The sequence below is a fragment of the Lagenorhynchus albirostris genome, chromosome 12 (genome assembly GCF_949774975.1).
Source record: "Lagenorhynchus albirostris chromosome 12, mLagAlb1.1, whole genome shotgun sequence".
NCBI classification, from domain to species: domain Eukaryota; kingdom Metazoa; phylum Chordata; class Mammalia; order Artiodactyla; family Delphinidae; genus Lagenorhynchus; species Lagenorhynchus albirostris.
Genome location: NC_083106.1, coordinates 70795113 through 71033640, shown reverse-complemented (window position 1 = coordinate 71033640; position 238528 = coordinate 70795113). Strand labels below are relative to the sequence as shown.

Sequence of the window (238528 nt, the reverse complement as noted above, 5' to 3'; positions counted from 1 at the left end):
TTACAGAATCTTTGATGAAACCGTCCATTCCGGTGTCTGGTTTTAGTCTGTGTCTAGGATGCAGACACGTGTCCGGGCAGGGCCAGGACGTGACAAACAGCAGACCCTGCACTAAGCCGACTCTCCTAACCGTGAGGCCTGGGAACGGGGTCCACTCTGTCCTTCCCTGCGCTCTTCTTAGCTCATCGGAATGAGTCTCCTGTCACGGCGCAACTCAGACCCTCAAACCAAGGCTCTTGCCGTGGGCCTGCCTTGCCTGCTTACCCACCTTGCCTATTCACGTTTTAATCCTGGCTTTGCATGTGCCTGGGGCTCAAGCTGGGGCCTCACTTTCCCTATGCACCAAGGGAAGAAACAGGGCTGACATTGCCAAAGACTCATTTCTCAATCTTTGCCAGGACTGAAAACAACATAGCATAGAGTTCAATTTCCCATATAATCTCCCCAAGGCCATAAGAAGTATAATTAGCATTCTCAAGTTTTCAGGCCCTAAACAGATGTAACCCCGTTAACTTTTTTCCCTTTGAACTGAGACAGGAATAGATGCCATCCACCTAATATGTGCCTAAGCCACTCAGAGAGGGTTTTCTATGATTAAATGAGCAAAAGTAGCCACAGAGAGAGAAGTTTAATGAACATGGAACAAAAATTATTTACATAATTCAAGTAAAGGGAATAAATTCTGGTTTATGAATGCTTTACTGCTTCTGGAGCTCTTTCTGATGATAATTTTTCAGAACCTACTTTGACAGGTCCAATAGGAGCATGCACCAATGCTTTTTCCTATCAGAAGCACTGATAAGAGAAATCTAGGTTTCATAGAAAAAATATATATACACGTAATGATAATTCAAAGCTCGGTTTGTATGTATAGTAGATACACTTCTGGTGTTGTCTGCCTAGCCTGATAGGAGCAGGCACCTCCCCTACCTTACACACACACACACACACACACACACACACACACACACACACACACACACACACCACTTACTCTGGTGAAATGCCCCTTCTCTGGGAGAGGGGGAGATGGTTTTGAGCTCTTGCTGCTTGAATCCCTAATACCACCCTCCTTTCTGGCCTACGGAATGCTCAGTTGGCCAAAACCTCCTTTGAGCTACCTAACATCTGCCCCCTTTTTTCCTTCAAAGTCAGAATCAGTCTCTATTGCTTGTAATTCAAGAACCCTGATGATGTATACACTATATTTTTAAATGGTTATTTGGAAACGATGCTCATTATAAATGCTAGTGTCTTTTTTTTTAACTTAATTAAATCAGTATTTCTTCAAATATGTTCTCTGCTTTTCATTCCTTGTTGGTCTATTATGTTAGGCTAAGGGCTGAGGATACTCGCATAATGGATTGAAGAGTGGGCTGGATGAGCTAATGCACCATAACATAAGGACTTCAAAAACATCCCTATATGAAATCAGAAATATGTTGCCTGTGAGTTTCTATGTATGTCTGCTTACATGCCATCCTTCTGAGAACTTGAGAAGGCTTGGAGGGAGCCTATCTGAGGTCTTCACAGAACCCTCTTGAACAGGACAATTTTCTTTCACTTGCTTTTACCTCAAGCAGCCCAGTAGTAAGTTGAAAGAACAGGTATTTTCTGAAGAGGGTACGGTTTGCTCAAAAATCCTGGTTTTATACAGAATCCTGATTTGCCTCAAAACTCTAAGCCAATTGGATCTTCCTCAAAGGGTCCACATGGTACACCCACTTTCACTGCAACCTGGATTGGCCGGAGAAACTTTTCTTCTGAGCCCAGTTAAATCTAGAAGCATTTGGATCAACCCATAAATGGGCTTGAGCATCGCACATAAAATTCAAAGAGGCCCGCCAAACACAGGCTCCTCCTTAGTTGTAGGTGGAATAGAGCACACAATTTTTTCTTCACTATGGACAGGATATTCCAACATACACCAAAGACTAGACCACCACAAAGTTGGCTGAGGTGGCAGGATCTTGTGTTTTCCCAGGATTTATCTTCTACCTCTCAGCACGATGTATCTTACCAGGTATCCAGAGAAGCTCATGACACCTGTGCTCCAGGTCTTATTAGCATGTATCATCATCAATGTGTTAGACCAGCATGATGCCCTGTACAATGGTGAGATGATCGAAGTCTGGTATCAAGAATTATATTCTGGCACTCAGAGAGTTAATGGAACATTAAGAGAAGCCAATCTTTTTTTTTTTTTTTTTTGCGGCACGCGGGCCTCTCACTGTCGTGGCCTCTCCTGTTGCGGAGCACAGGCTCTGGACGCGCAGGCTCAGCGGCCATGGCTCACGGGCCCAGCCGCTCCGCAGCATGTGGGATCTTCCCGGACTGGGGCACGAACCCGTGTCCCCTGCATTGGCAGGCGGACTCTCAACCATTGCACCACCAGGGAAGCCCGAGAAGACAATCTTTGATGTTGCTTATTGATAAACTGACACTACAGGTGCCCTCTCCTTACTTGAATAAAGAAGAAAAAAAAAAAAAAAACACTGGCCAAATTAATAGCTACCTACTGATTTGCTCCAAGAAAGAGAACTTGTCTGACAACAGCTACAGTTAGAATCAGCATCTGATTAAATTAATGAACCTAATGCCGTCACTCTTCGAGCCCTATCTTTCTCTTGCACACGCCAAAGATCATTTAAGTCCAGATGTGATAAAAATCATACCCCTGCTTCTTTTAAAGCTTTTGATGGTGGGACTTACCTTGGCAAACCATTTGGTACTCCTTGCCAGAATAACTCTTTTTCTATGTATCGTGGATCCAATGTGGAGATGCTGCCATAGACAATGAAGAAATCAATTCTAACTCTTCACTGGGAAGGTAACTGGACAATGGATCCATTCCTATAGCATACACTTCATCCAGTAGATCACAATGGTTTCAGAAGTTTGTATTTGTTCAGACTGTTGCCAGATGATTTCCCAAATGCCTAGTGGTTTCCCTTCTGTAATGCACTGTTACCCTAGTAAGTGGAGCCTCAAAGGAAGATTTGGGAAACATATTTATGATATTAGAGTTCTTCACCTTAGGGATCTTTCATTTATATCTGTGCATGGCAGTCTGGTGAGGGCCTTGATACTCTGTCTTGGTGGCTCTGGTCAGGCTTTTCCACTGTTACTGTTATACATATCAAGTAGGACTTACACGGGTTGTCCTCATTTTGGTCCTAAGCCAAACTGACATTCAGCTGATATGCATTGCTGTGGCTGTATCAGTTGTATACACCGGCATCTATTTTTCTTGATCAAGACCTGTGAGGTCCTAGTTCAATTTTTCAGCATCATTTCAAGCTCTGGGACCCTGTGACTTACTGGCCCCCACCAAAGATTTCTGTAGGCCAAGCTATTCTGATTACACTGGACCTGATCCCTATTATGATAACTGTTTCCACCTTGTCTCCAGTTGTTAATTACTGCAAAGTGCTGCTTTTTAAGCCTCTAGTAGCCCCAAGATTCTGATGTCTCTATTGAAATAAGGAGCCCATTTTTAACTACAGCATTTCCCAGCTTATAGGGAAGTGTCATTAAAATGCTTTTCATGTCCTCCACAAAATATTAGCAAACCAAATTCAATAATACATTAAAAGGATAATACACCATGATCAAGTGGGATTTATTCCAGGGATGCAAGGGTGGTTCAACATCAGAAAATCAATCAATGTGATACACCCATATTACCAAATGAAGGATAAAAATCATATCACTTCAATAGATGCAAAAAAAATCACTTGACAAAATTCAATATCCATTTATAAAAAAAAACTCTCAACAAAGAGGGTATCAAGGAAACATACCTCAACTTAATAAAGGCATACATGACAAGCCCAGAGCTAACATTATAATCAATGGGGAAAACCTGAAAGCTTTTCCTCTAAGATCAGCAACAAGGATGCCCACTCTTGTTATTTTTGTTAACAAAGTATTGGAAGTCCTAGCCAGAGCAATTAGGCAAGAAAAAGAAATAAAAAGGATCCAAAATGGAAAGTAAGAAGTAAAACTGTCTCTATTTACAGATGACATGATATTATATACAGAAAACCCTAAAGACTCCACAAAAAATTCTGTTAGAACAAATTCAGTAAAGTGGCAGGGTACAAAATCAATATACAAATTCTGTTGTATTTCTATACACTAATTAATAATGAACTATCAGAAAGAGAAATCAAGAAAAATAATCCCATTTGCAATTGTACCAAAAAGAGCAAAATACCTAGGAATAAATTTAACCAAAGAGGTGGAAGAACTGTACACTGAAAACAATATAAGACACTGATGAAAGAAACGGAAGACTCAAATAAATGGAAAGACATTATATGCTCATTAGAAAAATTAACATTGTTAAAATGTTCATACCACTCAAAGCAATCTACAGATTCAGTGCAATCCCGATCAAAATTACAATGGCATTTTTCATAGATATAGAACAAACAATCCTAAAATTTGTACAGCACAACAAAAGACCCTGAATAACCAAAGCAATCTTAAGAACAAAGCTGGAGGCATCACACTTCCTGATTTCAAACTATACTACAAAGCTACAGTAATCAAAATGGTATTGGAATAAAACCAGACACATAAATCAATGGAACAGAACAAGTGAGCCCAGAAATAAATCCACACATATATATCGTTTAACTTATGACAAAGGAGCCAAGAATATACAATGGCAAAAGGACAGTTTCCTCAATAAATGGTGTTAGGAAAACTGGACAGTCGCATGCACAAGAAACTAGACCACTATCTTACATCATACACAAAAATGAACTTAAAATGGATTAAAGATTTGAATGAAAGACCTGAAACCATGAAACTAGAAGAAAACTGGTGGTACGCTCTTTGACATCAATTCTGGTGATGATTTTTTGGGTTTGACACCAGAAGTAGAGGCAACAAAAGTAAAAATAAAAAAGTGGGACTACAACAAACTAAAAAGCTCCTGCACAGCAAAGAAAACCATCAACAAATGAAAAGGCAACCTACTGAATGGAAGAAAATATTTGCAAATCACATATCTGATAAGGGGCTAATTAATATCCAAAATATATGAAGAACTCATCAACTCATTAGCAAAAAAAAATCTGATTTTAAAATGGCAGAGCATTTGAATACACATTTTTCCAAAAAAGACATACAGAGGCTAATATGTATATGAAAAGACGCTCAACATCACTAATCACCAGGGAAATGCAAACCAAAACCATAACACATGTTAGAATGTCTATAATCAAAAATACAAGAAATAACAAATGTTGGTGAGGATGTGGAGAAAAGGGAACTTTGTGCACTGCTAGTGGGAATGCAAAGTGGTGCAACCACTATGGAAACAGTACGGAGGTTCCTAAAATATTAAAAAGAGAACCACCAAATGATCCAGCAATCCCACTTCTGGGTATTTGAAGAAAATAAAAACCAATTTGAAAAGATATATACAGCCCTACTGCAGCAATATGTACTATACCCAAGACATGTAAACAACGTTAAGTGTCCACTGGCAGATGAGTGGATAAAGAAAACACACACACACACACACAAGCTATAAAAGAGAATAAAATCTTACCATTTCCAACAACATGGATGGACCTCAGGGGCATTATGCTAAGTGAAATAAGTCAGATAGAGAAAGATAAATACCATATGATCTCACTTATATATGGAATCTAAAACAAAACAAAACACAAACAAGCTCATAGATACAGAGAATAGATTGGTCGTTGCTAGAGGTGGGGGATGGAGGGATGGACAAAATGGGTGAAGGGGGTCAAAAGGTATGAATTTTCAGTTATAAAATAAGTCATGGGAATATAACGTACAGCATGGTGACTATAATTAATAACACTGTACTGCACATTTGAAAGATGCTAAGAGAGTAAATCTTAAAATTTCTTATCACAAGAAAAAAAACTTTTGTAACTAGGTATGGTGATTTACTGTGGTGATCATTTTGCAGTATATACAAACATTATTACCTTGTACACCTGAAACTAATATAGTGTTATATGTTAATTACACCTCAATTTAAAAAATGCTTTCCATTGATGCTACTAATCCCTTCACCAATCTATTTCTCAAGGTCTTGCTGAAAGGAGGTTCAGCAACAGTTCCTCTTGGGAGACTTAGGAGATCATTAGGCTTAGGGTGGTCAGATTGCACATGACAACACCACTCCCATATTCCCAACTTTGTAAATCTTTGAATACCTTTATGTTATCTCAAGGAATGTTTGCATTCTCAATTTCATTTAATGTGTGTCATTATCAAGTCTACATTTCAGTCAACTAACTGAACCAGCAAGCAGAATCATTTTCAGCTGCTCAAGGCAGCACATTAGATGCAGGATCTGTGGCACGTGCACCCCCATCAGTCAAGTCTGCCCAATCCCAAATTACACTTTGCCATCCTCGGTACGTTTTCAGAATTCCATATGTTTTCCTCAGATGTTGCCAATGTAAATGAGCAAAGTCTAGACTTGTTTTGGTGGGAGTCTTCTCCTCCTGGGTTTGCCCTCTTAATTGTACCCACCACAGCTCCTCTCCATGCTGGTCTCTGATATGATGCCTACAGAGATCATGAGATGGCATCTGGGAGGAGATGGAGTGAGGTCATTACCGGATCTTCACCTAAGGCAGTAACGGCCTCTTTAGGCAGGAAGAGCTCCCGTTTTGATGAGCAAGGAAGGACTTGCCAACTGTGCTGGTTTGCCTGGGGATGAGGGGTTTCCTGGGACACAGGACTGTCAGAACTCAAGACTAGTTTAGGGTATCACAAGTCCTCCAAATCTCCCTACCCATAGATCCCTATTTCAAATCAACATCCTCCTGTTTCCTGGTCAATACTCTTCACTTTCACATGAGAGTCCTGGTGAGGCTGTGAATACAACTCCTGTTAAAATCTGGCAACCAGCAGGATGAAGTATGACCTTGGGTTTCTGTTATTTCAGCCTTATAGTGAGTAAGGGAGAAGAGACTCTTTTAGCAAAAACAGAGGCATTTTTTCTAGTTTATACGGTGCCTTGAGCTGAGAATGTAAGCCTTTGAACTTAAACTATCTCTTTCTTTATGAGTCCATCTCTGTAGAAGCAACCAACCTATTCCACAGTTCTGGATTTCCTCACTTTATACTGTTATACGGCAGCACCCACTTACCAGCCAAAACCTTCCTATCCTTAGATAATGCAACACATCCAGCTTCTACTTCATGTTTGTGTTTTGGGGGTCCCAAAGATATTTTGCTACATGAATTTTTATTAACTTTACATTTTTACCATTCGTATTTACGTCTTTAATCCATCTAAAGTCTTCCTTTTTATATAGGATGAGGTGGTAGGTCCATGAGGTAGGTAGCTGTCCCAATCCTGTTACTGAACACTCTATTCTTTATGTGTTGAATTTTGTGCTAACTCTGTAACTAATATATTCAGGGGGTCTGTCTGTGAGCTGTGCTATTCCATTGTTCTATATGTTCTCATGACTTTGATGTACATGCAAATATCTTTGATGTAAATGTGAAAAAGCTAGAGGTTTAGTATGAACAAAATGATGAAAAAGTATCTCAATACTTTTTATAATATTCTGGATATGTTGGTTTAAATAAAATGTATTAAAATGAATTCCACCTGTTTCTTCTTTTTATGAGGCCACAGGACAGGAATTACTCATGTGACTCACTTTGTTTTTTTCTATTCGACAGTGCTGTTCTAACTGTACTCTAGTGAACAGAGAACAGACTATTGAGAAAGGTAAACATGGATTTAGAGCCCTCCTCCTTCACTTATGAGCTCTGTGGACTTGGCACATTACTTAAACTATCGACTTCCTAAGGGAATTGTGGGGACTACATTAAATAGGATAAGGTATATAGACTACCTGGTACCTGGTTAAGTAATCATCCAATGTTTGTTTCATTACCTTTCTCTGAGGACAAGGAAGTAGCTCATTCATAACAGTATACAGCAAATATGACTACACATATATTAAATGAATGAATTTCATAGTGAAATTAGCTACTGAAATATTTTTATAATTCCAAATTCCCTATCATATGACTGCCAAGACCCAGCATTGTCATTTTTAAGTGTAACAATATTTTAAGAAAAAAAAGACAATTATTTTATAATTTTATTCATTCACTGTTTCTATGCTTTAATAAATCTTTGCATAAGTAAATACATTTAGTTAGAGCTACAAGACAACACGGAAACTAGACGAGAAATAGGCATTCCGGATCTTTTCAAAATAACTATATTGAGGAAACTCTTGACTAAACGTTACCTTCAGAAATACCCCTACCTCTTCTACTGACACCTAAAACAACTTGTGTAACCTTAAACTTTTAATGAAATCACGTACTACTATAGTTTACCTAGAACATCTTCTTACACTCTTTAAAAGAATTACTTCAAAAACAAAAAAGTCTCCATATAATTCTACAAATAAATAGTAAACGTTACTGGTACCTGAGCTTAAGAATTTACAGTTGTTTCCATTGGTTCAGTTATTAACTTCAAAAGTAAAACCTGAAATTAACGTTCATTTCTGGGCTGTAACTACTGATAGTAATTAGAATATTTTAATATCTGATGTAAAGATAATTTCTGATATTGGGGAAGTGGTTACAAAACTTTCTTCAAACCCAGAGGAAAGTGAGTTTGCTGCAACACAATGAACTCTTAATTACCTGAGCTTATCAAGGGGAGTTTAGGCCAGGTCACTCAGTTGGGAACTCAGCTTGCCTTGACTCTGGGGATGTTTGTCTGAAGACGTCAACTCCACAGGCAGCCCTTTCTCAAGGAGCTCACCCACTCTTCTCAGCTCTGCCCACTTCTCAGGCTGTGCTCGGCTGAAGGCACCAACCTCAGGATAGGGCCATGGTCCACAAAGGCCCAGCAGCAATGGTGTGGAGCTGAGATAGGGCACTTGGTCAGGGGGAAAGAAAAGTGCTTTTACGAAGGGATTTCTGACTGAGGACCAAGGTGATGAGGAGATGGAACAATGTCGAAAGAACATTAAAATCTAAGGCTGCACAAGGCATTGTAAACAGCAGTGGTCTTTCTTAGAAATGTTAGAATTCAGCTGAACAAAAAGAACAGATATAATCTACGATTGGAATAAAAATATCTGAGGAGTTGTTTTTCTCTAGGCAACAGAGTAAGTGTTGTTTCTGTTTTTAGCAAAAGTTCGTCTATGCCTAAAATTCATTTCGATCTTTTTTTTTACAAAGTAGATTTTTAATAAAATGAACAACAAAAGCATTATGGGTTTTAATACTGATATCAATTTATTACTAATTTTAGTCTTCCCCTTAGCTCCCTATATAAAAATGATGGGTTTCTCAGTAGTAGTTACAATAGCTTTTAAACAGAACTTGGGCAAAATAATTAAGATAGAAACCATAAATAACCGTAAAGTAAATGAAGCAAAATTGTCTAGTGAGATGTTTACCCTAAAGTATATTAATATTCGTCCACAAATTTTTAGATTGTTAAAGTAAAATTATCTTACTCTAGTGTATTATGAATCATTATAAAAGATTCCAATCTTTGAAAATTATGAAAGACTTCAAGATCTCATCAATGGAGTTAGAAATATCAGCTATTAAGCTACTAGTCAAGTTTGGTCTGTATTTTCTGGGCCTCCTCAGGCCAGGAATAACAATCGGGTAGAATCTGCTCATAATCAGTGCTATACATCTGAGAGTAGACAAATGCTTCCTTGTTTTGGGGTTCAGGATAAACCGTGGCTGTCTTTTCTTGGTATGCATCTTTCACAATCTAGAAATAAGAAAAGAATATTAATTATTTTAATGGCTAGAGATGATGATGAGCACATGTCAGAAATTTTTTATCTGTTTCAGCAACAGATGAATGGATAAAGAAGGTGTGGTACATATATATATAATGGAATACTATAAAAAAGAACAAAATAATGCCATTTTCAGCAACGTGGATGGACCTAGAGATGATCATACTAAGTGAAGTAAGTCAGAAAGAGAAAGACAAATACCATATGATATCACTTATATGTGGAATCTAAAATACGACACAAATGAACTTATCTACAAAACAGAAACAGAATCATGGACATAGAGAACAGACTTGTGGTTGCCAAGGGAGAATGAGGGGCCAGGGAGAGACGGACTGGGATTAGCAGATGCAAACTATTATATATAGAATGGATAAACAACAAGGTCGTACTCTATAGCACAGGGAACTATATTCAGCACCCTATGATAAACCAAAATGGAAAAGAGTATAAAAAAAAAAAAAGAATGTGGGGGCTTCCCTGGTGGCGCGGTGGTTGAGAGTCCGCCTGCCGATGCAGGGGACATGGGTTCGTGCCCCAGTCCAGGAAGATCCCACATGCCGTGGAGCGGCTGGGCCCGTGAGCCATGGCCGCTGAACCTGCACGTCCAGAGTCTGTGCTCCGCAGCGGGAGAGGCCACAACAGTGAGAGGCCCGCATACCACAAAAAAAAACCCAAAACAGAATATGTGTGTGTGTGTGTGTGTGTGTGCGTGTGTGTGTATATGTTTAACTGAATCACTTTGCTATACAGCAGAAATTAACACTGTAAATCAACTATACCTCAATTTAAAAAAAAGAATTTTTTATGTCTCAAAAAATTAAGTTCTAATTTATATCTTGTCTGTTTCCAAAAAATTAAGTGTATTATAATAGAACACATAATCACAAAGAAGATATAAAGTGAAAATGCAATTATAAATCATGTAACAAGAGTAGACTACGGTATCAGCAAGAAAGGAAAGTGTGAATAGTACAGATTTACTCATGGGTGATCCTATCAGAATTTCTCAGATAAGTCAGTCTTAACAGCCTTGAAATGACTTGACTGATAATTAACTGAACTAAATACCTTAAAATCCCTGCTAAGTTTGAACTGAGATACCCTGCAGTTTCAGCAATCCCGATTCCGACCATGGCCTCCTACACAACCTCGTTCTCTATCCCAGGGTCTCCCAATTCTAATCAGCAGGGCTCTGGAGCCAGTCTCCGTGCTCTGTGCCTTGCTGCTATCACAGAATCTTGTCTCCACGTCTTTGTGGGGAATCCTCAGTGCTGGCTTTCTCCTTTCAGAGCTGTCTCCTGCCATGTCATTCTTTTCCTAACCTTACTTGGGCCCATGTGGTTGCACATTATGCTTTTACCCTTTAAAAATCAAAAACGAACTAAAAAAACTTTGTCTCAAGTCAATTTCCCCGAAGTCCATTTCAAACCTTCCCCTCCTCACGTCTCCATTTGACTCTCATCACTCTGCTGAGAAAATTCCAACTGATCAAAGAGAATGATCTCAATTTCTCTTTTCCTCAACTCCAAGTGTCTCCTCCGTATCTTCAAACATTCTCCTCCCCTGCTTTCTTTGAGAAGAATGGATTCTCCCTGTTGTCAAAATTAATCACTCCATATGTGCTCTTTCATTCACTCCAGGCTTTAAGAAAGCAATCATTAAGGAGCTACTTGTATGACAGACTTATTTGAATAAGCGTGATCTTGAAGAATATCAGAATGGTGAAGTGTCTCTTCTCAATGTAAAATTATGCGTTTATGAAAAAATTAAAGTTATAAAGAGTGTGCTGTACCGTGGAAAAATGTGAAAAAAGCATGATCAGAAGTACGTGAATACACCCTTACACGTTATTACAACAGTGTTAGCAAAGAAAGCAAACACGAAAACAGACAGCAAGCAAACACACAAGCCAAAATGAAGACAATGCTTGTTTCAGAAAGGGAGAATGTCAGGAATTTTCCTCTCTTCTATGTTTCAGAGTGCCTATGATGTGGTATTACTATGTTTTTAACAGATATTCTTTTTTTTTTTTTTTTTTTTTTTGCGGTACGCGGGCCTCTCACTGTTGTGGCCTCTCCCGTTGTGGAGCACAGGCTCCGGCCATGGCTCACGGGCTCAGCCGCTCCGCGGCATGTGGGATCTTCCCGGACCGGGGCACGAACCCGTGTCCCCTGCATCGGCAGGCGGACTCTCAACCACTGTGCCACCAGGGAAGCCCTAACAGATATTCTTGAGTTACAATTCACTGACCACAAAATTCAACAGTTTTAACATATAATCCAATTATTTCTTTTTTTAAAATTTTTTTTAATCCAATTATTTCTATAAATTCAGAGTTGGGCAACTGTTAACCACATCCAGTTTCAGAACATTTCCATCACCCCCAAAAGTTCCCCTGTGCCTCTTTTGCAAAGGCTGTATCACTTTTATAATAAAATGTTCTGTTTCATTCCTGACACAGACTCTGTGGAAATCCATTTGTCTTTCTGCTCCCAGGACACACTGTATTAACGATGCACTCTCTCAGTGGAATCTTCACTCTCCCCTTCTCGTCAACGCCAGACTCTCCGGAAGACGAGAGCTTCACCTGTTACCACGTGTAGATGATCAACCACCTTTATATCCAGCCTCTCTTTAAGTTTCAGTCATCACCGGCTACTTGTTAGAATTGTACATTTGAACGTATTGGGTTGGCCAAAAAGTTCGTTCGGGTTTTTCTGTAAGACGTTACAAAAAACCACAACGAACCTTTTGGCCAACCCGCTGCCATGGATACCACACACCTGCAGTCTACTTATATCACCTTCCTTCCTGAAGCTGATTCTTTGTCCAGGTTTCCCAATTTCTGTTTATCCACTCAGCGTTCGTTCCTCTTTCTAGGCGTAACATCTGAGTTTTTCATACTCTCCTGCTGTCCCTCGTCTTCTTAGTTACCCCTCTGATCATATGCTAGTCCTTTTCATTGAACCCTTCAAAATGAACTTAAAGGGATAATGTGATGTTCAGTGTATTAATAATTCAAACTAGTTTAAAACTATTAGATACAAATTAGGAGAAAACATAAGCATACTCTTTCCTAAATAGATAACCAAGCAGATTATCTGAAGTTTTTTTTTTTTGAAGGATTACTTGGTTTTTGAAGCATCTACCCTGAATCAACAAAATAAATCATGACATATGACATCTAAATAGTGTTGTTCTGATAAACTTGCCAATAGCTTTGGTTTTCAGCCAGGAGCAAATTTGCCTCCAAGGGGACATCTGGCAATGTCTGGAGACATTTTCGGTTGTCACACCTGTTGCAGAGGCTACTGGCATCTGGTGCATAAGGGCCAGGGATGCTGCTAAACGTCCGACAATGCCCAAGACAGCCCCTGTGACAAAGAGTAACCCAGACACATGTGCGTAGCATTGAGGTTGAGAAACCCTAGTTTCAACATATGACGATGACTGTGGGCTGAAATACGTCACCTGAAAATGTTGACGCCTTAAACCTCTAGTACCTCAGAGTGGGGCTGTATTTGGAGACAGGACCTCTAAACAGATAATTAAGTTAAAATGACGCTATTCCGGTGGGCTCTAACCTAAGTTGACTGGTGTTCTTATAAGAACGGAAAACTTGGACACACAGAGAGACCCCAGGGATGTGCAAACAGAGGAAAGGCCACACGAGGACCCAGCAAGGAGGTGGTCATCGGCAAGCCAGGGAGAGGTCTCCAAAGAAACCGGACCTGCCAACCCCTTCGTCTTAGATCTCTAGCCTCCGGGAGGAAATAAATGTCTGTCATCTGAGTCATCCAGTTTGTGGCGGTTTGTTACGGCAGCCCTGGTAAATGAACACGACTAGCCTGAAAAGGAGTTGGTTTCTCTCTCGTCTTAGTTGTAGAAAATGTAGCTGCTTCTCGGCTAGTTCCTTGAAGAGCTCACCCGCCACACCAGCCAGCTTTGAGTTCTCTGTTGTCACTGTTTCGCTTTCTGCCCAGTATAATCAAGTGTGATTTTCAAGGTGCCACACATCCACGGAGACATGGATAAGGCAGGTGGTTCAAGATCTGTCACTCTACCATATGTGCAATACTGTGGTGACTATCTCAGTGTCATACGGAAGATACCAACCAAAAAAAAGGCCAAGTGGAGGAAGCTTAGCTGAAATGAAACCATGATGAATTATCTGAATTATGGGAGAGAAAAAGGATAGGGAAATTAATGATTCAACCTATCTCTAAGGATCAAACATAGTTCCTAAGCTCTGCCGAAGCACCAGGCCTCATTTCTCTGACTTCTGACATAATAAGTTGATACAGATATTTCAAGGAAGTGGATTTTTAATACCTAAACATGCACATTCAGCCATAGGTGGAAGGGAAAATAATGAGACTTCAACAAGAGTGGTTTTACCTTTTCTGCAATTTTCAGAGAAACATCTCTAATGGTGTCCAAAGGAGGATAAAGCCGGCCCTCTTCCAAGTGTTTATCTGATACTTGCTGAGCTATAACCTTAAAAAAAAAAAAGAAAGACAAAAAAATACTTCATACCATAGAATGTGGTAGTTGTGAGGATAATGGTGAATGGTCGCGGATAAAAGCAGATCCCATTAACGCCATCATCCAATTCCATCTCTCCCTTTCTCAGTGGAAAAACTGAGCTCAGAGAGGCTTGGTGACTGGTGGCGGGAGACAAATAGTGAAAAAGATGGGGATGAGTGTCTGGGTTTCCTCTTAACCCAGTTCCTTTTCTACTGTACCATGAAACGCTGGTGGCTTTCTTCTTTGATGCACTAGAGGGACGGGGGAAGAAGGGTAAGAAAGGCAGAGGAGGATGAGAAAAGTGATGGAAAAGGACCCTGAAAACAGAGGAGGAGAGGCTGGCCAGGCCTTGCTCCCAGCTCACATACTCTTGCACGGGAGGTAGAGCAGGAGGCCGAGAGCGCTATTTCCGACTCACATGGCAGAGCAGGATACAGATTCTGGATTATCCAAATCGCCTAAGTAGCCTCAGCCTTTGCTGTCCCCAAACCAGTCCCTATTTCTAAAGGAAACAGGGTAGACATGGAAATGGGCTACAAGGGTAGATCTTATGTTAAGTATTCTTATCACATACACATTCATAATAATAATAAAGAGGGTGGGAAAAAACTTCTGGAGGTGGGCTTCCCTGGTGGCGCAGTGGTTGAGAGTCCGCCTGCCGATGCAGGGGACACGGGTTCGTGCCCCGGTCCGGGAAGATCCCACATGCCGCGGAGCGGCTGGGCCCGTGAGCCATGGCCGCTGAGCCTGCGCGTCTGGAGCCTGTGCTCCGCAACGGGAGAGGCCACAAAGTGAGAGGCCCTCATACCACAAAAACAAACAAACAAACAAACAAAAAACTTCTGGAGGTGATAGATTTGTGTATGGCATGGATTGTGGTGATGGTTTCAAAGGTGTATACTTACTTATCTCTAAATTCATCAAGTTGTAAGATATATAGGTTTTTGTTATGTCAATCACACCTCAATAAAGTAGCTTAAAAACATGAGGCAAATTGACATTATGTGCTTCCTGATGTGATTCACTGAGAAGGATTCAATTATTAGGCAAACCTAAACCAAACCCTCTAACCATACAACTTAATCATGAGGAACACTGTAAAAAACAACTGGCCTGTACTCTTCAAAATGTCATTGCCATAAAAGAAACAGAAAGGCTGAAATGCTCTTGCAGATGAAAAGAGTAGTCTAGAGGCTATAAAGGTCTTTTTTATGGATAACTGGCAAATTTGAATTTGGATTATATATTAGATAATAGTATTATATCAACGTTAAAGTTACCTGGGTTTTCAGTTATCCAGTGACTTACATGAATCAGTTTCCTCCAGACGCTGCTGTCAGTGGGGATCTCTCTAGTGCCCTCTGGGCAGATAGCAGAAAGGGTGGGGGCAAGGAGAATGAGAGAACACAGAGCAGGTGACTTAGGAGGAGGGTGTGAGGATAGGAGGCCCAGGTTTGCCTCCCGGATGTGAACAGGAGGGAGGAGACTGTTCCAGGCTGCTGCACAGACCGCGCAGGGCCAGCAGGGCTGTCCCCAGGGAGCATCAGAGGTCCCAGAGACTGTCCAGAGGACCGAGAAATCCAAAAATCTCTTTGTGATATAAAAATGTGCAGGAATAGTCTTTGAGATTGGTGCCAATCCATGAGATTACTAGTTCCGTAAGAGATCCAATTAGTACTTTGACAATAACCCTAACAGTTACTAGATTTGGGGTGGGCAAACAAAACATTCACCTAGATCTCCTACATGCTACTTTTGTTAACTACAAAATATAATCTAGACAAGAACCTTCTTCTTTTTGCCCCTTCTAGAGGTGTGTCTGTGGTGGTGTATTTATTCTCACTAATAAATACTACTGACTACTAGTTCTATTTAATTCAATAAGTATCTACTAAGTTTCTGCTACGTGCTTTAGTACTGCACTAGTGCTACTGGTGTTTTGAAAGAAGTATATGGGAGACCTTCTGTCTTCAGAGAAGATAACATACAATTTAAATATAAGGCAAGACTTGATTGTTCAATACGTGAAACTCTCGAGAGCATAATACAGCTAGGAATCAAATGAAGTGTTTGCTAAAGACGGCCATGGCTAAGGAGAAAGATCAAAATGAGTCAGAGAGGCCCCAAAAGGACCCAAGGACGAGGTGGGACTTAAGCCGTGACCTGGAGATAGGCTTAGACAGGGGGAGAATGAGTCTCGGAGTTTTCCAGGCAGGATGATACATCGGACAGTTACATGGGTGTTCACACGCCTGGTGTGTTTAAAGGCTTTGGGTTGAGGGAGGATAAAAAGAACATCAGGCTTCTAAGCTTCGGTGCCCGCTTAGAAAGGGTGTCACGAACAGAAATGCGGGTATTGACGGCAAGGGGAGAGAAGAAATGGTTTTCCACATCGTATTTAAGGAAATAGCAGGGCATTTTGGTGGAAATACCCACCAGGTCACTGGAGATGTGGTGAAAGATAAGAATAGGGATATACAGACTTGGCCCCTTTTAGAATGACGATAATGGAAATAAGAGATTGTGTGAGATCTGTGAAAGTAGACTTTAAAAGGAAAGAGAAAAGTGAGGGCAAAAAACTGAATACTAGGAAGAAGCTTAGTTGAAAGGAACTTGAGGGACTTCCCTGGAGGTCCAGTGGTTAAGACTTCGCCTTCCAATGCAGAGGTACGGGTTCGATCCCTGGTCAGGGAGCTGGGATCCCATGTGCCTTGCGGCCACAGGCCCAAAACATAGAACAGAAGCACTGTTGTAACAGGTTCAATAGACTTTTTTTTTTTTTGCGGTACGCGGGCCTCTCACTGCTGTGGCCTCTCCCGTTGCGGAGCACAGGCTCCGGACACGCAGGCTCCGCGGCCATGGCTCACGGGCCCAGCCGCTCCGCGGCATGTGGGATCTTCCCAGACCGGGGCATGAACCCGTGTCCCCTGCATCGGCAGGCGGACTCTCAACCACTGCGCCACCAGGGAAGCCCTCAATAAAGACTTTTAAAAAAATGGTCCGCATCAAAAAAGTCTTAAAAAAAAAGGGGGGGGGGACTTGAAAGGATGACAAAGAAAACAATGAGGTGGCATGAAAAACAGGAATATCGTGTTGAAGCCTAAGAGGGGAACGGTGGAAAGACCAAGATTCAGCCGGAGAGATAGCTGGCTATGATAAGAATAACACCAGTAACCTCACCACATCTTATTGTTTTCCTTCAGAGGTGTTTGAGAGTAATTATTACTTTCCCTGGGTAGATTTACTGGAAAGCCTTTTTTTTTTTTCATGAAATTTGTCACTAGAGGGTGCTGGAGTTATTTAGGAAAGAAAACACTGGCTACCAAGAGTAAAAAGATCATCTTTCTTCTTCTGATGTGTCTGCTATAAAAGACAATGACTACATTTCCCTTAATATAAGAACAACTTTGAAAAGCCCTCCTAAGTAATTAGACATGATTTCTTGAGTCAAAGAAGCTCTAAGGGCTTCCCTGGTGGCGCAGTGGTTTAGAGTCCACCTGCCGATGCAGGGGACGTGGGTTCGTGCCCCGGTCCAGGAAGATCCCACATGCCGCGGAGCGGCTGGGCCCGTGAGCCATGGCCACTGAGCCCGTGCTCTGCAGCGGGAGAGGCCAAAACAGTGAGAGGCCCGCGTACCGCAAAAAAAAAAAAAAAAAAGAAGCTCTAAGACACCAGCCGTCATGCTTTTAATGCAGTGAAGAAAAAGAAAGGAGAATTAGAGCTGGCCGACCTCTGTTCTCACAAAATGACACCAAGGCGCGAAACCCCGGGTTTAGGCTACTTGAGATCACACCAATAACATAAAAATCTTTCACAATGCAAAGAATAGTCTGTTTGCATGATGAAAATATGTGAACATTCATCAGGCTTTACTTGGTTGGGTTTAGTTAGCGTGGTTTCATTTCAAGAGAAGAAATTCCCTCAAATTTCTCCTTCATGAATTGCATCCTCCTCAGACGTATCAACCAGGTGAACATTCTGATTACCCACAGCTCATGATTTTACAAATATCGGGCCAACCACTGTATCATCCCCCTGAGGTTTGCGAGGCAAGGGGAACTGATGGGAGCCTTAGGTTCAGAGTACCTCTTGTGCCTTTGTGGCTGACCTAAGAGTTTTGTGTCTTTTGCCAGCATCTATGAATCTGTGGCAGGCTGACTTGTTAGCCTGCAAGTAAGGTGAAATTTCAGACCCTTCACAGTTCTTAAACAGTAGCTTAATAGAGCATTCCTACCGGCTCTGCTCTGTGCTGTTCTGTGAATCCTTCCTGAAGGCCCACAGAAGAGCCCACTTCCGTCCTTTTAATGACTTTACAAACACCGAATTCTCTGTTTTAATTTCTTCTCTGCTTGAAGTACTAGAGTGGTTTCTGTATTCTACACTGCACCCTGAATAACAAACACTTCACCATACCAAATCAGACTGTCATTTTTTTTTCCATAATGCTTATATTAGTACAGTACTACAAAGATTATTAGATAGATATGTAGATAGGTAGATATTGGAGGTATGTTCTTTTTTGTTAACTTTTTATTCTATATTGGAGTACAGTTGATTAACAATGTTGTGTTAGTTTCAGGTGCACAAAAAAGTGATTCAGCTATACATATACATGTATCTATTCTTTTTCAAATTCTTTTCCCAGTTAGGTTGTTACAGAATATTGAGTAGAGTTTCCTGTGCTATACAGTAGGTCCTTGTTGGTTATCCATTTTAAATATAGCAGTGTGTACATGTCAATCCCAAACTCCCTAACTATCCCTCTCCCTACCCTTCCCCCCAGTAACCATAAGTTCGTTCTCTAACAGACTGTCATCTTAAATCTTCAAAATGCCATCATCGGTAATTCCCTGGCAGTCCAGTGGTTAGGATTCGGTGCTTTCACTGCTGGGGCCCAGGTTCAACCCCTGGTTGGGGAACTAAGATCCCGCAAGCCACGCAGCATGGCCAAAAAAAAAAAAAGCCATCGTCTAGGTAGGTTCTCCATGGAGAAGTATTTACCACTTCCTCCATAATTTGGAAACAAAATTTTTATTGTCTCATTACTGTCACAGAACATAATTGAAAGTGTAAAGATTTAAAAAAAAAAGGTTTCTTTTCTCATACCCTGTTGATGGGAATGTAAAGTGGTGCAGCCACTGTGGAAAACAGTATGGCGGTTCCTCAGAAAACGAAAAGTAGAACTACCATATGACCCAGCAATTCCACTCCTGGGTATATATCCAGACAAAACTATAATTTGAAAAGATACTTGCACCCCTATGTTCATAGCAGCATCATTTACAATTGCCAAGATATGGAAGCAACCTAAGTGTCCATTAACAAGTGAATGGATAAATAAGATGTGGTATATACGTATAATGGAATACTACTCAGCCATAAAAAAGAATGAAATTTTGCCATTTGCAGCAACATGGATGGACTTGGACGGCATTATGCTAAGTGAAATAAGTCAGACAGAGAAAGACAAATACTGCCTGATGTCACTTATATGTGGACTCTAAAAAATACAACAAACTAGTGAATATGACAAAGAAGCAGCAGACTCACAGATATAGAGAACAAACTAGTGGTTACCAGTGGGGAGAGGAAAGGGGGAGGGGTAATATAGGGGTAGGGGAGTAAAAGGTACAAACTTTTAGGTATCAAATAAGCTACAAGGACATACTGTACAGCATGGGGAATACAGCCAGTATTTTATAATAGCTAGAGATGGAGTATAACCTTTGAAAATTGGGCATCACTATGCTGTACACCTGTAACATATAATATTGTACATCAACTGTACTTCAATTTTTAAAAAGCTCTCTTTTAAGAAATCAGAACATAGTCTTTCTGCTGGCTACTGAAGAACAATCTTTCCTAGTGACTCAGTGTGAAGTTACTACCCATCCCTTACTCTCTACTGGGAAAGATTTGATCTTCTTTGGACTTTACACCTTCTAGACAGTGAGCTGGGATACTAAATAAATAAAACAGTAGACAACCTACAAGGAGCTGATTTGAGATTTTACAGCCTTGGCGAACACAGAGTATGTTACTATACCTCAGCAATGGTGAGAAAAATCTTATCCGTGATATGCCTCAGTCCACATGCCACCACACCGAGAGCAACTCCAGGAAACACATAGGAATTGTTGCCTTGGCCAGGATATAGGGTCTGTCCGCTTGGGAGAGTGACAGGGTCAAAAGGACTGCCACTGGCAAAAATGGCACGACCCTGCAACACAGACACACAACTGTAAAAAGAGGCAGGCTATCTTCAAACAAATGGATCATAAGACAGTAATTCAAGTATTGAGTAGTTCGAAAGAAGTCTGATTTTTCATTGACTTCCTAATAAGTGTGAGCAAGCTATCATGACGCTGGCAGTAAGTTCTGGAATGAGTGATTATTTCTGTTCTCTATCTGCCTCTCTATTCGTAGGAGAAGCATGCAAAACACAGGAGACCCCAAGACCACCATCCTGTTGTTGGCAGTGGTCCAACCCACGGGCCCATCAACCATCTCTAGACTACAGACTTTCACTTACAGGCTTCTGAATACAAAAAGGGTAGGTTAATGTTTGAATCTTGGAAAAGATGACATTTTAGGTTACAGTTTAGAGGTCAACAGGCTCCCAATGTAATCACTGGGACAAATTTTATATATTTCTGTATTGTAAAGAATTATCTGAAAAGTCATATAGGAAAAAAATTCATTAGCACAAATGGGGTTAGCAGATAAGAAGAAGATTAAATTATCAGTAATTGTCTAAAACTGTCTTTATTTTTTTCCTGGTCTTAATATTTCATCATAATATTTTTGAGGAATCCCATGTATTACAGGCTTTAAGATGGCATGAACTTAGGGCCTGTCAGGTGCTGTATTCCATACTGCCAGTCAAAAGGGGGGTGTCTGTCTGATCTGGGAGGCGATATAGATGGAAGCGTTCAGGCTTCTGAAACAGGGATAGGAAACCCTCAACAAATAAAGCACTACAATCTAAGAAATGCATTTGAAAAGTCTAAAAAAGCACTAAATCCCCAAAGCATAGTTTAAATGGTAATAGATTGGGTTATAAATTTCATCCCTCTTACCTTGAGTCTAAATCCATTATGATATTAATAATATTAACTTATTCATTTTTAACACATGTCATACTATACCTTTTCCATAAAGGTTAAGTATAACATGATTCAACCTTTTCAGGATATAAAAAGAGGAAAATAGATGAGAAAAAAATAGAAATTCTCATCTAGGTGTTTATCAGACACTGATATGTCTTGCACAAAATTAGGTGTTGTTTTCAGACAAGTGTGATACCTTCAAGTCTGCTTTGTTTAGCAAATAAAGTGTTTTGTTACAAGCAAATTTCTAATGTAACTAAATTATCATTTGATATACATATTTGATATATATGTTATTTGATATATATATACGTTTGAAAATTATATTTGAGAAAGAGACCTGCAACATTCTACACACACCTGTTTGCCGCCCTCCTCTCCTTCACTCCGGCCAGTCGCTCCAGCATCATATTTTACGGAGGAAGGGTATTAAATAAACGACAGACAGCTAAATACCCTCATATATAGAGACTGTTAATATGGAGAAGGAAACCTCTCCATATCATTTTTGGTATAGTTACAGTTTTTCCGAATTCAACGGTCCCTTTGTATTTTTAACCTTTCCTGATGACTCTTCACCTGCGCCTGAAGCAGCAGAGACTCACATCCAGCAACAAGCCCCTTTCTTGTTCTGTAATCCTTTGGCTGAACCGATGTTTTCAGCTTCAAAATGACTTTTAATTTTATATATAGCAACATAAGAGCATTAGGCGAAATCATAAGAAAGAGTTTAGGCCATTTATATCAGACACATTTGAACTTAAAAACACAGCTACAGAAATTTGGCTAATTTTGTTTACGTCTATTATAGGTGAATCTATGAAATTTTGAGGCTTTTTGAAATATGCCAAAACAAAATATGTACTTAAACACTTATTTATTATGTGCCTACTCTGTGTAATGCGCTATGCTGAAGTTTTGTTATTGGTTTTTTTTTCTGCTTTAAGGATTTAAGGACTGAGTTACATGAGGCAAATTCCCCAACCTAGAGATGGGATAAAAACTTAAATTACTGAGGATACTGACACCATCCCAGATAAGAGAAATAAACAATGGAGTCGCTCCTTTGCAAAATTTCATCAACTCTAGTAATAAGCATTTAAGGATACAGTATTAAAGAAGTAGAGCCATCCAGTTTTATTTATGCAGTTTTATTTATGCATTGAGTTAGATTTATGCAGAGTGACATAACTCTGTCTTGTTTATCCTTTCCAGTTCATTTTAGATTTCTTTCCAAAATAAAAGTGTTAGATATATGTGACTCAACTTCTGTTTTGTTGTAATGACATTTTCAAGTCTTTTAAGGAAAAAAAAGGGTCCTTGTCAACATATTGGTCAAATATATATTAATACAAGCACAGTATAAAATAAGTCACTTTTTTTGGAAACAGTAAAGTATTGAAGCTTTGAGGACTCCTATCCCAGTCAGGCTGGATGTCAAAATAATTGCCCAAATGCTCCACCCATGCCATCAAAATCCAAACCCAGGAGGAGTTAGCAAAGCAGAAATAAGACTGTGGTTTTATACTGTGTGCGTCAATGTTTGGGAATAGCTAGTTAAAAGCTATTTTAATCAGTATCTAGGATCAAGCTTTTTCCTTTTTAACTTTTATGTTTAAATCTTAGATACTTCCAAAGCGCTTAAGGAAAATTATCAATAAAACATTACAAAGTTTATTTTGTTTTATTGAAGAACAGGATTTATACAAGATTCTAAAAAAGGATATGGTTCTTATCCTTCATGACCTGTTCACTGTTCTTTCAGTCTTGGTTATAAAATTTTTAAAGGTTAACCGGTAAGCACCTTAGATACCCTGGGCTCCCTTACAAAGAATCACAATTTGACTATTAAAATATCAGTTCCATTTTTGCTTTACCTTGGTCAGTTTATAGCACTGCTCTGCAGTACATTCTGCTTTGCTAGTTGGATTACTCAAAGCAAAAATAATAGGCCGTTCATTGAAGGCTGCCATGTCTTTGAGAATTTGCTCTGAGAATGCACCTCTAATCGCAGCAACTCCTAACGTAGAAACAAGAAACCAGTGAATAGGACTATCATTGGTTAATTAATCCAGTGCCCCCCAAACAATGAGACATGTCAGGTCATTTTGTAATACCCCCTAAACAAAATATAGAATATGTGTATTAAAGTGACAAAAAAGAGATGTTCGTTAATGCCAACAACCTTTAAGGTTACAAATCTGCAAGTATCTATGAAAAAAATCACAGCTTTAACATTTGACTCATTAATAAATTTAGTGACCAATCACTAGGAATTCTAGGCAATTTTATCAGGAAATAAATGTGTCTAATATATACTATCTCTCTGTAAACAATTCTAGAAGTATATTTCAGTCCCTCAGGCTATAAAGCAATCATATTTTATAATCCAGTGCTAACACTTAAGACAATCATCCGATTCAATGATAAAACTGAAGTATGACTCACTGAGAAAAACTGAACAGAAGAATAAAGCTATTAGCATAATGAGAATGGAAAAAGTAAGATTCCTGATGGAACATATTTTATAAAAAACAACAATAAAGGCTTACAACTACCCATTAACTCCTGTCATGGAGTAAGTATTTGTTTTTACTATGGTTCTCATCATTATTCTCAATATTGTCATCTGTGTCACAGGAGCTTCTAGAAATGGAGTATAATACCAAGTAAGGGTTGACATGATATACACACAAAATAAAGGATACAAAGTTTCAAAACTTTTGAGTTTTTTTCAACCGCAACAAATTCGTCCATAGTAAACACCTTACTGTGCACATGCAGTGTGTAACACACTGAGTTATATAAAGACATGAAATACGGTCCCTGTTTTCAAGGAGGGTCTGGTTCAGTCTTTCTCAACCTTGGCCCCACAAACGTTTTGGGTTGGACAATTCCTTACTGGGGGGAGGCTTCGCTGGGCACTGGAGGCTGTGGACCAGCATCCTTAGTCTCTACCCACTAATGTCCGGAGCTCTGACCACCCCTTCTCCCTCCAGTTGTGACTACCAAAGAATGTCTCCAGACATTGCCAAATGTTTCCTTTCGGGGCCAAACCACCCCCCTTTTAGAACCACTGTCTATTTGGAATAATCAAGCCTGGCAAAGTGCTGGATATGCCAGGTATTGGCAGGCTGACAGAGTGAGCAGAGGGAACCCACACACTTCAGCTGGGATCATCAGGAAGATTAAGAAGACGGCTCTGCATTTACAAATCTAGGCCTCTAGGGGGTACTGTTGCTTCAGGGAATGCGTAATTTTGTTTGCGAACGCCAAAGGTTAGAATTTCAAAAAGCTTAAATTACGTCTCAAAATTCAGCAGTAGGAAAACAAATCAAGCCCACGTGGGGTTGAGGTAGGGTTGATGGCGGGGAGGAAGAAGCCAAAGCTCACCGATGAGGGTGGTTGGTTTTATATCTCGAACAATGGCTTCCAGGTTCTTCATTTCTTCATGTTCATGGGCAAATTCCTCTTTCTCTTGTGTTAAGGCAGCACGTCCCTAAGTACAGCAAATAAAAAGGAATGATAAATCTGCCAAACATGTGAGAGTCAAAGAAATTTCAGAATATTATGCATATTACCCATATTTATGCTCAACATTTTTATGTATTATGTCTTCCAGCTGTTCTTAAAGTCTCCTTTCCAATTACCAGAGTATTATTTCATTCACCCTTGCAACAAAGATTGATCTCAGACAATGTTCTAGGCAATGGGGATATAACAGTGAACAAAATAAAGTCTTTCCCTTATTTAATTATTATTTAATATTTAAAATCCTAACTCTATAGACATTTATGAGAAACTGGCATTAACAAAGAGCAATGAAAAACATCATTTAAATAAAGATATTGTTTACTAGACACGATTTGTGCAGAGTTGCCTTTAGTGGCTGGACTACTCACTAAGAATGGAACTTGATGCTGTATTTATATCATACTTTGATGTTCTACATAATTATTAGTTTTATATGTTTTTATTTTGTAATGTTTTGATTATAATTGTACCATGTATTATTATCTAGGAAACATCTAATTTAATATCCTAGCTACAAAAAAGAACGTAGGATGGGGGAGAGGAGTGTTAGCTGAAAATCTGGTCCTTCCTTTTTTTTTTCTTCTGCTCTTTCAGTATTGTTATCTTTCCACATAATTAGTAGATCTGAAGATGAAATTCTCATCCAAACTTCTACGACCAGGAATAAAAATCTGCTCAAATTAGAATTCTCCTCATTCATCTATTATTCAATCTCCTTACTTCACTGAAGCTTTCATCAAAGAATGAGTGATACAATAGCTTTTTGTTCCCAGGAAGCAATAGCTAAATTAAGTGCACTACGTATTAAGCTTGACTTTTAAATTATTAAAATAATAATAACAATAATAATATTCTACCTACAAATTTTTAAGATTTTGACTACATAATAAATCACTACCTAACTTTATATGGTACTTTATAGCTTATAAGTTGTTTTCACATATTTCATTTGATCCCTTCAACAATTTGAAAAGTAGGGCAAATACAATTAGGTTTTTGCATGAGGAAACAGAGGCTCTGAGATATCAAGCAATTTGCCCAAGACAGGTGCTAGAAATCAGTCTTTCCAATAATACAGCACAGTACAGCCCTGGAAAAAACACTTTACAAATGGTATATGTCAACTTGTATGCAAATTGTTAATCCTGAAGATGGTACAATATTCTTGCTTTAAAAGGTTATTATCAGCCTAAATGGGAAAAGAATCTGAAAAAGTATAGGTATATGCATACGTATAACTGAATCACTCTGCTATACATCTGACACTAACACAACACTGTAAATCAACTATACTCTAATATAAAGCAAAAATTTTTATAAAAAAGTTATCGTTTTATTTTTGTTTTTAAAAGTAATACATGTGAATTATAGATAACTTGAAACATATGAACCTCTTTGCACTCGTTTCATCTATAAAATAAGAATAATTAGAATTTCTACCTCATCAGCTGTTTAGCAAATTAAATAATATATCTAAAGCACTTAGGACTGTGCCCAGTTTTTAACAACTCGAAGTTAGTTGTTATAATTAAAATTTTTGTGAAGAAGAAAAAACCATAGTTCTAGCACTTGTAATTCTAGTACCCTTTTTTGTAGTAGAAAGTGCTGGAAAGTGCTATTTCTGTATCACTGTTTTCTGTCATGAGCATGACTTTAGAGCTAACAGCATCCTAATAACAGAATTCACCATTACTGACCCCTGGGCTCTAAAAAGTTTTATCTTACACCTTTTCTTCCCTGCACATCAAAATATACTACATCTGAGAAACTGAAAAATCATCTTATTTAACACTAACTGGAAAAGATATATGTGTCCTCATGTTCACTGCCTCATTATTTACAATAGCCAAGAAGTGGAAGCAACCTAAGTGTCCATCAATGGATGAATGGACAAAGAAAATACACATGCACACACACAGGAATATTATTCAGCCATAAAAAAGGAAATCTTGCCATTTGTGACAACATGGATAGACCTTGAGGGTATTATGCCAAGTGAAGTAAATCAAAGAAAGACAAATACTATATGATCTCACTTATACGTGGAACCTGAAAAAACAAAAAGCAAACAAACAAACAACAAACTCATAGATACAGAGAACAGATTGGTGGTTGCCAGAGGCTGGGGAGACAAAAATGGGTGAAGGGGGTCAAAAGGTACAAACTTCCAGCTATAAGATAAATAGGTCCTGCGGGTGTAATGTACAGCATGCTGACAATAGTTAATAATACTGTATATTGAAAGTCACTAAGAGAGTAGATATTAAAAGTTCTCATCACAAGAAAAAACATTTGTAACTATGTGTGATGATGGATGTGAACTAGAGTTATTGTGGTAATCATTTCACAATATATACGAATGTTGAATAATTACGTTGTACACCTGAAACTAATATAACATTATATGTCAATTATATCTCAATTTTAAAACACCTTATTTAATTCATTCCAAATCAAATTTGGTTTCCTGTTTCATATTCACTTCAGGAGAGAACATTCTAGGCTCTAGCAACATTAGCTCAAATATCGTTAGTCTATATTCTTGTTCATCATGTTTATTAAAGAAAAACTCAGTCAAGAGAATCATATAAATTCAGTTGCTGTACTTTCATCAGGCAGCATCAAATCATTCCATAAAACCTAACTATCATCATAGCCTCTTTACAACTTGTCATAGGTCTATCACAAATAGTTGATGTACACCTAGACTGATTTTGTGAGTAACCACTAAATATTCTCAAACCATTCTTTCGTCTTTATAAGATTTTTAAATTGCCTTTTAATAATATAAAAAATTATTACAATACTGAAATCTTTACAATTTGCACTAAATGGGGGGTGAGGCTACCTGGTGCCCCAATCCTCTACTCTCTTAGCTTCACAGCTGGGAAATTTATTTCAGTTACATATCTCAATCACGGAGGTTAATTAAGCATCATCCTAGCATGTAAAAAGTAGCTAGGCTTAATGCTAATTAGTCACAAATAAGAAAACAGAGGTATCTGCATGCCACAAGAATCCTCCCCCAAAAGTTTTGATAGGGCTTCCCTGGTGGTGCAGTGGTTGAGAGTCCGCCTGCCGATGCAGGGGACGTGGGATCGTGCCCCGGTCCGGGAAAATCCCACGTGCCGCTGGGACCGTGAGTCATGGCCGCTGAGCCTGCGCGTCTGGAGCCTGTGCTCCGCAACGGGAGAGGCCACAACAGTGAGAGGCCCGTGCACCGCAAAAAAAAAAAAAAAAAGATAATTCAGATTTTGATTTAGGCCCCAGTTCCTCATCATCTCTTTGCTGTGTCAGTGATTTTGCCATGATACTTTACAGTTCCTTTTACAAAAGGCAGAGTATACTTTCCGACCCCTTGCCTTTGGATTTGAGCATGAGGCTTGCTCTGGTCCATAAAATGTGGGCCGAAATGACAGTGTGTCAGTTCCAAGCTTAGGCCTTAAGAGTAATTCTCTTGTACCATCACCACTGCTTTGGAAGTACAAGCCAGCCTGCTGGTCCACAGACGACCAGCCTTGTGAAGCAGACCTGGACCCAACCTGTAGCCCAGAGCCACCCAGTAGCATCATCACAGCCACCCACTCTGACCCACAGGTGTGTGAGAAAATAAATAATTATTGTTCGTATGTCGCTGAGATTTTGTGGCTTTTGATAACATAGGAATAGCTAACTGATACAGGGGATGATTTTAGTTTTTCTTTTTTTTATTATTTTCTTTTTTTATTGAAGTACAGTTGAATTACAATGTTGTGTTAGTTTCAGGTGTACAGCCAAGTGATTCAGTTATATACTCTTTTTCAGATTCTTTTCCCTTATAGGCTATTATAAAATATTGAGTATAGTTCCCTGTGCTATACAGTAGGTCCTTGTTGGTTATCTATTTCGGGATGATTTTAATTTTGATTACATATTCCACCGTTTCTTTTTACCCAATGTTATTCCTATCTGTTTCTTTGAAAATAAGAGGTTTCTCAGTGAAGTCAGACAGAGAAAGACAAATATCATATGATATTGCCCAAATGCGGAATCTAAAAAAAAAAAAATGATACAAACGAACTTATTTACAAAACAGAAACAGACTTAGAGAACGAACTTATGGTTACCGAGGGGTGAAGGGATAGATTGGGTGTTTGGGATGGACACGTACACACTGCTATATTTAAAATAGATTACCAACAAGGACCTACTGTACAGCACGGGGAACTCTGTTCAGTACTCTGTAGTAACCTAACTGGGAAAAGAATTTGAAAAAACAGAATGTGTATGTATAACAATCACTTTGCTGCACACCTGAAACTAACACAACATTGTTAATCAACTATACTCCAATAAAAAATAAAAATTAAAAAAATAAAATAAAAAAGAGCTTCCTTTCCCCAAAATGATTTGATGAGAACACTTTTGCAATCCACCTGCTACCTCAATGCCCTTATTACTGCTTGGTTATTTGGCAAAAAATAATCCTGCGTTATTCGAAAAAGAGAAATTCTGGTCATGGATAGGAATAAGAGTCTGGAGCCATTTGACAGTTCCAGTATTTACCTAAATTGTTTCTGAACTCTCTCTGGAAGTAGTATAAACTAAAATTCATGACTATTTTCATTCTCACAACGAGGCAATTTCTAGGACACGTACTAAACAAAGGTGCAGCTTGGGGAGATATATTTCCTGGGAATAATAACCTTCAGCTTCCAGAATTCTAAGCTAACATAGTTTTGGACTGTTACTCTTTCCCAGAAACACATATACTCAACTGCAGGTATAAAGGCAAGTAACTACACTAAAATCTCACTCAGGTCCTACATGGCAAATACTGCAGAAATGCAAATTGCTCCTAGCACTACTTCCAGTACAATGGAGCCTAAAGGGCTAAATTATAGGCCCCAGACTCCCTTGCAGCTAGAGTTTCTGCTTTACACAGAGCACTCACCAAGCTAATGTGCCTTCACAGGACCCTGAAGGAGAAATGCACATCATGAAGTGGTAGCCATACGGCTCTTCTGGAAGCTCGTGGTGGTGGTGTTTGTTTCCAGGCAGCTGTGTTTCCAGTCTCTAGTTTCTAGTCCACCACCAACAGGTGGGTGCTAAGGAACAGTGGGTGGCAGCTACCATATCTGGCAACTTTCTTGTTTGTGGCCGAGACCCTGATTCTCAAATGGGCAGGGACAGCGGCTCCCTTGTTAATGCAGATATGTGTTACAGGAACTATTCCTCAAACTTCGGCCTGGTGCTTACTTCTTCAAAGGTTTAGAGATTTGCTTTTCAGGGTATCTAATGCTAGAACCTCTGCTAGGTTCTCTAACAAAGAAAAACTATCTCAGGATAACTATTCACCTACTCCAAACCAACTGTAGTCATCTCGACGCAATGTAATGTAATCTTGAGAGCTGCTGATAAAATGCGTATCTCTTAGAGAAGACTGAATGAATCACTGGGTTTTGCCTCTTGGTCTTTTGGTTTCCACCTGACAAAGTTTAAGTATTATGCAAATACATTCCATCAAAGGAATAACCAGTGCTGAATATGGTCAAGGAATTACCATATGTCCTAGAACTTTCTTTCAATGTTATATTAATGCATTCTAGTATCAAGTTTTCTTCTTTAATAACAGTAGAATATTATAATTAATCTTTATCTGTGGTTTACTTTGAAATAGGAAGCAGAAAGCCCACTGAAAGGGTTGTGAGCAAAAAGGACACTTATAAGATTTTCAGGGTTATTAACAGAATAAGAATAGGAAGTACTAAAAATAGTTTAAGAGGAAATGTACCACGGATTTGTTTATTTTAGAAAATGTTTGGGCTCACAAAGCAATAGATTCCACACAATCCATGGTAAAGCACTGTGGCCCACAGTAAGAAACAGAAGAATTACTAGCTCACAGTGAAGGTGTTCCCAGTCTGAGGAAACAACCCATTCTTGACCATTTAGCTACTGACAAACAACACGCCAATGAAAATATATCTAAACTGCTTCTGCTATACAGTTTTAAATAAACTTGCATAGGCTCTCCATAAAAATGGAAATCTAGGGCTTCCCTCGTGGTGCAGTGGTTAAGAATCTGCCTGCCAATGCAGGGGACACGGGTTTGAGCCCTGGTCCGGGAAGATCCCACATGCCGCGGAGCAACTAAGCCCGTGCGCCACAACTACTGAGCCTGTGCTCTAGAGCCTGTGAACCACAACTACTGAGCCCACGTGCTACAACTACTGAAGCCCATGTGCCTAGAGCCCATGCTCCGCAACAAGAGAAGCCACCACAGTGAGAGGCCCACGCACCACAATGAAGAGTAGCCCCAACTGCCGCAATTAGAGAAAGCCCGTGCGCAGCAACAAAAACCCAACACAGCCAAAAATAAATAAATAAAAATAAATTTAAAAAAAAAAGAAGAAATCTATTCATTTTCATTATATTACCAAGCCAAGAAGTAGCCTTCCACATGAGAAAATAAAACTAGCATGAGGGCTTCCCTGGTGGCACAGTGGTTAAGAATCTGCCTGCCAATGCAGGGGACACGGATTCGAGCCCTGGTCCAGGAAGATCCCACATGTGGCAGAGCAACTAAGCCCGTGTGCCACAACTACTGAGCCTGCGCTCTAGAGTCCGCGAGCCACAACTACTGAGCCCGTGTGACACAACTGCTGAAGCCCGTGCACCTAGAGCTCGTGCTCCACAATAAGAGAAGTCACCGCAGCGAGATGCCCGCACACCGCAGCTAAGAGCAGCCCCCGCTCGCCGCAACTAGAGAAAGTCTGCACGCAGCAACGAAGACCCAACGCAGCCAAAAATAAATAAATAAATATATTAAATAAATAAAACTAGCATGAGAGTAAAAGTCTTAGAAAAGTTTTACTAGCAGCTGAAATAACCAAATTCAACCTTGCATAATATGAATTGAACAGCTGCTACAAGTAGCATGTAAATGAGAGAAAAGGGTCTAGTCTGTTCATATTGAATGTGGACCTACAAATCCATAATGTGAAATGAATTTAAAAGATGTTGAATAATCTGAAGGTGGGAGAGACATAATCGTCATTTTCTTAGTTCAATAATTCAACGTATTTTCCTGAGCTTACTGTCCCAGACTATCCCAAACAGGAAATTAAACATTTAAAAATGTATTTTACAATGTTGTCCTCACAACTGTCGATCATGGTCAAGATAAACTGATATAAATTGTGATAAATTTTGTTGGCTTAGGGACACGAATAAATAACTAGTAGCAGAATACATTCTAATAGCGAACAGCAAATACATTTATGTTACTTCTGAAAACCTTCAATGATATACAAAAAATGAAAGAAAAGCTCCCCAATTAGCCACAATAAATGCCATCTACATGTGTTGGGGATTGAACGTGGGACTCAGAATCAGTGTGGAGAAGTCCTTAGGCCCTTCCATTCACTCATGACCTTGGGCAAGTCCTTTGATACTTCTACAGATGTTGGCTTCTCCACCTAGAAAACGGTTTGGATTGGTGATGAAGACAGTGTAATAAAAATAAACCTGGGGCTTCCCTGGTGGCGCAGTGGTTGAGAGTCCGCCTGCCGATGCAGGGGACACGGGTTCGTGCCCCGGTCCGGGAAGATCCCACATGCCGCGGAGCGGCTGGGCCCGTGAGCCATGGCCGCTGAGCCTGCGCGTCCGGAGCCTGTGCTCCGCAGCGGGAGAGGCCACAACAGTGAGAGGCCCGCGTACCGCAAAAAAAAAAAAAAAAAAAAAAAAAAAAAAAAAAGGACCTGATTTGGACTTTCCAAAGCCAACTGAGTGCCAGACTCACCTGAGGAAAAATAGATTCCTGAGCCCTGCTGCCAGATATTTTCATTCAAATCCAGGACGAGGCCCTGGAATCTGTATTTTTAAAAAGCTTCTCAGATGATTCAAGTGATCAGCCAGTTTTTAGAATCACTGCACTAAAGGATTTATCAGATCTCTACCAGAAGCATTTTTAAAAGGTATGTGATCTGTTTTCAAAAAAGTATGAAATGATGAGTTCTAAAGGAGGAAAGCTACAGAATAATGCAAAAGCACAGATTTCTAGTAGTGCTCTTTTGGCTGGCAACCCGAGATATAATGAAAAGTATTTAATGTGTTTAAACCACCTCAGGTTCCTGGAACGAGCAGCAAATCATCAAGAAGGTAGATAAACATTATATGAAAAGATGTATGCTTTTATCATGAACATCTTACTTTATTAATCATAGTAACAGCACTGGCAGCTCCTAGCCACTAAAGCCAGAACTTGGCCAGAGACATCCATCTAGCAAGAAACATAAATTATCTATAGCCTCAGCCCCAAAGGCTTAATTCTTGGTGGTGACTTAGGAACGAAGGGAGAATAAGTACTGAAAGAAGGCCAGAAATCATGCAAACCAGCATCAGTCAAGGGCTCTCCTTGCCAAAAACAGAAGAATCAAAAGACAAAAATAAAGGTCTCCCAAGTATTTTCTATACCATTTTCAAAGTTGATGTGATGATCTGGTTTAGATTAAAAACTATTGGAATGTGACATTCTCTAGATCTGTAACACTCAGGCCAATGTCTTTTACCTTTGGACTTCTATTTTCTGTGCCAACGGCTCAATTTTCTCCTCTTTTCAAAATCCAATTTGGAATCCACCTTCTTTACACCCATCACTTCAGCTGAATGTGGATATAGATTTCTTATCAGTTCAGTCTCCCTATTCAGGATCCCTTGCTGAAACTGTACCTTCATTTGGCAACGTGCACGTGGGCACTTTTATCTCAGAAACCCCAAATTCTATGGTGTTTCTTTTTTTTAAGAGTCTCTAATTACACCAAATGTACTACAAATAGCTGGGAGTTTCTTTTGAATATTATTATTTCTTTGGTTTCCCCCCCCGCCACCCCTTGTTTTGTGCTGATTCTTAGTACAGGAGATACAACCATACTGAACTACTACCTTTCTCAAAAGCAACATTTGCTCTGCTGGGGGTAGGGAGGAAGGTGGCAAAGACTGTCAGGATTTTGAGGTAGCATTTCATGACCCAGGAGAGGTACAAAAAATTAATTGTGGGGGCTTCCCTGGTGGCGCAGTGGTTGAGAGTCCACCTGCCGATGCAGGGGACACGGGTTCGTGCCCTGGTCCGGGAAGATCACACATGCCGCAGAGCGGCTGGGCCCGTGAGCCATGGCCACTGAGCCTGCGCGTCCGGAGCCTGGGCTCCGCAGCGGGAGAGGCCACAACAGTGAGAGGCCCACGTACCGCAAAAAAAATAAATAAATAAAAAATAACTGTGCACTGCCACTGATAACTATGCATTCCTCCCTACACACAGGTACCAGAAGAACTCTGGAATCCGTGCCTGCTTGGACAATCTGCCCCATTTTACTGGCCTGTTTTTGTTGTCATGTCGATAGGTTATCAGAGTTGAATCTGGCCCCTCTTTATCTGAAGACAGAACCTGTCAGTCAATAACGTTTCACTCGCAGCGCGAGTGTGTGTGCTTGCTGAAGAGCTCAGAGCTCAGTTTCGTCATCTCAAGGACAGACTAAAAGAAGATGAACGATGTGACAAAAGTGTTTTCCACGTTAGAGCATAACAAAGGGGTGCAGAGTGGTCAAAACGGAAGATAACAGGTGGTTAGCTCCATCAGTATTTAATTTTGTATTTGCTAAAAGTCCATGTCCATAATTTTCTGACTGTCTGAAAGACTCGTGTATATAACTTCCGCCTCTGCGCTTTTTAGTACCTACATATATAGTGATCATATGCTCAATAAGAAATGGAAAAGAGGGAGGAAAAAAAAGCAAGCCAGATACTTTTCACCAAGCTTCAAAGTTTCTTAGGAATCAGAATTTTTTTTTTTTAAACCACAGTGTATGCAATGTATTAACCATCATTCAAGGTGGTGACAGTATCACTGGCTAAAATTCTGATAACATCACAGGGGAAAGGAAAACTTTTTCCATACAGCATGGAGTTTCAAGCCCTAGACCTAAAGATTAAACTCTCAGGAAGGAAACAACTACCCTTGCAACATATAAAATACTTTTAGTTACTATCTCTTTCTTACAGGAACCACACATTTAACTATAACTGTAAAGCAAAAAACTTTTTTAAATAATTGAAAACAGAACTGTGCCAAACAGAACAAAATAAAATAAAAATAAAATAAAATACTATAGTCCTATTCTGTGTTAGATGAAGTCTATCCTTCATGATACCTATTAATACCCTACATTTTATTTTGGAGTTTTCTGCATTAACATTCACTTGGTTTATTAGTGAAAGCCAAGATATATTTATTTAAGAAAAAGATTAAGTCTGGATTGGTTTTTGTTTTGTGGCTTCTTGTCCTCCCTAAAAATGCTCCAAATTAACATTGTGAAATGCAAATACTAGTCATGCTGGGAGCGCTCCTTTTTATCCTTTCTTTACTGTATTTATTCTCCCTCTAATTTTTAGTTTGGAAGGATTTCTTTTAAACCAAGTATTAGTTTGTTTATATTAAAACGTACTAATCTTAGTGGGCTAAATAGTATGTCAACTGTTTCTTGCTGTAAGACACTAAACTAAGATACCTGAGTATTATCAGTGACCAAATAATCCATTTCAATCAACCTTACTGATATTGATGAATTATTTAAGATATTGATAATTATGGTACATGGATATGAGGTAAATGATAGAAAATACTATAGATGTGGAGTTGAAAACAAAACTGAAAACAGACAACACATTAGAATACTAATTATCTAGTCTGATGATTACATAACTCCATAAATGCGCTAACCTCACAGTGTTACTTTATAGTTTGGGTTTTATGGGTTTAAAGACTGAAGGAGTTCGACTAATAAAAAATTTTATTTAGAACTTTAAGGTATTTTTTACCTATTATAAACAACTTCATGTAAGTTAATGAAATTAATAAAATGATTATTATTGGTTTTCAAGAGAGGTTGTAAAAAATACTAAGAATAAAGGATAACAAGCACCAAAAAATCATGCAAAACTGAAAGCAAGATTATACCAATTTAGTAGTTACTCTAAGATTTATTAGTTCTGCCACAAAAATCAACATTATAATTTTGACGGTTTAAAAACATGAAAGAAAAAGTGGTGAATTGAAGTTTCTCTTACATTAAATAGCACAAAAACTATTAAATATATAAGAATCTTTTAAAACATAACTTTATTTATCTTGGCAAGCAGAACATATGCAGCTCTTTATTTTGGCAAGTAAAAGACATGAAGTAAGAGTGACTGATTAGGTCTAGGCAACAATTTCACAGTTATTCCAAATACTAGTCATGCTGTAATACATGTCCCTCCAAGTATTGTAATCCATGGAATTTGGAGTCTCAGTTCAGTTAATCTAGTTAAAAGTACTTGAGATGCTAAAATCTATGTATTTTTTTGAAGATTTCCCATTGAAATGTCATGAGAAATCATGAAAGAAAATCACAGTCGCGGGCTTTCACCTTTTCTGATTCTCGCATGTATTGCATCCCTAAGTACAGCACAGTTTGTACAGCGTTTTCCATGGCTCCCACTATATACATATGATGATCCTCAAACCTCCACCTCTGGGAGCCCAGATCCTTTTCCCAAGCGTCAGTCTTGTCTCTCCAACTGCCAAAGGGACACCTCTATCTGAGGTCTCCACGGGCACCTTAAACTTGCTATGTCCGAAACTGATCTCATTACCTTTCCCTTAAACTGGCCTATTCTTTATTCCTTTTTTTTTTTGTAACATTAATGGCCACATCACTTACCTATACACCCAAGGAGTCCTGCTAGATTCCTTCCTCTGCTCTACTTCTCCTTCCGTATTTAATCGGTTACTAAGTACGCCAATCCTGTATCCTAAATATCTACTGAATCAAACATCTTTCACCGACCCTCTTAGTCACTGCTTTATTTCAGGCCTTAATTAACTTTGATCTGTATTACTGCGACAACTTTGTAACTAGTTTCTTAGCTGCACCTCATTTCAGTCCATCCTCCACAAGGCCATCAGAGTGACAAGAGGCTGAAAACTGCTCACGTTCAGGATTTAGAAGAGCCTTCATCACCTGTCATCACTCGATTCCTTTCAAACCTAATCCCTAAATGTCTCTTCTCGCAAAATATTTTCTTTTGCAAATGCTGTTCTTCTGCCCGGAAGGCACTCATTCATTAACTCATTTATTAACAACATATTTATTGTCAATTACTAGACACCAGTAGGGCTTTGAAGATAGAGAGGTAGAAGACATGATCCGTAGCTTCAATCAAGATCTCAGAGTGAACTTGCCATTCAACTTCCCTTATCTCAGTTTTGCATATAAGAAGTTTAAGATGTCTATGGAGACGAGATCAACTCCCAACTCTTCCTTTAAAACTCAGCTGGAAAGACACCTTGTCTTGGAACCGTCCTCAGCCTCCCTGTTCTTCTCTTTAGTGTGGTGGAAGCGCCATGTCCTGTGCACCCCTGGCACCAAGGACATATTTCTGTAACATTGTCACGTGGAGTTGTAACTCTTGGCTTGAGTTTTTCCCACTAGGCTGGGAGCCTCCTGAGATCAAGGGCCTTACTGTGTCCCCACAAGTATAATGCCTGAGCCACAGATGATTTCACTCAGTAAATGTTCTTATTTCATGACAGTATACGTCATGTGGCCACAGTGTACAATTTTTTATAGTTATGCTGATTCTTTAAAGCACTAGGAATTTTTAAGCCAACAAACTTAAAACTTTATTTCTTATATACTATAAACAATTACACTGTTATTATTTATTGTTAATGAAATTAATAAAATTATTATTATTTGGTCCCAGGAGATGTTATAAAGGTACTTTCTGTTTTGTTTCACGGTTTTATAGATACTCATGTTCTACAAACAGTTATGCATATACTTTTTCTTCATTTAAAGCAAAATTTCTTGATCTGTATCTTTTTAAAAATGAACATTCTTCTAGCTTTAAAGAAACACAATGATTAAGGAGAATTTGGAATATGGAGAAAGGCACTAAAAGTAAGTTTTAAAGTAATATGTATTTGATGCATTTCTTTCTCTTTCATATACAACTCAATTTTTAAAGCAAAATAGTTACATATAATATAGTGTTTTCCTATTTTCACCTAACATTATATTATGAATCCTTTAAGGTTATTTATAGTTCTTTGAAAATAACTTTAAGTCTGTATATTACAGGGGCTATTCCCCAATTCATGTCACAATTATCCTTTATTTAGGTAAGTATAACATATCACTATTATAATTACTGTATGATGAAACATTTCACTAATGTAAATAGTGCTGTGATAACACCCTCACACATAAAACACTGTACACATCTCTATCTCTATGGTAAAGATTCTTAGAATGGAAACTGTTGGATCAGAAGCATAAACTTTTAAAGACTCTTGGATACACATAAAATAGCTTTCCAGAAAGTCAGCACACATTCACATTTGTTTCTCTATTAAATTCCTGGATACATTGCTTATCACTGATTTTTTTAAAAATTCACCTTAGGGCTTCCCTGGTGGCGCAGTGGTTGAGAGTCCGCCTACCGATGCAGGGGACATGGGTTCGTGCCCCGGTCTGGGAAGATCCCACATGCCGTGGAGCGGCTGGGCCCATGAGCCATGGCCGCTGAGCCTGCGCGTCCGGAGCTTGTGCTCCGCAGCGGGAGAGGCCACAGCAGTGAGAGGCCCGCGTACCGCAAAAAAAAAAAAAAAAAAAAATTCTTCTTCATGTGGAAGGGGGATTTACAAGTATATTTTCTCTGGCAGTTTAAGGAAGAGTGAGTGATGTGCACATCTGGCAGCAGTAATAATAACACCTTATAACTGGGTCATGGTCACCTTCCTACTCTTATTTAGCTTCTCACAATAACCCTATAACGTGGATACTATTGTCTCTATTAAAGCTGGGAGACAACCTCAAGGAAGTTAACACTGAAACAGCCCATTTATTAAAGTTCTTCTCAGGAATTACCCATGAAAACTCTCAAGACTCTGGTTAAGAGAAAGTAGCTGGTAAAAGAGCTGTTTCATTTTTTTCCTTCTTTCTTTCCAGCCAGTGTGCAATTTGACAGGCAGCCCTTAGTGAAAGGAGCTGGACTGAAGTGTTTCACCCGTATCAGTCTCAAACCACCTCACTTGGAAACTAAACGAATTCACGCGGGCAGACGACCGATGGAGCTGTAAAAAGCCTACTCACATCACAGATGGATACGATAGCCGAGCCATAGTTTTCTTCTTTATTCAGAAGAGTACCCGCATTATTCTATGACATGGTCATTCGTGTGCAATGGCTACTCTTTTAACACAGTGTTGGAGGTGAGGTAGGTGGAAACAGTAGTTGTCTTTGAGATGGGCGTCCAGAATGGGGTACTGATTAAAATACTGTATCTGGTTAAAAATGACAAATTCTTACCTTAACTATTAATCCTTTCGAGTCCACCAACCATATCTTCTTCATGGCTTTCTCCTTTGGTAAACCTTCTTTCTCCATGGCCATGACAATCAAGTGTGCAATCCCTAAGGCAGCCTTAAAAACAAAAATGTTTCATGTTGTTCCACATAATCCCTTATCAAGAGTCACATTTTACCTCATTTCGTCACTGTGAACAAGGAAGTACAAAATGGCTCTGTTGACCGAAAGAGCTATATTCTTCTTCACTTGTACTGGGAGTGAAGTATTTTTGTCACATTTGGGTTCTGCTAAATGACAATTATTTACTCTTTTTATTACAACAGAATCACTATTATGCTGCTTTATACTGAGCCACAGATAAACCAGTGATATCCTTGGTTGTCAGCATCTTTAACCCTGTTCATACAATTAAGATTTCCTCTAATAAGAAAATATTGAATTTAAAATAATGAACTGCTCAACCTTGCTTATGAGACTGTATTGCTTATTGTTCAGTTCAAGCTCTGCTAACTGAATTGGAAGAATGAAGCCTGGTCATTTGGATGAGAACTTGACCAATTAGGCAATAAAATGGAACACTTAAAATATGTGTTCCCGAGCATTTATTTACTCTCTTAATTTGGACAAAGAAAGTACTATGAGATTTCTTGCAAGATTAAAGGAAACAACTCCTTTGGTATATGATAAATTTGGAGATGATCTGTGAAATTTCCAAAACCTTTTCAGGGACAAACAAGGGCCAGTTTTGAATCATCCAACCATGAATACCTCTCTCCTGCTGAGTACCAAGAACTGGCCTGTGGCATTCAACAAAACCCTTTGGAAATTTAAAGAAGTTTACTAAAATTAAGTACAGCATGTAACAATTCACAGAAATAAAAAAAAATCAAATTTTAATGAGCTGTAATTTAACCTTGATTTTTATTCTGATATGAAAATAAATTTGTGACTTACACCCTGAATTCTTTCACATGTTTATATCTTGTAAGTTTTAGCTTCATGTATTTTGCTTTATTTTAAGAACAAGTAAAATCAAACCCAAGACAGTATACAGTTTCTTCCAGTGTAATACATTTATTCATAATCATATTAAATTTGAAAATTTAAGGCTTCTTAAAATATGTATAGCCACGAAGCATTTCCCCATTTATTACATTCTATAATTCTAAAAAGATTTTGGCAGTTTTCTCACAAGAAGCTCAAACTAAATTGACATTTTAATTTCTATTTTGGGGGTGAATTATTATAACGAGTCTAATTTTCTTCTTTCAAATGATTAACCCATAGAAAAAGAGAACAGGAAACAGCATTATTTTGTATTCCTGCCAACTCTTTCCAACAATTTTAAATGTTTTAGTTCTTTTGCGTGTGAATGGTTATACTGCATGATGAATCTTCAATTCAAGATATTTTTTCTAAGAAACTTCTATATAGTTATGAATGTGCACATTGAATTGTGAGTCAAGTTAAGAAAATGTTGGTATGTGACACTGGAGGATACTAAAAGTTAGCATCGGCTATAATAGCTTAAATACTTAAAGGTTTTTATATATAATTAGTCATACACTGGAAACTTTTTTGGTTCCTGCATGGCACCTTAAATATGCCTAACAAAAACCCACAGCAACATCTGATAATCTTACAAATTGAAAACTGTGAAAATATCTCTATGCCTCTAAAGTCTCCTGTGAAAAATTAATATGCCTCAATACTTAATTTGAAGAATCTTTCAGTAAAACCTATAGTTTCAATAAACTAAAAATTTGAGAGACTACCTCAAACTTCAAATTCATGAGTAATTAGAATGAATGTTATGTTCACTACTGTAGGAGAACGTAAGCCCTACATAAGGCAGGTACCTCTCCAGCTCCTTGGAATAGTACTGTTTGATCAGACAGCTTATTCTTGGTTATTCGAAGGGCTGCAAGGATGCCAGCAACTGCGACAGATGCCGTTCCTGCAACAAGAAACACCCTGAGCAATCCTCACATGGGCGCTGCTGTATCCCGAATCCCAAGCCTCAAACTGATACTCATGTCTTGAAATCATCACACAACAGGTTAACTGGTGCAGAAAAGGAACCTGCGGTTGTCTGACCCCACGCTTGCATTTGACGTGAAATTCTCAGGCTACTGACATCTGTCTTTTAAGACAGCAACTTAACGACTGTTGAAAACTTTCCAAAAAAGAAGGTTCTGTGGCTGAATTTGGTGATGCAGTGACTAAGAACCTGCTGGAGAGGATGTGCAGAAGAGGGAACCCTCCTACACTGTTGGTGGGAATGTAAGTTGGTGCAGCCACTGTGGAAAACAGTATGGAGGTTCCTCAGAAAACTAAAAATAGAGCTACCATAGGATCCAGCAATCCCACTCCTGGGCATATATCCAGAAAAAACTATAATTCAAAAAGATTCATGCACCCCTATGTTCCTAGCAGCACTATTCACAATAGCCAAGACATAAAAACAATCTAAATGTCCACTGACAGAAGAATGGATAAAGAAGGTGTGGTATATATGTATATACAATGGAATATTACTCGGCCACAAAAAAGAATGAAATAATGCCATTTGCAGCAACATGGATGCAACCAGAGATTATCATACTAAGTGAAGTAAGTCAGAAAGAGAAAGACAAATATCATATGACATCACTTATATATGGAATCTAAAAAAATGATACAAATGAAGTTATTTACAAAACAGAAATAGAGTCACAGATGTAGAAAACAAAGTTATGGTTCCCAGGGGGGAAAGGTGGAGGGGGAGGGATAAATTAGGAGTGGGAGGTTGGGTTTAGCAGATGTAAGCTTTTATATATAGGATGGATAAACAACAAGGTCCTACTGTATAGCACAGAGAACTGTATTCAATATCCTATGATAAACCATAATGGAAAAGAATATTTTAAAAAAGAATATATATATATTCAAACTGAATCACTTTTCTGCACAGCAGTAGTTAACACAACATTGTAAATCAACTATACTTCAATTTTAAAATAAATAGATAGATAAATAGATCAATAAATAAAAAAGAACATGGGGTCTGGATTCTTAGGTGGATTTCCAGCTCAACCTGTTTACTAGCTGAATGAATTTAGAGAAATCATTGTGTTTATCAGTTTGCTCAGCTGTAAAATCACTGTATTATATGAGATCAAAAAATACTAAGTGCTATTAGAGAATTTAAATGTTTTAATTTTCAATTGGAAAAATTAACAGTTAATAGCAACGAAAAACTGATGTTGGTGCAGTCTTTAATCAGCTTCCTACCTATGATAAATCACTGGTGAATCCCAAGGACACTGGACAAAATTAATGTAAAAATCATTTAGGATAAAAACTGAGCTTTCCTCATCATGCCTCATGGTAGTAGAAACTTCACCAGTTCTAATTTTATTACTTTGCCATATAAGCTTTCACAGATCACAGAGCAGTTCTTTTGCTTTGAACATAATTACATGGCTCAATTCCTTCATGGTTCACGTCTGAAATATAACTCTGAAGCTTCCTGCAGTACCTCCCTGTTGTATCTACAATTTACTCCTCTAAAGTAACATTCTACCTATGATTCCTAGATCACTCAGCTGGGTAGTAAAGCCTAGTGAAATTTTAAACACTCTCATTTAGTTAAAAAAATAAAAATAAACCAGAAAACATAGATTAGAATAGGTTTGAAGAGTGACACAATGATGAAGCGTTATGTATGCCAAATACCAAAGATGCATTAAACATTGCACCATCAGTAGATTTGTTCTTTTGAATCTTTTGGTTGTTTGCTTCTTTCTTATAGAATTTGGTAGTCACAAATAAGATCACAATAAATGATTAATTATTGAAGAGCTGTGTGTCTCTTGCATGTTTTTTATTTAGGAACACAAGTATAAAATGCTTGCAATTTTGAGCCGCCATGCTACACATTATGAATTGCAATTAAGTCACACATCACACAAAGGTCACTCTTCTATATATTATTTATGATGAAAGCCTGTGTAAAAATAAGGCGCTGATCTACGTAAGAAAGATACCATGGCAGGTTTAGAATGGTACTTGCTTCATACAACAAGATAGATTGACTAGAGTTGTTAAACAGATGAAAAGAGAATTTTAATTAGAGAGGTACAGCTATCCAGACACTAGATGAACACTTATTCACAAATAGCATCTCAAACTGTCTCTACATTGGCCAGAAGTTTGGATTTAAGGGACTCTAAGCTCCCTTCCAACTCTGAGATTCTGTAACTTGAAGGGTCTCTACAGATTCTACCAGCACCCCAAGATTTAACCAGCTGAAGAGTCAAAGTTGAAGTATCGTCAACGATCACTGTGTCTATACTATTGTTTTGATTTTTAAATAGAATTGGGCATTTAAGGATAGACAGAATAAAATATTCCAAAAGATACTAGCTATAATGTGTGATATTTTTATATGGTTATGCTACATCATTCTGCACTAAAACTCAAAATGTTTTAAGTTCAGACATATTACCCCAAATAAGGCAAAATAAGTCTCTATCTACACTGGATATCAGAGCCTTATATTTAAAAGTATATTTTATGGGGATTCCCTGGTGATGCAGCGGTTAAGAATCCACCTGCCAACGCAGGAGACATGGGTTCGAGCCCTGGTCCGGGAAGATCCCACATGCCGCGGAGCAACTAAGCCCGTGTGCCACAACTACTGAGCTTGCTCTCTAGAGCCCACGTGTCACAACTACTGAAGCATGCGCGCCTAGAGCCCGTGCTCCGCAACAAGAGAAGCCCCCACTCGCCGCAACTAGAGAAAACCTGCGCACAGCAACGAAGACCCAACGCAGCCAAAAATAAATAAATAAAATAAATAAATTTTAAAAATATATTTTATAATATTTCCTGAGGACATAATGAAACATCTAAACTTCTCTTTACAGAATTAATTAACAAAATTAGAAATATTTAGCACTACCAAAAGGTGAACTTGAACATGATTCTTCTACATAACCTGGTCCTACTGCCTGATACTGCCTTGATTTAAATTTCATTGCAATCAAGGGAGTAAATGTGACAAGTTGATATTACATAAAAATGTGAGTCTCCACATTAAATTGTTCCAAAGTAACTTCTGCTTTGAGATTGAAAACTAAACTTTTAGGAAATCAAAGACAGGTTAAAGTTTATCTTTGTACTATCACTTTTAAAGAGTACTTAACATTTAACATTGTTAGCGAGATACTAAAGGGTCAATCTTAAAAGTGTAGAAACTTCTATTGTCTTTGTGTACAACTTTAACATTAAGTCACCATTTATGCTGTCCCTTTGCTGTGGTTATTAAATATCAGTCTTACCTTTTATCAAAGAATCACTTCTACTAATGCAATTCATTTATTAAATCTGATTAGACTTACTATATAAAACTAGTAGAGAAGACTTATGTATAATCCAATTATTACAGTGCTTTACTAGATAAATAGATCAGGTGAAGAACAAGAACTAGAGGCAGGAGGAGGATGAATAAATGTGTTTAAGCACACAGACTGAGGCGTTTAGGGCACCTACCCCGGTCCTGAGGGGTGAATGTGAGAGGTCCAGGGCACCTACCCTGGTCCTGAGGGGTGAATGTGAGAGGTCCAGGGCACCTACCCTGGTCCTGAGGGGTGAATGTGAGAGGTCCTGGGTACCTACCCTGGTCCTGAGGGGTGAATGTGAGAGGTCCTGGGCACCTACCCCGGTCCTGAGGGCCTGAGTGTAGGAGGCACCAAGTACCTCTGGAAGTGGGGATAAAAGAGAGGATACACACAGGAAGCTGCTCAAAAATCTGTTAAGAAGTTGTCTGAACCCAGATCCACTTCCCTCTCCTGTCGGCACACAGCTGACTCTCCCACACCCTGGAGGTTTAGAAAGAAACTAGAAGTTTCTTTTCTTTTTTTTTTTTTTTGCGGTACGCGGGCCTCTCACTGCTGTGGCCTCTCCCGTTGCGGAGCACAGGCTCCGGACGCGCAGGCTCAGCGGCCATGGCTCACGGGCCCAGCTGCTCCATGGCATGTGGGATCTTCCCAGACCGGGGCACGAAGCCGTTTCCCTGCATCGGCAGGCGGACTCTCAACCACTGCGCCACCAGGGAAGCCCCTAGAGGTTTATTTTCTAAAGAGGGTTTCCGGACTGTAAGGCACCAGACATAATTGTAAGGTTCCAGGGATAATGGGTGCAATGGTACCATACTCAAAATAAGAAAGACTAAATGAAAGTTTATTCTTTCCCTACTTGGCTTGAAGAATACTGGCAGAAAGTTGACACTGGCAGGAATAATAAATAATATAATAATAAATATGTCACCTATAATCCCATTGTCTAGGTACCGTAGTTTTCAACATTCTGATGTACATTCTTACAAGTTCTTTCTCTACCTGATATATGCAAATTCAAGAAAACTTTATAGAAAAATATTTCATGGGAAGAGAATCTAAAAAAGAGTGGATATATGTATAACTGATTCATTTTGCTATACCTCTGAAACTAACCCAACATTGTTAATCAACTATATTCCAATAAAAATTAATTTAAAAAAATCTCATGCCATGCTTATTATTTTAACATACTTATTTAACATATTTTTATCACCTAAAAATATTTTGTTGACTATCTTACCATATCAATAATATATTTTAAAATATTATTTTGTATAGTTGTAATATCCTATAGGATGAAACTGTGATAATTTATTTAACCAAACCTGTATCTTTGGGTATTTAGAGGCTTTCTGATTTTTGCCATTAAACATAACATCACAGTAAATATCTTTATCTGAATAGACATTTTTCCAGAGAAGACATACAAATGGGCAAGACCTCACTAACCATCAGGGGAATGCCATTCAAAACCAGACTGGGATATTACCTCACACCTGTTTGAATGGCTATTATCAAAAAGACAAGGGACCCTCCTGTAATTTGCTACAGGATGCATTTCCCAAATTGCAATTCCTCTGCTCTTCCTGAATAAACTAAATTTCTGGTATTAAAAAAAAAAGAGACAAAAAAAAAAAAACACATGTTGTCAAGGATGTAGAAAAAAAAGAACCCTGGTGCACTGCTGGTGGAAATGTAAATTGGTGCAGCCTCTATGTGTTTTCAGAAAACATTATGGAGGTTCCTCAAAAAATTAAAACTAGAATTACTATGTGACCCAGCAATTCCACTTCTGCGTATTTCTCTGCAGGAAACGAAATCACCATCTTGAAAAGATACATGCACCCCTATGTTCACTGTAGCATTATTTACAATTGCCAAGACGTGGAAACAACCCAAGTGTCCAATGACAAATGAATGGGTAAAGAAAATGTGAAGTAGATATATATATATGAATATTATTCAACCACTAAAAGGTAAGAAATTCTATCTTTTGTGACAACAGGGATGAACCGTGAGGGCACTATGCTAAGTGAAACAAGTCAGACAGTGAAAGACAAATACTCTATCTCCCTTATATGTGGAATCTAAAACAAAAAACAAACACATAGATACAGGGAACAGACTGGTGGCAGTTGTACAAAATGGGTACAGGGAGTCAAAAGGCACAGACTTCCAGTTAGAAGATAAATAAGTTCTGGGGGTGTAATGTACATCATGGTGACTAAGTTAATAATACTATATTGTACATTGAAAGTTGGCACAAGAGTAGATCTTCAAAGTTCTTATCACAAGAAAAAAAGAATTTGTAACTATGTGTGGTGATGGATGTTAACTTATTGTGGTGATCATTTAGCAATACATACGTGTATCAAACCATTAAGCTGTACACCTAAAATTAATACAGTGTTATATGTCAATTACATCTCATTTTGAAAATAAACAAATATGTAAACTAACTAGCTAAATATCCCTGTATATTTGTTTTGCACACCTTCGTCTGCAGAGGATAAATTTCTAAAAACAGAATTCTTGGATCAAAGATCTGCATAATTAAGATCTGTGACATGTACTGCCACCCCAAGAGTCGTACCAGTTTATATTCCCAACATCAATGTACAAGAGTGTTCATTTTCCTAAAGCATCATTAACAGTTGGGATTACAATAAAAATCTTTGCCAGCTTGATACAGAAAATGAGTTTGTCATCTGCTGTTTAATACGCTTTTTAAAACTTGGTGTGGTTAAACTTTAAAACATGTTTTCAGGCCAATGGTACTCCTTCATTTGTGAAATGTCTGTTCTACCATGTCTGACTTTGATCTTTTCAATTATCAAAGCATTTGGTATAAGATTAGGCTACATTTACCTTATTTTTTAAAATCTTAACAAGCTAGTTCATTATGGCAAAAATTTCTATGTAAATTACTCAGAATGTCAAGTTAGAGAATAGCTATTCCAGAGAGGGTATTGTGGGAAGAAAAATCTCTTTTTGCAGCTGATTTTTTTTTTTGCGGTACGCGGGCCTCTCACTGTTGTGGTCCCTCCCGTTGTGGAGCACAGGCTCCGGACGCGCAGGCTCAGCGGCCATGGCTCATGGGCCCAGCCGCTCCGCGGCATGTGGGATCCTCCCGGACCGGGGCACGAACCCATGTCCCGGCATCGGCAGGCGGACTCTCAACCACTGCGCCACCAGGGAAGCCCTGCAGCTGATTTTAAAGACCAAAGGATGAGACCTTATTCTTTTGATCTGAATTTGTTGAATTCTGATGGTCTCCAGATTATATTATTAAATCTCCATTTCTGTTTTCTTTCTTTTTCTTAAAATTCTTTTTTTTTTTAATGTGGACCATTTTTAAAGTCTTTATTGCATTTGTTACAATATTGCTTCTGTTTTATGTTTTGGGTTTTTGGTCGCGAGGCATGTGGGATCGAACCCGCATCCCCTGCATTGGAAGGTGAAGTCTTAACCACTGGACCGCCAGGGAAGTCCCGTAATTTCCATTTCTTAATAGCTAATTTGCACACTTCTTCTAGTTAGCAATAATTTATAATTAGAATGCATTAAGGTCTAAATAAATTTTGAACTAAAATCTCTATCATTTAAGATTATTTTAGATCATTAATATAGTAGAATTTAAGTATTTTTAAAAATCAAATACTTTTCATAAAATGCTAATAAATTTAAATAACACATCTGTTAAAAAAAAAAAAAGAAAGAAAGAAAGTTCCCCCAAAGGCCCAGTGTAAAAGCATTTATTTACATGGTAAGGCTGTAATAGTTATGTAATTATTTTTGTTGGCACTAGAATGCAATTTCTATGCCCACAGTGAGGAAAGTATGACATCGGTGGGCAAAATAGTAAAAACGTAAGGTTAAAAAGGTAAAATAGAAACATATGGGGAAGATGTGTCACTAAGGACACTATTTTGGTATGGAGAAAGCACAAAACAGTTTGGTCATTTCTAGTCAGAACCCCAATAACTTGCCACAAGTTTTGTCTAGTCAGAGATTAGACCCATTTTTCTCAAACGTAACTTTCTGTTGGCTAAGGCAGTAGGACCCTAAAATGTGGAAATATGTAGACTGTGTGTGTGCAGATTATACTTTAGGCAGATTAGTTGAGGTGAAAACTAGTTATTTGATGCTCCATAGGGGTGATCTGCTGGGGGAAATGTTCCGCTGTGGATTCTCAGGGCAGCTCCACATGCAGTGCTCTTGGCTTGGCCTGGCATCTGCCTCAGATTTCCTGTGCTCCTGACTTTAATGCTGATGCAGCCCAAGCCTTGACCCCTAAATTCTTGGCCACAGTTGACAGAAATGCTGACCCTAATTCCTAATTGCTCATTTTGTTTGATGATTTGGATTTAGCGTTCTTTTCTCTAAACTGAACTCTGATACCTATTTATTCTGTAAAACGATTCAAAACTGTGCAATACCGGTCTTTAACGTCTATACAGACATTTCTGTGAGACCCACAAAATCAAAAGATATAGACTATTAAAGAAAGGACAGGACACTTTTGTTCAACAGTTAACTGGTGGCTACTTTAGAGACTACTACAAAATGAACTGATAAGTGACTTATAGACACTGATCTACAAAGCCTATGTCTGTAGCATCAGAGGCACTCTATCATTATATATTATATCTTCAAGTTAGGGTTATAGCACATTAAAATTAGACTGTCTTCATTTCCTTTCTGAAATCCTCCACATATTCACTTTTTATAAATAAACACTCAAAAAAATGAATACAAAAAGAAGAAAATGAAGTTGAAATAACATAAGGATCTTTGTCATGAAGATGGCAATAAAGTAATAATGTAATTAACATCACAAAGGATTTTAGGAAAAGAAAGAGTAGACCAATTACATTAGTGTGCCTCAAAACGTAAAAAGAGACTCATTATCTTTAAATACACTATATTCACATAGCTATGTTATACTAAAGAACTTAAGCATAGTCAATTTTAAAAATTATAAAGTATATTTCAGTTGATAGTATTTTCACAAATAACTATTTTGTCCACAATATAAACTCTACGAGAGAAATATTATCATCCTCATTTTACATGTAAGCTTTTCTTTGACCACTTCATTTCCAATGGCATTCACCTTACTCCACTTTGGCTACATTCCTCCTAAGTTTCATCTCGGTTCATCTCTCAGAACTAATAATCCTTCTTGGAAGAACTACATTAGAATACCTCACTCATCATGGTCGCAATCTCCTACCTTTCCAGTTCTTTACTCAATTATATCCCCATTATACCTATTGTTTAATTTCATGGGAATCTAGCCCTTTGGTCCTATCCACTCATCCTTATATCTTCACTTCCTTCTCTATCCAACTTAGTGCTATGGTCATACTTTAACCTTAACTCTTATCCCGTTGTCCTTTCTCTGCACAAATACATAAAATACCCAGCATAGATAAACCCAACTGACCATCCTGGCCTTGCCTACTCCTAAGCTCTTGCACTCAAGCTGCTCAGCCTGGGGTCATGGTATGTTTGTGGTTTTCAACTTCAGTGGACCCTCAGCACCACTACTGAATCCTTTTGTGTTTCATGGTCAGATGGCTCTCTAGTCCTCTACAGCAGTTCTTTCAAATTCCCTTTACCCTCATCAAACTTCTAATCCTCTCATTTCCAAAGAAAAAAATAGAAGCTATTATATAACTTCCTGCCATAGATGAGAAATTAAAACTCAGAGAGGTGAAGTCAATTGATCAAAGTCCACAGCCAATGAAGAAGGAGCAAAGCAAGTCAGTCTGACCCCAGAGTTCTTAACATCTATATGTTATAATGCCTCTCATTTTCTCATTCTTAGTTACTGCTTTCCCATTCTACCAGTTCTTCAAGGCAAACACCTAGGCTCTATCCTTGGCCATTTCCTCACCCTCATCATCAACAACTACTCATCTATTTCTTAAGTCTTGACTGGCATTTTCCCAGAACCAGGCACCATCACCATGCACTTGGACTACAGCAACAGCCTTTAGGTTTGCTCCCAATGAATCTAGTCTCTACACTGAAAACAGTGAAAGGGTTCTCTCCAAAATGCACGCCTACCTTAGCCAACCTAATTCCTTAGTTCGACCCTCACCAATTCTTTTTAGACCAGAGGTTGCCAAACTCTTTCTGTACACGGCCAGATAGTAAGTATTTTAGGGTTTGCGGTCACATGATGTCTGCCCCAGACTTACAAAAGCAATCATAAATAATACATAAACAAATGGGCATGGCTGTGTGGCAAGAAAACTTTACAAAAACAGACAGTGGGCTGGATTTGGCCCATAGGCTGTAGTTTGCTAACTCCTGCTTTGGATGTGTTACAGTCATTCATTTCATTAACATTAAGTACCTTCTGTGGGCTGGGCACTGTATTAATGACAAGGTGATGAACAAAACAGACATATTCTTGTCCTTCACAGAGCTTAAAGTTTAGTGGGGAGGGAGATATTAATTTTTTTAATTACATAAATATATAGAACTGTTTCTGTGATAAGTTCAACAAGGGAAAAATAAGTAGGGCTATGCAAGCCTATGATAGGTAGATTTGACTTAGCACAAGGATCCAGAAGATTCTCCTGAGGAATGTCATGATTGAGAAGAGATTTGAAGAGGGGAGGGAAGAGTATTCTAGGAGGATGGATCAGCATTTGAATAGACCCTGTGACAGGAAGAAGTCTGGCTTATGTTTGGACCTGAAAAAGACGGTGATGGCTAGAATGGCAAAAAAAAAAAAAAATGAGGTTGGAGAGACAGGTAGGGATCAGACCATGCATTCTGGACCATATTTATGACTTTCACCTTTCATCTTAAGTGCAATGGAAAACCATTCAAGTATTTTATGGAACGGATGATATGACTAGATATCTACGGCAAAAAGAAAACTTTGGCTTGTCACAAAATTCTCAGCTCCTACGTCTACATCTGGCAAACTGCAGTCATACTATGGAGAGAACACATAAGAAGGGGAAGCAACAGTAAATGTGGACAGATTTCTTAGAAAATGCCCATTATTTAGGAGAGATGATGGTAACTTACCTTAGGTTAATGGAGAGGAATCTGTGGAAGAGACAGACTTTTACAACAGAAAATCAGGAGGATGAGTGATGGAGTGTATTTGGCAGGGAGAGATGAAGAAGAGAGAGACATCAGGAATTCACAGAGAAGGAGAACACATGAAGAAGGCTGAGGTTGGTGGGGAAATAAGAGTTTGATGGTGGGGAGGTTGAGTATGAGATAACTTTGAGACATCCCAGAGGAAATTTTAAATAACCAGATGGGTATATGGACCCGGAATTCAAAGAAGTCTGGGCTAAATATATAAATCTGCTAGTGGGATGGGTGGCCTTGCAGTATATACCTAAGATATAATAGAACAAAGAGAAAAGGGCCTGGGACTGAGTGTTGCAGTGTTCTGGCATTTAATAGCTAGTCAGAGAGGGATGAACCTGGAAAAAAAAAAGGGTGAAAATTCAAAGAGGTAGGAAGCAAGTCAGCAGGGGCATGTGACACGGAAGTTGACGGAAGAGAGTATTTCAAGGAAGACAGTGGGGTCTACAATGTTAAATGCTGCTGAGAATCCAAGTAAGGTCAACCCTGAAAAATGTTCACTGCGATGAGTGAAATGGAAGCCATTTGTGATCTTCTTTCAGGTTGCCGGAACTTACTATGGTCTTCCTCCTTTGGATCTCTGCCTGCGCTTTTATTCTACCTGCCCTTCATGAAACAGGAAGAGTAAGATTCTCATTGGAAGGTTTCGGATTTGGGGAGGTGGGTTGGTGGGGGGGTGGATCTAGAGAGAGTTGCAAGAAAAGGCTTAGTGAGAAACAAAACAAGTAACTTAGACAAAAGCTGGTAGCCAAGCATCTACAATCAATCAAAGACAAACAGGAAACCGCGGTACACACTGTATACAAAGGCAGCTTCTACTGGGGTAAAGCTCAGAAACTGTGACTGATCTCTAAGCTCAGACTGAGATGAAGGCTGAAGAGAGAAAAATATACAGTCTTCATTTTAAACAATGAATAATATATTTTCATACATTTTATTCTTTGTTTAGCCATAATCACTGGGGATTTTGTCAGATTTTAGGGCACCTGTTCTCTAGCTCACACGTAATATGGTACATTCTAAAGTCACAGAGTACTTTTCTCAAATACGTAAAATTAAATGAGAAATAATGTGTGAAATCATCAAGCATAATCCCTGGCATTTAATCGGTATCCAGTGCAAATTTACTGAATTTGAATCATTATAAAATTACAAACTAATATCAGGACATGTTGGTCTTGATCTACATGCAGTGAAAATCTGATTACCTTGAATATCATCATTGAATGTGCAGTACTGGTTTTGATACTTTTTCAGGAGCCGAAATGCATTTATGTTGGCAAAATCTTCAAACTGAATAAGGCAATTCATGCCATACCTATGGGACAAAATATTCACATTAGAAGAGGTTAATGAAATAACATTTAAAAATAAACCTGGAAAATTAGACTATAGAAAAGGCAAAACATTATTTTCTTTTAAAGGTCCTATCTTGCTACTTAGTATAAATATATAATACAATGTCTGTTCAGTAAATATTTACTACATGCTTACTACAGGAAAAAGCATTGCATTGGCACTGTGAAATACTACAAAGATGGCAAAAATATGGTACCCTGCAGTCAAGGAATTTAAAAGTTAGTAGAAATTATTTTGAAATAAATGAAAAGTGCATGAAAAGTAATATGAAAGTGGTACAAACAAGGGATAACATGTTGAGAAGCCACATATCACTCCTGACTGGGGTTACAAACCAGGTAACAAATGAACTGAGTTTTAATCACGTCATGATTTCAAAAGTAGAGATGTAAGGTTCTACAAGCTGAGTAAACAGCAGAAGCAAAGTAACCGAAGTGAAAGTTAGGAGAGAAAAAAAAATCATTCAAAAATTAGCAAGAAGCCCCATTCGGCCGAAATGTCGTGTTCGGTGCATGTAAGGGTGCAGTGAGAGACACGGTCAGAATTTTATGTTGGAAACCTTAAACATTCTAGCCTAGGATTCTGGTGTTTGTTCTATAGCCACAACCAAACACTGAAAAGCTTTGAGCTTTGAAGTATACAGCACAGATTTTTATTCCTGAAACTAACTTACTGGTTTGACCCTTTATTCTTATGATCATCTATGGCCTGTACATCCAAGACAAGGGAAATTAACACCATTGATACCCCAAGTATCTGAGAGTTACCAGAGAAAGCCTTATAGCCATGGCCATCCTTGCTAGGTGATTTAGAGATGAATGGTCTCCAACCTCGGCTAGACTCCCACTGCTGCCATACTTATGATTCCTTTTCTCTGTCTTTGGTCAGCTTCCACTGCTATTGCACCCAAAGGCTATTCCTAATCTTCGCCAATCCTTTTAAATCTTGACCTCTTCACCTGTCTCCTACTTCCTGGCATAGTGAGGGCATAATGTGTGATCTCCCTCAACTATTCTCCTCCCACCGCATCTCCCATCTCCCATCTCTATCTTTAGCGCTACCCTGCAGGCATCAGTCAACAAGGCGCTCCTCTTCCTGTTTAAGGTAACTCACCGCTGCTGCCCACGTTCCCAACACTTCCTTCTTAATTAGCTCCCTCTCTCCTATTTACAACTCCTTCTTCTGGACAAGTTCCTTCCTCTTTTTTGATAACTGACTTGGAGCTTCTCATTAGAGGGAAAAAGTTCTTTCTCCACCCCATGTTTTTCCTATCCTTTCCATTTAAGGTATATGAAATATTAGTTTACAGTTTACATTATTTCTCCATCCCCTGTCATTTACCTTTTGTCCTCACGACTCTGCTAAAATTGCTCCTCTAAAATTAGAATGTTTCCTAACTAAAAATCCAAGAAACACTGTTTCCCATCCCTAATTTACCAGGGCTCTTTGCTGCATTGCCACTAATTCTGTTTACCTTTTTTCCTTGAAACTCTATTCCCTAGGCTTCTGTGATATCACGCTTTTCTGTGCCTTCTCCTAAACTACTGATCATTTCTTCTTCTTTCTCCCTTAAGGAGTTCTTAGCACTTAAACATTGGTGTTTCCCATGACTCTGTCCTTGGTCTACTACATGGTGTATGTGTGTGTGTGTGTGTGCGCGTCCGTCCGTCCTGACAGAATCTCAATCCTACCCATATTTTTAATCACCAATTATATACAGCGACTCCCAAAGGTATGTTTCTACTCTACTCCTGTGAACTCCAGACTTGTAAATCTCATGACCAGCTGGATAATTTCACTTGAACGTACCTCAAGTTCAAAAGTCCAAAATTAAACTCATTACATTTCCATAACACCCATAAGTGCTCAGCAAATATTTGTTGGATGAATGTAATTTATAGATATTTCCTCATCTAATCTCAGGGTGAAATTTTATAGATGAGGATAGCCTTGGGCACCAGGTAAGCTGGGGAGGGGAGATCTGCACTCAAGTCTGCCTGATGATGTGGTAGAGCCTGATGTTTAAGCTAAGCTTTAAGTTTATGATTGATTCCTTTCTGTTATCCTGTAGGTTATTATATATACCTTTAAGTATATACCTTTGAACAACGCTGAGTTCTAAAACTAAAAATAAGGAGCTCTATAACAGAAAAGTTTTGTAAAATTTAATCAGAATAATAAACTAGTGAAAAGACTGACTAGTCTTTAGGGGTTATGTTTTGTTGCAAACCAACAGTTAATAGAGAGCTGCTAAGCATAGGTTTGGTTGTTTAACATTTATGATGCCTTACCTCTTCATGGTGAAGTCTGTCTCCTCAAGACTTAAACCAACACCTTCTTATAGATTATCTATTCTGTATTTCCAACCTAAATTGCTTATTGAAACTCAATCATCTTCACAGAACATTTCCAAAGTCAAGTAGGCTCTTGACTCTCAACTCCAACAATTTTTTTTCTATGATGGAAGCATATATTTCCATGTCTCAGAGACCCAAAGACTGAAGCTATTATTTTACTATTTCCTTTTTAACCCACCATATTCAGTTGATTACCATTTTCTATCATTTCTACTATTTAAATATTATCACAGCCAAAGAAATTAGTCTCGCTCCTGCTAGGACTGCAAAAAGTCTACTGGTCTCTGCTTCTCCTTGTCTCCCTCAAACATATGACATACAGCCACCAAAGTTTTGTAAAACAATAACTTCCGCCAGCTACTCCCTTGCTCAAAATTCAGAGAGTGGATTGCTCTGATGATGACGCTCAAATTCCTTAAACTCAAGGATCTATAATCACATTTTATCTTTTCAATTGCCTTCTCTCTCCCTATATTGCAGGGTAAGTCCCTTCCCCACTGAACCACTTTTCTCCTCTCTCAAACACGCCATGTGCGTCTCCTTCCCATGTCTTTATTAATGCACTGCCATTGCAAATCACCGTCACTCTTGAATCGGCAAATATTTTCTATACCGGTTACGAGGGGTCTAAAACTACTAGCATGTAGATGTCTCATCAACTAGATCAAAAGCTTCCTGAGAGACTTAAAACTCTTTCAGACAGTACTACTTCAGTAGAGAGAAGATCAAGTGAATATAATATGTAAGCAAAAATTTATTTCATTCAATAAGAATAATTGGTTCGGTTAATAATCTGTACTGCCGAATACTATGACTATCAGTTGCTTTGAATGAGTTGCATCAGAGTAGGTATTTCCCTTTATTTGCCCAAATTCCAGAAGTTCTAGTGTTTTGCGTTTTTCTTACTGGTTCAAAAAAAGTATAATTTTTCTATTATTTAAATAGACATGACTTTTATTCTAGAATTTCTCTTTTATTTAGCAAGAAACAAAATCAAGTTCGTTTCATGTTACTTTTTAAAGAGTTGGCACTAAGTAGGTTATAGACGTTTTCAATATCAATAGTTTCTATTAACAGAGTTAAAAAGGTTAGCCTAGGCAAACCAAGATTTTTCAAAAAATTCATTTAGTGCTATAAGACGTTAACACATTTTTCTCTTTTGGTTGAATTCCCAAATACAAACAGGAATTTAAATCATGTAAATCACAGTTATTCTTATAATTTTTATTCATATTTATTTGCCCCTCCTTTGAAAATATTTTCTACAGTTACCTAAGAAAACAAATTCCTAAGAAACTGCTATGTTTTCCACCAGCACTTTAAAATTGTTTCCCGTATACTTTCCTCTTTTCTTTTCTATCAGAGTGATTTTGGAAATGTTAATTATTTGTTCAGAAGATTTTCTATAGTAGTCCTTGAGGCCTTTAAAAGAAGTAATATTTTAATTCAAACAAGCAGCATTAGAAAATTCCCGTATGAGCAAAAAGACTAATAAAATATGAATAAGAAGTTAATGGTCTAAAAGTTCTACTGCCAATATCTTAAATTCTCTAATACTCTCCTTCTCTGCCCCTAGTCCTGTCTTCCCTCTCTTCCACCAACTCCTTCCCCAGCACACTACCCACTCTTCATTTGGTCCTTCCTTTCCTCTGAGTTCATTCTTCCTAGCTTCGCCTCTGTATGCTGAAGACAGTTACTCCATCCATGCACTGGCCATCCCCCTAGTGAAACGGAGCAGGACCCTGTGGGGCTTCTGGGCATAGAAGAACTTTCTGTCCCCTGATTCTGTCCTCCCTATTCTTGTACGGGATAGCCGTCAGCCTCCACGAACTTCCCAGAGTTCCAAAGGGCAAGGTCCAAACAGTTGCTAATCAGGGAAGGGAGGGCAGGCAGAGACAAGAGAGGAGCAGTCAAGAAACAATAGTGCAGCCTTGGGGCAGGTCCTGGTTCCACCTCAAGGCATACACATAACAATATCCTTAAACTCTTTACAGAACTAAAACCCCCAACAAACGGAAGATGTTAGCATCCTTCATTCCAGAGAAGACCACCTGAGGCCAGATGAAAGGAACCAGAGAAGCTCATCAAGAGACGACAGGAGACCAGATTAAAGGAGTGCAGGACCTGCACACACTCTGATCCTTATCAGCAACCCAGTCCTTGAACCGCTGCTGTAAAACTCCTCACCAAATCCTCCTAGGTTGGGACACATAGTTTTTGAGGGTCATGAGCCCTCTGTGTCCCCCTTTGACTGGCAAAGCAAGAAAGCTATTCTTTCCTCCTTCACCCAAAACTCTGTCTCTGAGATTCGATTCGCCACTGGTGCACAGACGCCGAGTTTTCAGCAACACTAGCAGCCCCTGGCCCCTTGCTCTCCCTCATTCCACTTAGACAGCACACGAGTCCATGCTATGGAGTCTCAGCTAGGACCTCAATCAAGTCCTGCAATATTTGTTTTCTATTGCTTACTGGTCCGTAGCCTGATCCCAGAGCAGCTTCTGCAAACCATTTTTCACTCCCCTTGTCCCACAAGCATTCCATCTCTTACCAGCCACTACTTCAGATGAATGCCATGCAGAGTGAACAATCTTCACTTCCTCAGCTCCCCCACATTTAAAAATGTGTGTGCTTTTACTTCTTTTCTTCTTCCACTTCCGAGATGTATTCTTGCTTCCTTGTTTCTAATCTCTCTACAGACCTTACTGCCTCAACTCTACCTCTCTACACTAACGGCTTCAATTTCTCCTTCTCTACTGGTTCCTTCCTGTCTCCAAGAAGCCTCAGGACTCCCTGATTTTAAAACCATGTCTCTTGACCATGACAAAGCCAAAGCTATGGTTACTTATCTCTTTCCACCTACTGCCAAACCTCTCAAAAGAGAGGCTGACAAACTTTCCCTCACTTTTCACTTCTTGTTACTATTATGCCTATACTTCAAAGACAGTCTCACACTACCACATTCTGATATCACAATGTACATGAGGTCTCTTTCTTCTGATCCAACAAAATACTTTGTAAATCATCTGTTTTTCTTCCATTGCAGTTATTTACATATAATTACTATGTCCCTGAAGGTCTATCTTTTTAAATCACTGTAAAATTCAAGGTGAAGGCTGTTTCCTGAATTTTTGTTTCTTTTTTTTTTTGATTACTCATGAACCTTAGCATCTTTTTCTATGTCCATTGGTCATTTGTAATTCTTCCTGGAAGATTATATGGTCTTTGGTTTGTTTTTCTATTTTTACAGTCTTTTCTTTATTAATTCATAAGAGTTCTTCACATATTAAGAATATTAACTTCCTGTTATATATGGTTCATGTGGCCTCCCTACTCCAGCATACTGTGTCATTAATCATTTACACAGCATTCCTGTTTGTTTTTACAAAAGGAATTCTAAATTTTTATGTAGTCAGATCTTTCCATCTTCTTACTTATAGCTTCTGCCCTTGATGGCATGCTTATAACAATCTTCTCCACACACGTTTAACTATTAATCAAAAATTTCCTCTAGTGATATCATGGATATAGAAAATGATTAACTGGTATTATTTTTCACTGTTTAGATGTAGATTTTTTTAAATATAGATAAAAATGTCTGACTTCCATATAATTCACTCAACTCTGCCAGCACCATCTACTTAATAGCCTATCTTTTCTCCTCATCACCTGTAATCAGATACTATATTCTCATACATAGTAGAGTCAGTTTTCTGTGCTTTTCTCTTTTATTCTACTATGGCTAATGACAACAAATATCTTTTAACCTTTAATAATATGTGTGTGTACACGTGTGTGTGTTGTGTGTGTGTGTGTACACTCACTTATTCTTCACAACCACTCTATGAGGCAGGCACTATTATTATTCTAGATGAGAAAACAGGCACAGCATGTTGGTACTGCTCGGTAATGATAGCCTATAATAGTAATGATTAATCTACTAATCTCTCTATCCACTGAAAAATGCCTCTATTTTAACTACTATAGTTTTTAAGTGACTTTAATATTTAGTCATATTATTTATCTCTCATTCTTCTTTTTTAAGTATTTGCTTGGCTGTGTTAGCAGTTTAAAAACATAGACTCTACTCAACAGTAAAAAACCAAAACCCTCCAATTAAAAAATGGGCAGATCTGAACAGACATTTTTCAAAGAAGACATACAGATGGCCAATAGGTACATGAAAAGATGCTCAACATCACTAATCATCGCTAATCAACAGAAATGCAAATCAAGACCACAATGAGATATCACCTCATATCTGTTAGAGTGAATCTTATCAAAAAGATAAAAATAACAAGTGTTGGCAAGGATGTGGAAAAAAAGGAACCCTCATGCACTGTTGGTGGGAATGTAAATTGGTGCAGCCACTATGGAAACCAGTATGGAGGTTCCTCAAAAAAATTAAAAATAGAACTACTGTATGATCCAGCAACTCCACTTCTGGGTATTTCTTTGAAGAAAATGAAAATATTAATTCAAAAAAATATCTGCACCCCCATGTTCACTGCAGCATTATTTACAATAGCCAAGAAATGGAAACAACCGAAGTGTCCATCAATGGATGAATGGATAAAGAAAATATGGCATATATACACAATGGAATATTATTTGGGCATAAAAAATAAATGAAATCTTGCCACTTATAACAACATGGAAGGACCTTGAGGGCATTATGCTAAGTGAAATAAGTAAGACAGAGAAAGACAAATACCGTATGCTCTCATGTATATATGGAATCTAAAAACAAACAAACAAGAAGAAAAAAAAAAGTTCATAGATACAGAGAACTTTTTGGTGGCTGCCAGAGAAGGGGGTGGGGGTGGGGGTGGGGGTGGGGAAATGGGTGAAGGTGATCAAAGGCTACAAACGTCACGGTGTAAAGTAAATAAGTCCTGGGAATATAATGTACAGCATGATGACTATAGTTAATAATATTGTATTACATATTTGAAAGTTGCTAAGAGAGTAGATCTTGAAAGATAAAAACTTTTTTGTAACTATGTATGGTGATGATGTTAACTAGACTTACTGTGGTGATCATTTTGCAATGTATACAAACACTGAATCATTATGTTGAACACCTGAAACTAAAATAATGTTATATGTCAACTACACCTCAATTAAAAAACAAAACAAAACAAACATGGGCTCTAGAGTCAGAGATCCAGGGATGAAATTCTGTCACTGTGCCTCTGTTTCTCCCTCAGAATAAATAAGAATAACAATGGCATATTATCATAAGTATATTATCAGGATTAAATGAAGCGATAAGTGCCAATGTTCAACGTGTAAAGATTGGCACTAAGTACTCCATAATCACTAGATATTTTCTATTACTTAATAGTAACAATAGAAGCCATAAACAGTGAAATAATACCCTCCAAAGCCTAAGAGAAAATAAATCTCATTCAAGAATAGTATATCTAGCAAAGCTATTCTTCAAGAGTACGGTTGAAACAAAGTCGCCTTCAGGTAAATAAAAGCCAAGACTTTTACTAAAGGACTTTTACTAATGGGTGTATTTCAGAGAGAAAGGAAATAATCCCAGAAAAAAAAAATCTGTGATATAACAAAACAAAATATAAGTAAATACAAGTAATTTGTATCCATATAAAATAGTAAGGATAAGTAAGCTATACTTCCGGCACGACACAGTGAGGAGGCTGGCAAATTTCTTCCCCGCACAGCAACAATACAGCAGGACAAGTACTTCAACACAACCATGTCAGTGCTCTGGAAATCAACTAAAGGCAAAGAAACAAAACTTTTAAAGTAAAATGGGGAGTGGGCCAGTTCTTGAAAGGAACATAAAATGTCTACGCTTCTCATAGACGCGATGCCATTCTAGGACACTCTTCAGCTATCTTGATTAAACATAACTCAAATAAAAGCATCTCCATGGCTATAAATCATTACCTTGTTTTTGTTTAAACAACCTTAGCAGAGAGGCAAACTCTGTGGTAGCAACTGCTTACCCCAAACACAAATATCAGTCAACAATCATCTGGTGCTCATCATGGCTCCTTCCCCGCCTCTCTGGCTTCTAAGCAGCCCTTTAGAAAGTAAAGGCTGCGTGTTTTCAGACAGGGTCCTATGGTTTGCTCCTGATGTGTCATGTACTGTGGTCCAGCAGCACCAGATGATCTGTTATTATGTACCAAAGCAGCAGAACCTTGTGGTTACAGGATGTGAGGAGGAATCAGAGCCTTCTCAGTTCTATTCCTGGACCTACTACTTACTTGGTCCTGTGGTTTGGGGCTGGTTACAATTTCTCTGTGGTTAAAATGAAATCCTCACAATATGGCTTGCCTTCAGTGTTTAGGATACAATGTGGTCAGGCTATGAATTTATAATGTTTTCTAAGTGAAGTCTGGGAATAGGCATTGGTAGTAAAAGGGTGCACAAGATACCTCATCACTTACAAAAGGATATTTTAGAATCATCCCCTGGAGAATACTGCCTATCAGTTTTCATTTCGTGAATTTTCTCTACTTGGTAATTAACTCTGATTTGAGTCCTAAAGATATAGGGAGAGGCACCCTGAATTCATTTTGTGATACAAGCATCTTGCATCATATAATAAAAGAAAGCCATGGAAGGGATATTTTGTTCCAGATTGAACCAGCCTTGTCGCTACGAAATTATAAGCAGTGGAACACAAGGATGTTAGCCAATTGGACTCTACGTGACTATGAAAAGAACCTACTATTTTATGATCAAAATATCACATAAAATAGTGGGTGTAAATGGTTTTAGAAGTTAACAGAAATACCACCCATAAAATTAACATGTAAAAACTGCAGAGAACTTTCTCTTGTGGCATTGTTAAATTAGACAAAACCCTAATTACAGTGACGGCACTTACTAAGGGCCAGGCACAGTGCTCCACATTTATAGGGATTCCCTCCTTTAACTCTCAGCAACCCAGGGAGGAAGGTAGTTATTACCCATTTTATGCATGAAGGAACTGGAGCTCAGAGAGATTAGGGCCATGGTTGAGTTCATACTGCTAATAGGTTGTAGGACCTGGACTGAACCACAGGGTCCATGGTTTTAACAACTTTATATACTGGCTTCCACAGAGCACCAATGTTGCCATCAGTGAAGTGAACAGTATGTTTAGAAAGAAAAGGACTGTAATGATAAAATAAGGGAGTTATAATTTTATCATAAAACTACCAAGACAGCATTTGTATGTATTCCGTATACAAGGTATTTTTATAACAGAAAGTATATGGACAGATGTTGGTGAAAACATTAGTCTTTCTTTGATTATAAACTATCAAGAATTCACTGTAACCAGGTCGACCAAACACATTTTGATTTAATGAAATTTTTTTTTAGTATTTATTACATACATGGCACTATGCAGCATTCAAGATCCAGAGCATTTTACCTCTGATGGGTACCTTAGCGATAATGTATTACTCACTTTTAAAAATGTAACTGAGCAAATTGAGCAGTAAATAGGAAACACGGATCTTGCCCTTAAAATGCTTACAGTCTCATTGGGAAGACAAAAGATACAAGCAGAAAATTTAAAGAAGGTTCAAATTAAAAGCAAAACCAGAGGTACACAAAGAGATCACTATAGGATTTAGGGAAGACAACGTGAATTAGGTTGAGGCTTAAACAGGGCCCTTGGTGGGATTCCAATGGGGAAAAGAGTGAGGTGGGGAAAAAAACCACAGATGTCTCAGAGTTTGTGCTGGAGGACCCTGAGGACAATAGTTTGAGGAACTTTAGAAGATCAACATTGGCCGCTGAATTTCAGATTATGAATAGTCTTGAATGCCAGGATAAGGAATTGGAAGTTGACTGAAGTTCTCTTTGGCCAAGAACCACTCAAGTTTAATTCTTCCTTGTCGGTAAGAATTAAGAACAGAAATGTGTTCACTCATTTGTTAACCCACTGTAATCCAGTTCCTACAACTTTACTTCTGTATTATTTTCTAACACTTAGATATACCTTTCATTTCTCTTATCATTCTTTCTGTTATATTTTGCTGACACCTCTTAATTATTCCCTGTGACACTGGAAATTATAAACATTCAGCAGTAATCATCCTTTCTTTCCTTCTTTTCCTCCTATAATCTTCCCTTATCAAGTTCACCTATTCTTAGGGATTCAGTAATCATCTTTAGATGAATAACTTCTAAATCTATAATCTCTGTTGCTAATCTTTCAAAGAAACTCCAACTCCATGTAGCCAAAAGGATAGTAAGAAAGATGTGGAGACATATTATATTATGAAATTTTTTTAATGAGAAATACATGTTAATAAGATAATATTTTAATATATTGTTAACCATTCTTACTCAGTTATTTATAGTATCAGAAGTATTTATAGTATCAAAAAATTCACAACTTTTTTACACCAAGGACAAACAATGAAACGTAAACAAAATGAAACCATTTTCTTAGGCTGTCATCTACTTCTCAAAAAAGACAGCAGGGTTTGTTAAAATTTAAGTTCCTTAAAATTCAACAAATTCTGAAACTGCATTTATAACTAAAATTTCTATCTAGTATATTTACTAAGAAAACATTTAAAAATTACTTCTTGCCTCCAAAATCAGTGAAATCTTTTCTCTATTGATTTTAATTTTATATGTGAATATAAAACTCCTAGAAATTCTGAACTTTTTTCCTTACAAAACTTATTATCCAAACTCTCCCTATTTCCACCAATGCCAAAATACTGTAATCAATTTCTATTTTGTCTCCTACCTTACACCCTAGTGGTCAAGTTCTGTTATGCCTTTTAATGATTACACCTTTCACAGTAATTGTTAAGCTTTCTATTCCAAGTGCCTCAATTCAAGTTCAGGCTCTTTGGACCACATCACTGCAATAGTACTGCAGTCTCCTAGTTAGTCTCCTTGCTTGTGTTTACTTCCCCACTGAAAGCAGTTTACACAGTAAAAAAATTTTTCATCCTATTTTAAAGCAGGTCTTGTGTAATGAGAGCTCTTATAAACTTATCTCCCCCATTCTCAAAAAGAAATCGCATTCTTCCTTTCTTCCCTTATTTATTCATTTATCAAATAATACACTGAGCACCTACTAGAGGCCAGGAATTGTTCTCGGTGCTGTTGACACATTCCCGCCCTCACAGAGTTTGTAGGTTTGGGGCGGACACAGTAAGTAGGAGATTATAATGCAGTGTGGTAAGTGCTGTAACAGGAAGTTCAGGATTCCAAAACAGAGCAGGGGCACCTACCCAGAATTAAGAGAATTAACAAAGGCTTTCTAGAGGAACCTAAAGCCTGAAGGATGAGTAGGAGTTTGTCAAGTTAAGAGAAAGGGAAAGAATTTGTGAGAAACAGGGAACATGCTCAAAGGCCCAGGGTTCAATAAATCATATTTATTCTGGCATATTTCAAGAACTGAAATAAATTAAATACGATTGAATCACAGGGTTTGAAGGGGAAGAGACAAGAATTAAGGCTAGAGAGGTAAGTAGGGCAAGATTATGCAGGCCGTCTAACCTGTGTTGAGGGGTCTGTATCTGATCCTAAAAATAGGATATTAAACAGGAGTGTGACGTGATCACTTTGCATTTTAGACTAACTCTGTGTGGTCAGGGTAAAGAATGGAGTAGAGATGGGGAGGACCCAATGCAGGAAGTCTCCTTAGGAGGCTGCCGCAAAACCCCAGGCCTGCACCTGGAATGAGAATGCGGACAGGGAGAGGTGGGCGGATTCGAGAAGAGGAGTAGATGATGAGAGAGAAGAAATCAAGGATGAGTTCCAAGTTTCTAGCTTGGGCCGCTCGGTAGAGGATGGAGTATATTAAAAAAAAAAAAAAGGCCATCTCAGGAGAAGACGCTGGTGGTTTGGTCAGGAAGATCATGAGTGCCGCTCTGGAGCAACCTCAGCGACACGCAAGCAGAGGAAGCTGTCGTGAGACATTAAAGCGTGTGACTTCAGTATGTCAGAGTTTGAGCAGCTGCCATAAGGCCCATGAGGTAGCCATGAGTGCGTGTCTAAAGTGGTATGGGCCAAAGGCTACTAGAAATGCAGATCCTAAGAACAAGAAAGGCCAACAAAACACATCACCCACACGGAAATGAAAGCAGGTTGAGAGCAAGGCTTTGAAAACAGGTAAGAATTAGAGGAGGGCAGTTAGGAAACTGGGAGAAGATAGAGATAAGATAAACCTAATTGGCATAAACACCAAAGATGCCAGGGTGAGGGGCTTACATAAGGATGAAGGACTGGGCTTCCCTCGTGGTGCAGTGGTTAAGAATCCACCTGCCAATGCAGGGGACACAGGCACGAGCCCTGGTCTGGAAGCCACAGGCCCACATGCCGTGGAGCAACTAGGCCCGTGCGCCACAACTACTGAGCCTGCACTATAGAGCCCACGAGCCACAACTACTGAGCCCCTGAGCCACAGCTACTGAAGCCCACGCGCCTACAGCCCGTGCTCCACGACAAAGACAAGCCACCACAATGAGAAGCCCGCGCACCGCAACGAAGAGTAGCCCCCGCTCGCCGCAACTAGAGAAAGCCTGCACGCAGCAACGAAGACCCAACACAGCCATAAATAAACAAATAAATAAACAAATAAATAAATATTTTTAAAAAAAGGATGAAGGACTAATAGTCTGAAAGGACAGAGGGGAGAAGGCACTGATCTCACCTCCCAACCCTAAAACACTGTGTGGACCAACAAGCATCATTCTTTGAAAGAACTGCAGGAACAGTGGAGGTCTTAAATGAGAGCCATGTTTTAGGAAAGCAAGAAGGTAAAGGGACCATCCAGTGAGGAAGTTAGGGAGCCTTTATTAAGGAACAGGTTTCCAAAGGCAGAGTGGGAAGTTTTGAGAGGGAAGGGCATGTTGGCAGTTTGGTTTAGGGGAGAGGAAATACAAAACATAAAGTATGAAAAGGCATGAAGTATGTGAAACGGTATATGGAATTAGACAAATGAGATGTTATTTTTACATTATAACGGGAGACCAAGTATAACAAAAATATGAAGTAAGGCTTTCTAAGAATTATATCCAGAGGCCACGTGATGGACTGCAAAGATGGAGTGCCAGGAGGTGGGTTTATGGCAGGGGGAAGGTTGCATCCTGGTGTCTATGAGTTGAGGCAACACCGGCACAGGCTCAAATCTCAAGGGCAGCTTTGGCTCTAATGGACGGATCTCTGTTTCAACATGCCATTTGTGTTTTGATCCTCCATTTCTACTCTGCACCATGTCCCATGCCCAGAAAGCCTTCACATAAAGGATGCAGAAATTCAGAAAATGCTTTTATAAACTCCATCTGCAAACTTACTATAGAGAATTAAAAGTCTCCTCAAATGCATGTTCCAGTAAATACCTTATCCCCAACCTCAATCATGTCATTTACCTCTGCAGTTTGAATCACTAAATCTGTCTGTGACTCCTTCCCAATTTAGACTAGATCAAACTGTTTATTTTTAAAAGCCAACAACTTCCACAAAACACTAGGGATCAGGTTTTGAGCAGCAGAGAGAATTGTATGTGATTTTGCTGCAGATTATCAGAGCCATAAAACTTCCAAGCTAGAAAGGTCCTTGGAGACCGGATTACAGGAGCAGACACTAGTGAGTATTGTCACCTAAGAGAAAAGCCAGGAACCCCAACTATGACAGCCACTTATGATACCAGGAGACTTTTTTGATGTAGGAAAATATCTTCTTATTTCAGACTATAAAATACAGAATATTTCCAGAGACATTTGTCACAATTTATATATTCAAGTGAATATGAATACTATCCTTTAGAGTGTCCACTTTAAGACTATTTATTTATCCAATGATGCTGCAAACTGCTCAACGACTTTCAAAGTGACTTTAAAATCAGTTTTATTACTTAGTTCTATCTTGTAGGTAATTTTCTTCCCTCTTTCTTAACTAGCTGTAAAAAAACAAAAATCTGAAGAAATATTTGGAGAACAAGAACTACATCCAAATACTGACTTGGATCAATATTCTCGTTCTGACTGTTCTCAAGAATCACTATCAGTCTCAAAGGATTTTTCTTTAAATGCCATCACTGTGCTATTTAAAAGAATCGCTATAGGTTCTAAATACAATATTCAAAGAGGCATTCCAAAAGTACTATGAACATCGGCTGTAATCACTGTACAGAGTTCCAGGGTATTACCTAGAAAGAGAGAACACTCATCCGCATCTAACTTTTAAAGAAAAAAAAAATCAATCACGCTACTTTATAGTGAAACCTCAAAATCGCTGTAAAAATGAAAAAGGACTTTGCATGTAACCACTACTTAAAATAAAAACTTTGAACGAGATATCCATTCTTATGCCACTGAATAAGAGAAATCTATGTATATTATTCAAGAAAAATCTGAGAACTCTACGTTTGGAAATAGCTGAAGGCACAAATCCAATGTAAATTACACATCGGGCCTCTCTGGCTCAATCGTCTGGACTAATGTCAAAGTTTGAACACTAACCATTTTCCATAATCAGAACCCACCTACCAGTAATGTGTCCTGAAGTTACGACTATTTACATTTCCATATTAATAGTATTTCTTACCGAAGTATTATTGCCTAATACTAATAAAAATGCCAAAAATATCATGTTCCCTGCTTTATTAATAAGCTCTTTTCTTCCCACATACTGGGGACCCCATGAACTAAGTTCATCATATGTTCCATTGGTCCTGAAGGTCTTTGAAGCCCAAACTGCTTTAAGATTGTTTCTATTGGCACCTGTATGGGTACATTTACCTGTATGTCAATGCCTTCTTTTCCCCTTAAAATGGTTCAATAATTAGTTGAAGTGATTTAATCTAATACACTAAAATTAGAATTCTATTGCAGAGTCCCTACTTAATTCTGAACAATTCTTAGGAACAGAACCTGACATAGTTCGAAGAATTGTTTTGACTTCCTTTTGCATTAAATCACTTTTAAATGATTCTGACTCTCTTTTGAATTAACAAGTACACATATTTCAGTCTAAGTTTTCAAGAATGCAACTCCTTCTCTGCCAAACTGACATATTTCCAAAATCTGATTTTGGACAAGAGTATATGGAAGTATGATAACTTATCATTTGTAAACTAATGATTTTATTCTGGTATCACTGAGAAATACAAACCAAGGCAAAGTATTTCTGTGCCTAAAACAGTACTTACTGAAAAACAACACTTCAAGTGAAGCTAATTCTCTCATGGCATTAGAATCTAACTACCTGCATTTGAGTTCTGCCTCTTCATAAACTGACTCTTTTGGGTCAAATTCTCAGTTTTTCCACTACCTTTCTGAGAACTCCTTTTGCAGTTCTGAATCACTAAAAAGAATTGAAAAAATATACTCAACAGAGGTCATTAACAACACAAACCACCTATTACTATGCAAAGTATTCAGGCTTTGCAAAAGTCTGACTTTCACCAATCTGATCGGTGGAAAGTGAGGAAATAAAAATCTGATAATTTTGCTCTCGGTGCAGTCCAGATGGAGAACAGTTGTAGGCTCTCTGATAAGAGATTTCTGAATAAAACTATGACTACTAATGAGGTAGGCATACATGGCAAGATATATAAATTTTGCATTGTCCAGATAGGAGTATTTCGACACACCCGTTTTTCATAGATGTGCAAGAAACATAAATACGCTGTAAAAAGATAATTACAGTTCACATGCGTAAGAGTATTAGGATTCCATTCTTACTTCTGAGCAACAGTAGACTGATAAAGTCAAGAGAATACTGAATCAGTTTCTCATAACTTCGTTCTTTTAAAATATACACATAAATACTGTATATACGTGTTCCACTTCACCATTAATAACCCACTGTGGAATATCTGGAGAACAGTAACACAGATACATGATATTTGATAACCTTTTATAATAAACCAACAGTTTCAACACCCTCCTCACTGAAACAGCCTTAACTGACCAATTCAAATGTTGCATTCTTCTTGTTTTTCACACTCCTTTAGGTTTTCTACTATGCAGTGAAACTGCCGAAAGGTAGAACATTCTTTAGAAAGGAGAAAAATACTGAAAGTGGCTGGAAAATCTACATACGGGAGAATAAATAACAACATCTACAAAGTCACTTCAACAAATGAGGCACTGTAACAGTTTTGTCAGACTAAGACTTTTTCTGTGCCTTGCTTTCTTTAAGATCAACTTTAATGACATAGGATAAAAAGCACCCATTTTAGTTATAAAATTTGATCGTTTTGATAACTGTACACCCATCAAACCATCTCTACAAGTAAGATATGGAATATTCAAACATTCCAAAAAGCTCTCTTGTAGCCCATTCTAATCAATCCTCAGCCCAACAATGGCGCCAGACAACCACTGATCTACTTTCTATGGGTATAGATTAGTTTTGTCTTTTCCAGATTTCATATATGTGGAATAATATACAAGAAATCTTTCGTATTTGGTTTCTATTGCTCAGCTTGATTTTGGGAGATTCATCCACGCTATTGCATAAATCGTTAGCTCCTTTTATTCCTTCCTACTATTCCATTACACGGCTATACCACAATCTGGGTACATGATGACATCTGGACATTTGGGTTGATTGCAGTGTGGGGATCTTACAAATAAAGCTGCCATGAATAGTTTAAAGTTTTCATTTCTCCTTTGAAAATACCAGGGAATGGAATTCCTTGGTAGTATGATAGGTATATAAAAAAATGTAACTGCTGAACAGTTTTCCACAGTGGTTCTGCCATTTTACACTCCCACCAACAATGTATAAGAGTGTCAGTTGTTGGAAATGCTCACCAACACTTGTCATCAGACTTTTAAACTCTAGCCATCTAATGGGTATGTAACGGCACCTCACTTGATTTTAATTTGCATTTCCCTGATGACTACGGAGCTTACGTGTGCTTAATGATCATTGTGAAGTCTTGTTTCAAATCTTTAGGTCAGCTTTAAAAATTGAGTTCTTTATCTTGAGCTGTAAGAGCTTTGATTTTTGGTTTTTTTTAATATATTCTGGATAGAAGGCATTCATCAGATGTATGTATTATAACTCTTTTCCCCAATCTGTGGCTTGCTTTGTCATTTCCTGAACAGCATCTTTTGAAGAGCATCAGTTTCAATTTTCAGTTCAATTTAAAACCTTTTTATGACTTGTGCTTTCTATAAGAAATATTTGCCAAACCCAAAGGCACCAAGATTTTCTCCTATATTTTCTTTTAAAAGTTTTATAGCTTTAGCTTTACATTTAGGTCTATGACCCACTTTGAATTCATTTTTGTGGGGTAAGTATGAGATAAGGGTTGAGATTCGTTTTTTTCCTTATGGATATCTAATTGTTCCAAGACTATTTCTTGAAAGGACTATCCTATCCCCACTGAATTACTTTGCTACTTTATCTAGAATCAATTAACCATCTGCACTTGGGTCTATCTCTGGATTTTTAAATTCTTTTCCACTGATCTATTCTGCTTTATTGTTCTACTGTCTTATACCAATATCACACTTTCTTGGTTTTACTGCAGTTTAAGTCTTAGAATCAAGGAGTATAAGTCCTCCAACTTTATTCTTTTTTTTCAAAATTGTTTTAGCTATTCTAGGTCCTTTACATTTCCATAAACATTTTGAACCATTTTGTTAATTTCTATAAAAAGCCTGCCAGGCAAAGATTTTTTAAAAAATAGATTTACGTTTTTATGTCATAAAACTTTTTAACAAAGGATTTCAGTGAAATGGCATTGATCTTCCTTGAATGGATTATTTTATTTGGATCTGTAGATAGGATGCCTGCATGTAAAAGTAAGGTGTTTTTTTGTTGTTGTTGGTTTGTTTTTTTAAAATGGTACGAGGGCCTCTCACTGTTGTGGCCTCTCCCGTTGCGGAGCACAGGCTCTGGACGCGCAGGCTCAGCGGCCATGGCTCAGGGGCCTAGCCGTTCTGCGGCATGTGGGATCTTCCCAGACCGGGGCACGAACCCGTGTCCCCTGCATCGGCAGGCGGACTCTCAACCACCGCGCCACCAGGGAAGCCCTGAAAGTAAGTTTTAGATGCACACCTATGGTTTCACAACTAAATACCCACCTATCTATTAACAAAACATTTTAACCACACAGAAAAGCATTAGAGAACATTCACTAACATCCATGTGTTCTACTACATAATTCTGTGAAATATCAACATTATGTCATCTTTATTTCAGACCACAAAAAGGTCACACATCACTTGAAAGTCCCTGTGCCCCTCCTTGATCCTACTTCCCTCAGGTAACCACTCGCCTAAATTTGATGTTCATCATTCCCAGGCATGCTATACCTTTACTACAAATGTATAATATCCAAAAGCAAACATGACATTGCCTTTAAACTTTATGTACGTGGATAACTATATATGAATCTGATGGATGTTGAATGGTATCTGATCCTTGTGAAATGACAGTATGGGTGCCATGATTAAGAGCTCAGGCTGAGTTAAAATGTCTCCTTTTGGAATTTTTCCCTTAATTCTCTGGTTCTTAGATATATTCACGTGGACACAGGAAACACTGGTTCATTCCATTTTTATGTACTGTACAATACTGCAAACTCTATATATATGTGTGTATATATACGGCACAAATGATCAATCCTCTTGTTTTTTTCTTTTTTTTAAACAAGGAGTTTAGTTTTATTTTCTCTGTGCATTTGCAAAACACTTAGGACTGACACAGAAAAAAATAAAACCTCCTGTGAAAAAAATTACACTTACAAAAGGAGGCCTGGGAGGGATTAGCGCCTTAGCCCTGGGAGCTACAGCAACTCTGATTGGTCCAAGGAAGGGAACAGATATTGGGAGGCTCTAACAAGAGGAAAGGCAATGAGAAATCACTGAGGGAGAGGGCCTCGAGGTGGGCCTCGAGGGGGAACTGGAGGCCGGGGAGTGGGTCTGGGTGGAGGGAGGGGCCCCCGCTGGTAGCCGTAGGGTGGAGGTTGTGGAGGGCCAGTGTATCCATGAGGGGGCATCAGTGGAGGAGGTCCACGCATACCATGCGGAGACACAGGACCTGGGTGACCCATGGGAGAGCTGAACGGAGGCCCTCGGGGGGGCATGCCCATTGGAGGAGGTCCAGGATGAGGCATTCCAGGTGGTGGTCGGGGTGGTGGCTGCCCCCCAGAGCCAGGGGCCCAGCATGGGGGTGTCCTAAGCCATGAGGGCCATGGTGGACCAGCTGCGTCTGAGACATCCCTGGATGGGGCATCCCACCCGGTGGGAATGGGTGAGGATGTGAGTGTCCCTGTCCAGGATGTCCAGCCCCTGGGGTTCCTGCTGATGGGGGGCCATGTCCTCCAGCTCCAGGAGGCATAGGTGGTGGGGGCATGGCTGGGGGTATCCCAGGTGGAAGGGCTCCAGGAGGCGGTACTGGTGGTGGGAAGGAGCCAGGAGGAGGCATGCCTGGTGGAGGAAGCCCAGACCCCAGTGATGATACCACAGGATTCGGAGCAGAGGGTGGAGGGGGTGCATCTGCAAACAGCTGATGAGGGCGGTCAGCCTGGGAGAGTGGGTTCTGTGCTGCCAGAAGTCGTTCAGCGGCTGAGCCATGGCGTTCACCTTTGGAGTCCTTCTTGAAAGCATAGGACACGGTGATTGGGCGGTTACAGAGGTACTGCCCATTCATGGCCTCAATCGCTGCATCCGAAGCATCAGATGAAGCAAAATTAATAAAGGCATAACCTTTGGAGTTGCCTGCCTGTGTCAGGGTCCCGCATAATCTTGGGGGTTTGTAAGATGACCCCAAAGGCGCTAAAAGTACCATAAAGCAACTTCTCATCGATCTCTGGGTCCAGGTTCCCAATGAAAATGTTGGCCCCCACATCCAGATTTTTGTTGTGAGCTGATGCCTTGTTCACCCGTATTGGGTTCCCATAGAGTCTGATCATGTTCACAATCTTAATGCCATAGTCAGCATCTTCCTCACTCAAGAATTCCACAAAGCCATAGCCTTGGTGCTGACCAGTGACTCTATCCTTTGGCACGTGGGTGTTGACTACTGGCCCTGCCTGGAGAAATAGCTCCACAGCAGTGGTTCGCTAACCTTCTCATCCAGGCCCCCCACATACACAGTGGCATCCTGGTTCCGCTCGGAGATCGGCCCGGCCGCCAAGGCGAAAGAACTCCCGCCGTCTCCAGACAACGATCGATCAATCCTCTTGTTGACGGACATTTAGATTGCTTCCAATTTATCACCACTACAAATGCTGCTGCTGAGAACATTTCTGTACGTGTCTCCTCATGAAGGAGTTTCTCTGGGGTGCAAGTGCTGTGCAGTAGGTTATGATCAGATGATCATATATATTATATTGCCAAAGTGTTTCATGAATTTACACTCCTGCAAGCAGTAGACATATTCATCTACAGCCTCCCAAGCGTGTGGCACTGTCAGATTTAAACATTTCTGCCCATCTAATGGATGTGAAATGGCATTTGGTATCTGTGAGGTGACAGGATGATGTCGGGCAACCGTGGAAACGTGCTGCTTGGACTGCCCTTCCAGAAAGAACTTGCGTAGGAGCGCAGTCAGATAACTGTCTCCAGCCACAGCTTTAAGACGGGCCGCAGCATTCCGTGCAGGCCATGCTCTTCCCGAGGAGTCCCCAGTCAATGACAGAGCACGGCAGTAGGACTAGGGGCTGGCCATTTCCACTCAATGCGGAACTCACTGAACAAGCAACCTCTGCTCTGCGGCTCCCACTGCGTTGGCTGAGACTTTGTCAGATATATATTACAGTCCGAGGCGTTCTCTGTCCAGTTCTGCTTCCCAGATGTGCACTGGTCTGAAGGCTTTTCCTGCCCAATCCTTCTCCCTCCCAGTTTCACAGGCATTACCCCCAATATACTCCTCATATTTCACCTCCATCTCAGGAACTGCATTATGGGAAACTCAAACTGATATCGTGATGGAGTAGATCAGCGCTCAAGCCTCTACTGAATTAAATGGCTTGAATTTATATCCCAGCTCTATGTCTTAACACCTCTGGACACTGGACAGGTTATTTATTTCCCTACACCTCAGCTTCCTCATCTTTAAAATGGGAATAATAATAGTACTTACCTCCTAGGTGTGATTAAATTAATATAAGCCCTTGGATGGAACGATCTCTGACACACAATAAGCATTCACTAAATATTAGTTTTTGTTCACCAAGTGTGATTTCCTTATTTATCACAAGAGCTGTGATTAGGCTTGGGGATATATGAAACCATGATTCAGTAAACAACGATCTGGGAACAATTTACTGGTCCTTTCCTTAGATATGTGTGTATATTTATATAGGTGTTATTCTAACATGTGGGTAAAGGTAGGGTCGTCTCAAATAAAATACTCAGTGATGATAAATAGTTCCAGCCCGATTCTCTTTGTCAATGTCAATTCTCTTTGTCAATCTATATTCTAAAACTTGTTCCTCTACCATTTGTGTTTTGATTTTTTTTTTTTTTGCTTATAATAAAATACACAGACAAGTAACATTAAAGAATACAAACCGTAAAACTTGAGAAACATTCTTGGGAGGCTTTGATCAATTGTCTTCTCTATAATAAAAGCATATCATATATTTGGATTTCATAGTCCACAAATCTTGAGAGTGTTGTATTAGTTTACTTAAGGGGAGATACTAAGAATCAGTTAAACAATATCATAAATTGTTTCCAAGATAATGCAGAAGTCAAAACATAGCTGGTATTCTTTTTTAGATTGGCTTTTTTCCCCTAAAATTATTTTCCCAGAAATACACACCAGTTCCCCCTTTCTTCATCAATAACTTTCTAAAATTTACAATAATTCAAGGTCAAAATGATATCTATCTACGAAGAAAGATCGGGAAAGAAGTGTAGTAACTAATGCATTCTTCCTGCACTCTTGTCCTCAGAGACGAGGAGAATGAGAATTCGGAGGAACATTAAGTCTTTAAGAATGACCCAGTCAAACATTTATTGTAATGAGATTCTATTCCCTATCTTCGGTTTTAAGACTAGGAGTTTGGCCAAATATAAACTTCTGAATAAGTAAATGCTTGTAAAAATAAAAGTCTCCATTAACCTTTTGAAATATTTTTTCTGTCTCATTCCAAAATTCTATATTTCCCCAGAGCAAGAAAAATAAACCTGTATTGTTCCAAAACCCTGGATGAAATATATACCCAGAAGTCCGGGCCTACTGACCTCTGTAATACATTTGTGCCAATAGATCATATATCCCATACTTTATCCATCCAATGGAACGAAAAACCAAGATAGTGCATCAAAAAACAATGCTAGAGGGTGGGAGGGAGGGAGACACAAGGGAAAGAGATATGGGAACATATATGTATGTATAACTGATTCACTTTGTTATAAAGCAGAAACTAACACACCATTGTAAAGCAATTATACTCCAATAAAGATGGAAAAAAAATAACAATGCTAGAGCAAGTGGTAGAAAGAGAAAAAGATATACACTATCTTGTCAGTAAAATGAGTGACATTACCATACTTTGATCGATCTGCATAATAAATTCCTACTGCATTTTCTAAGACATACGTACTATTAAAATATACTTTTAACCAGGCTATATCTGCTCTTACATACTATACCTTATCTTCTAAATCACCACTCTTCATTTCTTATTGTAGTTGTTAGCTAAACTACAGAACAGATTAGGTTCCAGATTTCCAGGTGAGTGATCAAAATCCCTCTTCTCCCTAGAATTCCCTCAGAATAAAATAAAAGCTTGATCTGTATGTAGGACAAATCTCATTTAACCATTACACTGTCTTCTGCGAAACTGATCACTACTTTAATGATTAGGAACATCTGAGAAATTGGGCTTCTCAGAACCTTGTGCTACAGTATGTTAATAGGAAGTTTGCAAAAACAGCAACTCTTGCACTTGGGTTTTGATAAACACTAGGTAAAACAAATCAGGTCTCTTCACTCAGCACTTGAGTTCTCAGAACTTTAACATACTATTATAAATTAATGATCTCTGAGAAGATGCATGATCTCAATATGTAAATTTATCATTCTTATTTAACTAAAAAAATACCTCTTCATGGCCCAAAAAGAGTTGATAAGAATACTGAAGGACCTACCCATGCAACTCTTAAAATAGGGTAAGAAAGTTTCCACGTTGTTCAACAGTTTATAATAAAGATCAAAACATGTAAGCGTTAATTATTGTTCTATACTAGTAAAAAGAATAGGGATGCCATTTTTTTGGAGGGGAAATTTTAAAAATCCAAACAAGGTATATGTATCATCAATGCCAAAACACTGAGTTAATTTCAAATGAAGGAAAGGTTGTGGCTAGGCTAAGAAATTAAAAAAAAAAATCTAACAAGGGACCCCACACAAAATTTCAGGAAAGGACCTTTTACTTTCTGGTAATACAAAATAAGAAGGTCTTAAGAAGGAATGAGCACATGATTGGTGGAAATTCCTATTTCAAGATTATTTATTGGTATAGCTCTAACTCTCTTCAAAGGTAGGCTTATTAAATAGTAAGAAACTTCACAAAGTTCCACAAAATTCAAAAGGGATAAAAATTTTTAAAGGAAGTAAGTCAACTGACAATTTATCGACATAGTTTCATGAATGCACCAAGTTTTCTTTTCCCAGGGGTGACTCTACCAGATCAGAAGAGAAAAGAGGTATATAGCGGTTTAGCGGAAGAGAGGAGACCGTGGCTACAACTGAGTCACATGGAGGCTGCAACCGGTTTTCTGAAAGTTGGCAACGCTTAAATCATAAGCATATGTGGAGTGAAGAAGCCCCTGCTCTTCTCGCTCATATGAGCTGGATTAGTCACCTAGTTTTCCCGTAAGCTGACAACAATAACATTTTGTGGATTCTGTGGTATCCGGAAAAAAGGGTAACATTTATATTTTCATACCCCAAGTTAAGAAGAAATTTTTCAATAAAAGAGAAAACAGATTCAGAGCAGTGCTGGTTGTAAGCGAAGTATCAACTATGAGACATTCCAAATTCTCCACATACCAAGCAAATGTAAAGACAACATGGAATGTTAGCAGACTGGAGGTTATAACTTTAAGTAAAAAATTTCAACTTCATAATCACAATATAGGCAGTAAGGACAACATTTAAAAACATGGACATCCTTAAACCAACTCATCAGATAGACTAAAAGGACCTTAGAGTTATGAATATGAAGTATCTTTGATACTTCTTAAAACAATGGCATAGAAGAAGTCTTAACATTGCCACGAAATCCTAACAAAGAGAAGGATTTTTTCCTGGCACTACCTTAAACTTCACATTGTTGTGTCAAATTTTAAAATGTTATCAATTTCCAATGTTATTGAAGATAATTTGTGTATAACATACTTTAATTGTATCTAAACAAAATATTCTAGTATAGAATACAGAAGAGTATGACGATTTTTAAAAACAATCTGAAATGGGAGAAAGTGGAACAAAGGTTATCAGGATTAAAGTTGGAGAGACTTACATATTATGCTTTCAAATATTCCTATGGTTCCATGTATAGGGGAAGCTGTAGGGTATAGGGGAATTACCTTTTAGGGGTCATTGGAAAAGAAAAGCTGTCAGCTACTTACTCTAGCCAGCTCCCTAAATCCAAGGATTAGATTCATACAACTGAAATCAAGATGAAGCTTTTCTCTAAAACTGAGGACATATACATCAGGCATTTACAGAATCAGTCCCTACTGACAGGTTTAGCAGGTGTATATTTAGCATATCTATATGCAAATAATTTGATATATCTACAGTTTATACTGATATTTACCTCTTTACAGAATTAATCTTTAGATGTAGACTAATTCTATAAAAGCAACTAATAGTTCCTCAGAATAAAGGCAAAAGATAAGATATAAAGCTGCAATATTCATTTCTAAAATGAGTTTCAAATGATCTCTTTTAAGATAAAAAGTAAGAAAGTTTTAATGTTTTTATGAGCTAATCTTTTGCAAAACCACAGTTAAATATAAACAGTGACTAAATACATTATATGGGAATACTATTTTTTTTCTAGCTTGGATTCATAAGAACCTTGGAATCTTGAAGACTGCTCTTCAAGTTTTCCATTGTTACAAATTTTTAACAAAATATTTTAAAAGCCTTAAAACAATCAAGCATCTCAAATCAAAACTTATATATTCAACAAAAATCCTAAAAGTTGTCTTATTCTACAATCAAAAACAACATTCTATGATTGCAAAAAAGTTTGCCTTCTATGATGAAACATTTTTACCTAAAAAAGATAGAGTTTAAAAAAAAAAGCTTGATTTTGCCTTCTACTCAATTATCCTAAAATATTCAGATGACTGATTTTACAGTGCCAAATCAGGTAACATCAACTATGACTTTTGGAAGAAAAATGATGCCTGATGACAAGAATCCACTTCATGTTCTATGTTATGGAATGAAAGTGATATGATACCATCTCTGCTGCTTCAGTTAAGTCTTATTCTGCCAAAGCTTTCTAACTATATACTCCCATGTGTGCCCTAGTGACCTCATTTGGTTAAGTGCCTGCTAATCCCTTCATGTCAAGTGTCCTATTTTTATAATTTAAAAAAAGGGAAATTTTCAGTGGAAAAATTTTAATCCTTACCTTGCTTGATTCACTGCTATGTTTGGCCCCATTAACCCCTCGTTCCTGTAACGCTTATCCTTAGCCTCACCGCTACCTTTCCAGCACCTCTACTGTGCTAATAAAACTCAAATATTGGTGTTTCTCAATGCTCTACTAACACGGAAATATGGAAAAGAAGAACATAAAGTTATTTTATGCATATTACCTGACTTTTTAAATTTCCATTTTGATTTCTCTTATGGTACTGATAAATGCTCATGTCCACAGTTAAATTAAAAAGAAAAAAGGATGGAAAGTACATTTTTATTAATTTATTACCTGCAAAAAGTTCTACCTATTAGCAGATATCTATTAACAAACGGCGACAGGAAAGAGACTAATTCTAAAAATGTCTAACTAACATGTTACAATTCTTTAGCTCTACTACAAACAGTTAAGAAAGTAAAGATTTTTAGAAGGAATTCCAGTGCATTAAGTCCTAAGACAGGGAGTCATCTGTTTTTAAGTAAACTGTTTTAAATAAAAATGAATCCCATCTCAAAGAAATACTTAAGAGATGAATTCCTTTAGATGAAAATACAGCAATAAACATTCTCTGAAATATAGCTTTTAATATATTTTGTGAACTAAATAATTGCAATAAGCCCAGCCATTTACATTGTCTTTTGTAAACAGAATATTTATATTCTTATATTCACTAACTGTAAGAGCCAAGATGTGTAATGCCTACCACTTAACTACTACAATTTTTTAAACACTGGGTGAAATTCAATGGTTTTTGGAATCTGAGTATAAATCTCCCAACAGGCTTACCTCCCACACTTTAATCAGCATCAACCAGTCATTCTACATTAGCAGAAAATACACCTGAAAACCAATGCTCACAGTATGGTAGCAAAGGCTCAGCTGGGCTTGTGTCAGAAAAGTTAGAAGACTATGGAATTTAAGGTAATACAAGGAGAAAGGTTCACACAGGACATGATGAGGCAAGGTCATAGTCTGGACTGTCAAACGAAAACTGAAAACGAAAATAAGATTTAGAATTTTAACTTAGTGTGCCCAAAAGCTTCCTCTTCTTCTTGGACCTCCTGCCATCTGCAACCCAGGCTTCTGAATCGGGGGTCAAGGTTTCCAGTCTGACATGCAAACAGCTTGAAAGTCGGCACTTCAGTCATTACAAGAAAAAAGCTGAACAAACTCAAAATTAATAACTCTTCTTAGCCTAATCCTGCTGCCCTGAAAACTGGAGCTACAACCCAGCAAACACAGAGAACACCAGCCTACCAGGAACAGAAGGCCAGGAGCAACGCTCCAACTACAGCCCAAACATCATGTTCAGCTTTCAACAAAAAATTACAAGGCATGATCAAAGGTAAAAAATGCAAAGCAAGCATCAGAATGAGATTCAGCTATGGTAGGGATTGTGGAATAATCAGACCAGAAACCTAAAACAACTATAGTTAATAATGCTAATGGGTCTAACAGAAAAAGCAGACAACATGCAAGGACATGTGGGTAATATAAGTGGAAAGAGGGAAACTCTAAGAAAGGGTCAAAAGAAAAGCTTGAAATCAAAATCATAGTAATTCAAATGAAGATTGCATTTGATGGGCTCATCAGTAAACTAGATATGCAGGAGGAAAGAATTCATGAGCATGAAAAAGTGTCAACAGAAACTTCCAAAATGGAAATGCAAACAGAGAAAAAGAAAAGAATAGTCAAGAAGTGTATGACAGACACTGGAGGAACAAAGATGGAAGAGTAGAAGGACGTGCTCTCACTCCCTCTTGTGAGAACACCAGAATCACAACTAGCTCCTGGGCAATCATCGACAGGAAGACACTGGAACTCACCAAAAAAGATACCCCACATCCAAAGACAAAGGAGAAGCCACATAAGATGGTAGGAGGGGCACAGTCACAATAAAATCAAATCCCGTAACTGCTGGGTGGGTGACTCACAGACTGGAGAACACTTATACCACAGAAGTCCACCACTGCAGTGAAGGTTCTGAGCCCCACATCAGGCTTCCCAATCTGGGGGTCCGGCAACGGGAGGAGGAATTCCTAGAGAAACACACTTTGAAGGCTAGTGGGATTTGATTGCAGGACTTCGACAGGACTGGGGGAAACAGAGACTCCACTCTTGGAGGGCACACACAAAGTAGTGTGTGCATCGGGACACAGGGGAAGCAGCAGTGACCCCAGGGGAGACTGAAGCAGACCTACCTGCTAGTGTTGGAGGCTCTCCTGCAGAGGCCGGGGTGGCTGTGGCTCACCGTGGGGACAAGGGCACTGGCAGCAGAAGTTCTGGGAAGTACTCCTTGGCGTGAGCCCTCCCAGAGTCTCTCATTAGCCCCATCAAAGAGCCGAGGTCAGCTCCAGTGTTGGGTTGCCTCAGGCCAAACAACCAACAGGGAGGGAACCCAGCCCCACCCAACAGCAGTCAAGCAGATTAAAGTTTTACTGAGCTCTGCTTTTACTGTTTACTGAGCAACAGTCAGCTCTACCCACCACCAGTCCCTGCCATCAGGAAACCTGCAATAGCCTCTTAGATAGCCCCATCCACCACAGGGCAGACAGCAGAAGCAAGAAGAACTACAATCTTGTAGCCTGTGGAACAAAAACGATATTCACAGAAAGACAGACAAGATGAAAAGGCAGAGGGCTATGTACCAGATGAAGGAACAAGATAAAACCCCAGAAAAACAAATAAATTAAGTGGAGATAGGGAACCTTCCAGAAAAAGAATTCAGAATAATGATAGTGAAGATGATCCAGGACCTCAGAAAAAGAATGCAGGCAAAGGTCGAGAAGATGCAAGAAATGATTAACAAAGACCTAGAAGAATTAAAGAACAAACAAACAGAGATGAACAATACAATAATTGAAATGAAAACTACACTAGAAGGAATCAATAGCAGAATAACTGAAGCAAAAGAACGGATAAGTGACCTGGAAGACAGAATGGTGGAATTCACTGCTGTGGAACACAATAAAGGAAAAAGAAAGAAAAGAAATGAAGACAGCCTAAGAAAACTCTGGGACAACATTAAAGGCAACAACATTAGCATTATAGGGGTCCCAGAGGAGGAGGGAGAGAGAAAGGACCAGAGAAAATATTTGAAGAGATTATAGTCGAAAACTTCCCTACCATGGGAAAGGAAATAGCCACCCAAGTCCAGAAAGTGCCATGAGTCCCCTACAGGATAAACCCAAGGAGAAACACGCCAAGACACATAGTAATCAAATTGGCAAAAATTAAAGACAAAGAAAAATTATTCAAAGCAGCAAGGGAAAAACAAAAAATAACATACAAGGGAACTCCCATAAGGTTAACAGCTGATTTCCCAGCAGAAACTCTACAAGCCAGAAGGGAGTGGCATGATATACTTAAAGTGATGAAAGGGAAGAATCTACAGCCAAGATTACTCTACCTGGCAAGGATCTCGATCAGATTCGATGGAGAAATCAAAAGCTTTACAGACAAGCAAAAGCTAAGAGAATTCAGCACCACCAAACCAGCTATACAACAAATGCTAAAGGAACTTCTCTAAGTGGGAAACACAAAAGAAGAAAAGGACCTACAAAAACAAACCCAAAACAATTAAGAAAATGGTCATAGGAACATACATATCGATAATTACCTTAAACATGAATGGATTAAATGCTCCAGTGGAAAGACACAGGCTTGCTGAATGGATACAAAAACAAGACCCATATATATGCTGTCTACAAGAGACCCACTTCAGACCTAGGGACACATACAGACTGAAAGTGAGGGGAAGGAAAAAGATATTCCATGCAAATGTAAATCAGAAGAAAGCTGGAGTAGCAATACTCAGATAAAATAGACTTTAAAATAAAGAATGATACAAGACACAAGGAAGGACACTACACAGTGCTCAAGGGATCAATCCAACAAGAAGATATAACAATTATAAATATATATGCACCCAACATAGGAGCACCTCAATACGTAAGGAAACTGCTAACAGCTATAAAATTGGAAATCAACATTAACACAATAATAGTGGGGGACTTTAACACCTCACTTACACCAATGGACAGATCATCCAAAATGAAAATCAATAAGGAAACAGAAGCTTTAAATGATACAATAGACCAGATAGCTTTAATTGATATTTATAGGACATTCCACCCAAAAACAGCAGATTACACTTTCCTCTCAAGTGCGCATGGAACAGTCTCCAGGATAGAGCACATCTTGGGTCACAAATCAAGCCTCAGTAAATTTAAGAAAACTGAAATCATATCAAGCATCTTTTCTGACCACAATGCTATGAGATTAGAATTGAATTACAGGGAAAAAAATGTAAAAAACACAAACACATGGAGGCTAAACAATACGTTACTAAATAACCAAGAGATCACTGAGGAAATCGAAGAGGAAATCAAAAAGTACCTAGAGACAAATGACAATGAAAACATGATGATCCAAAACCCACGGGATGCAGCAAAAGCAGTTCTAAGAGGAAACTTTATAGCTATAAAAGCCTACCTCAAGAAATAAGAAAAATCTCAAATAAACAAACTAACCTTACACCTAAAGGAACTAGAGAAAGAACAAACAAAACCCAAAGTTAGCATAAGGAAAGAAATCATAAAGATCAGAGGAGAAATAAATGAAATAGAAACAAAGAAAAAAATGGCAAAGATCAATAAAACTAAAAGCTGGTTCTTTGAGAAGATAAACAAAATTGATAAACGCCAGACTCATCAAGAAAAAGAGGGAGAGGACTCAAATCAATAAAATTAGAAATGAAAAAGGAGAAGTTACAACAGACACCACAGAAATACAAAGCATCCTAAGAGACTACTACAAGCAACTCTATGCCAATAAAATGGACAACCTGGAAGAAATGGACATATTCTTAGAAAGGGATAACATTCCAAGACTGACCCAGGAAGAAATAGAAAATATAAACAGACTAATCACAAGTAATGAAATTGAAACTGTGATTAAAAATCTTCCAACAGGGGCTTCCCTGGTGGTGCAGTGGTTGAGAGTCCGCCTGCGGATGCAAGGGATGCAGGTTCATACTCCGGTCCGGGAAGTTCCCACATACCGCGGAGCGGCTGGGCCCGTGAGCCATGGCCACTGAGCCTGCGCATCCAGAGCCTGTGCTCCTCAACGGGAGAGGCCACAATAGTGAGAGGTCCGCATACTGAAAAAAAAAAAAAAAAATCTTCCAGCAAACAAAAGTCCAGGACCAGATGGCTTCACAGGTGAATTCTATCAAACATTTAGGGAAGAGCTAACACTCATCCTTCTCAAACTCTTCCAAACAATTGCAGAGGAAGGAACACTCCCAAACTCCCTCTATGAGGCCACCATCACCCTGATACCAAAACCAGACAAAGATACTACAAAAAAAGAAAAATACAGACGAATATCACTGATGAATTTAGACGCAAAAATCCTCAACAAAATACTACCAAACAGAATCCAACAACACATTAAAAGGATCATACACCATGATCAAATGGGATTTATCCCAGGGATGCAAGGATTTTCAATATATGCAAATCAATCAATGTGATACACATATTAACAAACTGAAGAATAAAAACCATATAATCGGGCTTCCCTGGTGGCGCAGTGGTTGGGAGTCCGCCTGCCGATGCAGGGGTACACGGGTTCGTGCCCCGGTCCGGGAGGATCCCGTGTGCCGCGGAGCAGCTGGGCCCATGAGCCGTGGCCGCTGGGCCTGTGCGTCTGGAGCCTGTGCTCTGCGGCGGGAGGGGCCACAGCAGCGGGAGGCCCGCATCCCCCCCCCCAAAAAAAAAAAAAACCATATAATCATCTCAGTAGATGCAGAAAAAGCTTTTGACAAAATTCAACACCCGTTTATGATAAAAACTCTCCAGAAAGTGGGCATAGAAGGAACATGCCTTCCTCAACATAATAAAGGGCACATATGATACACCCACAGCACATCATTCTCAATGGTGAAAAACTGAAACCATTTCCTCTAAGATCAGGAACAAGACAAGGATGTCCACTCTCACTACTATTATTCCACATAGTTTTGGAAGTCCTAGCCACGGCAATCAGAGAAGAAAAAGAAATAAAAGGAATACAAATTGGAAAAGAAGAAGTAAAACTGTCACTGCTTGCAGATGACAGGATACTGTACATAGAGAATCCTAAAAAATGCCACCAGAAAACTACTAGAGCTAATCAATGAATTTGGCAAAGTTGCAGGATACAAGATTAATGCACAGAAATCTCTTGCATTCCTATACACTAATGATGAAAAATCTGAAAGAGAAATTAAGGAAACACTCCCATTTACCAGTGCAACAAAAAGAATAACGTACCTAGGAATAAACCTACCTAAGGAGACCAAAGACCTGTATGCAGAATACTATAAGACACTGATGAAAGAAATTAAAGATGATACAAATAGATGGAGAGATATACCATGTTCTTGGATTGGAAGAACCAACATTGTGAAAATGACTATACTACCCAAAGCAATCTACAGATTCAATGCAATCCCTATCAAATTACCAATGGCATTTTTTACGGAACTAGAACCAAAAATCTTAAAATTTGTATGGAGACACAAAAGACCCCGAATAGCCAAAGCAGTCTTGAGGGAAAAAAATGGACCAGGAGGAATCAGGCTCCCTGACTTCAGACTATACTACAAAGCTACAGTAATCAAGACAATATGGTACTGGCACAAAAACAGAAATATAGATCAATGGAACAGGATAGAAAGCCCAGAGATAAACCCATGTACCTATGGTCAACTAATCTATGACAAAGGAGGGAAGGATATACAATGGAGAAAACACAGTCTCTTCAATAAGTGGTGCTGGGAAAACTGGACAGCCACATGTAAAAGAATGAAATTAGAATACTCCCTAACACCACACACAAAAATAACTCAAAATGGATTCAAGACCTAAATGTAAGACTGGGCACTCTAAAACTCTTAGAGGAAAACATAGAAAGAACACTCTTTGACATAAATCACAGCAAGATGTTTTTTGATCCACCTCCTAGAGTAATGAAAATAAAAACAAAAATAAACAAATGGGACGTAATGAAACTTCAAAGCTTTTGCACAGCAAAGGAAACCATAAACAAGACCAAAAGACAACCCTCAGAATGGGAGAAAATATTTGCAAACGAATCAATGGACAAAGGATTAATCTCCAAAATATATAAACAGCTCATGCAGCTCAATATTAACTAAACCAACAACCCAATCCAAAAATGGGCAGAAGACCTAAACAGACATTTTTCCAAAGAAGACATACAGATGGCCAAGAAGCACATGAAAAGCTACTCAACATCGCTAATTATTTGAGAAATGCAAATCAAAACTACAATGAGGTATCACCTCACACCAGCTAGAATGGGCATCATCAGAAAATCTACAAACAACAAATGCTGGCAAGGGTGTGGAGAAAAGGGAACCCTCTTGCACTGTTGGTGGGAATGTCAATTGATACAGCCACTATGGAGAACAGTATGGAGGTTCCTTAAAAAACTAAAAACAGAATTACCATTATGATCCAGCAATCCCTACTGGGCATATACCCAGAGAAAACTATAATTTAAAAAGACACATGCACCCCAGTGTTCACTGCAGCACTATTTACAATAGCCAGGTCATGGAAGCAACCTAAATGTCCATTGACAGACGAATGGATAAAGAAGTTGTGGTACATATATACAATGGAATATTACTCAGCCATGAAAAGGAATGAAACTGGGTCATTTGTTGAGACGTGGATGGATCTACAGACTGTCATACAGAGTGAAGTAAGTCAGAAAGAGAAAAACAAATATCGCATATTAACACATGTATTTGGAACCTAGAAAAATGGTACAGATGAACCTGTTTGCAGGACAGAAGTTGAGAAACAGATGTAGAGAACAAACGTATGGACACCAAGGGGGGAAAGCCACAGGGGGGTGGGGATGGTGGTGTGATGAAATGCGCAATTGGGACTGACATGTATACACTGATGTGTATAAAACTGATGACTAATAAGAACCTGCTGTATAAGAAAATAAAATTCAAAAAATAAAAAACTAATACTAAACCTTTGGGTTATTTGTATGGAAGTATGTTAATATAAATGTTTCAGACATTACACGAAATTCCTAAAAATCTTATATGTTCTGGTATATGTTATAAGTCATAATTCTAATTATTATTTTAAAATGTACATCTCAGAAATAACTAAATTTCCTTGTCAACTTTGTTATTATGAACTTTCATCAAATCTTTAACTTAGTGGTCATTTTTAAGTCTTTTGTCATTTACTGATAGTTCTGGGTGTACTGTGATGCTTCTGCAAAAATATTCCTATAAAAGGGTTTCATCTTCAAGGAATTCATGGATAAGACTCTGACAAGTACAGGTTTCTGGTTACTGACTACACTGCTGAACTGAATGAATAAGTATTTTCAGAACTCTAATGGAAAACTAATGAATTCATAAAAATACTAACGAAAGATCAAGATGAAAAAAAATTAATTTACATGGGACTGAGTGAACTGATGAGGATGATTATAATTTTTGTGACTTTCTGTTTGAATAAGAAAAAATAATAAAAAAGAAAGAAAATAGGGACACTTTTACACCAAAGATAGCAAACTGGTGGAATATAATTTAAAAAAAAAGAAAGAAGTGTGGGACAATTAGAAAAGCTATAACATGTCCGTAATGGATATTCCAGAAGGAGAAGAATGGAAGAGAGGAAATATTTGAAGTAATAACGGCCAAAAATTTTACAAAATTAATGACAGACACCAAACCACAGATCCAGGAAATTCAGGGAACACCAGGCAGGATAAATACCCCCAAAAATCTATACTTAAGTATACCATATGGAAGCTACAGAAAATCAAAGAGAAAACTTTGAAAGAAGCCAGAGGGGAGAAAATACCTTACCTATAGACAAAGAAAGTTAAGGATTACATCAGATTTCTCTCTAGAAACAATGCAAGCAAGAATAAAGTAAAGTGAAATATTTAAAGTGTTGAAAGAAAAAACCCACCAACCTAGCAATCTTTAACCTGCAAAATTATCCTTCAGAAGAGAAGGAGAAATAAAGACTTTCTCAGACAAAAATTGAAGGAATTTATCTCCAGTAGATTTGCCTTCCAAGAAATGTAAAAAGAAGTTCTTCAGAAAGAAGGAAAATGATGTAGGTCAGGAATTCAGATCTACATAAAGAAAGAGCTCCAGAGAAGAAATAAGTGAAGATAAAACAAAAATCTCTTTTCATTATCTTAATTGATCTAATAGATAACAGTTTGTTCAAAATAATAATGGTAACAATGTATTTGGTGACTAGAGTTTACAGACAAGTGAAATAAATGACAGTGATGTTATAAGGGATGGGGGGAGAACTGGGAATACTCCGTTATAAGCTACCTACACTACCCATGATGTGATACAGTTTCTTGAAAGTGGACTTGTATTAGTTTCAAATGTGTATTACAAATCCTGGGGCAACCACTAAAAATTTTTAAAAGAAGTATAATTGATATACTAATAGAAGAGAGAAAATGAATGTTATGTCAGTACTTGTTTCTTCGTATACTAATTAACTCCTTGGCCTTCCTTTACTTGTAGTATATTAGATGTGTCTCTTGGAGCGCTACGTATTTCAGGTTTTGGCTCCTCCAGTTGCTCTATCTTTTTGATGCTCATGTTTTGGCAAGATGGTGAATAAGTTCAACAAACAAACAGAAAAAGCTGCCCACAATAATGAAAGAACTGATCCAGCAACCACATTGGATAAAGACCTGGAAGTGTGACAGAATTTTTATAATCCTTGCCTCACCAGGAACATATAAGTGTGTACTAGTTGATATAACAACTCTGAGCAGGAGAGTCTGATAATACTAGTAATAAAAATATATCGCCAGTATCTAGAACAACACATGGCATATAGCAAATATACATTATTTACTGAATGAATAAATGAACTGATGTTAAAAGGAAGAACATTTGATACCTGCTGAGAAGCAATATTTTTAAAATATTATTTGTCAACTTGCTTTAACAACCATCTCACAAATAAAATGAACTCTCCAGTATTGGTTTGCATTTCTGAAATCTAACTTTGCAGAAGTATTTAAGAATATGCCTGGAAAAGATCTTACATCTGGCACATTAAAAGGTGTTGAGGCCGGGTGTCTACGTCTTTAAACACAAAACACTCATTTGTGAAAAAACACTTTGAAAGCTTTCTAGATACATACGCAGATTTAGGCAGCCTTACCCCATGACTAAAGCCAATTTCGTAGAAACTTAATGTAACTTTTTCAAAATATCAAGGGATGATGGTGAATCAAAAGGAACAAAGTGAGCAAATCTGCCCCTAATTTTAATTTCACATAGTTTGGCACTTGAGAAAAAGAACAGTGAATACTAAACTATTCTTTCTACAAAAGCCAGAAGAGACAAGTGGGACAGGTCTTCTCTGACAACGCCTCTCCCCTATATTACTTATTAGGTACACTGTTTCCTATATTCTCTTACGATACTCAAGTCATTTCTACTACAGGGCTTATTGAAAATGTCTGTTTACTTATCTCTCTCCCCAACCACACTGATTTCCTTAAGAGAATTTAGCAAAAGAAATACGTGGCACATATAAGTGCTTGATGTGTTTGCTGAATAAATAGATAATTCAAGGTACCCTAAATATTTTCTTTGACTATGTTCACAGAAATCTTTGGTATGATGGGGGATAGCTGAGGAAGACTGAGCTAATTTCTCTCACTGTGTACTAGTCAACAATGTTTGATTTTGGTTTTTCCTTTAGCCTCACTAACATTTATTTGCTTTTCAATGTATCAACATAGCTTACCTAGAGAAAAAGTTTAACTTAGACAACCATGAAAATACTGGTTTGACTTTGGACCCATACTGAAGTTCATATTAAGTCCTATTTGGCCATGGCATGCTTCCTACATACAGCATTGTTTTGCTAAAACCAATCAAATTGAAATGGCTTTCTATTCCAAAGATGTCTGGGAAAATTCTTTACCTCTCCAGGCTGGCATTCCAACATTTAAAATCCCAAACAATCAATGATTTTCTTGCTCGTTGAATAATAATACATAGTTGTAAATCAACATTTAATGACAACCAATGCATGGTAGGGGTATGAAGTGATTCTAAAGAAAAATAAAATATGACTGACATTCTTTTTCAGTTTTTACAAAAATAATGCATAGATTCTTGTCACAGTGACATATATATATCAACCGAAATTAAGATTAATTTTAGGACCAAAAGGCAATAGAAATGTGATGACTTACAGAGCTTTTAGCTGGATGAAATAAAGCAGTACAGGTTTCTGGTAACTGACTATACTGCTGAACAGAATGAATAAGCATTTTCAGAACTCTAATGGAAAACTGATGAATTCATAAAAGTGCTAACAAAAGATCAAGATAAAAAAAATTAATTACATGGGACTGAGTGAACTGATGAGGATGATTATAATTTTTGTGACTTTCTGTTTGAATTAAAAAAAAAATCCTACAAGGACTCAGAGGCAAAAAATATACAAATCAATTTTCACTGCAAAGTAAAGGAGCTGTTACAGGGGAAAAAAAAAAAAAAAGAAAGAAATCTTATAAAGCAGAATGTAATTTCAGAATAAATCTATTTCATTTAATATGCATAACTGTGGGATATAGTTGCTTGTTTTGTCTTTTCTTAACATTAGAACGTTAAGAATGAAAAACTGGGAATGGAAGTATATTATAAAACTGACTAATACAACAAGCTAAACCACTAAAGTATAACATGTATTTAACAGTTATTGAAAACTTCTTATGTGTTAGGGACCATTCAAAACCACGTGGATGGGTTTCTTCCATTTTGTTCTTTCACCTGCAACAAAAAGATGAAAGCTTTGGCTTCCCTGGTGGCACAGTGGTTGAGAGTCCGCCTGCCGATGCAGGGGACACGGGTTTGTGCCCCGGTCCGGGAAGATCCTACATGCCGCGTAGCGGCTGGGCCCGTGAGCCATGGCCGCTGAGCCTGCGCGTCCGGAGCCTGTGCTCCGCAAAGGGAGAGGCCACAACAGTGAGAGGCCCGCGTACCGCAAAAAAAAAAAAAAAAAAAAAAGATGAAAGCTTTCATTCTTGTTAACTACCAGCTAAATCTTAATGTGAATTATTTAGAAACCACAGATAAATTGAATGCATTCAACAAACATTTACTGAGTGTTTCCTAGGAGTCAGGCTCTGGGGACACAGCAGTAAACCAAATTAGACAAAACTCCTCGCTCTCATAGAGTTTACATTGTATTTACAGGAGACAGATAATAAATAAGAATAAGTAAATTAAACAACATGTTATAAGGTAACAAGCAGCTCTACAATAAAGCAGAGAAAGGAGAGAAAGCCAGCCAGTGTGGGGTGGGAGGGGTGGGGGGTTGCAATTTAAAACAGAATGATACAGGGCAAACTTCACTGAGAAGGTGACAAGTGAGTATAAAGACTTGGAGGAGAGAGAAAGGGCGAGAGAAAGGCCTGGAGGTTCAAGAGAACAGCAAAAGCGAAGAATCCAAGGTGCGAATATATCTGAAGTGTATAAGAAATAGCAAGATGTGGAATTCCCAGGGAATTCTACTGCATTCACACAAATTTCCTATTTGTTTATAATTCAAATGTCACAAAACATCATTAAACTATTCCATATGTTTAAGGAAGTCATCATGTTTGGGGAAATAGGAAAATGCATAGTTTTCAAACAAAATCACCTACTTTTCCGTAACTGCTTTACCACAGTTGTTAGGGTCCTGCTTATCTTCGTGGCCACATGTTTAACATTCAGCCTAGATCTTAGAGTTATTGTGATTTCTATTTTCACCATTATACCAAAAGCTGCATTTATAAGATGTCTGAACTCAGAATGGACTACAGATGCCATGTTATTTGCACTTGACATATTTGGACAACATTCCTTTAAATCAGAGAGGAATGAAGCCCACTGATTAAGAGCATGGGCTCTGGAGCCAGACTGTCTGGATTTGAATCTCAGCCCTGTCACTTTCCAGTTGGGTAGCTATAGAAATGTACTCAATCTCTCTGTGCCTCTGTTTTCTTATCAGAAAAATGGGGATAAATGATTGTAAGAATAGGGCTGTTTTGAGGATTAAAAGAATGTAAAAGTAGTGGGAATTCCCTGGTGGTCCAGTGGTTAGGACTCTGTACTTCCACTGCAGGGGGCAACAGGTTCAATCCCTGGTCAGGGTACTAAGATAAAGCATGCAGACAAAAAAAAAAAAAAAAATGTTAAAGCACTGAGAACAGAGGCTGGTATATACCCTAAAAATATATTAGCTGTTGTTGTTATTATTTTTATTAATAATGATGGAAGACATCTGGTGGTTTTCGTGATGTGTCATAACCAAAATAAGATGAAATTATGATTCCTTAATTTTTAATCTTTGTTCACTCTCAATGGCACCAGTAAAAGTCATTCTTTAACTTTTGAAGATTCTAGTCCATGATAATATTTGAATGCATATCAAGTATTCATCCTTGGGACTTCCCTGGTGGTCCAGTGGTTAAGAATCCACCTTCCAATGCAGGCGACACAGGTTTGATCCCTGGTTGGGAAACTAAGATCCCACATGCCATGGGGCAACTAAGCCCATGCGCCTCAACTAGAGAGCCCATGTGCCACAAACTACAGAGCTCATGCCCTCTGGAGCCCGCGCAAAATAGCTAGAGAGAAGCCCGCACGCCTCAACACAAGATCCCGCATGTCAAAGAGGATCCTGCGTACTGCGACTAAGACCCGACGCAGCCAAAAATAAAATTAAATATTTTTAAAGTATTCATTCTTATATTTAAATAGATAGTTTTAAATATCAACAAAACAAACGATGCTTTCAAATCAAGTTACCTTCTGATCATTTCTAAGTTAGAAGAAAATATGCCTTTAAAAAAAAAATTTTTATTGGAGTATAGTTGATTTATAATGTGTTAATTTCAAAATATGCCTTTTAATACCTAATATTTTTGAGTGTTCAGTAGTACGTAAAAGGTATATTAAAAGCAAATTCTTTTGTATTTTATAACATTTAGGAGAAAAATATAAACAAGTGATAAACAGAGGAGCCGAGTAGCTATTCTGGGGAAATGTACAAAGCATAAACTATCCCGAAAAATGTGTATTTATATTAAAAGTTTCCTTTTAGCCTCAAGGTGTTCTCTCTGTCTATATACATAGCCCTTTACCAGAAATATATCACATCATTTTGAGTTAGAATGCCAGTATCCTGTCATTAAAAGCAGTTTAAAATGCATTAACATAATATTGCATCAAATTGAATTGAAAAGTGAAAGTTACTGCATTCAATTACAACATTATTGAGCTTTTACTATTCCAAGCACTTTACGGGGACTGTAAATTTCCTTTACCATAAAAATAATAAAATATTTTAGTCTCTAACACTAAATGATATTTTACTAATCTTTAAAAAACTTTTTCACTTACATTTTTCATCTATAAAAACTTTACAAACAATTTCTCTTTTTTATTGTGGTAAAATAACCTAACATTAAATTTACTATCTTAACCATTTTTAAATGAACAGTTCAATAAGTTAAGTATATGCACAGTGCTATGCAACAGATCTCTAGAAACTTTTTAATCTTGCAAAACACTATAAGCTTTAGACACTAATTCCTCCTCTCCTCTTTCCCCAGCCCTTGGCATCCTCCTTTCCACTTTCTGTTCCTATGATCTTGACTACCTTAGATACTTCATATGAAGAGACTCAAACACTAACAACTTCTTATGGGCAACATTTTATTTAGGTATGTTTTGCTGAAAGCGAAGATTTAGTGCCTAGCATTTTAAACTGGACAAGAAATGTTTTCTAAAATAAACTGAACAGAAATGAATTTTGCCTGGAAAATCAACCCTGTATATATGTGGGCTGGGGCGGGGGCTGAGATAAGAGAGAGGAAGGGGCTATCATGCTGGGCCTGCTGCTGGGTCACTTGTTTCACTGCACTTGCCCTCATTCTAGGTATTTCCAAAGACCACCTCTAGGGAATTCCCTGGCGGTCCAGTGGTTAGGACTTGGCGCTTTCACTGCCAGGGCCCAGGTTCAGTCCCTGGTCGGGGAACTAAGATCCTGCACAGCGTGTCCCCAAAAAAATAATAATAAAGAATTGTAGTAGAAAATCTGGGGTGTGAAACCTTTCAAAGCAATTTTAAAAAGAACAAAAAACAAACAAAAAACAAAGTCCATCTCTACCATACAAATTCTCCAGGGTCACTTTTATCACAAATACCATTAAAATGAACTAAGTGTTTTAATTATTCTCTTGCATTAACTTGTAGCATCTCTTTATATACTCCCTGTGCACACATGATTTTCAACAGTTGTAAATTCTACTATAGATCTGGAGTAATCCAAATGTAGAGTAATCCAGAGTTTAGTTAGTAAAACTAAAAATGGTTAGACTTATTAGTTGTTTATATCCTTAGCCATTTGTAACCAGAAAACAACATAAATGCTTGCAGGTTAAATCATAAGAAGTATGGGACATAAATAAGGCTAAACTTTTACCTCCTATGCGTAAAAATCCTTTTACCCTTGAAATGCATATAAAATACTAAAGTGTGTCCAGAAACAATGAACAAATACAAATCACTCTATGGATGTTTTGCTCAGCTATAGAGAGTTGTTAGTTTTACACTATAAAGCCATAGGGAGTGGAAACACTATTTCTTTATGGAATTTAAAACAAATTTCAGGTAATCATCCAATATACTTTTCCTTAAAGTTATATACAATCTTCAGATACAACATCTCTGAGGTGTAAGATTTCACCTCAGTCCTCATTCAATAACCATTTTTGAGCACCTCTTACGTATTACGACAGGTATTATAAAGGAAAAGAAAAAAAGACCCAGTCCTTGACCTCCAGTATTTCCAAGACTTAATGCTAACTCAGATGAATAAACGTAATTACAACTCAGTGTGATACATGCCATTAGGATATATCCATGCTAAGGAACCATCTAGGAAGCCTCTATTATCTAGACTAGGATAGTCTACAGATTTAAGCTGATTTATAAAAGACAAGCAAGAATTAAATAATCAAAAGCACTGAGGCAAGAAGGAGCATTATGTACAAAGACAGAGGTGTGACAGACAGGTACACGTACAGGCAACTAAAACTAGCTCTTCATGAATTGTACAAAGGATACACGGAGGGTGGCAGGTGGCAAGAGAGAAAGACCAAGTGCGAGGACCACATCAGAAAGGGATTTATATGTGGAGGGTGAAAAGAGTTAATAAAGGGGTAAAGATAAGTGCATGAAGACTTATTACTATGACACCAAAGTTACCAGAGGGTTCTATACGGTGATAAAGATAGAAAGTGGTCAAGGTCTAGGGAAGGTGGGTTACAGTGATGCAAATGGAGTCAGGGCATGGATCAAGGACATAAGAGAGGAAATGTCGGACAGATTTAGTAATGGACCTATCCTTGAGTTAAATGCACAGGAAAACACTGGGGGGGGTCAAAGAAGATACTCAAGAAGAGGAAATTATTTGTCTCTGCTTTGGGATATAATCAGATGGGATATAACGAATTACTCAAGAAGGAATTATCTGTCTCTTTTTCAGGGTATAATCAGATGGTGCTGATATAGATGTTTTAAAAACAGAGAGAGAGAGAAAGTCAAGAACTGGTCTAGTTGATTAGCATAAATGGCTTATGTAAGCCCAAGTCTCATTTTTAATCTTCACACAGTTAATTCAACAGGTTTTAGTTCTCTGTACCATTTTTTATTGTGAAAGTAATTCTTATCATGAACTTGCTTTGAAGCTTACTATACGATTTAATAGGCAGCACAGAGAAAATAATGCAATGCAAATAAAAAACCTTTTGTGAAATTTTTTTCTCTTGAATGAATCCCTTTGCCAACTGTCTCTTGAGCGCCTGCTAAAATCATCTTTGGGCAGCAAGGAAAAGCTAAAGTTTATGCAAAACAAAGCAGTTTAAAACATTGAATGAGCTTATTCCTCTGGGTCAAGTATAATTATATGATGTGATCAACATTTTCAACTGACTCACTAAGTTTTAGGCTACAGATCAGCCCTGAATTGTGAACCAATATACAGCTTCTTTAGTACTTTAATAAAATCCTAAAGTTGGAACACTTCAGAGAATGTTTAATTATAATCCACCCTCTCACTTAAGACAGAAATCTATATACTAAAGCGCATCTGCCCACGCACTTTTCAAAGCCAAGGTTTTACATATCCCATGTTCCTGAGATGTGGGCTTTGTAGTCGGGTTTCTAAACTTCGTGAGCTGAGAGTCAGATCCAAACTACGGTGAACTCACTGACATAAGAAATTCATCCTGTGAGCCCTCTGAAGAAATGGACTGTGAACCTATCCCAGGCGACCCCACTCCAACCTGTGCTCAGAATGATTAAGTCTTTTTTCCATTTGAATTTCTACAGTCCCTATCTCACCATATTGGCTAACAATAAATTTAACAGCTGCTTATTTTGTTTCCTATGCACAAATGTGGCAGTCTTTACACATATACTGCAGGACGTGGTATTATTTTGACTGAAGATATGAAAAATAAATGAGTCACCATCTGTGGATACCACAAAGAAAAACAGTCTGAAGAATTAATCACTACATCATGGTTAAATTAAAATTGTGGCATGCTATGGTAATTCTGGCTTGCTTTATAATTTGTGAAATAAAAGTAACAGTCAAGCGATGGAAAATTGAGTTAGCCAGAATGTAACCATCTTGGCAATACGAATGATTATTTTGTTCTTATGTCTTGATTAGGGCAAATTTTACACAAATTTTGTTACAGCTTTAAATAACAGAACTTTGAAATCTATCAGCTCAAAAAGTAACTACTACCAGCTTACATTGAATGTAGTTATTATTTTATGTAACATACCAAGTTCAGCACTTATTTTTAGTCCCTCAAGAAACAGTCTATTCATGAGACCTGAGAAAATCAAGTATTCATCACTCACAACATCTTTATGGCTCTCCTTCCACATGAAAATGATGCTAGTAACTCGTCAAAAGTAAGGCATGTTTAAAATTTAATTTTCTAGTAACAGAAAAGATTTGTGCCAATTCACTCATATTCTCTTGTGTGGCCTCCCTTTGAGTGTAGTTCAATTCGGTTCAACAAGTATTTATCGTATATCTGTTCTGTGCCAGGCACTGATATAGGAACTTGCTCATAAAAGGAGCAAACTAGATCCCTGTCCTTGGGGAACATACATTCTAATGGGTGAGACACACAATAAGCAAAAAATGTAATAAATGAATTATATACAATGATATCATCTCTGTAAATAATATAAAGTTATATCATAAGAAAAAGTCGAGCAAAGCAAGTGTATCAGGAGAGCTAGGGGTGGTGAGAAGGTGGGGCTGTTTCAGTATCATCTGGGGGAATCAGGATAAGCTCAGAAGAAGGTAAGATTTCAACAAATACTGAAAAACCAAGTTGACCAAGTAGATTTCAGGGTAGAGGAGGGAGCAGATTTCAGAGAAAGAGAAGAGCAAGAACAAATTGGGAAAAATATACCCTGAGAGTCCAGTGACACGGAAGGCAGGGCAGAGAGTGGCAGAGGAAGCCAGGGAGGTGAGGACGGGCAAGCACAGGGGCTCTGGCTTCTACTAACTGAAATGTTCTGACCATCAGCAATAACATTAGGTCCAGATACGACATTCACTGCAAATTAGATTCCACATTTCCTAGTAGAACAAAAAAGTCCCTTTAATTTCTGACCTTACCCCAACCAACTTTCTGACTTTGCTTCCTTAATTCCTCTTTTCCTTTCAGCATCTTTAATTTCCAATAATAAAATTCTCTCTCTCTCGTTCAAATACGGTTACACTATTTCCCCATCAAACCCAGCCATACAGATAGTTTCTAAAAATAAAACCTAAACTGCTTTCATATGTGCATACCTGCTTTATCTTTGTTTATAAATACATATAAACTAAGGAGGGCAGGAAAGAAGGTTATAACAAAGGACCTTATTTTGACCCAAAAGGCACTGCTACTGGTAGTGGTTTTTTGCTTTTGTTTTTAGATTAATCTATGAGTACAACTAAGGAAATCTACAGTGAGTCTCCTTTTTTAATATTGCCAAGGAGCAGATATATTCATTCATTTTTTCTAATTTATTACATATGGTAATAGAGACGGAAAACAACAAGAAACACAAGCTTTTAAGAAATTGGGCTTCACTTAGCTAAATGAAAGTCAGGAGAATAGGCAAAGAAGAAAATGAGGAAGCATGGTATAAAAACTGTCAAAACAGAATGATTATCTTTAATAAATACAATAATTTAGCTTTAATAAACTCAGATAAAATATTAAGGGATGCCTCTATATAGCTCTCAATGTTTGCTGATTCAAAGAGAAAAAGAAAAAAAAAAAAAGAGAAAAAGAGAGGTAACAATGGATACAACAGGCATTTATTAAAATACTTTGCTTCTTTAGAGAAAATTTAAAATCTAAAACATACATGTCTCTCTGTAATTAAAATTCAAACCTTTAGTTTACTACAGGCAGAGCCACTTTATTTGGAAAATTGTATGATTCTCTAGTTTATGTTAGGAAATCACCTTTCCTTCGGATATGTGCCACAGTAGTTTGATGACTGTTAGCTTCAACGTTTAAGTAATGCTTTCAACGGGAGTTATTTTATTCTCACTATGTAGTATAGCATAAGGTGGGACAGTGAGAAATAAAGTAAAATCTTGATAATAAAGTGCTTTTTCTGACAAAACTCACATTCAAGTAAGGAAAATAGGGCACAATAAAGTAATACATACATAAGACTCGTACAAACAGAACAAAATCAGTGTAAAAAATTTACACCCATATTAAAGGAATGCTGGAATTAATACAATTAGAATTAATGATTAGAATAAACTAGGATTAGGAAAGAAAAGCATCTGAAAGAAAAGAGTTGTAAACTATTTTCAGAAAGATAATAAATTTCACTTGTTCCTCCAAGTCAAACTGGTTCCACCAAGGCTGGACAGGAATACGGCAAAGATGCAAAACTAACATTAAAATACTAAGGTATATATCCACCTTAAATCTTTTAGGGAATATAAATGTATTTATATTCACACACACACAAAAAACGTATACCTATAGATTTTTAATACTTACATGACCTATCTTTTTCATTCACTTGAAAAAAAAAAGTAGAGAGAAAGTTATAAACAGAAATAGCTGGCATTCCAAGAAAAATATGGCTATAGTTAAAGTGTGAATCTGATCTTTCTTTGGATGGAAAAATGGAAAAAAAATCTAGTCATAAATTAGATTTGAGTCATGTTCCTTAGTAACATGGTTCCTGATTTTTCTCATATTGAAAGACATTCTTTCCACTTGATTTCTTTTTCAAATGGTTTACATCACCTTTGGACCACAAGGAAGAATAGCAGTGGTGTCCCATAGAGTCATATGTTTTTATTATATTTCTTATGAAAACCAAAGTAAATTATGCTGCCCAAAGTGACAGGTGGAATCCAAAGGGACTCACAGATTTATAGATAAAATCATCTAAGCTATAAATATACACATTTTTCTAAAACAAGGAGCAGGCATAAAAGGCAATGACTGGAATATGTGGAAGAAGGCAGCACAGAGAGTCAGCCATGAAATTAATTGCAGCAGAAATGGCAGAAAGAAGAACAGCAGGACAATAAAAAGGCCCCTTCCCTACGGGGCAGCCAAAGATTTAACGCAGAATGGTGGAGAAAGTATTGAACTGCAGCCCTGTGTAAGGATGAAGAGCGCATTAACTTACACATCTGATGACATCTTTAGAAAGAGAGGATATTATAATAATAATAAAAATATATTTAGTAAATCTGGCCATGATAATCGGGGGCTATATATCTTATAACTTTGAAATCTGATATGTGACCTTTGACCAAATTAATAACTTCTCTAAACAGTCTGGTCTGTCTCAGGCACATAGTCAAGGCTTTAGTTCAATGCTGAATCAGTAAAGAAAGCGTCGTTGTATGAAAACACCATTACCACACCTTGTGGCAAATGGCAGATGGAATGGCTTCAAACTAGAATTATTTCTCTTAAGGGTTACGTGACACAGCATAATAAAATTTGTGATGGTAGCCAAGGTTGAGGTCTAAATATAATAATCATCCTTGTTGCCATTCTTAGTGCTTCCAAGGGATTTTTAATTTTAATCATTTAAAGAGGGAAAGGAAAAAAATTAAGTACAGTCATTGCTGAATAGTTTCTATTACTTTCATAAAAAAATTTAATACTAGCTTTTTAAAGCTCACTTGAGGTACTGCCTGTTTTCTCATTCAGTTAATAACTATCGATGAAATTCTGATATAAAGAATTTTAGACAGCAAAGCTGAAGCTGCCACTACTTTTCTTATTAACTTTCAGAAGCAACTGATTCTGGAAAACAAAGGCTACTACAAGAAGTACAAGCGCAGAAACAAACACAAACATTTAAGGAGGCCTACAAGTAGTGATTTTAATATACACTTGGCAGTATGTATGGATTATAAGAGTTTTAATATTTCCTGAAATTAAATCACATGAAAAGAAGGAATTATTTAACATACCAGAGTTCTGCCATTCATACCTATCATTTTAAGCTATATAAACAAAACAAATCAAATTCAATCATTCATCTGACAAATATTTACTGAGTACTTATCACACGCTGGATAATATTTTAGAAACCAGCAATAGGGTAGCGAAGGAGAGAGTAAACTCCCGCTCTCATGAAACTTACAGTATAAGGATGTAGGCAGAACATAAAGAAATATATATATGTCACATACTGATAAATGCAGAGAAGAAGAAAAATGAGTTGGGGGTAAAATTGTAAATAAGTTGCTCAAGGAAGACCTCATTGACCTCATTTCATTTTATTTTATTATTATTATTTTTTGCCACGCCATGAGATCTTAGTTCCCTGACCACGGATCAAACTCAGGCCCCCGGCAGTGAAAGCGCCGAGTTCTACCCACTGGACTGCCAGGGAACTCCCTTGAGGAATTTTAAATATCTCTTGAAAGGAGGAGAGAGCTAGCCATGTGGAAAACTGGGCAAGGTGAGGGTGGGAGAATTCCAAGGAGAAGAAATGACAAGCCCTGAGGCATTAGCACGCCTGGCTTTAATTAGAAAAATAGCAAACAAGGAATCAGATGGTTCAGGGCCTTTTTTTGCTACGGCAAGGACTTATTTTTATTCTGCATGAAATGATAAGCCCTTGCAGGGTTCTGAGCAGAGAAATTACCTAACGTACAATCATTTTAGCTTCTGTGTTGAGAACAGACTAAAGAGCAACAAGGGAGGAACAACTCAAACTAGTCGTGAGACTGTTACCAACAATCAGGGAGAAGAGGTTCAGATAAGGGAAGTAACAATACAGACAAGGAGCAATGGCTAGCTTCTGGATACATTTTGAAGTTAAAGCTAACAAGTTTTGCAAGTAGCATGGTACAGAGTGATAACGCCAGTGATTTTCATCTCAGGAACAGGAAGAATGGGCTGTCACTTACTGGGTGGGAAAGACTGCAGCAGGAGCGGGGTGGGGTGGGTGGGAGGTCGGGAGTCCAGCTCCCCACGGGCTCCATAAGGCTCTTTCTTTCTAGTGCAGATCTGTATCACGGAGGAAGCAGACTATGATCCTGGAGTTCAGAGGAGAGGTACAGGCTCCAAACACAGATTTCGGAGTCACAGATATAAAGATCAATGACCAGACGAGGTCACCAAGTAACGAGGAAAGCGCCAAGCCCTGGAGTACGGTAAAGTATAGAGGTCAAGGGAATGAAAAGAAAGAAGCCAAGGGAAGTGTGAAGGAGCAACCAGTGAGGTAGAAGGAAAGCGAGGAGGGTGTACTATTCTGGAAGCAGAGGGAAGAAAATCATGTACTAAAAATGTTCAGTGAACATATCCGGGCATAGAAATTATTTCTTATTCAGGATTATTTTCTTAACCTATATTCTCAGATGTAGAATTACTAGGACCAACTGGTAAAATCGTTGAAAAGGCAAATACTAGGGAAACAGACCTGTGGTACTCCATTGGAGCTGCTACTTAGTATCCAGGCTAATCAATCAATACTTTCTGAATTCAGTTTTCCACTGTTAATGAATTTACCTAACTATAATCAAAGAGCTCCTATTAATTTTCAACAAAAGTACCATGACTAAAAAGTATCATGACTTTGACAACGGACTTCATAGAAGAGGTAACTGGTATCTATAACACTCATCTGATTTATATAAATTAAGTCACTATTATTCTCAGTCCAATTTCCTGTTTCCTTCATTGCATTCACTATGAATTTCATTCTTTCATTTGCTTATATTTTCTTGTCTATTATCTGTCTCCTCTAATAGAGAAGCTATGTGAAAGGCAGGGATTATTTTTGTCCGACTCAGCCCCATATCCCCAGCACCAAACACAGTGCCTGGCTTTCAACAAATGAATGAATGAATCAAAACAATGAGAAATTAAAAATAGATTGACACGACATTCTTACTGGAGAGATCTAGCTTCTGTTAGGGCACAGTTGCCTGGGGCAACTCAATGCTTTGCTCCAATGGCCAATGTTTCCAAAGCAAAAATACTATGCAGAGGCTAGCATCTGTCTATCATCTGACTTATAACAGAATATCAGGAATATGGTCCATCCTACAGATTCTAGCACCTGCCTTTATTACAAACCGTAAAGCTTTTTTTTTGCTCAGTTTTCATCTTAATCTAAATATCACTGTGTTATGGCTCTCAGATCCCCCACTGTTGCCCAGGGGTTGCCTCAGCTACAGAGAACACTACACCATAGGTCACGCTCTTTCTCAGGGTGACACACATCCAATGACTAACTGATGTAGGAATAGAAAGGCTTGGCTATCTCAGCCCAACTGGGGACAATTCTGAAAAGCCACTGTAGTTGCAGAGTTCCCCGTGGGGCCAGAGGAAGGTGTCTTGTGCTGCGTCCCAGCTCAGTTTTTCCCTGTGCCCATTCCTGCCGCCTGGGTACCCCTTCCACAGGGTAGGGCACTTCTTATAAACCTCTGAATAGTAAAGGTCGTTTCAAAATATGTTTCCCAGGTAACCTAATCTGTGACAGACGGTACCAGGAGTGGTCTGAGAAAGCAGATGATCAGATGGGGCTTTGGAGCTAGGTCACTAGTTGCCTGGCTGGCAAAGAGGAGCCCAACCCCAGCGGAACACAGAGAACCCCTGGCACAAGGTGGCTATCCACCTGTTAAAGCTCTCACCAGAGGTAGGCTGGGATGGTATACCAGCAGAAGGGGAACAGTTTAGCCAGAATGATGTTTGAGAAACATAGGAGAAATAAAAACTATAAGGACAATGGAAAAAGAATATAAAAAGCTAAGGGCAATATATGTATAACTGATTTACTTTGCTGTACACCTGAAACTAACAGAACATTGTAAATCAACTATACTCCAATAGAATTTAAAAAAAAAAAAAGAATGCATTTGTAAATTTGAAGGAAAAAAAAAAAGCTAAGGGCAAGTAACCACCACCAAGAAAGCCAGAGGAACTCTCTGGTAGAAACAAAAATGCTCTCAGATCTTGCAGCTTTTGGGCAAAGAAAGGTAATGGCCAGGAACAGGGATTAATCGTCAGAGTAGTCAAAAACTCCCTAACTTCCAGGCACAGAAGATGTGCTAAGTCAGGATCCTGACTGGAAAAGAACAGGATCCTGCCACATGGGATGAGATGTCTTGTTTGATGCCTCCCAAAATCCTGAATTCCCAGATTCCCTAGAACTTTCTGAACCCACAAAAGTGGCCTGCCCCTTCTTTTTTCAGGATGATGTAGGTAGAGGCTTCTCTCCCATAAGACCACCTGTGCCTCTGTAACCCCCCATCTGTCCACCGTCACCTCCTCTCCAGAAACTTTGGCCTATACAACTAGGGTTATATCACAATATAACCCACCTGGGATGTAAGACGCCTGATAAAGGGAAAAGAAAGAGGCTATTTATTTGAGAAAGGAACTGCAAGATCTAGCAAGTTTACATTAGCAAGGAGAGTACATCTAAGATTAAATTCTGAGGGTGTTTAATCAAAGGGGCTGGAATTTAAGATGAGATAAGGGAGAGTTTATTGATTTGAGGGCACTGTGCTGAGATGCAAGATTTACAACCAGCAAGAATCTCAGGAGATGGTACAAACTGGCTACTAGGATGGTTCCTAAAAACAGGGACCATGTAACAGCTCATGTAATGCTGAAATGCTAAGAATGCGGGGGCAGATGGCAGAAGAGGGGAGTACAGGCTCAGAGAGTGCATTCTGGGGTACACATGCTACATAAGGCCAGAACCCCATTGGATGGTGATGTTGCCTGGGAAGGTCCAGAAAACACACCACTTACCAAAGCCATGAGGAATGTATTAGTGAGAAGACATCTACATTACTAGGTTCTGCGTGGTGGCTCTCTTCTGAAGGTCAGAAGTGACAGAGGAAAGGTTTTTATGGAACCAGGCTCATTAACAGCAATGGGGATAATAGAACCAGATGAGGACCGGAAGCCACCAGAAGCCAGGTAGGTACAATCATCCTGAGAGTGGCAAGGTTGGTGTGCAGGGGGTGCTGACCCACAGTTATTGACCTAATTCATAGAGTATGGCATCCCTAGAGACAAAAGAAGAAGCTAATGAGGCTACTATTCAATAGGTACATTCAAAAGAAATCAAAGACGTATGACCACAAAGCTGAGGGTAGCTGCCCCAACGAAGTCCCAATCACATGCTCAGTTTCCAAACCTTCGCTAATTTTTGGACTCACTGATGCAAGAAGAAGCCTAGTCTCCAGAAGGCAGGATCTTGCAACACCATGGCCAGAATACAAGACAGGGCTTCCCTGGTGGCACAGTGGTTGGGAGTCCACCTGCCGATGCAGGGGACACGGGTTCGTGCCCCGGTCCGGGAAGATCCCACATGCCGCAGAGCGGCTGGGCCCGTGAGCCATGGCCTCTGAGCCTGCGCGTCCGGAGCCTGTGCTCCGCAGCGAGAGAGGCCACAACAGTGAGAGGCCCGCGTACCGCAAAAAAAAAAAAAAATACAAGATAATAATTCCCCCAATCCTTCCCCAAACGGACCTATAGCCCTTTATTCAAGCCACTGTGCACTGGGGACAGGGAATACCCAAACATTTTGAGGGCACAGAGTTGACAGTGATACCAGGAGACCTGAAGCATCGATATGCTGTCCCTCCACGTTAGAAGCGTATGGAGGCCCGTAATTAATGGTGCCCTGGCCAAGGTCTAGTTCATACTGGATCCACTGGGACCACAGACCCAGGCGGTGGTGATTTCCACAGTCCCCAAATATAGAACCAGGATAGACATATACTTGGCGACTGCCACAACAAATCTTTGGCCTATGAGGTAAGATATGTAATTGCAGAGAAAGCCAAGAGGAAGAAGTTGCAACTGCCCCATCCCAACCCTGAGAAGATAGTAAATTATAAAACCAACATAATGTTGCTCGGGGAGTGGGGAATGGAAATTAGTTTTTCCTTAAGGGTCTAAATAGCATGCAGGGGTGGTCCCACGGCTGTTGGCCGGTCGACGTTGCAGCTCAACTTCTCTTTTACCCACTTCTTTTTCTGTCCCCTCCCCCTCCAAAGGGGTTGATTCCAAGCATACTCCTTAATATCTCCATCTCAGAACCCGATTCCTGGCTAAGCCAACTTGTAACAGGCATTTTCCACCTTGAACGTAAGTTATATTTCCTTTTTAAATGATCTTGGGCTTATCTTCAGGACTACTCCCCAATTTAATTTGGTAGTACTAGGTTTCATTACTAGAAAACTTTTCCCAAAGTAGTGTCCTGCCAGGAAGTGTCTTTGAAAAGTCTGTGGGATTTTTCTCTGGGAAGAGCCCAGAAGTATAATTCCTGATTTATAGGTGGTCTCTGCATTTTAAATTATTGTTGATTCTTGTCAAACCCCACTTCCTTATTATAGATCCTAGGTAACCTCTCAATTCAACATTTAAAAAAACAACAACAACAGCTTTTCTGATTCTAGACTGACACAGCTTATTCAAAATTAGCTTTTCATCTGGAAAGCTTTTCATTGATTATGGAAATATTCATTTTATTTAACAGCATTTAAGTATATAGGCCATACACGCTAAGCTCATAACTTGTTTTAACAGCTTCTTTGTAAGTATATTTAAGTTATCGATATAAAGATAGATTTTATTTACACAAACAGAAAATAAAAACAAATATGTTGAGAATTTCCTTTTCTTTCATATAGCCTTGCAGTATTCTCTGTACAATCTCTTGATTAATGTTGCTACCTATAAAGTTACACATAATTTCAAAAACTTACATAAATTTTACAGGGTAAGGAATTTAAACATGAAAAACTACTATCAATTAACTGTACCATGAAATCTTGAACTTAAACTGTAGAGTTTCTCAACTATTTCTATGAGTAAGTGTAGTTTATTATAAGTTTAAGTTAATAATAACAATAAATAAATCAGTAGTAGTCCATACTAATGGCAAAAAAGTAGTCCATACTAATTGGCAAATATACTCTGCACAAAATCTTGGGTAATAAGAGATTCAAAATATTCTAAATACTGTGCAAGCTGATGAAAGCATTTTCGGCTGTTGAATTCAACTTCTTAAAATTAAACCTTGTAATAAAAAAAAAACAAGAAGTATGTCTATAGTTACAATTGATTCTAGTGATGAGTTCATTTCTATGAAAAACCAAAGCAACATATATGTTTTTAAATAGTACATGGTTTCTGTGGCTATACAGACACAAATGGGATGACTGTCAGTGTGACAAAATTCTCTCAGAACTTATTACTAAATTATGGCAGAAGTCTCCACCTTGAAGGAAAAAAACTGGATAATTTTACAGTAGCCCTGGGTCCACAATTAAATGCTACCTAGACCAGGTGAAATATTGTACTGCATCTTAACCAAATACAGTCGATTTAATCAGAGATTCATGGATCTTGCTCCATTCTGGACCCTGTGGATTGTACTAACTCATGCTCACTTCTTCCTCTGCTTCTCCTACCACAAGAGTCAGATTCACCCACAAGATGACGGAAGACCAGATTTTACCAGCAGCCAGAAACAAAGTACAGACTGCCAATAACCATGAAAAGGCTTGCTCAGGTAATTTAGTCACTAGCCACTGCCTCATTCACCACAATCATGCCTCCCGAACAACAGAATCTGAAGATTCTTGTAAGAAAAAAGTATCTTCAGGGATAGAAACAGAGACAACTTTTGGCGGGGGAGACACATGAGATGATCATTTGGCCAGCAACAGTTATGAGGAGATATATATATTTCATTCAAATCACTTCTAGTTATTAAACATACTGCACCATACTTGGATATTTTTACAGTTTATTATGTTAGGTTATCTTTAAGTTTTTGAAATTTAACTTAAAAATAGATAAAATAAAGATTATACGTACTTGGAAGAAACTGCCTCCATGAATTCATCCAAGAAATCATCATATTCAGGACCTCTCACTCTTCTCTGCCGGAGTCCAATGTACAATGGATCTTTAAGTAACTCCTATTTATAAAAAAAGTTACCATAAGTATAGAAATAACTAAAAGCAAGTCATTTACTCTTTCTGAGTGAACCTCAGTTTTCTCATCTATACAAAAAGGATAGAAAGGGAAATAAAATCTAGCTATACTGATTCAGAATTAACCTACAGAGTTATTATTTAGTATTATATATAATACAGCTACAGTGCTTATAAATAAGAATATGAAATATAATTACTAAACATTTAAAAGATTCTTATGTTTTTACTGTGATTCTTATGTCTTATTCTAGAGGAGAGAAAAGGTATTAAAATCTCTCAGTTGTGTAAAATTCAAAAGGCAAAGCTCATCACATAGAAAAATAATACTGAGATTTGAAGTATCATATTAGCTTAGGAAATGGAAAGATAGCAATTCCTTTCTTAGATTTTTTCTAAAACTGATACACACACACACACACACACACACATATATATATACACATATATCAGGCAACACTACTCTGTTTAAGCTTTAGAATAGGTAATTTTTTAATAAAATCAGTTTTTAATTGAGGTATAATTTATATACAGTAATATGCACCCATTTATAACAAAAGCTCCCAGTAAACTAGGAATAGAAAGGAAATTCCTCAAACTAATAAAGGGCATCTGTGAAAAACCCACAACAAACAACATATTTAACAGTGAAAGACTGAATGCTATTCCCCTAAAACTGGAAACAAGACAAGGATATCTAGTCTCATCACTTCTATTCAACACTATGCATACTAGAGATCCTAGCCATTAAAATTAGGCAAGAAAAAGAAAAAAACAGGAATAAGGATTGGAAAGGAAGAAGTAAACTGTTTCTATTTGTACACACATGACCATGTACATGGGAAATGCTAAGGAATCTATCAAAAACTTCACTAGAAATAATACATGAATTTAACATGATTGTAGGATATAAGGTCAATTTACACAAAGCAAATGTATATCTATATACTAGCAATGAATAGTTGAAAATGAAATAAAATACACAACTCCAATCCAGAACATAAAATTCATAGGGACAAATTTAACGAAACATGTGGAAGGCCTATATACTGGAAACCACAAAATACTGCTGAAAGAAATTACAAAGACAAACTTTTTACAGCCTGGGAAAAATGGCAATCTGTTTGACATAACAGTGAAACAATTTGACAACACTGCCACCTTCAGTAACCTGGAATAGAGAAGAATGTACCTAACGCACTTGTGAATCTGACTAAAAAGATTTCCAGGCAGAATGCTGAATGCATAAACTGGCTGTGTGCTAAGGTTAAAACGGACATGAACTAAAGAAGGAAATGTTCAGCTTGTGAGCAACATTTAAACAGAATATAGAGGACACAAGACTTGCCTGCAAAAGATTTCCAAAGTAAAATAAGGCCTGTGGTCAAAGAACAAATTAAGTGTGTGGTTGTAATAACTCTTTTGAAAGCTTCTGAATGATTTAAAGTGGAGCCTAGGAGACCATTTTGCCTAGTTCAGTGGAACTGGTACCACAGCACTCTGATATGTCAACCAATAATAGGGAGAAGGCCTATTTTGAAAAGAATTGTGAGTAGGGCCTTTATCTAATGTAGTAGACTATAATCTGATATACAGAAAGCCGAAAAGAAATTTTTAAAGGTACTGTACTACTTGGATTAATCGACACAGAGACACTTTAAAATGAAAATACTTCACTGGATCCTCCACTTTCCACAGGCAGGAAGCAGACTGAGAGAGCCATTCTGATGCAATGGGGCCATTTCTTATGGAACAGGAAGACTATCTCAGAGGACAGAGCCAAGAACTCAGACAGAAGAGCCAAAAGCCTAGGAGAACAATGAACTACAGAACCACTCTGAAGAAGAAGAACTGGGACTCTTCAAAGAACATTCCCTGCTCCTCAAGTAGGTGGCCTGGCAACATACGTCCACTGGGAATTCAGAATTGCTATGAACCACTTAGAGCTATGTGACTCCTATTCCTGCCATTCTGAAAGGGAGTGTTGACTGCAGTCATTCTGTCCCTGCCTCACCACTGTATGCTTGGTACGTGGGAACATACAGGAGGAACCACATCAAGGAGCAAAACACGAGGGTCTTCATTTGCATCTAGACCTGATTTAGATGACAGGATCCTGAACTGTGGGCCTGCTGTTTTTCCTGGGATGACATTTTTGGAAACCTAGGATGGAGATGAGCATATTTTACATGTGGAATGTGAACAATGTGTGAAGGGTGAGAATCTCTACAGAGAAAGGCTAAGCTGTCCCAAGAAGTCCAGCCTCCCCAGCCATCCCAGGGAATCAAGAACATTAATAAAACAGCAATTATTCTAAGTCACTAGGTTTGGAGGTGGTTTATAGATAAATGATATGGTTTTGCAGGTGTGGTTATGTTGTTAAGAAGGTTGAACCATCTGAGTCACCTAAGTTGGAATTTGCTTACAGACAACAGAAACTATAGCCCAGTTCACACGTCTTGCCCTAGTGTAATTACTAATAGTATCCTCTTTCATTGTGAAAGTGCCTTGGTTTGGCCAATACATTATGTGGTCGTCCCACTTATAATGTACTGCACAACAATGGGTTAAGGCTTTCTGGCTAGCTGGAAGTTAGCATATCAAATCATATAAATGTATTTCACAGGAAATGTAAAATCTGAAACAGTACTGTTGTAAAGCCCAGCTGTTCCTTGAGGCCTAAAAGCTTTAAACAATCTACTGGCAGGCTTCTGAACAGTTGATGTTGAAGCGCCAATGAGCTACTAATGGCTGCCAGAATTAAAATACTTTCTCCATGTCTGGGACATAGTTGGACTTCTAAAACGTGAATTAGAAAAAGAACACAATTGAGAAAAGATGTTACATGTTTCCCTTCTCTTTTCTCTCATTCTTTCCCATGATAGTAATTAAAGTATATCATTAAGAAGTCTGCTACAGTGAAGAGTCAGTTATGAAGATTTATGAACAAGATAAAGCTTTTGAATTAAATCAGGAAGTTATAAAATTCTTCCAGTCATAATGTCTCTGTCAAAAGTTACTCTTTTTTAAAAATTTCATGATAATTAAAGCTTTAATAATGAGTGCATTCTTGGAGATCTGGCTGACAAAAAAATAACATCTACAAAAAGCAATTTAACAAGATTACCCAGTTGTGATAATGGCACCATAGACCAAGTAGCCTGACACAGAAGTGACATTAATTCATTGGATTGAAAACTTCTCACAGCCAAGAGTAAAAACTTAATAGATCTTTGTTGGAAAATAAATGAAAGACTTGGTATTAAGCAAACACCTTAAAAAGATTAGACCTTCTTTAACAAGAGGTGTCACATGCAATGCATTTGTTGTCACTGAAGACTTACAAAGACTTAGAAGCATGTGAGAAGGAAAAAACTTAGGCTTTGAAAGAGAGTAAAGGACAAAAGCATATGGAAACGTAAGAGAGTTTCAAAAAGGAGATAAGGAGGGTATATATTGATAAAATTAATTATCATACTTCTTAGCACTGTCTCAACTCTGGAACCTTGGGAATTTTTATTTGAAGTTAATAGTAATCACTATCAACTTTTACCTTGTTCATATCTCTCATTTCTACCATTCCAGTCTAAAGTTTCTGAGAAATAAAAAATATTTTCTCAATATTCTAAAGTTTTTAAAGATCAGTACAACAAGCAGTACTTCCTATCAGAAAATTTAAGAGCACTGAAATGTAAAATCAAAAACAAAGAAAACCAATAAGCTCTACCCAAGGTGCTAGTGGTAGTACCCCACCACCAGCACCCTGATGCATATTCTTCCATGTCCTTTTCTTTACATCTATGCATGTATAATATTATCTGTCCAAATTGGGGACAATAACATAGACTGTTTTATAACCCCTTTTCACATCGGAATATATAGTGGAAAATTTTCACATCACTCACTAAATGAACATTTTTTTTTTTTTACATCTTTATTGGAGTACAATTGCCCTACAATGGTGTGTTAGTTTCTGCTCCACAAGTAAGTGAATCGGCCACACACATACACATGTTCCCATATCTCCTCCCCCCTGCGTCTCCCTCCCTCCCACCCTCTCCATCCCACCCCTCCAGGTGGTCACAAAGCACCGAGCTGGTCTCCCCGTGCCATGAGGCTGCTTCCCACTATCTATCTATTTTACGTTTGGTAGTGTGTATATGTCCATGCCACTCTCTCACTTTGTCCCAGCTTACCGTTCCCCCTCCCCGTATCCTCAAGTCCATTCTCTAGTAGGCCTGTGTCTTTATTCCCGTCTTGCCCCTAAGTTCTTCATGACATTTTTTTTTCTTGAATTCTATATATATGTTAGCATACGGTATTGGTCTTTCTCTTTCTGACTTACTTCACTCTGTATGACAGACTCTGGGTCCATCCACCTCATTACAAATAGCTCAATTTCATTTCTTTTTATGGCTGAGTAATATTCCATTGTGTATATATGTGCCACATCTTCTTTACCCATTCATCCGATGATGGACACTTAGGTTGTTTCCATCTCTGGGCTATTGTAAATAGAGCTGCAATGAACATTTTGGTACATGACTCTTTTTGAATTATGGTTTTCTCAGGGTATATGCCCAGTAGTGGGATTGCTGGGTCATATGGTAGTTCTACTTGTAGTTTTTTAAGGAACCTCCGTACTGTTCTCCATAGTGGCTGTACCAATTCACATTCCCACCAGCAGTGCAAGAGTGTTCCCTTTTCTCCACACCCTCTCCAGCATTTATTGTTTCTAGATTTTTTGATGATGGCCATTCTGACTGGTGTGAGATGATATCTCATTGTAGTTTTGATTTGCATTTCTTTAATGATTAATGATGTTGAGCATTCTTTCATGTGTTTGTTGGCAGTCTGTAGATGAACATTTTTAAAATTTGTGATCTGTATTGGAACTCTGCCCTTCTAGAGAGGATGAACAAATTAACAATCCCCCACCCCCCAGTGACATATAATAAATATGTTTATTTTGTTGCAATCAAAGGAACAGTATTATCTTTCCACACATATATGTGTATCTGAAGTATACATGTAAAATATATAATAAATAAAATATACAGTAAAGTTAAAAATATATAAATATATTTAAAAATAATGTTATCAAGTAGTATTCATTTATATTTCTTTTCTAATATCATTAAACATTTTTCATAAGTTTACTGACCATTTTCATTTCTTCATTTTTAAATTATCTGTGACCACTTAGGCAATTTGTATATTTCACATTTAACATTTTCTCATTGAATTGAAACTGTTCTTTGAATACTAAGAACATTTTAAATCTTTATCTGCCACAAATGTTATGAATATTTCCCATTTCAGCATTTATTTTTTAATTATATTTATAATATACAGATAATCATACTCTATGCTGCTATTTACTCATTATTTGCAAATGAAAAACCAAATTCTGTAAAGAAATAACATAAACTTTTTGCTGTTTTGCTGGTTCGTGTCATCAATATGATTAAGCAATCTAACTGCCAATGCTCAGGCAAGAGCCTCAAGCAATACTTAAAATGTCAGCTTGCATATGAGCTGGCATGAATGTTAGCAAGCAGCGGAAATAAAAATGATTAAAATTTGACTGTGGTTCAGTAAGTCTGGAGTGGAGCCCAGCATTCTGCATTTTTAACACATGCCCCCAGTAACTCTGAACGGGGTTCGTTCATGGAACGTATATTGAGAACCACTCGTTTCAACCTTAAATTATTAAGTTAAAATAAAATTATTCTACTTCCCCGAAAATTCCTGTCTCAGGTAAATTTTTTTCTATTTTCATTTATATAATGGGTATTTCTGAAATATATCACAAACTTCAAGGAGTTCCTGAGACTTAACAGTGCATATAAAACCAAACTGTAGACCCCATTCTCTTTCCCAAGGCATTGGTGTTGTGCCTCAGAAAACAGATGAATAAATCCTTGATATAATCCTAATTTAGAGAGAGTGAGGTAAGAGGAGACAATGAAAAAGTAAGTGTGTGACAATACACACCAAGCTGGAAACTGAGGGATTACCTTCTCTCCTCTGGCTTTACTATACAATATAACGATTAGTACTCATTCAAATGCAGGATCACTTGACTGAGATGGCAAGCAATCCCCATAATAAGAAAGGACAAAGATAAAAAGTGAGGGGGGGAGCTTCCCTGGTGGCGCAGTGGTTGAGAGTCCGCCTGCCGATGCAGGGGACACGGGTTCGTGCCCCGGTCCGGGAAGATCCCACGTGCTGCGGAGCGGCTGGGCCCGTGAGCCATGGTCGCTGAGCCTGCGCGTCCGGAGTCTGTGCTCCGCAACGAGACAGGCCACAACAGTGAGAGGCCCGCGTACAGCAAAAAAAAAAAAAAAAATGTGAGGGGGGTTGAGGGAGAAATGCTGACAACCTAGCTGGGACCATGTGGCAGGCAGAATAATGACATGCCCCTCCCCACAAACCTATAAATACATTACCTTTTGTGGCATAAGAAACTTTGCAGATGTGATTAAAGGTCAGTCCTTAAAAGCGAAAAACCTTTCCTGGCTGTAGTCAGAGAAAGAAATGGGATGACAGAAACAGGGTCAGAGAGACACTACATTGCTGGCTTTGAAAATAGATGAAGGGGACCATGAACCAAGGACTGGAGGCATTTCTCTAGAAGCTGGAAAAGACAAGGGTGTGGAACTCAGCCCTGCTGACATCTTGTATGATTTTAGCCTGTTGGGACTTGTGTCAGGCTTGTGATCTATAGAACTATAAGGTAATACATTTGTGCTATTTTAAGCCGCTCAGTTAGTAGTAATTTGTCATGGTAGCAATAGAAACCTAGTACCAGTCACATTCTAGCGCCAACAATGACTTCTATACAAGTGCTGAAAGATACATGGCAGGTTCATATGACAGAAAAATCTATAAGGTTTTTCTTTTGTTCAGTTTCTCCCCAACACAGCTGCTTCATGCCAAACATGAAGAGCATTTTCTAGAACAAAAGGGGAACCTCCTCAACAGGAAGTGGCTTCAACTTCGTGACTTTAAGTTCCAATAAGGATTCCAGATCTAGATACACTGTACACACGAACTGAAGGCCAGACTAAACATAAAGCTAGAATCAGAAAAGCTGAGACCCAGAGCAGCAGTTTAATAAACAGAGACTGACTATGTAGAGACAATATTCTCCCACTCACACTGCCCATGCCCTCTTGAAGACTGACCATGTGTTACGGGCTCAACTGTGCACCTCCAAAATTCATATGTTCAAGTCCTAATCCCAGTATTTCAGAATATGACTGTATTTGCAGACAGCGTCTTTAAAAAGGTAATTAAATTAAATGGGGTCACTAGGGTGGGCCCTAATCCAACATAACTGGTGCTCTTCTAAGAAAAGATTAGGACACAGATGCAGAGAGACAAAATACCACTGAAGGACGACAAGCCAAGGAGAGAGAGCGTAGAAGAAAGTGACTCTGCTGACACCTTGATGATGGACTTCCAGCCTTCAGAACTGTGAAAAAATAAATTTCTATTGGCTAAGCCACCCAGTTGATGGTACTGTTACAGCAGCCCAAGCAAACACACACCGTGTGATACATGTAGCAGTTTTTAAGACTGGAGGGGGCAAAAGGAACATTTACTCACATCTTTAGTAAAATACCAAGCTTCGATATTGGTCACTTACTTAAGAAAAGATAAATGATAAACATAACTTCTATGAAAAGATTTGGCAACAACAGAAAAAAAGAAAGAAAGTATGGAATGCTCTTAAGAGACAAAGAGAATTTATTTCAGGTAAAAGATAACTTTTATATAGCAACTGCTTCACAAGTAAATTAAAGAAAACGTGGACTATGAAATAATAGATGAAAGGTAAGATAAAAACACAAACATCCTACCTAAATAAATGTTTTGCATTATTAACTTAAAGAATAAGAGTATTTTTTGGGCAAGTACTTCTGCGGCTCAGTTCCAGTGTCTCTGTTCTTTAAATTTCTTTTAGTTGTAAGCTGCAGAGATTGAAGAAGGTAGGCAAGTGTGATTTAACAGCAAGTGAGGACTGTCCTATCAATCAGCTGCTAATTCCTTTTCTACTTTCATTACTACTCAATATAGGTATTTATGATAAAGAGGAAAACATTTGTAATTTATAAAAAAGGGATCTAGCCTTCATGAAACTCTGCTAAGTTATTCTGGCTAAGAAACTAACTGTTGTTAGCAATTGCTTTTGTATTTTTATTATGAAGTGTTAAAACTGGACAGAGATTCACAAAAGGGATGAGATTAAAAATTACGACTATAGGACATTTTGACTACAAGGGGTTTTTCACATGTGAAAGTGGAATACAGAGTGGCAACATAGAAACTACATGACATGTCACACAAACCCGTCATTCTGCCATATTTCAGTGAATTAAGTTTTCTTTTTGTCTTCTCAGTACAGTAGCAGTGCAAGCATAAAGAGAATAAAGTGTCGAGAGGTGGCCAAGATAGGGGAGTAGGAAGACCCTAAACTTACCTCCTCCCACAGACACAACAAATTAACAACTCCTTATAGAACAAGTATCTAAGAGAAAGGCCTGAAGACTAACCAAAAAGATTTTCCACAAGTAAAGACATAAAGAAGAAATCACAATGAGATGGGTGGGAGGCAGAGATGACAGAGTCAGGACCCACACTCTGAGGTCAGCCACCCACAAACAGGAGGGATATCACAACCAGAGGTTCTCCCCAAGGAGCGAGGGGTCTCAGCCCACGTCAGACTCCCCAGCCCAGGAGTCCTGCACTGGGAAGATGAGCCCCCAGAATATATGGCTTTGAAAACCAGTGGGGCTTCTCTTTGGGAGAGCTGGAGGACTGTAGGAAACAGAGACTTGGCTCCTAAAAAGTATAAGCAAAATCTCACACGCACAGAGGCAGGGGCCTGGGTCCAACACGCTTGCTGATCTTAGAGAGGCACCTAAAGACGCAGGAAGCAGCTGGAACTGCCCTTGGAGAAAGAAGCAGTGGCAACAGCCATTCTGAGGACCTCATTCTACTATGATAATACTGGCCCTAGCAAAGCACCATTCTGAAATCTTCCCTCTAGCCTATTAGCACCAGGGTCCAGGCCCCATACTCCAGCAGGCCAGCATCGGTCCCAGGCTCCCCAGCTGCACAAAGAGCCATGCAGGGACCCAGCCTCACCCAGCAGACTGGCAACAGACCCACGCCACCCTAGGTCACACAGCCAAACACACAGGAAGCCTACCCTCCCATCCAGGTGGCCCACAGCCACCTCAGGAGGCATGGCCTCACAGTCAACCAAGACGGAAACCAGCCCCGCCTACCAGCATGCCCAGAGTAGTTGGCCCTGCCAAAACAGAAGGATGCACACCGCCCACACAGGGCGTACCCCTAGAACATTTGGCTCTGAGAGAAGAGTGCCACTGGGCCCCACAGGACATCTACATAAGGCCACTTCTCCAACACTGGGAAACGTAACCAGTCTACCTACCACACAGAAAAAAACACAAGAATTAGGCAAAACAAGGAAACAGAAGAATTTGTTCCAAATGAAGGAATAAGCCATAACCTCAAAAAAAAGAACTAAATAAAATGGAGATGAGCAATACATCCAATAAACAGTTCAAGGTGATGATCATAAAGATGCTCACCAAATTTGGCAGAAAGATGGATGGATACAGTGAGAATTTCAACAGAGTTCAAAAATATAAAGAAGAACCAAACAGGGTTGAAGAATATAATAACTGAAATAAAAATACACTAAAGGGGGCTTCCCTGGTGGTGCAGTGGTTGAGAGTCCACCTGCTGATGCAGGGGACACGGGTTCGTGCCCCGGTCCGGGAAGATCCCGCATGCCGCGGAGTGGCTGGGCCCGTGAGCCATGGCTGCTGAGCCTGCGCATCCAGAGCCTGCGCTCCGCAACGGGAGAGGCCACAACAGTGAGAGGCCCGCATACCACACAAAAAAAATACACTAAAGGAATCAATGGCAGATTACATGATAAAGAGCAAGGAATGGATTGGTGAACTGGAAGAGAGAGTAGTGGAAATTAACCAAGATGAACAGAAAAAAGAAAAAACAACTGTAAAAAATAAGGACAGGTTAAGAGATCTCTGCAACAACATGAAGCATACTAACATTCACATTATAGAGGTCCCAAAAGAAGAGAGAGAAAGGGGCAGAGAATTTATTTGGAGAAATAATAGCTGAAAACTATCCTAACCTTGGGAAGAAAACAGACATCCAGATCCAAGAAGCACAGAGAGTCCCAAAGGAGATGAACCCAAAGAGGTCCACACCAAGACACATTATAATTAAAATGGCAAAAATTAAAGATGAAGAGAGAATCCTAAAAGCAGCTAGAGAAAAGCAACTTGTTACGTACAAGGGAACTCCCATAAGACTATCAGCTGACTTTTCAGTAGAAACTTTATAGGTCAGAGGGAGTGGCACAATACGTTCAAAGTGTTGAAAGGAAAAACCCTACAACCAAGAATACTCCACCCAGCAAGGTTACCATCCAGATTTGAAGGAGTGATGAAAAGCTTTACAGACAAGCACAAGATAAAAGAGTTCAGCACCACTAAACCGGCTATACAAAAAATGTTAAAGGGACTTCTCTAAGTGAAAAAGAAAAAGCTACAACTAGAAATATGGAAATTACAAAAAGCAAAATCTCACTGGTAAAGGCAAACATACAGTAAAGGTAATGGACCAACTACTTATACAGCTAGTAGAAAGGTTAAAAGAAAAAAGTAGTAAAATCATCTATATCTAACATAAGTAGTTAAGGAATACACAAAATAAAAAGATGTAAAATATGACATTAGACATAAATGGTGGGGGAAGGGATGAGTAAAAATGTAGGGCTGTTAGAATGCATTCAAACTTACGAGATCATCAACTTAAAACAGACACCTATATGTAAGGTTGCTATATATTAACCTCATATAACCACAAACAAAAAAACTATAATAGACACACGAAAAATAAGGAGAAAGGAATCCAAACTTAACATTAAAGATACTCATCAAATCACAAGAGAAAAAAAGAGGAACAGAGAAAAACTATAAAAACAACCAAAAAGCATTGGCTTTTTTTTTTTTTTTTTTTTTGCGGCACACGAGCCTCTAACTGCTGTGGCCTCTCCCATTGCGGAGCACAGGCTCCGGACGTGCAGGCCCAGCGGCCATGGCTCATGGGCCCAGCCGCTCTGTGGCATGTGGGATCCTCCCGGACTGGGGCACGAACCCACGTCCCCTGCATTGGCAGGCGGACTCTCAACCACTGCGCCACCAGGGAAGCGCTAAGCATTGGCATTTTAAAATGCCAATAAGTATATACCTATCAACAATTACTGTTGAGGTAAATTAATTAAATGCTCCAATCAAAGACATAAAGTGGCTGAATAGATTTAAAAAAAAAAAAGAACCATATATATGCTGCATAAAACAGATTCACTACAGACAGAAAAACAGACAGACTGTAAGGGATGGGATGAAAAAAAGAATTCTATGAAAAAGCTTGGATAGCAACAATTATATAAGACGAAATAGACTTAAAGACTATAACAAGACATAAAGCACACTACATAATGATAAAGGGATCAATCAAAGATGAATATATAACAATTAAAAATATATATGACCCAACATAGGGGCACTTAAATACATAAAACAAGTATTAACAACATAAAGAGAGAAAGTGACAGTAATACAATAATGGTAGACACTTTAACACCCCACTTACATTAATGAACATATCATCACAGAAAAACAAGAAGGAAACACTGGCCTGAAATGACACATTAGACCAGATGGACTTAATAGATTTATAAAACATTCCATCCAAAAACAGCATAATACACATTCTTTTCAAGTGCACATGGAACATTCTCAGGACAGATCACATTAGACCACAAAACGAGGCTCAGTAAATTTTAAAAAGCTGAAATCATATCAAGCATATTTTCTAACCACAATGCTCTAAGACCAGGAATCAACTACAAGGAAAAAAAGAGCAAAAACCACAAACGCGTGGAGGCTAAACAATATGCTACTAAACAACCAATGGATCACTGAAGAAATCAAAGAGGAAACCAGAAAATACCTGGAGACAAATGAAAATGAAAACACAAATGATCCAAAATCTATGGGATGAAGAAAAGCAGTTCTCAGATGGAAGTTTATATTGATATAAGCTTCCCTCAGGAAATAAGAAAAATCTCAAACAACCCACCCAACCTTACACCCAAAGGAGCTACAAAAGGACAAACAAAACTCAAAGTTAGTGGGAGGAAAGAAATCATAAAGGTCAGAGCAGAAATAAATAAAACAGAAACTTAAAAAAGAAATAAAGAAAGAAAAGAAGAGATCAATGAAACTAAGAACTGGTTCTTTGAAAAGATAAACAAAATTGATAAACCTTTAGCCAGACTCCTCAAGAAAAAAAAAGGGAGAAGGCCCAAATCAATAAAATCGGAAATGAAAAAGGAGAAATTACAACCAACACTGCAGAAATACAGAGGATCATAAGAGACTATGACAAACAAATAAAATGGACAACCTAGAAGAAATGAACAAATTCCTAGAAATGTACAATCTCCCAAGACTAAACCAGGAAGAAGTAGAAAATGTAAACAGACCTATTACCAGTAATGAAATTGAATCAGTAATTTTAAAACTCCCACCAAGATCAAATGGCTTCTACGATGAATTCTACCAAACATTTAGAAAAGACTGAACACCATTCCTTCTCAAACTATTCCAAAAAACTACAGAGGAAGGCACACTTCCAAACTCCATCTACAAGGCCAGCATCAGCCTGATACCAAAATCAGATGAAGACATCACAAAAAAAAAAAATTCCAGGCCAATGTCACTGATGAACACAGAAGCAAAAATCCTCAAAAAAATGCTATTAAACCGAACCCAACAATACAGTAAAAGGATCGTACACCATGATCAAGTGGGATTTATCCCAGGGATGCAAGGATTCTTCAATATTCGCAAATCAATCAGTGTGATACATCACATTACCAAACTGAAGAATAAAGACCACATAATCATCTCAATAGATGCAGAAAAAGCTTTTGACAAAATTCAACACCTATTTATGCTAAAAATCTCTCCAAAAATGGGCATACAGGGAACTTACCTCAACATAATAAAGGCCATATATGACAAACCCACAGCTAACATCATTCTCAGTGGTGAAACGCTGAAAGCATTCCCTCTTAAGATCAGGAACAAGACACGGATGTCCACTGTCGCCACTTTTATTCAATATAGTTTTGGAAGTCTTAGCCACGGCAATCACAGAAGAAAAATAAATAAAAGGAATCCAAATTGGAAAAGAAGAAGTAAAACTTTCACTGTTTGCAGATGACATGATACTATACATAGAAAATCCTAAAGATGCTACCAGAAAATTACTAGAGCTCATCAATGAATTTGGTAAAGTTGCAGTATACAAAACTAATACAGAGAAATCTCTTGCATTCCTATACACTAACAACAAAAGATCATAAAGAGAAATTAAGGAAACAATTCCATTTACCATCACATCAAAAAGAATAAAATATCTAGGAATAAACCTACCTAAGGAGGTAAAAGACTTGTACTCAGAAAGCTATCAGACACTGATGAAAGAAATTGAAGATAACACAAACATATGGAAAGATATAGCGTGTTCATGGATTGGAAGAATTAATAGTTAAAATGACCATACTACCCAAGGCAGTGTATACATTCAATGCAATCCCAAGGGCATTTTTCGCAGAACTAGAATAAATAATTTTAAAACTTTGTATGGAAACACAAAAGACCTCAGATAGCCAGCACAATCTTCAGAAAGAACAGAGCTGGAGGAATCAGGCTCCCTGACCTCAGATTATATTAAAAGCTACAATAATCAAAACAGTATGATACTGGCACAAAAACAGATGCATAAATCAATGGAACAGAATAGAGAGCTCAGAAATAAACGCACATACTTGTGGTCAATTAATCTATGACAAAGGAGGCAAGAATATGAAATGGAGAAAAGACAGTCTGTTGAATAAGTGGTGCTGGGAAAACTGAACAGCTACGTGTACAAGAATGAAATTAGAACATTCTCTAATATCTTACACAAAACTAAAATCAAAGTGGATTCAAGGGCTTCCCTGGTGGCACAGTGGTTGAGAGTCCGCCTGCCAATGCAGGGGACACGGGTTCGTGCCCTGGTCTGGGAAGATCCCACATGCCGCGGAGCAGCTGGGCCCGTAAGCCATGGCCACTGAGCCTACACGTCCGGAGCCTGTGCTCCGCAACGGGAGAGGCCGCAACAGTGAGAGGCCCGCGTACCGCAAAAAAAAAAAAAAGAAAGAAAAAAATGGATTCAAGACCTAAATGTAACACGAGAAACCATATAACTCCTAAAAGAAAATGTAGGTGGAACACTCTCTGACATAAATTATAGCAAGATTTTTTTGAATTTGTCTCCTAAAGGAAACAAAAGCAAAAATAAACAAATGGGACCAAATTAAGCTTAAAAGCTTTTGCTCAGGAAAGAAGACCATCAACAAAACAAAAAGACAACCTAATGAATGGAAGAAAATATTTGCAAATGATATAACCAATAAAAGATTAATATCCAAAATATATACACAGCTCATATTAAAAAAACAACCCGGGGGGCTTCCCTGATGGCGCAGTGGTTGAGAATCTGCCTGCTAATGCAGGGGACATAGGTTCGAGCCCTGGTCTGGGAGGATCCCACATGCCACAGAGCAGCTAGGCCCGTGAGCCACAACTACTGAGCCTGCGCGTCTGGAGCCCGTGCTCTGCAACAAGAGAGGCTGCGATAGTGAGGCCCGTGCACCGCGATGAAGCGTGGCCCCTGCTTGCCACAACTAGAGAAAGCCCTCGCACAGAAACGAAGACCCAACACAGCAAAAATAAATAAATAAACAACCCAATTAAAAAATGGGCAGAAGAAATGAGTAGACATTTTTCCAAAGAAGACAGGGAGATGGACAACAGACACGTGAAACAATGCTTAGCATGACTAATCATCAGAGAAATGCACATTAAAGCCACAATGGGACATCACTTCACACCTGTCAGAATGGCTATCATCAAAAAGACCACAAACAACAAATGTTGGTGAGGATGTGGAGAAGAGGGAACCCTCGTACACTTTTGGTGGGAGTGTAAATTGGTTCAGCCACTGTGGAAAACACTATGGAGGTTTCTCAAAAGACTAAAAACAAAACTACCAAATGACCCAGCAATTCCACTGCTGGGTATATATCCGAAGAAAACAAAAACACTAATTCGAAAAAATACATGCACCCCAATGTTCATAGCAGCATTATTTACGATTGCCAAGATATGGAAGCAACCTAAGTATCCGTCAACAGATGAATGGATAAAGATGTGGCATATATATATACAATGGAATACTACTCAGCCATAAGAAGAATGAACTTTTGCCTTTTATAACAACATGGACGGACTTGGAGGGTATTATGCTAAGTGAAATAAGTTTGACAGAGAAAGACAAATACTGTATATCATTTGTATGTGGAATCTCAAAAATAAAACTAGTGAATATAAAAGAAACAGAATCACAGATATAGAGAACAAACTAGTGGTTATCAGTGAGAAGAGAGAAGGGGTGAGGGACAAGAGAGGGGTAGGAGCTTAAGAGTTCAAAACTACTACGTATAAAATAAATAAGCTACAAGGACATATTGTACAACACAGGGACTATAGCCAATATTTTATAATAACTGTAAATGTGATATAACCTTTAAAAACTGTGAATTACTATGCTAGACACCTGAAACTTATATAATATTGTAAATCAACTATACCTCGATAAAGAAACCCTATGGTATCCAGCAAAAGCATTTCTAAGAGGAAAGTTTATAGCTATACACGCCTACCTCAGGAAACAAGAAAAATCTCAAATAAAGCATCTAAACTTACACCTCAAGGAACTATATAAAGAAAGAACAAAACCCAAAGTTAGTAAAAGGAAAGAAATCATAAAGATCAGAGCAGAAATAAATGAAATTGAGACTAAAAAAAAAATAGAAGACCAATGAAAATAAGGTCCTTTGTAAAGATAAACAAAATTAATAAACCTTTACCCAGACTCATCAAGAAAAAAAGAGAAAGGGCCCAAATAGGTAAAATCAGAAATGAAAGATGAGAAGTTACAACAGACACCACGGAAACACAAAGGATCATAAGAGATTACATGAACAATCACATGCCAATAATATGGACAACCTATTAGAAATGGATAAATTCCTAGAAATTTACGTCTCCCAAAAACTGAATCAGGAAGAAATATAAAATACAAAGACTTATTACAAGTAATGAAATTAAATCAATAATAATAAAAATAAAACTCCCAACAAACAAAAGTCCAGGACCATAAGCCTTCACAGGAAAATTCTATAAAACATTTAAAGAAGAGATAACACCTAACCATCTCAAACTATTCCAAAAACTTGAAAAGAAAGGAATGCTTCCAAGCTCATTCTACAAGGCCACTATCACCCTGATATAAAAATCAGACAAGGATGTCACACACACAAAAAGAAAATTACAGGGCAATATCACTGATGAACATAGAAGCAAAAATCCTTAACTAAATATTAGCAAAACAAATTCAACAATACATTAAAAGGATCAAACACCATGATCAAGTGGGATTTATCCCAGGAATGCAAGTATGGTTCAATATCTGCAAATCAATGTGATGTAACACATTAATGTGAGATACCACATTAACAAATTGAACAATAAAAAAATCATATGATCGGGACTTCCCTGGTGGCACAATGGTTAAGAATCCGCCTGCCAATGCAGGGGACATGGGTTCAAGCCCTGGTCCGGGAAGATCCCATGCCGTAGAGCAACTAAGCCCGCGCGCCACAACTACTGAGCCTGCACTCTAGAGCCCGCGAGCCAGTTACTGAAGCCTACAGGCCTAGAGCCCGTGCTCCACAACAAGAGAAGCCACCACAAGAAGAAGCCCTCACACTGCAATGAAGAGTAGCCCCCCCTTCGCTGCAACTAGAGAAAGCCCGTGCACAGCAATGAAGACCCAACGCAGGCATAAATAAATAAATAAATAAAATTGATTTAAAAAAAAAAAGAATCATATGATGATCTCAACAGATGCCAGAAAGACTTTTAACAGAATTCAACAGCCATTTATGATAAAAACTATCAAAAAGTGGGTACAGAGAGAATATACCTCAACATGATAAAGATCTAGGTTTGATATTTACATGCAACTTTTGAAAAGTCTATCTTAACTGACCATTATTTTTCATTTCTATTTCATAAACCTCTACCTTTAATTTATAGTATCTATCACTCACAACTAATCCAAATATTAGTAATTACAGATGAGCAAAAATATGTACTACTTGATATATAACTTTAAGATTCTAAAATATCGATGCAGGAAAAAGAAATGCTAAACTCCAAATCATCTACCACAAACTCAATACAGATTTTTAGAACAAGATTTCAGACTGACTAAACTTAATAAATTCTTTGGGATTAGTTCCTGCCTAGTATAAAAATAATTTTTTAAAAAGTAACAAGGATATCCTAAAGTAAAACATATACTCTATAGAACAATGGTGTTAAGTGCTCATCAAAGGATACTAAAACACTAAAGAAGCTGCTAAAAACTTAATCACATTACAGAAAAGGGGAAGCGGAAAGGAAAAGCAAAAGAATAATTTCTTTACAAGACTTGGGGGATGGGTTTGAGGAGAGAGAAAGAACCAAACAAAAAAGATGAATTTCATTAAGTTCCTGAAATAATCTCAAAATGCAGAAATATGGTACTATTTTTTTAAGGTGTAGAGCTGTGTTATAGACTTAAATTGTTTACCTCATTTTCTGTTCCCACGTCCAGCATGACAGGCAGACATTGTTGAGGATTCATCCCTCCACAAGCTGTATACAGAGCCAGTTTACCCACGGGGATGCCCATCCCATTACAGCCAAGGTCTCCCAGGCCAAGAATACGCTCTCCGTCAGTCACCACAATAGCCTCAAAGAAAAAGAGAAAATATCTATTAACAGATGTTTGCAAATTCCGGGGCATCGTTCCTACTCTCTGTTTCTGAAGTTAACATTTATGCAATGAAATACTAAGCTGTCAAAAAGCATAAATTGAATATACATGGAAAAGATTTTATATGATCATTAAGTGTGGAAGACTGGGGAGAATAAATAATTTGATATATGCATTTCAAATGTATTTTTAAAATACATACATATGATTGATTGGTTGTTGAGAAAAGAAGACAAGGTATGCCCATAAAGATTCAAACAACTCAAATAATTCAGTCTTCAATCAGGAGGAGTAAGTGGGCAGAGTACAGGTAAATAAGAGCTCAAACTGGGAACTAAAGTGAACCTTAGAACAGCTTTGAAACTAGTCACATCCACTTTGAGTACCATTAGGAGAGTCCATGGTTAAATCATTGCTCAGGAGTCCCCAGTGCTCTGATCTTTATTTTATGCATCCTCCTAATTTCACAACAATGTTGATCCATCCTCTTTAACTCCTATAACATAGGATACTGTTCTACCATCTTTGAAATATGCCAAGCACAGTCTATTACTACTCTTACCTGATAGTAGAGTACCACTAGACAATTTTAGTTTAGTTTATTTTATTGTTTAGTTTATTTCTAATCATCCTGAATATCTACAAAGCATACATTTTAATCATGTGGAGATTTTAATGCTAAGTACTTTGTTATCTTTATTGAAATTAATGCATCTTTCATCTGTATTCTGTGATTCGTGGCCATTACATGAATTTAAGCAAAACCAATTTTGTGAAACACAATTTATTAGATTTTCTACAAACTGCTACACTTGTCATATCCATGGAGCCTAGAAAAAATGTCAGTTATTTGACCTTAGATAAACTGATGAATTAAAGCTTCTGTTTCTTATTTATAAAAATGCACATGATAAATATACTTTTCAGAGTAGCTGCATAAAATTAGGAGCCAACTCTGTTGTGCTCACTACTGCACACCAACATCTAGCACAACATTTGGCACATAGTAAACAATCAAAAACATTAATTAATTGAATAAATCTATGATTCAATACAATGAAATCATGATAAACAAAGAACTTACCGTATTACCTGGTATATTACGAATTCTCAAAAAAATTATAGATATTAGTACTATTATTATCATAAGGACTAATGTACAGAGTCATAGCATTTTAGAAGCAAAGGGGAATTTGGAATACATTCAGTCTATCCCTCTTACAGATTAGGAAACCGAAGATAAGTGAACTGAAATAATTTGCCTACAGTGATTTACCTCATTAATATCAAAGAACCAGGACCCGAGTGTGTTAACTCCTAGTGCAGTGTTTTTCTACCACACTATAATGCAGAACATATATTTTAAAAGTTTGAGGGCTTTTCATTTAGTTTTCTGTCCACCTATACTGTGCAGCTCTTAAAGACCTGCCTTAAAAGTAAATGTGTACATGTATATATGTACTGTTAACTAACTTAAAAATACATATATACATTTCACCCAAAAGTGGGTGAAAATTATTTTTGCATACTCCATAAAGTTGATCTTTGTCAAATTTTCCATGTCTCATTGAAAAGGGTCAATATGCTAGGCTGTTTTGGAGAAGGCAACTTGAGACACCTGCATTCAATTCCCACCACCACCATGCACTACTATGTAACCCACCTGTGCCTTCCTCTCCTCATGGAATTATCATGATACTACATGAGTTAATCCAGGTAAAGTGGCTCACTCAGAAAGCTACCAAACGGTAGATACTATCATTATTCTATTTTCACTAGCTCACTCCCGGAGGGGAGTCAAGTTAGATACTTCAGGTCACCACGATAAAGGAAATGGATTAAGATTTTTGCCTACCTTGATTCCTCTTAGTGGATGATTAAACACAAAAGAAAAAGGAGTTTGCTCAAAGAAATTCAGACACTACTTCAACATTTTTTCAACACTTTTCATAACTTACAATGAATAAAGAAACACTAAGAAATCTGATGGAAATAATGGTGACACTTAGAATCCAAATGGTATCAGAATAAAATTAATCCACTATGCAAAAGTCAAAGGGATATAAATAGAAAAGCTGGTGAAGGCTACATAGCATGGTGAAAAGTGTCAGCCTGTTATGGGATAGGAAAAAGAACAAATGTGCCACAGTGGGAAAACGTGATAACTAACCTACCTTGATGACATCTTCTGGCCATGCGTTAAGAACAGAAGCAATATGCCCTCGATCATGGATACTAATAAAGAGACCTCTGACGGGGAAAAAAACGAGTAATTTCAATTTACTTCAGACTTGTCACACGATCACGAATTTTTTTTTTAATTTTCAAATCCATGTAATATATCTCCATTTTTATCAAACTAGTGAAAATTATTTCCTTAAACACATATGGGGCAAGAATCTTATAAGTAAGGGAGAAATTATTTTAAATGATATATCAACATCTACAATAAAGGTAGCTTCACTCTTATATTACATATTCTTAAATACTTTTTAATTAAAGAAATATTCACTATCTTTATACACAGAGAATTTAAATAGCATTATCATTTCCACACATAGATTTATTCACGGTCTTCATTAAATAAGATAATACACGTAAAAGCACTTTGAAAAACAGCATGAGGCATATGTACATAGGGATTTTCAGTGTATATTCCATTATTACGTATTCACAGTGTGAGACAAGACCCCTATGGGGAGGACTGAAGTGACAGACACACTGAGCAGTCCTTTCATGTGGAAGTTACTTGGGAAACCCTGAAACCGAGCCCCCCCAAAACCAAGTTCCCTTACCAAGTTTATGATTAATCTCTCTAGCCAAAACTTTATTCTTTTCTTGTCCCCTCTAACCTCAATCCTGTGCTAACTGAACACCAATCAACCAGAGTCAGATGCTAAAAGTCATGTTGTTGATAACATAGTTGATGTACTAAAACTGTTATTATAGATATCATTATTAATATACAAACAATACAAACTGTTTCTCCAGGGCAAGATGAGCTAACAGACCTCCAAGCCACGGACCACCCGGCCAGAGAACCCTAAACCAGAAGCATCCTGACTCCAAAAACTACGATTAAGAAATGTCACAGGACAATGATTAAAAGCCCAGCCTCTATGTTCTTCCCCTTTAAAAACACCCACAACTCGAAGACCAGGCTTGTCTCCCACCTCTTTGTTTGGCGCCCTGCAATAAACCCTTACTTTGCTGCAAACTCCCCCGCTGGCAGAGTTCGGATTCACTTGATTCTTCGATTTGTGGTCTCAGTTGTTTGCAACTCTGTTCTTCAGACTCTCAACTTTAACTCGCAGTCTTTAACACTGCTCTCTGACAGCCCTGCATTTCCTATGAAAGCTTAACAAGGAACTTTAAAAATTAAAGTAAGAAATTTGTAGATGTCTGAACCTCACTTAAAAGTTTTGCCTTAGCATCGTTAAATACGACTCAAATGCAGAGCACCACACACGACAAATGTACAGCACTGTTTACGGCCACCACCCTTCTACTCTCTCTCCTTCACGGCAAAACGCTTCAAAGACTTGTGTATTCTTACTGCCTTTATATCCTTACCTCCCATTCTCTCTTGACCCTGTTAATTAGGCCTTTTCTCCTCACTTCTCCACAAAAACAACTCTTCCCAAAGTCACTGCCGACTGACAGCTGATAAAGTCAGAGGTCAGCTCTCAACTCACCCTACTCGATGTCCCAACTGTGACTGACGTGGCTTTCAGTGTCATGCCCACAATGAAGATTTTCAAACTTCTATCTTCAACCGAGACCACCTCCTTGAGCTCCAAACTGTAAATCTAACTACGTGCCTAACCCCTCGCATCATTCAGGCCTCAACTCAAACCTGAGCTCCTCAGACAGGCCTTCTCTGATAACAGCAGTCCAAGCACCTCCACCCTGCTATTTTCACCAGTGTCGTTTTGCGTATAAAGCATCTGAACTCCCCTTGACTATTTCCTCGCGTGTTGGCTGGCTGTCTCCTCCCTGCCACCGCCCCCCAGGACACACACACACACAGAGCAGCAAGTTCCTTAAGGACCGTGATTATTTTGTTCACATTTGCACGCCCAGTGCCTGTAAGTCTGCTGGCGCATAGGATGTGTGCAGCAACACGTGCTGACTTCAGTGCTGAAAAAATAAGCCCTCCGGATTCAAAAAAAGGTTCTACATACAGAAAACATGAAGTAAACCCAGACTTATTATGACTTATTAAGTAACCAAAAATTATATTATGATAGTAAGTACCACAGGCGGATTACTGACGACTGTCTGATTCAACAAAAACATTAATTTACCAAGTTGGCACGAAACTGTATCCTTTCCTGTTTATTTTTTGCTGTTTCATATGAAGTTATTTGGTTTCTCCAAAGTGACTATAAGCTCTTTATAAGTTATATATTTCTTTTGGATCCCTGTCACACCCAACTATGCAATCAACATTAAAGATCTCAATAAATAACTGTCAAATTTAAATGAAATATGGTTGGACTTTTTAAAGAAGGCAATTTTGTTGAATTATCTAAGATATTCTTGGCAATATACCATTAAATAATGTTCCTTGGGAACTTGTTAGTTAGCCAAGGTTTTCTAAGTAACACTGATCTCAGGAAATAGTATCATTCTTTTTAAACAAGAGGGACAATGAATTTACTAAAATTTGCATCAATTAAATGCCAAAGTTAATTAAACAAATATATGAGTACAACTTCAGTGGGAGAGCCATTTGGACACCTGTAATCTCTTGCATTCAGCAGATTCATTTGTACAAAAGTGCTTACTCTTGGAGAGAGCTCAATAAAATGAAGAATCTGTAATGTTCCACCAAAGTCAAGCATTTTGATAGAATAATTTCTAAAACTTCCTGGAATGTCTCTTTGATCAGAAATCTAATGAGATATCCAAAAGTATTTCAGCACAGAAATGACTCATGCTTCCTGGCATAAAATTGGATATGAAACATTAATCTGAACATATTTAAATATATACATATTTATAAAATGAAAAGTTTAGACAAGAAAGTTATTTATGAATGATATTTTTAAATGAATGGAATTACAATAAAAACCTTTTCTTGGTCCAATTTCTTGTTGATCAATTTGTTTAAAATATTTAGTCTTTATTCAAAGTATATTAAACATGCCAATTAAAATACTCATACTTTTGTGTCTATTTCATGTTAGAACTGAGATAATTCTAAAATGTGGATCATTTTCTCATATACGCAGTTCAAACTTTTCTCATAACCTCTGCCACTGTATATATTCCACTCTCAAAACAGATTTGTTAGATAATATTCTTACTTCATGTTGTCTCACATAACATCTCTAATGAAATTTATTTCATATCAAAATAGAGTTCATTTTCTAACATGCAACTTTCTATTGTAACTAGATTTATACTTTCTTATGGAAATGGGTTCATGACTCTCTCCTAACCCAGTGGAGAAGGCAATCATTCTACAGTTTTCAATAATAATCCTCTCTTGCAGAAGCTGAAGAAAATTAAACCCCATATTTTTCACAAAATTTGAGTATGCATTAGTGAGCTCCAGGGGTTAACCTAAAGTTGAGTTATACCAGCAGGTCTGGGCTGATGAGAAAAGACGTACTAAAGAAAGCTAAGTTCAGGTAAAACAGAAGTCAGGAGAAACCTAGATCAGGAGAAACCTAGGATGAAGATGCAGAGTTAAGTCATATGCCTAGAGTTGAAAGGAATGGAAGAAATTACTAAAGGAGAAAGAGGAGAAGGTCAAGGAGAAAACATTACAAATTAGTACCTATACTACAAGAATAGGTGACTAAGAGAAAAAAACAATCTAACAGGTAGGACAACCAGTGTTTCTAAAGTCAGGGAAGTCAACGGAGGAAATGTTAAGAAGGCATGTATCAAGAAGACATACAGATGCCCAAAAAAGCACATGAAAAGATGCACATCATCACTAATCATTAGAGAAATGCAAATCAAAACTACAATGAGGTATCACCTCACCTCAGTCAGAATGGCCATCATTATAAAGTCTACAAACAACAAATGCTGGAGAGGATGTGGAGAAAAGCGAACCCTCCTACACTGTTGGTGGGAATGTAAATTGGTGCAGACACTATGGAAAACACTACGGAGGGTCTTCAAAAAACTAAAAATAGAGCTGCCATATGATCCAGCAATCCCACTCCTGGGCATATATTCAGACAAAACTATAATTCGAAAAGATACATGCACCCCTATGTTCACACCAGCACTATTCATAATAGCCAAGACATGGAAACAACCTAAATGGCCACTGACAGATGAATGGATAAAGAAGATGTGGTACATCTATACAGTGGGATATTACTCAGCCATAAAAAAGAATGAAATAATGCCATTTGCAGCAACATGGATGGACCCAGAGATTATCATACTAAGCAAAATAAGTCCAAAAGAGAAAGACAAATACCATATGATATCACCCATATGTGGAATCTAAAATACAACACAAATGAACATATCTATGAAACAGAAACAGACTCACAGGCACAAAGAACAGACTTGTGGTTGCCAGTGGGGAGGGAACGATCGGGAGTTTGGGATTAGCAGAGGCAAACTATTATATATAGAATAGATACACAACAAGGTCCTACTGTAGAGCACAGGAAACTACGTTTAATATCCTGTGACAAATCATAACGGAAAAGAATATGAAAAAGAATGTATCTACATATAACTGAATCACTTTACTGTAAAGGAGATATGAACACGACATTGTAAATCAACTATACGTCAATAAAAATTTTTTTTAAAGGCATGGGTCAATATTATTCTATCCTTCAGTAAATGCTTAAAAGAATTCTCCCAAGTATATTACAAAGAATTGTTTTTTCGGGACTTCCCTGGTGGTGCAGTGGTTAAGAATCCGCCTGCCAATGCAAGGGACACAGGTTTGAGCCCTGATCCGGGAAGATCCCACATGCCGCAGAGCAACTAAGCCCGTGAGCCACAACTACTGAAGCCCACGCGCCTAGAGCCCATGCTCCGCAACAAGAGAAGCCCGCGCACCACAACAGAGTAGCCCCCGCTCACCATAACTAGAGAAAGCCCGCACATAGCAACGAAGACCCAACGCAGCCAAAAATAAATAAATTTATTTTAAAAAAAGAACCCCCCCTTTAAAAAAAAAATTGTTTTTTCCTGAACTATTTGTGAGCTAAGTAGCCAGCATGATGCATCATCACCAAATAACTGAGTGCATTACAAACAAAAATATTCTCCTACATAATTATAATTATAATCAGAAAATTACTACTGATACATTACTATCATATAATCTTCAGACACATTTCACCATTCATCCTTCATAACAAAAGAGCCTAGTTCAAAATCCTGTGCTGTAATTAGTTGTCATGTTTCTTGGTCCTGTTCAACCTAAAACATTTCCTCAGTCTTTCCTTGACTTCCATGACCTTAATACTTTTGAAGTTATAAGTCAGTGTTTTTGTAGACTGTCCTGCAATCTGGATTTAGGTGGTGATTCCTCACGATTCGATTCAGACTATAACATCTTTTGCAGGAAGGTCACGGAAGTGATGCTGGCTTCTTCTCCTTGCAACCTAACAGGCGGCGCTGTTCTTCCTTCCTCCCATTATTGATGATGTTCACTTTGATCACTTGATTAACGTGGTGCCTTCCAGGCTTCCTCACTGCAAAGATGCTCTTTTTTCCCTTTGTAATTAACAAGTATTTTATGGGAAGATTCTTCAAAACTCTGTAAATACCCTATTCCTCCATTCAACTCTAAATTTATGCATATCAATGTGGGCTTGTGTTTGTTATTTTACTCAGTAGGTTCTAATCTGCTGCAAACATTATTTATTGAGTGCTTACAATGTCCCAGATTTGGCCAGAGGGAGTCCCTTCAGTCTGGCTTCTATGTCCTTTCAACACATCCCCATCATTCTTTAAGCACCTCCTTGCTTTCTGGTATAAGAGGTTCCAAGCTCATCTTTTGCTCACCCTGACCCAGCCCTGGGATCAGCAATTTCTCTAAGGCGTTCTGGTTGCTTTGGGCAGAGAGCAGCATTGAGATCTGAGTGCTGGCTGGGCTCCTTGTTACTGGGGTGTTGTGGCTGCCAAGCCGACTCAATGGGCAGAGCTAGAGAATATATGTGTGTGCACACGTACTCTACATGTGTACACACATATGGGTATGTACACGCATATATACACATTTTATGCATATCTATTTATTTCTACAACTATCCATTCATCTATCTGTACATTGAAAACTATAAATTCACACCAATACCTCCAATTCCACCAACACCACAGGGTTCCTTCTACTATTCTCCCCTGTTCACATTTGTAACAACTTTCTCCTAGAGCGAGAAACCTACCTCCCATCGTGTTTAATATATTTCCTTACTTGATGGGTCTGCCTGTGTGAAACCAATCTTGTCCCCTCTCGCTGTGTCACACCCCACTTACTTCCGCCAAGGTTCCAGTCTCTGAAGTAGGCAGCCCTCCCACACGGATGCCCTCTTTGCCCCGCTGGGGCTCTGACACCTGGCGCTGTACCGCTCTCCTACCCAGATCCTCCAGGCTGCCCTCCTACACAGGTGTTCTCGACCCGCCCAGGCTCCAACACCCCATGCTGGGCTCCCGGCCCTTTTAATCAGAGACAGGACAAGCGTGAGACAGAGAGAGGGTGCAGACTGACCGCTGCTGTTATCGTTGAGGAACACAAAAAAAACTGGCGCTAGACGTGCAAAAAGAAGCTATAATTATCCACAGCTACTTGGGAAATATCAACCCAGATCCCATCTTTACAGATGAAGGATTTTTATCCCTTTGCTTATCATACTTGTACAAATTCGTTTCTTAATTTCTCATCTTTCACTTTTGTTTGTTGTTGTTTTCCATTTATTTATAGTAAAACGAATTGATTTTTCTCCTTTCAGATTTCTTACATTTCTTTTAAGTATACAAAGTCCTCCCTCGTCAATCATGTTCCTATATTTTAATTTTTTTTTCTAGGTTTGATCCAGTTCTTTAAATCTATCAGAAATGTCACTATAGTCTGTGATGTGAGGATCTAACCCACATCATACTTTTCTGAATATCACACTTCTGATATAACTACATTTTGACCTCATTAATGTCTCCTGTCTTTTGGTACCTGCTTTTATTTTTTTTCCTCCAAATTAGCAGTCTATCCTGACTGAACTTCCTTCTTTATTCAGCTAGATTTTTATCTGTTCTGCCAACCATTCTTAACTCCCTTGACTTTTTCTCTTCCCATCACACCCTTGCAGAAAACCTCCAAATTTAAATCAATCCACCTGCCTTCTCCTTTCCTCAAGCCCTACTGCAGAATGCTGCTTGAGACGGGCACTCAGCTGGGTGTGTCAGATCCGCTGAAACCTCATGGCCTCTCCACTGTCAGCCAGGTCCTCATAACTCAGTATGACTCCCTCGAGGACCTTCTACTGGTTATTCTGCGATTGTCCACGAGAGCTACTTCCTTTCTCCCCCGTCCCCCATCCCCACCCTTCTACACTCTCATCAGATTCACACACCACACCATTTTTCACTCGGAAGACACAGGAGAGACTTCCAGCTTCCAGCTCTCCACCTACAAACGTCCTTCCATCGTTCACTATTCATCAGTGAATAAAGCGTCAGTATCTCTGTCCTCAAGCCCAGTTTGTCCTCCCGCTGTCACTCTCTGCCCTCTTCCTGGTCTGTTTCACAGTCTCCTGTTTCTGCTTAACCCTCAAATGCTGGCACTCTCCAGGCTCCAAAACAGTTCTCCTTTTCACTCCCATGCATAGTGAAAGCCTCTGGACCCTGCTCTGCTCCCACCCTTGGACTCCTTTTCAAGGCTCACTGTGCCTCAGCTTCTGCTGAATATCTCATCTTTTCGCTTTATCTCCCATTTTTGGTTGCTTCCTTTGCTCTTGGCATTTGCTCAACTAGTTCAGCCTGAGAATGATCTAGTTTCCAACTCTGGATGGTCTTTAAAGGATTCCTTTAGGCCTCCTTCCAATGCCCCCCCGCTGCTCTTCGCTGCTACGCTAGCTCCTAATTGCTTATCAGAGACAGTGCAAGTGTTATCTCCTCTTGGAAGTATTTCCTGACCGACATTCAAGCTGAGCTGGAATGTCTCTGTAATCCCACAGACCCCCGCTGCTTTTCTGTAACATAACACATCATATTGTCATATAATTTTTCACTTTCTTATATGTCTGTCCTATTAGATTATGAACTCTTGAAGTCAGGAATTCTACATTTCTCACAGAAAAATAAAAAGAAGTGATAGAATATAAGTAAGAAGAAAGGGGGAAGGTAGTTCAGATATGATTCTGGGCACTAGCTAACCCAATGATGGGGAAAGCAGTACGGCAAAGAATCTGGGCTGGAGAACACCCAGGTGCTATGTGGTCGATATACATAATTTCGGGAGTCTTCTGAAAATGACAAGGCCAAGGACCAGACCGAAGAAATCGCAATTTATGGGGAAAGCCCCTGGGAAAGTATAGCAAGAACCAGAGTCAATGCCCAGTTGTAGGACTTGGAGAACCTGCGGCTAAGCGATCAGCAATTTGAGATCTTAGTGTTAACATGGGGGCAACAGATTTGAATGACAGCAAAAGACTTAAGAAATAATGAGAGAACCAACTGACAGCTTCAGAGCCACTAGGTCTGAGGAAGAATCACAAATTATAAGATCACATGAGCTTTGGAAGAAAGGTAAATAAGGTGGTCTAAGCCTTCATTCTGGTTTAGCTTAGAAATAAACGTAGGAAGAGACAGAGTCTAAAGGTTGGGAGGGACCCAGCAGAAAGGTCAAGCGCCAGTGGAAGGTGATATCCTTGTTACTGAACACCAATTTATTATACAAGTAAAAAACTTTTTAATTGAGATTAGAAGAGAAGGGTAGATTTCCAATTTCCTCTGGTCATCTACTTCCAAAAGTAAGGTTTTGAGGTGTTTTTTCCCCCACATAACACCCTAATATTGCTAACATGCATGACATTTTTCTTTGGGTAACTATTTGATTTTGCTCTGCAATGATAATCTTGTGAATTCATTTTGTTTATTGCAGAAAATGTTTAAAGCTCTATTTTCAGTCTCAGTCCTCCTGAGGAGTGACAATTAGTGTGGAAGGCAGATTTCTAAGATGTTCCCAAGATTTCCCATCTCCCTGGTGTTCACATCCTGAATCATCCCAGGACTGTGCACATGACGGATTTTACTCTGATTAGGTGACAGATGATTAGCACAGTTGGGCCTCAGGTAGCAAGGTCATCTGGGAGGGCCTGTACTCATTAAAGGCATAGAATTTCTCCAGCTGGTCACAGAAGGGGAAGTCAAAGGTTCAGAGTGAGAAAGACTCCAAGCACTGCTTCAAACTTAGAGGACGCCAAGTGGCAAACAATAAGAGCTACTTCCAGCAGCTGAGAGCCGTCCCTGGCCTGACAGCCAGCAAGGAAACAGAGACCTCAGTCCTACAATCACAAGGAACTGAATTCTGCCAAGAATAAGAAGCTTGGGAGCAGATTTTTCTGTAAGCCCCTGGATGAGTACTCAGTCTGGCCGATCCCGCGATTTTAGCCTTGTGATACCCTAAACATAGATTCAAGCATACCATGCCAGAATTCTGACCTTCAGCACTGCGAGCTAATAAACAGATGTTGTCTTAAGCAGCTAAGTTTGTATTAACTTGTTACGCAGCAATACAACCCTAATGTAAATAGTGTGTATATTAAAAAGTAAAATTCAGATGCTCATTCCATCATTTATCATAGATTCATATTTATTTTATGAAAGACACAGGGCTAGACACAGGGCTAGACACCAGGGAAAATACTAGAGGACTATCCACGTATAGCTGAATAGCTCTGTTGTCACTTCTGTGACCCAATTACCAACGCACAGCATTAATTAGCAGAGATGTCTGTAGTTTCCAGAAATTAAAAGTGACTCAGTACTAAGATCAGTAATATTCTTCCAAATGGTGGTAACATGCTAGCTATTACAATTCAATTTTTAGAATTCCAAGAAGACGCACAGGCAGTATTCTTTTAAAAGAACGCAGATACAGAGTGGTAATGTCCTCAGATACAATGTGAGAAAACAGGAACATCTGGTCAGAAAAAAGAACCATACATTTGGGGGGAAAAAAAATTCCTTTTTTGCAGCACAGTTAAGAAATAATAACAACTACATTATTATAACCCACTGTTCATCTAATCCAATGCTATATTATGGATATTTTACGATATATTATTTCAGGCCGTTAGTGGGCAATGAATAAACAACTGCCTTCAGGATGGGTGAAGGTAACGGGAGTAAGGTTGGAGGCCAAAGGCGCCTTCAATGTTACCACTAATTTTTTTTTTTTTTTACATCTTTATTGGAGTATAATTGCTTCACAATGGTGTGTTAGTTTCTGCTTTGTAACAAAGTGAATCAGTTATACATATACATATGTTCCCACATCTCTTCCCTCTTGTGTCTCCCTCCCTCCCACCCCTCTAGGTGGTCACAAAGCACCGAGCTGATCTCCCTGTGCTATGCGGCTGCTTCCCACTAGCTATCTATTTTACGTTTGGTAGTGTATATATGTCCACGCCACTCTCTCACTTTGAAACAGCTTACCCTTCCCCCTCCCCATATCCTCAAGTCCATTCTCTAGTAGGTCTGTGTCTTTATTCCTGTCTTACCCCTAGGTTCTTCATGATATTTTTTTTTTCTTAGATTCCATATATATGTGTTAGCATACGGTATTTGCCTTTCTCTTTCTGACTTACTTCACTCTGTATGACAGACTCTAGGTCTATCCACCTCATTACAAATAGCTCAATTTCCTTTCTTTTTATGGCTGAGTAATATTCCATTGTATACATGTGCCACATCTTCTTTATCCATTCATCCAATGATGGACACTTAGGTTGTTTCCATCTCCTGGCTATTGTAAATAGAGATTCAATGAACATTTTGGTACATGACTCTTTTTGAATTATGGTTTTCTCAGGGCATATGCCCAGTAGTGGGATTGCTGGGTCATATGGTAGTTCTATTTGTAGTTTTTTAAGGAACCTCCATACTGTTCTCCATAGTGGCTGTACCAATTCACATTCCCACCAGCAGTGCAAGAGTGTTCCCTTTTCTCCACACCCTCTCCAGCATTTATTGTTTCTAGATTTTTTGATGATGGCCATTCTGACTGGTGTGAGATGATATCTCATTGTAGTTTTGATTTGCATTTCTCTAATGATTAATCATGTTGAGCATTCTTTCATGTGTTTGTTGGCAATCTGTATATCTTCTTTGGAGAAATGTCTACTTAGGTCTTCTGCCCATTTTGGATTGGGTTGTTTGTTTTTTTGTTATTGAGCTGCATGAGCTGCTTGTAAATTTTGAAGATTAATCCTTTGTCAGTTGCCTCATTTGCAAATATTTTCTCCCATTCGGAGGGTTGTCTTTTGGTCTTGTTTATGGTTTCATTTGCTGTGCAAAAGCTTTGAAGTTTCATTAGGTCCCATTTGTTTATTTTTGTTTTTATTTCCATTTCTCTAGCAGCTGGGTCAAAAAGGATCTTGCTGTGATTTATGTCATAGAGTGTTCTGCCTATGTTTTCCTCTAAGAGTTTGATAGTTTCTGGCCTTACATTTAGGTCTTTAATCCATTTTGAGCTTATTTTTGTGTATGGTGTTAGGGAGTGATCTAATCTCATACTTTTATATGTACCTGTCCAGTTTTCCCAGCACCACTTATTGAAGAGGCTGTCCTTTCTCCACTGTACATTCCTGCCTCCTTTATCAAAGATAAGGTGACCATATGTGCGTGGGTTTATTTCTGGGCTTTCTATCCTGTTCCATTGATCTGTCTTTCTGTTTTTGTGCCAGTACCATACTCTCTTGATTACTGTAGCTTTGTAGTGTAGTCTGAAGTCAGGGAGCCTGATTCCTCCAGCTCCGTTTTTCACTCTCAAGATTGCTTTGGCTATTTGGGGTCTTTTGTGTTTCCATACAAATTGTGAAATTTTTTGTTCTAGTTCTGTGAAAAATGCCAGTGGTAGTTTGATAGGGATTGCATTGAATCTGTAGATTGCTTTGGGTAGTAGAGTCATTTTCACAATGTTGATTCTTCCAATCCAAGAACATGGTATATCTCTCCATCTATTTGTATCATCTTTAATTTCTTTCATCAGTGTCTTATAATTTTATGCATATAGGTCTTTTGTCTCCTTAGGTAGGTTTATTCCTAGATATTTTATTCTTTTTTGTTGCAATGGTAAATGGGAGTGTTTTCTTGATTTCACTTTCAGATTTTTCATCGTTAGTGTATAGGAATGCCAGAGATTTCTGTGCATTAATTTTGTATCCTGCTACTTTATCAAATTCATTGATTAGCTCTTGTAGTTTTCTGGTAGCATCTTTAGGATTCTCTATGTACAGTATCATGTCATCTGCAAACAGTGACAGCTTTACTTCTTCTTTTCCAATTTGGATTCCTTTTATTTCCTTTTCTTCTCTGATTGCTGTGGCTAAAACTTCCAAAACTATGTTGAATAAGAGTGGTGAGAGTGGGCAACCTTCTCTTGTTCCTGATCTTAGTTTACCACTAATTTTTTAAAAAATCAAATGTGATACAATGTTAACAAAAATCAAATGTGATACAATGTTAACAAATGTCAACTCTAGATGATGGATACATGGGTATTTGTAATTAGTCTTTGTAATTTTCCTACATTTTGACTTTTTTCAAGAAATGATTTTATTTCCCATCTTTAAGAGAAAAGTGAAGTAAATACATTTCTCTTTGAGCAGAAGGAAGATGAGTGATTGTTTTTCTAGTTTCAACAGCTACTTAGTAGCAGAAGTGGAACAAAAACTCTGATCTTGTGACACCTAGATCAGTGGTCCTTCCATCTTACTATGAGATGTAACCTCCTTCTAACCACTAGTATAAAGGGTTATCCTATACTATAAACCACTTGCGTCTACAGCCATCTGACCAGCAAGAGAGTACATGAGGTACAGCCCAGGTGACCAGGCTATGTGCAGTCAGGGTTTCCTACTCACAGGTAAGGGGTCTGGAGCCAACCTAAACGCAAATAGCTCAACGTACATCACGATGGAAGAGAAGAGCCATGGAATAATGATCAAAGCAGGAGAGTTGAATACTGGGGAAGTAAATCAACTGCCTAACAAGAAGGTCTGAGAGTTACGAGAGGTAGAAACAGAGTGGATGGGAGGGTGTAGAGATATGGATCATGTGACGACCTTTTGGGAACTAATGGTCCTTTCTGTGACATTCCTCTTGGCTTGACTCTCTCTCCTTTCCAGGGAATAAATCTTTAAAGTGGCAGAACTATGGCATGAAAACCATATTTTAATGATTTGCACAAATATATTAATAAGCTTGGTTCCCTAATTAACTATTTTCATGTGCTGTGCATTAATAATATTTAATTATTAATTCTATTACTTTTCTGGCCTTTATACATTTTCAATTTTTGTTGTAGTTAGTCCTCCAATTCCAAAGGAGTTAAATATTATTTTATAATGAATTAAAATACAATAAAATTACATATGTTGATCTCACAGTTTAGGACATCAGTTTATGTAACTGACACACATGACCATTTAATGAGTGGACCATATCATACATTTTGGCTCCCTATTATAGAAGGGCACTGGATAGGAAGAGGAGTTTTAGTCACAGCTACAAAACTCTAGACCAGTCAGTTAACTTTTCTCGTCTCACTAACTTACAAATAAGAAAGAAGATTTGGTCTAGAATGATATTAGTAAGCTGTGTCTCAAGAATCTCTGCATCTATGACATTGTCTCTTCTAATCCTGAGACTGCAATAGAAAGAATTTCCAACTTTATTTTTTTTCTTCTGCAATATATATAGCTACCAGAACTATAGAAAATTTGAATGGAGAAACTCTTCTTCCAGAGAAAATAGATTTAAAAAAAATAAAAATAGATATATGCTTTATAGAATTTTCTCCTGTGACTTTTTCCCCCCGACTTTTCCTGGTAGTTTCAGGCACATTGTTAGGAATCAGGTCGTGTAGGGCTTCCCTGGTGGTGCAGTGGTTAAGAATCTGCCTGCCAATGCAGGGGACACGGGTTCAAGCCCTGGTCCAAGAAGATCCCCCATGCCACGGGGCAACTAAGCCCGCACGCCACAACTACTGAGCCTGCGCTCTAGAGCCCGTGAGCCACAAGTATTGAAGCCCATGCGCATAGAGCCCGTGCTCCACAACAAGAGAAGCCACCACAATTAGAAGCCTGCGTGCAGCAACGAAGACCCAACGCAGCCAATAATTAATTAATTAATTAATTTTTTAAAAAAGAATCAGATCGTGTGGGTCATTACAAGAAGAAAAACGAGGGATGATGAGTGGGAAATCACAAACCTACCTAGCTGTCAGGAGACCAAACCGAACATGTCATAGGAACTTTCATTTCTATGCCTGACACCAAACTACATCAAACACAGGCAAACATGTATACACTCTAAGTATCTACTGAAGTGAACTGAGATATGTTTGCTTCATGCTTTAAAAAATATCCTTAATTTAGAGGATTTTGGCTGGTTAGATTATTTTAAAGCAATTCCTTAGTTTTCCCAACAAGTCAATGACCTTATTTTCCCCTTTTATGGAAATACAAAGGCTGCCATCATATAAAGAAAATATTTTTGTTCCTAAGCTGGAGATAATATCTTCCATTTTTGAATGACTGGTAGAAAAATTACCCTTCTATTTTCTAAGATGAAAAATGTTGATTATTATTAATGTTACAAGTATGTATTTTTACCACAATTGGTGATAATTTTTAAGAATGTTTCATCAAGCGTAACAAATGGACTACTTTTCCTTTTGTTCAATCCATCAGTACAAACTGATAATATTGTGATCATTACAAATTCATTGTGAATAAAAATATTTTAAAGAATATGATAGGTTCTTCTACACAGGCCATGCCAACTGATCTGAACTGGCAGCTCCCTTTATATAGATGGCTGGTGCTCTTTCTATAGATGACACTGTTTTAGTCATTTCATAAAATGTAGGTTATCTATTCTCTATTATTTAGGCAATATATATATTTTGGTCTTATATTTAATTACCTATAGCTTATAGAAATAAGACAAACATATCCTATGTTGAACGCTCGCTCAGTGAAAAAAAGAGTTCAATTCTTAATATCCTCAGAAAGGATGTTCTCATTTATTACAAAATGTCATTATCAGGAAAGAGCAAAAATATCTACTACTATCAGAAATGAAAGCCATAGAAAACAATTTTTTTTACAATAATTTGAGAGGAAGGAGTATGTTCTTTCTCAGATCAAAACCTGGCAGTTATTATAACAAAATTCCTATATATTTTCAATCAAATTAATAAGATTTAAAGTGATTATAGAGAACTTTTTAAAGGATCTTAAAAGGACAGCAAAGATGATTCAATGTTTTAAAAGGAAACCTCTAAAGGAAAAGTTTTCAAAGGATGCAGTAGAGAAGACATAGAGAGAAAAAGATAACAGTTTTTAAATATTTATAGGATTCTTACAAAGAGTATAAGAATCCTTATTTTTAAAATCTCAATTAAGAATAAAAACTTAGATAAAATACAAGTGATTCAGGTTTGCATTTGTAAAGGCTGTTAAATATTCAAATGGTTAGGTTTAGGAAGATCATAAGAAGGTGTGTTTAAGGTTTTCTGTGATATTAGAAATTAAGGAAATAAAGTAGGTGACATATCCAGGTCTTTGTCAGTCTGTACTACTATTATTCCAAGATACTGTATGGTGAGATGAAAAGGTACAACAAATTCTGCAATTTAACTTTGCAAGGAAAAAGAAAGGCGACCTTACCTACCTTGTATTTAATCCCTTATGTGATATTTTCTTCTTCTAAACTCCCTTTCAGTAAAGAAAGCAGTAGCAAAGACACCAAAAATATCTGATAGGATAGTCTAAAATTCTTTCAATATGGCGTGATAGTGAGGAAAATTTAAAAATATCCAGAGCTATGAGGCAGAAACGAAAATGAGACTAGACAAACACAGAGAACAGTCATAGAATGGTAGATTTCTATACACAAAAAACAATTGTGTTAGGACCAATTACTTGCCAAGCATCCATCTGATTCATTTGTTTGAATTAGCAAATTCTATCAGAACAGAAAAATTACTTAGTCTCACATCTCAGCTGGTATCTCAGGTTTCCTTCCAAAATTACAAAAAACAGCAATGAAGGAAAGGGAAAAAAAAAAAAAAAACACTTTTCTTCTCACTGTTATGGGAAAATCCATACATCCCATCAAACATTTATTGGCAATGGAAGAACAAAAATCCTTCAGTTACTTGATGTCTATGGAATGAGAGTCACATCCAAGGCCAATATAAACTGACTATGCAATGGCATTCAAGAGCGGAAATAATAAAGACGCTCGATGATGGAAGTGCCCTAGAATAACGCCACTTCTTTTTATGCAAGAAGGCAAAGGCACTAAGGACAAGAAACAGCAATGAAAACGAGGATACAGAAGAATTCAATTACTTCTCCATGTATAACACATTACTCAGACCATTAAGATTTGTCCCAATACTTGCATGAAATTTACCCACTCAGGCTCATGATCCCATGTCCAAAATCTTAAGAGAATCTCGACATAAATGTAACAACTTTCATTAATCATGCTGTTGTTGCTATAAACTGACTAAAGTTTATCCTAATTCTTTCATTCTCATTTCTCTGATAAACAGCATTCTTGGATAGCAAGAGCTTCTGAGATGAAGCTTTGCTTTCAGGTTCTTTTCAAATGGCTAATAAAGTAAATCCCACAGCCTTGACTCTGGGCCTTCATCCAGAAGTCTTTCCTTTTGCTAATCTTTCCTTTGGGAATCTGTATTCTTGCAGAGGAGTTTATGTAAAACCAAAGCTAGTGATCAAACTATTCACCCACTTAGTCCCATTTCCTTTTCTAATACTGAAGAAAACTAACAGAGCTCCATATGCATAGGCTGAGAATCATAAAAATAAGACTTTATTAACCTAAAAGAAAAAAATGTTGTATACAGGTATTGTCTCTACGTAGTCTTTTTTCCCCCCATTTTCAGAGAAAGAAAATTCATCAGTAGAAAAATATAAGCCACATGGGCAGACCTGGTACACTGCCAACTACAGTTCAAGCAAATGCCTTTGATGTGAAGCCACTTTGATACGGAGCAGGGCCCTGTGGGGCTCCTGGGCACAAAAGCCTTCCTGTGTGCCCCATTTCTTTCATTACAGGAAATAGGCTTCACTCAGCCTCCACGACTTACCCTGAGTTCCAAGGGACAAGTTCAAACAACTGCTAATTAGGCAAGGGAGGGGATGCAAGACAAGGGAAGTCAAGAAACTGTAGTGCAGCCTTGGGGCAGGGTCCTGGTTCCCCCTCAAGGGATACACAGCAATACCTTTGAGCTGTTCTGCAGATACTGAAACCCCCAGCAGGTGGGAGAAGTTAACAGTACGCTGCCCACCAGCACGTAGACCCCAGACCGGTTGGAACCTGAAGGTTGACGATGCTGACTCCCACTTACCTCACCACCAACCAATCAGAAGAATGTCCACGAGTTGACCACGCCCCCTGTGAACCAGTACTATAAAACTCCTCACTACACGCTCCAGGTCAGGACACACCGTGTTGAGGGCATGAGCCTGCTGTGGCCCCCTCTGCCTGGCAAAGCAATAAAGCTGTTCTTTTCTACTTCACCCAAAACTCTGTCTCTGAGATTTAATTTGGTGTCAGGGTACAGAGGCCAGATTCGGTTTCAACTTTTCCAAAGAATTTAGCAGGGGGAGTTGCCACTGCTGGAGCCTAAGAAACTGATCCCCCCAATGCTACTCTAAACCAAATAATGTCCATTTTCCCTCACATTTCGACCATCCCTCTACAAATTCAAATTTACACTATCACAGGAAATCTGTCACATTTCCTTTAAGTCAAGCATAAGTGAGAAATATGCCTTCAAAAAGCATAAGCTATATTATTATTATATCAGTAAGACTTTGGGGAAATTAAAGGAGAAAATTAAACAGCATTAACTTGATTTATAATAGGGTTCTCAGGCTACTTCTTTTGGGGAGTTGTGCCTCATTCCAGTTCTGTCTGGTTAGGTGCCCCACCTATGGTTTTTTTCAAAAGTATCAAACAGTTCTAGATATACTGGATGAAACCTGCAGATTAAAATTTAATATGATTCCATTCAAATAAAAGGTCTATCATTTAATTAGATACAATTTTATCAAATTTATGACATATTTCTTCCTATTACAGTTAATCCCGTTATTTTATTTTATCAAATGCTGCATATTTTTCTACAGCTTCATCTAAAAGGTAAAGTTATTATCCATCACACCAATTCATTGTTAGCAACATGTATTTTTATCTTTCACTGAATATGTATAGAGTTTGAACATTATGTCTAACAAAGTTAATAAATTTACTTTTTATTATTTACATATATTTCTTACCTAATTGCTTCTAAAAGTCCAACACCAGAATTTAATACAGGCACTACATTCCTTGCAACTATTCAGACTTATGATGATAGTTTTTAGATGTTAAGAAGGGTGAAGTTCTTCAAAATTCTCTTGAAGAGTTAACAAGCAAAACAGTATGATGATCACTGATCTACAGTAACAAACATAATCTCGAGTGTTCACTGGTGTTGACAGATGTGCCTAAATGATGCGAAAGTTCAATGTTACATTTAACATTTACTCCTGAATGTGACTGGCTGCAGAACTGAGCAAAATTCTTAAACGCATCAGTTGGGTGGCACGCCAAGAATACATGTACTTAAATAAAGGACTGGCAATGATTTTAGAACCCAAGAAATACACTGTATTTAAGATGAAACATGAATTTTGAAACTTATTTTTTACTATTTCTAGACTGTTCTTATTAAATTAAGGATTTGTGTTTCCCATACATTGTGAATAAGCTACAGAATTCTCTCAATGGTGTAGTTATACGTTGGCACATTTATAAATATGACATGAAGTAACAGAAATAAAATGAAGTTTCTATCAAGAATGTCTCTTCCAAAAGGGGAAAGAAAATCATTTGGCACTGATGCAATTATCACAGTTACTCTCAAGCACTGAATTGTAGACTTGAGAATATGCTTATCAGAAATATTTAAATTTATCCTAATGTTTAGCAGCATATTGGCAATCAAAAGAATATAATCTTTTAAGCTCCCAAATATTTAACTAACAAATTTGTTTAAAACCGAGAGGCAACAGGTCGGTGAAGAATCACTTGAAAGAAAATGTATGAAGCCTTATGGATCTCGAGATCTTGCTAATTAACAACTATGTCACATGTTCATAGCTAGGAAAACAAAGGGATTGGTGTTTAGAAAGCATTAGAACAAAACAAAGAATGAAATGATGGTTTTAGCTTCTGTTCTTGTTTTTTTTCCTTTAAAACTAAAATAAAACTAGACTAGATAAATTGATGTTTTCATTACATTAATAAAGGTTTGAAGCAGTAAACAATACAAGTTACAGATTCAGGGAAACCATGAAATTATTCAAATCACAGAAAAATGACAGGAAACACAGGGATCCAGAGGACTGGCGGGCTTTACTCTGTTTTCTCTGGAGTGCAGGAAGCCATCTCACCCTGGAGGGGGAAGAAGACGTAAAATTCTAATAAGATACTATATGTATATTTTTTAAGAGGATATGGGCTTTCCACTTAGCCTGGGAAGAAATCCAGGGCTAATGACTATCTAAAACCTGGGTTTGCAAGACATACTCATTGAAGAGAATTAATACTATTTGGGTGGTGTGTGGGGTGGGATGGAGACAAGAAAAAGAAGGTGATCTAAAGAAAACTACTGCAATTAAGCACAAAATACAGCCAAAGTCCAAGAGTGAAAACGGAGTTAGTTCTCAAAGCTAACATAAGGAAACATACTACTGCATCTGGGAAAGAAAAAAAAGGCAGTTCTTCAATTCTGAGAGGAATTTATCAAATGAGTCTATATAAAGGACACTGAACAATATATCAGACTTTCTTTCCGAAAGAAGTTTTAATAAAAGATAAAGAAGAACCTTCTCTATTTGGCATTTCTTTCTCACAGGGACCCTACAAAAGACAGAATATAACATTAAATTATGAATGCCTGCAAACCAGGCTGAATAAATCAAAACTAAACTTCACTGATCATAGTTTGCTGTACTGTTAAAGTATCAAACTGGGAGGTATATTCTCTACTCAGTAATGATTTGTCTATTAAGTGGGGCACATGAGTGGAGGGAAGGTTTTATGCAAACTCAAGGTGGCAGTCAGCAGACACTTGCACAACAGAAATCCTTCATATGTGAAAGTTTTCTGAGACTGACTCAAGCGGCTTAATACATAAATGAGACTTCATGCAATTTACCCCTGTTTTCCAACCACAAGGAATTCTTCCCACCATAGTCACTGGTGGTTTTCTCTGGGTAAGGAATGACAATTGTCCTCTGAGATTGTTTAGTATTTTGTTTTCATTTGGGGGGGTTGGGGGTAGCGCCATGTATCTCTTTCTAAATAAAAGCAAGAAGAAAGCTTTTCTATATCTATATACACCCTTTCGAATTGTTCGTGTTAGTGTTACATACTTTGATAAACACTGTGTTCAAATTACTTCCTTATTTACATTATTAAGAAAGTGTATTTCATTAGTACAACTTTTCATATTATTTAGTGAAACAGCCTTGGGGCAGGGTCCTGGTTCCTCCTCAGGGGATACACAGCAATACTATTTTGTTACATGAGAAATAATGAAGGGTAATAAAGGAAAAAGAAACCACATTACCATGTCCAAGACTTTATGTCACATGTTAGGAATGTCTTATAACTACAAGATAATAAATTAGAAGCTAAATTTGGTGTAAAAATAATCTTTGCAAAAAAAAGTATGCAATGTCAGTATCTTGTTTGTCTTACTGGAAAAATTAATGAGCTCATCTTCTCATGTGAAAGAACCCCCCCCCACTACTAGATTTTTTTCTGGGTGAGTGCTTCCTTGAAAAACTTAACAGAGTTTAAATTATTGCTTGTATTTAACACTTTCCATCTGTTTTCAGAAATAGTTGTACCAAATATAATATACTGGTCAGGAAGCAGAATAATATATAAACTTCCTTTGTGTTCAATGAATACTTACAAACACGTTTTCAGTAGTTTTTTTTACAAGTCTTGATTTGCTAGTGCCTTAGGATTTTAGTCAGAGAAGGGACTTAATTAGGCATCCTTTTGTGGAAACTCACTCTCTTTTGAAATGAGAAGGGTCTAATCTAAAAGAGTGGCAATGGGATTGAATGGATGAGAGAGATTCAACAGATAAGAGGTAAAACTGACAAGGCGCAAAAAGGGAAAAGAAGGGGGTTAAAACCCTGAAAATCTCTGAGGTGTCTGGTTGAGGTGACTGAGTGGACGGTGTTGCACCTCCCAAAGTTAAGAAACCTGGAGGACTGGAGCGGTAGGCTGGGGAGGAACAGAAGAAAAAGAAAATAGGACCTAGAAGAGAACAGTGGGGAGCACTGACATTTTAGTGGGTGGAGCAGGTCACTGCTCTTAGCTGTACAGATGCAGAAGGAAATACATTGAAGAGTGGAAACGGATTAGGTTTAGTTCATGGAAGTAAGATGTTAAGCCAGTGAATTCCTAGGGGAAATGGAGAGGAGTATATGAGACAAGGAAGATCAGGCCCAGTGTTTACATTCTTGCAACCGTAAGGGTGAGAAGAGCCAAGAACACAGCTGGAGCTCAACCCGGCGGAGCAGAAGATCTGGCTGAGGCTGAGCAGGGCAGGCAGAGCTACGGAACTCCAACCCCATGTTAACAACATTTGAATTGAAAAAATAGGGGCACAGGGCTTCCCTGGTGGCGCAGTGGTTGAGAGTCCGCCTGCCGATGCAGGGGACGCGGGTTTGTGCCCCGGTCCGGGAAGATCCCACATGCCACAGAGCGGCTGGGGCCGTGAGCCATGGCCGCTGAGCCTGCGCGTCCGGAGCCTGTGCTCCGCAACGGGAGAGGCCACAACAGTGAGAGGCCCGCGTACTGCAAAAAAAAAAAAAAGCAAACATGGCCTACTTGGCTCTTCCTTGAGGCGGAAGAAAGGACGGATTTGTGCAGTGCACAGAGGACAAGATCGTAGGAGAACGGACTTGGGTTATAAATAAAATTAAGCGTACTAAGTCTGCAAGCCTGAGAAATTCTTATGGACTGCAGCTCTTCTTATCTCTGCTAATGTTTTCAGGGTCGGTGTAAACACACTAGGGTGTCGTATATCCACGTCACCTCACCTACAGCCATCACTCCAGGACTAAGAGACTGTGGAGTTATTCCCATGTGGATTGGTTACTGCTATTGGCAACTGTGTTAGCTTCCTACAGCCTTCCTTGACTTCCGCACTCCATATCCTAAGGGGATCCAGTGCCCTCAGAGTGACCAGGATTGATGCAAGGGGAGCCCATATCACAACAGTCTTCTTACTGGGCCTCCCATATCCACTCTAGCCCCTCCTTTCCAATCTTTTAACCATATTAACAGCCAGAATAATCTTTTAAAACTTTAACTGGATGTCATCATTCCTCTGCTTCAAATACCTCAACGGCTCCCCAAATGGATTAAGAATAACAATGAGACTCTACCATGACCCGCAAGACCTGCACGTGACTCCTGACTATCTCAAACCTTGTCTCATGCCATCCTCCCCGCTTCCAGACCTCTTGAACATGTGATTTCCTTCGCCTCAAATGATTTTTTTTTTCTGGTTTCCACAAGCTAACTCCTCATTCCTCAGGTGTCAGCTTAAATATTATCTTCTCAGAGACACATCCCTGGCTACACGATGAAAAGAAATCCCTGTTGTTCTTCATCACTCTCCTCTGTTCATTTCCTTCATAACCCAAGCTGTACTCACGTCTTTCTCTGCTCCTCTGAATATTATAGGCATGCCTCGTTTTATTGCACTTCACAGATGTTGTGTTTTTTTTACAAATTGAAGGTTTGTGGCAACTCTTCGTTGAGCAAGTCTATCAGCGCTATTTTTCCAATGGCATGTGCTCACTTTGCATCTCTGTGTCATACATTGCTAATTCTCCTAATATTTCAAACATTTCCATATTTGTTACAGTGATCTGTGATCAGTGATCTTTGATACTACTCTTGCAACAAGAAGACAACTCACTGAAGGCTCAGATGATGGCTAGAATTTTTTGGCAGTAAAGTACTTTTAAATTAAGGTATGTACATTGGTTTTGTAGACAAAATGCTATTGCACAGTTTAACAGACTACAGTACAGTGTAAACATAACTTTTATACGCACTGGGGAACCAAAAAAAATTTGTGTGACTCACTTTATTGTGATATTCACTTTACTGTGCCGGTCTGGAACCAAACCTGCAACTTCTCCAAGGTATGCCTGTACTTATAAATTCCACAAAGGCAGGAAATACTTCTTTTATTTACCTATATTCAGATTAGTAAAGTGCCTGGCAGGTAGTGGACACTCAATACATTTCTGTTAAAGAAAGGAAGGAGAGAAGAAATCATGAACACAGAGAATCAACAAAAAGATTTTGAAGAAGTGGCAGAGTTGGGAAGAAAACAAAGCAGGGACCTTCCAGAACTGAGTGATCAGCACTGTTATCTGACAATTTCTAAAACTAGGTTTAAATGTTAAATTACTGTCATTAAATCAATTAGTGTTAGAAACTTCTTAAAGTGAAACCATATTTGAACAATATTCCTATGGAGTATCTATTAGAATTAAGTCTTCTAGAAAGCAATAGATGAAATTCTTTATATGGAAACACTCCATTATTTGGGAGACAAATTTTAATTAACAACACAACATACAATTTTAGCTTTTGAAAATCAGAACACATACTAGTCAATGAGGAAAAGCCCAAGAAGCTACATGTTAAGAGTGTAGCTTCTCTGAACAACTCAGATCCAAGATAGAACCTAATCAGTGCAAGAAGACGACTCAACATGAGTCTAGGAGGATGTCATGGTTAATTTTATGTGTCAGGACTTCCCTGGTGGCGCAGTGGTTAAGAATCTGCCGGCCAGTGCAGCGGACACGGGTTCAAGCCCTAGTCTGGGAAGATTCCACATGCCACAGAGCAACCAAGCCCATGCACCACAGCTACTGAGCCTGCGCTCTAGAGTCCACGAGCCACAACTACTGAGCCCACGTGCCGCAACTACTGAGCCCGTGTGCCTAGAGCCCGTGCTCTGCAACAAGAGAAGCCACCGTGATGAGAAGCCCACGCACCGTGACAAAGAGTAGCCGGCGCTCGCTGCAACTAGAGAAAGTCCGCGCACGGCAATGAAGACCCCACGCAGCCAAAAATAAAATTAAAAAAAAAAATTTATGTCTCTCAACTTGGCTAGGCATCGTATCCAGATAGTTGGTCAAACATTAGTCTAGATGTTTCTGTAAAGATAATTTTTAGATGAGATTAACATTTAAATCAGTAGACTTTGAATAAAGCAGATTACCTTCCATTATGTGGATGGGTCTCATCCAATCATTTGAAGAGCTTACTAGAAAAGACTTTACATGACCTTCCCCAAGGGAGAGGGAATTCTTCCAGCACATTTTTGGAGTGAACTGCAGCATCCACTCTTCCCTGGGTTTCCAGCCTGACAGCCTACCCTGAGGATCTGGGACTGGCCAGCCTCTACAACTGAGTGAGCCAATCCCTTAAAATAAATCACACACACACACACACACACACACACACACACACACACACACACACACACACACACACACACACACACACACACACACACACACACACACACACACACACACACACACACACACACACACACACACACACACACACACACCTGATTCTCTTTCTCTGGAGAACTCTAAAACAGAGGACTACAAAGTAGAAAAATGAGTTCAAGCCCTAATTCTGGTACTTAACAACCTGGTGATACTGAGTTTCCTTGGAATGACTGTATTAAATCATAAAATACATAGATTTTAAAAACCAACAAGTAGTATACGTTAATGACTCTATCTCCACATGCTCCATTAACACTCAACTACTGTTTCCAAATAAATGTGAACTGAAAATGTACATAAAAACAATGAGATAAGCTCTTCTTTATTCATTTTAAAACTAGTATGAGCATGCCAATTAATTAAGCATAAATAGGTGTTGTTCTGATGGTTAAAATCCAACGTACTTTCCACAGCAGAAAACACTGGAAAGAATCCTAAGGTAATACTGAATTCATCAAACAGATGGTATTTATTTGGCACGCTGTCAATAAAAATTAACTTCTTCCATTAGGGAAATAACATACCATTTTCAGCTTTTAAAATAAATTACCTCATTTCATAGTGAAAATGTTTTAACTTCACAAAGCAGCACTAATTTTGTAAAATGTGTAAAATATGATACCCTCCAAATTATTATAAATGTCATTCATTCAGCCGCCAATCATAGTAAGACTAGAATTTATATTGATAAATGAACATTTTCCTTGCTTAGAAAGAAATGAAATTCAATACCTTTCATGATTTATTTTAAGTAGATAATTACATAATTTGGAATTCTATCAAATATTTTATAAATTTTACTACAGTGAATATAAAATATTATTATAAAATATATAGTAAGGAGCTCAAATTGACAACTTCAATTATGACTTTACTTCAAACAGTTAAAACTGAGACTATAAAATTACCTACGTATAAAATAACCAAAATTTTTAAAGGTATATAAAATAATTCTTACACGATATTAACTACAGAGTACTTTGTCATAAAAACAGACCTTTGAATTTTCAGAAGCATACCTAAGAAGCACAAAGGAAATTTGGTGGAAAGAATAAAAGCAAACTCTAGCCTGGCTATTTCTCCTCAACTACTGATTGGGGGGGCAGGGGTCGGGGGGAGGGACAAAGCACTACCTCTGGGAAAATTCTTCCTAATAATTTCTCTAGGAGCTAAAACTGTAACTAAGTTAAGGAAAATATATTAAAAAAACAACAGTTTAAAAGCACATACAGAACAAAGTCTGAAAAAAACTACAGAGAAATTTTTAAAAATCAGATGAGAAGAATGTAATTACTTCAAATGAGAAAATGTCAACATTAAACTTTTTATCCATTCAAACTAACAGAAACATTATAACCAGGATACAGCTGTGTAAACTGACATGTGCTTGTGGGTTTGTCTGGGGGAAGGAGTACGAATTTTGATGAGATGTGTCATCAAATCACTTGAAATCTGTTCACAATCCTTCTTATTTGAAAATCTATTATTTTTAATAAATCCTAAAATTGTGATTTAAAGTTGCTACTAAAAACTTCCTGAATTAGAAAGCAAGGTTATTTGAAATGATGAGTTAGTTGTAAGGTGTTCCAAATACCTGGAATTATTCTTCTGTAGGCTGCTCTTTTAAAAATTCACAGAATTTTCTAGTTAAAAGTGACCTTAGAATTCAACTATTTTACAATCACACCCAATGCAAGAATCTCACTTATAATGTGTATGACTGATTATCTAACCACATGAACATTTTCAATGAGGAGAATAAGGAAAGTCTATTCCAATGTCAGATAAATTATCAGAAAAGCTTCATCTACACTGACTGTAAATCTGCATCCCTGTAATAACTTCTATCTACTGATTTTAGTTCTACATTTTGAGGCAATTCCATGCAAGTATACTTTTTTTCCACATGAAAATCTTCCAAATAATTGAAGACCTAACTATGTCCCTTTCAAGTCTTATCTTTTAGGCTACACATTTCTATTTCCACCAACTCTTTCTCATATTACAAGTTTTCAATAACTATCACTGCTTTGGTCACTCTTCTCTGGGTATATCTCAGTTTGCCAATGTCACTTCAAAAATATGGAATCCAAAACTAAACACAATATTCCAGATGTGATCTGGGAAGGTGATGTAAAGAACCATTTATTGCCTCCCTTTAAAAAAATTCTTTATTTTTAGTAATGAAGACTGGCACTTATAATCCTTCTTAAAAACATAATAACGCCCAAATCAATACACTTTCATAAAGACTACCTGAGATAAAACTTGGTAATTTTTCATAATTCTCCACATGCTATGTGCAAACTTAAAACACCTGGGTGTACCACACAGACTGTAGTAAAGTTATTTTTGGATCCTAAACTTAAATTTCCATTCAAGTTTTCCACACTTAGAGTCTCTAGCTGAATATGGAGACTTGATGAACTGTTACTTGACACTTTTTAAGGGTCTTTTACAGTAAAAGATAAGTTTAACTGCCTTGCGAAAGAGATTTATATGTCTATGCAAACGTTTAGACAATCCTTAGATCCTGATGTGAAAGAACGCTCTTTGAATCATGCCTACATTTTTTCCATTCTCCGGATTTTTTCCTAATTAAGGCAATACTTAAGAAAGAAGATAGTTTGGTATTTTTAACTACTTCTGGGCACACACTGTATTGTCAGAACATAAGATACAGGCTACTCTACCTCACTCCTATTTAGCACAAATCACATATACATTTTCATAAATATGACATTTAGTCTGTTCAGAAAAAAACAGTCAATTTGAATTAATTAGTAGTTCAACAAATCATCATCCTCTAAATCTCCATAATAAATGAAAATCAACTTTTTGCAAATAATTATCTCTAAAAAATCAACTGAGGTAACATTTAAGAAACTTGAACTAGTCCAAATATTCCAATAACTTGTTTCATATTTTTGAAAAAAAATTCCACCATGTAGTGTTGTTTTTTTTTAAAAAAAGGGAGGGTGGGTAGATGCAAATATCAGGCCTATGTCACGGGAAAAGAAAGAAATGAACAAAAGAATATTTTGGAATAAGTATAAATCCAAATCAAAGGCTTATTACCACGGATAATGGGTGAAAAGCTTATTAATATCTAATATTTAAATAACTTTTCTAGAAGCATTAAAAAATTAGCTGCTCTCTTAAACACCAACTATTTCAATTTCTAGAGATTCTAACACAATAAAATTGTAGAAACAGAAAATTCCAATACAATAAAAAATAAAAATAACAAACTGAACCAGAGCTATCAATGAAAAATATTCCCTGTTCTCAAAAGTCTCCTAAATATTTCTAAAGATTCTAAAGTGGCTTAATCGAAGAAAGCCAAATTCAATAAAAAATATTCCTGGTCCACCTGCGCAGCTCTGTATCCAGGACTACTTAGAGGTTTAGGACCTCCTCTGACCTCTTCCCAGAAGGCCCCTTAGCTCTGAAAGTGAGATGACCTAGGAAAGCAAGAGATACTCTGGGCACTGGATCACTTGGCAGTTTACATCACAATGGATCACAAAGGACCACATCACAAAGGATAGAACTATTCAATGTACCACAGCTTTACGGGTTAAACATGTAACTCACAGCTATTAAAACTGGCTGTGAATTGGTACAGCCACTATGGAGAACAGTATGGAGGTTCCTTAAAAAACTACAAATAGAACTATACCATATGACCCAGCAATCCCACTACTGGGCATATACCCTGAGAAAACCATAATTCAAAAAGAGTCATGTACCACAATGTTCATTGCAGCTCTATCTACAATAGCCAGGACATGGAAGCAACCTAAGTGTCCATCATCGGATGAATGGATAAAGAAGATGTGGCACATATATACAATGGAATATTACTCAGCCATAAAAAGAAACGAAATTGAACTATTTGTAATGAGGTGGATAGACCTAGAGTCTGTCATACAGAGTGAAGTCAGTCAGAAACAGAAAGACAAATACCGTATGCTAACACATATATATGGAATTCAAGAAAAAAAAATGTCATGAAGAACCTAGGGTTAAGACAGGAATAAAGACACAGACCTACTAGAGAATGGACTTGAGCATATGGGGAGGCGGAAGGGTAAGCTGTGACAAAGCGAGAGAGAGGCATGGACATATAGACACTACCACACGTAAGGTAGATAGCTAGTGGGAAGCAGCCGCATAGCACGGGGAGATCAGCTCGGTGCTTTGTGACCGCCTGGAGGGGTGGGATAGGGAGGATGGGAGGGAGGGAGACGCAAGAGGGAAGAGATATGGGAACATATGTATATGTATAACTGATTCACTTTGTTATAAAGCAGAAACTAACACACCATTGTAAAGCAATTATACTCTAATAAAGATGTAAAAAAAATGATATAAAAAAAACAAAAAAAACTGGCTGTGAAATCATGTTTCTTTTCCATAAGCAACTTAAACTGTCGTTATTTATAATTAATTACTGAGTTACTGAAATATTTATAGCCTAATAAAGTAAACTCTCTATCATATACCTGTATAGTACATATAAAAAAAGACTGTTTAAGAAAACCAGATAGATTTAAAATGTGAAAATTTATAAAACAGGATACAATATGAAAGTGTTCATCCTATTAACTATTCATTTGATAGCTATTCTAATTATAATCTGCAGTGTATAATGAGGACATTCTTGGGTTAAAGGAGTATTAGCTTTGGGAAGGTTTCTTTTTACATTTATTCCTTTTAAGCTTTTTTCTTACTGCTCTTTCATAAGCCAAATATCAATTAAAACCAACACCCTCACCCTATAAGACTACAAAATTTGCTGAACTTTTGGCCCTTCTGGATAAACTATATATTTCCATTACAATAATCATGGTCTAATCATGGTCATGTTTACGACCATTTCTATATTACTAGGTAGACATTCTCATATGAAATTGCACATGAGGTAATAAAGAAAGCTTGGTCCTCGCAATTAAATAACAAATACTGTACTTCAAGTCCTTTTTAGAATTCCAAAGGAAATATGTATACAAATAAACAATAAGTGTAGAAAAACTATCTTAGTATTTTGTTTTGGTTCATCTTAGTATTTCCTTCCATGCATTTCTCTAAGAATTTTCTGGGAAAAAATAAGCAAAAAACCACATCTTACTGATTCTCTATGACAATTAGTCTTGTTAATAATCTTCATCATTGCCAAAATCAAAACATGTACCTTTTATGTAGCATATATAATGTTTGAGTTAAAATACTAGGATCCTTAAATACATTAGGTTCCAGGTACATACATTTAATTGCCTATTAGACTTCCCCCTCGATTTGGAAGTCCCAAAAACATTTAAAATTCAACATGTCCCTTCAGATGGCTAACAGGCACAAGAAAAGATGCTCAACGTCACTGATTATTAGAGAAATGCAAATTGAAACTACAATGAGGTATCACCTCACACTGTTCAGAACAGCCATCATTAAAATGTAAAACAATAAATGCTGGAGACAGTATGAAGAAAAGGGAACCCTCCTGCACTGTTGGTGGGAATGTAAATTGGTGCAGCCACTATGGAAAACAGTATGGAGGTTCCTTAAAAAACTAAAAATAGAGTTGCCATACGATCCTGTAATCTCACTCCTTGGCTTATATCTGGACAAAACTATAATTTTAAAAGATACCTGCAGGCCAACGTTCACAGCACTGTTTACAATAGTCAGGACATGGAAGCAACCTAAATGTCCATTGACAGATGAATGGATAAAGAAAATGTGGGATATACACACACACACACACACACACACACACACACACACACAATGGAATATCGCTCGGCCATAACAAAGAATGAAATAATGCCACCTGCAGCAACATGGATGGACCTAGAGATTATTGTACTAAGTAAAATAAGTCAGAAAGAGAAAGACAAATATAATATGATATCACTTATATGTGGAATCTAATATGATACAAACGAACTTATTTACAAAACAGAAACAGACTCACAGACATAGCAAACAAAGTTATGGTTACCAAAGGGGAAGAGGGGGAGGGATAAATTAGGAATTTGGGATTAACAAACACAAACTACTATATGTAAAATAAACAAGGTCCTACTGTACAAGACAGGGAACTATATTCAATATCCTGTAATAAACCATAATGGAAAAGAATATGAAAAAGAATATATATGTATATATATATTTCTGTATATAAACTAACACATTGTACATCAATGTGTTGTTTTATTCTTTATACTTCAATAAAGAATAAAATAAAATGCCTGAGGAAAAAAAAAACACTCAACATGTCCCCAAAAGAACTTTCTATATCTCTCATAAACATATTCAATTATTTTGAAACTCAGTGAATGACACCATCATTCCTTTAGTCATCCAGAAATCCAGGAGTTATAATGGTACCAGTTGTAATAACCACTACTTGGGAAAAACTACTTTGTGCCAAAATTATGTTAACTATATTATCTATATTAAATCTAATTCTCCTCAACCAAAAAACTTTCAAAATACATATTATTCTGAGAAATTTTACAATAAAGAATCCTGTTTAATTTTAGTTAACTCTGGTTCTCCGATTAAATTGAGCACTGAATGGTTTTTCTCACCTAAGTGTTGGCAAACCAATTAATGGTACTAGTCAGAAAAGACTTTGCAAATGCTTTTTTAAAAAAACTATCACCAACAAACTGTTGTATTAGCTCATCCTTTTTGCCAAAATTGTATCAGTGATGTACTGTATAGAGATGAGTAGTTGAAAGGAGTGTAATTATGTGTTTAAAGTTGTATGGTCTATATTTAATCAGAACTTTACTTCCTCACAACCTGATTCCTTGGAATGAAGCTAATTTCTTTCGGATCTATTATTTATGAGAATTTACCTGTTAAAACAGTAAGCTTAAAACAGTAGGAGATACAAAGATCATACCAATACTTTACGTTTTTCTTCGTGAGTAGATGAATAAAGGAATATTAAGTTACTATTTCTGTAAGGTAGCAAACAACATACATTCATTCAGCACCAACCAGACACTAAGCTTAAAACAGCATGGGAAATACAGGAATAAATTCTAAAATATGATCCTTTCTCTCTAGATGCTTACAGTCTAGTTGTAACTAAATGAAGAGTAAAATGACAACAAAAGAAACCAAGAGGGGAAAGAAAAACTGAGCTTGTAGATTCAACAGACTGTTGGTTGCCAGAAGTAGGGGGAGGGGGACGGGGAGAAGTGAATGAAGGTCAAAATTTACAAACTTCTAGTTATAAAATAAATAATTCCTGGGGATGTAATATACAGCATGGCAATTATAGTTAATAATACTGCTTTACATACTTGAAAGTTGCTCAGAGAGTATATCTTAATAGTTCTCATCACGAGAAAAAAGTTCTTTTGTAACTATGTATGGTGATGGATGTTCACTAGACTTGTGGTGATAATTTCACAATATGTACAAATATCGAATCGTTACGTTATATACCTGGGACTAATATGTCGATTATACCTCAATTTAAAAACTGAAATAAATTAAATTAAAAAAGAAAAGAGACCAAGAGTACCTGATAGAACATTCAAAATACCAAAAACAGGAACATGATTAACTGCCAAAGGCATGGTGAAGTGGTAATGTAGCTGATAAGAACTTACAGGAGAAGGAGATGATTCTTGGAAAATGCAGTGTAAAATATAGCAGGCAGAAATATTTCCAAAGAAATTACATAAATCTGCTTTAGCTGTCCTTTACATAAACCTGCATTATCAATTTGCACAAAACTTTTCTTTAAGAACAGTTTCACAGAATACAAGTAATTTAAGTAACACAGTAGGATCAGCATTCTGCAAAAATATAAAAAAGAACTTGTCTTCAGCTTCCAACAATCACATCTCTATCATCTACAAATTAGTCACAATTAGATGTGTTGACATAAGCATAATGCACTACCAAATACCGAAAATTCTGCAAGAATTGAATGTTATGGGAACAAGATAATCTAAGCAAACTCAACATTCTTAAAAATCATTATCCCCGACATGTTGAAAAACCCCACACAATGTATCTATGCCAAAGAGAAAAGAAATTCCACACAACACCAACAAATGAATATTCCAGCATCATACCTCAAGAAAAAAATGTTACAAGTAGAGTTATTCATATAAGAATTTATTTTTGGATGCCTAGCCAGATTTTAATGCCATATTCAAAATGAAAAATAATATCTAGCCATAGGAAAGTATGTCATTAAGATATATAAAAAAGTATGAGATCAAAAGATATACCTATTTGCAACTGTACTAAGCTCAGTACCTGTACTATTAACCCTTAATTTTCACTAATTATGTTCCTAATTGCTACCACCAAACCCACAAAGTAAATATAGCAAGAGGTATAATCCTCCTGTTTAGTTTCTAAATGTCTTTGAATACCTACTGTTGCAGTAGGAAAGGCTGAAAAGACATTTGTCAATTTTGGCTTAAAAAAAAAATAGTCTAGAGGCTAACTGATGCCTGAAAGAGCCATCATTATTCGAACACAATCACAATTTCCTTTCTAATTAAATATAATATCTAGATATATGTCACATAACACATTTTCAAACAGGCTTCTTTTTTTATAATCATGGGAGAACCCATGAGAATTATTCTACTAAAGAATTAAGGGGTGGGGGGGTTCCCTGGTGGCGCAGTGGTTGAGAGTCCGCCTGCTGATGCAGGGGACATGGGTTCGTGCCCCGATCCGGGAAGATCCCACATGCCGCGGAGTGGCTGGGCCCGTGAGCCATGGCCGCCAGGCCTGCGCGTCCGGAGCCTGTGCTCGGCAACGGGAGAGGCCACAACAGTGAGAGGCCCGCGTACCGCAAAAAAAAAAAAAAAAAGAATTAAGGGGGGGGGGGCAAGATCAAGATGATGGAGTAGGATGATTCTAAAGTCACCTCCTTCACAGGCACACCAAAATAAATGACAACCACTTACAGAGTAACTGTCTATGAGAACAACCTGAAGACTAGCAGAAAAGATTATCCCCAACTATAAAGATATATAAAGAAGGAGCCACAATGAGATGGGTAGAAGAGGTGGAGACACGGTCTACTCAGGACCCACACGCCCGGGCTGGCGGCCGACAAACAGGAGGGATATCACAACCACAGACGTCCTCCCTGATGACATAACATTGCATGTCAAATATTATCTCAATAAAAAAGAACTTCAAAATCACCAGAAGTTTAACAAAATATACACATTAAAAATCAACATGACAAAAAAAATCAACATGACAGAAAACTGCCATAAAGAGATCACTTAGAAACACTTGTGGAAATTTTACTTTCTCTCTGTTAGTAAAGTATTCCTTAAATTTCAAATATGGCAGAAAATTTGATAGACTAATACCATGAATATGTCACCTAGAATCAACATTTGTGAGCATTTTGCTATGAATGCCCTGCTACATCTCGCCCCATCTCTCCCCTTTCCTCTCCCTCTCCCCTCCTTCCTTCTTATCTATCTACCTATCTATCTCCATCTATCTACACACCTATCAGATTATTTCTGACAAAGCTCCCCATAATCAAATACACTAATACTTCTAAAGAAAAAAAAAATGACACTAAGTCACATAAATGCTATAAATATCCCCATATAAATTCAGTTCAAATTTTGCCACCAAATGGGCTCCGATAGATCAGGCTTGGTCCCAAATGAGATTTTTTCTTTTTTTATGTTTTGGTCTTCAAAGTTTGGGATTTAAAAAATGGAGATAAAGGATGTTGGGCTGTAGTATTATCCCCACGTTGCAGAGGAGGAAACTGAAGCACAGAAAGGTTAACTAATTTATTCAACACTAGAACAAGTGGCAAAACCAGTAAGGGAAAATAGGCCATCTACGCCAGAGCCCATACTTTTAACCACTGCTCTAGGAAGCCTCCAATCCAATAGGAAGTCCTCGGGACTTTATCTTTATCCAGAAACTGAACTCTTACCCCTAACTCCACTGCTACCCTCCTAATCTGAGCCACTGTTATCTCTCACTAGGTTTACTGCAATAGCCTGCTACCTGATTCTTCTACCCATTTAACTAATGGTAAAAGCCAATGTTCTTCAAAATAGCCGACAAGAAGCTATAGGTTCTGTACCCTCTTATTTATCCTGCATCTGTGACCTCATCTACTACTCAGCCCTCTCTCACTCCACCCTGTCTCTATGCTACTCTATGGTACACATTCCCCCTTGTATCTCCCCCTCTCACCCTCCAATATCATCTTCCAATGAAACCTGCAATGTCCACTCTATGTAAAACAGCTACTGCCCCTCCCCCCAAGCACATGACACTCCGCATCCCCCTTTTCCTCCTCAACTCTTTCTTTCCCCATAACGCTTATTGCCTCCCAACACGCTAGACAATTACTTTTTGTTTCCCTGTCTCTTCTGCTTTTAGATTTACATATATACCAATGTATCCCAAGCCCGTAGAAAATCTAGTACCTAGTAAGTGCTCAAAAAAATAACTGTTGCTATTGGGATTTCTATGTCAACTTCAACCCAAATACTTTGAGCTAAGCTCTTCTACATGTCTTATAGTTGTTAGCACTTCTCAGGATCTCATAGAAAACTTTGAATTTCAACAAATATGCTTAAATTACATTTTAAAACAGCTAAGATGTATACACTTACACTTTTATTAAGAGTCTTTCTTTATGTAGAAATATATTTTATAGACATGTACAGACATATATATTTTATGATGCCACTCAGAGAAACAGTAAGGTAAAGAACAGTTTATACAATTTGATCCCTTCTATAAGGAAAACAGTATGTATTTGTACGTATTGGAATTTTTGCTATGATGACATTGCGTATTTTTAAAATATTTCTTCCTTCTGTATATATGTATTTTCTCATTCTTTCAATAATGAATATGTATTATTTGTAAGATTAAAAAATACTGATATACTCAAAAAAGAATTATCTGTCATAATACAATTACCAGCTAAATTCTAACTCTTGTTTTTCTATGAAAAAAATTTGCTCACTGTTAACATAGCCATTATATAAATGCAACATAGATACATGCTATTAGTGTAATTTAACAGACCATCTACATATAATTCTTCCCTTTATACAAGGGATAATGTGGCTAATTCTTTTCTTTATACAAAAGGTAATGTGGCACAAGTGTGCAAAATACTATCACTACATCAATATACCTTCAAGAAATCTACATATTCAATCTAACTTTCAGATCTTACCTCAAAAATAGTCACTTCAATGACAGTATTTTCAATAGGCTTTTTTTGTGGTATAAACTTATAAACATTTCTTTTTTATCTTTAAATTCAGAACTATAAGCAGCACAAATACAGTCAACTCGAGCCTTTATTGTTGCTGCTGTTAAAAGCACTGATACTTATTTCAACTGTTTCTTGCTGCAAAAGTATTTAGTGATATAATAAATAAAGCTATGGTTTTAGAAAAACTATATTATATATTTTATACATCTTTAAAGGTGATTACAATTTCATTTAAAAGAAATCAACAAAAGAGCCAGTTTAATGCCAGCTCTGAATTTAGGAAACAATATACTCCTTATTTTCAGGAAAATTGGGAATCTCTGTTTTAACTTGTAAAATACAAACATAATAGTGGTAATTACCATCTCAGAGCCAAGCTTAATTATGATCAACTACTTTTTCCCAAAAAAAAAAAGCTCATTTATTGTCTGTAAAAGGAAACACAAATTGGTTTATAAAAAAATACTTTCCCATGATCTTAAATCAGAAATAAAACACTATATTTTTAAATGTTCTTTTAAATGAAGTTTGTTTTAGATTTTTCCAAACTTCAATTCCATTCCATAATTCTTTTTAATTATTGCAAACACTTTACGAAAAAATAAAGAAAGACACAAATTGTACTTAAGAGTTTACATACCTCGGCTTCCGAAATGCTAAACTATATTGTTGGCAAGCCAGACCCACAGTGGGTGTATAAACGATAGGCATGAATTTCTCAATGTCAGACGTTAGCACTCTATAAAAGAGCTTTTCATTTCTATCTTGAAGATCCATTAAGAGAAGATACCTGTGGAAATTGGACATAATTAGATCTACGTTCCAACAAAGTTGTACAATAGCTGTTAGAAATCTAACTAAACATTTCTCAACAAAGTATACAGTAGGTCACACAGAAAACATCTGATCAAAAGACTTTGGAAGTATTCCTAATCATCTCAAAAAATGAAGTACCATAAACCTGAGCTAGTGTCATTCAAAATGTTAATATCAGTGCTGAGGGACTTCCCTGGTGGCGCAAGGGTTAAGAATCCGCCTGCCAATTCAGGGGACACAGGTTCGAGCCCTGGTCCGGAAAGATCCCACATGCCGCGGAGCAACTAAGCCCATGCGCCACAACTACTGAGCCTGCGCTCTAGAGCCCGCAAGCCACAACTACTGAGCCCGTGTGCCACAACTACTGAAGCCCGCGTGCCTAGAGCCCATGGTCCGCAACAGGAGAAGCCACCGCAATGAGAAGCCCGCGTACCGCAACCAAGAGTAGCCCCCACTCACCACAACTAGAGAAATCCGGCATGCAGCAAGGAAGACCCAAAGCAGCCAAAAAAAAAAAATCAGTGCTGAAATAGCAGTTTTATTTAATATTTGAAAAGACTTTGTCCCTATTTTCAAATCAAAGACAAATGAAAACACCACTGTAGACATAGTTTAAACGTTAAGTAAATAGAAAGACTTTACCTTGCAGTACTGAATGGCCAAGGGAAAGGACAAGCAGAAAATGAGTAAGGAATGTAGGACTGACCCTAAAAATTACTAAGGTAAGCAAGTTCAAGGGACTTTTTACTTATATCAAATGGTCTTTTTCTTTCTAGAGGCAGTTTTCTTTCTAGAGGATGTCTAAATATCAACCTTATCATATTACTGGCAACCTTCAATGGTTTATAGAATAAAACTCAAACTGCCTGGTGCAACTTAAAAGAATCTTCCAAAATTGTCCTTAATAGCCTTACCAGCTTTTTTTTTGGGGGGGGGGTGGTTCTCATTCCCTGGAATAGTTGAAAATGCACAGAATTTGGAGTCAGAGACACAAGGATTCTAATGCCTGGCAAATAGATGAGTTATTTCAACCCCAAAAATGAACAACTGGGAAGAAGATGATGACTCTTAGACATGCTAAACACTGATCTCACCATGCGGAACTCATCAATGCCAAATCAATGATCAATCCTCAGACCTTATCTTAGTTTACTTGTCAGGACATCTGACACAAGTGGCGTTCCCTAGAGCTCCATACACTCTCTTTACCTGAATTCCAGGTCAGCAGATTCTCTGGTTTTCCTATTTCACTGATCATGCCTTTTCTGTTTCTTTGCTATTTTCTCCTCTTCTCTGGAAGGTCTCTAACACTCATCTCTAATATATTATATTACATTAAAAGATTATGTTGGCCTTGCTTCAAGATATATCCCAACCTGAACACCTCCATTGCTACCACCCTGGATCTAAATCACCATCATCTCTTGCCTGTAAGAGTCTCCTAAATACTCTCCCGGCTTACATCCTATTCTCAACGCTGCAGCAAGTCTTCTGGAAATATAGCTCTGACCACGTTGACCTTCTGCTCAAAACCCTGAACAGCTCCCCCTTTCACTCGGAGTAACAGCAGAAGTCCGTCAGTGGCCTCCACAATCTGTCTTTATATAATCTGTCCTCCGTGACCTCATTAATCTGCTCTCCCGACCTACCATTCTTCCCCTCACCCATCCTGCTCCAGACGCAGGTCTCCCTGCTGGTCCCTGAATCTACCAGCTAAAGAGCACTGTTCCTCAGACTTCCTCATGGCTAACCTCCTCACTGCCTCTCATTACTTGCTCATAACCTATCCTCTCTATGAAGTCCATCCTGACAATACAAATTGACCCTACCCATTCGCTCCCCAGCATTCTCATCCCTCGTACCCTGCTCTACCTTTTCTTTTTTTTATTAGCACTTGTCACTTTCTAGCATATTAAATAATTTACTTATTATTTTATTATTTACTTCTTTTTTTTAATATTTTTTTAAAAATAATTTAGGTAAGTTCTGTGAGGGCAGAGATCATTGTCTACAATCCCAATATCTCAAAGAGCACCTAACACTGAGTTGATGCTCAATAAATATTTGAGGGACAGGGACTTCCCTGGTGGCACAGTGGTTAAGAACCCGCCTGCCAATGCAGAGGACATGGGTTCAATCCCTGGTCCAGGAAGATCCCACATGCCATAGGGCAACTAAACCCATGCGCCACAACTACTGAGCCTGTGATCTAGAGCCCGCAAGCCACAACGACTGAAGCCCACGCACCTAGAGCCCGTGCTCCGCAACAAGAGAAGCCACCGCAATGAGAAGCCCGAGCACCACAACGAAGAGTAGCCCCTGCTCACCACAACTAGAGAAAGCCCGCGCGCAGCAGCAAAGACCCAACACACCCAAAAATAAATAAATTAATTAATTAATTAATTAAACAAAAATCTTTGAGGGACAGTCTGTGATAAAAACATGAAAATCACTAGCTCCGAGGAGGCAGCTGATAAAATGGCCCAGGAAAAGAATATAGAGTAAAAATGGAAGCGGCTGAAGGAAGGACTTAAGAAATACGTGAAAGGGATGGTGAAGGAATTTAAGAAGCAAATATACATGTTGAATAAACTGAGTCAGCCTCTGTCCTCAGCTGCCCCGTCATCACTTATAGGCTCATAAAAGAAGTGGCTACGGCAGGGATGGAGGGTACCCATGGGCTCAGCAACAGGGATTTCCACGCACCAAGGCGGACCTGGCCACAGACACTGCTGAGAGTCCCATCCGTCAGCAGCAGGGACTGACACTGAGCCCCTGATATGCCGCCATCCCATGGCGTGATCAGCAAGCTACCTGGTGGCAGGTTGATTACACTGGACAGCTTCCATCACAGAAGGAACGGCACTGGTTCTCACTGGAAGAGACGCTTACTCTGTATGAAGACTTACCTTCTCTGCACACAATGCTTCTGCCAAAGCTACCCTCCATGGACTTACAAAATGCCTCATCCACTGAATTCCACCCAGCATGACTTCTGATCAAGGAACTCACTCCACAGCAAATGAAGTGAGGCAATGGGCCCTTGCTCATTGGAATCCACTGGTCTTACCATGTCCCCACCATCCTGAAGCAGCTGGCTTGACAGAATGGTGGAATGGCCTTCTGAAGACTCAGTTACAGCACCAGCTAGGTGACAACACCTTGTAAAGCTGGGGCAAGATACTCCAGGAGGTTATACACGCTCTGAATCCGCATCCAATATATGGTTCTATTTCTCCCATAGCCAGCATTCACCGGTCCCGGAATCACAGGGGTGGAAATGGAAGTGGCACCACTCACCATTATCCCCCAGTGACCCGCCAGCGAAATTCCTGCTTCCTGTCCCTGTGACATGATGCTCCACTGGCCTAGAAGTGTTCACTCTAAAGGGAGGAATGTTTCCACCAGGAGACAATGATTCCACTGAACTGGAAGTTAAGACTGCCACTGGCCACTTTGGGCACCGCGTGCCTCCGAACTAACAGGCAAAGAAGGGAGTTACCGTGCTGGCTGGGGTGACCAACCCTGACTTCAAGGGGAAATCGGACTCCCACTCCATAATGGAGGTAAGGAAGAGGGTGTCTGGAACACAAGAGATCCATTAGGGGGTCTCCATGATTAAAGTCAATGGGAAACTACAACAACCCAATTCAGACAGGACTACTAACGGCCCAGACCCTCCAGAATTAAAGATCTGCCTCACTGTACCAGGTAAGGAGTCAAGACTGGCCGAGGTACTGGCTGAAGGCAAAGGAAGCGTGAAATGGGTAGGGGCAGAAGGTAGTCATAAATACCAGCTCCGATCACGTGACCAGTTACAGAAATGAGGACTGTAATTACCACATGCATTCTTCCTTATTTTGTTATGAATATGTTTGTGTGTATGTGTATAAAAATATATATATTTTTTAATATATATATACAAATATATGTAGACAAATATTTTTCCCTCTCTTATCCCTTTATCATGTAACCTAAGATGTACTGAGTTTATATCATAGTATTTAAATACAGTTGACCCCGAACAATGTGGAGATTGGGGTGCCAACCCCGACATAGTCAAAAATCCACACATAACCTTATAGTTGGCCCTCCATTATCTGTAGTTCCTCATTTGATTCAATCAACTACAGATTATGTAGTACTGTAGGATGTATTTATTGAAAAAATCCAAATATAAGTGGACCTGCACAGTTCAAACCCATGTTGTTCAAGGGTCAACTGTACTTTTTTAATATATTTATTTATTTATATTTATTTTGGGCTGCATTAGGTCTTTATTTCATTGCTGCATGCAGGCTCTCTCCAGCTGCGGCGAGCAGGGGCTACTCTTCATTGTGGTGCACGGGCTTCTCGTTGCGGTGGCTTCTCTTGTTGCGGAGCACGGGCTCTAGGTGCTCGGGCTTCAGTAGTTGTGGCACGTGGGCTCAGTAGTTGTGGCTCGCAGGCTCTAGAGCTCAGGCTCAGTAGTTGTGGTGCACGGGCTTAGCTGCTCTGAGGCATGTGGGATCTTCCCAGACCAGGGTTTGAACCCGTGTCCCCTGCACTGGCAGCTGGATTCTTAACCACTGTGCCACCAGGGAAGTCCCCAAGGGTCAACTGTATAGTTAACTTTTCATCATAGTATTAAAGTCAAGAGATATCAATGAGAAAGGTAAATATCACCAAGGGCTTTACATCCTCTTGTGGGGAAAGAGTGTATTTTCGGTTGTACCTGGGATAGTTCTATCATGTTAGGCAGAGGTAGGACATTCTATTGTCTTTATGCAGAGATTCAGTTTGGTTTAAGGAAACGTGCGTGGGTGCCAAGTTGAAAAGGAGTGGTTAGTTTTATGTGTCAACTTGGCTAGGACACAGCACCCAGATACTTGGTCTACTATTCTGGATGTTTCTCTGAAGGCGGTTTTTGTATGAGGTTCACATTTAAATTGGCGTACTTTGAATAAAGCAGATTACCCTCTATAATGTGTGTGAGCCTCATCCAATCAATTGAAATCCTTAATAGAACGAAGACTGGCCTTCCCTCCAATGCCAGAGCAAAAGAAGAATTGCGCCACCAGACTGCCTTTGGACTTGAACTGCAGCTCTTCCCTGGGGCTCCAACTGGAGATTTAGGACTGACCAAGTCTCCATAATCACTTGAGCCAATTCTTTGAAATCAAAATCAATCAATAAACCCCTCCCTCTCTCTCCCTCCCTCTCATTATGTGTATGTGTGTGTGCGCGCGCGCGCACACACACACACACACACACACACACACACACACACACACACACACACACATCCTATCTGTTCTATTTCTCTGGAGAACCCTGACTCATACGAAGACTCACTAGGTACTGGTTGAGCTCTCTCTTCTAACCTTTGCAACAACATTTTCAAATAACTATTATTCTCTTCAACCCACAAATGGAAAAACTGAGGTGTAGATGGGTCTAACACCTTAATAAGAAAAGGCAGCATCAAAAGCAGAGGGCAAGGCACATGCAATGGTCATGGCAGTGGGTGTAGTGGTTTGCTCTAGTGAGATACAGCCAGAATTTCAACTTAGGGCTAGCTAATTCCCAAGGGTACCTTTATCTTTGTTACCTTTATCTTTGTACAAACATGGAAACTGGGTCCTAAACAAAGTAAGTGACCTAAATTCACAAAAGTGTCGGAACCACGCTTGGAAGATGAAAAAGTGCACTCTCACCTACAACGTACTTAGTGTCTGACTCAAAGCCACTTTCATCTAGTTTGGAATGGCATTTCCTGGTAATTCACCTTCATAGCAACAACTTTATCACAAGAGAAAAGTTGTCTTTCTGAGGATATAGTTTAGAAAATTTTAGTTTGTTCAGATGTTCCTACAGAGGGTAAATTTTTTACAAAACATCATTGTATTTACAGGCAAATCCTCCTAGAAGTTGGCTACTCTTTCCAAAGCACTAAATATTTAAACTTTCTCATCTGATAAAAAATAAACTAGACAGTTGCCTATGAGACATATAAAAATCACCTTCAGGAACATGTTACCTGTCAAAATCAGAGTTCAGATGCTCGAAATTCTTAATTACTCTAAGGACCTGGATATCCTGGCTGATGAAGCAAGGTGGCAACAATCCATGAATGTTCAACTGCTGTCTCTCTTCCAGGGTAAAAGCCAAGTCCTATGGAGAAAAGGAAAACACAATAATTCAACGGGGGAAAAGGACAAAACGCGTATCTACACACCAAATAAATCCAACAAGTATATGGAACTGAAAATCAGAAGATCTGGCATCCCTCCAAGCGTGGCCATGTGACTGAGTAAACCACGTAATCTCTCCACACCTCACTTTCCTCACCTTTAAATATTAGGATAATATTTTCAGATCTGTGTCACTTAGATAACGTTAGGATAAAATCAGGCAATGGATAGGAGGAAATTATCTGAAGCCACGCAAATGAAAGAAGATATAATTATCAGTATTAGTACCATTAAATTTAAAAATGAATAGTAGTTATTACAAAAGGTTTTTAAATGATGAACATGAGTAGGTCACCTACGACCTGCTGTGTTTCTTTTTTATTTATTTATTTATTCATTGGTTGCATCAGATCTTAGTTGCGGCACATGGGATCTTTCGTTGTGGCATGCGGGCTCTTTGTTGCAGTGCACGGGCTCCTCTCTAGATGTGGCGTGCGGGCTGCAGAGCGCGTGGGCTCAGTAATTGCGGCGCACAGGCTTAGTTGCCCTGCAACATGTGTGATCTTAGTTCCCCAACCAAGGATCAAACCAGTGTCCCCTGCATTGCAAGACCAATTCTTAACCCCTGGACCACCAGGGAAGTCCCCTGCTGTGTTTCTATGTATAATATAGGTCAGGAGACACCTTATCTATGATTCTGTGGTACCTTTTCCAACATTCCTCTCCCAAGCTATCTCCCACTAATTATACACTCCTAGTTACACAAAACTTCTCACCATTGCCTGGACATGCCGCACCCCTTTCTTCTTGCACTATACCACAGTCAAGAATGTCTTCCTTCCCTGCTTCTCTCCTTTCAAGCCATACCTCAAACGCTCCCTCCTCTCTAAAGCCTTTCCAGACTCACCCAGTAAGCCCATTCGAGCCTTATTATTATACCTACATCATCTGTTTACACGAACACTGACTGTACAAAACAACAGCATTACAAACTATGAGGCTCAGAAACAAGCAAACAAAATAGAACTGATGAGTGCATACAAAAACCCAGAATGGACCTAGGAGACTGGCCAGGATATAATACGAGGGGAAGTAACAGCAGATAAACCCGGTAGTCATTAATCTGGAAGATTAGGATCTCCCTGGAGATACTGAAGCCCAAGATTAGACTAACTGCTTTGGGTCTGGCCCCAACGTGATGATGGGCGGGTTTGCTCCACGTACTATGGGCACGTCTGGTGCCCTTTTCCAAGATGTTTTGCTCCACCAGCAGCCATTCCTTCACTACAAAAGCCCCATTACATGCCCAGCCGGGGGTCCTCTGGAGTTCTAATACACGTGGACAGCAGCAGGATGGTCCCCCTCCAAGAGGATAATCCAGGGTGTCCAGCCGTGCCTAGTGCCATCACCCCCTCCCAGATGCCTGGAGTACAGCGGACCAGCGCAGCCTCTCTATCCTCTTGCCTGGCGTCCCCGTCCGCACCAGGAGACACTACGGTGTTGCTAGAACCCTTCCATGCCATTTTCTGTTTCATTTGTGGTTTGTGTCCCCACCAGAATGCAAACTCCACGAGGTCAGGGAATTTTGTCTGTTTTTTTTCACTGCTTTATCCCTAGTGCTCAGAACAGTAACTGACATTAGACCTCAGTAACATGCAAGATAAACAAAATAGAAAGTTTTAAATATTTTAGAGACTGACATTAAAATTTTAAAAACATTAAAACTGCTGCTCAGGAAACTAGCCTATCAAGCCTGGTAAAATTACATTTAAAATTTAAAGTAACCAGAAAGGGATGTTTTTGTGAAAAAGGAATCTATAAAATGGAAGGCATACTTCACCTGCTAAAAGCACAACTTGTTGTAAAGATATAAAATAAAACTTTTTATAAGGACATAAAGTAAAATACTTTAAAATATAAAGATATAATATAAAATGTCTGCTTCCTAGAAATGAAGCAGAATTATATACAGTAATGTATTTGAAAAAGAAGACAATAGACTTCTCTCTAGCTTGAAATGAAAACTTGGAAATTAAAAATGGGAAAAAAGCTAGGCTGAAGTTAAAGTCTCAAAAACATATGAATATATGTGAAGAAGCAGCAAACTTTTGAATGTTTTGCCCTTGAAAATCTGCCTGTAAAAATAATAATCAAAATATCGATATTCTGAGAATAAGGCTCATTATCGGAAGTACTAACATATGCTCGTTCTTTCACTTTATAATGGCATTAACTCATTTATTGGTGTCACTAGCCAGTCTTTTTACATGAATTTTCCAATGTTTGGTCTGAAACAATTCCTTAATCTAACAGGTTTACCATACCTTATGCCATGTAAATGATAACGCCACCTGGATATCTCTTGCTATATTCTTTGATGTTTAGTAACTACAAACTCCCATAGGCTGTTAGCCAAATTTTCCAACACACACTAAAGTACAAGTTCAACTCTTAAACAAAAACAAACTAACCACTAGGGCTTAGAAATCTGAAGAACTGGGCCAAGTTAAAGAGTTAAAGTCCTATGACTGGATTCATATCCTATTACTACTCTTTGTGAATTTTTAAAAAATCAATGAATATGTAAACTTAAAACCCCTGAAAAATTTTAAATATATACGGCAGTTTTAAGAATGACACATCAATGTGATTCCTACCAACCAGCAGCTTCCCAAAAAGTATTCAGAGAAACAATAAGTTGAATTTTGAACAATGTAATAATCCCGGCTCTCTACTGCATTTTTTCATACTAACAAAGACATATTAATATATTTTGCAGAAATTTATAAACAGGTCAGTTACATCTAAAACTTGACAGTGACAGCCTAACTTAATACATTCTCCTTATTAAAAAGTTAAGGTAACATATACCTGTTTCAAAGAATTTTTACCTTAGGGTTCTCCTGCAGGGCCTATCCAACAAAGGACATTGTATCCAAAGTACACATGCAGGTTCTAACTTTCAAATGACTTCTACTAAGTCTTTTATGTAGTTGAAAAGCTTAGCTATACATATATTAGGTTTCCAGATCACCTATAATTCTAATTACCTAAAAGTGTTCTCATACACTCTAGGTTCAACCTGTTTTTCTCTTTTTCTTTCTTTTACTTTCCTTCCTCCTTAAAAAACCTTTTGGACCAGATCCCTAGACGGCAGAATGGTATGTTGTTTCACTGCTGAGGGCAACAAACAGGACAACTATTCTTCTAGGCTCTACTAATTAATCTATGTATATCTTCTTGAGAAAACTGAGACTCTCAAGCAAAAATGAAAACAAAATTCCTGGCATAACAGGAGACTTATATTAGAAACCATGTTTGCACAGAGCAAACATAACTGAGAAAGAAACTTTGTCCTGAGTAATTTATTAGAAACTATTGCCATAAAAACAGAACGAATAGGATCTATATTCCACACTAACAGTCTTTAATGTTCCAACGAACCTCAGTAGTTTTTCTTTTTTCCCTGTATAATGACTAAAAATAATCAAGCTGCATGGCAAAAAGGAAAACATTACCTAAATCACAAAAATCTTTAAGATAATCTCTACATGTATGGTAATGCATTATGATAACAGAATTCATTAATTTTAATGTTTGTAGCCATAATCATATTAGGGCAGAGATGTTTGTATGTTTTATTCAACCAGTGAATCCCTAGTGCCCAGAATAATACCCATCACTTTGTAGGTGATCAACAAAAAATGTGTTGGATTAACACATTAATCATTAATAAATCATTCATCAATTACTGATTTGCTATAACTATACAGTTGCTATAATATGTTTCGGAGAAGACAAAGCAGAAAAGTGAAGAAAGAAGGTTTAAAGAAGTAGAAAAGACAGTGGAAAGTCATAATCGCAAAAAACCTGAAACAACTAAGCTACATTGGTACACAAGAATATTACTCAATAGTAAAAAAGAAAAACTACCGAAACAAGAAACATAGATGAACTGCAAATGCATTATGCTAATGAAAGAAGCCAGACTCAAAAGGTTACATACTGCATGGTTTCATTTATTTGACATTCTGGAAGCAGCAAAATTATAAGGATTGAAAAGATCAGTTCTCGGGTCGGGGAGTGGAGAGAAGAGTTGACTGCAGAGGGGCAGAACGAGGAAATATCTTCGAGGTGGTGGAACTTTTCTTGATTGTGGCGCTGGTTACACAACATTGTACACTTGTCAAAACAAAGAGAAGCAGGGCTTCCCTGGTGGCGCAGTGGTTGAGAGTCCGCCTGCCGATGCAGGGGACACGGGTTCATGCCCCGGTCCGGGAAGATCCTGCATGCTGCGGAGCAGCTGGGCCCGTGAGCCATGGCCACTGAGCCTGCGCATCCGGAGCCTGTGCTCCGCAACGGGAGAGGCCACAACAGTGAGAGGCCGAGTACCGCAAAAAAAAAAAAAAAAAAGACGTATACACCAGAAAGAGTGAATTTCACTGTGCTAAATTTTATTAGGTTCTATAAAAAAATCAATTCAGCAGCTAATTTGCTCCTCATCTGAAAAGAATATAATTAAAATGACTTAAAAGTTTGCTTAGCAAATTATGGATGTATTTCACATTCCAAATTTTAAAATACCTTTTTTAAAAGCTAATTTGTCTTCAATTTCTTTACCAAATTTTTTCATAATTTATGATTTTGACTGAACTACATACAGATTTGATAAATGTGACATTACAGATAATATGGCGTATCTGTCCTAAAAGTTCTTATGAAAAAATGTTTTAGAATTTTGTTGACAGTAATTTTGGGGAGAAATTATTTATATGTAAAGAGTACGAAAGGAGAGATCTTTACATTTTTATTATTTATTGCTCTGAAATAAAGAGATCAAACTGAGCTTTAGTTTTAAATATAATAATTTCAAATGTATTAACATAGTTTATGTGCATATTTCATATATATAGAATGAGAAGAGATACTGGACATTTGCCCTGGATACATTCTACTGAATGGTTCCTTCCCCCAAGTCTTCCAGATTGCCAAAAATTGTTCTTTGAAATTGATTTTTTTAAAATGCTAATTGACAACATAGATAATAACTTTTAAAATTTTCCTAGTGGTATACAATCTCATTTCTTCCAAAAAAAACCATCAGCCAGATGGAATATACATTTCCAAGGTAAAGTTTACATCAGAAAAATATGATTATTTTGAATGCATTCAGCTGTGCAGTCAAGTTCTCTGGTAATAGTCTCCTTTAAAAGACAGAAAAATCAATTATTTAAAATCAATATATTAACATCTTTAAGAAAAAATATTTGGCTTTATTACATAGCAATTAATTCTTACAGATATCTGATATAAAGTAATTTAAACTGATATAAGTAATGATTATAAAAATATATCTAAAATACACTTGGCCCTAGATACCCTAAAACTTATAAGAAAATATCATAATTGTACAACACCCCAAACTTATTTCATCTAGGTATTACAGGATATAGCAAGTATAACTACATTGTAGTTAAAGTGATGTTTGCTCAATTTTAAAAAAGAAAGAACACCTCTACCTAAGGGAGCAAAAGGATTTTTAAAATATCAGATGAGATGTGTAATTAGGTCAAATATTTCTTACTTAAAAGTCAGAACTTCATAGATTCCTTATAAGGCTGAGCAATTGTTAACCATCAATGTCAACACTACATTTTCCAAACATAAGTCTTAAAATCATTAATAAGGTTTCAAAATCCTTTCAACAGGATGGAGTTCTACTGTTCTCAAAGAAGTTTTAAGGCAAATTTCACAGTAGAGAAAAGTCCTGTTAAGGAAGCAGACTGGTAATTCTTAATAAACTATTGAAACTACCAATGTACACAAACGATAAAACCAAGTCTAAGATCACGGATTGAAATGTATATGAATAATCCAAAGCAAATGGGTAATACCCATCGCCAGAAGAGTCTCTAGTAATCACATGGACATTCACGCTATTCTAACAAATATATTATACATGTGACTCAGACAAAACCCTCTAAATAGGCCTATGATAATATGTAAAGCGAATACTCAAGACAGTGAACCCGAAAGATCAGGACCACAAGATAACTGTCTATTGTGCCTTCATTTGATTTCCTCCCTCTTTGAGGTAGTAAAAGAATCTACAGCCCCTGGGCTTCCCTGGTGGCGCAGTGGTTGAGAGTCCGCCTGCCGATGCGGGGGACACGGGTTTGTGCCCCGGTCTGGGAGGATCCCACATGCCGCGGAGCGGCTGGGCCCGTGAGCCATGGCCGCTGAGTCTGTGCGTCCGGAGCCTGTGCTCCGCAACCGGGGAGGCCACGGCAGTGAGAGGCCCGCGTACCGCAAAAAAAAAAAAAAAAAAAGAATCTACAGCCTCAAAGTAGACAGCAATCCAATACACTGAGTTACCAATTAAATCACACATGAATTTGTTAATGACCCTTGCCGATTCCTGAACGGTGGCCTTCCTCCTTCTCTCTGGATTAGGGAGGTGTCCTCCAATGTTCTCCTACAGCACCACAGACTTCTATCATGGAACTTCCCATATTTCATTATTTCTGTTTAACTACTATTTCACCCAGAGATCTAGGTGCTTCTGACGGACAGGCACTATGCTATTCATATCTGTATGACAGCACCTAATCCAACATCAGGATGGAGCAGTGCCTCGATCAATTTTAAATAAACAAATGGATAAATAAATATATGGATCTGAAACAACTTTTCAGGTTCATGTAGTTCAGTTCTCTGTAGCTCTATTTTGAATAACCAACACACCTAACTCAAATTCAAACTAAAATTTTTTCATATGTGCACTAATACAGAGCGCTCATGATTTGAAATCTCTCAAATAACAATTGCGCTTTCCACACATACATTAGATTATTTAATTAAATTAATCCACTTGTAACAGCTTTTTAAAATGACTTTGAACCGGGTATTCAAGATCAACTTGGTATGACAAAAAGACATTTCTACCTGTCAACCTAAGTGCTAGAGTTTGTGAGGATTTTTTTTTTAAGTACCTTCATCTAAACAAGGGTTTCTCAACCTCAGCACTAGTGTCATCTTGGGCTAGATAATTCTTTGTTGTCGGCAGCTGTCTAGTACATTTTGAATATATTATAGGTTCCATTAATCCATACACTTTAAATTTACACACATAATTCACTAACAAATATGAATTCATGGCAATATAAGCCTACTATCTGGATTTAGACCCAAGTTTGGTTCACAAGGAGATATTATTTAACACTATGATTTTGAGCAGGTACTTAAAAGTGCTTGGGGTTAAATGCAGGCTCTCCTCAACTTTTGCATCTACTAAATAGGAGTAATCAAACATATGGAACACACAGTAGATGTGCATGTTACGTGTGTCTCGTTTGGTTGCTGAGAGGATAAAATGAGACCAGATATTTTTGCATCCTATGTGAATTATAAAGTATTATATTGATAAAAATGCGTGAGTTACTAATAATAACTTTTAAAACAAAACCATGAACATACAAGAGCTAAGTAAATACTGACTTTTATTCTTCACATTCTTGGTATTGTCAGAAAACTCCTGAATTTAAGAATCAGTTTTTAGAGACCCTGTCAGTACTTTTTGTGAAGACCCAATTTAGAACCCTACCAAAGGTTCTGAACCTAAGGTCCAAGGACCTAATAATCACAGACCCTCAAGGAATCAGTGGGTATAATTCAGGAATCTTTAAACGTGGACATCTTTTCTCACTAACTGTATGAAATTTAGTGTTTCCTTCCATTATAAAAGAAGGGAGAAGAGAAATAGTAGTAGTTCCTGTGATTATGTCATAAATAGAAATAACAAATATTTTCATATCATATTACATCTGTGACATATATCTTGAAATATCATTTATGTTTATCATCACTTTGAAATTACAGTAGTTTTAGACCCAAAATATGGTTGTTTTATAACATGAACAGGCATACAGTCTAGTCATATCGATGACCTTCATACTCACCTCTTTACAAAATAAAATTTTATTTTAAATTGCCCGTATTTAAATATATTATCTTGCTATTTAAGTCTTTGATAAAGAGGAATATATCTTATAATATCCCACATTTATTTTTTCAATATTCTGATATCTATATTTCAATATAATCGGTTTCTTTTGTAACACTCTTTATTTCAAACACTATTTATTTAAACCAGGGATTTAAGGAGTCACAGACTTCACCAAATTTCCAAAGGGGACTTTGGCAAAAAATATGTTAAGAACTATTGCAGAAAATTATGCTTCGGTGTCCTAAGGGATGTATACTTCACATGATATTCCCAGAAATACCACAAGATGGCTTTCTTACTTCAGATCCACAGTTGAGATTTTCAGAAACATTTTATCTCCTCTCAGAGTTATTTTATGGAAGACTGTGAAGCTCACTGTATCGATCGGGGTTCTCCAGAGAAACAGAGCCAGTAGGGTGTATGAATATACATCATACATATGGAGAAATTTACGATCAGGCATTGAAATTATGGAAGCCGGCAAGTCTCCAGATCTGAAGTCGGCAGGCTGGAGACTCGGAAGAGCCAATGGTGTAGGTCTAGTCCAAGTTCAATGGCTGGAGAAACCAGGAGTGCCAATAGTATGGTTCTAGTGTGAAGGCCAGTAAGTTCAAGACCCAGGAAGAGCCAAAGATTCAGTTCAGGTCCAAAGGTAGGAAAAAACTGGTGTCCCAGCCTGTAGGCGGTCCAGCAAGAGGGGCTCCCTCCTACTCACAGGAGGGTCAGCCCTTTTGTTCTATCCAGGCCTTCAACTGATTGAATGAGGCCCACCCACACGAGGGAGGGAAGTGTGCTTCGCTCAGTCTACCGATTCAAATGTTAATCTCATCCAGAGACACCCTCCTAGACATACCCCAAATAATATCTGAGCAAACATCTGGGCACCCAGTGGCCCAGTCAAGTGGATACAGAATTAATCATCATCTCACCAAATATTTTTCAACAAGTATTTGTTGAGCGAATGCTCACAATGCTTACAGGCACTAAACCAGTGGAACACCGACATGCTAAATGTGGTTCAAAGCTTCATGAAGTTTGCAGTCCAGAGAGCTTAACAGGACATTATAGGAATAGCTACACAAATAACTCTAAAATAACAATGTGATAAGTACGGGGGAAAGAAAGGGCAAAACTTAAGATCTAAGTTCATCTGGAGGGTTAAAAAGGAAGAGCTCACTGAGCAGTGAGGTTCAACTGAGATCTAAGGACAAGTAGAAGAGGAGGGGTTGACCAGCTGAAACGCTGGAGGTGAATGCCGGAAAGAGAGGCACAAACCCCGATGTAGAAAAGCGTGGCTTCTTGGAGAGAGCAGAGTGAAGGAAACACCAGCTGTGGGAAGAATGATGAAAGAGGCAAGCCCTGTTGACTAGTTAAAGTTTTAAACCTTAAATCTAGTTGTCGCTGTTGTTTTCCTGGTGAGTTATGCCGTCTCATGAAAATGCTACCAGGGAGCCGGCAGCACTCACCACACAGGATGTGGGACTCCTACACTGAGGAATCCCGATACTCAAGGTGGCTCAGTGAAGAAAGATAAAGCCATGCTTCAGAACCAGTTTCAACGTACCAGGCAACTAGCAAAGGACTCAGCCGGGGACCACGACTCCCTGTTTTCCGCGTCTCCGTCTGATTCACACGCTTCCCCCCAACTGCGCCCGTTCTCTGTATACCACCACCTCCTCTCCACCACACTAAGGGATTCATACCCTACATCAGTGACAACTTATGAAAATTAACTTCAAACAATATTTAAAAACACACTTTGTAGAATATTTCTGGTCTATAATGGAAACCCCGGTCACCAGAAGCAGCAGTTCCCAGCAAGGGAAAACAGCTAGCCGGGGCACAGAAATGGGAGGTAAACAAGCCTGTCATATTTTTGTATATTTATTTTTATACAGTGAAATTGTAAGGATATTAAAACATATTAAGCACCATTTATCTCATTTTCCAAGAATAAGATGATCGTATTTCTTATTTACATTGGTAAAATCACTATCCTTATGTTTCCAGCAGCTCTGGCTTGGGCAGAGACGGCCAGTTGCCTACTGTAACATCTGTTCTCCCTTTCCTCCCCAGTAAGAAAATCCTAATATTACGTAGGGCGGTCATGTATCAGGTGAAAGACTACCATTCCAGACTCCCCTGGAGTGAGATGCGGTCATGTGACGAAGTCCTGAGCAATGATATGGAAGCAGAACTGTTGCGTGCATTGTGGGAAAGGCTCCTTAAAGAAAGCTGACTCCACTGGAAAGGAGGCCTTCTTTGTGTTCCTCTCATTCTTCCAGCGGCCAGCTTGGAAAGAGTAGATGATGTCTATAAACCTATAGCTGGTTAGGACCAAGAAGTGCTCTTGAAGATGGCAGAGCAGCAACGTCCCTGATGACTCTGTGGACCCACCAAACAGCCCCAGACTGTCTACCTCTAAGTTCCTTCATGGGTGAAAGAGAAATAAGCTAGGTCTTAAGTGAGTCACTGCTGTTTTGTTGTTTTTTGTTTGTTATATGTAGCAAAGTCTAATTCTATTTCTTTTTGTTTTTTTGTTGTTGTTTCTTTTTTTTTTTTTTTGCAGTACGCAGGCCTCTCACCGTTGTGGCCTCTCACATTGCGGAGCACAGCCTCCGGACACACAGGCTCAGTGGCCATGGCTCACGGGCCCAGCTGCTCCACGGCATGTGGGATCCTCCCGGACCAGGGCACGAACCCATGTCCCCTGCATCGGCAGGCGGACTCTCAACCACTGCGCCACCAGGGAAGCCCGCAAAGTCTAATTCTAAATGATACACTGGTCATCCTTATACTCACTAAAGGGAAGAGATTCTCCAACACACACCCAACAGCATAAACATCCCTCAAGTGGCATGTGACCTGTGGAGAGGTTATGGCCACATCTGAAAGGTAGAACACAGCTATAAGAATGACTTCAAGAATGATCCCTGATTTATCTCTTCAATAAACTTTTTTTTTGCAGAATACTTAACTATATTCCAGGGCCTATGAGCAGCTATGTTGAAAGATGAAGCTATAATACAAACCAGCATAACCACCCTGCAACCCACCTCCACCAAGGAACTTTGAATCTTGTAATTTCTGTAGTATTTTTTTCATCATAACATGAAGAGGAACAGAAGTGAAGTACTATACAGATGTAAAAAAAAAAAATCATCTTTCTAAATCCTTAGAATACAGAAATATTTCCACAGAACTCTACATAGAAATGAACCATTTTCCACAGAATAACCTTTATTACTAATATTTATTTGGCTGTAGAAAATATGTCCCCAGTAAACTGGGCAAAAAAAATGTGAATAAACATTTGAGAGCTGATTCCCCCATTTTTTTTCCCCCTGAAACTTAAAATCAAGTTAGACTTAGTTTCACACATTCCCACCTTTAAAATAACAATCTAAGGGTTCTGGTCCTGTGCAAGATGGTATAAGCATACTTTTCCTTGTCTGTCCCACTAAATCCAACTATAGACCCTGCATACAATGCACTGAGCAGCCATGTGAAAACTCTGAAGGGTAAATGGTAGGAGAAGAACTGGGGAAGAAGACCAGAATCCAAGGTACCACCAAAGCATTAGTGACATTTCTTGGAGTTTGCCCTCCAGTATGACCTGGCTTTTTTTTTTTTCATATCCCTCTGTAATCAACTGACCTTGACTCAAAAAGCAGCACAAAGGCTGCGAATGCAACTGAGTGCAGGCAACAAGAGTGCCAACAGAAGATTTCTCCTTCTGGTCCAAGAATCAGAAAAGGGTACTCTTTCAAAGGTCACAGAGGAGGGAGATTCACTGTTATTTTCCATTCTCTCCAGTCCCAACCCCCAGGCAATCCCATAGTGGGTGGCAGGAGCCACTGCAGATGTCTAAAATTCTGAGGGAGGAAAATCATTCTTTTTAAACAAAGGAGCAATGGTCCCAAGATCATGGGTCAAATGTTTGTTGCATTTTTCTCTGTCTTCCAGTAAAACTTGGCCCCAGATACAAACGCACCTGGAGGAAACACATAGCAGAGCGGGGAAACTAAAGGCCCAGTTTTCTGGCTACTGGGCTGGAAAGGGGGGACCCCAAGAAGACAAAAAGTATCAGAAAGATCACAGAGAAAAGGAAACTCAAGAAAGTAATCTCATAAAGTTGTACATAAACTCCTGAGGTCACCTCTAAGCTATGCATGTATAGATCTGATCTTAAACAGCATAACAAAGGACCTCAGAACTAAACTATAGAGTAAACCGCTGCATAGATCCTACACTGGCCACTAAGCAGTACACACGATGAACAGATCCAAGCAGAACTACAAAGGAGGCTTTGAAAACATAATTGATACTGCAACCACAACCCATAGAAGGTGAGTCCAACTTTCAAACTGACCTAACCAGGTTGAGTGGCTGCAAAAAACTAAAAAGAACAGCATTCCCTTGAGGATTTAACCAAAACCTAGAGTCTCCTAATATGCAAAATATCCAGAATACATGCAAAAATTACTCAGCATATAAAGGAACAGGAAAGTGTTAATTCTCAAAGGGAAAAAAATCAACAAACGCCAGTCCTGAGATGACACATACAATGGAATTATCACATGAAGACTTACAATGTTACTGCAACTATGCCACAAACCATAAGGGCCAAACATTTTGAAACAAATGGAAAGATAAAAAGTCTTGGCCAAGAAAGAAAAGCTATAAAAAACCAAATGGAAATTTTAGAAGTGAAAAATACAATAACTGACATAATATATTCACTGGATGGGCTCAAGAACAGAAACAAGGTATAAGAGCAGAGACTCAATTAACTTAAAGATAGATAATTAGAAATTAACCATCTGAAAAGAAAAAAGAAAAAAAAGACTGAAAAAAAAGTCAGAGGCTCAGGGACCTATGGGACAATACCAAAAGGCCTACTACTTATTTCAACAGAATCCAAAAGCAGAGGAAAAAGAAAAAACATTTGGAGAAATAATGGCTAAAAACATACCAATTTTAGCACAAGACATAAACTGAAAAACTCAAGCTCAGCAAACCTCAAGAAGATAAAGAAATCCAAAACCAGAAAAATTATATTCAAGTTGCTGAAAACTAAAAAATAAAGAAAACATCTTTAAATGAGCCAAAGAAAAATGACATCACATACACATGACATTTCAAATGACTGCAGATTTCTCATCAGAAATAAGGGAGGCCAAGAGGAAGAGAAATGGCATTATTAAAGCATTGAAGGATAACAACCGTCAACCTAGAATTGGTTCAAGATGGCAGAGGAGAAGGACATGCTCTCACTCCCTCTAGTGGGAGCACTGGAATCACAACTAACTGAACAATCATCAACAGGAAGACACTAGAACTCACCAAAAAAGATACCCCACATCCAAAGACAAGGGAGAAGCCACAATGAGATGGTAGGAGGGAACACAATCACAATAAAATCAAATCCCATAACTGCTGGGTGGGTGACTCACAGACTGGAGAACACTTATACCACAGAAGTCCACCACTGGAGTGAAGGTTCTGAGCCCTATGTCAGGCTTCCCAACCTGGGGGTCCGGCAATGGGAGGAGGAATTTCTAGAGAATCAGATTTTGAAGGCTAATGGGATTTGATTGCAGGACTTCAAAAGGACTGGGGGAAAAAGAGACTCCACTCTTGGAGGGCACACACAAAGTAGTGTGTGCACTGGGACCCAGGGGAAGGAGCAGTGACCCCATAGGAGACTGAACCAGACCTGCCTGCTAGTGTTGGAGGGTCTCCTGCAGAGACAACCAGTAGGGAGGGAACCCAGCCACACCCATCAGCAGATTAAAGAAGATTAAAGTTTTACTGAGCTCTGCCCACCAGAGCAACACCCAGCTCTACCCACCACCAGTCCCTCTCATCAGGAAAACTGCACAAGCCTCTTACATACCTTCACCCACCAGAGGGCAGACAGCAGAAGCAAGAAGAACTACAATCCTGCAACCTGTGGAACAAAAACCACATTCACAGAAAGACAGACAAGATGAAAAGGCAGAGGGCTATGTACCAGATGAAGGAACGAGATAAAACCCCAGAAAAACAACTAAATGAAATGGAGATAAGCAACCTTCCAGAAAAAGAATTCAGAATAATGACAGTGAAGATGATCCAGGACCTTGGAAAAAGAATGGAGGCAAAGATCAAGAAGATGCAAGAAATATTTAACAAAGACCTAGAAGAATTAAAGAACAAACAGAGATGAATAATACAATAACTGAAATGAAAAACACACTAGAAGGAATCAATAGCAGAATAACTGAGGCAGAAGAACAGATAAGTGACCTGAAAGACAGAATGGTGGAATTCACTGCTGTGGAACAGAATAAAGAAAAAAGAAAGAAAAGAAATGAAAACAGCCTAAGAGACCTCTGGGACAACTTAAATGCAACAAAATTCACATTATAGGGGTCCCAGAAGGAGAAGAGAAAGAGAAAGGACCAGAGAAAATATTTGAAGAGATTATAGTGGAAAACTTTCCTAACATGGGAAAGGAAATAGCCACCCAAGGCCAGGAAGTGCAGAGAGTCCCACACAGGATAAACCCAAGGAGAAACATGCTGAGACACATAGTAATCAAACGGGCAAAAATTAAAGACAAAGAAAAATTATTCAAAGCAGCAAGGGAAAAACGACAAATAACATATAAATAACATACATAACCTCCCATAAGGTTAAAAGCTGATTTCTCAGCAGAAACTCTACAAGCCAGAAGGGAGTGGCATGACATATTTAACGTGATGAAAGGGAAGAACCGACAAGCAAGATTATTCTACAGGGCAAAGATCTCATTCAGATTCGATGGAGAAATCAAAAGCTCTACAGACAAGCAAAAGCCAAGAGAATTCAGCACCAGCACACCAGCTCTACAACAAATGCTAAAGGAACTTCCCTAAGTGGGAAACACAAGAGAAGAAAAGGACCTACAAAAACAAACACAAAACAATTAAGAAAATGGTCATGGGAACATACATATCGATAATTTACTTAAATGTGAATGGATTAAATACTCCAACCAAAAGACACAGGCTCGCTGAATGGAAACAAAAACAAGACCCATATATATGCTATCTACAAGAGACCCACTTCAGACCTAGGTACACATGCAGACTGGAAGTGAGGGGATGGAAAAAGATATTCCATGCAAACGGAAATCAAAAGAAAGCTGGAGTAACAATACTCATATCAGATAAAATAGACTTTAAAATAAAGAATGTTACAAGAGAGAAGGAAGGACACTACATAATGATCAGGGATCAATCCAAGAAGATATAGCAATTATAAATATATATACACCCAACATAGTAGCACCTCAATATATAAGGAAACTGCTAACAGCTATAAAACAGGAAATCGACAGTAACACAAGAATAGTGGGGGACTTTATAACACCTCACTTACACCAATGGACAGATCATCCAAACAGAAAATTAATAAGGAAACACAAACTTTAAATGACACAATAGACCAGATAGATTTAATTGATATTTATAGGACACCCCTTCCAAAAACAGCAGATTACACTTTCTTCTCAAGTACACAAGGAACGTTCTCCAGGATAGACCACATCTTCGGTCACAAATCAAGCCTCAGTAAATTTAAGAAAACTGAAATCATATCAAGCATCTTTTCTGACCACAACGCTATGAGATTAGAAATCAATTACAGGGAAAACAACGTAAAAAACACAAACACATGGAGGCTAAACAATATGTTACTAAATAACCAAGAGATCACTGAGGAAATCAAAAGGAAAAAAAAAATACCTAGAGACAAATGACAAGGAAAACACAATGCTCCAAAACCTATGGGATGCAGCAAAAGCAGTTCTAAGAGGGAAGTCTATAGCAATACAATCCTACCTCAAGGAACAAGAAACATATCAAATTAACAATCTAACCTTACACCTAAGGAACTTGAGAAACAAGAACAAACAAAACCCAAAGTTAGTAGAAGGAAAGAAATCATAAAATCAGAGGAGAAATAAATGAAATAGAAACAAAGAAAACAGTAGCAAAGATCAATAAAACTAAAAGATGGTTCTTTGAGAAGATAAACAAAATTGATAAACGATTAGCCAGACTCATCAAGAAAAAGAGGGAGAGGACTAAAATCAATAAAATTAGAAATGAAAAAGGAGTAGTTACAACAGACACTGCAGAAATACAAAGCATCCTAAGAGACTCCTACAAGCAACTCTATGCCAATAAAATGGACAACCTGGAAGAAATGGACAAATTCTTAGAAAGGGATAACCTTCCAAGACTGACCCAGGAAGACATAGAAAATATGAACAGACCAATCAAAAATAATGAAATTGAAACTGTGATTAAAAATCTTCCAACAGGGTTTCCCTGGTGGTGCAGTGGTTGAGAGTCTGCCTGCCAATGCAGGGGACACGGGTTCGTGCCCCGGTCCGGGAAGGTCCCACATGCCGCGGAGTGGCATGAACCATGAAGGCCCGTGAACCATGGCTGTTGAGCCTGTGCATCCGGAGTCTGTGCTCCGCAACGGAAGAGGCCACAACAGTGAGAGGCCCGCGTACCGCCAAAAAAAAAAAAAAAAAAAATCTTCCAACAAACAGAAGTCCAGAACCAGATGGCTTCACAGGTGAATTCTATCAAACATTTAGAGAAGAGCTAATACCCATGCTTCTCAAACTCTCCCAAAGAATTGCAGAGGAAGGAACACTCCTAAACTCATTCTATGAGGCCACCATCAATCTCCCTGATACCAAAACCAGACAAAGATACTACAAAAAAAGAAAATTATAGAACAATATCACTCATGAATATAGATGCAAAAATCCTCAACAAAATACTAGCAAACAGAATCCAACAACACTTTAAAAGGATCATACACCATGATCAAGTGGGATTTATCCCAGGGATGCAAGGATTCTTCAATATATGCAATTCAATCACTGTGATACACTATATTAACAAATTGAAGAAGAAAGACCATATGATCATCTCAATAGATGCAGAAAAAGCTTTCGGAAAAATTCAACACCCATTTATGCTAAAAACTCTCCAGAAAGTGGGCATAGAGGGAAACTACCTCAACATAATAAAGGCCATATACGACAAACCCACAGCAAACCTCATTCTCAATGGTGAAAAACAGAAAGCATTTTCTCTAAGATCAGGAACAAGACAAGGATGTCCACTCTCACCACTATTATTCAACATAGTTTTGGAAGTCCTAGCCACGGCAATCAGAGAAGAAAAAGAAATAAAAGGAATACAAATTGGAAAAGAAGAAGTAAAACTGTCACTGTTTGAAGATGACATGATACTATACATAGAGAATCCTTAAGATGCCACCAGAAAATGACTAGAGCTAATCAATGAATTTGGTAAAGTTGCAGGATACAAAATTAATGCACAGAAATCTCTTGCATTCCTATCCACTAATGATGAAATATCTGAAAGAGAAATTAAGGAAACACTTCCATTTACCATTGCAACAAAAAGAATAAAATACCTAGGAAAAAACCTACCTAGGGAGGCAAAAGACCTGTATGCAGAAAACTATAAGACACTGATGAAAGAAATTAAAGAGGATACCAACAGACGGAGAGATATACCATGTTCTTGGATTGGAAGAATCAATATTGTGAAAGTGACTATACTACCCAAAGCAATCTACAGATTCAATGCAATCCCTATCAAATTACCAATGGCATTTTTTACAGAACTAGAACAAAAAATGTTAAAATTTGTATGGAGACACAAAAGACCCCGAATAGCCAATGCAGTCTTGAGGAGAAAAAACAGAGCTGGAGGAATGAGACTCCCTGACTTCAGACTACACTACAAGGCTATAGTAATCAAGACAATATGGTACTGGCACAAAAACAGAGATATAGATCAATGGAACAGGAGAGAAAGCCCAGAGATAAACCCACGCACCTATGGTTAACTAATCTATGACAAAGGAGGAAAGGACATACAATGGAGAAAACACAGTCTCTTCAATAAGTGGTGCTGGGAAAACTGGACAGCTACATGTAAAAGAATGAAATTAGAATACTCCCTAATACCATACACAAAAATACACTCAAAATGGATTCGAGACCTAAATGTAAGACCAGACACTATAAAACTCTTAGAGGAAAACATAGGAAGAACACTCTTTGACATAAATCACAGCAATACCTTTTTTGATCCACCTCCTAGAGTAATGGAAATAAAAACAAAAATAAACAAATGGGACCTAATGAAACAGAAGTTTTTTTCACAGCAAAGGAAACTACAAACAAGACAAAAAGACAACCCTCAGAATGGGAGAAAATATTTGCAAATGAATCAATGGACAAACGATTAATCTCAAAATATATAAGCAGCTCAGGCAGCTCAATAATAAAAAAACAAACAACCCAATCCAAAAATGGGCAGAAGACCTAAATAGACATTTTTCCAAAGAAGACATACAGATGGCCAAGAAGCACATGAAAAGCTGCTCAACATCACTAACTATTACAGAAATGCAAATCAAAACTATAATGAGGTTATCACCTCACACCAGTCAGAATGGGCATCATCAGAAAATCTACAAACAACAAATGCTGGAGAGGGTGTGGAGAAATGGGAACCCTCTTGCACTGTTGGTGGGAATGTAAATTGTTACAACCACTGTGGAGAACAGTATGGAGGTTCCTTAAAAAACTAAAAATAGAATTACCATATGATCCAGCAATCCCACCATTGGGCATATACCCAGAGAAAACCATAATTCAAAAGGACACATGCACCCCAATGTTCACTGCAGCACTACTTACAATAGCCAGGTCATGGAAGCAACCTAAATTCCCATCGACATACGAATGGATAAAGAAGATATGGTACATATATACAATGGAATATTACTCAGCCATAAAAAGGAATGAAATTGGGTCATTTGTAGAGACCTGGATGGATCTAGAGACTGTCATACAGAGTGAAGTAAGTCAGAAAGAGAAAAACAAATATTGTATATGAACACATATATGTGGAACCTAGAAAAATGGTACAGATGAACCAGTTTGCAGGGCAGAAATTGAGACACAGATGTAGAGAACAAACGTATGCACATCAAGGGGGTAAAGTGGCGGGGTGGTGGTAGTGGTGGTGTGATGAATTGGGAGACTGGGATGGACATGTATACACTGATGTGTATAAAATGGATGACTAATAAGAACCTGCTGTATAAAAAAAATAAAATTCAAAAGAAAATAGAAAATATTCTTCAGAAATGAAAATGAAATAAAGCCATTCTCAGAGGAAGGAAAAAGAGGACAACTGGTCTCCAGCAAAATGCTCTAAAAGAAATGCTAAAGGAAATCCTTTAAGTGGAAGGGAAATGATACCTAAGGAAAACTTGAAATATCAGGAATAAAAGAAGAGTAACAGGAACATTAAATATCTCAGTAACTATAATAGATTGTCCTTTCCCTCTTAAACTCTTTAAAACATGTATCACAATTAAAATCAAAAGTTATAAACATTACATTATCACATCAAAAATTTTTCATACAAATCAAAGCAAAAAAACAAAGAATCTGATTAAAAAAAAAAACAGGCAGAAGATCTGAATGGACATTTTTCCAAAGAAGACATACAGATGGACAACAGGCACACAGGAGAGTGCTCAACATTGCTAATCATCAGGAAAATGCAAATCAAAACCACAATGAGATATCACCTCACACCTGTTAGAACGGCTATTATCAAAAAGACAAGAAATAACAAGTGTCGGCAGGGATGTGGAAAAAAGTGAATCCTTGTGCACTGTTAGTACAAGTGAAATTGGTGCAGCCACTATGGAAAACAGTATGGAGGTTCTTCCCCAATTTAAAAATACAGCTACCATATGCAGAAACTCCACTTCTTGGTATTTATCTCAAGAACACAAAACACTAACTCAAAAGGATATATGCACCGCATGTTCACTGCGGCATTATTTACGATAGCCAAGATAAGGAAACAACCTAAGTGTCCATCAATGGATGAATGGATAAAGAAAGCGTGGTGTAAATATTTACAATGGAATATTATTCAGCCATAAAAAGAAAGAAATCTTGCCATTTGCAGTAAGCTGGATGGACCTTGAGGGCATTATGCTAAAGTGAAGTAAGGCAGACAGAGAAAGACAAATACTGTACGATCTCACTTATATGTGAAATCAAAAAACAAAACACAACAAAACAAAGAGAGACGAGCTCACAGATACAGAGAACAGATTGGTGGTTGCCAGAGGTAGGGAATAAGGAATGGTCAAAATGAGTGAAGGGGGTCAAAAGGTACAAACTTCCAGCTATAAAATAAGTAAGTCCTGGGGATGTAATGTACAGCAAGGTGACTGTGGTTAGTAACACTGTATTGCATATTGGGATGCTAAGAGAGTAGATCTTAAAAGTTCTCATCACAAGAAAAAAATTTTTGCAACTACGTACAATGATGGATGTTAACTAGACCTATTGTGATCATTTCACAATATATACAAATATTGAATCATTATGTTTTACACCTGAAACTGTATCAATTGTCAATTATATCTCAATTTTTAAAATACTATGTAATACACATATGAAGATGTAAGTGGATGTAAAACATATGACACCTACAACATAAACAGAGGAACATAGTGAGACTGATATGATGGTAAAATTTCTACACTCCAATTAAGTGGCAAAATGTTCATTTTAAGTAGATTGTGAAAAGTTATGTATATCATAATTTCCATAGCAACTAATAAAAAAGACTATACAAAGAGATATTGTCAAAAACTCAATAGAGGACTTCACTGGTGGCACAGTGGTTAAGAATCTGCCTGCCAATGCAGGGGACATGGGTTGGAGCCCTGGTCCAGGAAGATCCCACATGCTGCGGAGCAACTAAGCCCGTATGCCACAACTACTGAGCCTGTGCTCTAGAGCCCGTGAGCCACAACTACTGAGCCCACGTGCCACAACTACTGAAGCCCACACGCCTAGAGCCCATGCTCCACAAGAGAATCCCCTGCTCACCTCAACTAGAGAAAGCCCACGAAGACCCAACACAGCCAAAAATAAATACATAAATAAATTTATTAAAAAAAAAACTCAACAGAGAAATTACAAGGGAATAATAAAAATATTCAAATAATACACAAGAAGGCAGGAAAGGAGAAACAGAAGAATAAAAAAGAGAGAACAAACAGACACCTAATAATAAAATTCTGGACAGAAATCCAAACATGAATAATTACATGAAGTGTGAATGGTCTAAACACAGAAACTAAAAGACAGATATTGTCAGAAACTGGCAACAGCTACAAGCAAAACTGACTAATTAGATAGATCATTACTGCTGTGAAGATCCATGAAATGTCAACCTTAACCTCTGACTCTACAAGTACAATTTCCAGCTCTTCCTTTTGTCATTAGGTCTTTCTAATCAGTAATATCTCCGTTATTTACTAAGCTTTCTTATTTTCCCAATTTCTCAACTGAATATTCTCATGATTTGGAAAAACATAAATTTCCTGAGAAATTTGAGGAAGAAATTACTGTACGGAAACAGTTTCTCCCCCCTATGATGTGTCCTGCACTGAGAGAGATTAGTTGAAGTCTTCTAGCGTTAGTATCTTTTTTATTTCTCTTTGCATTTCCTACACTGTCTTTTTTATGAAGGTACCTGCTGTGTTATCTGGTGCATAGACATTCATTACATGTATAACTTCATTCAGAATTGTACCTTTCAGCATTATGTATTTTGTCTCATTTAATGCTTTTTCTTTTTTTAAAATAAATTTATTTATTTACTTATTTATTCCTGGCTGCATTGGGTCTTCATTGCTGTACGCGGGCTTTCTCTAACTGAGGTGAGCAGGGGCTACTCTTCCTTGTGGTGCGCGGGCTTCACGTTGCGGTGGCTTCGCTTGTGGAGCACAGGCTCTAGGCACACGGGCTTCCGTAGTTGTGGCACACAGGCTCAGTAGTTGTGGCTCACGGGCTCTTGAATGCAGGCTCAGTAGTTGTGGTGCACGGGCTTAGTTGCTCCGCGGCATGTGGGATCTTCCCAGACCAGCGCTCGAACCTGGTACCTCTGCACTGGCAGGCGGATTCTTAATCGCTGCGCAACCAGGGAAGTCCTGATCATGTAATGCTTTTTGCATGATGTCTACATTGTCTGATGTCAGGATAACCCTGATTTCTTGCTGTTTGTACTTTCTCATATCTTTATTTTTAGCCTTTCTGTAACATTTTGTTCTCAATGTATTTCTCATATTCAGTATAGCTTGCCTGTGCTTTGTGTCGGCAGGGATGTGGAAAAAAGTGAATCCTTGTGCACTGTTAGTACAAGTGAAATTGGTGCAATCTGAAAATAATTTTATTAGAGTTAATCTTCATTCATATTTATTCATAATGACTAATTTGTTTGCTCTCAATTCTGTCATATTATTATGGTATAGTTAACATATGTAAAAATTAAATATAAGCAAGATTTTGAATAAGTAAAAAGTTTAAAGGCCCATAAAAATGCTCACTAACCAAGTTTCAATTTCTTATTGGCTCTGGGTACATAAGTAAGGACACTGTTTGGCTTACTAACCAGACCTGCCAATATTAGTTACAACAATAACATTCTCATAGTTTCAAGATTATTGGTTTAAGACATACCTCAGTTTGGACAGGTAGATGGAAAAACAAAAGGAGGCTGGGCCAGTACTGCCAAGACAAACTCAAACTTCATATACAACACTAAGACAGAGAACAGAAAGTCACTCTGCAATAATCCTCCCAGGCACATAAATGCACTACTTAAGCAACAGAGCAGATTTTTTTTTAACTCGAATTTTAAAATGGATTAAATGGATTGTGATTCATTAATGAATCACAACCCAACATTTTAAAAAAATTGAAATGGGATAGTACTAGAGTGTGCTATACACAGCAAGTATTGTATTATAAAATTGTTTCAATTACATAAATGTGTTAGTTTGCTAAAGGTGTCATAACGAAGTACCACGCTGGGTGGCTAAAACAACAGAATTCATTTTCTCACAGTTTCTCTCATTGACTTGTAGATGCCTATCTTCTCCCACTGTCTTCACACTGACTTTCCTGTGTATGTGTCCTGATCTCCTCTTCTTATAAGGACATCAGTCATATTGGATTAGGGCCCACCCTAAAGACCTGATTTTAATTTAATTACCTCTTTAAAGGCCTTATCTCCAAATATGGTTAAATACAGAGAGACTGGGGTTAGAACTTCAACATATGATTTTGGGGAGGACACAATTCAGCCCATAACAATGTGTTTACACATATATTATGTATGTATATATACAATGTCTCACAATCAAAAAAATTTTTAAATATCTTAGAGGACTCTGAATAGATGTTTTAAATGTATTTTAATATATTGCAAGCTTAAGGGGCTCAGCCTTAATTTTTTTTTTTTTTTTTTTTTGCAGTACGCAGGCCTCTCACTGTTGTGGCCTCTCTCATTGCGGAGCACAGGCTCCGGACGCGCAGGCTCAGCGGCCATGGCTCACGGGCCCAGCCGCTCCGCGGCATGTGGGATCCTCCCGGACCGGGGAACGAACCCGTGTCCCCTGCATCAGCAGGCGGACTCTCAACCACTGCGCCACCAGGGAAGCCCAGCCTTAATATTTTAATGGAGTCTTAGGCCTCCTTCAGTCTCCAGATCGTCAGGTCTTAGTGAGACAGTTTAGAATTTAACTACTGCAGGGATACTCATAATGTATTCCTGATGTAATTCATAGAACCATGTTCCTGTGAACATGAAAGTACTTTTGCTGATGTTCTTACTCAACCAATACTTATTAAAAAAAAAAAATTAGTGTTTTAGGTCTAGGGTTTGTTTATTAGCATAGAAACGCTAATAGTTACATTTCCATGTTTTAGAGAACATTATCAATTACTATATTGACTTCCCAAACTACCAGATTAAACTACAGAAATTTAAAGGCATAGTGTCTCTCCCCTGTCTTTAATCCCAAAGGCCTCACGTATCTGAAACCAGTTTAGTTGATGGCTAACTTAGATATATCTTCAGGGCCTGAGGAAAAATACTGATGTTTTAAATTCTCTAAATTCATTTAAGGCAACATTATTCCTTTGTTTTATAGTGTACTATATTACACACACGAAGCTACAGACAGGTAAAATTAATATATAAGCCATAAAATATTTTAAATAGCACTTTAAGAATACAAACAACCAAACTTTATATTTACGCCCCATGCCTAAGAAAATTTCTTAATAATTTAGCTTAGAAACATTCCCAGCTTAGTCCTACTGAATTATAACATGTCTGCTGATCAATTCTGGGTCCATACACTATCAACAAGTTTGTTGAGTTGGCTCAGTAACATAAAATAAATAATGATGTAATGAATAGACCAAATCAGGCCACTTGGAGTCTGTAACAGTATTTGGTCATGTCAGTTTTGAAAGCCATTGGAAAACGGTCCATATACCTGTTTTGTCAGAGTAACTGATTACTTCCAAAGTCAAATAGATTAAAGGCTGGTTTCACACCACTGGAACTTTAAAATTCCATATCTTTGCATTTCACTGCTCTCACCTCAGCAATTTTAACTCCCCAGGGCATACCTCTACCTTTCTTTCACACTTCCAAGTCTTCACACACTTTGAGCAGAGTACTGAGAAGCAAAAAGCTTTCCTTGTTCTTTTTCTTCACAAAGACATTTTTTAACCTACACCGGGCATTCTGTGAAAATCTATGAAAGACTGCAAAGGACATGTGATCTCAGTCAGGCTCACTTATATGAATCTGAGAGTAAAATGTCCATCTGTCTCTCCCAGAGAGAAAGTATAGTTTTATTTTTTACTATGACAGTCATAAATTTAATAGGTCACACAATCATGTTTGATTTGTTAAATCAAAAATTCAAGAGAGAAGGGGGTAAAAAGTACATAAAAAATAAGTACTTCATAACCGTTCCAGCTATGAATTCAGATTCTCTATATAAAAACATTATCAATTAGTTGTAGTAATAAAAAACCTGTTTTATAATATATGTCAGAAAAAACTAATATACACTTTAATATCTGAGGGAAGAGGTAAAACAAATCGTATTTCAAAGGGAAATGTAAGTACATTCAAAGCAGGAATCTTATTCATTGCTATATCCCCTGCACCCAGAATATTACCTAGCATATAGTGGATTCTGATTATTTGTTAAAATTTGAAAGAGATAAATAAATGAAATCATCATTCTATTTTATAAAGATAATAACTGAAGCCAGTTAAGAAAATCTCACTCAAAATCTCACAACTGCTAATGAAAAGAATTGTGACTTGGACTCATTTCTTCTAGACACAAAGTCTTAGAGGGTTCATTCCATTATTTCGCATTTTCCACACTTGCCCGAAAGTCTGAAGGACATCAGAACACAAAATGAAAGATCTCAAACCTACTCCTCTCTTCAACATTTTCTGTACTCCACACCACCAGTTCTCAAATCAAATTCATCCTTCTACCCATTAGAGCACCGCATTGTTTGGTTTTGTACTATCCTGCATTACCAAGACAATAGACAAATATGGAGGCGTATGGCTGAACACTTCATTACAATGGGCTTCACATCAGTGGGATTCCACGTTAAATAATATATCAGTTTATCATATTGCTGAGGCAACTCCAGAGAACTGTACTAGGTGAAAACTTTTTGAATGATTCATTCTGGTATAGTTTACACTGAAGAAAAAGAGGGGGTTTAAAGTAACTTTCCTTCATAGTCATCAGCCTTGTTTCTCTCTTTTTTTCCCTACAACACATTCAGCTCATTAGGTCTTGACATATCAAGACAAACATCTACAAAAGCACTTGCCCAGAAGCTCATTTCTCACATTTAAAAGTTAATAAGCTGGGCTTCCCTGGTGGCGCAGTGGTTGAGAGTCCGCCTGCCGATGCAGGGGACACGGGTTCGTGCCCCGGTCCGGGAAGATCCCACATGCCGCAGAGCGGCTGGGCCCGTGGGCCATGGCCGCTGGGCCTGCATGTCCGGAGCCTGTGCTCCGTGGCGGGATAGGCCACAGCGGTGAGAGGCCCGCGTACCCCACACACACACACACACACACAAACAAGTAATTTGGGCTGTGAACAGAAAGATACTGAATCTCATAAGTGTGACGTAGAAATGCTTCTCCAAATGCTATGATGAAATCCTACCTGCAATGATGTACACTTGAGTATACAAACAGTAAAGAACCAGACATGAACTATTACAAATGAAGAAAGATTCTATTTCTCTAACGTTTTTAAAATTCTTTATTTTATTATTTTTATTTTTGGCTGTGCCGCACAGCTTGGGGGATCTTAGTTCCCCGACAAAGGGACGAGGAACTGAACCCAGGCTCTCGGCACTGAAAGCACAGTCCTAACCACTGGACTGCTGGGAAATTCCCTTAAATTCTTTATTTTTTAATTCAGATCACATCTACTGTTTACCTCAATTTGTACCAAGATTAAACACCTCCCAAAGCTTATCCAGCAAATAATTAAAATTTCATGGTCAGGCTTAAACCAAATTCCACCTTTTCTGACTATATGCCATTATACAATACAATGGTATATGGAGTCAACTGAGCTTTAGACTTCAATGTGAATTTACTTACAAGAAATTACATTAAAGAGGAGAAATGTCTTAGAATAACGCTCAAACTACCACTTTAAAAGCCACCTGCTTTAAAAGCTGAGTTCTGTTTGGAAGACCAAAAAAAAGAATGTTTTAACATGGCTCATTTCTCCACTAAATAAACATTTATTTAATGTTAAATGAGCAAAATTATGTACTAAGGATTATGATTCCTATGGCAATCTAAATCAAATAAGAAAAAAATACAATGCAGTAAATACCAAATGACATGTTACAACGGAATACATAAAAAACAGAGGTGTTAAGTAATGTTAATAGGACTAAAATAATTAGGAAAGTCTTCCCCAAAGAGATCATTATTAAATCAACTAATGACATTTTCATTGTAGGAATTCCGCACAGACAAAAAGGCAAGCACTAAGTAAGACATTCAGCAAATATATTTTAAGTGGAAGGCTAAATTGGGGACCTAATGAGATAAATGTGGAGAAGACAGTAGACCTAACTGACAGATTGATTTTACATTCAATGTAATAGGAAATAATATCATACTAAAAATACTTGGATAACAGAAGAGCAACATGAATAAAATGCTAATTGATGAAGATATTTCCTTCATACCTACACGTAGGACAGACTATAATACTGAAAATAAAACCAGGAAAGCTGTGCCAGTTACCCAAAGGTAAGGTGATGAAGGTCTGGGTGACAGTGGCTGAAGAAGGCTTAGTGTAGCCAGGTGACAGGCCGGGGGGTTATAGGGGGAAAGATCTACTAGTTTCTTTGCAGCCAAGGTTACCACAAAAATCAAGAAAAATTTCTGGGCTACTGGAAAACTTAAAGGCCCAGAGGTCTTCAGAGCAGCGCCCATCAAGAAGATCCCACAACTATAGTTTCAGCGGTACATATGAGGATGTTCTGTGACTTCCATGAGGTACCACAGAACTGTCTTAGGACTGAACAAGAAGAGTAAAGCTTATTCCATTACTCACTCCAAAGCTGGCTACCTGGATTTTAAATCCAATTTGATACTATGCAGACAATAAAGTTCAGTTACAAAGTCAAACAAAACACGTGTTCTTAACACATTCAATACCACACCTTAATGCCTTTGGTGGAAGATCTCTGTGATATTATTATTCTTAAGTGGAAATTAACCCTTACTCGTGAACAGGAGTTAAAAGGATTTCAAGAGCATAAATTCTTTTCTTTTTTTAACATCTTTACTGGAGTATAATTGCTTTACAGTGCTGTGTTAGTTTCTGCTGTATAACAAAGTGAATCAGCTATATGCATACGTATACTCCTTATCCCACTCCTGTAGGTGGTCACAAAGCACCCTGCTGATCTCCCTGTGCCATGCAGCTGCTTCCTACTAGCTATTTTACATTTGGTAGTGTATATATGTCAGTGCCACTCTCTCATTTCGTCCCAGCTTACCCTTCCCCCTCCCCGTGTCCTCAAATCCATTCTCTGTGTCTGTCTTTATTCCTGTCCTTGCCCCTAGGTTCTGCAGAACCTTTTTTTTTAAGCTTCCGTGTGTGTGTGTGTGTGTGTGTGTGTGTGTGTGTGTGTGTGTGTGTGTGTTAGCCTACGGTATTTGTTTTTCTCTTTCTGACTTGCTTCACTCCATATGACAGATTCTAGGTCCATCCACCTCACTACAAATAACTCAATTTCGTTTCCTTTTATGGCTGAGTAATATTCCATTTTATATATGTGCCACATCTTCTTTATCCATTCATCCGATGATGGACACTTAGGTTGCTTCCATGTCCTGGTTATTGTAAATTGTGCTGCAGTGAACACTGTGGTACAGGACTCTTATTAAATTCTTGATGTAAACAGTAAAGGCATGACTCTTGCTCAGGGATTACCTATTCCATCAACCCCTTGAAACAGACACCCTGGCCCCTGACTGGAGGAAATTCAAACAGGTTATACCACTCACGTGGTTCTTTTTAAGGGGCAACCCATTATTTGGTCATAAATTATAGCAGGCAGGTACACCTGAAAGTCATAAATTGTTTTGTCACATCAAATTTTCCCTTTTTTTCCAACTGCAAATAGGCCCCAACCTGCAGAATAATAAAAAGGAAGTATAAAATAAAACTAGCAATTAAAATCACTGAGGAAAATATAGGTAGGAAATATTTAAAATTTCATAATGCTTTATGACCAGAAATACTGAATAATCATAGATAAGTAAAAGTTGCCTGTCACCACAAAAATCAAAAAGAACTCACAGGAGCTATAGTTTGTTAAATCAAATAAGTCACAAGTCTTTAAGCCATTAATAATGATTAACAAATCACCGGCACCATGTTGGGGGAGGAGGACGCGGAGGTCCAGTTCTTGATGAAAAGAAGCGTCTGGTAGAGAGCCCCAAATGACCCAACAGGCCTCTGTGCTGATTGATGGCATTTTCCACGTACTAAAGGAAATGTCAAAAAGCACACCCTTAAACAAAAGAACAATTCAGAGACAAATCCTGGCGATAAAATAAATGTGACTGCTAAGTATCTCGTCAGGAAATTGATACACTCCGAGGTGTTTTCCATTTGAGAGAAATCTTAGGTGTTTACATCACCAGTGAAGAAAAATGAAATGTTAGGAGGATCTGAAAAAGGGTCTCTTGCACTGTATTCCCCTTTTCATAAAAAAAGAGGAGAAGTCCTAAAAAAAAAATTTTTCCAGGCCAGGTTCAAAGACATAGAACGGCTTTACCCACAGTCCCACGTCTGGGGCAGGGATTCTGCGCCGGGCCACACCAGGGCCCCCGAGGCAGAAGCCACCCACCACGAATTCCCAGCCTCTCAACCGCGTCCCTCCAGAAACCGAGAGGCCTTGACTTTCCGGTTGCTCACGTGACCCCACTCAGAACGCGTTTCTAGCCGAACTGGGGCCGTAGGGCCACCTCGCTGCACGGCAGCCTCCAGTGATGGGCACCCTGAGTGCGCCCCGTACGTGCGTGGCACATCGAGGCCGAGCTGGCAGCCCACCTGCTACCTTCACAGGCACACTCCAGTCACGCACTTCGCTGCCACTACTTTCTTTGCCTCGGCTCCCGGTTTCGGAGAAGCCAAGCGGTATTTAAACAAGTTACGTCCCCTCCGTTCCCCGAACAAGATGCCCAGGCGCGGAGCCACAACACCCCTTCCCATCACGCTCCTGGGGTCCGACCCCCACGGGCGGCCCCTCCGTTCGCCCCGCGCCCAGGCTCTCGGGGGGCGCTCCGGCGGGGCGGCATCCCGGGGGCGCGGACGGAAGGGCTAAGCGGCGTCCGCTGGGCCGCCGGGGGGCCTGCCCGTGACCTTGACCGAGACCGAGGGGGGCCGGCGGGCTTACCTTGTTGAGATGGGGGCTCCGGGTCACGGCGTAGCCGCGCTGGGGGGTGTGTCGGCGGCCGGGGGCTTGGGGCTGCATGGCGGGCGGCGCGCGGGGTCGGGTCTGGCCGGGTCGGGCGGCTGATGCTGCCGGGACGCCCGAGCTGACTGTGGCGGCGGCGGCGGCGCTGGGGAAGGGCCGGCGGTCGAGGACGGGCGTGGGTGGGAGAGAGGCGGTGGACGCGGCGGGAGGGGCCGGCGAGGAGCCCGTGTCCACAGCCCGGCAGCCTGCGAGAAGCGCTGAGTCATGGCTGGGGGAGAGGCGAGCGGCGAGCAAGGAGGAGGGGGAGGAAGGGCGAGGCCCGGGCGGTGCCGCTCCCTTCCACGCCCAGGTCCCCGCTCGCCATCGGTTTAGAGGCGCAACCGTCCCAGCCCATCGCTGCGTGGGACGTGGCTCGGTGTGGCGCACGCAGTGCCCTACTTGCTCCAGAGAACCAAATGGGAAGCAAGGTCAGGTTCCCCCCGCCCGGCCCGTGAGCACCATCACCCCTGGCCGAGGCGGCCCCGCAGCCGCACCCCGCGGGGAGGTTGAGATGGGGTGGGAAACGGAGAGCCTCGGCCAGAGAGGACGGCTGCCCAGACACAGAGGGGGGGCCCGGGGGCTGTTTGCAAAAGGCCTTAACTGACTGATGCGAACGACACTTCATCTCTCCCCTCCTATCAGGCGCTTCCAAACGCGCTGCGCACAGTTCCAGATGGCAGCCAGGGCCGGGGTTCGGAGGAAACCAACCTTGACCCAGAAAGAACAGGCCCGGGTAGAACTGGGAGAAAGGCAAGAGAGGAAAGTGCGGGCCGCGACGCCGCAGGAGTCTCTGTAGATCGTCCCTGGGAATTTTATTTTAATGCCATTAATATAAAAGACAAGGTGCAAATGTTAGAGCCCACTGGACAGTCAAATTTATCTTGTATATATTGTTCCCAAGAGTTCTAGAAGCCGAGATGTTTACGAACCTCTCTCTCTGAATAATGGTGGGTAACTCAATCTTTAAGGGCTTCAGTGTCTTCTTTGGTAAAACGAGAAGGTCGGAATAAATGATCTTCCAGCGCTGGAATTCCATTATTATTGATATTTATACTTGAAGTTTCAAGGAATGTTGGAGCAATCAGATCACAGCCAAAAGGAGCGTCAGACACAGCACACCCTAAAGGCTTCCTGTGCCCCAATTTCCTTTTCAGTTAATAGAATCGCTAGTTTCTGCCCTGTTCCTACCTAATGATTTTACAAAAAGTAGTGTTTGGGATTGAGCGTTTGATTTTATATATCCATAAACTAGACGTTCAACCAAAGTGTTTCATTTCTAATTATGTTACTTTTCCTTATCAGAAAGATTTGTTACGGCCTTATTTTTTGGCCATCCAGAAGCTTCTTAGGGCTAGCCTTTAAATTATCTAGAATCAGTTGCTTTAATAGAGAACATTTTATTTGCATCACAGATTTATTTCAAGATTCCTTGCATTCCAGTAACACTTTTCCCTGTGAATTCTATAATCCATCAATAATTAACCCAACAACATCTGAGAAGAAGGTATACTTTACAAAACTCACTCTCTTGAATTACCTGAGGTACATTACAATTAGCGTATTTTATTGGCGACAAGACCAGTTTAACAACAGGCCCGGAAACAAAACACAAGATGCTGAAGAAGAAACAAAAATATTAGTACAACAGAACCTTATTATAATACAGCTCTTTATTACATAAATTTAGACACATTACCTGTCTATTCCTAGTTTTGTGACATAATATTTACAGATAAAAGGCTGATGTAAATATAGGGAGTAGCCCCAAAAGAGTGTGTGGGCTCTTCCCCCAAGCCATCATTACAGAGGGATTACAGAATCCTGCCAGTGCAGGGAGAGTTCACATCTCCCTTCCACGTTTATTTCTCTCGTGAAAAGAGCTTCAATCCTCTTGAATGACAGTATAAGGCCTAGCTGGGGGAGTCATTTTGTATACCCATGTGCAGTTCCAAGAATACTGGGAAGAACCTATTTTTCCACATAAATGTTAGCTAGAACACCAACTTTTTCCACCCTTTTTAAAGATTTGTAGGTTTAGGTTTTATTACAAAAACCAAAAAATACATTAAAAAAACCAAACACATTAGAAAAACTTCTGCTATAATTTCCCTTATGAGAAACTACAGTCACTCTATACACAATTGACAAGTTAAGAATGCGTGTGATTCACAAACAAAGGAACTAGAATCTGTAGTTTCTGATGCCCAGTGAGAATACTAGGTCAAAATCAGATATTTCTTGCCCAAGTTTAATGCACAATGAACTCTAATCATATTTAAATATGATTGTAGCATTCCTATCTAAGGTCATTGAGATTTCAAGCAGAGAAAATTCAGGAAATACGTAATAGCACATGCAACATTTCAAATGTAACTTTCACAAGAAAAAAATCTAATAGAAAAAAGCTGTAGCTGTGTGATGGTTTGTGATATTAAGTAAATGATTTTGTATTTCTTCACACAAAAACACATTATTGCTGTGTAAAATTAGTTCCAATTTTTCTTTTCTTTTTTAGTTAAAAATCTTAACACGCCTGGTTCTTGGTGTGTTTCTGTATGAAGGAAAGACCTTTGACCTTTGGGGGTTCTAATTTGAGAACCCCAGTGTCTGATATATTAGAGAGGACAAGGCCTACGAGAGTGGCCAACCCTAAAAGTTCAGAATCAGAAGTAGGCAGTTGAATCCTTGGGGTGGCCAGCCCCAGGGTAACTGGCAACCTTGGCAAGAGTTGACTTTTTGCCTGCCTAATGCAGTGAGGATACAAGTTGAATGAGCACTAATGGGGGGGAGGAAACACTTTACCTCTACCCATTTTAGGTTGTCAGCTGGGACGCTAAGAAGATAACACATTAACAAAAGAAAAACAGTTCATTAACTAACACATGCAGTGCACATCACCCAGGAGAAACCTAAAACGAAGAGTGGCTCAAAGCAGTAGCTTAGAACTGCGATCTATACAGCATCTTCGACAAAGAACAATAAATTGGTAGAGAAGTGACAGGACAAAGGAAAGCAGTTTTAGGCTTCCAAGGGCGGCAAACTCTAGGAAGGTAAATACATGGGAAGAAATTAATGGAATAAGATTTGTTTGCAGATTCCTCTGGTCCTCATAATTTGGGGTGACATATCCTGGCTTTACCTGGCTCTAAGGAATCCTTGATGAACCAAGCTATAAGTTATTGGTATCTGAGTATTAGAGTAACAGGTGAAATGGGTACATGGGTCATTTCATTAGAATGTTTTACAGAGATGCACCCTTATTTTATTCTGTTCTTTAAGCAAAAGTTTATGCAAAAGCCCCATCCTCTAGAAGACCCTACAGAATGTCTAGAGCCCTGTAGAACACATCTTTAAAAAAAAAAAAAAAGGAAGCAGTATTTCTCTTTATTAACCGTTAAGAGCATTACCTCTACTATTAGGAATAATGTAATACCATCTCATTCTTAGTATATATTACAATCATTAAATATAGATGAACACATAAAAATACAGATACTGCACGGTGATTTTGTCATTTGGGAATAAATCTGTAGACTAAGTCAGAACATGCATAAATCATTTATATCTTAACTGTTCCTTTATACCTGAACAAGTTTTCATTAAGCATGCTAATAATTTTCAAATGATGTAATAAAAAGTATGCTTGCAGTATTTGGCTGAATTACATTTGGGAACAAGAAGCTAGCTGTTTCACCTATTTCAATACTAGTATAGTCTGGATCATATTATACATGTATAGAAACTTAAAAGATCATAAATTTCCCATGAGGAGACATTATTTAGTCTGTGTCATGGTATGTATTTGCAAAACATTTTAACACTGCAAACATTAGAAGTTTCAAGATGGGGCACTGGAAAAAGTTTATACTCTACTACAATGATGCTGGGTACTTTTCCACAAGGCCTGTTAATGTCAATCAACTGAAGGTGGGAGTTTACCAATGAATTGCTTGATATCCATCATTTCCTGGTGACATGAACTGGGTTTTGAAGGTTACATTGACTGGATTTACCAATGTTTTTAGCTTTTCTACAGCAAGAAAACCGACCATTAGGGCAACTTAAGGGGAGTAATCTCCATGGTACTGGAGAATAGAAATATCCCTATTAGCACCACTGATAGAACCCCGTGGAATCCAAGCCCCCAGTGGAAGTCAGCAACTGTGCTGCCTGCCAGTTACTGCTGAGTGGTAACAGCGGTGTACAAAGATAAAGTTCCTCCCTAAAAAAACTACCCAAAATAGGGCTTCCCTGGTGGCGCAGTGGTTGAGAGTCCGCCTGCCGATGCAGGGGACACAGGTTCGTGCCCCGGTCCGGGAAGATCCCACATGCCGCGGAGCGGCTGGGCCCGTGAGCCATGGCCGCTGAGCCTGCGCGTCCGGAGCCTGTGCTCCGCAACGGGAAAAGGCCACCGCAGTAAGAGGCCCGTGTACCGCAAAAAAAAAAAAAAAAAAAAAAAAAAACTACCCAAAATAATAATGTTAAAAGGAATACTCTTCTTCACCTCTGCTCTATCAAAGCTTTTACATTTTCTGCTAATTCCAGGTTTATCCTCCTGTGAATCTAGTGAAAGCCCAATAATATAGCCATTTAATGTAACAGGCATAACTGACGCATGTAGGTAGATATATTTGAAATGTGAACTTCTGATACCTGTAAAGCCTTCTTGCCCATCCAAGCCCTGTATCTCTCCATCCACCAGGAAAATCACCACAGCGGCTGCCTTTCCAGGATGAGCAGGACAGGAAAGCGAGCAGACACATCAGAAGCTGAAAGGAGAACGTGGTCCAGCCAGCTACAGCCCATCTGAAGAGCACAGTTTAAAAATCATGGATCACGGCCAGTGGTTTTCAATCTTTCTCCCATATTAGAATCCCCTGGAGAGTTTTAAAAACACTTTTGACTGGACCCAAGGTTGTTGATTTCATTGGTCTGGGTGGTAGCTTTGGTACCTGGATTTTATGCCCAAGGTCCCCAGATGATTCTAATTTGCAGCCAAATTAGAATTCTGTACCCCTGCTCTAGAAGAATGGTTCTTACACTTTTGCTTGCATCAGAATCAGTTGCGGGGCTCATTAAAGCAGGGACCCACCCTCAGAGTCTCTGATTCAGTAAGTTGGAGGTGGAGCTCCATGATTTGCATTTCTAACAAGTTCCCAGGTGATGCTGTTGGAGATAGTCAAATGACCACATTTTGAGACCCACTGATCTAGAGTAATGCTATCCAACAGAAGTGTAACATGACCCACATATGTAAAGTTTTCCAAGTAACCAAGTTTTTTAAAAAGTAAAAGAAACAGGTGAAATTCATTTAAATCATATATTTTATTTAACCTAATACTATATCCAAAATATTTGTATGTCAACATATTATCAATATAAAAATTACTGAGATGTTTTACTTTTTTCATTTGTACTGTTTGAAATCTAATGTGTATTTTATATACAACATGCATCTCAATTTTGACACCAAATTTTTATCAGAAGTGCTTTTTCTGTACTTAGATTTTATAAAATTTAGTTGAAGTAGTAGATGCATATAACCAAGTTGCCACAAACATACTTAAAAGTTTTTTCGTAATGAAATTGAGTTTTATATTTAAATTAAAATCAAATAAATTTCTTTGCCCCATTTGAAAAATTTAAGACTATTTGGTCTACTGAAGGTTGATCATTAACATTACCTACCTGTTTCTACCTGTTTGTGTAGGCAGTTTCCATATTGGTAACGAATTGTGTTCCTAAAGTTCATATGTAAGTCAATCATATTGCATTTTTTTCATAGAAATAATACAACAAATGCTTCCACAGTAGCCTTTAAAAGCCCACTAACACATAATGGCTGAAATATCATACAAAGAATAAAAGAGTACTTCCCTGAAGTTTTTAAAACATATTTCTGCATAAAATGTCTGACAAGTTCCAAATCGGTACTCCATGAGTAGAATTCTCTTTCAATATGCCCTGAGAAAATAGGAGAGCGATATAAAGATTTATTTCTCAATAGATATGAACTATGTCACTTTCTTTAAAAGGCAGAATCAATTACAGTCACATCTGGTTTGAAATAATAATTGTTTTATCTCACTGCATAAATAAAGGACATTCATACAACCTGTGCCTTAAAAAAAAATCACAGAAATATTTCCAACTGCAAAATATAGTTCCTATTTTTATACTAAAATTAAAAATAAGGACTAGTTCTAAATTTAAGTCCTCTGCTCAAAATTCTCCATTGGCACCCACCTCACTCATGATAGAAGTCAAAGTCATTACATGGCCTACAAGGCCCCATAGGAACTGCCCCAGTCCCTTTATCTCTGTGGCTTTGTTACCTTTATTTTCCTCCCCCCTCTCCCGCTGTTCCAACTGACTGTGACTGCCTTACCTTTCCCCAAATAGGAGAAGCACATTCCTACCTCATGGCCTTTGCTCTTGCTGTTCCTTCTCTGGAGCACTTGTCCCTCAAATATCTACATGGCTCCCTCAGTCCCTTCAAGTCTTTGCCCAAATGTCATTTTTCATCTGGGGCCTTCACCAATCATTCCATGGAATCCAGCAATCGCTATTCTTCCTTCACCCACCTTCCTTACTCTCTATGGTTCTTCCTTACTTAATTTTTCTCCATATAACTTTTTATATTTAAATATAGAATGCAATTCACTTATTATTTGTTTGTCATCTCACTACCATGACTACTAACATGTCACCTCCATGGCAGTGGAGGTTTTATATCTTTTGGTCTTTTCTGCGAAACCCAACACTTCCATGTTCCAAAACTCCACATAAACAACTTTTCTAACTTATTTCATGATCTATTTATTTATACACACATTTCTTTCACATATATATTTTTTATTTGACTGTCTCCTTTAAGCCTTCTGAATAAAGGGAATAGATCCCTTCATCTTTGGCAAAAGATTTATCTGGAAATAATTAACGAGCCATCAGAATTGGAGGTAGAAAATTCATTGTTGCAATGGTTGGCACAATAGCCTTTCAAATAATCCTCAGTTTTCAAATCGTTCTTGAAAAATTCACGTTTACTCTATTCCTATAGAATTGCATAAATTTGTCTGAGGCTGTTCTCTAAGGAATACTCATTTGGATTGTACAACTGTATAATGTTTTATCATCCTGTACAATTATATCTACTGTCAATAAAGTATCCATTCATTAATGGCATGTCTTATATTATTTAAAACCTAAAGTTACATCTATTATGAAAAAGATCCAGTTCAATATTTTTGCTATTCAATTTCATTGAATTGAAATTTTACTACTTCCTTACATTTGTTTTTTATCAATTAATCTAGATAAAAACCAACCCCCAACACTGTCATGGATAAATCTGTATCATTGCTTCCAAGTGCTTTTTAGTATAGCAACTCTGTCATTCGTTGGTATGATTTTTTAAATTCAATTTATTTAAACCAAAACAAAAAATGAAAACACTTCACCCATTTCTCCCACCTCTCCCACCCACCTCCTCTGGCAACCACCAATCTGTTCTTTGTATCTATGAGCTCGTTTTGTTTTTGTTTTTTTTAAGATTCCACGTATAAGTCAGATCATACATTATTTGTCTTTCTCTGTCTTACCTACTTCACTTAGTACCATGCTCTTAAGGTCCATCCAGTTTGTTGCAAACGGCAAGATTGCCTTCCTTTTTTATGGCTGAATAATTCCATTATATATATATATAATGTGGTATATGTATAGATCACACTTTCTTTATCTATTCATCCATCCATGGACAATTAGGTTGTTTCCATATCTTAGCTATTGTAAATAATGCTGCAGTGAATGTGGGGTGCATGTATTCTTCTGAGATAGTGTTTTGTTTCCTTCAGATAAATAGCAAGACGTGGAATTGCTGGAGCATATGGTAGTTTTATTTTTAATTTTTGGAGGAAGCTCCATGCTGTTTTCCATAGTGACTGCACCAATTTCCCTCCTGCCGACAGTGCACGAGGGTTCTCTTCTCTACACCCTCACCAACACTTGTTATTTGTTGTCTTTTTGACAACTGCCATTCGAACAGGTATGAGGTGATATCTCATTATGGTTTTGATTTGCATTTCCCTGATGATTAAGTAGTAGGTTAGAATACAGAGTCTGGAACCATAATTCCTGGGCTTCTATTCCAGCTTTGCCATCTCCAACTTGTGTGCCCTTGTTAACTTACCTCCCCTTGTTTCCTCAGATGATTTAGCCTGACTAGTGATAAGCACTGGATGAATATTTATCAAATGAAAACCAACAAGATGAATAAATCAGGCACACTACTCTATGAACTTTTAAAAAGAAAACACTACCCATCACCATCACTAGAAGAAACTGGAGTGTCCTAAGGACATGATTTTTAGTTAGAATTTCAGCACTCAGACGTTTTGGCATTAGAAAGCAGAATTAAGTGACTTGACAAGAGTTGAGTATTAATTCTGTAGGCTTATCTAATGTACTAGATTCTTCTTGTATTTTTTACTCTTGTAACAAAGTAAATATTATTTGAAGTCACTTGTTTTTGTTTAAATTTCGTGTTTTTAAATTTGGAGATGAAGGTGCTTCAAAATATAGTTGAATCCCTGGAAGTTTCCCTGATTTGTTAGTTTTTCCAAGATATCACCACAGAACAGCTTCCATAACACATCATTTCTCTATCCCGGTCAATTTTTTATGAGTTGCATGCTACAGCTGACCACTCTCATTGGCCATTATATCCGCACTGGTCCAAACCTCTTCCCTAGACTGAGGAGTGGTAGAGCTACTCAGATTCTATGGGAAGCAGGGAAATTATGTTATGAGAAATTTGGAAAAGCTTGTAGGGTATTCCATTTATCTATCGGTATGTAACATATTACCCCCAAATTTAGTGGCTTTAAACAATAATAACAATTTCATTCTCTCTCATGGTTTCTGCACGTGAGAATTTGGGAAGCCTCAGCGGGATAGTGCCAGCCCAGCATCTCTCATGTGGTTGCAGTTAAACAACCAGTGAAAAGGGGGTAACTTAGAGTAGCTGGAGGCTGTCCAGGCACCTCTCTCTCTCTCTCTCTCTCTCTCTCTCTCTCCCCCCCCCCCACCTCTCTCTCTCTCCCTCTCCCACACACACACACCTCAAGTACTCTCTGGTTCTCTCCATGGGATCTCTCACTGTGGGCTAATTTGGGTTCCTCACAGCATGGCAGCCTTGGAGCAGTCAAACTCCTTACTTGGAGGCTGAAGGCTTCCAGAACAAGTCTTCCAGGGAACAGGGTAGAAAAAGTGCTTTTCCTTTTGCTTACCTAGCCTTGGAAGTCACAGATTGTCACTTTTCCATACTCTCTTGATCCAGTCACAAAAGCCTGTCTCAATGGGAGGAGTGCCAAAGCCACACTGTAAGAAGAGCTTGTATGATAGGAGATTTGTTGCAGCCATTTGGAAAATACAACCTGCCACATAGGAGTGTGAAAAGATCTATTAAAATGTTTGTTCCCATCACGTTTTTTAGATACTAGTTCATCTAAAATATGCAGTGGGCAGTACACTTGATACAAAGTATTCACACCAATATAAAATGTGCATAAGGAAACAAGAAACACGTATTCTAGAAAAGCAGCCTAGAGGGCAAACTATAATTCAGTTTAGATACAGACCCCCAACCTTTACTACATCTTCAGTGTACCAGGTTTTGGAGTCACCGATGCTGATTCTGAATATTACAAGATTTCAAAGTGCTTTCTAAATTGTTTTCAATCTGATTTAATGAGGTATATTTTCTTTTAATACTTTGAAAAATGACAATACATAGAAAATATATATATTAGTGCCAGAATATTAAATTAGCCATAATGCACTATTCTATAATACCTTAATTATCTTAAATAGTTAGGAGGTTACTAAATGAGGCTAGTTTCATGGACTGCTAACAAGGAGCAGTGAAAGAATTATATATTAGAAACCAAAGACATCTGGGCCTGTTGGAACCACGTACTGGTTTAGTTTTAGTAAGAATACCATATTAAAAGTAATACTGAACACTGAATGCCGAATGGAGTTTTCTCTTTTTTTAATTTGGAAAGATCTGCTCCCACACTGTTGATGGCTTGTTGTATTTTACAGTTCTGTAATGTTTGAAGTTTGTATAATTACTTTTACATTCAGAAAAAACTTTAAAATGTGGAACATACCCAGGAGTGTCTATAATTATAAAGCAGAAACTAACACACCATTGTAAAGCACTTATACTCCAATAAAGATGTTAAAAAAAACAAAACAACCCAATATACTGTAACATTTTAGGAATCTCGATTTTTTTCTTTTGTTCCGAAGGTAATTTAAGATGACAATTTTGGCCTATGCTGCTTTACAGTGTGGATACTCTAAAATCTCTGCTTGCCAGGAGGCACTGAAGCCAACCACATAATGCAACTCGGAGACAGGGAGGATAAATTTCATAATACCCTCCTCCGCCAAACACCTGTGTGGATACACCCTCCTCTTCTAACTTTGAAAAAGCTGGACTAAAACCAAACCAAAAAAAAAAAAAAGATTAAAATTTAAAGTTAAAAAACTGTGTAGAAATGTAACCATTTTTCGTAACACTATATATTGAATTTACCATTTAATGCAGACTCACCCAAGTAACAGATTATCATGGAATTTAGTTAACAAATAATTGATTTCCAAATATAACATGATGTTAATAGCAGTTCTGTAAATGACAATATTATGTGGCTTTTTTACTTCTTAGTATCTGCTTCATGTTTTGAAAAACTTGATTTTAAAGTTAGAGAAAATACACATTAAATATGATTGAATTTCAAATAAAGTTTTTCAATCACAAGAAATGTTTCCAAAAAAACTACTCAAATTTCTCCTTTTAATGAATAGCGAGTAAGCGCTTGAAAATTGCCATTCATTTCTGACACCGTGTTAAACTATTCGCCTGTATAGCTCAAACAGATGTTATAAAAAGTAATGAATCGGGCTTCCCTGGTGGCGCAGTGGTTGAGAGTCCGCCTGCCGATGCAGGGGACACGGGTTCGTGCCCCGGTCCGGGAAGATCCCACATGCCGCAGAGCAGCTGGGCCCGTGAGCCACGGCCGCTGAGCCTGCGCGTCCGGAGCCTGCGCTCCGCAACGGGAGAGGCCACAACAGTGAGAGGCCCGCATACCGCAAAAAAAAAAAAAAAAAAAAAAAAGTAATGAATCAAAAAAATCACACCCATAAAAGGGCTAGCCTTATTTGGTTGCCTTACTTAACTTGAATTTTAAGAGACAGAATATTCTGTGTGTTTGGAGATGAACTCAAAACACATCGACCTTGTTAACATGAAGCTCGCGGGCTGTATCTAGCGGTTAGCAGCCAGTGACCGCCAGAAATACAACTAAGCCAGCCTTAGGCACCAACCATCAATCTGTAATGTCACCAGAAACCTGGCATTTCAAGTCTAGTCCTAAACTGAAGCTCTAATACCGTGGCAGAGCTCCAGACCTCCTGGTTTATGGGAGAGGGAGAAAATGTGTATGAAAGGTTGTACTCAGGAGAGTTATACAAGAGGTGCATTCATGACACATGAAGAGACTTGGGAGAAAGCACGTAGGCCAGGGTGGAACACTAAAATAAATTTTGCTGCAGTGGAAACGGCAAAGACATGATCTAATTTCTGAAGGAAAATTGGGAATTTGGGGGCAGGAGAAAAAAATCGTATAGATGCAGCAGGAGAGTTATTAAGTCACAAGTCACTGTGGGGTTCTGAAAATAACCAGGCTTAAAGGGGAAAGGTAGGGATGGGGGGAGGGATATAAACCTTAGATGTAATAGTGCATTTCCAGCCCTGTGCTTATTCAGATTTGGGGGATAGGTATTCTTTGCTAGAACCATACGCCAAAAATGTTGGAGGAAGCAACCAATCACCTTCCCTGTGCTCCCCGCCCACCCCCACCCCACCCCCACCCCACCCCCCAGCCCCGGACAGCCTGTTTATCATCTGTGGCTAATTGAGGTTAAAAGGTGGATTCTGAGAGCACTTTCCTCTCCTGCTGCGTCATGCAGTGAAACTAGGCTTCGGAAAGATCTGAGGCCATTATGCCCTTACCATTGTCTTCCTGTGGTGGAGAATAATAGCAAGGCAGGAATCAAGTTCTATCAGGTGAGCCGGACCTGCACAAAAACAACAAATAATTCCCCACTCTCCCTCTTCAGCCCTTACCTTGCCTTTCTTTATGCTTTACTAAACCACTACTGATGCAATGGGGAAAAAAAAAACAGGGAGCAAAAAATGAAAAGTCTATGCTGAGCAGAAAAATGGAGGAAACTTCTGGAACACAGGCCAAGTTAGAGCAAAATGATACAAATCACTGTGAAAAGGAGTATAACAAAATGCCTTCAAGCTTTTGGAACTAAGTTCAGAAACAGCTCTACGTTTGTCAGAGAATAAATGATTGAAAGTTGTACAGGTCATGTCCCAGAGTTGATTCGTACTTGACTTGTTAGCCCTGTCTACAGGGAAACTGATACACAGTAGGAGAAAATACAAATATTAAATCAACTGGACTTTGTTATATATAGTTTCGCTTGCTATTTTCCTGATAATATCTGTTGGGGAGACATTAAATCTATCTCATGAGAATAAAATAGTTTTTTAATTACAATATCTTCCTCCAATCTGTATATATTCTTCATAATAGATCTGTACATAGCAAAAGTAAAAGAGCATAAGAAAAAGTCCTATAAATTTGAAGCCTTATAGTAGTTTCTGAACATTTAAAGAGCAGCAGAGAGAAGCACAGTATTTTAATGTTCTTGTACCTCTTGTACCTAAAGATTCCACTTTTTCACATGCCCTACTCCTAGCTCCCACATCTGAAGGAAGACACAGCCTTACAATATTTTTCAAAATTATCTGCTTTAAAACCTTCATCAAACTCAGAGGAAAGAGCTATTTCTTCCCTTAGTGATACATTTTACTTGAATTTATGTTCCTTTTGTTTCCCAGCTCTACTCCCGACAATCTTTATGATCTATAATATTCTTACAAGAACTAGAGTACTTAATAAACCCAGCCTAAACTTGAAATCTCCTTAGAGAGATTCCTTTTAGAAATTTATAAATAAATATTTACCACACTCCAATTATTTTAAAACCATCAGTAAATATAAATTTATTTATAAACATAATAGCTACATGTTTTTTTCAGGTATCTCCTTATTTCTATACAGTCATTTAATGAAACTATCAAATCTATTAGTTTTACAGTATGGAGGTTCCTCAAAAAACTAAAAATAGAATTTCCATATGGTTAGGAATCTCACTCCTGGGCATATATCTGGACAAAACCATAATTTGGAAAGATACCTGCATCCCTAAGTTTACAATAGCCAAAACATGGAAACAACCTAAATGTCCATCAACAGATGAATGGATAAAGAAGATGTGGTACATGTATACAATGGAATACTACTCAGCCATAAAAAAGAATGAAATAATGTCATTTGCTGCAATATGGATAGAACTAGAGATTATCATACTAAGTGAAATGTCAGACAGAGAAAGACAAATATCATTTGATATCATTTATGTGTGGAATCTAAAATATGACACAAATGAACTTATCAATATAACAGAAACAGACTCACAGATATAGAGAATAGACCTGTGGTTGCCGAGGAGGAGGGTGGGTGGGGAGAAATGGATTGGGAGTTTGGGATTAGCAGACGCAAACTATTATATAGAGAATGGATAAACAACAAGGTCCTACTGTATAGCACAGGGAACTGTATGCAATATCTTGTAATATACCATGATGGAAAAAGAATGTATATAAATATATATATATATATATATATATATGAATCACTTTGCTGTACACCAGAAACACACTGTATTGATAAATCAACTATACTTCAATAAAGTAAATGCTTTAAAAAATCCATCAAAAATTAAATCTATTAGTTTTCTAATAGGTTGCTAATATTTCTACCCATTCAACTTATTAAAATGAAACAGAAGTTAAATGCTACCAACAAAACTTAGGGGGGACAAAATGTTTTTGGGGAACCATAAAATTAGATAATTTTTTAAAAATGAGTGAACTGAGATCTTAGTAAGGATAGTTCTGCTGGAAATATGCTCCCCTTACTATGAAATACTACTGATTTATTGACATCTACCCTAAAGGCCATTTTAACATTTTAGTTACAACATCAGCGTCTTCCTGACAGTAGATAAGGTAGTTCTTGATGTATTTTGTTGTCTATTAATGTGTAAGAAGTTACTAAAAAACTGAATGATCTAAGATAACATTTTTATCTCACAGTGTTTGTGGGGCAGGAATCTGAAGGCAGCTTAGCTTGACACTCTGGTTCGGGGTCTCTCTCAAGGCTGTGTCAAGGGGATGGCCAGGGCTGCTTTCATCTCAAAACTCGACCAGGGAGGATCAGATTCCAAGCTCACTGAGGTGAATGTTGGCAGGATTCAGTTTCTGGTTGGCCTTGCTGGCTGTGTGGGACTCCACACAGGGCAGGGCAACCACAGCAGCTTGCTCCATTAGAACAAGCAAGAAGAACTGGAGAGAGAGAGAGAGAGAGCACAGCACGAGCTTCCAAATCTCAGGAGCGACATCCATCGCTTTTGCCCTGTTCGAATCTTTAGAAGCAAATCACTAGGTTGTCTACACTCAGGGAGAGGAGATTGCACAAAGTGTGTGAATACCAGGAGGTAGGTGTCTTTGGGAGCCATTTTAGAGACTGCCTACCACACCTGATATGGGAAATTCTTTATAATTCCAGAGCTTTTTCAGATCTCAACGCTTTTGGATAACAATTTCCAAGGGTTAGTGGGTTTTATTTTAATAAAATGTGGTCTATTTTGTACTTTAAGATTTTTTTAAATGGGGGGTACGGAGATATTTCTTATAGGAATTTTAAAATAATTGCCTAGTTTTCACTGATTAATGCTATATCTGAACATTAAATATATCAAAACCACTTTTTTGACTAAACAAAATTAAAGCGAGTCAAAATGAAATAAGTAATATAGTCTTCCAAAATATGCTTCAGTATTGAGCTAGATAGTATCATGGAATATAGCTTGTTTGACACATCTGTCATTCATAACTCTCATTTTACAAATAAATTAAGATAAAGGGCCATGATAGGTGGACATTACAATTGTTTCCAAAAAATAAACAAATCCATAAAACAGTCTAGTCAATTCTTTTTAAAAACCTCCCCTTCTCACTTGGTCAAGGGTTCTCAACCAGATTTTTTTGTTTATTTATAGATGTGAAAACTTGATGTGTTTGTGCATTTTCTGTAGAAGGAGTTAATAGCATTCATGAGCTTCTCAAAAGAACAAGAACCATTGTCCTAGGCAACAAAAATTTAGGCACTTAATTCTCATACAGAGTCTCATGAATTTGCTTCATATAAACACAAAAAAAAGTAAAGCAAAATTATTGAATTTTCTTTTAAACTGTCCATTTCACCAATGTAACTAGTGTTGAGCTCCATATTCACTCAACAAATATTTATAGAGTATCTACTAGATGCCGGCCACAGTTCTAGGCAATGGAAATACAAGTCCCATCCTCAGGGAGTTCACATTCCTGAGGGTAAGGGGGTGGAAGACAATAAACGGTAATGTATACAATATTTGGTGTGATAAACGTTGTGGAGAAAATAAGCAGGTTTTTCCTGAATTCTTTCAAGCTTTCATGGAAATATACAGTTCACCGTAAATCAGCCCTTCTGATCTTTCATAAAACTTTTTTAACATCAGTAAAATACACTCAGTTCAGTCCAGCGAATATTTATGCAGCACTCGCTATGGGCTGGGTATTGGGCCAGATGCTGGAGAAACAGAGATGGACATGCTTCTCTGAGAAGTTTATATTATGGGCTTAGAGGAATCACTTCCTCTAGGAATCCCCTCTGTGATCATACAGTAATCTGGGCATACCTTGATTGTGCTTACCTCCAAGTCAAATCTGTTTAAGTGTATCTCTTTGCTGCTTGATTACGAGCTCTTTGAGAGCAAGACATACATTTCATTAATCTTTGAATGCCTAGTGCTTGGGGCATGGTAGTTCAAGAAATGTTTGTTGACCTGCACTTGAAGAGACAGAGGGATTGCACATGCCCCAGGACTTTCTCTAACTTCTATTTTAAGTAGTAAGATGCAGACATTTTTCCTCCCTTAGGTTTTAGTCAAAATCAATGAATGTCGTTGATATGAGATCTGTTAAGCCATAAGAAATGTCTTCATCAAGACCATATGCTTTCTTTCTAGGGAAACTGGTTAGAAACACATTGCTGTGTTTTATCAACCAAAAACCGTTCTTCATCTCAGTCCTCTCCCCCTTTCCTGACCTGAGCCGATGGCACAGCTCCACCCATCATGTTCCATCTCAGCTCTTGCCCTGAGATCAGCAAGTGACCTGGGAGATGGAGAAAAGAGGATAATGATTAAGGCAATGAACTGATCGTGTCTGCTTCGCTGGCAAGTTTTAGAAAAAAGGCACATATTAAATTTTCCAAAACAGGAATCAGATTCAAGTGTCAGATCTTCAGGGAAATAAAGGGATAGATAAAAATTCAAATCAAACTGAACTTCTCAAGGTCAGTGTGTACACTCTATCAAAACAATTATTAAAAGCATGTAACCATTTCTCTCTGAATAAGGATGAATTCTCTGCCCACACCCAGCAAATGCTTTTTTTATTCTAAATTTTTGTCAAAGGCAAATGCTTTCCCACACTCAGAAATGCATTCTTGGTCCTCCGAGTATTCATTTTATGCCAAGTTTCAAAGTTTTAATTCTAAACTCTTTAGTTTAGTTTTTGAAGTATACATTATAGCACAAAAGAAAATTTTTTTGTTTGATTCAAACAGTTAATCATTATTTCCATGAATTCTTGAGAAAATTACTTTTAATCTAAGAAGTAGAAATTCCACCAGATAATCTCATTTGAGAAGATAACAGATATGAGGACATGGAATCAAAGGCCTGCATCCTCATTTTGTTGCTACCTTCCTGTATTAATACAATTAGTAATATGTCACTATGGCCCAGGAAGAGTTGGGTTTACATTAACAGTCCTAATAATAAATTAACAGCCCTGTATCAGCCAGGAGAGAACCCTCTAATAGAATGACACAGTGCTCTGTCATTGTCTTTTTTCTTTAACACTCTTCAACTTTTTAGATGAAACTGTAGCAGGCATACCTTTTAAAAAAGTAATGTAAGATACATATTTTATAATGTCTTTAAATTATAATAATAGTTCATGCCTAATATAGATAATTTAGAAAACATGGATGATGGAGGAAATCATCCCTTGTGGTGTGACTTTTCCTTCTCATGGGCAAATTATATTTCTTGAACAAATTAGCATGGCTCTGAAATTTTTTTGTTTGCTGGATGCCCGTTTTATAGGCCTAGCAACATATTAACTAAATTTATGAATGACATGGAGAATGGAAGCATAGCTAAGATAGTAGAGGAGAGAGTTAAGATTCAAAACCTCTCCACAGTATTGTACACCAACTATACCTCAATTAAAAAATCCGAAAACAAACAAGCAAAAACCTCTCCAAGAGGCGGGAAGAATTAGATTGAAACTAACAAGATAGCAAAAGTAAACCACAGAGCTCTAGTACAGAAACAACCGTGTAGCATAGGAAGGGCACAAGGTGTCCAGAGGGGAGTTCCTGTGGAAAAGACCCAGTCCTTTTAGTTGATGACAACTTAGTATTAGGCTATAGTCACTACAAAAAAAGATAATGCAAGTTTATGTCCCAGGAGTGAAGTACAGAATCCAGGTGAAGGGAAGAGATGCTGTCGCTGTATTCCATGTCATTTGGGCTGCATCTGGAGTATTGTTTTCATTCTAGGTTTTAGTCAAAAACCTAGACTATTATTTAATTTTTTCCCTATAAACTTAGTTCATTTAATTTTTGTCTGCTAGTCCGTTTTTTCCCACTAGAATATAATTTCCCTGAGAATAAGGTCCCTTCAGCTTTGTTCACAGTTAGATACTGTAGCTTGAACAGTGTTCCTATAAATATCTATTGAATGAATTTACAGAGAAGCAGATTTGGGCATAACAGAAGAAAAAAAATTTTTTTTCTGTGGGGATCAATCACTGAGCATACTTTACATTAACCAGTTTTGTCTTCATAGTTTGCCATTAGCTATTTTTTGAGCACTTATATGCCAGAAATAGGCAAAAAAGACAAGGCTCAGAGAAGGTAAGTAACTTTGCCCCACCTCATGTTGTTAGAACTGGGATTGTAATCCAGCCTGTCAGGTTGCAAAACCAGTGGACTTTATACTATACCATAAACAGAACAAGGTTTTTATGATGAGTTTCCCATCCCTGGTGGACTTTACCTCAAGGTTAGATGACCATCCATCAGGGTGCTAAGTTATACTAAATAATGGATTCTTTCATTGGGTGGGATATTGGATTAGATCCAACTGTAAGAGTCTGATTCCATGATGTAATTCATCATGGGATATTATTCTACAACAGGATTTCTTTCTTTTGGAAATAACAAAAGAGAAAATTAACCTTTTCTGAAAGTGTTGCTTGGAACCCAAGAATGTGAATTTACACAATTACTGAGACATTATCCTTTATTCCTAGCTGGATGGTGTGGAACGTGAAATATATTTGTGTTTCAAATGTGATAATTCCTTAGGGAAAAAAACCCAAATCTTTGAAACTATAAAATGGAAAGTTTTTCAGTAAAGTAAGAAAACTGTAGTAATCTCATAAATTGTTCAGGGTGAATATCTAAGCAGAGCTTATATAATGAACTCTGAAAAGGAGTCAAACAATGGAAAAAAGGAAACAGACATTGGCAATGTCCCAGGAGTCATTCCTGGAAAGAATTAGTCTACCTAATACAGTATTAGCATTAATAGGATTAGCTGATACTATTACCTTATACCTTGAATATATTCAGAATCATGTTTTTTTTTTTTTAATCAAGTACTGAAGTTTTTTCAGGTGTCAATGTCTGATGAATATTTCATTAATCAGAAATGTTTGCCTCAGGTGTTTGAAAGGAGTTACTTTTGGATTTGTGGACAAAAGATATTCTGAAAAGAGATTAGTTATGATGCAGAGATAAAACAATAAATCATGGCCTCTAGAAAGATCGTAAGTGACTAACTTTGTGAGAGATCTTTTTCAGAAATCTTAAGCACTTCCCAACCTCCCAATTTTTTGCTAATTCTTTTTGGTTTAGCTTTTTAATGCTCGTAGATAAGGATATTCCTAGTTAATTTTCTTAAAAGGTTATGGTGATTTCAGCAGCTATTCATGTGAAGTTAATATGCTTCTTAACTGATATAAAAAACTGAGTGAAGGCAAGTTATAATGTATTTGCAGAATACAGAATATTGGCCTGTTTAGTCGATCATTCCAACATAAAGGTGACTTGTGGTATCCAAAGGAATCATGCAATGGCTGAAAGTGAAGAAGTCAAGTGAATTCAGTAGAGGAGAGAGGTCAGGTAGATGAGAACTAAAAATGGATTTACAAAACTGGATTTTAAAAGTCCTTTTCATATGTGCACCTGGCATATAGAAGTGGCCTGGCAAATGTGAGTTTCCTTCCTTGCTTTGTATTATATGTTCAACTTCTGGCAAAGGAAACATAGTTGAATAGTTGTGTCTTACATTACACTATCGTCGTGACCCTGAAAAGTGTAAGTTGAAATTGTATACATTAAATATCTGAACTGGATTATTGGGATCTGCTTTAATATTATTTGTTAACAAGGTCTAACCTTATCATTTCTACACTGTGTCAATCTGAGTTGTTTTAAGAACATTTTGCTTGCAGTACACATTTTTAGCTGTTGAGAAATGGGTCATATCTTCTTGGCATAAGATTCAGAATAAAAAGGCAGTATATGACACCTCCCTATTCAAACCGATTATGAAATAAACTGCTACAATTCATTTATTCTTAAGTGGCAATGTGATGGGATCTGAGACAGGGGTTCCACTATTCTACTTTTTGTTGAATACAACACTCCAGTCTTGAATGAAAAAGAGTTAGGGTAGGTCATTCAAAATAATTACTTTTCATATAAACACCCTGGTCAAGTTATAAAAATTTTACTACCTCTTGAGGCCACTCATCACTGTACAGTTCCCAAGAGAAAATTAAGACGGAACTATTGAAAACAAGTGAAAATACATGACAGTAATTAACAGTGGAGGAAAAAGCCAACTCAGACATAGGCGAGAACATCGTATGTGGGAGAAACCAGCTGTGTGACCATAGCTTAATAATGTGGAGTTCCTGATGGCGGGGCCTAGAGCATCTTCATTTCAGACTAAGGCTAACTGCAGTATGCCAAGATCTGCCAAAAGCATTCTCTTTCCCTCATTATACACGCTACTCCTTTCCTCCTCTGTGTATCTCACATTCTTAATTATATAACTCACTCTCCACAGAAGAGATCAGTTTTTTAAAAACATATAATATATAAAATCATGTTTTTACACCAGAGGAATCTTCAGAGTATGGATGTTCTGATATAGTATTTTTCTAGTTTTTGTTTGCTTTAATTCTTCTGAGGAAAAGAGTGCATCAATAACATTATGCAATAATAGATAATATTAAATGTCTTGAGAGTAACTCAAATGCTTGCAATTTCTTTTTTTTTTCAAGTTAAGGAATTTAGCACTTTTTTTTAACATCTTTATTGGACTATAATTGCTTTACAGTGGTGTGTTAGTTTCTGCTTTATAACAAAGGGAATCAGCTATACATCTACATATATCCCCATATCCCCTCCCTCTTGCGTCTCCCTCCCACCCTCCCTATCCCACCCCTCTAGGTGGTCACAGAGCACCGAGCTGATCTCCATGTGCTATGTGGCTGCTTCCCACTAGCTATCTGTTTTACATTTGCTAGTGTATCTATGTCCGCGCCAGTCTCTCACTTCGTCCCAGCTTACCCTTCCCCCTCCCTGTGTCAAGTCCATTCTCTATGTCTGCGTCTTTATTCCTGTCCTGCCCCTAGGTTCTTCAGAACCTTTTTTTTTTTTTTTAGATTCCATATATATGTGCACATGGTATTTCAGAAAGAGAAGAACAAATGCTTGCAATTTCTAATTTTAAGCTTTGGCATTTTAATTTGAGGCAATAAAAAGAGGAGATTGGTTCCAAGATTAAGTAACATCTTGTAGATCACAAAACAGCAAGAGCATCTGTGCGTTGTAATGGTGACGAACAATAACACACCTGCTCCTGTAACACCCACACAATCAAGGCCCTACCGCTATGTTCTAAACGGTGAAGACCCTGCCGCGATTTATTACATGCCCCCTGAAGGAGACTGAAAAGGGAACTAAGATTGTTGGGTACCTAGTTTACACTAAGCATTTTGCGAGGCACTTTTACATACAGTACCTGGCTTCATTCTTACCAGCATCCTGCAAAGTGAGTGTAAGTATCCCTATACTCCACTGATAATTCTTCCTTGAAGAATGATACAGTCATAGATGTTACATTGGATAGCATTTTTTTCTGCTGATAAAATGAGGGTGAGATAGATTTGGAGGTTACATTGCCCAATATGGCAGCCACTAGACACGTGTGATTATTTAAATTTAAATCAGTTAAAATTAAAAATTCAATTCCACGGTCACACGAACCATATTTCAAGGGCTCAGTAGCCACATGTGGCTAGTGGCTACTGAGTTGGACAGTGCAGACTACAGAACATTTCCATCATTGCAGATTGTTCTATCGGACAGTGCTAATTGGAGGCTTGCAACGATGAGAACAGGTGGCAATTTTACTGAAGAAAACAGAAGTGGAGTTGATATACAGTTGAGTAATTAGATTTAATGGTGAAATAATTTCTGCTCAATGATCATTTATCATGTGACCAGGGACTAAGGTGGCCTTAACATCTCCTTCAGCCAGACTAAACTTTAGAAAGGCTTCTTCCTCATTCTCGGGCCCCCGTCCTCCCTTTTCTTAGATCACTGTCTTTAGAAAACTTGTAAATTATTTCTCTGTCCCTTTGAGATGCCCTTTAAAAACTCTCTTGCCAGTTTCACAATCCAGGAATATCTTTCTCCATGACCTGGGAGCTATCTCTTTAAAATGTAATCATCAAAGGAGACAGCACCTCTATCTCCCAGCTCCCTGGGAGGGTAGGAGCCTAAATTCGGTGGGTACCTTCTTCCAAGTTGCAAAACTACCTCCTGTCATAAAGGTATGAGGAGTTTATTTTTCCTTTGGATAAAGCCACTTAGCAAACACAGATGACCTATGACTTTCTCTAACATTCTCCAGCTCCCCCAACCCTTAAAAAACCTACCCTTCTCCAGTGAAGCTGGGTTCAGAGTTAGTTCTGACATTCAGAGTTAGTTCTTCCCTAACGCAACAGACTTGAATAAAGTCTTTCTTGCCTGTTTAACTTTGGTGCAATTTTGCTCTGAAGGAAGTTTTCAGAAAATGAAAATAGTCATTCAAACTACTGTCTTAGTTTATACTGAAAATAGTTTTGATATTCTTTTCCTAAGGTCAGCCCCCTGTTGAATGGTCTACCTAGGCAATCAGACAGTTATGTGCACAAGGTGAAATGGTTCGATTGCAAAGGTAAATACAATTCCAGGATTGAAGGGTACAGAATTACAGTTACATGTAGCTATGCCTGATACTGCTTCAACGCTACACAGACCTGTTACCCAGCTTAACTGCTGTACCATGAAAACACGATGGGAAAGGAAGCCAAGCTTTTTGATCTAGGAATAGTTTCTTCTGGAACATACTCTTTCTTTAGCTAAACATCAAAGTAAGCCCCACCTAGGCTTGGAATGGTGGGGCTGGCTTCTCAGGTGGGTCCCTCCAGTGATCTGTTTCCACGAGGATTTTCAGGCCCAGCCAAGGCCACTTCTAGCCCAAATCTACACTCCCAGCCCTTCCTCCAGTTTATATTCTCTGCAAATTTCAAGGAATTAATCATCATGTCTGTTGGCTTCTTCTCAGCATCTTGCCAAAGCTGAATCACTGTTAATACAAAAACACTTCCTTTTCAGAGAGTAAATCCAATAGTTTGCAGAGAGACAGCTCTTTGAAGGAATTTTCTTTCCTTTCTTCATGACATGCCAGGGCATTTCCTTCCATTACCACCTGGGCACCAAAGAGGGGGTCAGGAAATGTTGACTCCACCCAGCTCTGGTTTCCCACGTTTTTTTTTAAATTAATTAATTTGTTTTTATTTTTGGCTGTTTTGGGTCTTCATTGCAGTGTGCGGGCTGCTCATTGCAGTGGCTTCTCTTGCTGTGGAGCAGGGGCTGTAGACGTGGGCTTCAGCAGTTGTGGCATGCAGGCTCAGTAGTTGTGGCTCACGGGCTTAGCTGCTCTGTGGCGTGTGGGATCTTCCTGGACCAGGACTCGAACCCATGTCCCCTGCATTGGCAGGTGGATTCTTAACCACTGTGCCACCAGGGAAGCCCACCACCCTTTTAAAAAAAAAGAAAGCTAGGGATTCCCTGGTGGCGCAGCAGTTGAGAGTCCGCCTGCCGATGCAGGGGACATGGGTTCGTGCCCCGGTCCGGGAGGATCCCACATGCCGCAGAGCGGCTGGGCCTGTGAGCCATGGCCACTGAGCCTGTGTGTCTGGAGCCTGTGCTCTGCAACGGGAGAGGCCACAGTGGGTGAGAGGCCCGCGTACAGCAAAAAAAAAAAAGCTAGATTTGAAAAGAGATGGCTTTTGTGGGTGGAGGTGGGAGTAGGGGTCGGCATGGAGGAATCACAAACTTTCATTAGAACTAAAGATACCTGCTAACGTAGAGATATACATTTCTGGTGCTTTATAATTTTCAGAAAGCTTTCATGTTAATTTTTTCAAACCTCCCAACAATCCTGTGGGAATGGGTTTTAATATTTGCCCACTTTCCAGAAACGAAAACAAAACCAACTAGGAAGCTTAGAGGCACTGAGCAGTAAGCAGAGCTTGTAGAAGAGATGTCTGCCTCTACCATCCCCACTTCTCACTGCCATTCTCTGTAACCCGTGGCAGTTTACACTTGGGCTCCTGTCACTGATTGAAACTACTCCCTCCAATGAGTAGTATAGTATTCCCACGACCTCTTTGTGGAAATCTTTCAGTCCTTGTCTTCCAAGAGTGTCATCAGCACTTGACTTTGGGGGCTACACTCTCCTTGGTTTCTGGGACACCACACTCCTTTGTTTTTTCTCTTGCTTAACTAGTTGCCCATTTAAGGACTTAACTTCCTCTACCTCAGAGCTTTCCAACAGGCAGAAAGCAAAGAGATACTGATTGCTTTACCCAGACGGTGCCTGGAAGTACAAAAAGAACCTCCTAGCTGATGGCCGTCATTACAAGCACTTTTATTCTGTTATCCTATGAAGGCCACTAAGAAGAATGGATCTGAAAGTGTGCCTCTCTCCTTCCCAGCAACACGGAACTCACTTCCAAGGCCAAGGTGCACATCAACTTTAGCAGCCCAAAGAGGGGAGTACACAGCTCAAGTTATAGCTGGCAGTGGTGGGGAAGCCAGGTAGGGAGCGGTTCCTTCTTATGGGAGCAGCAATCAGAGGACCAGATTCAGTCCTCAGGGATATTAGTGCCAACTCCACTTTTAGTAGCCTCCACAGTAGCTGCAGGGTGACCATCCTAACAAGGCAGGCTTGTGCATCTAGAGAAAATGTGATTGGCAATCCCACTCCTGGGCATATATCCAGAGAAAACAATAATTTGAAAAGATACATTCACCCCAATGTTCACTGCAGCACTATTACAGGAGCCAGGACATGTAAGCAACCTAACTGTCCATCGACAGATTAATGGATAAAGAAGATGCGGTATATTTATACAAAGGACTATTAGCCATGAAAAAGAATGAAATAATGCCATTTGCAGCAACATGGATCGACATAGAGATTATCATACTAAGTGAAGTAAGCTTGATAGGGAAAGACACATATCGTTATGAAATCACTTATAAGTGGAATCTAAAAAAAATGATACAGATGAACTTATATACGAAATAGAAATAGACTCACAGACATAGAAAACAAAGTTATAGTTACCAAAGGGGAAAGGTAGGGGGAGGGATAAATTGAGAGTTTGGGATTAACATATACACACTACTGTATATAAAAGAAATAATCAACAAGGACCTAATGTATAGCACAGGGAACTATACTCAATATTGCATAATAACCTATAAGAGAAAAGAATCTGAAAAAAATAGATATATATGTGTGTATAACTTAATCCCTTTGCTGTACACCTGAAACTAACACAACATTGTAAATCAACCATACTTCAATTAAAAAAGAGCAAATTTGATTGGATTCAAAATTCACTCTCATGAAATTTACTATTACATTTGTCAATGAAATTTTTAAAAAAAAGGAAGGGCCGGGACTTCCCCGGTGGTGCAGTGGTTAAGAACCCACCTGCCAACCCAGGGGACACCGGTTCAATCCCTGGTCTGGGAAGATCCCACATGCCGCGGAGCAGTTAAGCCCGTGCGCCATGTGCCGCAACTAAGCCTGCGCTCTAGAGCCCGTGAACCGCAACTACTGCAGCCCGCACGCCTAGAGCCTGTGCTCTGGAGCAAGAGAAGCCACTGCAACGAGAGCACGCACCGCAACAAAGAGTAGCCCCCGCCTGCTGCAACGAGAGAAAGCTCGTGCACAGCAATGAAGACCCAACGCAGCCAAAAGAAAATAAATAAATAAAAATAAAGTAATAATATTAAAAAAAAAAAGGAAGGGCCGATGGATTCCTTATGTACAATATAATTTTAACCATCATAAATTTTTGAGTGGTTATAAAAATTTTTATTACCTATTTGCATGAACATTTCTCACCATTGGTAATAATCAAGAATATGAGAATCAAATTCCCTGAGCAGAGGAAAAAACCATGTCTGTTTTAAGACTAAATGGCATGTATTATCCAGAGCCCTGATCCTACCCTGTACCAGCCGAGAGGCCCGAAATCCAGCAACACCTCCATCTACCTCTTCACTGATTTTGATTCTCACGCCGAAGTGCCGCAAGTCACAGAGCCACCGTGTCCAGTTCCAACAGCACTGTGCCGCACAGGAGGACCATGGATTCCAAGGGCGGCAGGCCCCTGGCCTGGAGCAGCAACAAAAGCACCTCCAAGCAGGGCTACTCCAGTTCTGGAAGTCCCTGTGATGCCAAGTTGGTAGAGAAAAACTTTGCAACAGAGATGAACCTAAACTTCCCAAACCTGTCAGTGACTGGGCTCTGCATCCTCTCCTGCTGACAGTGGCCAGGCTTAAGCTGCTCCTGACGCCGTGGCTGTGGTCCAGCTGAGGTCGCCAAGATTGCAGACTCTGTGGGCCCCCATGCCCTCCCCCATTCCTTATCAGCCCCTCCTCTTTCCCTTCAAGCAAAGTCTCTGCCTCCATGAAGGAAAAGCCTCCCTCTGCCCCTCTGGCCCCACTGGCAAGGCCACCAATTGGATCCTACCGGGTATTTGCGATGAAGGTGCTGAAGACCTGCCCCAAACTGCTGCCACCCGATCTGTTCCCTCATTGCTGCTGTCACTGCCTCACATTCCCAGCAAAGGCAGGGGCTGCTGCAGCCTCTCCCGGCCATGGAGAAACTCCCTACCCCTCCCTAGAGGCTGCTTCTCATGGATGACGGATCCCCAGTGGGAACTCTTAGGCTCTAGCTCCTGGAGAATGTTGTGAGTTTATATTTTAAAAATAGCGTTCATAAAGAAATACATTTCATTCTTTTCCCCAAGATGTGGGGAAAATTATCTCATTATCTAGGCCCTGCTGTGCTGCGTATCCAAGCCATGTTGTATATTCTACTGCCCATGGCTTCGTTCAAAGGGATTTGGAAGAGAAAAAAGAAAATTGAAGCGATCATATATAATTAGAAGGAAAATATATCCATTTCAAACAAAATCTGATATTAAATATTTTACAAATTCAATATTTAGCCTTCCTACTACTTTTAATTTTATTTTATTATAGGTATGGTATGTAAAGAAGTTATTATTATGGATTGAACTCTTTTTCCCTCCACAAAAAGATACGTTGAGGTCCTAACCACCATTTCCTCAGAATATGACATTATTTGGAAATAGAGCCATTGCAGATATAATTAGTTAAGATGAGGTCATACTGCAGTAGGGCGGAACCCTAATCTGACTGGTGTCCTTACAAAAAGATGATCATATGAAGACATAGAGATACACAGGAAGAACATATAAAGATAAAGGCAGATAGCCGAGTTATGCAGTTTCAAGTCAAAAAAAAAAAAAAGCGAAGAACTGCTGGCAAACTACGAGAAGCGAGAAAGAGGTAAGGAAGGATTTCCCTTACACGTTTCAAAAGGGAACATGGTCCTGCTGACACCCTGATTTTGGACTTAAAGCCTCCAGAACTGTAAGACAATAAATTTCTGTTCTTTTAAGCCACGCAGTTTGCGGTACTTTGTTACAGCAGCCCTCGGAAACCAGTACAGAAAGTAACGAACAATTTCACCAAGTCCACACAGACACCCCTAAATCTCTTACAGTTTACCTGCAGTGTGCCATACAGATGCTATTTTCTATGGGTGCTCCTATATGTTTAAAGTTGGGAAACACAGTCCTCCACCCTTTCTGAAAATATTGGTATTTCCTGGGAGGTTTTGTCATTGGCCCTCTTCTCAGTCAACCCATTCTTGCTGAGTAAGCTTTATCTACTCAATTTATATCTGAAAGTTCATTGCTTCAAGTCTGTGTCTCCGAGCCCAAATTTCTCTCCTGAGCCACAGACCCTATATCCAACTGTCTTGCTGAACTTAGCGTCCTCACAGTCATTCAAGACTGCAAGACCCAAGTGACATAATAAAAGGAATGCAGAGTGGCTTGAATGTAGATTTTCAAGACAGCCTTGGGGACATAGGTGTCTGGGCATTGCTTCAGGGGGTAGCTCAATCATTTTCTTTTTTTTAGATAGAAATTCATCACTAGTTTCTCCCTTGAGTCCATCTCCCAGCCCAGTGAAGACGGTGTTTATAACCATTCCTGAGGAATAGCATCGCCTTGAGGAGAGTAAAATGCTGGCGAGACGAAGTACACAACCTGTGAGAATCCATCCACACTAAAATAGAGCCAAATATACCACACAGAATAATGAGCTAGTCCATGATATTAAAGAGAAATTATTCACCAGACTCTGGCTAAAAGTAGCAAGAAAGATTTTACTTGAGCTCCTGAAGTAGGGGAGAGAGACTTCACTATAGAACTGAACTAAACTCAGCAAAACAAAAGGCATGAGGCTTTTGAAATGCTGGAGGTGCTAAAGGAGAATTACTGAAGGACATTACGGGGGCTTGGTCAATGTGATTAGGCCATCTGTGTCTGCGAACTGGCATCTATGGAAGGTAGGCTCCTATTCTCCCACAGGGTCTGGGAGACAAGCACCCTGGGCTTGATGATTGCATTTTAAAGGGATGGCTCCCAGATCCTTGACAAAGACATTCCTGGGTTGTAGAAGATACAATCTCAAAGAGACAGAGAAAGGATTTACAATGGCATGTTTTCTAAAGTCAATGCTCTAAGAAAAGTGAGGTCAGGAGCCTATTGTCAGGTTTTTGCTAGAACAAACAATAAATTCTTTAGGCAGTATTGAGTTTTCCCAGGCATGGCTGGGAAAACTGAGCTGATAGAAATTATGTTAGTGTTTGTTCAAGTCTCTTAGTGTGAGGGATGGATAAAACCATTTGTGCTAAAAGTTACATTTCTTAGAGGCAAAGGTTGAGGCCTAGTCAAGAAGAGGCCTTGAAGAATAAAATGAAAGTTGTTGACTTTTCACTGTTTCTAAAATACCTAATTGTCCAGATTTATGCTTTTTGTGAAAAGCAAGAGTCGGTCTCAATGAAATTGAGATGTCTATTATCACTAATGCCCAAGAGACAGAAATTTAATTCATAGTAGTGGACCGTAATGCTGAGAAAGGAGATTATTAGAAAAGCAAATGAGTCTTCTGCTTTCACTGTCTTTGGGTTGCATCTTTTATCGTAAGTAAGCAAATGGATTCGGTACCCCACCTAGGTATTTTACCTTGAAACACACTTTGTGCTCTAAGGAAAAGCCCAATCATTCAACAAATACTCATTGTTTGCCCACCACGTTCTAGGCACTGTTCTAGGCCCGGAGGATACAGTGGTAAATGAGACAAATAGATCTCTGCCTTTAGGGGGTTCACATTCTAATGGTAGGAGACAGGCAATACGTGAGTAAGGAAATAAGACGTTAGAACATTTTATTAAAAATTACTGTAAGTTAGTCCAAGCAGGGTGATATGATAGAGTGTGACGGGCTGGGAGGGATCTGCTTTAGGTGTGGAGCTCAGGGGACCTCTCTGAACAGGCATTTGAGTTGGAGTCTGAATGATCCTGTGGTCATACAAAGATTTGGGGGAAGAGCATTCTGGACAGAGGGCACATGTGCAAATGCCTTGATGTGGAAATAGTTTTGGTGAGTTTACAGAACAGAAAGGCGTCACTGAAGCACAGTGAATTAGCAGGGAGTGGGCTGAGATGTGGAGAAAGAGAGCCAGGTCACATGGGACCTTAGAGGCAGTGGTGAGGAATTAGGGCTTTATTCTAAGTGATGTGGAAACTCAGGAAGGATTTTAAGCAGGGGGGTGAGAACATCATAGATAGATAGATGGGGAATAGCATCACCTTGAAGAGCCTAAAATGCTGGTGAGACAAAGTAGACAATCTCTATCTATCATCTATCTATCTAACAATCTATCTATCTATCTAATGATCTATCTATCTTTAATCACTTTGATTGTTCGTGTAAAAAGAATGGTAGGGGACAAGAGTGGAAATAGGAGAGCAGCTTTGAATGTATTAGAAAAATCTGGAGAAAATGTGATGGAAGCTTGTACTAGGGCGGTAGCAGTAGAAAGGAAAAGACTGAAGAGGTGAACAGACTGAATAGAGATGAACAGATTCAGGATATATTTGAAAGGGGAACTGACTTGTGAATGGATTCGATGTAGGGAAAGGGAGACACCGATTTATGGCTTGAGGGATATTTCTAGGGGAAAAATAGGTTTGGGGAGGTGGCCCTGCATGTATAAATCTAGAATTCAGGAAAGGGTTAAAGTTCAAGATGTCCCGTGGGGAGTCATCAACATATAACCCATATTTACACACATTACCTTTAGGAGTCAAGGAACACAGAACACAAAATGGCAACATTTTAGGCAAATGGGCAGATGAGGGGAATATAGTTGTCTATGTTATTTATGACATTTAATGGTAGTTGTTATTATGCATTACATATGTGCATTCTACATGCTGTATTTTCAAATGGGCCCTTAGTCACACTTATAAATATCATGGGGCCAGGGAGAGAGACCTTGCCATTATGTGTTATGTTTTATGGTGTTATAAGCTTCAAAAGTATTTGTCAACTTCTCCAATCAGTGAGTGCTCCATATGCCAATAATAGCAACAGTACACTCACCAGGATAAAGGCAGAGAGCAGAAGCATAAGTCATCTCCCGGAGCATCCCTGCCTTATTATGCAACAACTGTAGTAAATGCAGTGACTCTTAGCTGTCACTCACTTCTGGAGATAGGAGGGTGGAGCAGAAGTGCTCCTACGGCTCACGTGAAGCTATGGCACGTCAAGCCATTTATGATTTTACCGTGTAATTGAAGCAAGTCTCTCATGGCACGTCCCCAAAGAGGGTCAGGCTGGGCCTGTCGCGATCAGCAGGCAGTTCGGCCATGGTTTGCTTATGCCCAATCTCCATGGCTCATATACTCTCAAAAATTCTCCTTTTTATGAGAGTGACTATTACCCTACGACAGGTCAAGCCACTCTAGAATGCAGCCAACACTGTTCAGACATTGGAGCTGTTCATTTGGAAAGGTGTCTTTTTCGTTGGCTTTGTGTACAGCCAAAGCATAACCATACCCAGTTTCCGTGGCAGTCTTAGTATTAGTGCAGCTTCATAAATATTACGAGGCACCCAAAGTCTAATAAGCGTTTTATGGAATTGTGAGGAAAATTATGCTTCTGAGTCATGGGTGGTTGGATTAAATGATTATTTCCTTCAAGCTTTAATGTTTTATTGATTTGAAATGAATGCTACAGATTACTGTCCGATAGAAACTATCTCAGCCAAAAGCCTTCTATTCTTGCCTGAATGTCTCAGGTGATCAAGAATTTTCAATTCTCTGACACAGTCTATTCTAAGGGAGCATAGTGGTTTAAAGCTGATTTATTCCTAATACATACAGCAGTTGGGGGCACAGAGTAGAACCAAAAATATTAACTTACAAGCTTTGGATGAGGCAGTTATAGTTTCAGATCCCAGTTCTGCTTCTTTAAAGCTGTGATATTGATGATGTTAATCTTGTAAACCTCACTTTCATCATCTATAAAATGCAATTAAAATATTTATCTGTGGTAAGTCAATTATACTTCAAAGACAAACAAATTAACTCATAGAAAAAGAGATCAGATTTGTGGCTACGAGAGAAGGGGGAGTGGAGGGAAAGGGAACTAGATCATGGTGGTCAAAACATACAAACTTCCAGTTATAAGTACTAGGGGTATCATGTACAACATGATAAAGACAATACCACTGCTGTATGTTATAAATGAAAGCTGTTAAGAGAGGAAATCCTAAAAGTTCTCATCACAAGGAAAAAAAATTTCTCTCTATTTCTTTTATGCTGTATCTAAATGAGACAATGGATTTTCACTAAACCTATTGCAATCATTTCATGATGTATGTAAGTCAAATCATTATGTTCTACACCTTAAACCTATACAATGCTGCGTGTCAATTATTCCTCAATAAAGCTGGGGGGGGGGAACCACCTGAAAAAAAAGTTAGAAAGGGACTTCCCTGGTGGCACGGTGGTTAATAATCCGCCTGCCAGTGCAGGGGACATGGGTTCGAGCCCTGGTCCGGGAAGATCCCATATGCCGTGGAGCAACTAAGACCGTGCACCACAACTACTGAGCACGTGCGCCACAACTACTGAAGCCTGGGTGCCTAGAACCCGTGCTCTGCAATGAGAAGCCACCACAGTGAGAAGCCCGCGCACCGCAACAAAGAGTAGCCACCGCTCGCTGCAACTAGAGAGAGCCGCGCGCAGCAACGAAGACCCAACGCAGCCAAAAAATAAATAAATAAATAAAATTTTTTTAAAAAGTTAGAAAAAGTAAAAAAGATTTTTTGCTATGTTTCTATAGCTTAAAACAAATATGAAGATTTTTCTTTTAAACAGCAAATAAGTACAGGAGGAATGATCATTTTAAAATCAGCATTTTGCAACCTTCAATATCATAATTTATTCAGAGATTATCATCAGCACAGGCTAAAAAAAAATTTAACCACCAACTGCCTTGTGGAAATTTAACTGGATCTTGGATTTTTTAAAAAAATGTTATAAAATCACTTTTGGGGTAACAGGGGAAATTTAATTGTGGGCTATATGTTAGTGATGATGTTTTGTTTTATTTTGATAATGGTATTATTATGGTTATAAAATAATATTTATCTCACTGGGCTACTGTAGGGTTGAAACGTAAAGTGCCTAGGACACTGTCTGGCAATACTGAGCACCGATCCATGGTAGTCGGGGAAAACTTTATTGCCATTTATGGTGGGTTCTCTCCTTCTCCTCTCACCTCAAGAGTCCCACCCATTGGAGCCACTACAAATGCAGTCTGAAGCTTCCATTGCCTCAAATGGGTGGCTTCAAACAAAACGAGACTTCAAAATATCAAATTCTTCAAGAAGGATCTGGATGAATAGGGACGCAATTCCTCCCTACCTCGCCTCCTCGCATCTCCTGAATATGTAAAGACCCTCTGGAGTGAGGGTAGGGAGAGGCGGCTGGAAAAAAAGCAAGAGTGCAAGACTTTCAGTCTCCCTGGACCGGCCCATCTGGAGCCACCACTGCCCCATCCCCCGAGGACCCGTCATCTACGGTTGTGAGTGGCCAGCCTGTGACTCCGTAACCAATCTCTGTTTTCTGGCGTACGGCTTGGTGCATTTGCAGGAAGAAAAAGGCTTCCTTTCTGAGGAATCTGGAACTGAACTAATTTGTCTTGAAATGATTTTTTTTTTCCTGCAGGTGGGGACTTGAGATAAAATCTGTTAGACTTAGAAAAAAAAAAATTACATTTTGTAGACCTTAGTATGTGACTTAAAAAATTCCTACTAGGGAGGGAGACGCAGGCGGGAAGAGATATGGGAATATATGTATGTGTATAACTGATTCATTTTGTTGTGAAGCTGAAACTAACATACCATTGTAAAGCAATTATACTCCAATAAAGATGTTAAAAAAAAAATTCCTACTAGCTCTAGGAACTTTTATCTTTATAATAGGCAAAATGTTTCTCTAGTCTCATTTCTATCCAGCAGCCGTATTTCTACCCTTGATGTCATAGAAATATAATTTATCTTTTACCCAATAACTCTTCAAGTATTTTAACATGAACATCTGTCTCTCAAATGTTCTCTAAGTTAGTATTGCTAGCTTTGTTAATCATTTAGCACATAAAATGATTCTAGACCCTTCCATTGTAGTTACTGTTATCTGTACATGCTCAAGTACATTTGTGTCTCTTCAAAACCAGTGCTCGAAACTGGATTTTACATTTTATATAAAAATTTTATTCTGCTAAATGGGATTAATCTTTCCTAACACTAAGGTCATAAAGAACTTTTTAAACAATGGGGATAACTGCTTTAAACAAAAACACATAGTAACAACTCTGAGTGTAGTAGGAACTGAAGTGTTTAGTGAATTTCTCTTCCCTTCATTCTGAGCTTTGTCATCTCTTTTAGACTCTTCATAAATGCTAACATTTATTGTGTATAAAATAACTTGATCAGTCAGAAAAACCATTACATATTTATAAAAGTTGATTAACTTAAAAGTTAATAATACATAATTAAAGTAAATTACATACTATCTTACGTCTTTGGAGAAGATTACAGAGCATCTGTAAAATCTTACGAGCAAATGGTAGAGGGCAGAGACATCAGCAAAATCCAAATGGAAAATCGGTCCGTTCAAAACATAAAAAAAGCATTTTTAAGGGTTTTGTCTTTCCCACTTCCCTGCTGCTTTACACAAGCAATGACTTTTGGTTTCTGGTGGCTGTCAAAGATGATTGTATGTTAGGTAACATAAGGTCAGCATTAGAGGTATGACCTTGTGCATGAACAGCTACTACCAGTGTAACCATCTTTCCAGATTTTTCAATTTGCTTCAATGGCTCGCAAGCTGACATCCTTATGCTGTTCTCATCACTAATTTACTGGCAAAGTGCTTTAGGCTCCTGCACCAGCAGTGCCTAAAGACAACACTGCAGATGTGCAGCAGTAGCTAGAGGGCCCCTGAACCCCTAGGGACGCTTCTTTTCACTGCCCTTGCAGTGCACTGTCTGCTTCTAAGCACTGCGTAGCATGGCCTCAGGAGCAAAGAGTGGGGAAGAGATCAAGATTTACAGCGTTCGCTCCTGCCTTTGCAGCAGATTTCTTAACAGCTATGTTTGTGTCAGCAAGATTCAGTTGTTTAAATCATCCCCATTTAGTAAGGAAACAGTTTTACAAGAGCTTAAAAATTTCCACTTGCTCCTGTTCGTTCATCCATTTATCCGACTCCCTGCCCATTTTCTGATGGCTTTCCTCCTCTCTCACCCCATAGATATTTTTATTTGTTTATTTTGTTTTATCTACTTTCAATTGCAGCAAAATATATATAACATAAACTTTACCATCTTAACCATTTTTAAGTATACAGTTCAGTAGTGTGGTGTTAAGTACATTCATATTATTGTACAACCACCCTCCAAAACTCCTTCAACTTGCAGATCTGAAACTCTACACCCATTAAACAACGATTCCCCATTCATCCCCCTGCCCTCCCATCCACCACTACCCCTGGCACCCACCATTCTACTTTCTGTCTCTATGAATTTGACTGTGTTATATAAGTAGAATCCTACAGTATCTGTCTTTTTGTGACTGGCTCATTTCACTTAGCATAATGTCCTCAAGGTTCATCCATGTTATAACACATGTCAGCATTTCTTTCCTCTTTATGGCTGAATAATGCTCCTTTGTACGTATATACCACATTTTGTTTATCCATTCATCCCTCAATGGACACCTGTGTTACGTCCACATTTTGGTTATTGTAAATAATGCTGCTATGAACATGTGTGTACAAAAATCTCTTCAAGACCCTGCTTTCAATTCTTTTGGGTATATACCTAAAAGTGGAATTGCTGGATCATAAGGTAATTTTATTTTTAAGTTTTTGAAGGCCACTCTACTGCTTTCCACAGTAGCTGCATCACTTTACATTTCTACCAACAATGCACAAGGGGTCCAATTTTTCCACACCCTCACCAACACCTGTTTTGCTGAAAACAGCTGTTATGGGCTGAATTACGTCCCCTCAAGATTCATATGTTGAAGTCCCAATATGATTATCTGAATGTAACCATATTTTGAGATAGGGCTTTTAAGAGATAATTAAATTAAAATGAAGCCATTAGGGTGAGGCTTAATCCAATCCGACTAGTGTCTTCATAAGCAAAGGAGATTAGGGCATCCAGAGAAAAACCAAGGATGTGCACACACAGAGAAAAGTCCAGGTGAGGACAGAGTGAAAGGCTGCCATCTGCAAGCCACGGAGAGAGGCCTCGCCAGAAACCAAACCCGCCAACACCTTGGGACTTCCAGCCTCCAGAACTGTGAGAAAAGAGAGTTCTACCGTTTAAGCCACCCAGCCTGGTGGTCTTTTGTTACGGCAGCCATAACAAACTAACACAGTAGCCATCCTAATGGGTATAAGGTGGCATCTCATTGTGGTTTTGATTTGCACTTCCCTAATAAGTTATGGTGAGCATCTTTCCATGTGCTTTTTGGCCATTTATGTGTCTTGTTTTGAGATGTATCTATTCAAGTCCTTCGCCCATTTTTAAATTGAGTTGTTGGTTTCTTTGTTGTTGAGTTGTAGGAGTTCTTTACATATTCTAGATGCCAACCCCTTATCAGATATATGATTTACAAATATTTTCTTCTATTCCGTGTTAGGAGTCCTTTGGTACATACAAAGTTTTAATTTTGATGTAGTCCAATTTATCTATTTTTACTTTTTCTTTGGCCTGTCTTTGGCGTTACTTCCAGGAAATACTTGCCAAATCCACTGTCAAGAAGTTTCCCCCTTTTGTTTTCTTGTGAGAGTTTTACAGTTTTTGCTCTGATGTTTAGGTCTTTGATGAATTTTGAGTTAATTTTTGTCTATGGTGTAAGTAGGGCCCAACTTCATTCTTTTGCATGTACATATCCAGTTTTCCAAAGTTGTTTCTTTTTCTTTTTTTTTTTTTGCAGTACACGGGCCTCTCACTGCTGTGGCCTCTCCTGTTGCGGAGCACAGGCTCTGGACGCGCAGTCCCAGCGGCCATGGCTCACGGGCCCAGCCGCTCCACAGCATGTGGGATCTTCCTGGACCGGGGCACGAACCCGTGTCCCCTGCATCGGCAGGCGGACTCTCAACCACTGCGCCACCAGGGAAGCCCTCCAAAGCTGTTTTTATGGTCGGTGTTGCCAAACTCAAAGTTGAGGATGAGAAACCAACACTTGGGAAATGGTCTAAATTGTCTGCAATTCTCTAAAATTTCCAGACTCCCCGTTTGGGCCCTTGCTGTGACAATGCAGGGTGACAGAATGCAGGTTGGAAGCATGAATTTCAGGAAGTACAGCTCCCATATAAAAACAAGAGCCAGTGCTTGGCCTGCCAAAGACACTTTGAGGGGGATACCTCCATTTCCCAGGACTCCCAGAACTGTTTCCAGTACCCTCCATTGTCTCAAGGATTATTGCCTCTTACGCACCACTTAAAATTTCACTCAACCCCACCTCCTGCTCTAGGTTTCCTCACAGACTTTGACCAGCTCTGAGGTCCTCTGGGAACTTGCTGGACACTCACACCTGCAAAACCTGAAAGTTCAGAGGAGTCAACACCTGTGGGCCCACCCTTGGCCAATGGGGAGTGGGAAGTGACAGGTAAATGCTTCTTCCTTTTGTCCTCTAGTTAGAGAGCTCTCAAGTCAGTTCATAGGGTCCAGGAGGAATCCAGCACCATCACCTGTACCAGGGGCTGACTTGATAATTATCCTTATTTTTCTTCCCCTCACTTTCTGTTTGACTCCCTCTGTCTGCCCTGCCGCTCCACGGAATCTCCATTCTCAAATAATCTACCATCACACAAACGTCTGTCTCAGACTCTGCTTTCAGGGGAACCGAGGCTAAGACAGATATTATGGAATTTCAGAGAAGCCTGCTCCCCATGAAATGCCTACCCACCCACATGGATGGCCTTCTGGCTTGTTCCTTTGGCTGAAAAGGGATGGAGGGAACCAGAAAAGATAAGG

The 238528-nt window shown here is 38.5% G+C and overlaps 1 protein-coding gene and 1 pseudogene across 1 annotated transcript; both read right to left on the bottom strand.

The window, feature by feature from the left end:
• Nucleotides 1-8109: 8109 nt before the first annotated feature.
• ME1 (malic enzyme 1) lies at nt 8110-201119 on the bottom strand. The gene is made up of 14 exons (XM_060167405.1): nt 201001-201119; nt 170872-171005; nt 164677-164826; nt 128066-128141; nt 125706-125867; nt 107703-107806; nt 53090-53199; nt 41232-41329; nt 39373-39486; nt 24839-24944; nt 23323-23465; nt 20383-20556; nt 14208-14306; nt 8110-9775 (listed from the first exon to the last, which is right to left on the bottom strand). Exons 1-14 carry the CDS (start codon nt 201076-201078, stop codon nt 9608-9610), a joined length of 1716 nt encoding a protein of 571 aa, XP_060023388.1. The 5' UTR covers nt 201079-201119; the 3' UTR covers nt 8110-9607.
• LOC132530437 (splicing factor 3B subunit 4-like) lies at nt 72339-73773 on the bottom strand (annotated as a pseudogene).
• Nucleotides 201120-238528: the final 37409 nt, after the last annotated feature.

Bases quoted from the DNA above. Each gene is read 5' to 3' on its own strand.
- ME1 (XM_060167405.1), bottom strand. From the start codon at position 201,078: ATGCAGCCCCAAGCCCCCGGCCGCCGACACACCCCCCAGCGCGGCTAC. The intron at 128,142-164,676 runs GTATGTAAACTC...TTTCCCCGTCAG, and splicing joins TTAGCATTTCGGAAGCCGAG to AGGTCTCTTTATTAGTATCC. The intron at 9,776-14,207 runs GTAAAACCACTC...TCTTATTTCTAG, and splicing joins CTCTGAAAATTGCAGAAAAG to ATTGTGAAAGATGCATACCA.